Source organism: Salvelinus alpinus, chromosome 28 (genome assembly GCF_045679555.1).
Source record: "Salvelinus alpinus chromosome 28, SLU_Salpinus.1, whole genome shotgun sequence".
Classification (NCBI taxonomy): Eukaryota; Metazoa; Chordata; class Actinopteri; order Salmoniformes; family Salmonidae; genus Salvelinus; species Salvelinus alpinus.
This window is the reverse complement of record NC_092113.1, coordinates 30011642-30299999: the sequence shown is the minus strand read 5'-3', so window position 1 is coordinate 30299999 and position 288358 is coordinate 30011642. Positions and strand designations below refer to the sequence as shown.

Here is a 288358-nt window from a genome sequence, read left to right as displayed (position 1 = left end):
CAGAGTGGAGAGAATATGAGCCTAGGCAGAACACAACAGGTGTTTCTGGATGCTGAATTCTACAGAGGTTACAAGTGTCTATGTGAGTTTAAACTGGACAACAGAAAAATGACAGCAATCGGTAAGTCATTGAGAGAGGACATCAGTTCAGTATGTGAATCCATGATAACGGAGAAATCAGATTATCTCAAGGGACAATCAAGGCGGAACAACATCGTTGTTGACGGAATTGCAGAATCTCCACGAGATGACACCTAATTCAGAATAATTCTCTAATTGTACCGCTTTTATTTTTATGTGTTTGTTTCCCCAACTTCTTGTAGAGTCAGAAAATGTCAGAAGGGGAGTACAATGTGAACGGAATGATCACTGAGAAACTGAAGACGGACCACAGGAAGATTGAGGTGGAACGAGCCCACAGTACTGGAAAACTCACCACCGGCCCAGGTGACAGGCCCAGGCTGATAGTGGTCAAGTTCCTGAGGTTCAAGGATAAGGTAGCTGTTCTGGAAAGAGCCAAGAACTTGAGAGGAACGTACATCTTCCTCAACGAGGACTATCCTTAAGCTGTGCGCCAGAAGAGGAAAAGACTTATCCCAGCCATGAAAGCTGCCAGAGCACATGGGGACATTGCTTAGATCCGCTATGGCAGGCTCATTGTCTCCCTCCCAAAAGCTTGGACAGGATGAGAGAGCCAAGCCACTTACACATACCAACTGGTTGATGGACTTCTGAATTATGCTGTTGTTTTTTTCTCTTGTTTGTTCTTTTCCATATTTTGTCTATCTGATCAGCTACACAGGAAAGGGCTAAAATAGCCCATATTATTATATGTAGCCTTAAAAATTAGGTTAATGAAACCAATAACTTGCTAACATCCTCATCTGAGGGGGAGAAGTTTGAAGGATCGGAGGACCAATGCGCAGCGTGGTAAGTGTCCATGACGTTTATTTTAAAACATAAACTGAACACTATGAAATACAAAACAATAAATGTGAACATGAACGAAACCGAAACAGTACCGTGTGGCAACAAACACTCAGACGGAAACAAACACCCACAACCCCAACAGAAAACAGGCTACCTAAATATGGCTCCCGATCAGAGACAATGACAAACACCTGCCTCTGATTGAGAACCATATCAGGCCAAACGAAAACCCCACATAGAAACAGAAAACATAGAACCCACCCAACTCACACCCTGACCATACTCTGACCATACTAAAGACAAAATAACCTATAGGGGAGGGTCTGGGTGGGCATCTGTCCGCGGTGGCGGGACGTGGACCCCACTCCACCATAGTCATTACCCACTTCAGTAATGTCTTCAGAGCAGCGACCCTCGCCGCAGATCCCGGACTAGGAACCCCAATAAAGAGCCTCAATAGACTGAGGGGCGCCTCCGGACTGAGGGGCAGCTCCGGACTGAGGGGCAGCTCCGGACTGACGGGCGGCTCTGGCGGCTCCTGACTGGCGGGCGGCTCTGGCGGCTCCTGACTGGCGGGCGGCTCTGGCGGCTCCTGACTGGCGGGCGGCTCTGGCGGCTCCTGACTGGCGGGCGGCTCTGGCGGCTCCTGACTGGCGGGCGGCTCTGGCGGCTCCTGACTGGCGGGCGGCTCTGGCGGCTCCTGACTGGCGGGCGGCTCTGGCGGCTCCTGACTGGCGGGCGGCTCTGGCGGTTCCTGACTGGCGGGCGGCTCTGGCGGCTCCTGACTGGCGGGCGGCTCTGGCGGCTCCTGACTGGCGGGCGGCTCTGGCGGCTCCTGACTGGCGGGCGGCTCTGGCGGCTCCTGACTGGCGGGCGGCTCTGGCGGCTCCTGACTGGCGGGCGGCTCTGGCGGTTCCTGACTGGCGGGCGGCTCTGGCGGTTCCTGACTGGCGGGCGGCTCTGGCGGCTCCTGACTGGCGGGCGGTTCTGGCGGCTCCTGACTGGCGGGCGGCTCTGGCGGCGCTGGACAGACGGACGGCGCTGGAAAGACGGGCAGCTCAGGCGGCGCTGGACAGACGGGCAGCTCAGGCGGCGCTGGACAGACGGGCAGCTCAGGCGGCGCTGGACAGACGGGCAGCTCAGGCGGCGCTGGACAGATGGGCAGCTCAGGCGGCCATGGACAGACGGGCGACTCTGGCCTGCTGAGGCGCACAGTAGAAGATGTAGAAGTTTGAAGGATCGGAGGACCAATGCGCAGCGTGGTAAGTGTCCATAATGTTTATTTTAAAACATAAACTGAACACTATGAAATACAAAACAATAAATGTGAACATGAACGAAACCGAAACAGTACCGTGTGGCAACAAACACTCACACGGAAACAAACACCCACAACCTCAACAGAAAACAGGCTACCTAAATATGGCTCCCAGTCAGAGACAATGACAAACACCTGCCTCTGATATAGAACCATATCAGGCCAAACGAAAACCCCACATAGAAACAGAAAACATAGAACCCACCCAACTTACGCCCTGACCATACTAAATGAAGACAAAACAAAGGAAATAAAGTTCAGAACGTGACAATGTGTGTGAAGAACTTGATAGTGTTTGTGATGTTAACAGAGAGGTCTATTTTCTGGGTGACCTGAACTGGTTAGCAAATAGCTGTCCTCTTAAGAGGAAGCTTCTAGATGTCACTTATGCCTGTAATATGACTCAGGTCATACCAATAGTGTTGGATCTGTGACATTCACTTGTATTGATCATATCGTCACTAATGCTGCAGAGCTTTGCTACAAAGCAATATCAGTACCCATGTGGCAATAACAAGGAAAGCCAAAGTGCCAAAGGTTAGGCCTAAAGAAAGTTATAAGAGATCATACAAAATTATTTCTCATGACTCTTTTGTTGAAGATATAAAACATTTATGTTGCTCTGATGTGTATGAGTAAGTGAATCCAGATGCAGCACAGGAAGTATTTGTAAAAGGATTCATGTCAATTGTTGACAAGCATGCACCTGTTTAAGAAAGCAACTGTGAGAACTGTTAGAGCCCTCTGGATTGATGATGCATTGAAAAATGTTATGGTTCAAATAAATTATGCAAAAGAGGTGGCAAACAAGTCAGGCTGCTCAGTTGATTGGCTGACATACTGTAAATTGAGACATTTTGTGACTTAACTTTTTTTTTTAAATAAGAATTTACATTACCAAACCAAGATAAATTACACAAAACACAATTTTTAAATAATTTGGAGTACCTTAAATGATATCATGGGCAAAGCCCAGTTCAGCTCCATCGTTCATTGAAGTTGATGGGTCATTTATAACAAAACCATTTGATATTTTAATAACTATTTCACTGGTGAAGTGGGAAAACTCAGAAGTGAAATGACAACATTGAACAATGAACCATTGTTGTATGAAATATCTAATAATGAAAGAGAAGGATTGCTATTTGGAATTTGGTCAAATTCATGTGGGGGAGGTGGAAAAACGATTATTATCCATCAATAATGATAAGCCACCAGGTATAGACAATCTTGATGGAAAACAATTGAGAATGGTAGCAGACTGTATTGCCACCCCTATTTTCGATATCCTTAACCAAAGCCTAAAGAAGTGTGTGTGTACACAAGAGTGGAAGGAAGCTAAAGCAATTCCCCTTCCTAAAAATAGTAAAGCTCCCTTTGCTGGCTCTAACAACCACACAATCAGTTTGCAACCTGTTCTTAGTAAACTGATGGAGAGAATTGTTTGACCAAATATGATGCTATTTTTCAGAGAACAAGTTAACAACTGACTTTCAGCATGCATATAGAGAAGGGCACTCAACTTGCACTGCACTGACTCAGATGACAGATGATTGGTTAAACTAAATAGATAATAAGATGAGAGTTGTAGGTATATATTTCAAGACTAGTCATTCAACTGAGACTGCTCTTCTCTGTGTCACGGAGGCGCTCCGCACTGCTAAAGCTAACTCTCTCTCCTCTGCTCTCATCCTTCTAGACCTATCGGCTGCCTTTGATACTGTGAACCATCAGATCCTCCTCTCCACCCTCTCCGAGCTGGGCATCTCCGGCGCGGCCCACGCTTGGATTGCGTCCTACCTGACAGGTCGCTCCTACCAGGTGGCGTGGCGAGAATCTGTCTCCGCACCACGTGCTCTCACCACTGGTGTCCCCCAGGGCTCTGTTCTAGGCCCTCTCCTATTCTCGCTATACACCAAGTCACTTGGCTCTGTCATATCCTCACATGGTCTCTCCTATCATTGCTATGCAGACGACACACAATTAATCTTCTCCTTTCCCCCCTCTGATAACCAGGTGGTGAATCGCATCTCTGCATGTCTGACATATCAGTGTGGATGACGGATCACCACCTCAAGCTGAACCTCGGCAAGACGGAGCTGCTCTTCCTCCCGGGGAAGGACTGCCCGTTCCATGATCTCGCCATCACGGTTGACAACTCCATTGTGTCCTCCTCCCAGAGTGCTAAGAACCTTGGCGTGATCCTGGACAACACCCTGTCGTTCTCAACTAACATCAAGGCGGTGACCCGTTCCTGTAGGTTCATGCTCTACAACATTCGCAGAGTACGACCCTGCCTCACGCAGGAAGCGGCGCAGGTCCTAATCCAGGCACTTGTCATCTCCCGTCTGGATTACTGCAACTCGCTGTTGGCTGGGCTCCCTGCCTGTGCCATTAAACCCCTACAACTCATCCAGAACGCCGCAGCCCGTCTGGTGTTCAACTTTCCCAAGTTCTCTCACGTCACCCCGCTCCTCCGCTCTCTCCACTGGCTTCCAGTTGAAGCTCGCATCCGTTACAAGACCATGGTGCTTGCCTACGGAGCTGTGAGGGGAACGGCACCTCCGTACCTTCAGGCTCTGATCAGGCCCTACACCCAAACAAGGGCACTGCGTTCATCCACCTCTGGCCTGCTCGCCTCCCTACCTCTGAGGAAGTACAGTTCCCGCTCAGCCCAGTCAAAACTGTTCGCTGCTCTGGCACCCCAATGGTGGAACAAACTCCCTCACGACGCCAGGTCAGCGGAGTCAATCACCACCTTCCGGAGACACCTGAAACCCCACCTCTTTAAGGAATACCTAGGATAGGATAAAGTAATCCTTCTAACCCCCCTCCCCCCCCCTTAAAAGAGTTAGATGCACTATTGTAAAGTGGTTGTTCCACTGGATATCATAAGGTGAATGCACCAATTTGTAAGTCGCTCTGGATAAGAGCGTCTGCTAAATGACTTAAATGTAAATGTAAATGTATATGGTTACATTTCAGTGTAGCCTTTGATGTTATTGATCAGAAATTGTTATTGAAGAAACTAACTTGCTATGGCTTTACATCACCTGCCAACACATGGTTAGATAGTTATTTATCCAATAGAACCCAGAGTGTTCTTCAGTGGAAGCTTCTATAACACTAGATATTTACCGTGCGGTGTCCCTCAGGGCAGTTCCCTAGGGCCGTTACTCTTCTCAATTTTTACAAATGTTTTGCCACTGGACTTACACAAGACTTGAATGACTTTGACACAAACATCTACTGTACTAGTTGTTCAGGCTCTGTTCTTGTCCCATCTTGATTACTGTCCGGTAATATTGTCAAGTGCAGCAAAGACAGACTTAGCAAAGCTGCAGCTGGCTCAGAACAGAGCAGCACACCATGAAGCCCTTAACTGCAAAATAGAGAACTAACATCAACAACATGCCTGCCAGTCTTTCCTGGTTGAGGGTTGAGGAGAGATTAAGTACTTCTCTTCTAGTTTTTATGAGAAGTATTACTGTAATGAAAATTCCAGATAGTCTGCATAATCGCATAACATTCAGTTCAGACACCCATACATACCCCACAAGACATGCTACAAGGGGTCTCTTCAAAGTCTCCAAGTCCAAAATGAATTCACGGCAACGCACAGTATTATACAGAGCCATGATCACATGAAACTCCCAAGCAAACAGCAAAATTACCTTTAAAAAGGGGGACACAGACACATTCTAACACACATTTTCTTTGTATTGTTTGTATATTTTTTTGCATTGTTTGTTTATTGTTTTATTTTACATTTGTGTGACTGTCCTTGGCTATCAGTGTATCAGTGTTTTGTTACTTGTCATGTTTTGTATTTTTTGTGGACTCCAGGAAAAGTAGCTGCTGCTTCAGAAAAAGCTAATGAGGATCAGAATAAACCAATAAACATTCCATATGTCCTACCACTCAGAATGCATGTTTCAAAACATTGCTTCATACTAAGTTCAGACATGGGATCTTAATTTGATTACCCTGTTACAGGGGAACTTTCCTGCAATGCAGGACATTTTACATTTGTAGTGTATTTGAAGTTTTAAAAGGCTTCTGAAGTGTGTAATTTCCACTTCGAAATTTCAGACTTGATTTTGCTGCTGTAGAAAACTGGCTCAAATTAAGATCCTACAGCTGTAGTATGCTAGTGTTGATATTAAACTAATGTTCATATCAGGCCAAAGTGAACTCACCGGCTGCAGATCCTCCATGCTTATGGGCAGCTCTCTTAGAGTCAGCAGCAGGTCCAGTCTGGAGTTCAGGTAAGGAATGTTGCACATCTGTAATGGGGAGGCAGTTACATGAGTAATACACAGTCACAGAACCCACACACACATACTACATGCACACCAAACACAAACACGCACGCACACGAACACACACAATATCACACATTCTATTTATATGTAATTATTCAGATTGATTTAAAAAACACTCCGTCTACTGGGATCCGCGTAAGAGACACTATGGGGTGGCTACTAGTGGCTACTAATTACTTCTTCCTAAAGACTCTCCTCAACCCTTCTTCTCTAACAGGAGCAGCTACATCTAAGAGCTATGATTCCCTGGTGGGTATGTTGTGGGCTGTCTTGTCTTCAGTCTGATTTAGCAGAGAAGCTGAAGGCTTGACATCTTGAAACGATTGGCTGAGCTGCCTAGTCGCCCTTTGGGTTGGTTGCTAACCTCTAATAAATCACTCTGGGTTGTCACGCAACAGTGTGTCGTTCATGCACAGGTGCATCAGGCCCAGACACTGTGTCGTTCATGCACAGGTGCATTAGGCCCCAGAAGCCAAAGGGCCTTGGTCTGATCGGGATTAGTGAAAGATGTTAGGTTTGGGGTTATTTCTTGATCCTAGTAATTAATCAGCTACTACAGACAGCGTGTAGCTGAATCTTTTGTAATATACATTTTACAAGACCCGCTTATTAACATACTGATACATATGACCTACCTAAATAAAATGTTACTTTGAAAATTGTTACAAGGGACATCCCTTTTTAGTTTATCTCAAAGGTTGAATATGGGACTCACTAAAACCCCTCTTACCCAGAGAACCTTGGAAACACTACAGGATGCATGTGAACTGAGGACACAAAATGTGATGCTAAGCCCTTCCACCATGAGAGGTGTTACTGCCACAATGTCTCCCAACATATCCATATGCATGGTGTCAGATCATAGTGTGAAGAACATGGCCGGCTGATCTTGCTTCTTGGCGCATCTGCCATCCCTTCTACCCATCATCAACCACATGGGGTACTTTTACAGTGTATCTACAGGTGGGAAGCCTCATCATCCAGTATGTGTGAAGGAGGATAAAGGTGACTAAGGATACAGCAGGACTCCATAAGGAGAAGAGGAATCATAGAGGATGAAATGCATATTATTACCATGCAAATCATTGATGCAGAAATTACATAACATCAGCATCCTGGAAAAAACTTTAAAGATATAGCTCAACAAAATTACATATTGGTTTCCTTACTAACGTTTTAGCATTTGTGGCACAATTCCCATTCTAGTCATGGGACCGATATTAGCATTTTTCGCACATCATGTTCAAATAATCTCTAAGTGACTTAGTTTCACAATAAATGTAATATACTTTTGGATGATTTGAACGTGATGCATGAAAAATACTAATATCAGTCCCATGACATGAATGGGATTTGTGCAACAAATGCTAAAACGTTAGCATGTGGAAACAGTGCCAGGGTAAGTAGACCAAAGCATGGATTGCTGTCATACATTGTCCATAGACTGCTTACAGGGTAAGTAAATCAATGTGTCATTATGTAATTTGGGTGAACTAACCCTTTTCAGGAATTAAAAAATTTGGTTTATTTTGTAGATACATCACATCCCCTCATTACAATTCACAAGGTGTTTTCAATTACTTTAATTGGTCATCCATTCATGAAGCATGCACAGCACATGGACGGTAAGAGCTTCTTCTAATTTATGTAAACAAAATCAAAATTGGCAAACATTAAGGTTTATCTAGGACATCTGTGATAAGTAGGTATGGTAAGGCATTACCGTAGTCTTGGAAAGAGTGGCATGCTAAGATACTTACCTCCATCATGTACTGGTCCACAACATGCAGCTCTGACACAGACCCCTTGTAAGATTTATACATTTCCACATCGTCTGAGGTAGGTACATATCTATAAAGGAAACATATTTAACATATTTAAATGTATGTCTTCGTTATGTCTTTGTTATGTTATTTTTTATGTCTTTGTTAAACATAAATCACAACATAAATCCCAGTTTGTCATTTTTCCCTCTTGATTGTGTCATAAGAGTCAATAAGCAATGTTAGGGTTGATTGGATCTGCTCTGCTTTGCTGCAGATCCAAACAGTAGCTGACATCTTATCGATACGGTGTGACATTTCATTCCTCCTCAATGTCTAATAATAAGTCAGGCTAAATATAATGCCTCCCTCAGTCAGTCAGTATAGCACTGATCAGTTGTCTACATAGTCTGAATGGCACTGAGGCTTTGGTAATTGAATAAAAGGAGTCACCTTTTCAGTTACAATGCATAAATGAAGTGAAATACAACAAACACTTTTTCATAAGACACACAATCCGGGCTTCATCCAAAATGGCACCAAGTAGTGGTAGCCAGGTAATGCTCTATAAAGGTGTCATGTTTTGTCTTTGATCTTCATGTCTTGTCCCTGTGCTTCCCTCTGCTGGTCTTATTAGGTTCTTTCCCTCTTTCTCTCTCTCTCTCTCCTCCTCCCTCTCTCCCTCTCCCGCTCTCTCTCTCTATCGTTCCGTTCCTGCTCCCAGCTGTTTCTCATTCTCCTAACGACCTCATTTACTCTTTCACACCTGTCCCCTATTTTGCCCTCTGATTAGAGTCCCTATTTCTCCCTCTGTTTTCCGCTTCTGTCCTGGTCGGATTCTTGTTTGATGTTTGCTGTTCCTGTGTCCTTGTTCCGCCCTGTCGTGTTCTTTGCCTTCTTCAGATGCTGCGTGTGAGCAGGTGTCTATGTCAGCTACGGCCAGTGCCTTCCTGAAGCGACCTGCAGTCTGTGGTCGCGTCTCCAGTCGTTCCTCTCTATTGACGAGAGGATTTCAGTTCCTGTTTTGGATTGACCATTGATAATATCCAGGAGAATCATTATTTGTTTAATACTGGAATAAAGACTCTGTTACTATTACGTCGCTTTTGGGTCCTCATTCACCAGCATAACAGAAGAATCCGACCAAGATGGACCCAGCGACTATGGATTCTCTCAACACTGCCGTCGGGTTCCAGGGAGCAATGCTCGGCAGACACGAGCAGGAATTGTTTGCTGCTCGTCATGCCGTTGAGACCCTGGCCGCTCAGGTCTCCGATCTCTCTGGACAGTTTCAGAGTCTTCGTCTTGTGCCACCAGCTACATCCTGGTCTTCCGAGTCTCCGGAACCTAGGGTTAATAACCCACCATGTTACTCTGGGCAGCCCACTGAGTGTCGCTCTTTTCTCACCCAGTGTGATATTGTGTTCTCTCTCCAGCCCAACACGTACTCTAGTGAGAGAGCTCGGATCGCTTACGTCATATCACTCCTTACTGGTCGGGCTCGGGAGTGGGGCACAGCTATCTGGGAGGCAAGGGCTGAGTGTTCTAACGATTATCAGAACTTTAAAGAGGAGATGATACGGGTTTTTGATCGTTCAGTTTTTGGGAAGGAGGCTTCCAGGGCCCTGGCTTCCCTATGTCAAGGTGATCGATCCATAACGGATTACTCTATAGAGTTTCGCACTCTTGCTGCATCCAGTGACTGGAACGAGCCGGCGTTGCTCGCTCGTTTTCTGGAGGGACTCCACGCTGAGGTTAAGGATGAGATTCTCTCCCGGGAGGTTCCTTCCAGCGTGGACTCTTTGATTGCACTCGCCATCCGCATAGAACGACGGGTAGATCTTCGTCACCGAGCTCGTGGAAGAGAGCTCACGTTAACGGTGTTTCCCCTCTCCGCATCTCAACCATCTCCTCCCACCGGCTCAGAGACTGAGCCCATGCAGCTGGGAGGTATTCGCATCTCGACTAAGGAGAGGGAACGGAGAATCACCAACCACCTTTGCCTCTATTGCGGTTCTGCTGGACATTTTGTCATGTCATGTCCAGTAAAAGCCAGAGCTCATCAGTAAGCGGAGGGCTACTGGTGAGCGCTACTACTCAGGTCTCTCCATCAAGATCCTGTACTACCTTGTCGGTCCATCTACGCTGGACCGGTTCGGCTGCTTCCTGCAGTGCCTTGATAGACTCTGGGGCTGAGGGTTGTTTTATGGACGAAGCATGGGCTCGGAAACATGACATTCCTCTCAGACAGTTAGGGAAGCCCACGCCCATGTTCGCCTTAGATGGTAGTCTTCTCCCCAGTATCAGATGTGAGACACTACCTTTAACCCTCACAGTATCTGGTAACCACAGTGAGACCATTTCCTTTTTGATTTTTCGTTCACCTTTTACACCTGTTGTTTTGGGTCATCCCTGGCTAGTATGTCATAATCCTTCTATTAATTGGTCTAGTAATTCTATCCTATCCTGGAACGTTTCTTGTCATGTGAAGTGTTTAATGTCTGCTATCCCTCCTGTGTCTTCTGTCCCCTCTACTCAGGAGGAACCTGGTGATTTGACAGGAGTGCCGGAGGAATATCATGATCTGCGCACGGTCTTCAGTCGGTCCAGAGCCAGCTCCCTTCCTCCTCACCGGTCGTATGATTGTTGTATCGATCTCCTTCCGGGGACCACTCCCCCTCGGGGTAGACTATACTCTCTGTCGGCTCCCGAACGTAAGGCTCTCGAGGATTATCTGTCTGTTTCTCTCGACGCCGGTACCGTGGTGCCTTCTTCCTCTCCCGCCGGAGCGGGATTTTTCTTTGTTAAGAAGAAGGACGGTACTCTGCGCCCCTGCGTGGATTATCGAGGGCTGAATGACATAACGGTTAAGAATCGTTATCCGCTTCCCCTTATGTCGTCAGCCTTCGAGATTTTGCAGGGAGCCAGGTGCTTTACTAAGTTGGACCTTCGTAACGCTTACCATCTCGTACGCATCAGAGAGGGGGACGAGTGGAAGACGGCGTTTAACACTCCGTTAGGGCATTTTGAATACCGGGTTCTGCCGTTCGGTCTCGCTAATGCTCCAGCTGTCTTTCAGGCATTAGTTAATGATGTACTGAGAGACATGCTGAACATTTTTGTTTTCGTTTACCTTGACGATATCCTGATTTTTTTCACCGTCACTCGAGATTCATGTTCAGCACGTTCGACGTGTACTCCAGCGCCTTTTAGAGAATTGTCTCTACGTGAAGGCTGAGAAGTGCGCCTTTCATGTCTCCTCTGTCACATTTCTCGGTTCTGTTATTTCCGCTGAAGGCATTCAGATGGATCCCGCTAAGGTCCAGGCTGTCAGCGATTGGCCCGTCCCTAAGTCACGTGTCGAGTTGCAGCGCTTTCTCGGTTTCGCTAATTTCTATCGGCGTTTCATTCGTAATTTCGGTCAAGTGGCTGTCCCTCTCACAGCTCTGACTTCTGTCAAGACTTGCTTTAAGTGGTCCGGTTCCGCCCAGGGAGCTTTTGATCTCCTCAAGAAGCGTTTTACATCCGCCCCTATCCTTGTTACTCCTGACGTCACTAAACAATTCATTGTCGAGGTTGACGCTTCGGAGGTGGGCGTGGGAGCCATTCTGTCTCAGCGCTTCCACTCTGACGATAAGGTCCATCCTTGCGCTTACTTTTCTCATCGCCTGTCGCCATCGGAGCGCAACTATGATGTGGGTAACCGCGAACTGCTCGCCATCCGCTTAGCCATAGGCGAATGGCGACAGTGGTTGGAGGGGGCGACCGTCCCTTTTGTCGTTTGGACTGACAATAAGAACCTTGAGTACATCCGTTCGGCCAAACGACTTAATGCACGTCAAGCTCGTTGGGCGTTGTTTTTCGCTCGTTTCGAGTTCGTGATTTCCTATCGCCCGGGAAATAAGAACACCAAGCCTGATGCCTTATCCCGTCTCTTTAGTTCTTCTGTGGCTTCTACCGACCCCGAGGGGATTCTCCCTGAAGGGCGTGTTGTCGGGTTGACTGTCTGGGGAATTGAGAGACAGGTAAAGCAAGCACTCACTCACACTGCGTCGCCGCGCGCTTGTCCTAGTAACCTTCTGTTCGCTCCTGTCTCTACTCGTCTGGCTGTTCTTCAGTGGGCTCACTCTGCCAAGTTAGCTGGCCACCCCGGCGTTCGGGGTACGCTTGCTTCTATTCGCCAGCGGTTTTGGTGGCCTACTCAGGAGCGGGACACGCGTCGTTTCGTGGCTGCTTGTTCGGACTGCGCGCAGACTAAGTCAGGTAACTCTCCTCCTGCCGGTCGTCTCAGACCGCTTCCCATTCCTTCTCGACCATGGTCTCACATCGCCTTAGACTTTATTACCGGTCTGCCTTCGTCTGCGGGGAAGACTGTGATTCTTACGGTTATCGATAGGTTCTCTAAGGCGGCACATTTCATTCCCCTCGCTAAGCTTCCTTCCGCTAAGGAGACGGCACAAATCATCATTGAGAATGTGTTCAGAATTCATGGCCTCCCGTTAGACGCCGTTTCAGACAGAGGTCCGCAATTCACGTCACAGTTTTGGAGGGAGTTCTGTCGTTTGATTGGTGCTTCCGTCAGTCTCTCTTCCGGGTTTCATCCCCAGTCTAACGGTCAAGCAGAAAGGGCCAATCAGTCGATTGGTCGCATATTACGCAGCCTTTCGTTTCGAAACCCTGCGTCTTGGGCAGAACAGCTCCCCTGGGCTGAGTACGCTCACAACTCGCTTCCTTCGTCTGCTACCGGGCTATCTCCGTTTCAGAGTAGTCTTGGGTACCAGCCTCCTCTGTTCTCGTCCCAGCTCGCCGAGTCCAGCGTTCCCTCCGCTCAGGCTTTTGTCCAACGTTGTGAGCGCACCTGGAGGAGGGTCAGGTCTGCACTTTGCCGTTACAGGGCGCAGACTGTGAGAGCCGCCAATAAACGTAGGATTAGGAGTCCTAGGTATTGTCGCGGTCAGAAAGTGTGGCTTTCCACTCGTAACCTTCCCCTTACGACAGCTTCTCGCAAGTTGACTCCGCGGTTCATTGGTCCGTTCCGTGTCTCTCAGGTCGTCAATCCTGTCGCTGTGCGACTGTTTCTTCCGCGACATCTTCGTCGCGTCCACCCTGTCTTCCATGTCTCTTGTGTCAAGCCTTTTCTTCGCGCCCCCGTTCGTCTTCCCTCCCCCCCCCCCCGTCCTTGTCGAGGGCGCTCCTATTTACAAGGTACGGAAGATCATGGACATGCGTTCTCGGGGACGTGGTCACCAGTACTTAGTGGATTGGGAGGGTTACGGTCCTGAGGAGAGGAGTTGGGTTCCATCTCGGGACGTGCTGGACCGTTCGTTGATTGATGATTTCCTTCGTTGCCGCCAGGGTTCCTCCTCGAGTGCGCCAGGAGGCGCTCGGTGAGTGGGGGGGTACTGTCATGTTTTGTCTTTGATCTTCATGTCTTGTCCCTGTGCTTCCCTCTGCTGGTCTTATTAGGTTCTTTCCCTCTTTCTCTCTCTCTCTCTCCTCCTCCCTCTCTCCCTCTCCCGCTCTCTCTCTCTATCGTTCCGTTCCTGCTCCCAGCTGTTTCTCATTCTCCTAACGACCTCATTTACTCTTTCACACCTGTCCCCTATTTTGCCCTCTGATTAGAGTCCCTATTTCTCCCTCTGTTTTCCGCTTCTGTCCTGGTCGGATTCTTGTTTGATGTTTGCTGTTCCTGTGTCCTTGTTCCGCCCTGTCGTGTTCTTTGCCTTCTTCAGATGCTGCGTGTGAGCAGGTGTCTATGTCAGCTACGGCCAGTGCCTTCCTGAAGCGACCTGCAGTCTGTGGTCGCGTCTCCAGTCGTTCCTCTCTATTGACGAGAGGATTTCAGTTCCTGTTTTGGATTGACCATTGATAATATCCAGGAGAATCATTATTTGTTTAATACTGGAATAAAGACTCTGTTACTATTACGTCGCTTTTGGGTCCTCATTCACCAGCATAACAAAAGGAAATAGGTCAGGGTCCCATTTAGGATCATGCAATGCCATTCCCCCTTTCTCTAGCTTTCTCTGAGAAAGCCATAATGCTAGGCTGATTTCCAGTGACCCGGAGAAAGGGGAGTGATTAAAAGCCAAGTAGCTCTGATGGCCTCCGTCAGCTCCTATGAAGCAGCAGGACTGTTGATGCCAGCCACGGCTATCCATTCATTCACTTGCACTGAGTTTGAACCCAAATGGAATCTCTTTTTCTCCCGTCCTCTGTCATCTGAGTATATTTCAACTACAAACCAGACATTCACTTTTTCATGAGCCCTGGGATGTGGCGCTGGATTAGAGCTATAGAGCTATAGAGCTATAGCCGCATGGCATTAATATTGCAGGCCCTGTGGGGAGTGGTTTCTATCAGAGATTGTATTCCTGATGCCCATGCGATGCCACATTAAAATATATATTACGTTTTCATAGAATAAATATAATCCTCTATGAGGTACATTAGATCACCGTTCTTTGATCAGGTCAGCACCTCACCGAAAGAAAGCACTGAGTAAACTGTAGAGACGGAGGCAAGCATTTTACCCAGCTTTCAGTGTTATACCCCTGAGAGTAACTCAATAGTGTCTATCTCCTCAAATACCTCACCAATGAAAGTTTTATTAGTTGTCTGCTCTGGTAAAAGGTTCTGGCATCTGCTCTTTAGTATTAGAGCAAACTCTATAGAGACTACTACTTCTGTCTCTCTTACTCACATGAACTGGCAGTGACTTCACTTGCCATGTCTCATAGGCTTCATTGGGTTTATTCCTGTATGTATGATCCCTGTATGTACCCTGCACTCGTAACACTTGTTCTTACACAACCTAATGTTTTACCAACCTGTCCCCTTACTGGTCTTGTGTATGTACCATGTAAAATCTTACAAGTTATACTGCTGCCCTGCATCGGACTTGATAAAATCCTGCATCAAGTCTGAATCTGTTTTCTTCTCAATGCAGGCAACTGCAGTTGTATCCAAATTCGAGATTAATCTGCAACATGAATGTGTAATCCCTTCTTACCTCCTCAGGGAAGTGATCTGTTCATCAGAGAAGCCTCCCTCACCCTCATTAACCAAGAACAGTTTGTCCTTTAGTTCTCCTGGCTGCACATGGAAACTTTTGAGGAAAATATCTGGGGGAATAATCAGGAAAACAAAATCAACACGCTCACTCAAAAACGTCACATGAATGGTTTTACTCTTGACAGGGAGATACTCTTTTTCCTGTACCTGCAACTTGAAATGAAATAATTGAAGACAAAAGGTGCTTGGATTAATTATCTCTCTCAAGTGCCTTTGGGGTGCACTCATTTGTATTCTATCAAATCCAAACTGATGGGAGTTTGTTTTACCTAACAACCTCTGTGTATGCTGCAGGAGCTGGGAGAAAAACAATTCATTAGTACTACACTATCACGCTAAAACACTTTCAAATTAAATATTGTAAGGAATTATTGTGATATGCAGTCAGAGATGGATTCATCCACTGATTGAGTAACACCCAGTTCAAGGTTTTAGAAGTAATATGCAGCTAGATTCTATGCTATTCTCCTCGTATTAATTTAATAGGTCGACCGTCAGTTAATTAAAAAGCCCCAATCTGACAGGGGTGTGCGGGGTGCTCACTGCACTCTGCTTCTTTATGTATTGATCATTCTGCTCTGCTCTGGGCCAAAGCAAGAAGTCTCATCTAGAAGGAGAAATAATGTTTAAGTATTTCCTACATTACAAGGTCATTTTAAACACCACGCCACAAATATATTCTATTCTCTTCCGTCCTTTCTACTTTCCTTTCCTCCATGTTAATTATGTTCCCTTGGACCACCATTTTCTTATATTATGTTTAATAAGAAAATGGTGGTCCTCTGTTGCTCAGCTGGTAGAGCATGGTGCTTACAACAGCAGGATAGTGGGTTAAATTCCCAGGAACACCTATACGTTCAAAAATTATGCACGCATGACTGTAAGTCACTTTGAGTCTGCTAGATGGCATAAATGATATATTATAGAAAATTTGTGTTGAGTGAGTGTTGAGAAGTACAGGTACAGGTGAGAAGTACAGGTATAGTGGGTAGTCAGTCACGACCCTTGATGTTTTTATTTACCTTGGATGTAATGTGACAAGACTGATATTTCTAATCTTGCCACATCAAGACTACAGTTATTTTCTATTCAAATGTCAGTGTCTGTGTAACAATTAACATGACAAAATGTGTCAAAATCATCCTGATATACGACATCCAGTGATGACAGGGTAACAGGGTAAATGTCCCACGGGGGACCAGTACGAAAAAAAGTATGAAAATGTATGCATTTGGAAGACCCATTTGCGACAAAGCTTTAACTGCCTGACTTATGTCTTGAGATGTTGCTTCAATATATCCACATAATTTTCCTGACTCATGATGCCATCTATTTTGTGAAGTGCACCAGTCCCTCCTGCAGCAAAGCAACCCCACAACATGATGCTGCCACCCCCATGCTTCACGGTTGGGATGGTGTTCTTCGGCTTGCAAGCCTCCCCCTTTTTCCTCCAAACATTACGATGGTCATTATGGCCAAACTGTTCTATTTTATTTCATCAGACCAGAAGACATTTCTCCAAAAAGTACGATCTTTGTCCCCATGTGCAGTTACAAACCGTAGTCTGGCTTTTTTTATGGCAGTTTTGGAGCAGTGGCTTCTTCCTTGCTGAGCGGGGTATCAGGTTATATCGATATAGGACTCGTTTTACTGTGGAGATACTTTTGTGCCTGTTTCATCCAGCATCTTCACAAGGTCCTTTGCTGTTGTTCTGGGATTGATTTGCACTTTTCGCACCAAAGTACGTTAATCTCTAGGAGAGAGAACGCGTCTCCTTCCTGAGCGGTATGATGGCTGCATGGTCCCATGATGTTTATAAGTGCGTACTATTGTTTGTACAGATGAACGTGGTACCTTCAGGTGTTTGGAAATTGCTCCCAAGGATGAACCAGACTTGTGGAGGTCCACAATTTTTTTCTGAGGTCTGGGCTGATTTCTTTTGATTTTCCCATGATGCCAAGCAAAGAGGCACTGAGTTTGAAGGTAGGCCTAGAAATACATCCACAGGTACACCTCCAATTTACTCAAATTATGTCAATTAGCCTATCAGAAGCTTCTAAAGCCATGACATCATTTTCTGGAATTTTACAAGCTGTTTAAAGGCACAGTCAACTTAGTGTATTTAAACTTCTGAACCCCTGGAATTGTGATACAGTGAATTATAAGTGAAGTAATTTGTCTGTAAACAATTTTTGGATAAATTACTTGTGTCATGCACAAAGTAGATGTCCTAACCGACTTGCCAAAACTATAGTTTGTTAACAAGAAATTTGTGGAGTGGTTGAAAAACTAGTTTTAATGTCTCCAACCTAAGTGTATGTAAACTTCCAACGTCAACTGTATTTGGCTAACGTGTATGTAAACTCACAAAACTCCATATTCGAGTAATTTACATAACTCACATTACTATGAAGTGGCAGACACGGAGATAGACAGTGCATGGGTGCTGAAAGTAGGCTAATTAAAGTAAACAGTCTTCATTTTAATTTGACTTTAGGCTACTAACAACAAGAGGGCTTTGCGTTGGAGCCTATTTTTTCCTATTCAAAAAATAAGAGGTAAGCCTACCTGTTTGACAGATGAAATGATAGTTTACTATCCATATACTTTGTCAGTCAATTCCTTCAGTCACCATACACTACTTAAATATCTCTGTGTCAGTGAAGGGCTTTGTGTGTTAAAACCAGGGCTCGAATTGAGAGCGTATGTGAGGGAATTGTGGCTTTTGTTAAAGAAAATGGCTAAAAGCATAGGCCCACCTCTTGTTAGCATAAAAATTATGGACCTGATTATATAAAGTGATCTATATCGAAGCTTTAGTCCGCAATGATTTATACTAGAAACAAGCTGTTATATGCAGGGGAAAGACGTGACTCTGATGCATATGGGATATCTTTGGTTTCTCTACATGACATTCAGAGGCTGCGCTACAACCCTCTATAGCCAAGGAGACAAAAATGTACTTTGCTTGGGAAGTAATGTGTGATTCTGTCACTATCAATTGATGTTCATTTCAACAGGCTATTAAAAAACATACTAACACTAAATCAGTCAGGAGCAAGCTAGCTAAGGAACAAAAATGTATTATTTAGGCTATATTATTATTATTTCAAGGCTATAGCTTGCCATTTAAGAAATAAATTGTGAAGCATTTGTGACACATTACAGGCTGGCAGGATCGCTCAGGATTTCAACAACACATCAACAACATCACTTCAACAATATGCCTATAAATTTAGCATTTATGCTGTATATAATGACATTTTCAAAAATAAATCACTTAGAATTATATAATAATGAAATGAAAAATGGCATATTAGGCTATACAGTCATTCTACACTGCCTTTGAATTCACTTTTAGAAACCCGAGTTTGGCCAGTCTTTGGTTTGAGGATCATGCGGTGAGCTATGCATGCCTACATTTTTACATTTGACATTTGAGTCATTTAGCAGACGGTCTTATCCAGAGTGACTTACAGTTAGTACATTCAGTTAGTGCTTAGTTTGTTAATTTAGTCTAGCAGATGCTCTTGTACTCCCATGCCCTAATCCACGCTGTATCTCATCCGGCCGTGATTGGGATTCCCATAGGGCGGCGCACAATTTGGCCCGGGATAGGCCGTCATTGTATATAAGAATTTGTTCTTAACTGACTTGCCTAGTTAAATAAAGGTTAAATAAAAAATGAAATACATTAAAAAAATTACAGTCAACACAAATGTATTTTTTAACAACAATATCATGGAATCAAACAGTAGTGTTGCATGGGTAAAAAAAAGCCATATTACAACCTGTGCTGTGATAATTGCGTTGTTTGCTCTATAACCTGTTAGTCCATATGCCTTGCGACCATGATGTATAGGCCCAAAGGCCGAGACAATAAGAAGACACAGTAGCAGACTAAATTCAACCAGAGAGCAACCTCTGCTAGGTGATGTCCACAAAGTATATTGCATGTAACAAACAGTTAACCTACAGAACGGTCAAGTAAGTTAATGTTTCCGACATTTTCGGACCACTAAACAACTATTGATATAGAACCACGGAGAGTTCCCGCAAGTCACAAAGAAAACAAGAGCTGCCTCCACTATTCCAGCACCATTTAAACTTCAACATTTAAACATCATAAAATCACCGATGCTTAGTCTAATACAGTGACAACTAAAAGATGCCAAAAACGATTTAGTCCAATCAACATAAGCTAAATATGATGGTGTGTTTGCGTGCGTGTTTGTGCAAGTAGAAAAAACATGTTGACTCACCCTACTTGTAGAGAAACACCAATGCCATCCTCCTCTCTTTCATGTTGACGAAACGGTCTATGACTTTGTCTGACAGTACACACTTTTATTTTTTGTTGTCCTAGGCTACCTGGCTAAATAGTTGTTCGCTAGCCTAACTTCCTTTCATGGGCAACTTTAGCTAGTTAACGTTAGCCGTCTACATCTAGACACATATTGAACTTCCATCATCTCAGGCCAGGGGCACAATGTATGAATTAATGGTTGGATCAGTATCGCAGATACAATCATTGGCCAGTACGGAGAATTAAGTAAAACCACAAGACCAAATACCTATCTCCATCCATGACTAATTTAGGAAAAGGCCAATTTTAGCTAGCTAGCCACAGGAAGACAACAACACAATAAGATGCAACAATTCAAGTTGTTTCTGTCAATGACGTATGCTCTCAATACGATTTTCATAGAAGTGACGCCAAATCCAAACGGGCTTCCCTTGACACTTTTTTTTGGTGCCCCAGGATCATTCAGAGTTGAGCTCACTCAGTTTAGCTCAATGCTGATTGGCTATTATTTTGTACTTTTTTATCAAGAGAGGCCAAATGCCCACTGGCTTCCTTGCATTCAATACTATGGGCGGCAACAATGTCATACTCTTTTGGACCAGACAGCATCAGATAGATGGCCTACACATACAGACACAGAAGGGCGCTGTTTCACTCGCTCAGATGCTTTCTCCAGTGAGATACATTCAGCCTCTTGTGAATTGAAGGAAAATTATGAAACACAGAAGCTTAAACTTAGACTATCCTCTTTTTTACCCATACCCTGTATAGAAATCAAAACCACTCCGGTGCTGCAGCATGCGCTCATTTGTTGTCATGCCCTACTGTGGTATTACAAAAGATTCTAGTTGTCTCCAGTCAGGTAAAATTATGTAAAATTGCATGAAATGCGTTTATAAAAGGCCATTTTTTTCTTGAACCGCAAATAAGATTAATGCAGTGGTTTTATTAAAATAGAGATATTTTCACCCCTACCCTTGTCTGCAGTGTTCTGCGACTCTACAACCTTCTGGCTACTTTGCCATGTAATGCTTACAAAACCAAGAACAGTTTCTAAAACTGCATATCTAAGGCACTGGTCTGTTCTATGAGTGAGGGTAAACGGTAGGCATGTTCTCTGCTATGCACTTTATGTGTTCATTTTTATTTAGGGTTCAGGAGAGTGTCACTTGTTTTTGTTTTTTTCAAACGTTCAGGGAGGGTCAGGTAAAAAAATATATTTTACTGAAGGGAGGGCCATTTATTTTCATTTCAGAGAGGTCCGATGTTCTCCAGGTATCACTCATTATAAATAATATATAGTTCCTTAGAAAATAGCCATTTTTGATGTCACCAAGCAGGCCAAAACTCCATCCCACCAAAAAAAGGCGGTCTTTTCAAACGGTTCTTAAACTAAGGGCATTATCATCATTTTCACAATTCCACAGTATTATTGCAACTTCATAGCGTAGAAATATATATATTTCTTTTTAACAATAAAATCACATTTTTGACTGCACTAAGCCTTTAAGAGCGGTGATGTTCTATTAAAGATTAAGTGTTCAAGTAATTACCTGATGTTGCTATGCTGCTGCCTAGCCTTCGCTTTGGCAGAAAGTTATAGAAACAGACCATTTTGCTTGTTAATTTGCTCTTGGCCAAACTTTTTTTTTATCCTAACAAATTAGGATACAGAAATGTAGAGTGTATCACACAGGAGGCAGAGTGAACCACAGGTGTACTTTTAATTGCTAATCCAGTCATTTCTGACTGTGCATCCCAAATGGCACCCTATTCCCTACATAGTGCATTACTTTTGACCAGGGTTCATAGGGCTGTCGGGAATAAGGTGCCATTTGGGGAACACCCTCAGTCCTCAATGAGACACTGGATAGAGCTCTCAACACAACCTTGATTAGACATGCTAACATAAGAGCATACTAGGGAGCTCTCGTGTCGAATCAATCACCATATTAATTAAGCACATGTTTAAAAGTACAAGAAGGGCAAGCTCTGGGATGGCACTACACAGTGCACAATAAAATGTTTCCTCTTAAAACTGAGTGGGGTATTTGAATGTGAGACTTTGCAGATGTTTTCCTCTCTGTGTGAAACAAGTAATGTATTAATACTATGAGGTTAACTAGTCTTTTTTGCTCGTCTTAGAAAACTGATAATTGCAGTCTTCTAAGCTATCAAACAGATAAAAGGATGGAGCAAATCCAACTGGCGTAATCTTCTTCTGCTACAGATATAGGATCTTAATTTGAGCCAGTTTGCTACAGCAGGAAAATAATCCTGCAGCAACATGACATGTGATATATTATGTGTATTATAATAAATTGAACATTTTCATAAGGAAAAATCAAGTCTGAAATTTCAAAGTGGAAATTACAAACTCCAGAAGCCTTTTTAAAACTGAAATACACTACAAGTTTAAAATGTCCTGCATTGCAGGAAAGTTCTCCTGCAACAGGGTGATCAAATTAAGATCCTACATTTGTAACTAGCTATATAGAATGTGCTTCACTCTTTGATATTCAATATTATTCTAATCAATTTAGTCCAACACAGTGTGTTTCGTCGGTAATACCTGGAAAAAGAGTGAGTCATGACCTGAGCAGTGGTTGACTACATAGTATTAGACCCACAATAAGTAATTCTGTTCTGTTTATCTCCTCTCAGGGTTCAGATATTTTCTTCAAGGAATGAAGACGAACACAACACCATAAGCACCTGTCCATGACCATCCTGCATGCCTCCCCTGCTCCCCTGCACTTATCTACCATCCTGCATGCCTCCCCTGCACTTATCTACTATCCTGCATGCCTCCCCTGCACTTATCTACCATCCTGCATGCCTCCCCTGCTCCCCTGCACTTATCTACCATCCTGCATGCCTCCCCTGCACTCATCTACCATCCTGCATGCCTCCCCTGCTCCCCTGCACTCATCTACCATCCTGCATGCCTCCCCTGCACTTATCTACCATCCTGCATGCCTCCCCTGCTCCCCTGCACTCATCTACCATCCTGCATGCCTCCCCTGCTCCCCTGCACTTATCTACCATCCTGCATGCCTCCCCTGCTCCCCTGCACTTATCTACCATCCTGCATGCCTCCCCTGCTCCCCTGCACTTATCTACCATCCTGCATGCCTCCCCTGCTCCCCTGCACTTATCTACCATCCTGCATGCCTCCCCTGCTCCCCTGCACTTATCTACCATCCTGCATGCCTCCCCTGCTCCCTTGCACTTATCTACCATCCTGCATGCCTCCCCTGCTCCCCTGCACTTATCTACCATCCTGCATGCCTCCCCTGCTCCCTTGCACTTATCTACCATCCTGCATGCCTCCCCTGCTCCCCTGCACTTATCTACCATCCTGCATGCCTCCCCTGCTCCCCTGCACTCATCTACCATCCTGCATGCCTCCCCTGCTCCCCTGCACTTATCTACCATCCTGCATGCCTCCCCTGCTCCCCTGCACTTATCTACCATCCTGCATGCCTCCCCTGCTCCCCTGCACTTATCTACCATCCTGCATGCCTCCCCTGCACTTATCTACCATCCTGCATGCCTCCCCTGCTCCCCTGCACTTATCTACCATCCTGCATGCCTCCCCTGCACTCATCTACCATCCTGCATGCCTCCCCTGCACTCATCTACCATCCTGCATGCCTCCCCTGCACTCATCTACCATCCTGCATGCCTCCCCTGCACTCATCTACCATCCTGCATGCCTCCCCTGCTCCCCTGCACTCATCTACCATCCTGCATGCCTCCCCTGCACTCATCTACCATCCTGCATGCCTCCCCTGCTCCCCTGCACTTATCTACCATCCTGCATGCCTCCCCTGCACTTATCTACCATCCTGCATGCCTCCCCTGCACTTATCTACCATCCTGCATGCCTCCCCTGCACTTATCTACCATCCTGCATGCCTCCCCTGCTCCCCTGCACTTATCTACCATCCTGCATGCCTCCCCTGCTCCCTTGCACTTATCTACCATCCTGCATGCCTCCCCTGCTCCCCTGCACTTATCTACCATCCTGCATGCCTCCCCTGCTCCCCTGCACTTATCTACCATCCTGCATGCCTCCCCTGCACTTATCTACCATCCTGCATGCCTCCCCTGCTCCCCTGCACTTATCTACCATCCTGCATGCCTCCCCTGCACTTATCTACCATCCTGCATGCCTCCCCTGCACTTATCTACCATCCTGCATGCCTCCCCTGCACTTATCTACCATCCTGCAGGCCTCCCCTGCACTTATCTACCATCCTGCATGCCTCCCCTGCACTTATCTACCATCCTACATGCCTCCCCTGCACTTATCTACCATCCTGCATGCCTCCCCTGCTCCCCTGCACTCATCTACCATCCTGCATGCCTCCCCTGCTCCCCTGCACTTATCTACCATCCTGCATGCCTCCCCTGCTCCCCTGCACTTATCTACCATCCTGCATGCCTCCCCTGCTCCCCTGCACTCATCTACCATCCTGCATGCCTCCCCTGCTCCCCTGCACTTATCTACCATCCTGCATGCCTCCCCTGCACTCATCTACCATCCTGCATGCCTCCCCTGCTCCCCTGCACTCATCTACCATCCTGCATGCCTCCCCTGCACTTATCTACCATCCTGCATGCCTCCCCTGCTCCCCTGCACTTATCTACCATCCTGCATGCCTCCCCTGCACTTATCTACCATCCTGCATGCCTCCCTTGCACTTATCTACCATCCTGCATGCCTCCCCTGCTCCCCTGCACTTATCTACCATCCTGCATGCCTCCCCTGCACTTATCTACCATCCTGCATGCCTCCCTTGCACTTATCTACCATCCTGCATGCCTCCCCTGCTCCCCTGCACTTATCTACCATCCTGCATGCCTCCCCTGCTCCCCTGCACTCATCTACCATCCTGCATGCCTCCCCTGCTCCCCTGCACTTATCTACCATCCTGCATGCCTCCCTTGCACTTATCTACCATCCTGCATGCCTCCCCTGCACTTATCTACCATCCTGCATGCCTCCCCTACTCCCCTGCACTTATCTACGTGTTGTCATGCAGCCTGCCTGTGGCATAGAGACAGGCTATAGCCCACAGAGAACACATATAAGCTCACTGCTAGAAGGGAAAATGCTCTTAATCTCATCATAATACCGCCACCTGGATATAGATAGTTCATATCCATCTGTTTGAATGTAAAACTGTAAGCTATATGCATAAGCACTTTGTCATTAAGGATAAGAGTGTTATGATTGCAAACGCAGAACATAACCGTTATACTGTAATAACTAGGTATAATAATAACCATGAATTATTTATCTAAATGATTTATTGTAATTTACAATACACTAATAGAAGTCATACTGTATGTATCTAGCGACAATATTAGCTATAGCTCCTTGGATAAATAGAGAAAATACTGTCACTGTCCATGCGCAACAGGAAAATAATAGATAACAGATAGTTAGCAGAGATCCTGCTGATGAGCATGCAGAGCTCATCTAAAGCAAGCATAATCTTTGTGTGTGTGTGTGTGTGTGTGTGTGTGTGTGTGTGTGTGTGTGTGTGTGTGTGTGTGTGTGTGTGTGTGTGTGTGTGTGTGTGTGTGTGTGTGTGTGTGTGTGTGTGTGTGTGTGTGTGTGTGTGTGTGTGTGTGTAGCACCCTTTTCCCTCTCTCATGCTGGCGGCAGAGAGATGCATCACCTGGAGTTGCCCACAGGAGGTAGTCACCAATCACAGTGCCTTACATTTACACCATTTTAGCAGACACTCTTATCCAGAGCGACTTACAGTAGTTAATGCGTACATTCTCGCACTGCTCCCCAGTGAACATCAAACATACAGCCCTGGCATGGCACACACCATGCTCTACCAACTGAACCACATGGGGCTGCCTAGTCAGAGTACAACTTTCCAGGGCACAGAAAGGAGAGGAGCACACTTGGAGTGTATCCTATCCTGTTCTATCCTATGACAGACGCTCAGAGCAACTGTCGCACAGGACTCCATCCATAATTCATGGCCATGCATACTCTAATTGTGTTGCCAGCCTGCACACTTGTACTGATGCCATTTAACAACCCTCTCTGCTGCACCACACGTGTATCACTTCACTCTTTCTGTGCCACTTTGAAGACCTGCGAGAAGAGAACTCTAAAATATTTCTTCCTCATTCTCACACGCCACATGCACACACTTTATCCATTGGTCTTAGGTTGCCTTGAGCTACGCCAAGTCATAGAATTTGTCCCAAGTGGTGCAGCGAGACACTGCATCTCAGTGCTAGAGGCGTCATTACAGACCCTGGTTCGATTCCAGGCTGTATCACAACTGGCCGTGATTGGGAGTCCCATAGGGCGGCGTACAATTAGCCCAGAGTTTTCCAGGTTAGGGTTTGGCCGGGGTAGGCCGTCATTGTAAATGAGAATTTGTTCTTAACTGACTTGCCTAGTTAAATAAAGGTTAAATAAAATAAAAAAATAATAATTGATGCTCAACTGAACAGCAGTCAAAGCCATTAAGTGAAGAAGAAAAAAGATGGAAGTTTTACCCATAGAAATAGAATGTATAGAATGGGCGTCCCCCATTTAATTGCCAGGATTAGCGGGTCCAAGCTCGTTCTATTCATTCTATTTCTATGGCTTTACCAAGGTTCTGATAGACTCAGACTGCCCCCTGTAGACATGCAGTGCAGTTCACAGGGGAGGACAACCCATATCTGTATCTACACTGAAACTAGCAGCATTATTCTTCAAGGATGGTTATCCGAAAATGTATGCACTCACTACTGTAAATCGTTCTAGATAAGAGCTTCTGGTAAAATAATAAAATGCAAAAAAAAAAAAAAAAAAATTGTCTTAATGTCTCAAAGTATTAATTCTATTCCAATGCTTCAATGTTCAACCTAATCCTTCAATGTTGGTTATTTCTTGTGTCTCGTTATGTAGCTACTGTACAACATTTTTTGCATCTTTTCTCAAGCAAATACATGTGGTATTGAGATTAGATGGAGAATGAGTCAGTACACTGATGTAAAGCTCATAGAGTTTGCTATTAAGTACTACCATCTGGTGGTTGCAAAAAGGTGTTACTTATTTTTTACAACTCAACTGCAGTAATCAAGCACTGCGTGTATTTTCAAACAAATCTGTTATCAGCGAGAAAATAATGTTGATGGATCTGATAAGAATACCTATGTGAGAATGCTGTTCATAGACTACAGCTCAGCGTTCAAAACCGTAGTCCCCTCCAAGCTCAGCTTCAACCTTGGGACCCTGGGACTGAACACCTGCCTCTGCAAGTGGATTCTGGACTTCCTGACGGGCCGACCCCAGGTGGTGAGGATAGGTAACATCACCTCAACCATGCAGACACGCAACACGTGGGGCCTCACAGGGGTGTGTGCAGTCCTGTCCTGTACTCCCTATTCACCCACGGCTGCGTGACCACGCATGACTCCAACACCATCATCCAGTGTGCTGATGACACGACAGTGGTAGGCTTGATCACGGGCACGATGAGAGTTACTTGGTGTCCAAATCACAAAATAATTCAAATGTTCCACACACACACACACGCACACAGTTGTGAATAAGGCATGACAGCGCCTCTTCTGCCTCATGAGATTGAAAAGATTTGATATGGGCCCTCAAATCCTCTAAAAGTTCTACAGCTGCACCATTGAGAGCATCTTGACTGGCTGCATCACTGCTTGGTATGGCAACTGCACCGCCCTCGAACGCATAACCCTACAGAGGGTGGTGCGGACAGCCCAGTACATCGCTGGGGCTGAGCTCCCTGCCATCCAAGACCTCTATATCAGGCGGTGTGAAAAGACCCCGCCCAACCGAGCCACACTGTTCTCTCTGCTTCTGTTTGGCAAGCGGTACCGGAGCATCAAGTCTGACACCAACTGGCTCCTAAACAGCTTCAATCCCCAAGCCATAAGACTGCTAAATAGCTAACAAAATGTCTACATGGACTATCAGCATTGACCCTTATATTTTATTTGTATTTTTGCAGTCTCTATGCACACTCACAGGACTCTACACACTCATACACTCACACTCCAACACACACACACACACCCTTCATTTGCTCACACACACACATAACACACATTCATACTGACTCTACACACACACTCACAAAAAATCATCAGATACGCTGCAGCTACTCTGTTTATCATACAGTATATCCTAATGGCTAGTCACCTTACCCCTATACATATTTACCCCCGCCACCACTCCAATATCCCTGCACATTGTAAATATGGTATTGGAACTGACCCTGGAACTGATCCTGTATATAGCTTACTTACGTTCTCGTGTTTTTCTCATTTCCATTTCTCATGTGTTTTTGTTCTACTTTACTTTATTTTATAGTATTACTGATATTGATTGCTGCATTTTTGGGAAACAGCTCGCAAGAAAGGCATTTCACTGTACTTGTGCACATGACAATAAAACTTGAAAAATAAGTTGTGTACAACCAGGGGATAAAATGGCCAGAAAATAGAGCATATAGTTGTGAAAGCATATAGGCCTATCACCTCAAACTTCCATACAAGTCATTGTAAAGCTACTTACTAAAGTTGTGAGCAACCTTCGTGTTGAGCATGATGTGAAGGTTAATGCTGGGCTCGGTGATCCCACCAAATGTTCCCAAATCTTGAACTGCAAATTGCTCATACAAGCGTGAAGTGTCAATTTCAATGTTCCCAGCGTTTCCCCGTTTCCAGCATGATTTCTCTATCTGCCAAGAGACCAATCACAATCACCACAAAGACAAACTGGATTCTCTATGAAATGCAATGATCCAGGAAGCTACGGAGACACTGTAGAGAATAATTCCCTACAGTCCTCAAGGAAATGAAGAAGTGGAATTTAGGTAATTCCTTATTGCAAACTATCAGACTAAACCTTCTCACGGATTGGACTCAAGTGTAGCGTCATATAAGGCGATATACCATAATATAACATAATTGACAATGTGCACGACTATATTACATGGTTACAAATGTAATAAAGAGGGATAAATAAAACCATAGTAGTACCTTATCTGAACCAACCTCATCCCAGTGGAAGGCCCTGGTCCGCTCTGTTAGGGGTTTTCTACTGGGCTTAAAGGGCAATGGAGGAGGCATAGGAATGAAGGGGGGAGCTGGCACCATTGAGGGAATGGGTACAGGGACAGTGGCAGGGACATGGACAGGATCAAGGACTGGTGCCAGGACAGGGACAGGGACAAAACCAGGAACAAGTGCAAGACCAGGCACAGAATCAAGGGCAGGTGCAGGGGAAAGGACAGGACTAGGGAAGGGGACATTCATTAGTAACTTCACAGGGCTGCAGGGTATTGGGAGAGGCGAGGTTGGAGGTTTACTCTCAATCTTTTTTCCAGCCGATAGATTATCTGCACTGGAGACAAGATCTGTTCCTTGGAGGCCTTGTCCGTCAGTGGACTTGTTCTCCTCCAGAATGTCTTTGACATTGTCATAGATTCTTAAAGCCCTGTTTTCCTCATAGAAGTGCTCCGACTGAGACGTGCGTTTCCAGTTCAGGCATAGCTTATCTATGGCCTGGACCCAAGCATCCCTCTCCTTCTGGATGGCTTCTGTGCTTTTGGAAAGTTCTGTCACAGGTACCTGGAACCTGCAATACATCAACATCACTCATCTTAACTTCCTCTATTGGCAGTAAACAAACAATGGCAATCACTGAGCAAACAATTGAAATCTAAATGTATGGTATTAGATGTTGTCAAATAGAAGTGCTTATGGTGTGTTTATACAATGCATACAGTGATGAGAATGGTGTGTTGGTAGCAGCAATCCTCAACTGTTCAGATATGCTTCAGAATAATGTATGATTCTGTTAAAAAGTTACAACATTGTTGCTGTATTTAGATATGTAGATTAACTAACATTTGAAAATGTTTCATTGACAAAACAAATGACTACAAGAACACATAACCTAAATTCCTTATACTCGCTTCTCTCATCCTAAACATCTACCACCCTAGTCTCAGAATGGGTTTTACATGGTCACTCACTGATACTCATTCTTGTGAGTCAAAAGAGTGAAGGTGTCACAGCTGCGCGGTTTCTCTACACTCGCGTCCCCGTCTGAGAAATGAATGACAACTGGCAAGGATGACAAAATGACCATGTCCCCATCTGCACCTACCCCCCGGTGGCTGATGGGCAGCAGGGTCAGCTGGCCAGGATGAAGGTGAGCCTCGTACCTAACAACACAAGTGTAGATCACATCATGATGTAGATAGTAAACAACTTATAGTCAATGCAGGACTCTTCCAAACTTTGTAAAAACACTGTGCAGTAGTAGTAGTAGTAATTGTAATAGTAGTAGTAGTTGTAGTTGTAATAGTAGTAGTAGTAATAGTAGTAGTAGTAGTTGATGTTCTTGTTGTAGTAGTTGTTGTTGTTGTAATAGTAGTAGTAGTAGTAGTAGAAGTAGTCTAGTATAGAACACAAACATACTTCACCCATTTAAACGATGCCAATCCACCTCTCTGCAGGAACAGCAGGCCCTCCCTGAGGCTCTTTGGTGCTGGAAGCAGGGGATGCACACACATGTCTTCACTGCCCTCCACTGGATGGCTGTAGATGTTTCTGTAGATTATCTTGTTTACAAGCTGCATTATCTACACAACAAAACACAACATCAGTGTGAAGAAGTCTCAATCAAAAATCGTACGTGTCAATTGAAAATATAAAGTCCTCAAAATGTCTTCAAACTTTATTTAAAGAATGAATGGCCCGCTGTTAACCAATTAGGGGAATTGATTGAAATCTCTCACATCTCCTATGCCTATACACAAACCAGGCTGCTGTCCACCTCTATTACAGGTTAGGGATGACTCTTTTACCTTGTGTTTGTCCTCCAGTGAGGCTGCCTCCAGCTCATAGGGTTAGGGTTAGGGACGACTCTCTTACCTTGTTTTTGTCCTCCAGTGAGGTGGCCTCCAGCTCATAGGGTTAGGGACGACTCTCTTACCTTGTTTTTGTCCTCCAGTGAGGTGGCCTCCAGCTCATAGGGTTACGGACGACTCTCTTACCTTGCGTTTGTCCTCCAGTGAGGTGGCCTCCAGCTCATAGGGTTACGGACGACTCTCTTACCTTGCGTTTGTCCTCCAGTGAGGTGTCCTCCAGCTCATAGGGTTAGGGGCAGGGGCGACTCTCTTACCTTGCGTTTGTCCTCCAATGAGGTTTCCTCCAGCTCATAGGGTTAGGGGCAGGGACGACTCTCTTACCTTGTGTTTGTCCTCCAGTGAGGTGGCCTCCAGCTCATAGTCATGTCTTCCTCTGAAAGATATAGAGAACTTGGCCCCAACTCCGTCATCGCAGCTCTTAACACACAGGAACGGCAGCTGCCGCTTTACGATGCCTTTCTCTATGCTGCACACCATTTTAGTGTTGAAGTCAATCTAAACATACAGTATAGAGATACACATTATTCTGAGATTATCACTGCTTTTACTCAATGATGCATGACATGGACAGTATGTACCAGCACACTACAGGCTTGCATTGTACAGTATTGTTATCACAACTCAGGAGTTGCTGTTTACTTACTGTAATGGAAGTTGTAAGACCTATTTACAGTTTTTCCCAATTATTTACACACTAAAACTGGCCCATGAGGCACAATGACCCAAACCTGTAACTAATTTACCAGAAGCAACACCAAATCTGCAATACTACTTGCACATGTTTTGCTTTACACTGAGACTATAACAAACATTTGGCAATTCTCTACCTTTGGCACAACCTTCACAGCTAAAATCCCTTGTGTGCAAATGAAAAGCAACACTGTTCAACAAGCTAAACTCAAACTTAGCAGAGAGAGGTGGAGGGTGAAGACTGCGGGAAATATAACAGATTATTGAAAACCCTGCCATCTTCCACAACATCAGAGTGAGCTTATCAACCATAGCCCGCATCTTGCATTTGTGGTCCTTTCTTGTTTGAGTACACACAAACAATTTAACAAAATATTAGTCTTTAGACTGAAAAAGGTTCTGAAAGTAGTGTTTTGAATATGTCACAGTGTGATCTCGTTTGTCACTACATTAGATTCATTTGATGTGTGTTTGTCTCATTTGTATGCAGAGTTTCATTTTGAGCAGGAAGTACATGATTTTGATTTCTGTGTTTCATTTTGCAAGATGTCAGTGGGGTTAGGGGAAATTGGCTAACTGTTTTGTGTTTTGTATTTAGAGTACCTGAGATGTAGTTTCAGCAAACGTGTGTTAACAGTTGGTAAAAACTGTAAATACGAGTTGTGATAACAACTAACCCAATGTCAAAAGGGTACCCATATCTGACTCGCCTGAAGAATGCGCTTCTGCCACCTGTAGCGGTTGTACTTGTAAACACTGAAGTTGTACTGGGAGGCTTGCTGTTCCTGCAATGAAGATCAATACACCAATGACAATGATGCAGGACTAAATGTTATGAACACATCAAAGAGTGATCAGAAACATCCAGTTCTACGTTGGTGGACAGGACAGTGGAACCCCATAACTTAAAAATGTATAGTGAATGACAGAATAACATGCATGACAAGTACTGTGTCGTGCGTAGATAAAGTCCATTATGCGTGTGCACAGACCGTCCAAGGTAACAGTCAGGCCTTGTTGTTGCCATGGTTTCCTGTGCTGAATTCAAGACCCAGTAGTATAATATCTATAGCCTGGTCCCAGATCTCTTTATGCTGTCTTGCCAACTCTTGAGGCCAATGCGTGACAATGACCATAGGAGTTGGCAAGACGACACAAACACATTGTTGTGGAGGTATTGTAATACTGGGCCTTGGCAAAATAACACAAATAGATCTGGGGCCAGACTACATAACAATACCTCTGTGGCCAGGCTTTGCTTTAGCTGCTCCTGGTTGCTCCTCCTGGCCTGGTTCAGGGCGTCATCGATGGTCAGCTCCCCACTCTTCACCTTCATCATGATGCTCAGCTGCATCTCGTTGCTCAGCTGAACCAGGAGGACAATGATCACAGATGAGCAATGCATATAAATTGTAGCTAGTGTTCCGAATGCAACGAAATGATAGCTAGTGTTCTGAAGGCACACAAATGATAGCTAATGTTCCGAAGGCACACAAATGATAGCTAGTGTTCCGAAGGCACATAAATGATAGCTAGTGATCCGAAGGCACATAAATGATAGCTAGTGATCCGAAGGCACATAAATGATAGCTAGTGATCCGAATGCACATAAATGATAGCTAGTGTTCCGAAGGCACACAAATGATAGCTAGTGTTCCGAAGGCACATAAATTATAGCTAGTGTTCCGAATGCCCATAAATGATAGCTAGTGTTCCGAATGCCCATAAATGATAGCTAGTGTTCTGAAGGCACATAAATGATAGCTAGAGTTCCGAATGCCCATAAATGATAGCTAGTGTTCCGAATGCCCATAAATGATAGCTAGTGTTCCGAAGGCACATAAATGATAGCTAGTGTTCCGAATGCCCATAAATGATAGCTAGAGTTCCGAATGCCCATAAATGATAGCTAGTGTTCTGAATGCCCATAAATGATAGCTAGTTTTCCGAAGGCACATAAATGATAGCTAGTGTTCCGAATGCCCATAAATGATAGCTAGTGTTCTGAATGCCCATAAATGATAGCTAGTGTTCTGAATGCCCATAAATGATAGCTAGTGTTCTGAATGCCCATAAATGATAGCTAGTGTTCCGAATGCCCATAAATGATAGCTAGTGTTCCGAATGCCCATAAATAATAGCTAGTGTTCTGAATGCCCATAAATGATAGCTAGTGTTCTGAATGCCCATAAATGATAGCTAGTGTTCTGAATGCCCATAAATGATAGCTAGTGTTCCGAAGGCACATAAATGATAGCTAGTGTTCTGAATGCCCATAAATGATAGCTAGTGTTCCGAAGGCACATAAATGATAGCTAGTGTTCCGAAGGCACACAAATGATAGCTAGTGTTCCGAAGGCACATAAATGATAGCTAGTGTTCCGAATGCACCGAAATGATAGCTAGTGTTCTGAAGGCACACAAATGATAGCTAATGTTCCGAAGGCACACAAATGATAGCTAGTGTTCCGAAGGCACATAAATGATAGCTAGTGATCCGAAGGCACACAAATGATAGCTAGTGATCCGAAGGCACACAAATGATAGCTAGTGTTCCGAAGGCACAAAAATGATAGCTAGTGTTCCGAAGGCACATAAATTATAGCTAGTGTTGTCAGGTTTTGGCCAGGACTGTTCAGGTTTTGTTCACTAGATGTCCCCCTTGCACCTTTTTTGTACCTTTTGTTTTTTCTTGCCCTAATTATTGTTTGCACCTGTAAGTCAAATCAAATCAAATCAAATCAAATTTTATTAGTCACATACACATGGTTAGCAGATGTTAATGCGAGTGTAGCGAAATGCTTGTGCTTCTAGTTCCGACAATGCAGTAATAACCAACAAGTAATCTAACCTACAATTCCACAACTACTACCTTATACACACACAAGTGTAAAGGGATAAAGAATATGTACATAAAGATATATGAATGAGTGGTGGTACAGAACGGCATAGGCAAGATGCAGTAGATGGTATAGAGTACGGTATATACATATGAGATGAGTACTGTAGGGTATGTAAACATAAAGTGGCATAGTTTAAAGTGGCTAGTGGTACATGTATTACATAAAGATGGCAAGATGCAGTAGATGATATAGAGTACAGTATATACATATGAGATGGGTAATGTAGGGTATGTAAACATTATATTAAGTGGCATTGTTTAAAGTGGCTAGTGGTACATTTTTACATAATTTCCATCAATTCCCATTTTTAAAGTGGCTGGAGTTGAGTCAGTATGTTGGCAGCGGCCGCTAAATGTTAGTGGTGGCTGTTTAACAGTCTGATGGCCTTGAGATAGAAGCTGTTTTTCAGTCTCTCGGTCCCTGCTTTGATGCACCTGTACTGACCTCGCCTTCTGGATGATAGCGGGGTGAACAGGCAGTGGCTTGGGTGGTTGTTGTCCTTGATGATCTTTATGGCCTTCCTGTGACATCGGGTGGTGTAGGTGTCCTGGAGGGCAGGTAGTTTGCCCCCGGTGATGCGTTCTGCAGACCTCACTACCCTCTGGAGAGCCTTACGGTTGTGGGCGGAGCAGTTGCCGTACCAGGCGGTGATACAGCCCGACAGGATGCTCTCGATTGTGCATCTGTAGAAGTTTGTGAGTGCTTTTGGTGACAAGCCGAATTTCTTCAGCCTCCTGAGGTTGAAGAGGCGCTGCTGCGCCTTCTTCACGACGCTGTCTGTGTGGGTGGACCAATTCAGTTTGTCCGTGATGTGTACACCGAGGAACTTAAAACTTTCCACCTTCTCCACTACTGACCCGTCGATGTGGATAGGGGGGTGCTCCCTCTGCTGTTTCCTGAAGTCCACAATCATCTCCTTTGTTTTGTTGACGTTGAGTGTGAGGTTATTTTCCTGACACCACACTCCGAGGGCCCTCACCTCCTCCCTGTAGGCCGTCTCGTCGTTGTTGGTAATCAGGCCTACCACTGTAGTGTCATCCGCAAACTTGATGATTGAGTTGGAGGCGTGCATGGCCACGCAGTCGTGGGTGAACAGGGAGTACAGGAGAGGGCTCAGAACGCACCCTTGTGGGGCCCCAGTGTTGAGGATCAGCGGGGTGGAGATGTTGTTACCTACCCTCACCACCTGGGGGCGGCCCGTCAGGAAGTCCAGGACCCAGTTGCACAGGGCGGGGTCGAGACCCAGGGTCTCGAGCTTGATGACGAGTTTGGAGGGTACTATGGTGTTAAATGCTGAGCTGTAATCGATGAACAGCATTCTCACATGGGTATTCCTCTTGTCCAGATGGGTTAGGGCAGTGTGCAGTGTGGTTGCGATTGCGTCGTCTGTGGACCTATTGGGTCGGTAAGCAAATTGGAGTGGGTCTAGGGTGTCCGGTAGGGTGGAGGTGATATGGTCCTTGACTAGTCTCTCAAAGCACTTCATGATGACGGAAGTGAGTGCTACAGGGCGGTAGTCGTTTAGCTCAGTTACCTTAGCTTTCTTGGGAACAGGAACAATGGTGGCCCTCTTGAAGCATGTGGGAACAGCAGACTGGGATAAGGATTGATTGAATATGTCCGTAAACACACCAGCCAGCTGGTCTGCGCATGCTCTGAGGACGCGGCTGGGAATGCCGTCTGGGCCTGCAGCCTTGCGAGGGTTAACACGTTTAAATGTTTTACTCAACCTCGGCTGCAGTGAAGGAGAGCCCGCAGGTTTTGGTAGGGGGCCGTGTCAGTGGCACTGTATTGTCCTCAAAGCGGGCAAAAAAGTTGTTTAGCCTGTCTGGGAGCAAGACATCCTGGTCCGCGACGGGGCTGGTTTTCTTTTTGTAATCCGTGATTGACTGTAGACCCTGCCACATACCTCTTGTGTCTGAGCTGTTGAATTGCGACTCGATTTTGTCTCTGTACTGGGACTTAGCCTGTTTGATTGCCTTGCGGAGAGAATAGCTACACTGTTTGTATTCGGTGATGCTTCCGGTCACCTTGCCCTGGTTAAAAGCAGTGGTTCGCGCTTTCAGTTTCACGCAAATGCTGCCGTCAATCCACGGTTTCTGGTTTGGGAATGTTTTAATCGTTGCTGTGGGTACGACATCGTCAATGCACTTCCTAATGAACTCGCTCACCGAATCAGCATATTCGTCAATATTGTTGTTGGACGCAATGCGGAACATATTCCAATCCGCGTGATCGAAGCAGTCTTGAAGTGTGGAATCAGATTGGTCGGACCAGCGTTGAACAGACCTGAGCGCGGGAGCTTGTTGTTTTAGTTTCTGTTTGTAGGCCGGAATCAACAAAATGGAGTCGTGGTCAGCTTTTCCGAAAGGGGGGCGGGGGAGGGCCTTATATGCGTCGCGGAAATTAGTATAACAATGATCTAGGGTTTTTCCAGCCCTGGTAGCACAATCGATATGCTGATAGAATTTAGGGAGTTTTGTTTTTAGATTAGCCTTGTTAAAATCCCCAGCTACGATGAATGCAGCCTCAGGGTGTGTGGTTTCCAGTTTACAAAGAGTCAGATAAAGTTCGTTCAGGGCCATCGATGTGTCTGCTTGGGGGGGAATATATACGGCTGTGATTATGATTGAAGAGAATTCCCTTGGTAGATAATGCGGTCGACATTTTATTGTGAGGAGTTCTAGATCAGGTGAACAGAATGACTTGAGTTCCTGTGTGTTGTTATGATGATCACACCACGTCTCGTTAATCATAAGGCATACCCCCCCGCCCCTCTTCTTACCAGAAAGATGTTTGTTTCTGTCGGCGCGATGCATGAAGAAACCAGCTGGCTGCACCGACTCCGTTAGCGTCTCTTGAGTTAGCCATGTTTCCGTGAAGCAGAGCACGTTGCAATCCCTGATGTCTCTCTGGAATGCTACCCGTGCTCGGATTTCATCAACCTTATTGTCAAGAGACTGGACATTGGCGAGTAGTATGCTAGGGAGTGGAGCGATGTGCCCGTCTCCGAAGCCTGGCCAGGAGACCGCCTCGTTTGCCTCTTTTACGGCGTCGCACAGGGTCGCCGGCTGGGATCAGATCCATTGTATTGGGTGGAAGGCAAAACACTGGATCCGTTTCGGGAAAGTCATATTCCTGGTAGGAACGATGATGAGTTGACGTTAATCGTATATTCAGTAGTTCCTCCCGACTGTATGTAATGAAACCTAAGATTACCTGGGGTACCGATGTAAGAAATAACACATAAAAAAACAAAATACTGCATATTTTCCAAGGAACGCGAAGCGAGGCGGCCATCTCGTTTCGGCGCCGGATGTTGAAAATCATTGAAAGTCATGAAAGTCATTCCCTTGTTAGTATTTAACCCTGTGTGTTCCTCAGTTCCTTGCTCAGTGTTTGTATGTTAGCACCCAGCCCCAGCCTTTGTGAACATTTTTCTCTTGTTGAATTTTCCAGAGGTTCTCTGGTTTTGTTCTCGTGTATTTTTGGATTGATCTTTTGAGGTTTGTTTTTTCCCTTGCTGTTTTTACCACTTTGTGGATTTTCTTTTGTATTTTGGAAGATATCTATTTTTTATTAAACCACCATCTCTAGTACTGCTGTGTCTGCCTCATCTTCTGGGTTCTGCCAATTATTAGTGACTGTTTCTCGCACCGGGTCCTGACAAGTGTTCCGAATGCCCATAAATGATAGCTAGTGTTCCGAATGCCCATAAATGATAGCTAGTGTTCCGAAGGCACATAAATGATAGCTAGTGTTCCGAAGGCACATAAATGATAGCTAGTGTTCCGAATGCCCATAAATGATAGCTAGTGTTCCGAATGCCCATAAATGATAGCTAGTGTTCCGAATGCCCATAAATGATAGCTAGTGTTCCGAATGCCCATAAATGATAGCTAGTGTTCCGAATGCCCATAAATGATAGCTAGTGTTCTGAATGCCCATAAATAATAGCTAGTGTTCTGAATGCCCATAAATGATAGCTAGTGTTCTGAATGCCCATAAATGATAGCTAGTGTTCTGAATGCCCATAAATGATAGCTAGTGTTCTGAATGCACAGAAAGCTTCACTTTGCATAGAACAACCACTGGCGTAGAACACACGTCACAGCCCCCACAAGGCAGGAGGGCCCACAAGCTTTGGGGGCCCTCATTTCTTTCAATCGTGAATAATGATTAGTGAGAAAGTTACAGACGCACAAATATCATACCCCTAAGACATGTTAACCGCAAAACTGAGCTAAGCAACTGAGAACAACTAACAACTAACACAAGCACCTGTCAAACGAATGTGTCACAACAGGAAAAAAAACATCTTCATTTGTCTTTGTATCAAACATTTTATATTTAGATTTGTGAGAATCTTAGTTCCTCTTTAGTGACAGAATAGAAGATCTGCATGTCTGGAATGAAGGAAGTAGAATGCCCAGAGGAAAGTACCCACACAACTTCCTCACAGCTTGTTTCATTGTTAGTATAGAAGCTTACTGACTATGCTATTACAGTAATACTGAATAACTATTGAATAACAACTATTTCTACGGTCCATTTCTATGGTCCTCTGTAGCTCAGTTGTTAGAGCATGGCACTTGTAACACCAGGATAGTGGGTTTGATTGACCCAACCACCCCAACATATAAAATGTATGCACGTAAGACTAAGTCGCTTTGGATAAAAGGGTGTGCTAAATGGCATTAAACAGATATACAGTTATACAAATCATGACAGTCAACATGTCATCAACAGTTCAAGACAGAGAATGGAATACCAGAGAATGTGCCTTTTCATTGAAACGAACAGCGTTAATCATAATGTCATTGCTTGGAATGAGGATGTTGTTCAGTTACAGAGGCTGAAATGTCATAATCTTACCTGTGGCACAGCTACTGAACCTTTTCTGTCCATCAAAGAGGGGTTTTCGTTCCTGGGCCCTGCCCGTGGCAACATAATGTACGGGGTTTAAAAAGAAAATCTCAGCAAAACTTTCCTGTCTAGAATGCATGGAGTGTTTCACCTAATTTACAGTAACACTTCCTTTAAAAAGCCAACTAAGAGGAAAGGAGAAGAAAAGGGATTTACCGGGCTCTATACCCCACCCACCTATTAGATTTCGCATCTCTCTGGTCTCTATAGTTTCTACAACGCTCAACAAATGGTGTGTCAGTTCTTGAGTCAGTTCATGTTGTGACATGCTCATGCAATTCGTTTTTGCCCGGTAGTCTTTATTTCATAATGTTGTGGTTTTGTCTAAAAGACTAGGCCTATTAAGGAGATAAATATGTATAAATTGTTGCATATTGTGTTTATATTTTTGTTCAGTATATATACAGTATATACAGTATATATACACAGTATATATACTGAACAAAAATATAACGCAGCATGCAACAATTTATAACGATTTTACTGAAGCAATTTAAATAAATTCATTAGGCCCAAATCTATGGATTTTACATGACTGGGCAGGAGCGCAGCCAATCAGAATGAGTTTTTTTTCACAAAAGGAAATAATTACAGACAGAAATACTCCTCAGTTTCATCCGCTGTCCGGGTGGCTGGTCTCAGATGATCCTGTAGGTGAAGAAGCTGGATGTGGAGATCCTAGACTGGCGTGGTTACACGTGGTGTTACGACTTCCGCCGAAGTTGACTCCCCTACCTGTTCGGGCGGTGCTCGGCGGTCGTCGTCACCGTCCTACTAGCCGCCACCGATCCCTTTTTCATTTGTCTGTTTGTTTTGTCTTATTAGTTTCACCTGTGTTCTGTTTTTTAGGTTAATTAGCTTCCCTATATTTAGTAGGTAGACCCGCCCTTGTTTTGTGCGGGATTGTCTTTAGTTTGTTACGTGTGTGCATTGTAGGCTGAGGTGTAATTTTCTTTCTTACACTTGACACCTTGTGGTTTTTGGGTTGTCAAGTTGTATGTTCTGCGCCCTGTATTGTTGGGCTTCATTTTTGTGTGTGCCTTAGTAAAGAGCACTATACCCCAGTGGAACTCTCTGCGTCTGATTCCTGCACCCACCTAGTCCCGCGTGACACGTGGTCTGGGGTTGTGAGGCTGGTTGGATGTACTGCCAAGTTCTCCAAAATGACATTGGCGGTGGCTTACGGTAGAGAAATTAAGATAAAATTCTCTGGCAACAGCTCTGGTGGACATTCCTGCAGTCAGCATGCCAATTGCACACTCCCTCAAAACATGGTGTGGGGCATTGTGTTGTGGGACAAAACTGCACATTTTATTGTCCCCAGCACAAGGTGCACCTGTGTGATGATCATGCTATTGAATCATCTTCTTGATATGCCACACCTGTCAGGTGGATTGATTTTCTAGACAAAGGACAAATGCTCGCTAACAGGGATGTTGAACATTTGTGCACAAAATGAGAGAAATAAGCTTTGTGTGTATGGAACATTTCTGGGATCTTTAATTTCATGAAATATGGAACCAACACTTTACATGCTGCATTTATATTAGATAGCCCTATCTTCTGTATACCAGCCCTATGTCAGGTATCAAGGTAAGACCCAAGTGTAGACTGTGAAGTAACAATGTTTATTGTAACAGAGGCAGGCAAACAACAGGTCACGGCAAGCAGGGGTCGATAATCCAGAGTAGGAGCAAAAGTACAGGACGGCAGGCAGGCTCAGGGTCAGGGACAGGCAGAGTTCAATAATCCAGAGGTGGAGCAAAGGTACTGGATGGCAGGCAGGCTCAGGGACAGGCAGTGGTCAGGCGGTCAGATACAGGGTCAGGACAGGTAAGGGTCAAAAACAAGGAGGACGAGAAAGAGAGAGGCTGGGAAAAGACAGTAGCTGACAGGACAAACACTGGTAAGCCTGACAAACAAGACAAACTGGCAAAGAGACAGAAAACACAGGTATAAATACCCAGAGAATAAGTGGGGAGGATGGGCGACACCTGGAGGGGGTGGAGACAAGCACAGGTGAAACAGATCAGAGCATGACACCCTACCTTGTCACAACACAACTGATTGGCTCATACGCATTAAGGAAAGAAATTCCAAAAATGTACTTTTAACAAGGCACACCTGTTAATTGAAATGCATTCCAGAGGACTACTTCATGAAGCTGGTTGAGAGAATGCCAAGAGTGTGCAAAGCTGTCATCAAGGAAAAGGTTGGCTACTTTGAAGAATCTAAAATGTATTTTGATTTGTTTAACACTTTTTTGGTTACTACATGAATCCATATGTGTTATTTCACAGCTTTGTTGTTTTCACTATTATTCTACAATTTAGAAAATAGTACAACAAATTAAGAAAAATCCTTGAATGAGTAGGTGTGTCAACTTTTGACTGGTACTGAATATACACAACCACAACACTTTGTCATTTTCTGTAATACAAAACATCAATGACACTTAACTGATATTGAGTTGCACCCCCCACTAGCCCTCAAAACAGTGTAAATTAGTCAGGGCATAGACTCTACAAGGTGTCAAAAGTGTTCCACAAGGATGCTGGCCCATGTTGACTCCAATGCTTCCCATAGTGGTGTCAAGTTGGCTGGATGTCCTTTGGGTTGTGGACCATTCTTGATACACACGGGAAAGTGTGTGCCTTGCATCTATTTCCATACCCTGTTCAAGGGTACTTAAATATTTTGTCTTGCCTGTTCACGCTCTGTATGGCACACTTACACAACACCTTTCTAAATAGTCTCAAGGCTTAAAAATCTAATCAAATTGATTTATAAAGCCTTTTTTACATCAGCAGATGTCACAAAGTGCTTATACAGAAACCCAGCCTAAAACCCCAAACAATGCAGAAGCACAGAGGCTAGGAAAAACTCCCGAGAAAGGCTGGAAAACGAACGAACGAGAGAGAGAAAAACAGCAGGTCAGGGACAAGGTAGCACTTTTGGTGAACAGGTCAGGGTTCCATAGCAGCAAGCTAACAGAATTGCATTTTATCAATGGCAATTTGAATGCACAAAGATACCTTGACGAGATCCTGAGGCCCATTGTCGTGCAATTCATCCGCTGCCATCACTTCATGTTTCAGCATGATAATACACAGCCTCATGTCGCAAGGATCTGTACACAATTCCTGGAAGCTGAACATTTCCCAGTTCTTCTATGGCCTGCATACTCACCATATGTCACCCATTGAGCATGTTTGGGATGCTCTGGGTCGATGTGTACAACACTGTGTTCCAGTTCCCGCCAATATCCAGTAACTTCGCACAGCCTTTGAAAAGGAGTGGGATAACACTCCACAATCAACAGCCTGATCAATTCTATGCGAAGGAGATGTCACACTGCATGAGGCAAATGGTGGTCACACCACATACTGACTGGTTTTCCGATACACACCCCCACCTTTTTTGTATGTATCAGTGACCAACAGATGCATATCTGTATTCCCAGTCGTGAAATTCATAGATTAGAGCTCAAAAAATTTCTTTCTATAACGACACAGGGCGAGACTCAAATGCAGACACGAGGCAGATAGTTTGAGTCTCTGATATGTATTAATAGGGCAAGAGGCAGGTTGAGGACAGGCAGAAGTTCGCAAACCAGGTCAGAGTCAGATGGGTACAGGACGGCAGGCAGGCTCGAGGTCAGGGCAGGAAGAAGGGTGTGGCAGGCGGGCTCAGGGCAGGCAGAAAAGGTCAGAACCGGGAGGACTAGAAAACAGGGACTAGAAAAACACGCTGGTAGACTTGACGAGACAAGACGAACTGGCAACAGACAAATAGAAACCACTGGTATAAATACACAGGGGATAATGGAACAAATGGGAGACACCTGGTGAGGGGTGGAGACAAAAACAAGACAGGTGAAACAGATCAGGGTGTGACAATTTCAATTGACTGATTTCCTTATATGAACTGTAACTGTATGTAAACTGTAAGTAAAATCTTTGAAGTTGTTGTATGTTGCGTTTATATTTTTGAACAAAAGACTCGGGAAGGAAGTACATTTTCTTAGAATTATAACATTGCTCTGTGCTTCTCCGAGCATGCACTTTGTATAGCCTATATATAGCCTATAGGCTATTGATTTGATTGAGACAACACTAAATAGCCTACAGGTGCAGTTGATATTGCACACCCAGCGGAGAATCAGAGATGAGTGGCGGCATCGGGCACACATCAATATATAGCCTAATAAGCAACTTTTTGGGGGGAGAGTGAACAGTTGTTTTTATTGGGTTACAATAGCAATACAATCATCAAAAAACATTATACTTTCCCCCGTTTTTTTAACAAACACACCCTCCCCACCTACCCATCCCAAACATACCCTTGGCGGCCCCACCCTATCCCCAAACTAATATTGAAATGTCAGAAACTACAAATTACATAGCATTCCCCTGGCCTATTTAAAAAAAAAAATACTAAACCCTCCCCCTGACTGAAATTTAAAAAGCATGACCCTCCCCCATTTTCCTCCAGATCCCCATTCTGTAAATTTTGAACCATCCCTTATCAAAAACTACAGATTTAAAACTTCTTCAGGTTTGGTGGGTCCCCTGTGGGACGGTTGAGCTAAAGTAGGCTAATGCGATTAACATGAGGTTGTAAGTAACAAGAACACTTCCCAGGACGTAGACATATCTGATATTGGCAGAAAGCTTAAATTCTTGTTAATCTAACTGCACTGTCCAATTTACAGTAGCTATTACAGTGAAAAAATACCATGCTTGAGGAGAGTGCACAGTTTGAACATGAAAAGTTATTAATGAACAAATTTGGCACATTTGGGCAGTCTTGATACAACATTTTGAACAGAAATACAATGGTTCATTGGATCAGACTAAAACATTGCACATACACTGCTGTCATCTAGTGGCCAATCTCTAAATTGCACCTGGGCTGGAATAATACATTATGGCCTTTCTCTTGCGTTTCTAAGATGGTACAAAAAAATACAAAATAAATTTGTATTATCCTTTACCAGATCTAATGTGATATATTCTCCTACATTCCTTTCACATTTCCACAAACTTCAAAGTGTTTCCTTTCAAATGGTACCAAGAAAATGCATATCCTTGTTTCAGGGCCTGAGCTACAGGCAGTTAGATTTGGGTATGTCATTTTTGGCGAAAATTGGAGAAAAAAAGCGGCCAATCCTTAAGTGATCCCTTCGTGCGCCAATCCCGTTAACGGGATTGATTTGACAACACCCAGTGAAATAGCAGCGCCAAATTCAAAAACAGAAATACTCATAATAATAATTAATAAATCATACAAGTGTTATACACCGGTTTAAAGACGAACTTCTTGTTAATCCAGCCACAGTGTCAGATTTCAAAAAGGCTTTACGGCGAAAGCAAACCATGCTATTCTCTGAGGACAGCACCCCATCAAACATACACATGAAAATCATAATTCAACCCGCCAGGCACAACACAAAAGTCAGAAATAACATAAAATTCATAAAATTCATGACTTACCTTTGAAGATCTCCTTCTGTTGGCACTCCAATATGTCCATTAAACATCACAAATGGTCCTTTTGTTCGATTAATTCTGTAGTTATATTCCCAAAATGTCAATTTATTTGGCGAGTTTGATTTTGAAAATACACCGGTTCCAACTCGCGCAACATGACTACAAAGTATTGAATGAGTTACCTGTAAACTTGATCCAGACATTTCAAACACATGTCAAAAAATACAACTTTAGGTATTTTTTAACGTAAATAATCAATAAAATTTAAGACGGGATAAACTGCGTTCAATAGCGGATAAAAACAAAGTGGAGCGAGCTTTCAGATCACGCGCCTCTAACAAACAGTACACTTCACTCGACCCTCATTCTGAACTGCCATACTTCTTCATTTCTCAAAGGAAAAACATCAACCAATTTCTAAAGACTGTTGACATCCAGTGGAAGCGATAGGAACTGCAAGCAAGTGCCTTAGAAATCTAGATTCCCATTGAAAACCATTGAAAAGAGAGTGACCTCAACAACAACAAAAAATCTGGATGGTTTGTCCTTGGGGGTTTCGCCTGCCAAATAAGTTCTGTTATACTCACAGACATCATTCAAACAGTTTTTTGTTGTTCCTAGCTTCTGGGCCTGAGTAGCAAGCTGTTTACTTTGGGCACACTTTTCATCCAGACGTGAAAAAAGGTCCCCCTTAGCCTTAAGAAGTTTTAAGAGGTTTTAAGCAAACAAATAAAGGCAAGCAATTACATAGGACAAACATAGGTACAAGTGAAGAGTTTAAGAATTGAAATGTTCACAACTATTGACTGATAGGGAGGCGCAGTACATCCACACTCATCACAACTCTCATCACCATTGAGATGGAGTTAAGTTTAACTCAACTTGATTGAGGCCTGGTTATTTTGAGAGCTGTGTTTCCGTTCTTAGTTATCATCCTGTTTGTTGTTTTGCTTTACAGTTTGTCAACTACTCTCAAGTAAACGCCTCATCCTGATTCCTGGGGATTGTACCGCTACAATATTGTCTGCTACTTACTGAAACCTCCATGGAAAGCGGCTCCCTCACTCTGACTCACTGGCGGGGGAATTCCTGCACAAGGGGGGGAACTTCCCCATCTAGTGGAGTGGACACAACTCAGAGCGCACTAACACGCACGATCTCGCACCTCTGGCAGTCAGCAATGGTAGGCCTACCTCCTGTCCATTATAGAAGAGTTCAATGTTGGAAATCACCAATAATCCAGATTCCACGAAATGTTAAATCAACTCAACTGGGCGGTGGTGTCCTAACTGCACCTACGATGGCCTGGCCTCACGGTCACCTGCATCCCACTGCTGACACCAGTGTAGCAAATGTGGGGAGCGAATGACACTTCCAAATGTGTGTTCTAAATGCAAGCACAAACGACACTCAAATAAAGAAGCTGCTGCTTACTAAACCTACATATAAATTGTCTGTAGACCGGTATGATAAGTAATCCAAGATAACGATGGCATTGTTCACAAAAATCTTCGTAGGTCTACTTGATGGTTTGGGAATAATCGTGCATTCCACATAATCTTGAGTTCCAACATTTTTGTCATTTTTAGGAAACGGTCACACGTGTTTTGGGAATTTCCCTCTCTCAGTTATTTATGCTCAGAGCCCAGCCCACCGCTCAGCTGTTATCGACTGACTTGCTTGTACAGTAGCTGAGGAGTGAATACCTAGAATCTGAGAAGTTGCAAATATGTTGGGTTGTTTCAAGACGAAAAGGATCGAAATGGTTACGCTTTTATTTATGCTGGCGGTAAGTAGGTTTTAGTCTATTATTATGTGTAAATAAAGACATGCCTTCTGCATTCCCGGGAGCAATAGCGCCCAACCGTTTTATGTACGCATACAATAGGCTACACTTTAAATGTATTTATGTAACCTTATATTGAGTATGAGTGTTAGGCTTCTTTTGTAACACAAAGTGATTGACTAAATGTGTACATTTTTATGCGTTTCTAACCAAGATTGCTAAATGCACAGAAAGCTCATTCAACACACTTTTACTTTCGATTAAGAACACCATTGTCATAGTTAAAGCTGTAATACCTACATTTCATGTTATTTTACTAGCTCGCATCTCATTTGAAACGTTCATGCTGCTATGCTCAGTACTAGAAAAGTAAAGTGAATGGTGGTCTAGTCTAGTCCAGACTCTAGAGCGTGAATCTAGGTACTTTCCACCGCTCCTGTGGTTGAGACAGTTGAGCGTTTGTGACTTTCGACAGTTGACCTGAGGTTTCTAAGACATCATAATAGGGATTTTTTAATATAGATTTTGTTTACAGGTTTTCCCCGCAGTTTACTCCTGTGATCCAGCAACACAGTATGATAATAATGGGAAGTGTTGTAATAAGTGTGGGCCAGGTAAGGAAGAGAACGTTCATTATAGCCTATATATACTCCCACTACCTCTTACATTTTTTTTTTGAGTCAAACAGAGTCTGGAGTGAACCGTTGTAGAATGTACACTTAATTAGGCTATAAGAGGTATGTACAGTATTTATTATGATAAAAATACATTATTTTAATAGGCACAAGGATGTCATCCGACCATAGTGATTGTTTTGATCCACACTGCATGCCCTGCCAAGAGGATGAATACCAGGAAGCATTCACAGAGAAGATCATCTGCGAAGTGCAACCATACTGTGACCAAAGTGAGACTTGTTATAACGTTTACATATTCAAGGACATTACTGTTGATCTGCCTCATCTGCTTGTAATAACACTACACTTGTATCTCCTTCCTGCCACAGATACAAACTTTGAGGGCAGTACCAATAGGAGCAAAACAAGCCTCAGCCAATGCATATGTAAGGCAGGACACCACTGTTCGAGTAAAGAGTGCCTGACATGTGTACCACACACTAAATGTGGACCAGGACAAGAGATACTTTCCACCGGTAGAAAACACGTCTTTATCACACTATCAGCAACGATTGAATTCTAGACTAGTGAGCCTGCTATATATTCAAACATGGACTTTATTTTTCTGTTTCTATTTTATTTTATTACATGGTTTGAGCTGCTAGAGTTAGGCTACCTGAATTGTGTCATTTGTGAGCGTGTGGTCACTATAGCCGTATGCTGTATATTTTCTCAGGTGACCACATCCGGGACACGGTGTGTCAGGCCTGTCCTGCAAACACCTTCTCCAGTGACAGCTCAGCAGAGAGCAAGTGCAAGCAATGGACAGTGTAAGTACTGAGTTCAATCCTTTTATTAACAACTGTGATGTGTTAAATAATAACAATAGATCTGTTAGTAATACAGTACCAGTCAAAAGTTTGGACACACCTACTCATTCAAGGGTTTTTCTTTATTTTTACTATTTTCTACATTGTAGAATAATAGTGAAGACATCAAAACTATGGAATAACACATATGGAATCATGTAATAACCAAAAAAGTGTTAAACAAATCAAAATATTTTATTATGGAGATTCTTCAAAGTAGCCACCCTTTGCCTTGATGACAGCTTTGCACACTCTTTGCATTCTTCATGAGGTAGTCACCTGGAATCCATTTCAATTAACAGGTGTGCCTTGTTAAAAGTTCATTTGTGGAATTTCTTTCCTTCTTAATGCATTTGAGCCAATCAGTTGTGTTGTGACAAGGTAGGGTTGGTATACCAAAGATAGCCCTATTTGGTAAAATACCAAGTCCAAATTATGGCAAAAACAGATCAAATAAGCAAAGAGAAACAACAGTCCATTATTACTTTAAGACATGAAAGTCAGTCAATCCGGAACATTTCAAGAACTTTGAAAGTGTCTTCAAGTGCAGTCACAAAAACCATCAAGCGCTATGATGAAACTGGCTCTCATGAGGACCGCCACAAGAAAGGAAGACCCAGAGTTACCTCTGCTGCAGAGGATTAGTTCATTAGAGTTAACTGCACCTCAGATTGCAGCCCAAATAACTGCTTTACAGAGTTCAAGTAACAGACATATCAACATCAACTGTTCAGAGGAGACTGCGTGAATCAGGGCTTCATGGTCGAATTGCTGCAAAGAAACCACTACTAAAGGACACCAATAAGAAGAAGAGACTTGCTTGGGCCAAGAAACACGAGCAATGGACATTATGGACATTATGGACAATGGACATCCAAATTTGAGATTTTTGGTTCCAACCACCGTGTCTTTGTGAGACACAGAGTAGGTGAACGGATGATCTCCGCATGTGTGGTTCCCACCATGAAGCATGGAGGAGGAGGTGTGATGCTGTGGAGGTGCTTTTCTGGTGTGATTTATTTAGAATTCAAGGCACACTTAACCAGCATGGCTACCACAGTTCTGCAGCGATACGCCATCCCATCTGGTTTGCGCTTAGTGGGACTATCATTTGTTTTTCAACAGGACAATGACCCAAAACACACCTCCAGGCTGTGTACGGGTTATTTGACCAAGAAGGAGAGTGATGGAGTGCTCCATCAGATGACCTGGCCTCCACAATCACCCGACTTCAACCCAAATGAGATGGTTGGATCGTAGAGTGAAGGAAAAGCAGCCAATAGGTGCTCAGAATATGTGAGAACTCCTTTAAGACTGTTGGAAAAGCATTCTTCATGAAACTGGTTGAGAGAATGCCTAGTGTGCAAAGCTGTCATCAAGGCAAAGGGTGGCTACTTTGAAGAATCACCAATATAAAAAATATTTTGATTTGTTTAACACATTTTTTGGTTACTACGTGATTCCATATGTGTTCTTTCAAAGTTTTCATGTCTTCACTATTATTCTACAATGTAGAAAATAGTAAAAATAAAGAAAAGCCCTTGAATGAGTAGGTATGTCCAAACTTTTGACTGGTACTGTATATAACATGTAAACTCAGCAAAAAAAAGAAACATCCCTTTTTCAGGACCCTGTCTTTCAAAGATAATTCATAAAAATCAAAATAACTTCACAGATCTTCATTGTAAAAGGGTTTAAACACTGTTTCCCATGCTTGTTCAATGAATCATAAACAATTAATGAACATGCACATGTGGAACGGTCGTTAAGACACTAACAGTTTACAGGTAATTAAGGTCACAGTTATGAAAATTTAGGACATTAAATAGGCTTTCCTAGTGACTCTGAGAAACAACAAAAGAAAGATGCCCAGGGTTCCTGCTCATCTGCATGAACGTGCCTTAGGCATGCTGCAAGGAGTCATGAGGACTGCAGATGTGGCCAGGGCAATAAATTGCCATGTCCGTACTGTGAGACACCTAAGACAGCGCTACAGGGAGACAGGACGGACAGCTGTTTGTCCCCGTAGTGGCAGACCACATGTAACAACACCTGCACAGGATCGGTACATCTGAACATCACACCTGCGGGACAGGTACAGAATGGTAACAACAACTGCTTGAGTTACACCAGGAATGCACAATCCCGCCATCAGTAATCAGGCTGTCCGCAATAGGCTGAGAGAGGATGGACTGAGGGCTTGTAGGCCTGTTGTAAGGCAGGTCCTCACCGGCAAGATCACCGGCAAGATCGTCGCCTATGGGCACAAACTCACCGTCGCTGGTCCAGACAGAACTGGCAAAAAGTGCTCTTCACTGAAGAGTCGAGGTTTTGTCTCACCAGGGGTGATGGTCGGATTTGCGTTTATCGTCGAAGGAATGAGCGCTACACTGAGGCCTGTAATGAGCGGGATCGATTTGGAGGTGGAGGGTCTGTCATGGTCTGGGGCGGTGTGTCACAGCATCATCGGACTGAGCTTGTTGTCATTTCAGGCAATCTCAACGCTGTGTGTTACAGGGAAGACATCCTCCTCCCTCATGTGGTATCCTTTCTGCAGGCTCATCCTGACATGACCCTCCAGCATAACAATGCCACCAGCCATACTGCTCATTCTGTGCGTGATTTCCTGCAAGACAGGAATGTCAGTGTTCTGCCATGGCCAGTGAAGAGCCCGGATCTCAATCCCATTGAGCACGTCTGGGACCTGTTGGATCGGAGGGTGAGGGCTAGGGCCATTCCCCCCAAAAATGTCCGGGAACTTGCAGGTGCCTTGGTGGAAGAGTGGGGTAACATCTCACAATAAGAACTGGCAAATCTGGTGCAATCCATGAGGAGGAGATGCACTGCAGTACTTAATGCAGCTGGTGGCCACACCAGATACTGACTGTTACTTTTGATTTTGACCCCCCTTTGTTCAGGGACACATTATTACATTTCTGTTAGTCACATGTCTGTGAAACTTGTTCAGTTTATGTCTCAGTTGTTGAGTCTTGTTATGTTCATACAAATATTTACACATGTTAATTTTGCTGAAAATAAACGCAGTTGACAGTGAGAGGACGTTTCTTTCTTTGCTGAGTTTATGTAGCATGTATTTTATCATACTGCAGTTGTAACTGTTAGTCACAATCAATGTAATTATATTTGATTAGTTGGTTGAACAACTTAACAATTGCTTGATTTATTGCTTGATTATTTTTCCACATATTTGACCAATGTTGTTCATAAACTGCACTGTATACTCAAAAACATTCCCCATAAAAAAATTCAGTTGTGACAAAGGATCCAGAGCTGAAGCCAATGGGACATCCACCTCTGACATTGTCTGTGGTAAGTACAGGGTCCACACGATGAAAGCAACACAATTTACACAAACATTACAACATTTTCCTTCAACCATAATAAATTGGTGAACAATAGAATGTATTCCGTTATCGTCAGTTGACCATCACTTTTTCACAGTAACTCATTCTCCTGAACTGTGCAACATGGTTGTAGGGGACTTTTTTTTATCTGGGTGTTAAAATCACATCACTGAAACCAAAACTTGTGGAGGGGCTATGTGGAGGAATTTTCTCAGTATTACAGTATTCTATAGTAGGGCAGCTTACTGTAGTAGCCTGTCCTATATACGTCTGTCAAAACTAGTGTAAGTAACACATAAGCCGCAGGCATATTGTTGATTGACAATAGTTGGTTGTATTGTTTGTGATGTTCTTTTGATTTATTTTACAGTGTCAGTACCCACATTCTCTGGAAGAATAGCAGGATATTCCCTTGTGGGTGTTGCATTGGTCACGAGTGTTGTGGGCATTATCCTGTGGAAATATAAAGGTATATAACACTCCTTTTAGGATGTTATTTGAGTGAAAACTTTACGTAGGATTTTTTTAAATAATCATATTTTATTGTGTACTAGGTAAACATGGAGAGGCCTACAAGAAAGGAAAGGTATGTTATTTTTCTGACATTTCAATCAGCCATGACAGTAATACTGTTATACTTTAGTATTTAGACAAACTAATGCACATATGGCAGACATTGTGTCTTTCGCCATAGGAACCCTGTGTGGAGTGTCTAGCGTGTGAGAGGAGACCTACAGAAGACAGAAACAATGAAGGGAGAAATTCAGAAGGACCTGAAGAGGAAAGGGAACAACTCAAACCTATGATCCAAAATGGAAAGCCACTATCACCACCATCACCAATATCACAACCATCACCAGGTACTCAAACACCAGTGGAGAATGATGTTAACGACTCTCAAGCCGAGTCTTCTGCCAAAGCTGAAGAGATGACAGAAAATGGACATGTGGTGGCGCAGGAGCAGGGTAAACAACACGATACTTATTTGTCTGATTCACAAATGGTATCACATAACCACTCGGCTTCACCCAGTGCCGAACACAATATACTACGGTCAGGTTGTGCATTACCATGAAATATTCATGAAATATTGCTGAATATTCTGTACATTGTAAACTGTTGTAAAAAGTATTGGTTGTTACTGTATTATGTTATAGAACGTTTTCATAAGCATACTAGAATATGCCTTTATTATGTTTTTATGTTGTAATTTCTCTCCTTTGCACTAAACTATCGAAAATGAATGCCACTGCCCACTGGGCGCACACTGGTTAAATAAACGTTGTTTCCACATCATTTCAATGAAATTACATTGAACCAACATGGAATAGACGTGGAATTGATATCTGTGCCCAGTGGGTGTGTTGGTGAAATGACCAAATCACCCTCTAGTGGCCTCATGGGTGGAATGTTATTAATATTTTTCATAATTAATCAACATAAAAAATAAAAAATTGCTGACGAAAATCCAGTGTTTCTATGTTAAATGGTTTTGTTATATTTCAGTCTTCTGTGATATATATAAAGTGTAATATTGGGATGCAACTCAAAACGGAATACATTTCAACTCTATATCCAACCTGATCTCATAGTTTCAAGTCGGGATTTGACGTAATGTGGATGAACGTCTAATTTTGACCCATTAATTCCACATGGTTACAGAGTTCAATCCACGTGGTTACAGGGTTTAAACAGAAACAACTCAAATGGTTAAGCTTAGGTATTAATTACGAGTGGTTAAGGATAGGGCTATGGTTTGGGGAAATGCGCTGTTTACATTTGGTATGTACAGTGGCTTGCGAAAGTATTTACCCCCCTTGGCATTTTTCCTATTTTGTTGCCTTACAACCTGGAATTAAAATAGAATTTTGGGGGGTTTGTATAATTTGATTTACACAACATGCCTACAACTTTGAAGATGCAAAATATCTTTTATTGTGAAACAAACAAGAAATAAGACAAAAAAAATTATTGAGCGTGCATAACTATCCACCCCCCCCCCCCCCCAAAAAAGACAATACCTTGTAGAGCCACCTTTTGCAGCAATGACAGCTGCTAGTATCTTGGGGTATGTCTCTATAAGCTTGGCACATCTAGCCACTGGAATTTTTGCCCATTCTTCAAGGCAAAACTGCTCCAGCTCCTTCAAGTTGGATGGGTTCTGCTGGTGTACAGCAATCTTTAATACAGCAATCTTTCTTCTACCACAGATTCTCAATTGGATTGAGGTCTGGGCATTGACTATGCCAAGACATTTAAATGTTTCCCCTTAAACCACTCAAGTGTTGCTTTAGCAGTATGCTTAGGGTCACCGTCCTGCTGGAAGGTGAACCTCTGTCCCAGTCTCAAATCTCTGGAAGACTGAAACAAGTTTCCCTCAATAATTTCCCTGTATTTTGCACCATCCATCATTCCTTCAATTCTGACCAGTTTCCCAGTCCCTGCCAATGAAAAACATCCCCATAGCATGATGCTGCGACCACCATGCTTCACTGTGGGGATGGTGTTCTCAGGGTGATGAGAGGTGTTGGGTTTGTGCCAGACATAGCGTTTTTCTTGATGGCCAAAAAGCTCAATTTTAGTCTCATCTGACCAGAGTACCTTCTTCCATATGTTTGGGGAGTCTCCAGCATGCCTTTTGGCGAACACCAAATGTGTTTGCTTATTTTTTTCTTTAAGCAATGGCTTTTTTCTGGACACTCTTCCATAAAGCCCAGCTCTGTGGAGTGTACGGCTTAAACCTCACTAGGGTAGGGGGCACTATTTTCACCTCCGGATGAAAAGCGTGCCCAAAGTAAACTGCCTGCTACTCAGGCCCAGAAGCTAGGATATGCATATAATTAGTGGATTTGGATAGAAAACACTCCAAAGTTTCTAAAACTGTTAAAATAATGTCTGTGAGTATAACAGAACTGAAATGGCAGGCGAAAACCTGAGAAAAATCCATCCAGATAGTGTTTTTTTAATGTTTGTAGTTTTCCATTGACTGCCTATACAGAGTCCATTGACTTAAGACTCAAATTGCACTTCCTATGGCTTACACTAGATGTCAACAGTCTTTAGAAATTGTTTCAGGCTTGTATTCTGAAAAGTGAGGGAGTAAGACCACTCTGAATGAGTGGACACTGCAGTGTCCCAGAGGTTTTTCATGCGTGTGACCGAGAGTGCGCCTTTCATGTTTTCCTATTATATTGACAAATCTTTTGTCCGGTTGAAATATTATTGATTATTATGACAAAAACAACCCGAGGATTGATTATAAACATCGTTTGACAGGTTTCTACGAACTTTACTGATACTTTTCGGATTTTTCGTCTGCCTGTTGTGACTGCCTTTGAGCCTGTGGATTACTGAACAAAACGTGCGAACAAAACTGAGTTTTTCGGATATAAAGATGGACTTTATCGAACAAAAATTATATTTATTGAGTAAATGGGAGTCTTGTGAGTGCAACCATACGAAGATCATCAAAGGTAAGTGATTAATTCTATCGCTATTTCTGACTTGTGTAACTCCTCTCCTTGGCTGGTAACTGTTTGTAATGATTTGTCTGCTGGGCGCTGTTCTCAGATAATCGCATGGTATTCTTTCGCCGTAAAGCCTTTTTGAAATCTGACACCGTGGTTGGATTAACAAGAAATTCATCTTTAAACCGATGTATAACACTTGTATGTTTTATGAATTTTTATAATGAGTATTTCTGTTTTTGAATTTGGCGCTATGCAATTCCACTGGATGTTGGCCAGGTGGGACGCTACTGTTCCACACCCCCTAGAGAGGTTTTAAAGTGGTCCTATGGACAGATACTCCAATCTCAACTGTGGAGCTTTGCAACTCCTTCAGGGTTATCTTTGGTCTCTTTGTTGCCTCTCTGTTGAATATCCCCCTTGCCTGGACCATGAGTTTTGGTGGGCAGCCCTGTCTTGGCAGGTCTCCTATGGCTCCCATATTCTTTGCATTTTTTAATAATGGGTTTAATGGTGCTCTGTGGGATGTTCAACGTTTCTGATATTTTTGTATAACCCAACCCTGATCTGTACTTCTCCAAAACTTTGTCCCTGACCTGTTTGGAGAGCTCCTTTGTCTTCATGGTGCCGCTTGCTTGGTGGTGCCCCTTGCTTAGTGGTGTTGCAGACTCTGGGGCCTTTCAGAACAGGTGTATATATACTGAGATCATGTGACAGATCATGTGACACTTAGATTGCACACAGGTGGACTTTATTTAACTAATTGTGACGTATGAAGGTAATTGGTTGCACCAGATCTTATTTAGGGACTTCATAGCAAATGGGGTGAATACATATGCATGCACAATTTTTCCGTTTTTTATTTTGAATAATTTTTTTAAGCAAGTTATTTTTTTAATTTCACTTCACCAATTTAGAATATTTTGTGTATGTCCATTACATGAAATCCAAATAAAAATCTATTTAAATTGCAGGTTGTAAGGCAACAAAATAGGAAAAACGCCAAGGGGGTGAATACTTTTGCAAGGCACTGTACATGGGACAATATGTACAAATTCTAATAGCTCCAAATTTCAATGAATTAAAAACCTCAATCCAACTTTACATTTTGAAGTTCATATACAAATATTGAAAGCATTTATTGAGATCTAAAAAGTGTGCAACATGAAAATATTGTCTCATTTCCATTGTGTAATTTATTGACAGTCCCTCACTTGCCCCAGAGATAGGCTATCCAAAGTCAAACCAATTTTGTCAAGGTGGCACACCAGTCAGCTGAAGGTAATTGGCGAAATAATTTGGCTAACTCTTCCCATCTGCAAACACAAGAGACACTCACATCAAACCACACCACAAAACCAACTCAGGTTTGAATTCAGTCATGGCCGCTAGCATTTCTTAATGAACCAAATCTAAAGTGAGGCCAAATCAGAAAGTGTAGTCACCCTTTAAAGACGATGCAAATTGACATTTATTTTATTTATTTAGCTAGGCAAGTTAGTTAAGAACAAACTCTTATTTACAATGACGGCCTTCCCCAGCCAAAACCTCCGCTAACCCGGACGATGCTGGGCCAATTGTGCGCCGCCCTATGGGACTCCAGATCACAGCCGGTTGTGATACTGCACGCGATTGAACCAGGGTCTGTAGGTATGCCTCTTGCACTGAAATGCAGTGCCTTAGACCGCTTGCGCCACTCAGGAGCCAAATGCAAACTGCCTGTTTTGTTTTTGCATTAAACATTTTATCATTCAAAATCAATAAACATTTTTTGGGGGTCAATTTTCAAGTTAAATTTATAAAGTACAGATCTAATATTGTAGGAGCATACAGTACCCAACCTTTTATCTTACAGTTTTATATTTTGGTGTCAGAGGCATATACTCAGATTTTCCACAAGGAGGAGGTAGTACTTCACTAGAACAGAGCCCTATAGATGGCTCTCTTGAGGTTTCAGCATCAGTCAGGGGGTGGACTTCAGCCTCTGTCATACTTTTGTGAGAATGTCATGATCTTGGGAGGTCATAATGGGAGGCTACTCATAGACATTGGCTTGACCTTTTAGATGCTGTAAAAAGTATATTCATGTCACAATTAAAACTAGAAATTAAAATGTCCCATGATTTTAAAGAGTGTGCTTGGATTAATGTAATGAGATCAAATTAAATATATCCACTAGTTTGTGGCAGATTGGGTCCTGTTCTGTCTGGGATTACACCTCATTTGGGTCACCTGTGAAAAGGGCACTACTCAACCCTCTGTGTGTGTCTGGATGTGTGTGTCTCGGGGTGGTGTGAAGGGGCTTCTTTCCTCTTAGGGGTTTTCTCATTATCCCTGGATTAGTGGAGATACAGCCCTTTGAATTGACATGGAAAACTGGGTGATTCTATGTGATTAGCAAGGGACAGGATCTCCAGTCTTTCACCTCCAACTCATCTGAATCTCCTTTACCCATCAGACACTGTAGATACTGTATGCTCTCCTGTTGTTTGTGTATGTTACTTCCTCTCCTACACATAACCACGCCACACACACAATCTCTCTCTACCTGTGGAGGTTTGGAGATGCAGAACATTTAACCGGTTTCCATTTATACTCCCCATAAAGATAATATAGATTTGTATTACATTATGCATATTTTATACTCATTTAAAGTTCTGCTGTATTATATTGAACAGGCATGCCGTTTCTTTTTTTGGCCAATGTGGTCAGTTGCCTAAGGTAGGCCATTGGTGTAGGCCATTATCATCCTGCATGGACCAACAATGAGTTAACCTAATACATGAATTTTAACAGATCTAGGTTTGATATGAAAATTCTATAATGTTTTATCAATTAAATTATAACCCATTTTTTGTAGATGGTTATTATTCAACAAGAGTCAGCTTGCTTAAACTTCCTAACATTAGATATATTGGCAATATGCATGGATACATGCGTCTGAAACTATAATAAACTACACGAGAATGTAAAATAATGTAACATTTCATAAGTCGAAATCAGACTGTGACTTTACCAGACCTTTCCCAACCCAAATAGCCTGCTGTAAGAACTGATCCTTGAAAATAGTGGAACACACACGAAAATTGTATTTCATATTTTGAGGGATTTTATTTTACCAAAATATTTTTTTGTGATAAGACAAATGAAATAAGAATTTACAGATTGTTAATCAAAAATATATATACACATATGTACACAAAACATAACATGTTCTGTAAGAGTAGTTGGTCTTACAAGTAGCCTAACAAACATATACCTAGCATTTTCCTAGCAAATTAGTCCACGTTTAAACGTCAAAAAGTAGACCCACGCCATGGAATTTGGTATTTTAAAGTGCATAAAATGTAAAAATGTGTCCTTCACTGTTTTAAATAGTAAATGCTCTGTTATAGAATATCGTGAGCAGGGTATACGGGAATGTACAGTCCGTTCCTTGATGCCCATTCTGCCCAGAATTTGCCAACTTGTGTTCCAGGATGACAAGCAGTGTACTGCGGCTTTTTCCCCGTTTCCGATGTCGCCGTTTCTGCCAAAGACCATATTTTGGGTTTTTGACACTCAACGTCATCTTTACTTTCCAGATTAGCTGGAAATGATTTGCGTTCTGTGTCATTCTTTACCACATTTTCCGCGTGCGCTGCGAGCCTACCAGCTCTATTGTCGTCGTTTGACTGTTTCACAAGGCGCTCATCCACCGGCTCTGTCGTTGAGTTGGATACTCTATGTCCAATATCCTCATTGTCATCTACGGTTGGAGGATCTATCTCATCTTCGTCGTCCAAACGGATTTTCTGCAGAGAGCCCTCGCCCTCCTCCTCGTCGCTCTCGCCCTCCTCGTCAGATTTCCCCTTGGACGCCCAGTTTACCCTATTATCCTTCTTCAGTCGTCGCCTGGCGTTGGCAAACCAAGTGGAAACCTGCGTGAGGCTCATCTTGGTTACAATAGCAAGCATGATCTTCTCACCCTTCGTGGGATACGGGTTCTTAAGATGCTCGTTCAACCAGGCCTTGAGCGCGCTGGTGCTTTCCCGGGTAGCCACCTTGGCGACTCTGATCAGGTCATCGGTTGCTCCTGGTCGGTATTGCGGGTAGAATGGACCTCCTCGGCCGAGGAGCGCTTGATGATATGGAGAGACAGCTTTCAGGTCGAAAGAGTTGTTCTGAAAACACAAGAGAACGTGATTAGTTTATGTTTAAATTCGTGCGTAACTGACCACATTGATTTGTTAAAGTGTGTAATTACGCATTACATTTAATTGGTATTAAAAAGGTCTGTAGAATGCTTTCTTTTTCCGATATTGATAAATGATGAATACATTTAGATTATTAGCTGGAAATGTTATTGATTAGGTATACAATAGAGAAAACATATTGTCAAATAATTTACCATGTTCGCAATGTATCTGTGGTGTGGATAAGGGATTAATTTGTATCCTTGTAGTCCGGAATATGCCAAAGGTACCCCAGCCATCGCAGCAAGATAAGGGGCTTGTTGCTGTTGTACCCCAGCTGGACCTCCCAACAACGGTATCTGATATCCAGGGGGCATGTTGATATTTCTCTCAAAGAAGTTGCCTGTTTGTGACGCAGGCATCCTTACGTCCTGACTATCAGAGCTTGAATGATAGTAATGTGCACCCTCACCAGCTCTAAATATACCCCTATCCAGTCATGGGCGGTTCTTAACCGCGGTGATTGACAGTTACGTTCAAAATTCCTCGCTTTCACTCGCACCAAATCCCATCAAAGGAGAACAACGGTGTTCCTTTTAACGGTTTCTTAAAGGCGCTAAATAGCCTGTCTATAACGTATCTCAAACCAATAATTTCTATGGTGAGAGACGAATAATGAAATATCATTTGAATTTCACAGTTTTGTTCTGATGCGGAGGATACTAGAAACTAGAATCTCTCATAATTCACTTTGCCTACTATTTGTTGTCACAATACGATCTATAATGTTAGGTTCTTTATAGATCCTTAACTATTAATTTATTGTAGGCCACCAGTTTTATCAATGCCATCAGCCGTCCTCATACATATTTTTTCAGTTACAAATATGCCAAAAAGTAAATTAATTTATTTTAAAAATCTAACTGAATTAAGTGCATTTCAGGCCCAAAATAAAGTGCATTTCCAAAATAAAAAATGATATAGGAAAAAGAAACTGTTGTAAACGTACCATTCATTGTAAATATAGCATATTACATGTTAATATCGATAGTTTCCCATCGAATTTGACATTATGTTTGTGCAACACTCACTGTAGGATAATAAAATGACTTGAATAGGATTAACACCAGGCAGACCCTATGTCTCTTGTCTGACGATCAGACTTCTGTTTGAAATTGAAGTCTGAACATGTAGCTGTGAATTGAATTAGCCAATTGAATTAGCCTAATGACGTTAACACATTCCCAGGCTTCTTTCCATGACCATTGACTGAAACTGTGATGTCTTCAATATAGTTTTATTTAGATTTGTCCGAGGTTTCATCTAATATTTTCCGACTGAATTAGGCTATTGGTTTCTGTATCCTACATTTCCCTCAACGGAAACAAAAACATGTAGGCGTTATGCTGATATTTATTATTAATTTAACATCGAAAAAAATCTAACATATTTTGTAAGATACCAATTTACTATTCCTATTTAATTAACAACTGTGGGGTGGTTATGTTTGGTGTGTCATTGGGGCAATGGGTTACCTTACTTAGGCTGGCGATACCCCAGAACTATTTTGTTAATTTATTGTGATTGAACAATAACACTTCCCTTTACATGTCGGATGGTTTTGTTGTGGCTTCAGCATATCAATCAATCAATTTTATTTTATATAGCCCTTCGTACATCAGCTAATATCTCGAAGTGCTGTACAGACACCCAGCCTAAAACCCCAAACAGCTAGTAATGCAGGTGTAGAAGCATATCGTTTCAATGGGGCTAATTAAAAGCTGTTAAGTAAAACAGGTGTTACTAATGTATATGATAAATATGAGATAACAAATGGTAATGTAGGGAGCTTGAAGGATTGTTAAAGATACGAGAAAAATATTACAATTCTTATTCCACTGCCCTTTCATCTTCTCCAAAGGGACATTGGTTGAAGAAGAAGTTTTTACTTTACGATGCTCGTATTATGTGGTGGTTTGGTTGCAACCTTTTGAGCGAAGCTACTGCTAAGCAGGTCTCTCCACCTAATTTCTAAAAGGGTGAATTGTTAAAGTATAAAAAAAATAGGAGGAAAAGTGTAGCCATGCATAAAAGTCTCAAATAAATTAACAATCCATAGACTAACTACATATCCTATGATTTCTTTATTTATCGAAATAATTTAATTAACGTAAGATCAATTTGAAACAGAAGACTGTTGACCGGCATCTGCTATTAGCAGAATGCACTTCACTCATCATCTTGATTTACATTTTCACATTATGCTGAACGTTGTGGATATCCAATATTTCACAGATTTTGTTATAAAAATGTTTTTTATTTGTGTGTGTGGTGGGGGTGGTGAGAAAATATGTATAACTGGTACAATGGGTTGACTGGAGAGCAAAGAGTCAGAGGCTTAGCTAATGTCATCTGTACATCTCAGGAGACAAACAGCTCAGGGCAGTGGCTTTTGTCTGACTTGTAGACTCTCCTTTCAAATATTTTCCTCTTTTGCAGCTACAATGCAGGTTTTGGTCTCCTTCTGACAGGTTGGATAGGTATTGTTTGCTCTCAGGATGTCCCTCGATTGCGCAGAAAAGTGTCCAAATGGAGGAGGATTGTCCTCAGTTCCCTGTGAGATACAGTATACAAGATAAGATTAATGATAGTCTACTGTGAGTGTTAAATGGCCAGCACATGCAACTTTTGGCTGGTTACAAGATCAGGTGAATGGAAATGTTTCAACCTCTGTCCTCTGTTTCAACCCCCTTTAAGACAAGACAAGTACCTTAGTCCATCAGAGATGGATTGAGGGTTCCCCTCTAGTCGACTGGAAGCCTCAATGATGCCTTTAATTTCCTATTCTCATACATATATATATAACTATGTCACTACAGTTAACAGTGGGTCTAAACCGTGGGCCTGATTGAAACCAGTAGAAGAGCCATGCAGGACAACAGTACGAGCCCCCTTTCTCTATTGGAACTCTCAATGATGCCTTTAATATCCCATTCTCATACATAAAGTATCCTATATCTGTGTTCAGGGTGGCAGGTATCCTAGCTGTTAAGAGCATTGGGCCAGTAACTGAAAGGTCGCTGGTTCGAATCCCCGAGCCGACAATGTGAAAAATTGGTCGATGTGCCCGTGAGCAAGGCACTTAACCCTAATTGCACCTGACAGTTGCTCTGGATAAGAGCATCTGCTAAATAACTGAAATGTAAATGTCCTCCTCTAGGGCGGGCCTCTGATTGAGGAGAAGATCCAGGACCATGACAACAGTGCGAGTCCTGATCAGCTGGGAACAACAATGGTCTTAGGTGTGAGTTCAATTTCTTTGCTATCACCTCCTGCTGAGTTGACCCAACAAAAGGCCTACAGATATAGGATCTTAATTTGACCAGTTACTCGCAACTGGAAATGTGGATTATAATTAATGGACATTTTTGTAAGGGAAATTTCCTGCAACAACAGGGTGATCAAATTAAGATCCTATATCTCTGTAAGTTTGTCAACACAACAAAAGCTTGAAGGGAATCCACAGAGTATTCAACAACTAGTCCTTGTTACTCTAAAAAAATAAAAAATCCAGATACCTGTACTTCTTATAATGGAGAGGGAAAGTGGTAAGTAGAAGGTAAATCTGGATATTTGTCATTAAGAGGGAATGGAATACAAAATTATAAAATGCTTGCTATTTGAATATAATTCACCCAAATGGAGAATTAATCACTACTGATATAATCTAATCATAGGAGGCAAGAGACACTTCCACTTCAAATCTGACTCAATGAAGTCAATGTATGAACATGCCCATTCCAGGTCCATTCCATTTCCAGGAAATTAAGTGAATGTCAACCCATGACATGAAAAAAAACTAATATAACAATACATTCTCTTCTAGTTGATAAAGAATCACAACAATTGTTACCAGAAATCTTAAATCAAAATGTTGAAACTAATTGTTATTTTGGTGTGAAAAATCAAAAAGCACCAGTACAAATTGACCACAAACACATAACAACCCCCCCCAATGACATTCTATTCTAAGCCAAGCGTGAAAGTTATCAAGCTCTCCCACCCACTCCCAGCTATCAACCCCCCCTGACCCTCATCCCTCCTAACTCTTTGTCCTTACTCTTATCAGCTCTACTCCATCATTATTTTAATAGAGAAGTGGCGCTGAAACCGCTTGCAACTCTAAGTATGTCTTTGTTAGTATCTTGGTGGTGGACCGGTGTCCCGCCCCTCTGTTCCCTCCTGGGTGTGCACTGATTGACGGCCTTCTGCTGGGTGAGTGACAGGCCACATTTGTTAGGCTGTGACGGACAGGCCGAAGGCTGGGGGACTGAATGACTGCTGGTGGTGCTGGTTGGGCCCTCTGCTGCATTGGACGTTGGGGCCCTCTGGCCTGCTCCACCACCACCACCCCTTGGGGGCCTTAGTTGGCCCCCAGGACCCCCAGCTTGCCCAGCCTGTCTGTCCAGCAAGGGTAGTTCTCCGGCGGGCTTGCTGTACCCGAGCAGCTCGTTAGCTGTAAGCCTCTCCTCCTCAGTGACAGAATCTTGACTAGAACCAAAACATTTGATCATATTACTCCAGTGCTAGAGACTGCTGCCCTACGTACATAGAGTCATTGAACACTGGTCATTTTAATAACGTTTACAGACTGTTTTACCCACTTTCCAGGTGTATATATATACTGTTTTCTAATCATGGCTCACCCTATATCACTACTGCTGTACACACCTTTTCTATTCATATACTGTCCATACTGAATGATGGCACTGCATTGGATAGCAGCCATTTTACAGGCTGCTGAACAATTTCCAGTGACAGAAAACGTTTCCATACATTGTCAAGACCGGTCGGCAGCCTCGTGTAACATTGGGGCGGGGGGGTTCTCTTTGTTATCAACAGATGGTTTGTGATCTCTAATATTAAGGAAGTCTGGAGTTCTCGCCTGAGCTAGAAAACCTCATTATAAACTGCAGACCATACTATTTACCAAGAGAGTTTTCATCTATATTTTTCATAGAATTCTATTTACCACCCCAAACTAATGCTGGCACTAAGACCGCACTTAATGAGCTGTATAGGGCCATAAGCAAACAAGAAAATGACCAGCCAGAGGCGGCGCTTCCGTGGACGGTGATTTTAATGCAAGGAAACTGAAATCCGTTTTACCACATTTTTACCAGAATGTCACCTGAGCAACTAAAGGCGACAAAATTATAGATCACCTTCACTCCATACACAGAAATGCATACAAGGCTCTCCCTCACCCCCCCTTTGGCAAATCTTACCATAACTCTATCCTCCTGATTCCTGCTGACAAGCAAAAACTAAAACAGGAAGTACTCAATACAGAAGTGAAGTGGATGTTAAGCTACAGGACTATTTTGCTAGCACAGACTGAAATATGTTCCGAGATTCATCCGATAACATTGAGGCGTTTACCACATCAGTCACCAGCTTCATTAATAAGTGCATCAACGACGTCGTCCCCACAGTGACCATACGTACATATTGTAACGGCTTTCGTTGGTGGAAGGAGAGGAGGACCAAGGTGCAGCGTGGTACGTTTTCATTTTAATAAACAAAATAAACTGAACACTGAATTTACAAAAAATAATAAAGAGCGAGAACGAAAACGAAACAGTTCTGCAAGCAATACGCACAAACAGAAAACAATCACCCACAACACACAATGGAAAACAGGCTACCTAAGTATAGCTCCCAATCAGAGGCAGCTGTCTTTCGTTGTCTCTGACAACCACACCAGGCCAAACAAAGAAATAGACAACCTAGACATACAACATAGAATGCCCACCCACATCACACCCTGACCAAACAAAACATAGAAGCATACAAAGCAATCTATGGTCAGGGCGTGACACATATCCCAGCCAGAAGCCATGGATTACAGGCAACAGCCACACTGAGCTAAAGGCTAGAGCTTCCACTTCCAAGGAGTGGGTTTCTAATCCGGACGCTTATACGACTTCCAACGAGCCATCAAACAGCCAAAGCTTCAATACAGGACTAAGATTGAATCCTGCTACTCCGGCTCTTTCGCTCGTCAGATGTGGCAGGGCTTGCAAACTATCACGGATTACAAAGGGAAACCCTGCCACGAACTGCCCAGTGACGCAAGCCTATCAGACAAGCTAAAATTCTTCTATGCTCGCTCGAGGCAAGCAACACTGAACCATGCATTAGAGCACCAGCTATTCTGGATGACTGTGTGATCTCGCTCTCCATAGCCGATGTGAGTAAGACCATTAAACAGGTTCACAAGGCCACAGCGCCAGATGGATTACCAGGACGCGTACACAGAGCATGCGCTGACCAGCTGGCAAGTGTCTTCACTGACATTTTCAACCACTCCCTGACCCAGTCTGTAATACCTACATGTTTCAAGCAAACCACCATAGTCCCTTTACCTAGGTAACCTGTCTAAATAACTATCGCCCTGTAGCACTCACATCTGTAGCCATGAAATGCTTTGAAAGGCTGGTCATTGCTCATATCAACTACATCAGTCCAGACACCCTGGACCCACTCCAATTTGCATACCGCCCCAACGCATCAAAAGATGATACAATCTCTATTGCACTCCAAACTGCCCTGTCCCACCTGGACAAGAGGAACACCTATGTGAGAATGCTGTTCATCGACTACAGCTCAGTGTTCACACAGCTAACCAAGTCTGGAACCAACAGGACCCTAAGGACCCTGAATAGGACCCTGAATAGCTTCTACCCCCAAGCCATAAGACTGCTAAATAGTTCCACATTTTGTTGTGTTACAGCCTGAATTCAAAACTGATTATTTTATTTGACCCATCTACACACAATACCCCATAATGACAAAGTGAAAACATGTTTTTAGAAATTTTAGCAAATTGAATGAAAATGAAATACAGAAATATCTCATTTACATAGGTATTCACACCCCTTTGCTATGGCACTCCAAATTGAGCTCAGGTTCATCCAATTTCCTTTGATAATCCTTGAGACGTCACTACAACTTGGAGTCATTCTGTGGCCAATTCAATTGTTTGGACATGACTCAGAAAGAAACACACCTGTCTAAATAAGGTCCCATAGTTGTCAGTGCATGTCAGAGCAGAAACTATACCATGAAGTCCAATAAACTTTTTCCAAGAGCAAAGTGGTCTCCATCGTTGGGAAATTGAAAAAATATGGAACTACCCAGACACTGTCCAACCAAACTGAGCCACCGGGCAAGAAGGACCTTGGATGGGAAGGTGACCAAGAACCTAGTGACCACTCTGACAGAACTACAGAGTTCCTTGGCTGAGTTGGGAGAACATGCCAGAAGGACAAGTCTCTACAGCACTTCACCAATCTGGGCTTTATGGGAGAGTGGTCAAATGGAAGCCACTCTTGAGAAAAAATCTCATGACAGCACGCCTGGAGTTTGCAAAAAGGCACGTGAAAGACTATGAGATTCTGTGGTCTGATGAGACAAAAATGTTACTCTTTGGCCTGAATGCAAAGCGCTATGTCTGGAGAAAACACCATCCCTACGGTGAAGCATGGAGGTGGTAGCATCATGCTATGGGGATGCTTTTCAGCGGCACGGACTAGGAGACTGGTAAGGATAGAGGGTACAATGAATGGGGCAGCAGGGTAGCCTAGTGGTTAGAGCGTTGGGCTAGTAACCGAAAGGTTGCAAGTTCAAATCTCCGAGCTGACAAGGTACAAATCTGTCGTTCTGCCCCTGAACAAGGCAGGGGTTCCTAGGCCGTCATTGAAAGAATTTGTTCTTAACTGACTTGCCTAGTTAAATAAAGGTCAAATAAAATGGAGTCAAATACAGGCAAATTCTTGATGAGAACCTCCTTTAGAGTGCAAACAACCTTAGACTGGGGGCATAGATTTACATTCCAACAGGACAATGACCCCAAGCATACATCCAAAGCAATGCTGGAATGGCTTCAGAACAATAATGTGAAAGTCCTTGAGTGACCCAGTCAAAGCCCAGACTTGTATCCCATTGACAATCTGTGTAAAGACTTGAAGATTGCTGTTCACAGCTTCCCCATCTAACTTAACAGAACTTGAGAAAATCCCCAAATCCAGATGAGCAAAGCTGATACAGCTGATACAGATTATTATCAAAGATGACTCAAAGCTGTAACACAAAGTGTTGACTACTTATGTAAATTAGATATTTCTGGATTTCATTTTCCTTTTTTCTCCCCAATTTCGTGGTATTATTATCATTAGCAAATAACCATCCACAATATGAGAAAGAATTAATTGCTAACATACACTAATATTTGTAGCAAATCATTTCACTGCTACTCAATGTGGATGGGCATGAAACGCTACATTTAAACCATAGTGGAATATGTTTAATTCATTGTAATATTTATATTGTTGCTCAAAACAATGTAAGATTGTTTTGTTAAAGCGTTAGGAAATGGAGGAAGCGGAAGAAAAAACTCTTCAAAATGTAACAAACGGAAGTTCATGCAGCTACAGATTTTTTTTACTATACCCTCACAGCCAGCATAATGAGCTTGTAAAGCATTTGTGACGTGACATCTACATTTCGGCCGATTTGTTAAACAAAGGCTACAAGGAAGCCGGGGGCACTGGTTCTGTGTTTCAACCCCTTGATAACAATAGCAAGCAGGCGCTGGTGGGAGGCAGTGCTCTCATGGAAATGAGCAACCAAACCAACAATGTAGCTCCTAATCTCTTCAGAGAGGGGAATCGGTTACACAGCAGTATGCACCCCTGAAAGCTTTTCATTAGAAACAGTGTGCTATTGAAACACTAACCCTAAGCCCCTCCCCACGCTTACGAGCACACGCACACGCACACACACACACATACCCCTAGTGTGTAGCCACAGGGTCTCCTCATACATGGGCCAGATACAAGGTATCCCCGACAACAGAAGGGTAGATGTAAGTGGGGTAAGGGGTAGTTATAGCCGGGCTAGGTGGTGGTATGGGGGGCTAGGCAGTGGGGCAGGGGGTGGTATCGGGGGGGTGGGGTATGTGGGCAGGGGGTTGGTATGGGGTGCCTAGGCCTCAATGCATGGGATTAGAGTTAATGTGCCCTCCCTGGGTTATAATCTCTTCAGAGGGGGACTTTGTTTGAGGGCTTGAGGGCAGTAAGATAAGTATCTATTACCGAAACTCCCCTCTTATCCCACCCCTCAACAACCTCCCCCTCTTCAGAATTGAAGCACAAAACACTTGCCTCTGTGCCTCCATGTCTTCTGATACCCCAAACCCCAAAAGCAAGTGATGCTGCCCTTTTCGACTAACCTGGAATTAAGGGCTAAAGCCTTATGGAGAGTAACCAGGACCGATATTTACTCCATCTGTAGGCTGCAAAGTGAGGAGGTTGATGTAGATCAAAGGAGGCTTAGAAAACAAGTGAGGATATTACCATTAAAAAAAAAGTGTTCTCACAAGTTTAATTTCTTGTGTTTGGGGAGGAGGAGTCATAATGTGAGAGAGGAACTATGGGGTCCAAAGCTGAGGATTTAATTAAGTGTAATCTTGTTATATTACCCCCATGTATAAGGAAAATATTTTATTATGCATTGAGTAATCTTAAGACCATCCCAACAGCTGATATAAGTACCCATTTAAGAACCAAGTTAACTTGGTAAAACTCACCCTACTGTTGCTGTCAAAAAGATAAAAAAAGTGAAGATACAACATTTGTAGCACAAAATGGCAGTTTAATATCAAAATATTTACTAAAATATAAATAATGTGCAAAACAAAACAAGCTTGATCAGAGGCATGTTCAGACTGAGAGAATACTGACAACTTGAGAAAAAACACACGATGCAAAGTCATGGCACATCAATTAACTCTTGTTTCAACATCTTATAAAACAGCCACTTCATTGTGAACTGACTATTCTATGCCAATAATCTGTTATTGTTTTGTCCTTCAATAGAAATACAATGTAAATACTGAGGGTAAAGTTATACAAAACAACATCCCTTATTAACCAACTGACAACAACGGAATGCAATTAACATATAAACATGGCACTTCAAATCTGGAATGTCAAATCAGCCCTCGCAACGAGAAATAATGTTTGCATCCCACCTGCTTGTTAAATTTGTTCGCTTTCATAATTAAACATGGTGTGAGAAAAAGGCAAGCAAAATTCAAATACAGACTAAATTGAAAGAACAAGACAAAAATCAATGCAGCATGCAAAATAGCTCCATATGTAAAGTTTTTGTAACATTTTGTCTCTCAAGAATAAAATGAGACTTTTTAAATTGAATAAAATGACAATCAAATAATGTTTGGAGATTGATTGTATTGTAGCAAAGTGATAAAAAAAAAAAACAGGTCAATAGTTAGAGCTCTCTACGCCATAAAAGCATACATACAGTGCAGAAAGTATTCAGACCACTTGACTTTTTCACATTTTGTTACATTACAGCCTTATTCTAAAATTGATTAAATAAATAAAAATCCTCAGCAATCTACACATAATATCCCATAATGACAAAGTGAAAACAGGTTTTTAGAATGTTTGACAAAAAAAAGAAAAAAGAAAAGGTATTTACAGTTGAAGTCGGAAGTTTACATACTCTTAGGTTGGAGTCAATAAAACTCGTTTTTTAACCACTCCACAAATTTCTTGTTAACAAACTATAGTTTTGGCAAGTCGGTTAGGACATCTACTTTGTGCATGACAAGTAATTTTTCCAACAATTGTTTACAGACAGATTATTTCACTTATAATTCACTGTATCACAATTCCAGTGGGTCAGAAGTTTACATATACTAAGTTGACTGTGCCATCAAACAGCTTGGAAAATTCCAGAAAATTATGTCATAGCCTATCAGAAGCTTCTAAAGCTAACTGACATAATTTGAGTTAATTGGAGGTGTACCTGTAGATGTATTTTAAGGCCTACCTTCAAATTCAGTGCCTCTTTGCTTAACATCATGGGAAAATCAAAAGAAATCAGCCAAGACCTCAGAAGAAAATTGTAGACCCACACAGGTTTGGTTCATCCTTGGGAGAAATTTCCAAACGCTTGAAGGTACCATGTTCATCTGTACAAACAATAGTACGCAAGTATAAACACCATGGGACCACACAGCAGTCATACCGCTCAGGAAGGAGATGTGTTCTGTCTCCTAGAGATGAACGTACTTTGGTGCGAAAAGTGCAAATCAATCCCAGAAAAACAGCAAAGGACCATGTGAAGATGCTGGAGGAAACAGGTACAAAAGTATATTTATCCACATTAAAACGAGTCCTACATCTACATAATCTGAGAGGCCGCTCAGTAAGGAAGAAAGCACTGCTCCAAAACAGTTTGCAACTGCACATGGAGACAAAGATCTTACTTTTTGAAGTAATTTTCTCTGGTCTGATGATACAAAAATAGAACTGTTTGACCATAATGACCATTGTTATGTTTGGTGGAAAAAGGGGGACGCTTGCAAGCCGAAGAACACCATCCCAACCATGAAACACGAGGGTGGCAGCACCATGTTGTGGGGGTGCTTTGCTGCAGGAGGGACTGGTGCACTTCACAAAATAGATCGCATCATGAGGCAGGAAAATTATGTGGATATATTGAAGCAAAATCTCAAGACATCAGTCAGGAAGTTAAAGCTTGATCGCAAATGGGTCTTCCAATGGACAATGACCCCAAGCATACTTCCAAAGTTGTGGCAAAATGGCTTAAGGACCTCAAAGTCAAGGTATTGGAGTGGCCATCACAAAGCCCTGACCTCAATACTAAAGAAAATTTGTGGGCAGAACTGAAAAAGCGTGTGTGAGCAAGGAGGCCTACAAACCTGACTCCGTTACACCAGCTCTGTCAGGAGGAATGGGCCAAAATTCACCCAACTTATTATGGGAAGCTTGTGGAAGGCTACCCGAAAGGTTTGACCCAAGTTAAACAATTTAAAGGCAATGCTACCAAATACTAATTGAGTGTATGTAAACTTCTGACCCACTGGGAATTCGATGAAATAAATAAATGCTGAAATATTCTATCACTATTATTCTGACATTTCACATTCTTAAAATAAAGTGGTGATCCTAACTGACCTAAGACAAGGAATTTTTACTCGGATTAAATGTCAGGAAATGTGAAAAACTGAGATTAAATGTATTTGGCTAAGGTGTATGTAAACTTCCGACTTCAACTGTACATAAGTATTCAGCCCCTTTGCTATGAGACTCGAAATTTAGTTCAGGTGCATCCTGTTTCCATTGATCATCCTTGAGATGTTTCTACAACTTGATTGTAGTCCACCTTTGGTAAATTCAATTGATTGGACATGATTTGGAAAGGCACACACTTGGTCCCACAGTTGACAGTGCCTGTCAGAGCAAGAACCAAGCCATGAGGTCGAAGGAATTGTCCGTAGAGCTCAGAGACAGGATTGTGTCGAGGCACAGATTTGGGGAAGTGTACCAACAAAAGTCTGCAGCATTGAAGGTCCCCAAGAACACAGTGGCTTCCATCATTCTTAAATGGAAGATGTTTGGAACCACCAAGACTCTTCCTAGAGCTGGTCAGGGAGGTGACCAAGAACCTGATGGTCAATCTGACAGAGCTTCAGAGTTCCTCTGTGAAGAATCTTCCAGAAGGATAACCATCTCTGCAGCACTCCACCAATCAGGCCTTCATGGTAGAGTTGCCGGATGGAAGCCACTCCTCAGTAAAAGGCACATGACAGCCCACTATGAGTTTGCCAAAAGGCACCTAAATACTCTCAGACCATGAGAAACAAGATTCTCTGGTCTGATGAAACCAAGATTGAACCCTTTAGCCTGAATGCCAAGCGTCACATCTGGAGGAAACCTGGCAACATCCCTACGGTGAAGCATGGTGGTGGCAGCATCCTGCTGTGGGGATGTTTTTCAGCGGTAGGGACTAGGAGACTAGTCAGGATTAAGGCAAAGATGAACGGAGCAAAGTACAGAGAGATCCTTGATGAAAACCTGTTCCAAAGCGCTCAGTACCTCAGACTGGGGCGAAGGTTCACCTTCCAACAGGACAATGACCCCAAGCACACAGCCAAGTCAACACAGGAGTGGCTTCAAGTCTCTGAATGTCCTTGAGTGGCCCAGCCAGAGCTCAGACTTGAACCCGATCAAACATCTCTGGAGAGACCTGAAAATTGCTGTGCAGCAACGCTCCCAGTCCAACCTGACAGAGCTTGAGAGAATCTGCAGAGAAGAATGGGAGAAACACCCCAAATACAGGTGTGCGGTCATCCCCAAGAATAATCAATGCTAGAGGTGCTTCAACAAAGTACTGAGGAAAGGGTCTCAATACTTATGTAAATGTGATATTTCCATTTAAAAATAATAATAAATTAGCAACATTTCTAAAAACCTGTTTTTGCTTTGTCATTATGGTGTATTGTGTGTAGATGATTAGGGGGAAAATCTATTTAATAATTTTTAGAATAAGGCTGTAATGTAACAAAATGTGGAAAAAGTCAAGGGGTCTGAATACTTTCCGAAGGCACGAGACATACAAGCATACATACCATAAAAGCATACATTCAAATTCAAATAAACATACACTGACTGAACATGTACTTATGTCATCATTGCATGTTGGGGCATTTGGTTACCTACTTTCTCAGCGTGAGAATTTCCTGGGTCTGAATGCGGGGACGATGAGTTGATGGGGTGCTAGTGCCACCTTTTCCTCCTCTACAGGGGCTAGCTCCTCCGCTGAGCCCCACTTCTTCTTGGACTGGAACAACGAGGTCAACTTCCTGTTCCTGCTGCGGTCTCTGGCCTGGGCCACATGGAACTCAGGGAATTCTGATGTAACAAAATACGGACCACCATAGCTGTATAATACAAAAAGTGCTATCTATAACCTAAATGGGGTTTTCAGCTGTCCCCATAGGAGAACCCTTTGGAGAATCATTTTTGCTTCCAGGTAGAACTTTTTTCAGTTCCATGTAGAACCCTCAGTGAAAAGGGTTTTACATGGAACCCAAAAGGGTTCTCCTATGGGGACAGCCGAATAACCCTTTTAGGTTATAGACAGCAACTTATTTTCTAAGAGTGAATGTAAGGCTGAAACCTAACTGTAAGAGTGACCTTTTCGTGCTCTGTTCAGATCTTAAGAAAGCCACACACACTGTTCATTTCTGCATTTAGACAACATTTCAGAGACATTGGAGTCAAAAAGAAGAGAGTAAGAGACACTCACGTATCTCCTCTGGAGCTGCTCTGTCATCCTCTGTAGGCTCCCTGGTGTTCAGGTACTGGCATGCAAGATGGCCACTGTAGTCCCGGAGGTTCTCCTTCGCATCTGAGAGAAGAGGAAAGACATGTCAAACATTGACTCAGAAATTTCTTTGGGGGGGAAAAAAGGCAATCGATGGCAGATCGATAATAGCTGACCTGTTGCATTGATACCCCATTGTTTCACGTCAGATGGCGTCACTCCTATACAACACTCGTCCCTCAACCAATCTATATTGTAGGACGTGGAACTCATCTCTAAAAATCACGATTATGCTCATCCGCCTAACACTAGTTACTAATTCTGAAAATCACTCCGCTCTCAGTAGCTATGACGCACTGGCTACTATGACAAACCATGCTCGATCAGCTGAGCAAACTTGCTCCAGCTAGCAGTCTAGTGCAAGCTTGTTTGAATGGCCATATGGTAGCTAGTTTGTCAGCTTGTTGATGAAGTTGTATTGCACCAAAGTTATGTAACTGTTCTCAGAAATCACCATGTATCTCACTCTGACAGCTGGCACTATGTCTCGCAACTTTATAACATTTGTCCAACGCGATAAATCGCAGAGAGCAGTCAGCTGTCCTGTAGAACTCGGCGCACTAATCACGGGAAAACAGGGTTATCATGAAAACAAATGTATCCATTAGCTAGTACTTCACTAAACTAGCTAGCTAGCGGAAGTACTCCACGTTTAGTGTGTTAACGGGCGTTGTTAGCATCCCTGCCATCCATTTTATACGGATTGATTGGTATCATGGCGCAGGAGAAGATGGCTGATGTTTAACGTGCTCCTAACCAACTGTGTTTTTTTGTTCGTTTTTTTGCGTTGTTTGTAACTTTTTTTTTTTTTTTTTTACTTATTCTGTACATAATGTTGCTGCTACCATCTCTTATGACCGAAAATAACTTCTGATCATCAGAACAGCAATTACTCACTACTAACTGGCAGAAGCTTTTTCTTCCTTTAAAACTTCTTATGGCTGAGATCCCGTTAACGGGATCGACTTGACAACAGCCAGTGAAAGTGCAGGGCGCCAAATTCAAACAACAGAAATCTCATAATTAAAATTCCTCAAACATACAAGTATTTTACACCATTTTAAAGATAAACTTGTTGTAAATCCAGCCAGTGTCCGATTTCAGAAAGCACACCAAACGATTATGTTAGGTCAGTACCTAGTCACAGAAAAACACAGCCATTTTTCCAGCCAAAGAGAGGAGTCACAAAAAGCAGAAATAGAGATAAAATTAATCACTAACCTTTGATGATATTCATCAGATGACACTCATAGGACTTCATGTGACACAATACATGTATGTTTTGTTCGATAAAGTTCATATTTATATCCAAAAATCTTAGTTTACATTGGCGCGTTATGTTCAGTAATGTTTTGCATCCAAAACATCCGGTGATTTTGCAAAGAGCCACATCAATTGACAGAAATACTCATAATAAACATTGATAAAAGATACAAGTATTATACATGGAACTTTAGATAAACCTCTCCTTAATGCAACCGCTGTGTCAGATTTCAAAAGAAATTTACGGAAAAAGCACACCATGCTATAATCTGAGTACAGCGCTCAGAGCCCAAACAAGCCATGCAGATATCCGCCATGTTGTGGAGTCAACAGAAGCCAGGAATAGTATTATAAATATTCACTTACCTTTGATGATCTTCATCAGAATGCACTCCCAGGAATCCCAGTTCCACAATAAATGTTTGTTTTGTTCGATAACGTCCATAATTTACGTCCAAATACCTCCTTTTTGTTCGCACGTTTAGTACAGTAATCCAAATGCGCAGGCACTAGGTCCAGACAAAGTCAAAAAATTCCATTACAGTTCGTAGAAACATGTCAAACGATGTATAGAATCAATCTTTAGGATGCTTTTAACATAAATCTTCAATAATGTTTCAACCTGAGAATTCCTTTGTCTTCAGAAATGCGATGGAACGCAGGCCGCTCTCACGGGAGAGCGCATGGTCAGCTCATGCCAGGCACCTGACTCAAAGAGCTCTCATTCCCTCACTATTCACAGTAGAAGCCTCAAACAAGGTTCTAAAGACTGTTGACATCTAGTGGAAGCGTTAGGAAGTGCAATATGACCCCAAAGACACTGTATATTCGATAGGCAAACCTACAAACCTCAGATTTCCTGGTTGGATTTTTTCTCAGGTTTTTGCCTGCCATATGAGTTCTATTATACTCACAGACATCATTCAAACAGTTTAAGAAACTTCAGAGTGTGTTCTATCCAAATTGACTAATAATATGCATATCTTATTTACTCTGGACACCTTATTCATCCAAGCTACTCAATACTGCCCCCAGCCATAAGAAGTTAACGAGTCCGATGAGCCCGACATGAAGGACATATTGCTTTCCCAGGAACAGGCCCAAATACCCGTCATTTTCGTGAAGAGAAGACGAAAAAAAAGAGGACGGAGGTCGGGCTGCCTTCTGAGAATTTGTAGGCGATCGCATAAACCCTCACTGCCTTCCGTTCTACTAGCTAACATGCAATCATTGGAAAATAAATCGATGACCTACGAGGAATATTAAACTTTCCACGGGACATTAAAAACTGTAATATCTTATGGTTCACAGAGTCGTGGCTGAACGACGACATTATCAACATACAGCTGGCTAGTTATACGCTGTATCGGCAGGATAGAACAGCGGCGTCTGGTAAGACAAGGTGGGACAGACTATGTACAGTTGAAGTTGGAAGTTTACATACACCTTAGCCAAATACATTTAAACTCAGTTTTTCCACAATTCCTGACATTTAATCTTAGTAAAAATTCCCTGTCTCTGGTCAGTTAGGATCACCACTTTATTTTAAGAATGTGAAATGTCAGAATAATAGTAGAGAGAATGATTTATTTCAGCTTTTATTTCTTTCATCACATTCCCAGTGGGTCAGAAGATTACATACACTCAATTAGTATTTGGTAGCATTGCCTTTAAATTGTTTAACTTGGGTCAAACCTTTCGGGTAGCCTTCCACAAGCTTCCCACAATAAGTTGGGTGAATTTTGGCCCATTCCTCCTGACAGAGCTGGTGTAACTGAGTCAGGTTTGTAGGCCTCCTTGCTCGCACACTCTTTTCAGTTCTGCCCACAAATTTTCTATAGTATTGAGGTCAGGGCTATGTGATGGCCACTCCAATACCTTGACTTTGTTGTCCTTAAGCCATTTTGCCACAACTTTGGAAGTATGCTTGGGGTCATTGTCCATTTGGAAGACCCATTGGTGACCAAGCTTTAACTTCCTGACTGATGTCTTGAGATGTTGCTTCAATATATCCACATAATTTTCCTGCCTCATGATGCGATCTATTTTGTGAAGTGCACCAGTCCCTCCTGCAGCAAAGCACCCCCACAACATGATGTTGCCACTCCTGTGCTTCACGGTTGGGATGGTGTTCTTCGGCTTGCAAGCCTCCCTCTTTTTCCTCCAAACATAACGATGGTCATTATGGCCAAACAGTTCTATTTTTATTTCATCAGACCAGAGGACAATTCTACAAAAAGTATGATCTTTGTCCCCATGTGCAGTTGCAAACCGTAGTCTGGCTTTTTTATGGCGGTTTTGGAGCAGTGGCTTCTTCCTTACTGAGCGGCCTTGCTGAGCGGACATAACATAAGGTTATGTCGATATAGGACTCGTTTTACTGTGGATATAGATACTTTTGTACCTGTTTCCTCCAGCATCTGAACAAGGTCATTTGTTGTTGTTCTGGGATTGATTTGCACTTTTCGCATCTTCCTGGACTACAGGAAAAGTAGGACCGAGCATGCCCCATTCTCATTGACGGGGCTGTAGTGGGGCAGGTTGAGAGCTTCAAGTTCCTTGGTGTCCACATCAACAACAAACTAACATGGTCCAAGCACAACCTATTCCCCCTCAGGAGACTAAAAAGACTTGGCATGGGTCGTCAGATCCTCAAAAGGTTCTACAGCTGCACCATCGAGAGCATCTTGACTGGTTGCATCACTGCCTTCTATGGGAACTGCTCGGCCTCTTACCGCAGGGCACTACAGAGGGTAGTGCGTACGGCACAATACATCAGTGGGGCAAAGCTTCCTGCCATCCAGGACCTCTATACCAGGCGGTGTCAGGGTAAGGCCCTAAATATTGTCAAAGACTCCAGCCACCCTAGTCATAGACTGTTCTCTCCGCTACTGCACAGCAAACGGTACCGAAGCGCCAAGTCTAGATCCAAGAGGCTTCTAAACAGTTTCTACCCCCAAGCCATAAGACTCCTGAACATCTAATCAAATGGCTACCCAGACAATTTGCATTGCCCCCCCACCCCACCCACCCCCCCTCTTATGCCGCTGCTACTCTCTGTTATTATCTATGCATAGTCACTTTAATAACTCTACGTACATGTATATATCACCTCAATTACCTTGACTAACTGGTACCCCCGCACATTGACTCTGTACTGGTACCCCCTGTATATAGTCTCGCTATTGTTATTTTACTGCTGCTCCTTAATTACGTGTTCCTTTTATTTCTTATTCTTATTCATATTTTTTTAACTACATTGTTGTTTAGGGGCTTGTAAGTAAGCATTTCACTGTAAGGTCTACAGCTGTTGTATTTGGTGCATGTGCCTAATACAATTTGATTTGATTTGAGACTTGCGAGCTAACTATTACAATTTTCGTGCACATTTCAAATTTAATAAAAACTGACTCTACAACCACAAAACATCTTAACTAGATGTAGAATTAGGTAGTGAAGACTTGCTCATGAAAAAAACCATCAATATTAGCTACAGGTTTATAATTTTGGGTCAGATTAACTGACTCTTTTGAGGATGAAAGGGGGCTCAGTGGATGAAGTCACCTTGGTAAATGTTTTTGAATGTGAGGACAGCATATTGTAACCAAATTTCTTTTTAGCTATTCCATGAGTGTTTGCGAGTTATCAGACAGATCAGTGCAGACAGCCGTCGCGGTATCTGACGTGAGACAATGATTGATACCCTTCATTCCACACCCCAAAGACAAAAAGCAAGTGAGTTAACTTTCCCTGTCATTTACCATATTTTCCAATGAGCAGCTCCAAAATGTTTCGATGGCCATGCAATGCTGCAATATGCAGGGGTGTATAGCCCTGCAAAACAAAATGGGCAAAATCATGCAAATGTGTCTATACTGTATGTTCCCCACCAAAAACATTGGGGGGAAATGCAAATGGGATAACACAGCTATTTGAACATAACCTCTGATGTCTCTCTGTGTTCAGGGTTCAACCATGGAAAAATGTACAAGGCGTTTTAATACCTACCCCCTAGTGTTTCCCATGGCCCCAACACAGCCAATGAAAACATGAAAGGAGAGAATATACAAATTACCAGAGGTTATGGCAACAAAACCTAATGACCAAATACATAATCGGCTAGTAATTCTCTGAAAATTGCCATAGTTGTGAGTTTGGCACGGTAATACATTCAGACAGTGTTTTGGGGAAAGAACAGTATGTGGCTTGATATATTAGTAGAGACTGTGTGTGTGTGTGTGTGTGTGTGTGTGTGTGTGTGTGTGTGTGTGTGTGTGTGTGTGTGTGTGTGTGTGTGTGTGTGTGTGTGTGTGTGTGTGTGTGTGTGTGTGTGTGTGTGTGTGTGTGTGTGACTACTGTAATGCATTCGCAAAGCGGTATCTTCACAGGAACCATTATGATGCAGCATAACATCTAACCCGGCTGCAACCCAGAGGCTGCCTGGCCAGCCTCCAAATAGTGTATACAGACAACAACATACAGTACCTATTTAACCAGATCACTTCCTGTGTATGATACACTTAGATGAAAGAGTTACTCACATGCTGAAAGAAAATAAAAGCAGGAGTAATGTTATTACCTGTACAGTAAGACAATATTTTGTAACAGACCATTCCAATTTCTGATACAGAAGAATGGGAGAAACTCCCCAAATACAGGTGTGCCAAACAGGAGTCAATCCACAAAACAATAACCTGTCCCGGGGCTGCAGTTGAAAATGAGCCGGCTTGCTATTTTACTGAAATTTTGATTAATGTGCACTGTTGTAAAAATACAAATTAACTCAAACTCAAGTCCCTTTTGAGTAGTGCAACAACTTTTTATTTAACGTAGTTTTAAGATTTTGTCATGAAGAGCACATGTTCAACTTAATAAAAAAACATATTTTCCCATGCCTATTAACTACCTAATAAAATAACAGGGATGACAAGTTCATCTTAAATCAGCCATGTCTTGTGACAGGGGGAATGGAAGCTTGTTGTGTGTAACACAACAGGAATTAAATGCATTCTTCACAAAAAATATTGAAATTGTTGATTTCTAGCCTGTCTATATATGGGTAACATGGTTGACATGTTATGCTCGACCCACTCAGTTTTCCACCACAAAACACCAGCAAATTGCCAAAAATAATAGAATCAGCTCACCTGATTTTACACTATTATTTGACTATTAGATGTTCAATGTTTCTTTTGAAAATAAAATCTCTCTTAAAACGAGAGTTCAGTTCACATAACAGGGTTGACCTTAAAATGAGGGCCATCATTATTATTTATTTATTTTTGATTAATATTAACATGAAATAAATAACAATCTTCAGAAATTACTTTGTCACAGCAACAAAATAACTAGGGCTTTAAAATTATATTGAAAACTTGCAGAAATGTTGGGATTAAGTGGGTTAAAATCTTCCTATAAGTCACAGAGGGTGCACAGAAGAACATTTCAAAATGCAAATTTTGGCACTTTAGCAAGCCTTTATTCATATAGAAAATCTGATTTATTGAATTCTCCATGTGGTCTGTATTTATGGGCACTTCATTTAATATAACAGGCTTTTAAAATTAAATATTGGTGCACAATGTCTACTTAAAATATCAAAGGGACGCAAAAGGAACTCACTTCGTGGAACGACCCATGGTGTACCTCCTATATATACAGTGGGGCAAAAAAGTATTTAGTCAGCCACCAATTGTGCAAGTTCTCCCACTTAAAAAGATGACAGAGGCCTGTAATTTTCATCATAGGTACACTTCAACTATGACAGACGAAATGAGAAAAAAAAATCCAGAAAATCACATTGTAGGATTTTTAATGAATTTATTTGCAAATTATGGTGGAAAATAAGTATTTGGTCACCTACAAACAAGCAAGATTTCTGGCTCTCACAGACCTGTAACTTCTTCTTTAAGAGGCTCCTCTGTCCTCCACTCGTTACCTGTATTAATGGCACCTGTTTGAACTTGTTATCAGTATAAAAGACACCTGTCCACAACCTCAAACAGTCACACTCCAAACTCCACTATGGCCAAGACCAAAGAGCTGTCAAAGGACACCAGAAACTAAATTGTAGACCTGCACCAGGCTGGGAAGACTGAATCTGCAATAGGTAAGCAGCTTGGTTTGAAGAAATCAACTGTGGGAGCAATTATTAGGAAATGAAAGACATACAAGACCACTGATAATCTCCCTCGATCTGGGGCTCCACGCAAGATCTCACCCCGTGGGGTCAAAATGATCACAAGAACGGTGAGCAAAAATCCCAGAACCACACGGGGGGACCTAGTGAATGACCTGCAGAGAGCTGGGACCAAAGTAACAAAGCCTACCATCAGTAACACACTACGCCGCCAGGGACTCAAATCCTGCAGTGCCAGACGTGTCCCCCTGCTTAAGCCAGTACATGTCCAGGCCCGTCTGAAGTTTGCTAGAGAGCATTTGGATGATCCAGAAGAAGATTGGGAGAATGTCATATGGTCAGATGAAACCAAAATATAACTTTTTGGTAAAAACTCAACTCGTCGTGTTTGGAGGACAAAGAATGCTGAGTTGCATCCAAAGAACACCATACCTACTGTGAAGCATGGGGGTGGAAACGTCATGCTTTGGGGCTGTTTTTCTGCAAAGGGACCAGGACGACTGATCCGTGTAAAGGAAAGAATGAATGGGGCCATGTATCGTGAGATTTTGAGTGAAAACCTCCTTCCATCAGCAAGGGCATTGAAGATGAAACGTGGCTGGGTCTTTCAGCATGACAATGATCCCAAACACACCGCCCGGGCAACGAAGGAGTGGCTTCGTATGAAGCATTTCAAGGTCCTGGAGTGGCCTAGCCAGTCTCCAAATCTCAACCCCATAGAAAATCTTTGGAGGGAGTTGAAAGTCCGTGTTGCCCAGCAACAGCCCCAAAACATCACTGCTCTAGAGGAGATCTGCATGGAGGAATGGGCCAAAATACCAGCAACAGTGTGTCAAAACCTTGTGAAGACTTACAGAAAACGTTTGACCTCTGTCATTGCCAACAAAGGGTATATAACAAAGTATTGAGATAAACTTTTGTTATTGACCAAATACTTATTTTCCACCATAATTTGCAAATAAATTCATTAAAAATCCTACAATGTGATTGTCTGGATTTTTTTTTCTCATTTTGTCTGTCATAGTTGAAGTGTACCTATGATGAAAATTACAGGCCTCTGTCATCTTTTTAAGTGGGAGAACTTGCACAATTGGTGGCTGACTAAATACTTTTTTGCCCCACTGTATATATATTTTTTTAAACCTTTATTTAACTAGGCAAGTCAGTTAAGAACAAATTCTTATTTTCAATGATGGCCTAGTGTTCCGGGTTCACTGCCTTGTTCAGGGGCAGAACGACAGACTTTTACCTTGTCGGCTCGGGATTCGATCCTGTAACCTTTCGGTTACTAGTCCAACGCTCTAACTACAAGCATACTCACAGATTTAGTGTTGATGTCAGCCCCTGCATTGGCCATCATGGTAGCCATGTCCTCTTTGCCATGTTTGGCTGCCCAGTGTAGAGCTGTCTGTGGCCAAAACAAGGAGGGAGATGTAAGCCATTTACAAAATACAGACAAATTCCCTATACTGTACATAACAAAAGCACTTTACTACAAAACTGACACAGGAGTTGCCATTTTATTTTTAAGTATACACAGATACTTGTATTATATTGGCATATACACAAATACTTGTAGATACATGTACATTCCCAGTGGTGGTTATTTAGTAGATAGTAATTAGCATAGTGTCATTACTCCTCTAACAAGGAGTTTAAACAGAGTGAATCAGATCAGGCTGAGAGCTCTGATAGGCTGGCTGAGGCAGTGGCCCAGCTGTGCACAGGAGGAGTAGAGAGATGGAGGGAGAGGTGGTGGGATGGTTTCCTGCCATCTGACTGAGCCTAATTACAAAACAACACTGCACTGTGCGCACAACAGGGGTGCCCAGCCACCTGTCATGGGGGGAAGATTGATGATGTTGGTGTGACCCGCAGAGGGGAGAGAGGGAGAGAGGGGAGACCCACCCAAGCATCACCCCACTGTCAGCACGCAGCCGTCAGAAGAACAGCACTGGGGCCCCTCCGTGCTGTGGGCATACCACACACGCTCAGAGACAACACGCACACACATACATACTCAAAGACCCACACACAACTCTCACATACAACATGCACACACAGACATGCACACACACAAAAAACAACACACGCACACACATGAAAACTCCCATGCACACCACATCCACCTGTCTGACAGTGTTGCTGTTGTGATCAACTGTGTTACTCTTGTCAATGGGTCTGAGCACTGAGCACTTCAGGCTGTGTAATAACAGGCTATTCAGCAGGTGAAAACATGGGCTGCTACAGATGTCAGTCTGTTAACGACAACCTGTGTGTCTGAGTCTGACTCCAGACATGGAACAGGGAAAACAAAAGTAGGTTTCCTATGTCAATCAAAATATGTCAATCAATCATCTCCTTTAGTTTGTTAGAAAGTATGAGCTTACAATCTGTGATTATTATTCATGCTTGTTTATAGCCATAATGGTTATTCTTTGTCTCCTGCATTGTGCACTATATACCACAACCTCAGTGAACTATACCAAAACCTCAATATCAGTTCTCATAGAAGCATGGGGGAAGATATACCTCTAGATGTCAAAAACAGGTCTGGGAGACAGATTGTGATAGATGAAGTCTGGCTCTGAGTATCTCTATCTCTGTTGTCTGCCCTGTCACACGCTGAAGACGGATTGGTCGGATGGGTCGTTTGAGTGGCTGCTCGGCGGGTCCCCTAGTGGGCAGGAGTGACGGACGAGGTCGGACAGGATGTGGCCTCAACCCCTCCACGTGCCTCTCGTTCCTGTCCTAGCCCGGTGGGGCCACCCCCCGCATGCCTGCCTGCTTGACTGATGACCAACTTTTTTTGTGTGTGAGTGTGTGAGTGTGAGTGTGAGTGTGAGTGTGTGTGTGTGTGTGTGTGTGTGTGTGTGTGTGTGTGTGTGTGTGTGTGTGTGTGTGTGTGTGTGTGTGTCATATACCCATTGTGGAGGTAAGTAAGTAGTGGCCAAAGGGCCGAGGGTTGGTCAACTGGAGACACATCTGACAAAATGACATGTGTGACGCCTTGCTGTTCATAGTAAGACCACTGAGGAGTGATTGGAGAATGATATACTTACAAACTACAGGACAGGGTAAAAGGAAGTACATCCCAGTCCAACATGGCAGGAGGGGGGAGACCATGTCACATGTCGATGAAGTAAAAGAGAGAGATGGAGATCATGAAGGAATATGATACAGGTGTAGGATCCTAATTTGACATACAGTGAGCCGCAAAATAATTGGGACAGTGACAATTTTTGTTTTGGCTCTACTCCAGCACATTGGTTTGAAATGATACAATGATTATTAGGTTAAAGTGCAGACTGTCAGATTTAATTTGATGGTATTTTCATGATTTGTGGGTTAACCGTTTGTACTTTTTGTACATAGTCCCCCCATTTTAGGGTACCAAAAGTATTGGACAAAATGCACTTAAAAAGTTAAATATTTGGTCCTATTTTCAATGATTACATCAAGTTGAATGTTGGATGCATTTGCTGTTTGTCTTGGTTGTGTTTCAGATTATTTTGTGCCCAATAGAAATTAATGGTAAATAATGTATTTTGTCATTGTCACTGTCCCAATACTTCGGAGGCTATTAGTTAGCTAAAAGTAGGTAACATGAAAAGTGCAATACTGTCAAATCAAAATCAAATTTTATTGGTCTATATTTGTACACATATTTTTCAGATGTTATCGCAGCTGCAGCAAAACGCTTATGTTTCTGTTAATATTACCATGTGTTAGTGTGGGTTTTCAGTGAATTTATATAACTCACAAATCTCATCTGCACTTCCTGCGGTGCTAGAAAATTCTTACCAACAAAAGAGTGATCAAATGAAGATCCTACATCTATATGTTAGATGTGGTTAACATATGTTGGTCTTTGAATAAGCAAGTCTTAGTTAATGAAAGTTGAGGGGGAGAGTAAGGCTACACAATGCATCTGCTATTGTGAAAGTCAAAGTTTATGAATGGTCTAATCTTTGTAGGTTACAGAGTCAGTTACAACCTCAGACCAAGGAACAAATGAAACCCAGACCTCCTCAAACTCAGGCCCTAGTTAAGGGTGACTTCATCGCCGAAGGGTGGTGGTTCGGTGGGCATCAAAGCCGTCCGAGGGAGATTTAGCATCTTCCCGAGGACACAACCAAAATTGTTCTTCAATTAATCTCAGCCTGCTCTATAACTTTTAGATTATCTTTAAGTGGTTGAAGTCTTTGTGGCGCATTAAGAGTCTCTCTCTAATCCCCCCCCCCCCATCTCCCTGCACTTCAATGGCGACCCTTGTATATTTTCCGGGTGGGTATGGTGATGGCAGGGGCTTAGGGTTAGGTCTTAGAAGGTGGTCTGAAACAGGACAGTGTGAGAACCCCAACAGAGGGGAGGGACAACAAACATAAACCCAAATCTCTTGAGCGCACAGGGAGACCAATAAAGGGATTTGGGTTGTCGGGCGGGGCGGGGCGGGGGGTTCAGGAGTTAAAAAGCTATCTTTCATAATCCTTTTGATAGTGGCACCGCAGGAAATGCATGATCTGATGTTTTTACATCACAGGGTTTTTAAAATACAATTAAGTAAAACAAAAACTATGGAATGTTGACTATTTGCAATTAGTACATATGGAATTGGGAGTTAGGAGCAGGTTTTACACTGCTTTTTACCTGTTGATAATGATGAGCAACGAAAATATGAGCAATCATGACCAAATGTTAATACACGTAATATAGGCTATTGTTGTTAGGCACTTTTAAGTGGTCAAGAATTCAGAGACAGAACATATAAAGACTGCCCATTCAGTGGGATATCAATAGTCAGTCTACTTACCCCCTGAGAGAGACAGTCATGGTCACAGGCAGGAACAACATAGCAGATTCCAACCAGAAAAGAAACAATATTAGTCAAACTAACTACAAAGTTCATGCAGGTCATAACATACACTCTTCTATGTAGACCGCTCATGCACATGAAGTATACATATTTATTATATTCAAAAGCTTGGAGAAAGTATACTCACCGAGGTGAAGTCCTTTTAAAGCCAAATGAAGGAAAGAAGGAAAAAACTCAATATCAGTGTGGTGCTCTGACAGAGTTAAACATCTTAGAATACTTTTACCTGCATCCCATTAAAACATGGCTACTTTTTAATCCACAACATTTATATTGCAATGGCATACAGAATGATGAGGGTGACTTATAACACATTTTTAAGGGCAACGTTGGGTTGGGGCATGTGGGGGAGTTACCTTCTTGTTGGCCAGGGAGGGCTCCTGTTGTAGCAGCTGGGCGAGGTCAGAGAGACGGCCACACGCAGCAGAGTAGATCCATTCCTTCTCCACAGGGTCCAGCTGTAGGACAGGGAGTGGATGAGCTAAGTAAATGGCCAGCACAGACATCACAGTACTGTATACATTAACGTGTAGTATGAATATATGATTGTATACATTTACATTTTAGTAATTTAGCAGACGCGCATATTCAAAGCGATTTAAAGGAGCAACTAGGGTTAAATGCCTTGCTTAAGGACACATCGGCAGATTTGTCAACTAGTCGGCTTGGGAATTCGAAGCGGTGATGCTCTTAACCGCTAGGCTACCTGCCGCCTCTGTATATTAATGCTACCTGTATATTAATGAGGAAACTCACAGCCACTGGGGTGGAGCCCATACTGCCCGTACACTCCTCTTCCTGCTCTTCGGACTCTGACTGAGAGACATACACAAATCAGAGAATGGTTTATTTCAATTTAATAAAGAAAGTATCAATGGCAGCTAATGCTGACTTTTTTTTGACACAATTCACAATAGTCATAAATACACAATAAAACAATCAATACAATAAAATCCACGACTTTAAAATACATATTTTCTGAAAAAACATCAGTGCTGGGTTAAGGTACATACATATAGGTCACATTTAGACAAAAGTGGCAGTCCATAGATCAATGGTTGAGCAGATTTATTATGAAGGGTACTGCACTATTTTGGTAGCGCTTACTTCAAGTAAATTATCATGGAATATGATGAGTATGTGCTAAGAGCCTAATTCACACTCGTGCGCACACACACACACACACACATCATTATTACAATCACACTGTTTGTATTTATCACCTTAAACTTCAGAGATCAAAAGGGATGAAGTGATGCAAAAAGAGACAGACATACAAACAGACAGGATGGCAAATTGAGCCACAGCGCAAACACAGTTTTTCACACCAAGGGTACAATGTAATAATAACTGTGAACACACACCGTTTTACAGAGGGTCAAAAATGCTCAGAAAATAAAGCACAGAATTCTCGGAATGCACAAAAGTGTCATTCTGGCTGATTAATGTGGGGAGAAAATTGCCGTTTTCTTTATGTTTTGTTTTGTCAAGCTCTTGATTGCTAATTGTTCTCAGATCATACAGAGAGATGGTGTAAAACACACAACTCTTTCATGTCGCTGTCATACATGCCTTGTGTAACAAGAAAAGTGGAGGCCTATTTATTCAACCAATTCCACACTGGCACATGTCCACTTTTTTCTCTGCTGGAAAGAAAAATTACGGGGGAAGAAAAATACACTATATATACAAAAGTATGTGGACACCTCTTCAAATTAGTGGATTCGGCTATTTCAGCCACACCCGTTGGTGGCAGGTGTATAAAATCGAGCACACAGCCATGCAATCTCCATAGACATACATTGGCAGTAGAATGGCCTTACTGAAGAGCTCAGTGACTTTCAATGTGGCAGAGTCATAGGATGCCACCATTCCAACTTGCAACTGAAAGGTTGCAAGATCAAATCCCCGAGCTGACAAGGTAAAAATCGGTCGTTCCACCCCTGAACAAGGCAGTTAAGCCACTGTTCCTAGGCCGTCATTGAAAATAAGAATTTGTTCTTAACTCACATGCCTAGTTAAATAAAGGTCAAATAAAAATGTAAAATAAAAAGCTCGCCGCCATTGGACTCATTGGAAACGCGTTTTCTGGAGTGAAGAATCACGCCTTACCATCTGTCAGTCCGACGGACTAATGGTTTGGCGGATGCCAGGAGAACGCTACCTGCCCCGATGCATAGTGCCAACTGTAAAGTTTGGTGGAGGAGAAATAATGGTCTGGGGCTGTTTTTCATGGTTCGGATAGGCCCATTAGTTCCACTAAAGGGAAATCTTAACGCTACAGCATACAATGACATTCTAGACGATTCTGTGCTTCCAACTTTGTGGCAACAGTTTGGGGAAGGCCCTTTCCTGTTTCAGCATGACAATACCCCCGTGTACAAAGCGAGGTGCATACAGAAATTGTTAGACGAGATCGGTGTGGAAGAACTTGTAGTCTATTTGTTGGACAGAATTTTTTTATCGTTGAGTTCTGAATTATTACAATAATAAGAGCTCTGAGCACTTTTCTTCTCCCTGTCATGTAATTCCATTCCCTTTGTTTAGGTTCAGAACGAGGGATTAGAACACTGTTCAGAACCAGGGATTAGAATAAAGTTAAGAACAAGGGATTAGAACACAGTTTAGAACCAGGGATTGGAACACCGTTTAGAACCAGGGATTAGAACAACGTTCAGAGCCCGAGATTAGAACACCAAGCTCTTCAAGAGCAAATGAGAGTAGTATAAACAGAGTGCAAAGAGGAAGTTCAACCTGCCACAGTTTAACAGTATTTTTACACAGGGGAATATTTGCTGACAACTGGTTCTTTCCACAGACCTGTTAAAATCCAACACAGTGAAATATGATGAAGTAACATCAGGGGAAAATTCAATCTCAAAAGTATTTTCCTGATTCCTGGAGCTGCTCTCCTCACCTCCCACTGACATTTTGAGAGGGATGTGAGGAGAGCATTGGAAGACATCTTCTCCTCAGAACTTCTCTAACACTCTCTCCGCTTCTCTCCAATTTTATGAGGAGGCGAGGAGAGGGGATGCAAGGAATTGAGGAAAGACCTTTTGAGATTTAATCCTGCTGTCACTAGCCTCTCACCTTTGACCCTGAGTCTCTGTCTAGCTCATTCTCCCCGTTGCTGTGCACAAGGGGTTCCTCCGAAACAGACGGTGAGGGTTTTCTCTCAGTGTGCTGATCCTGGAGGCACAGCGACATAACATACAGAATGACGCCATTTCTCCATTCTCCATTTAATACGAACATTCTCAATTTACCCCTGGTTACTGTAGCTCTGCCAAAGTTCTAGCCACATTATACTGCATGTGCAGTGCACAGGGTATAAAATGTGCTCTGTTAACGGCTTGTTGAGGTGATCAGCTACAATTCACACTTTATGCAGAAACTACTTGTGTTGTGCTGTTGACCTTTTCCTGCCTTCAACAACAGTGTGAGTAGATACAGTTTGAGCTTGAACGCTTCATACATACTTCTGTGGACAATGACACTATCGGCTTAACATACAGTACCAGCCAAGTTGGGACACACACACTCATTCAAGGGTTTTTCTTTATTTTTTACTATTTGCTATATTGTAGAATAATAGTGAAGACATCAAAACTATGAAATAACACATATGGAATCATGTAGTAACCAAAAAAGTGTTAACTTCTTATGGCTGCAGAGGCAGTATTGAGTAGCTTGGATGAAAGGTGCACAGAGGTGCCCATAGTAAACTGCCTGCTCCTCAGTCCCAGTTGCTAATATATGCATATTATTATTCGTATTGGATAGAAAACACTCTGAAGTTTCTAAAACTGTTTGAATGATGTCTGTGAGTATAACAGAACTCATATGGCAGGCAAAAACCTGAGAAAAAATCCAAACAGGAAGTGGGAATTCTGAGGTTGGTAGATTTTCAACACAGCCCCTATTGAACAAACAGTGGGATATGGATGAGTTTGCACTTCCTACGGCTTCCACTAGATGTCAACAGTCTGTAGAACCTTTTCTGATGCCTCTACTGTGAAGTGGGGCCCGAAGGAGACAGGAAATAGTCAGGTCTACCATGACCTGACCATGCTCTGACCATGCGCGTTCACATGAGAGGGAGCTCTGTTCCATCGCATATCTGAAGTCAATGTAATTCTCCGGTTGGAACGTTACTGAAGAATTATGTTAAAAACATTCTAAAGATTGATTCAATACATCGTTTGACATGTTTCTACTGACTGTTACGGAACTTTTTGACATTTCGTCAGCTTTTAGTGAACGCGCTTTCTGACTTTGGATTTGTTTACCAAACACGCTAACAAAAATAGCTATTTGGACATAAATGATGGACATTACCGAACAAAACGAACATTTCTTGTGGAAGTGGGAGTCCTGGGAGTGCATTCCGACAAGATCAGCAAAGGTAAGTGAAGATTTATAATGCTTTTTATGAGTTTTGTTGACTGCACAATTTGGCGGGTAACTGTATGGCTTCCTTTTGTGGCTGAACGCTGTTCTCAGATTATTGAATATTGTGCTTTTGCCGTAAAGATTTTTGAAATCTGACACAGCGGTTGCATTAAGAACAAGTGTATCTTTAATTCTATGTAAAACATGTATCTTTCATCAAAGTTTATGATGAGTATTTATGTTATTTGACGTGGCTCTCTGCAATTTCTCCGGATATTTTGGAGGCATTTCTGAACATGGCGCCAATGTAAACTGAGGTTTTTGGATATAAATATGAGCTTTATCTAACAAAACATATATGTATTGTGTAACATGAAGTCCTATGATTGTCATCTGATGAAGATCATCAAAGGTTAGTGATTCATTTTATCTCTATTTTTGCTTTTTGTGACTCCTGTCTTTAGCTGGAAAATGACTGTGTTTTTCTGTGATTTTGCAGTGACCTAACATAATCGTTTGTGGTGCTTTCGCTGTAAAGCCTATTTGAAATCGGACACTTTGGTGGGATTAACAACAAGATTACCTTAAAAATTGTATAAAATACATGTATGTTTGAGGAATTTTAATTATGAGATTTCTGTTGTTTAAATTTGGTGCCCAGCACTTTCACTGGCTGTCGTCATATCATCCCGTTAACTGGATTGCAGCCATAAGAAGTTTTAAACAAATGAAAATATATTTTACATTTGAAATTCTTCAAAGTAGCCACCCTTTGCCTTGATGACAAATTTGCACACGCTTGGCATTCTCTCATCCAGCTTCACCTGGAATGCTTTTCCAACAGTCTTAAAGGAGTTCCCACATATGCTGAGCACTTGTTGGCCGCTTTTCCTTCTCTACGGTTCAACTCATCCCAAACCATCTCAATTGGGTTGAGGTCAGCTGATTGTAGCCTAAATAGCCCTTACACAGCCTGGAGGTGTGTTGGGTCATTGTCCTGTTGAAAAACAAATGATAGTCCCACTAAGCGCAAACCAGATGGGATGGCGTATCGCTGCAGAATACTGTGGTAGCCATGCTGGTTAAGTGTGCCTTGAATTCTAAATAAATCACAAACAGTGTCACCAGCAAAGCACCCTCACACCTCCTCCTCCATGCTTCATGATGGGAAACACACATGTGGAGATCATCCATTCATCTACTCTGTCTCACAGAGACATGGTGGTTGTAATCAAAAATCTACAATTTCGGACTCATCAGGACAGATTTCCACTGGTCTAATGTCCATTGCTCGTGTTTCTTGGCCCAAGCAAGTCTCTTCTTATAATTGGTGTCCTTTAGTAGTGGTTTCTTTTCAGCAATTCCACCATGAAGGCCTGATTCACGTAGTCTCCTCTGAACAGGGAAAGGGAAAGGGGATACCTAATCAGTAGTACAACTGAATGCATTCAACTGAAATGTGTCTTCCGCATTTAACCCTTCTGAATCAGAGAGGTGCGGAGGGATGCCTTAATCGACATCCACGTCTTATGTGCCCGGGGAACAGTGGGTTAACTGTGTTTTTCCTATGTTGTTGCCTTACAACCTGAAATTTAAATGGATTTCTATTTGGATTTCATGTAATAGACATACAAAAAGAGTCCAAATTGGTGAAGTGAAATTATTTTTATTTTTTTATTCTGAAAAATTAAAAACAGAAAAGAGGTGCGTGCATATGCATTCTCCCCCTTTGCTATGAAGCCCCTAAATAAGACCTGGAGCAACCAATTACCTTCAGAAGTCACATAATTAGTTAAATGGTCAGGGACAAAGTTGTGGAGAAGTACAGAGAACTTGGAACATCCCACAGAGCACCATTAAATCAATTTTTTTTAAATAGAAAGAATATGGCACCATAACAAACCTGCCCACCAAAACTCACGGACCAGGCAAGGGGGGCATTAATCAGAGAGGCAACAAAGATAACCCTGAAGGAGTTGCAAAGCTCCACAACGGAGATTGGAGTATCTGTCCATAGGAACACTTTAAGCCATACACTCCACAGAGCTGGGCTTCAGGGAAGAGTGGACAGAAAAAAGCCATTGCTTAAAAAAAAAAGCAAACATGTTTGGTGTTCGCCAAAAGGCATGTGGGAGACTCCCCAAACATATGGAAGAAGGTACTCTGGTCAGATGAGACTAAAATTGAGCTTTTTGGCCATCAAGGAAAACGCAATGTCTGGCGCAAACCCAACACCTCTCATCACCCTGAGAACATCATCCCCACAGTGAAGCATGGTGGTGGCAGCATCATGCTGTGAGGATGTTTTTCATCGGCAGGGACTGGGAAACTGGTCAGAATTGAAGGATGGCGCAAAATACAGGGAAATTCTTGAGGGAAACCTGTTTCAGTCTTCCATAGATTTGAGACTGGGACGGAGGTTCACCTTCCAGCAGGACAATGACCCTAAGCATACTACTAAAGCAACACTCAAGTGGTTTAAGGGGAAACATTTAAATGTCTTGGAATGGCCTAGTCAAAGCCCAGACCTCAATCCAATTGAGAATATGTGGTATGACTTAAAGATTGCTGTACACCAGCGGAACCCATCCTACTTGAAGGAGCTGGAGCAGTTTTGCCTTGAAGAATGGGCAAATCCCAGGGGCTAGATGTGCCAAGCTTACAGAGACATACCCCAAGAGACTTGCAGCTGTAATTGCTGCAAAAGGTGGCTCTACAAAGTGTTGACTTTGGGGGGTGAATAGTTATGCACGCTCAAGTTTTCTGTTTTTTTGTGTTATTTCTTGTCTGTTTCACTTTTTATTTTATTTTGCATCTTCATAGTGCTAGGCATGTTGTGTAAATCAAATGATACAAATCCCCCCAAAATATATTTTAATTCCAGGTTGTAAGGCAACAAAATAGGAAAAATGCCAAGAGGGGTGAATACTTTCGCAAGCCACTGTAACTCTACTGAACTTATCCTCTGCAGCAGAGGTAACTCTGGGTCTTCCTTTCCTGTGGCGGTCCTCATGAGAGCCAATTTCATCATAGCGATTGATGGTTTTTGCGACTGCACTCTCATGTCTTAAAGTAATGATGGACTGTCGTTTCTCTTTGCTTATTTGAGCTGTTCTTGCCAAAATATGGACTTGGTCTTTTACCAAATAGGGCTATCTTCTGTATACCAACCCTACCTTGTCACAACACAACTGATTGGCTCAAACGCAGGAAAGAGGAAAGAAATTCCACAAATGAACTTTTAACAAGGCACACCTGTTAATTGAAATGCATTCCAGGTGACTATATCATGAAGCTGGATGAGAGAATGCTATGAGTGTGCAAAGCTGTCATTAAGGCAAATGGTGGCTATTTTGAAGAATTTAAAATATGAAATATATTTTGATATGTTTAACACTTTTTTGGTTACTACATGATTCCATATGTGTTATTTCATAGTTTTGATGACTTCACTATTATTATACAACGTAGAAAATAGTCAAAATAAAGAAAAACCCTGGAATGAGTATGTGTGTCCAAACCTTTTTACTGGTACTGAATAATCTCTTTGAATGCTAGGATTGTAGACACACTACACACTACTACTAAGATTGTTTTCCATGAACAATATGTAAAATCACTTCAGCCAGATTATCGTGTAAATTGAAGAGCAGAATAATGGGTTTTATTGAGGTCAAATATCATTGTGCAAATTACCCTTACATTTATCGCAGGGGCGGTCACTGGGCTGGTCCATTTTTAGCCCAGTGGGCCTGTCTAACTTGGGTTTTTAGCATTAAATTATAATTATCTGACAAATAAGAGGGGCCTCAACGGGGGGGGGGCATGAGGGGAAAAATGTGTGGGGGCCTCAAGGGAAAGAATGGGCTGGTGTGTTAGAAATGCCAGTTCAGTTGCCATTTCTGGTTCCAGTCCACCCCAGATTTATCAGGAAATACAATTACAATTTTGCAGCTCAAACATAATGGGAATGACAAGCTAAATTTGGTTCTGAACAGCTACACCCTTTGAGTAAAAGATACAGCCACTGGAACAAGTTGTTTGACTTTCTCATCATTAAACCCGTCTGTGCTTCAACTCTTATGCCCAGAATGAGGTCTGATGCCAGAATGAGAGAGCAGTCATACTTAACTCAATTCCATAGGAAATGGATGAGACTGATAGTAGTGGCAAGTCTTGTTTTCATACAGACTTATTCCTCTCTAATGCTGTCATGGCATTTATATTTTATCAAATGTGCAGATGTAACAGATGTGAAATGGCTAGCTAGTTAGCGGTGGTGCGCGCTAATAGCCTTTCAATCGGTGACGTCACTTGCTCTGAGACCTTGAAGTAGTGGTTCCCCTTGCTCTGCAAGGGCCGCGGCTTTTGTGGAGCGATGGGTAACGATGCTTCGTGGGTGACTGTTGTTGATGTGTGCAGAGGGTCCCTGGTTCGCGCCCGGGTCGGGGCGAGGGGACGGACTAAAGTTACACTGTTACACAGACTTGAGCAGACTAAAGGGCACACACAAGTATCAAGGACATAGTCTAGTGAGCCAACATAGAGACTGACCTCTTGCATGTGCTCCTGCTCGGGTGCCTCTGTGACAGTAATGCTGGGGCCTCTTCCACACCACGTCACCTGGGAAGGCTTCCTCTCCTCTGCCCTGGCCGGTTCAGGCTGGAGGTCTGGTTCCATCTGGGCACTGGAGAGAGACGAGACCCCTGACCCATCCCACTGGGCTGAGGCCGATGGCCTGGCAGGGCTGGCCTGTCTGTCTGTCCCAGGCTCTGTCTCACTGTCCTGCTTCTGCTGCCGGTATCTCTTCTTCAGAACTAGGTACTTCTCACCCTGATGGGGACAGACAGCAGACCGGCAGGAGATGAGGAGGGTAAAGGCCTACTGTATGTGAGAGGTCAACTTTGACCTAAAAGTAAAGTAATTATTGTAAGTTGCCCTTTCTAATTACTATGTAACTGAATGGTAATAACAACACTGTATATAACCAATAACACAACAAACTACATAGTAAACAGACCCAACAAAGAAATGCCATATCCTTTTTTAGTTTCATACAATTTAACTACCATGGCTGACTCAATATTGTGGAAAGGGAACTTGATTTGAGTGTGGAGCATTAAAGAAATATGCACACTGATTTTATCACAGCTTTTCACGGCACACAATCCACAAATGGTCAAAAGCTCTACTTCACTTACATTCTCTGATTTCACAACAGCAATCCTGTCGATGGTCTGTTTGAACTCCTCTCTGTATTTGGCTGGGGAAAAGAAACAATGTTGGCATATCCACTTTCAAAAACATGATATCACTTTTTGTTCTCTCCCAAAACCTCAGACTTTCATTCTCTGAGGGATTTAGAGAAAACATGTCAAAGGATGACGAGGAAAACAAATATAATTTGGTCTAACAATACTTTATAACAAGTGTAGTAATAGATTTCTTATGGAATAATAACCACTAATAGGATCAAGTGTTATCTTATGATTGATTAGATTTATCTGAAACGGAATGTTCTATTTACTCTAAATAAGGCTGTTGCATCACTCTGGCATTCCAAGATGTAGACCTTTTGAACCAGAAGAATGCGTGATGGCTATTTGAGATTATTGTGTGGCCTGTGAAGGCTGGTGGTTGATCTCCCCTCCCTGTTATTTCACCATATTCCTCCTGCCTGCAGAGACCAGGCCTCTGTCCCAAATGACACCCTATTGCCAATTTAGTGCACTACTTATGACCAGGGCCCATAGAGCTCTGGGCAAAAGTAGTGCCCTATATAAGGAATAGGGTGCAATTTGGGGTGAACTCCAGGGGCTGCAGGAGTGAGGGGCTGTCATTCTTCATTCCTCTGCAGGCCAAGCACTGCTCCAGTTGCAAAACAATCATCTCAGAACAAAGTCACTGACTGGGAAAAGGGACAGAGGGGACAGAGGGGAAACCAGACCTCTCGCTGCCAACATGAGAGCAGGCAAAAAAAATAAAAAACTCTACTCACGCATCATCTCCAAAAATCCCAACCCCAACCTATCTGTCTATTTCTGCAGTATTAAAGCTTTCCTATGGGAACCCAAACCAACTGCAGATGGATGGCTATTACAATAGTTAACTATTTAACTCCTTCTCTCACAGATACAACTGAGTTTGTGAAATTATATTCAGACTTGATGCTGACAGACGTTGGTTTATATAGGGTACTGTTTCTGAGAATTGATCCATTACTCCAGCGGCCAGACCACTTAATTAACATAGACCATCCTAGTTCAACATACAAAATACTAATGGCAGAAGCCCTGTGTTTGAAAGAATGCTTAGGTATGAAAGAATATATACAGCTGGACAATTGACCTCTTTCCTTTTTCCTGACAGCAGGGTAAGGAAATAACATTTCAGAATGAGACAGTAGTTCACAACTTCACATCCACAAAAACAGGAAATCCAGAGGAAGTGGCCACTTACATCACATCAACAAAATAATTCCTGACTTAGTAATATAGGGGTGACACAGTTTACATGTGCAGTTATTCATTAGCATGAAGTAGACAGATAACCATAGCAACTGGACAGACACAGCAATGTTAGATATCACGTTCCCACAATGTCCCCATTTTGTTCCATCGTAATAAAAGAGCACTCCATTAGAGATCTAGCTGTGCTGTTATGTGGCATAATTTATTGCATTACGATTAAAACACTATTATGGTGCAATAGTGCCCATTAAAGAAGGGAACACATGTTGTTATAACAGACTTTAAGTACTGTATGTACTGAAAATCATTTCCATAATTGGACACTCCAGCCATGTCAGATGGCACAGTAAAGCAGCTTTCGTTGGAAACCTCTGTCAACCACTGTACCACTGAGATAGCATCTGGACAGTACAAGCCGTACAACTGTAATACAAGGTCACATTAGATAATCATTTATCTAGAGCCGGTCAAACATGTTAAGGCCTAGTTATTTTATCCAGTACCAAGCTGGAAAAATGCTGTGGTGTAGTGCATGGGAAATGATTGGTAAAGCATAACAACATATTTTTATATCACAGTCTCGGGTTTAAGGATAATGCTGTCTTGGGTTCATGATTCAGGGGCTGGTATCAATTACAGAAAGGCAGCATCATAATCACACTGTTTATCAGGGTGAAGCATTGTTGTAAGGTCACAACAACAGAATACCACAGTCCAATGGTGAAAATTATTCGTTGGAGTGGTCTGGATCTGAGGCTTGGGTAGCGGGCACTGGAGAATTCATGCAGCTATAACTGGTCTCAAAGGAAATGACAGAATTCCTGGTGTAATTGTATCTGTTTAAAGGACCTTTAATGTAAAGCAGATGTTACGTTTAAGCTAACCGACTGGGGATTGGAAACAATGAGAAACAAATGGGTTTACGGGAAAACTATATATGAAATTGGAAACCGTTGAATATGATCATATCATGAAAGCTACATGACAGATGTCGCACGAGGCGAGACATGGTACGGTCAGTGACATCGCTAAAAGCCATCCATCACTGAACACATGAAACTGTTGCTGTTGAGGTTAAATCCTTTCTCAATTCTACATTTTAGACACAATGTACAGCTACTTACCACGCAGCTCCATGTCCTTGTGACCAATAAAAGGCTTGTATGTTTTCATTAAATCTGAATTTTTTACTTTCCCTCCGGCTGAGTAGAAATAATCCAACAACGATTCTTCACTTACATCACCCATTATCGATATATCTATGCTCGTGTTCTATGATAAAATCAGGTTTCTTTCCGAATTCCTATGGTCTTGCTGCTATGACATTGTAACGTATCCTGGCTAATTTGAGAGAAAAAAATGTGTATACTACATCCAACTTTACTCCACCGAACTCCACCCAAACCCAACCACTCAATGCGCCTCCTCCGGTTAACTCTTTCAGGACTGAAACAAAGCTGAGAGGGAGACAGCAAGGGTTTTTGACAGCATGTTACAACTTTAGTACAGTGGCATAGATATTTGTTCAAACAACTCCTAGGCTTCTCTTACAATGTCAAAGTCTTTGGCATAGCACTGAGCAACCCATCCTTTTTCAATGCATTATTAGCCTAGTCTATAGTATCGTTATTTTATAACCTTTGAGTCAGCATCTTCCACAAAGTCTAGGACCTAGGGGCCTATGTTTGCCTTCAATGCTTGTAATTCTACTGCCTTTTAGGGAGACACTTCATCTATGATATGACTTTAAGGTTTAGAATAAAACATTTTCCTTTGAATTTTTAGATTTTTAAAACTTTTTTTATTAGGTTTAGATTAAAACATTTTCCTTTGAATTTCGTGACAAAAGTCACCATTAGAATAATACAACTCATGCAGTAGGACTAGTTGGGTTCACATAGGTGAAAGCATCTCTCCGGTGTGGAACCATATGCCACAGCAAGATGGACCATGGTGCTCAGACAGAGGCCCATTATAGTTGATGTCTAGTGTCAGTTAAGGTATTATCCTACACCACAATGTCAGATTAATTGTGTCAATGCGTTCTGAATATTAAATGTGTTCGATTTACCTCGGTAATCTCACTTGCTCTCTCTCGTTTTCCACTTGTAGCTAGATACTCTTTAAATGAGTTTCCATTTAATTAAGAAATATGCTTGTGATTTCAATTTCATATGTTTTATCATCCTAAAAATTACAATGTTGAGATGACAATAAGCTTCTTATGAGCTGATACAATTACAGTGTGGAGTAGGCCCTAGTAATCTTGCAGTTCATACAAAAAAATGAGACCTTATGCGTTGCCATTTTTGAAAACATCCTAACTTTTACTATGAGGATAAAGAATGATGATCCGCTGACATATGCCATGTCTGTGTGTTGTAAAAGGCCAGACAGAAGCTGAGAATTTGAAAGTAGATCTATCACAGTAATGAAGACACAAATCCTAATATATAAAGCAGGTAGGATTTGCCGGTAGAGGTGTGAAGTTGACATATGTCCATGGGGAAACAATTTGAATACAACTACTTTATAGAAATCACGGTAAATAATAACATTTCCAAAATGTTACTTTTGAAAAGAACTGCTCTTCGTCTAACTTCCTTGGTCTAACCTCCTGGATGTGATTGAGATGTGTAACAACAACGATTCCACCACGAACACACAGGGTGACCCATGACCTGATTATTGGGCACCTGTCTGCTTAAACCCTCAGGGGCCCAGAGTCTGCCTTGGGGCCTTGAGGGGCCAGATGTTCTGAGAGCTGTGGCCCTCTCAGTCTCCAACAATATGAAGGTCAATTAGTCTTTAACTAATGGCATCGCGTGACATGGACTGGTGGTGTCCTGGCTCTGATATAGGGCAGATGTTCACTATGACTAGCATGGTGATCCACTCTATATGGTTGCCACTTGTCCGTGGGCCTCTTCACAGCACAGACCTTGTGAACATGCTTTAGTTATCTGTTCTTTTTTACCCCTCTGTAAAAACACATCCTAAATCCAATCACCTAGCTCTTCTAAAGGGGATGATGTTGATTAATGGGAATCTGTGGTGGCAGTAGCAAGCGGACGACCCATAACATAAGCCCCTGCTGTCAGTACATCCAGCCAGCCAGCCGGCCGGCCAGCCATGGTCCCATTTATGCTCCAAGCTACAGAGGAAACAAGTTGAGGAGAGCGGGAAGGAGGGAGAGCTTAGATTAGAGAGGGAATTGTTTAGACAAACAATGGTGTCTACCTGATTTTAATCCCAGCTCCAAAAGAGCACAGGGATTGGCAGACTTTAATAAACGAAAGTGCTCTCCATAATCGGGATTTGCACAAAGTGCCCCTTTGTGTTAATCTGACATTTTTTACAGCATGCTTTTTGACATCTGTCACAGGGAGGAGTGTTAACCCTCACATTCCCCAGCTGCTTGGAACAAAACAGAACAACCAGGATGATAATACTATATATTTAAAATGGATCTCATCATAGACAATACATCCACAATCCCATATACAGCACGTAATTACTGCCACCATAAGAGTTCGAGGGAGTACCCCAATGTTGAAAAAACAAAGCAAAAGTGGGAGAGCATAACAATGCCTCATGTCATACTTCTTTTACATACACTAATTTCTGGACAAACCAATTTTTCTGCAACAGTAACATCACATAATCTGACCTGATAACCTGGTTAAAAAACTGTTTCTTTAAACACTTTCTAAGCAATGTCTTTCACCTTTCCGACTATAATTGTGAGGACGTGCACACCGCACTGCAGTGTCCAGTGAGAGTACATTCTGTGTACCACACACGTTCCATATTAGGAAAGGCTAATATAGCGGAGGTTGTGTAATTACTTTGTGGTTCAAAACGAAAGCTGCATTTCAATAATTAAAGTCCAGGGTATCAGCGCTAAAGCACAATAAAATTGTTTTAAAATCAAGGATTACAACATTAAATCCCACAGGGCCAGATGTGAGCAAGGGAGGAGACACCGCCCACCGAACGACCGGATTCTGGATCAGATTAAGACTAGAGACTATCCCAGAGGGGCCATGCTGCCTTTTCCATGTGGATTAGGGGCTTGTGTGGAATAAACATGCTGTAATGCACCGATTAGCTGATATAATCAACTGTAAATACACCTTGTCCAGCGCACACTACAGCCAGGGCAAGGTAGGACAGCACAGGACCAGCAATCCCTGTAAGTGAATATGTATGTGTGTGTGTGTGTGCTTGAGTGTGTGCGCGCTTACGTGCATGCATGTTCCTGCCATGCCTCTGGAAGATCTGCCACACACTTGTGGACCGTGAACATCCCACTATTCAAAGATTCCGCATGAAAACAACGTGTCTTGTTATGGGAATATGTGGATGCAGCAGTGAAAGGAAATGTTTAATTTGCTGAGGAGTAGTACTGAGGAAAAGGAAGGATAGGTTAGTCAGCCAGAAATATATGGTATGATCCCATCATGCATCATGAGTTCATACAGATGTAGGATCTTAATTTGATCATCCTGTTGCAGGAGAACTTTCCTGCAATGTATTAGATGTTTGTAATTTCCATTTTGAAATTTCTGACTTGATTTTCCCTTATGAAAAATCCACATAATAATTCACATTGACTGTTGCTGCAGGTTAATTTTCCTGCTGTAGCAAACTGGCTCAAATTAAAACCCTACATCTGTACTGATTCAGCAGGAACTGTCTCTGTAAAGGAATATAAAATATGATCTTGATTAATAAATAACCCAACACTAGCTTTGTCCCCGATCTGTTTGTACTTTTCCCTGCACCATTGTCATTGTCAAGCATGACAATTCCACATACAGTAAGTTGTTGGCAAGACAGCAGAAACAGACAGGCACCCAGGCTAAAACCACAAATCCCAAACTTTCTTCAACCCGTCACACTGTCCACTTGTAAAAAAAAAACAGCAACATCAGCCAAACTCTGAAAATACATTAGGAAGCTTTCTGATTGTCATATTGCACATAATAATACTTATTTTTTTATTTAACTAGGCAAATCAGTTAAGAACATATTATAATTTACAATGACGGCCTACCCCGGCCAAACCCCCGACGACGCTGGGCCAATTGTGCGCCGCTTAATAAGAGGATCCAGAGTTTGTAGTAAATGGTACACCTACCTCAACAGAAGAGGTATTGTGCTATACACAATCAACTCAATTGAAACAAGTATGTAGAGATGTAAACATAAGGATCCATCAATTTTAGTCGTTGCTAAAGAGTATAAATATCTTGCTTCTCCCTGGAACTGATATTGGTGAAATACAATGATGAAACACCAAAGATTTGTAACGCCATCTGCTGGCAGTTTATAAGAACACTAATGTGATGTTAATCGCTAGTCCAGTAACGTTACTAGGCTGACTGGACTCCATTTCAGACATTTAAGACACAGACCACTCAGTACTGTTAAATAAGAACATAAAAAATCCCTTCTCAAAGCCAGTCAGTGAATCCTCAAACCATGCAACTTTGCTATTAAAGAGATTCATCCAAATTACCAAATTACATTGGTTTCCTTACAAATTCAATTCATGGGACCGATATTAGCATTTTAGCCCATTATGTTGAAAACATCTGTGACTTTGTTGAGCTTCACAATAATTTTTAGATACTTTCAGATGAATTGGACATGCACGAAAAATTCTAATATCGGTCCCATGCTAAAACGTTAGCATTTGGAAACTGTGCCAGGGAAACTAAACCAAACCATGGATTGCTGTCATACCTTGTCCATAGACTGCTTACAGTGTGAGGAAATCAATGTAATTTTGTAAATTGGGTACCCAACAGTCAGGTCACTACTCTTTAAAAATGTAAATGTAGAATGTGATATCCATTGTGTACTCCACTACACACGCCACGCACACACTATTTAGTCCAATACAAAATGTTTGATGGCCTGTTCAACCAGCTACCATCTATATTGAACAAAAATATAAATGCAAAATATAAAGTGTTGGTCTCATGTTTCATGAGCTGAAATAAAAGATCACAGATTTTTGTTCCATAAGAACAAAAAGCTTATTTCTCTCAAAATGTGTGCACAAATGTGTTTACATCACTGTTAGTATGCATTTCTCCTTTGCAAAAATAAGTTGCCTCCAACGTTAGTTTAGAGAATTTAGCAGTACGTCCAACCGACCTCACATCCGCAGACCATGTGTAACCACGCCAGCCCAGGACCCCCACATCCGGCTTCTTCACCTGTGGAACTGTGGCTTTGCACAACCGAAGAATTTCTGCACAACTGTCAGAAACCATCTCAAGGAAGCTCATCTGCGTCCTCGTTGCCCTCACCAGGGTCTTGACCGGACTGTATTTCAGCATCGTAACCAACTTCAGTGGGCAAATGCTCACCTTCGATGGCCACTAGCACGCTGGAGAAGTGTGCTCTTCACGGATTAATCCAGGTTTCAACTGTGCCGGGCTGATGGCAGACAGCGTGTAGGACATCATGTGGGCGAGCGGTTTGCTGATGTCAACGTGTGAACAGAGTGCCCTATAGTGGTGGTGTGGTTTATGCTATGGGCAGGCATGAGCCACGGACAACCAACACAATCGCATTTTATCAATGGCAATTTGAATGCAGAGAGATACCGTGACGAGATCCTGAGGCCCAATGTTGTGCCATTAATCCACTGCCACCCCCTCATGTTTCAGCATGATAATTTAATTAAAATGTTTTAATTTTACCTTTATTTAACTAGGAAAGTCAGTTAAGAACAAGTTCTTATTTTCAATGAATGCCTAGGAACAGTGGGTTAACTGCCTTGTTCAGGGGCAGAACGACAGATTTTTACCTTGTCAGCTCGGGGATTCGATCTTGCAACGGTTACTAGTCCAACGCTCTAACCACTAGGCTATCTGCTGCCCCTAATAATGCACTGCCCCATGTCACAGGGATCTGTACACAATTCCTGGAAGCTGAAAATGTCCCAGTTCTTCAATGGCCTGCATAGTCACCAGACATGTCACCCATTGAGCATGTATGGGATGCTCTGGATTGACGTGTAAGACAGCGTGTTCCAGTTCTTCCCAACATCCAGCAACTTTGCACAGCCATTGAAGGGGAGTGGGACAACATTCCACAGGCCACAATCAACAGTCTGATCAACTCTATGCGAATGAGAGGAGTCGCGCTGCATGAGGCAAATACCAGATAATGACTGGTTTTCTGATCAACGCCCCTACCTTTTTTTTAAGGTACAATATCTGTGACCAACAGATGCATATCTGTATTCACAGCCATGTGAAATCCATAGATTAGGGCCTAATGAATGTATTTCAATTGACTGATTTCCTTATATGAACTGTAACTATGTATATGAACTGTAACTATGTATATGAACTATGTATATGAACTGTAACTATGTAAAATCTTTAAAATTGTTGCATGTTGCGTTTGTATTTTTGTTCACGGTAGAAGGCGGAGACAGTACAAGTGCATCAAAGCTGGGACCGTGAGACAGCTTCTATCTCCAGGTCATCAGACTGATAAATAGTAACCACAAGCAAGCCTGCACCAGGATCCTGCCCTGAACAGTGAAGGTTACTAGCCGGCTACCACCCGGTACTTTACCCTGCACCTTAGAGACTGCTGCTCTATTGTACCTTCAGAAAGTATTCATACGCTTTACTTTTTGTGTTTCAGTCTGGATTCAAAATGGATGTTCTCCCACCCATCTTCACACAATACCCCATAATGTCAACGTGAAAACATGGTTTTTGAAATCTTTGGAAAATGAAATAAAGAAATATCTAATATACATGTATTCACACCCGAGTCAATACTTTGTAGAAGAAACCGCCCCACAGCATGATGCTGCCACCACCATGCTTCACTGTATGGATGGCACCAGGTTTCCTCCAGATGTGATGCTTGGCATTCAGGCCAATGAGTTCAATCTTGTTTTAATCAAACCAGAGAATCTTGTTTCTGATGGTCTGAGAGTCTTTAGGTCCCTTTTGGCAAACTCCAAGCAGGCTGTCATGTGCTTTTTACTGAGGAGTGGCTTCCATCTGGCCACTATCATAAAGGCCTGATTGGTGGAGTGCTGCAGAGATGGTTGTCCTTCTGGAAGTTTCTCCCATCTCCACAGAGGAATTATGGAGCTCTGTCAGAGTGACTATCGGGTTATGGTAGAGTGGCCAGACAGAAGCCACTACTCAGTAAGTCACGACAACCCGCTTGGAGTTCGCCAAAAGGCACCTAAAGCACTCTCCGACCATAAGAAACAAGATTCTATGGTCTGATAAAACCAAGTCCAACTCTGACCTGAATGCCAAGCGTCACGTCTGGAGGAAACCTGGGCGCATCCCTACGGTGAAGCAGGGTGGTGGAAGCATCATGCTGTGGGGATGTTTTTCAGCAGCAGGGACATGGGAGACTAGTCAGGATCAAGGGAAAGATGAATGCAGCAAAGTACAGAGAGATCCTTGATGAAAACCTGCTCCAGAGAGCTCGGGACCTTAGACTAGGTGAAGGTTCACCTTTCAACAGGACACCGACCCTAAGCACACAGCCAAGACATCGCAGGAGTGGCTTCGGGACAAGTCACAATGTCCTTGAGTTGCCCAGCCAGAGCCCGGACTTTCTGGAGAGACCTGGAAATAGCTGTGCAGCAACACTTCCCATCCAACCTGACAGAGCTTGAGAGGTTCTGCAGAGAAGAACTCGAGAAACTCCCCAAATACAGCTGTGCCAAGCTTGTAGCGTAATACCCAAGAAGACTTGTGGCTGTAATCGCTGTCAAAGGTGCTTCAACAAAGTACTGAGTAAAGGTTCTGAACACTTTTTTATTTTTAATAAATTAGCAATAATTTCTATAAACCTGTTTTTGCTTGTATTCATGGGGTGCTGTGTGTAGATTGATGAGGGAATTTAAAAAAAATTTTTTTTAGAATAATGCTGTAACCTAACAAAATGTGGATAAAGTCAAGGGGTCTGAATACTTTCAGAATGCACAATGTATATATTTATTCTGGACTCTGACATTGCTCGTTCTGATATTTCTTAATTCCTGTATTTTTGGGATGTGTGTGTATTGTTTTGTATTACTGCACTGTTGGAGCCAGAAAGATAAGCATTTGCCTGCACCTGCAAAAACATCTGCAAAACATGTGTACTTGACCAATAAAATTTGAAAATAATTTTTTATTTGGTAAGACACTTTAGAGACATTCCTGAAAGGGAAAACAAATGGTTTTGGTTCATAGCAGATTCATCATTCCTGATATGAAAAACAAGAAACGAAATATTAAGACGACAGACAAAATGTACAAGTCATAAAATATATATTTTTATATATATATATATATATATATATATATATATATATATATATATATAAACATAGCAAGCTTAATAAATAATTACAAATAAACAAAAACTAGAAGTAAACAAATGTTAAACTATTTAGTTTGGGAAACATTTGACAAGGAGGGTTTTTCGACAACTCATTAAATCCTCAATAAGAACAAGCTGAATGTCAGTTAGACTATGTTAGTCTACTATGGTGGTCAACGCTCCTGTCAAATCACTTCTCCTATTAGTGTGGACAGAAAACCATTCAAAGAAAACAACTCATTCACAAATAATATGCAACCCCAAACCATTGTTTTCAGTTTCTAAGTTACTGTACATTAAATAAACACAAAATATACAATGTCTCAAAAAGTGCTCCAAGCTCATCATGACATGGAATACTTTAGTGTAGACTGCTCTTTACAATCCCCACATTCTACCTGCTGCATGTGTGTGTGTTCTAATGTAGGCTGCAGGTTGTGAGTGCATGCTCACATCCTTCTACATTGGTGCAGTAATGTTTCCTCAAAACAACTCCATTCCACCCAATCACCAAGGGTTCATCTGAGAATGGAAAACCAGATCATCATCATCATCTCATAGTTAAATCATACAACAACTAATCATTGAAAAAATGGCTGCAGCAGCCCAGTAGAAAATACAAAGCCCAGAGAATACTCCATGTCTTAAACGCAGCCACTTTGAAAATGTAATAGTTGTCTGTGTACATTTGAAAACACACAGCAGTTGATAACATACAGTAATACATGATGTTCTGTTTGTTATGGTTGTTTGAACACTTGTAAGTTAACCTTTACTTTGAAATCTACTGGCTAGTCAGGTCTTTACATCTTTGGGTATGTTGGCATTACTCAGAGGATGGAAATCATGAAGGAAATATTTTTGGTTCAGTCAGGAGTTTAGGACAATATATCATTCAGACACACCCATCAAACACACACACACCCATCAAACACACACACACACCCCCACACACACACACACACACACACACAGCAAATTCAAAGTGTGCACTGTGAATGTAAAGTAATTCCCTTTGTGATTCTTCTATTTAACACAAAGATACCATTGTGCAACATGTATTGTTTAGTCAAAGCGAACCAGGAGTAGTACAAATACCATGACATCCTAAATGCTGCAATTCATCAAACACATTCTAGAGAGCCGGTATTTTCAACCACATTCTCGAGAGCCGGTATTTTCAACCACATTCTCGAGAGCCGGTATTTTCAACCACATTCTCGAGAGCCGGTATTTTCAACCACATTCTCGAGAGCCGGTATTTTCAACCACATTCTAGAGAGCCGGTATTTTCAACCACATTCTAGAGAGCCGGTATTTTCAACCACATTCTAGAGAGCCGGTATTTTCAACCACATTCTAGAGAGCCGGTATTTTCAACCACATTCTAGAGAGCCGGTATTTTCAACCACATTCTAGAGAGCCGGTATTTTCAACCACATTCTAGAGAGCCGGTATTTTCAACCACATTCTAGAGAGCCGGTATTTTCAACCACATTCTAGAGAGCCGGTATTTTCAACCACATTCTAGAGAGCCGGTATTTTCAACCACATTCTAGAGAGCCGGTATTTTCAACCACATTCTAGAGAGCAGGTATTTTCAACCACATTCTAGAGAGCAGGTATATTTCGGGAACTGTGCACTTTTCTTTCATAACTTAAGAGTTAAGCGTTTTTGGGCCACCCAAGCCTTTCCTACATCTTCTCTGATCCAGTCCGGTCCATAGCAGAGAGAAGCAGGTAGATCTATGCCTGGACGACCCCTCTTACAGTCTCCTTCTTTTGGGTAGGTCGGTAGAATGTTACCCCACACCAGTAACTGTCCAGTCCACCCAAAGGTCCCAGCCTCAGCCCTCAATGCTATGTCCGTTCGTTTCAAAGTGCAAGCATTTAAATGTCTCTCTGCCTTTCCCCTCGCAATAAACTGAAACCAAATGCAACAGCGAATAATATTCTTATTGTCAGATAGCAAAACCTTGCAGCAGACACTGTCCAACAGGCAATGTAAAGGGAAAAGGCATCAGAGAGTGCATTTGTGTCAAGGAATTCAGTCCCCTCCATGCAGACACCACCAAGTGTGGTTCCTCTTCATGCTCAGGTGTCACTAGTTGGTTGGTTGTCTGCCAGTGGTTACACCTCCCTAGAAACACAAAAACACACGACAGAGGTTGATTACCACAAGGCCTTCGATATTAAACACAGTAAAACAGATCAAAATAAAGTTTATTAGTTGCGTAAATAGTTCAGCAAGTGTTATAGCGGGTGCAGCAAAATGCTTATGTTACTAGCTCCTTGCAATACAGATAGTATCCTAAAACACAACTTTTTATTTTAACTTTGGCTCAAAGAGTTCCTCTGGTGCTTGTAATTTGGTAGTGATTTTAGCGCAAATAATCATAGCTTGAATTGTGTTAACTTGGCAGAGACTTCATATAATCAAATACACTGCTCAAAAAAATAAAGGGAACACTAAAATAACACATCCTAGATCTGAATGAATGAAATATTCTTATTAAATACTTTTTTCTTTACATAGTTGAATGTGCTGACAACAAAATCACACAAAAATGATCAATGGAAATCAAATTTATCAACCCATGGAGGTCTGGATTTGGAGTCACACTAAAAATTAAAGTGGAAAACCACACTACAGACTGATCCAACTTTGATGTAATGTCCTTAAAACAAGTCAAAATGAGGCTCAGTAGTGTGTGTGGCCTCCACGTGCCTGTATGACCTCCCTACAACGCCTGGGCATGCTCCTGATGAGGTGGCGGATGGTCTCCTGAGGGATCTCCTCCCAGACCTGGACTAAAGCATCCGCCAACTCCTGGACAGTCTGTGGTGCAACGTGGCGTTGGTGGATGGAGCGAGACATGATGTCCCAGATGTGCTCAATTGGATTCAGGTCTGGGGAACGGGCATCAATGCCTTCCTCTTGCAGGACCTGCTGACACACTCCAGCCACATGAGGTCTAGCATTGTCTTGCATTAGGAGGAACCCAGGGCCAACCGCACCAGCATATGGTCTCACAAGGGGTCTGAGGATCTCATCTCGGTACCTAATGGCAGTCAGGCTACCTCTGGCGAGCACATGGAGGGCTGTGCGGCCCCCCAAAGAAATGCCACCCCACACCATGACTGACCCACCGCCAAACCGGTCATGCTGGAGGATGTTGCAGGCAGCAGAACGTTCTCCACGGCGTCTCCAGACTCTGTCACATGTGCTCAGTGTGAACCTGCTTTCATCTGTGAAGAGCACAGGGCGCCAGTGGCGAATTTGCCAATCTTGGTGTTCTCTGGCAAATGCCAAACGTCCTGCACGGTGTTGGGCTGTAAGCACAACCCCCACCTGTGGACGTCGGGCCCTCATACCACCCTCATGGAGTCTGTTTCTGACCGTTTGAGCAGACACATGCACATTTGTGGCCTGCTGGAGGTCATTTTGCAGGGCTCTGGCAGTGCTCCTCCTTGCACAAAGGCGGAGGTAGCGATCCTGCTGCTGGGTTGTTGCCCTCCTACGGCCTCCTCCACGTCTCCTGATGTACTGGCCTGTCTCCTGGTAGCGCCTCCATGCTCTGGACACTACGCTGACAGACACAGCAAACCTTCTTGCCACAGCTCGCATTGATCTGCCATCCTGGATGAGCTGCACTACCTGAGCCACTTGTGTGGGTTGTAGACTCCGTCTCATGCTACCACTAGAGTGAAAGCACCGCCAGCATTCAAAAGTGACCAAAACATCAGCCAGGAAGCATAGGAACTGAGAAGTGGTCTGTGGTCACCACCTGCAGAACCACTCCTTTATTGGGGGTGTCTTGCTAATTGCCTATAATTTCCACCTGTTGTTTACAACAGCATGTGAAATTTATTGTCAATCAGTGTTGCTTCCTAAGTTGACAGTTTGATTTCACAGAAGTGTGATTGACTTGGAGTTACATTGTGTTGTTTAAGTGTTCCCTTTATTTTTTTGAGCAGTGTACTATAGGCCTACATTTAGAATGACACATGGAAGCCCAAAGACTGGAGTTTATCACAGAGCACTACACTTTACAACGGGCGGGTTCAGTACACATCACTGCATTCTGTATCAGAAAGTAGGATGGCCCTCTTTGAAGTCTTGTAGATTGATGCGTTGCTCTCATTGTTTATAAAGCTATTTTACAAAAACTCCCTCTCTACCTAACATAACTAACCTTTAGACGTACAAGCTACTAACTCTGAAAATTCCTTTGGTTTCTATAGAGTCAGGTAAATCAGCTTTAAAATGTGATGATTTGGTGCCACTAAGTCATTTCAGATGACTGATTGAGGACCTTTTTAATGACGAATGTGTTTGTTGTCTATCGTTGTGTTTTGGATCTCTTGAGTTTCATATTGTATTGATCTGTATATTATTTTGCATTACAGGGCTCATCTGTGAAAGAGACTTTGGTCTCAGCATGACTCCCTGTTAATAAAAAGGTTAAATAGAAAAGAGCACATCCAGGTATATAGAGATGATACCCAGTATAAAGTGAGCTGTGACTTACGATGCGGTGAGCGTAGAGTTGAGCACTAAGGTGGTGCGTATCCTATAGAGCTGGGCTAGGGTCAGCTTCTTGTGCTGCTGGGCCGGGGACTTTCTGCTTTTGGCCAATGACTGCTCCTCTGGGCCACCGGTTGTCAACGACTTACTGCACTTCCCTTCCTGTCCTCCAGATGGCGCCACCGCCGAGCCACTACTGTTGGCCAGGCTCCTGCTGCCTTCGCAGGCCTCAGCTGCACCCAGAGCCCTCTTGCGGGCCTCTGCCCTCCTCAGGGTGTCACATAGCTTACTAGAGGGCATGCTCAGGGTGAGGAAGTCATCTTCAGTCTGTTCTGAGTCTAGGTCAATCTGAAACAGCCCTGTGAGGTCACGGGCTCGGCCAAGTTCTGATAGGCTCTTACTATGGGCCAGGCATTCCGCCTGTTCTCTCCTGCGTTCTGATTGGTCCTGGGCTGTAGGGCTGCGGGTGTGTATCCGGGAGACAGAGACATTGTCGTGGAAAAGCTGTAGGAGGTTGTCCTCTGAGCGGGACTTGATGTTTAGGCTCTGGAAGCAGTGGAGGCGTGCCGTCACCGGGGGGCGTCGCCGAGGCTTCAGAGACTGAACCACTGACAGCTGAGAACAAACAGAGGTTGAATCGTCCTCCTCTCCTACTTCCTCTACCAGTTCCATTTCCACCTTCTTGTCCAACTTCACACCCACCTCGTGGCTCTCCACCTCTCCCTCCTCTTCGGTCTCCTCTCCATCGCTCTGGCCTGGCCGTGTCTGCAGGTCCAGCTCTCTCAGGAGGGACTCTGGGGAGAGGGTACCGTAGGCACTGTCCATGGACAGAGAGCGACACTGAGGTTCCAGCTGACCCTCCCCTCCCTCCAGACCCCCCTCCTGCTCAAGGTTCCGGTCTGGGTCCAGGGGGCTAGCAGGGTGGCAGTGCAGGGGCTCAGGCCCAGTAGGTGGGGTAACTATGCATGAGTCTGGGCTTTTCTCTAAAGGTCCGCCTGTGTCTGTGTGTGGGGCGGAGGGGTCTGGGAGCCCTCCTAAGTCTTCTCCTATGTCCATGACTGACAGGGTCTCTGTGGAGCCGTCCGAATGACTGGAAGAGAAAGAGAACTAAAAGGTTAGAATGATGAGAATAATTATAACATTAACAATAATGTATAACGTTGACAGTAAATAATCTCTGCACAGAACTGATGACCATCTACACAGTGTCCTTCTAGTAGTGCTTCACTCTTCTGTAGCTAAGTAGTGGTTTGGGTTTGTACCTTGGTCCCTGCTCGTCTTTGTGCCTTGTGCCGGGAGAGCTGGCGGTGGAGTTGCTACTCTCGTCTACCTCCTCTCCATGTAGCCGGTGCTGTAAGGTGGTCTGCTGCCTGAGAACCTCCTCAGTCCGCAGTCTCTCGAGCTGGTTCTGGACGTTGCAGATGGCATCTACCCAGCTTCGCCCCTGGGTGGCGCTGTTAGCCTGGAATGTGTAGGCTGCCACGGCACTCTTGAACTCATTGAGGTAGATGATAATTAAGGACCCTACAGGAAGAGAGAACAGAGAATCCACATTATATTTATTGAGTAAATAGAGCTAGTTTGGGTTGAATTGCAGGTGTTCAAATCAGAAGGTAGGGATGGACATGAGTGATCCAGTACTTGAACGGACGTCAAAGCAAAATTTTTAACAAGAGAAAACTACTTGGACAGTGATGTGGCTGCCCGAACAGGCAAATTAAATGCTGTCTTGAAGACAACGTTAATTTGCTTTGACTGTAGTGTTCCATTTGTACATGGGTTTATAGTTTTTTTTTTTGTGTCCCGCAAATGTACAAGCATCACACAGTCCTTCCCACAAATACCCTTTTCCCTCCTTGTCTCATTCACTCAATTGCCTTTCGACCACTCCCTTCACACACACGTGCTGAGTGCTTCCGTTAGGCATACAGAAATAAATGCCTATAAAAACATATCTAACTAATGGGATACACAAGCTACAATTTGTGGCCTGTTTTGCATGTTAGTTTGGCATTAATACGTGTCACATAACCGTTTTCAAACAATGTAATCAAAAACAAATCTAGTTAATAAAGCTGCATACAAGCATGGTTTCTTTTTTGCTTTCTTGAGTAAGGCAGCTCCAAAATGCAGGTGTTCAGCCTAGCTCAGTGCTTTCTGTGGTGGTGGGGCAGCCAGGGGAAAATACAGAGAGTAGGGGTTAGTAATGTTCTCTAGTTGTGCCGTGATTGGCTCAGTGTTCTGTCACTCATGGGGCCACTACGTCACTGCAAAATCTAAAGTGAGAGGCACCGTTTGTCACGGTTATAGTGCAAAACACGTCTTGTTGTGGCTTTGCTGGCATGCCTAATGGAGTTTTCCCCACCTAGATTTACATGCTAAAATTGGCACTGTACATTCCTTGCCAAATGACGACAGTTTTATCACAAATTCTAAATGGACTGGTTGATTTAAGTAGGAAAATATGTGTCCAACAACGAGCTGCCGTTCTGGAATAATTGCGTCCAGTCTGTTTTCCGCTTAGGCTAATTTGCAAATTGCTAGAGCAATTTAGATTTGGTTAGCCTAGGCTATAACCACCCCAAAACATAGACGGGTTCCACACTGAAAATATGTAAAAACATTTGTTTGATAATGACAAAGAACATATTTTCAGCAGAATCATTAAGCATATGCCTACTCACCAACAGATGTCATGGCTGTAATTCATCACTATGTTCAATGTGGAATTGTTAATACATTTGAAAATTCCAAATTCCAACTAAATCGAACGTCTTTATATCTAAAAGACAACAGGTTTTGGTTTGTAACCCTGAAATGTTTTCCTTTCAACTCGCCAATTAGAGCCCGTTTCAAATGATCACTCTGAGAAGAACTGTTCCAGACTCGAGATGATCATCACTTCAGACTGGAAACGTTATTCATTTAATTCTGTTATATCACATCCTCTTTTTTTTACTATAAAATAGGCTGGGGAAATAAGAGTGTCTTATCTGCTAAATTAACATAACAAGGCTATGCCATTGCAGTCATAGGCTTCTACAAGCACCACTGCTGAGGTTACTGGCTTTTTGAAGATTGTGTTCCATAATATAACCAGTTGATATTATGCTTTCAATACATTTATCTTAAATGGCACTTGCTTATTTTTATTGAATGAATATACAGTATATGGGGAAACTTAGCAATTAGGATTTGTTATCTGTAACGGTTATGATAAATTAGGCATTGTTGCACACTAATGGCATAGGCCTATAGATAAATGCGCACATATGTTTTTCCAGTGCAGGCATTGTGGAGTTCTCTAAAAACAATCATGAGCATACTTGAACGGCCCAAAAATGGTAAATTGGTAGGGATCTGTGCTTGAACTTTCATGACTTTTCCATTGGTTCCATTGCCCCAGACATCAAGCACAGCTAAAGAATTTGAAAGAAAGCAAATACTTTGAATACAGGTCTGGTTCAAATGTAGTTGATTGCCGGCACTCACCAGGGTCCTTGAGTTCCTTGCAGACAACATTGTGGATGAGGAGTGGCTGTCTGATCACCTTGACCTTCTCAACCCTCTTCACTGGCTTGGTGATGAGCAGCAGGTCCGTGAAGAGGAAGCAGTAGACGTCCATCTGAGGAGGGACGGATGGGGAAATACTTCCAGCTCAATTTCAGGTCAATCATCCTCATTCATTCACCAACCATACAATAACTAGGCTAAATCAAATAATTTGCTCCCCAATCACCCTGGTCATTGAAATATTCTACCACAACTTAAAACACAGTGTTGGGTAGTTCTCAGCCTGCAACAGTTATGAGTTAAAAGCAGTTAAGCAGTTATAACCAGTTAGGATGAGTTAAAAGCAGTTCTAATGTGTTAAAAGCAATTATAAGCAGCCCAGCCAGTCTCTTACCCTGCTATCTTTGCCCTCCTTCATGCGCAGTGCCCCCTCTAGATGAAGCTGTCTGGTCTCCTCTGGTGATGTGCCTCTCATAGGAGCCATCAGGTCAAAGCAGTTAAACTCACGCAGGATCTGAGGAGAGAGAGAAGGGTTATACACCAAGCAGAAATACAAGCCTCTTGTAGCAAAATGCAGCACAACTTCAACCTGGACTAAAATTCACATTCAATAGAGATTCTCAATTGAACGTGCTTTTAGTCTAGCAGTAGACTTGCAGCATTATACTCAGGAAACCAGCCCTGAGTACGGTGTGTGCTCACCTTCTCCACCTCCTCGCTGCTCCCCTCCACTGCTTCGTAGGAGTCAATGCGTCCAGAGATGGTGGCTAGCTTTTGCCGCTCCTCCCGCTGACGCATCTGAGAGTCCACACTGTTGATGAAGCCCTCCACACACGCCACCATGCTGCTGACGGCATCGCGGGATGATGAGTCGTCAGTCTTCTTGAGGACAGCCTTCAGCAGTAGGGGGTACTTGGTGAGTCTCTGGTGGGGCTTGGCCAGCATGTCAGCCAGCTTCAGCCGGTTACACTGCTTATGAGTCTCAGCCCACTGTGTGTGTGTGTGTGTGTGTGTGTGTGTGTGTGTGTGTGTGTGTGTGTGTGTGTGTGTGTGTGTGTGTGTGTGTGTGTGTGTGTGTGAAATAGAAAGAGAGCGAGAGACACACCAGGCGTTAGATCAAGAGTTGAAGCTTAAAGAAATTGTGGCTAGGAACTTACTGAACAGTACTGAAAAGTGGCAGGTAGAATGTACTACTGGTGTTTGAAATTGGTTGACTGTGCTGTGTTAGTGAGATACATGTTGAGAGGAGCAAATAGTCTTTGGTAGGCAGTTGTTTAACTTTACACTGTCACTATAAACAGAGAGATAGGGAAGACCGACAGACTCACCGTGACGTAGATCCTGAAAAGCTCGTTGTCCCTGTGTAGTGATCTCATGTACTCCAGGCTGGCCTCTTCCTCCATGCAGTAACGGATATAGGGCTTGAAACGGGAGCCAAAGGTCCTGAAGCCATGGTGGAGGTCAACAGGGTTGAGAAGGGTCCTGGCCTGCCGAGCAATCTCCAGGGCGGGCAGCATCACCTGGCTCCAAAGGGCAGTGTGTAGACGCACGATGTCCTGGATGTTACTGAAGAGACGCATTGGCTCCACCTCTGTCAGCAGACCACTCTCCTGCAGGTTCAACAGCCCACACAGGAACAACTACAGGAAGAGAGGAGGAAAGTTGTCAGTATGGGACATCTAGATAAAGCACTCATATGCCTAACAAATAGGACATCTAATTGAGATGAACTCAAGTGATTACTTAGGACCTGATATAGAGTGTGGGAATATAGACAATCTTGTCTAAAGTGTACTTACATCAGTGATGACTCGTAGTTTCTTGATGTAGGTGGCCTCAGTGTGCAGAAGCTCCCAGATGGCCTCTTGCTGATGGAACTGGCGTCTGGTCAAAGTCTAGAAACACACACACATTAGATAATGGCCTCATATGTTTGTGAACCAGGTCAATTCAATTTAAATTCCATTTAATTCAGAAAATAAACCCAATTCCACATTTTCCTAATTGAAAAGCATTGGAATTTGTGTACTTCACAAATTGACTGGCATTGAAATGGAAGTGACCCCAACTCTGATGTGAACACAACACATTCACTTTGCTTAATGAAAACTACAACTCCCTTCAGCCCAGTTTCACACAAAGTTCTTGACTTGATTTCTCTCGTGAATTATTTGATTTCTCTGAAGAAACGGTGCGTTGGGCTCACAAAAAAAACGAATTAAATGGAATTCAAGTAATTGAAACGACATCCGTCAATTAGTTGTTTAACAACCAGGAAAAAAGCTCCATTCTGATGAATCGCTCAGCACTGTTGTCCTGTGTTGTGGCTGTCTATTGATATGTCTGTATGTATACGGTCACAGTTCATTATTATTGACAAACAATAAAAAGTGTGACATTTGAAATGAAATAGGTTTGTTAATATGGGTTATTGTTAATGGGACAATTGATGGCTACACCAATCAAAGCAGTAGTAATTTAAAAGATAGGTAAAAAAAAAAAAGAACTGTAGTGCACATCAATGTTATAAACTTATCATTCAATTAATCGTGAGGGAAATAATTCAGTTAATTTAGCACGATATGTATTTTTTTCTATATCATCCAGCTCATGACATAACAGCTTTACTGTTACAAGTTTGCCCACAAACAAGAGTATGTAAAAATTATACCATTCTAGAAAGCGCTAAAACACTGATTAAATTGGTGTGACTGACTAATAATCCATACGTTTTATTTTTGATGTCTTCACTCTTATTCTACAAAGTAGAAAATATTTTACTATTTTCTACATTGTATAATAAGAGTGAAGACATCAAAAATAAAATAAAGAAAACCCCTTGAATGAGTAGGTGTCTCCAAACTTTTGACTGGTACAAGCATGTGTGGTTGTGTCAGTGGAGTGTGTTTTGGTCAGTGCCTGTATTCATGTGTGTGCGTGTTCTTGTTACCATACCTCAGGGTTGTCCAGTAGCTGCGTCCAGCTGTCCTCCAGGGCAAAGCTTGTCTCCTCTTCTTCCTCTTCCCAGGAGTCCTGGTGGAAGGACAGCTGAGGAGGAACCTTGGGAAGGCCAAAAAGAGTGTACGACTGCAGCTTATTCTGGAGCTGCTCCATGCGGTCCACCTCCTGATAGAATGGACGCAAACAGATGTAAACAAACAGAGCCTGGACAATATTATTCTTCCTGCTTCACTAGAAAGTCCTTCACATGTAGAGCACATTTAGATTAAATCAGTATTACTATAGGAAGGGGAGAGGCAGGAACAGTGCATTTTCCTGTCCTTTACAATATTAAAATAGAGCTTATTACACTCCTAAAGCAAAATGTAAACAGGCTTGAAATCCTGCATTAGCATAAACCTCCCGAGTCCACTGAATTCTTAAATCTGTTAACAGCTATTCAGCCGATTGTTCTGCCAGGACACAGACCAGCCTCATGTACTTATGAAAATGAGCTCTGTGCATTGAGATCAGTTGGACAATAGAGGAGGTGGGTGGAGGGGGAAGGAGGCTAGTGGAGTGGGAAGGAGGGGGTGTGCCAACTGTGCTTAAGGGACCTGTCCCCTGAAGGGGGTACAGGATGCCCTGATTCACCCCTGCTTTGTGGAGGAGAGGGGCCAGGTCTCTGATCCGCCCCTACCCTACACTGCCCTGACAAGATGAATAGAGATGATCTGGTAGCTGACAGGTGAGTGACAGACACCGTCTCCCTCTGACATCTGCTACAGTGCAGGATATGACCTCAGGGGAGTGGAGACAATGTACGTGTGTGTGGGGGGGGAGAGGGGGGTGTCTGTGTGCGTTAGCGTGTGTGTGACTGTGTGCTTTGTTAGGCAATAAAGGCTAATGATTATTGCCATTTCAGATCCTTGTGTCTTATTGTATTATTATCATCATCATCATCATGGTAGGGACCTGAATAGAATTTTGTCTAACATGGAACACCTTTGTTAAACCTTCGTTCTTCCAGGCCACTTCCACCACAGCTACTAAGCATATTTGTTTAGTGGAAAGTTGCTGTGCGAGCCAACTCGGAGGCTTTGGAGAGAAGGGAAGTGATCTCACTGGGAGCTGAGTGGAAATGGCCTTCGACCCCTGCACCACACACACACACGATTGCGCACACACTAACCCCCCCACCACCAAGCCCCTCCCTCTACTAGTGGCTGGGTTTCCCCCCTGATGGCCCAGACCAGGCCTTTCCCATCACCTTTCCAAAAGCTCCTGCTACAGCGTTGGAGCTGAAGAAGCCAGAGAAGCGGCTGGCTGCACGGTTCTTCCAGCTGTCTGGTCCAGGTCCTACGCCTGGCAGAGAGCCGCTCAGCCCGGCCAAGGAGTCCGGAGACGGGATGCTGGCGTCCCCAAGGAACTCTGTCATGTTTTTCCTGCGACGCGCCTGACCCTGCAAGAACCAGGAGAGAGAGGAGAGACCAGTGTTCATATGGAGTCACCACCAAAGGGAGAGAGAAACAGACAGAGGTAATAAAAGGTAAATAAGATTGAAAGCGTTTAGGTGAGGACATCACTTGGAGATAATAGTGAGTCGTCAGGCAGATATGGAAAGAGACACGACAGAAGTTGAAAAAGATCAGAAATACACAGAGGAGAATAAACAGGCAATCAAAGGGGATTTTTGAAGTGAGGGATGACATCGTCATCAGGAGAGCTGTTAAAGCCATCCTAACTGCCGTTCAGACAACATACAGGATGAGAGGAAAGGAATGCCACTTCCTGAGACGGAACACTCCTTAAATCACAGAGGGAACATGGCAGGACGGACAGACAGACAGGTCGGCTAGAGTCACTCCACTCCATCGTTTCATTACTATCGTTACCCTGTCATCAAGCAAGCCCTGCTGCCGCCCTGTGAGTCTTAAAGACAAGCAATCTCAATCCACTCTACGAGCACCAGCCGCCGTGCAAACCAAACAAACATGGGCCTTCTCAGGCCTCAGTATCTGAGGAAGCAGTTGTTTTTGCCATCAGAGAGAGACAGTGTGACAGTGCAGAGTAATGTGCTAGTGGGGACTAGGGAGTCGCTGGGCCATTGACCCCTGTTTAGGTCATTACACAGAAGAGCAGCGTTTCCCAAACTCTGTCCTCGGGACCCCAAGGGGGTGCAATTTTGTTTTTTCCCCCTAGCACTATAGTAGTGCTATGGCAAAACCCAAAATGTGCAGCCTTTGGGCCTCCCCACCCTTGACCTTGCGTGCAAACCATTTTAGTAGCCACCCTTGTGACAGCAAAGAGAAAAAAAATGTTTTAGAGTTCATTTCCTGCAATTCTACACATTTTGCCATGGGGGCGGTGAGAAACATGATCAGTTTTACAACTGATGGGCCCCACCCCATTGATCATCAGTAAGCATGGTCGGTAATTCGACCATGCTTACTACAAGTTTAAATAGCCGGCTGCTAGACTAACTTACCAATCTAAAATAATTTAGCTGACATGGGCTAATTAAGTGACTGCTGATGCACAACCCAACTACTATTCTAACTCTCATTAGTAAGTTGAGACCCCGGCTGAGTTCCCTCACGGGCCTACAGGATAAGACCCACAGTGAGAATGTACACACAAGAGGTCGGTAAGCATTGAGCAATGGTCTCTAAACAAACTGTCAGACAGAGAGAAGCAATAGTAAACCACTCCCTCTCTCTCTCCGCAGACACAAACATGCCCATCTATAAACAATACTGTTCCAAATGTATTACCTTTCGGGATTCTTTAAAAGCTTTCATGCAGAAGCAAACATTTAGACCAATCGTTGTACTACGACGCGCCTACAATCTTTTCCTTCTGTCCAAAGAAATATTACTTCACTCCATATGGTGGATAGTTTTCCTCCTCTGTTTTAGTATTCAAGTGGGATGAAAATCGAAGGGGAAAGGACCAAATATCCCAAGCTAAATTTCCCATCCATTATATTTAGATATAATCGCTTCAGTGGGGCAAACAGCGAGGCCCCTCATCCAGCTCTGACCAGGGGGATCTCGGGCCAAGAGGACAAGGACACAGGTGCAGGAAGTGGAGAGAGAGAGACAGAGAGAGAGACAGAGAGAGAGAGACAGAGACAGAGAGAGAGAGAGAGAGAGAGAGAAGACACACACGACTCTCTGCCATTGACAGCAACTCATTGGGCTGGACTAGAGGGGCTGAATTCCGATTACCTTGGCTCAGGAATGCTCTGGCAACAGATACACAGAGCATGGTAGGGGCGAAAAATGTGACTCTGATTTAGTGACATGGGTTTTAGAGTAGTATGACAACGAACATTTAACCAAAACTAAAACCTAACATAGTATCAGTCATTTGCAGAACATTACAAAACAAATCAAAGTCCTGGCACTATCCCAACCAACCCAAATACAAGTAGCCTAATGCCTCTACTGCCTTCAAGACTTACTGTCTAAACTGGGATGTAAAACTCTCTCTTACACTGCAGATTGATCACCCAGATATAGTAGGGGAAAGGCTCCCCAAAGCTTCACACACAATGGAAGCAGTAGAGTACTCACCATTAAAGCCAGCGGCATGTCAAAGATCTGAAAAACCATCCTAATCCTTCTGTTAGTTAGATTTTGCAGTCCATACTGGACCCAGCTGCTGTGTTCTCTCAAGTTCAACCTCTCCTTCTCTTACGCATACATTCACGATACACTCGTGCCAGAGCCCTCAGACTAAGAGAGGAAAGCCCCGAAGAGCGACAGCTGGAACAATGAAAGGTTGTTCCTCAAAAAAAGTGCTTCTGAAGTCCAGTTATGACCTGAGATAAGAGGTCTTGCTCAAGTTGAAAGAGTCCAGCTTTGTATGTCTGATAGAGAAGTTATTGTATCCTTCTTATCTCCATGAATACACCATGAGCACCACCCCAGGTCTCGTCTTTGAACTCTGTCTCTGTGTACTCCGTGGTAGTCCTGCCTGTCCCGCTGTCCTAACTCAGAGGTGAAGCCTGCTGTGCTGATTGAGTCTGCTGCCTGCCTAGAATTTCACACAGCCACTGTCCTGGAGTCATAGCAACCTGGAGGATCCTGTCTGCCCCATTGTGTTGAGGAGGAAAGGAAGACGAGGCGGGGCTACAGGAAAAGTGAGTGAGTGTCTGTGTGTGATCTGCATAGAAAGGGGTGTGGCCAGAGCAACAGCTTGCAGGGCTCCAACAGAAAAGAGCAGGCATCCTGGTGCTGCAGAGGACATGCCAACTGTTCATAGTAACTCACCCTTTGTTTAGTCGCTGCCTCTGACGTCCACTTTCCTTGTTCTGACTGTTCTGAATCCCCCACAGACACACACCCCCTCTCCCTTCACTGCTTTTCCCTTTTCTTTTAAACCACTGAATCTCTTTCCAAACTGACTGACAGCTTTATGTCATTTAAAATCTGGCATGCCTCCAATTCCACTCCCTGATTGTAAATGAAACTGATACTCTAACACAGAACATACATGTATTCAGGCTGTCACTAATGTGACGCCTATACCAGGCATATACAAACATACTTACAAGGACAGTTGTGCCTCTTGGGAGCAAAGCTAATTGTCACGTATAGACAAATTGATTTTGTAATGTCTCCAGGAGGAGAAAAATAGGCAATGAGTGAGCTAACAAAAGCAAATATTACTGGTGAGAACGTCAGTTAGGCCTTTACCGCAGTGACACAACCACAAAGTGTTGCTCTATTGTGGTTTGAACCCAAGTTGCCCAACCCATTAGGCCTATGTTTTCTCAATCAATTCTGTTTTTGTTTGCTTGTGGACACAAAACTTTCCACAAAGCTTTCCTGGTTGACTGTAACAAGGTAAGAAATGACCAGTACTGACCTGTTTTAACACATTTCTTTAGTATGCTTAGATATTCCTCACAGATATGACTACGCAAACACCCCTTTCCACAAGACGTGGCAGCACAACTACACACCATCAAATTCAGGTCATATCTAATCAACTGGGGTTAATGTACTTATTTTAGCATTGATCTCATATATTTGTCAATGGGCTATTTTAATGACATATTTGTAATGATACTCTACTTATAAAAACAGCAGATATTACAGAAGTCTGTTCAAAAGAGCAGCATTCAACACCTAACTAACCAGCCCACTCTAACCTATGATGTTTAGTTAAAACCATTTGACCTACTTTTCTGTGCAGCCCTGTATATCTGACCAGCCCTCTCTAAACTTTATTGAGTTTCACCTGGCCTCTGTGCAGACCTATCTGTCACCCTCCATTAATAACAGAGAGGACCCTGACCTACAACACCATTGACAGGTCTGGGAACTAGGGAAATTGGTGGCCCTGAGTAGTTGTCAGCTCCAAGCAGGTTAATGACATAAAGTCTCGTGTCCAGTTGGCTCCTTCCTCATCTTATCACAGCCCTTTGTGGTTTTAACCTTGGTTTGAAAAAAACCCCAGAGAGGCCTGAATGGAGGAAAGTATTGAAAGTAGCTAAGCGGTAATGCCGTAGCAGCAACCCCCCCCCCCCCCCCCCGCACCCCCCCGCACCACACTACTGGCCTATCAGTTCTGTTGTTATTCACCGATAAGAGGACCCTTGATCGGGCTGTCTGATCAACGATGCAAAAAGTGTGACGTTAACCTTCCTGGCCACCCACTGTGACACACGCACTCAAAGACAGGAAAAAAGGCAATCACACACACGCAAACACACGTATGTGCACCGACACACAAGACCATGTCACGTTCCATTGGCTGGGAATGCAGTGCAAACCCCCATCATGGTCAACATATCACAGGGCCAGTGGCCTTGCTCCAAAAACCTGCTCCTAATTCTACAGCCAGTTAGCGCCATGGTGAAACAAAGAACTACTGAGATAGAGGGAAGAAGATGAATCGTCCATTAACACAATAGGATAGTCCTTATCCCCTGCTAACCCAGATATCACTGGTTAATGGTCAGCGTGGGATTCATTTACATTTTAGTAATTTAGCAGACGCTCTTATCCAGAGCAACTTACAGGTGCAATTAGGGTTAAGTGCCTTGTTCAAGGGCACAGAGAGAGTTTTCACCTAGTCGGCTCAGGGATTCGAGCCAGAGACCTTTCGGTTACTGGCCCAACGCTCTTAACTGCTAGGCTACCTGGCACTGGATCCCAAATGTGCCATCACAAGAGGCCCACCAGCATGACTGGCGTCTCCACTGTTTCCACTACACACACACTACCTGGCTGGGGTTTTCCACCATGCACAGGACCAAGAGATAAATAAATCAGATAATCTCCACCATGGCTAAGGTTACAGATTGAGAATCCTGCAATCATTGCCTAGGCATTACATTCAAGATGGCATACATTACAATGGCATTTCCTTATCTAATATCAACTTAAATACTGCAGCCACAGAGGAACAGAGACCCAGTGGTTCTGTCTGTTTCACCTGACATTGTGTTGTTGTTGGGCTCTGGAGGGGGGCTGATTCAGGAATACACTCCACATGCAGTAGGTCCCAGCTACGCCAGGACGAGAGGCGATTAAACCGCACCATTCTCAATCCTCACTTAAGAATAGATGCAAAACCAGTCATACAAAAGTAAAAATGACGAACTTAAATTAGGAAGATCCTAAATCCAAAAGTCTATGAGATCCGAAAAACATAACAGCTAGAAAAAAGAGGAAGAACCCAACCAAAGTCCACAGAGACAGGGAGTGCAAAGCACAGTGAAGTACTGAGGTGGAGGAGAGTTGTAGCTGCTTCTTCTGTCTGTCACCAGAGCAGTAATGCCTGACAATCACACTGGGATCATAAAAAAGCTGTGTGTCCTCCCTTCTCTCCTCAAGCCTCCACACCTAAACACACTTTACTGTCTCAGTCTAACACATTGAAACACACAACTACCTCTCCTGCAGCAGTTCAACTGGCTCCCAGCCACGCCTAGTCACACCTGAGCTCCGAACCCTGATAGGCCGTAAACAGCAGACATTTGTGCCCACCTGGGCCTGCATACTCAACCACACAACGGTAGGCCTATTTTAAACATAAACACCACCAAGTACACACAAAAATCCCCTTTCATGCTGGATAAACAAACCGTTTTCGAGAAACACACTTGATTAAAATAAAGGTTAAATAATAAATAAATATGTCAGGTAGGGATAGATGGATAAACAGCATGCGGTTCAACAGAATATGGTTCAGCATTGCAATATTTAAATGACACTGCTGTATAGTAATTGGTTGAATCACCAATGTACACCAAATCTACACTACAGCCTGTATATTTCAGCATCTCATATTTATTTATTTAATTATTTAACTAGGCAAGTCAGTTAAGAACAAATTCTTATTTACAAATGACGGCCTACACCGGCCAAACTCGAACGACGCTGGGCCAATTGTGCGCCGTCCTATGGGACTCCCAATCACGGCCGGTTGTGATACAGTCTGAATTCTAACCAGGTTGTCTGTAGTGACGCCTCTAGCACTGAGATGCAGTGTCTTAGACCACTGCGCCACTTGGGATCCAAGACCAATGAAATATAAATCTAACAAAATGTAGCATTTTCATAGTGGAGTTGTCTATCAAAGTATTACAATTTCAATTTGTACTTCTATTGTTGCGAGGCGGTCTGTATTTCATCTTAACTAACCTGAGATGTGTGAATGGCTAGTCGTTTCAATAAATAGGCACGTGAGTGCAGGTCAAACGTAATCAAGCAAGTAAAATGCATGTGACTACTCCCCATTCTCCATTGTCATTCAAATGACTATTGCGCAAATTGCTGATTGTCCTCATTGTGTATTTCACTCAGAGATTTGATGGCCTTAAATTAATGATCTGTTAGTTTTGTTAACCCCGGCTAAGCAGAACAATTACAACTGTAGTCTAGGGGAAAGACATGCATGTGAACACTGTGCTTAGCGGGGGGAAAGACAGCATTTAAACAAGGAAAAATAAATGACGAAAAACTGTTTTTCACAAAACTACTTCCTGCTACCATTACCAAAGAATTAATAAACAGGACACTAACGTAAGCTACCAGTTTATATAACCAAACGCACATTATAACTACATAGGCTTAATGCATGTATAACTATATTTTAGTCATTTAGCAGACGCTCTTATCCAGAGCGACTTGGAAGCAATTAGGAATAAGTGCCTTGCTCTTGGGCACATCAACAGATATTTCACCTAGTCGGCTTGGGGAGCGTCTGCTAAACGAGCATCTGCTAAACAACTCAAATGTAAAATGAGAGTCTGCTAAATGACTCAAATGTAAAATGTAAATGGAGTGCTCATGTGTCACATCTATGTCACATCCTCTAAAAGAAGAGGGTATAGTTCCTTGAACCATCCAGGCTATTCAATAGCTCCAATAATCTCGCCATCAGTCTTCCTGTTTACCTACCTGTCCTTACACAACGGTCTTCCCCCTCCCTCCCAACACTCAAGTTCCACAGATGCCAGCAGATAACTCTAGGCTAGACCATCATAAGACCATCTACTATAAACCTGGGTGAAACACAAGCCCTGGTTGACTTGGTGCGTGTATAGAGTTTCTACTGGTTATATCATGGTGAGCCCATGTTAGCACGTTGTCTACAGAGTGACCGACTGACGGGAATGGGGGTAATCTGAGACTGTTAGATAAGTGAGTCCTCTCACGGAATAAGACAGACAAGAACGGACATGTGGGAGGATGTGGAGGATTTCCTTGAGTCTTCTTCTTAAGTCTTCTTCTTCCCTAAATTACATTTCCATCTGTGCTCTACTGTACTGCTCTTCTCTTTTAAAAAATGTGTGCACCATTGCATTTCACAACAGTCATTGGTAGAGGGGTTTGTTATATCACATTTTTATTCACCTAATAAAATACTTATGGGATACAGATATTATTTTGGGGAGAATTTTTGAATAATAATCTTTCTAACCCGAGGTCCGATCAGTTCACAGGGACAAGGCGTTGAAATGATTCTGTCTAGCTGTCAAATGCTGTTTCATTCTGACCAGGTGAATCTTTGGCTATCCTGGTAATGTGCTTGGACAATGTTGTGTTGTTTTCCATGGCAACCAAATGGTGCATATTACACAAAGGCCTTCTAAAAGGTTCAAAGATCACTTTTATAGATGTGATCTAGCTATTGTAAATCACATGATCCCCATCTGTCTACAGCATTCTGTTTGAAGTACTCATTGTAAACCATGTGACTCGAGGCCAACTGTTTCGATTCTCGACAAATGGGATTATTCAAAAGTTACACACTGTAGGCCTACACAGTGACTAGCCAATCCCAAAGCCAGTACATGAAAGCCCAACTATTGGACACGCTTAATTACGCATGTAGTAATTTAGCCTTTGGTCAAACTCTTACCAGCATTTTTATCTGAGCGTAACCCCTTAAATTTGACCTGTTGGAATGTAGCAGAAACATCCCTGAAGTTATTAATTACACTTTGGATAGTGTATCAATACACCTAGTCACTACAAAGATACAGGTGTCCTTCCAAACTCAGTTGCCGAAGAGGAAGGAAACCGCTCAGGGATTTCACCATGAGGCCAATGATGACTTTAAAACAGTTACAGAGTTTAATGGCTGTGATAGGATAAATAACATTGAAGCTACTCCACAATACTATATTTCAAAGTCCTACTCTTGAAGACCAAGGGGTATTAAATTAATTGGAATGACTAGACATCTGACAGACTCCGTTTTGGTTTTATGTCAAGATAGCCTAATTATATTATATGAAGTATACGCTTCCATAACCAACCCATGAAGTAAAATGCAACATTCATGGCCAGCTATGTAAACTAACATTGATTTATCCTGCTATAGATGTCTTCAATTGGTAATATTCATTTTTGTCTTCTAATGCCTCTTGAGAAGGTTGCGTTTATTTGGATGAGTCTTGTCCTTGAGGCAGAACTGAGAAATGTCTGCTAGATGGGCCAGCTGCAAAGTCAAAATTGGCAACATTGTAAAAATTTATATTTGCATTAATTCAAGGTTAGGTTTAGGCATTAAGGTTGACTGTGGCTGTGCCAGCTAGTGACCACTCAGCAGAGCTGCCTCCAGAACAAGTAATCAGACTACATTACTAAGTGTGTGTGTTTGCAGGTGTGAAGAGTTAGCCAAATTACTTAGCCACTTAGCTTCAGCTGTCTGGTGTGCAACTGTGGGAAAGTTGGTTTGACTTTGGATAACCTAGGGACCGTCAATAAATTACATAATGTAAATGAGACAATATTTTCATGTTGCACACCTTTTAGTTCTCATTAAACGCTTTCAATATTTTTTAAAGGAATTTCTAAAATGTATAGTTGGTTTGAGGTTAAGTCCTTGGAATTTAGAGCTATTGGAATTTTAACATTGTCCCATGTACATTGTGTAATTTATTGGGGCAGTTCTTTAAAGTGTGTACCTTTACTTTGCTCTTTATCGCCTCCTTGAGGGCATAATGAGAATGGCTGCTCTCTGTGTATGAATATAAACAGTGTCCAAGTTTGAGTGAGCTGATACAGGCTTTTTTTTCTTTCTTTTTTCTGAAGGGGTTTTGTATATCATGCATTTACTGCATTTACTGCTTGTCTTTGACTGAATGAGACTCCTCAAACTAAACAAAGACAGGATTGGAGAGGAACAGTACGACCAAACTCCTGACTAAATCAGACAGACATGTTTAATGTCGAAAGCTGATGACTTACCGACCCGCAGACAGACAGACACTGAAATCCCTAAATTACAGCAACCTCAGGTATCCTCCCAGGCTCTACCCCGTTGCCTAGCACAGCAGCACGGCCGCAATGACGTCACACGTTTTCAGTGCATGCAATGCTACCCTGTCTCACCTGAGTGTGTGAGTACTGAGTGGGTCTAGACTTGCCTGCAGGGATCTCCACAGTTCACACCCATTGACTTGTTTTTCAATCTGTAAGCGGAGAGGGCTAGTCCACACAAGACAGTTACCAATCTTTCAAAGCAATGTGCACAGGCAGCGAAAGAGTATGGCACAAAAAAAGCATGCTGTTTTCATACTGAAACTAGTCGCTCATGACAGACTTAACACAAATTGACTTGCTGGCACGCCAAACTTTTTTCTGGGTTCCGAGATTATACTGAGAAGGCAATGGACAATCTCACAATCTTTTTTTCTTCCAGCAAAGTTGACTAAATTACATCTCAGAATGTAGGTTTTAGTCAGTCGGAGAATAACTGCAGTCCAGAATGAGACAGACACTAAACCTTATGATTCTAGCCTCTCTCACGGTCTATTAACACAGGGTGAAGCAGGGTGCCAGTTCCCCCTGGTCCAGCAGACTCCTTCTCTCAGCACCTCTCCTCCAGGCCAAAGTGAACCCTACCTGGTTCTTCCTGTCAGCCAGAATAAGCAGCTAATGGCAGTGCCTCTTCTTGTAGGCCACCAGCCTACCCAGCAGGGCTTGAAGGCCATAGAGGTGGCTGGCACAGCACAAGGGATATGAGGAAAGCAGAGTTTAAGTGTTCCAATGGGATGAAAGATAGCAAGGTAATGAAAAATGAGGTTATGATAATGACTGGATTATCATCCACTTCATAAAATGATCCACTTCATAAAGGCATCATGTGATAAAGGGTTAGATTATGGAAAGAGGTAGAAAATGGCATCTAAAGTTTCAAGATATTTAAGAGATGAGGGGGTAGTTAGGAGAATTAATGTAACAGGTTAGGATAATTAGGTTAAGGCTCTGAAAAGGGTTAGCAAAAATGCACTCCTAACCTGCTACAAAAAGACACAACCGGTAGTAGCTGTACTCCATCTAGTCACAACCAGTAGTAGGTGTGTATAAGTCAGATAGGATGTAAAGTTTAAGTGTGCTTATACTGAGCTCCTGTAGTGGTAACATCTGTCACCTGTTCAGATCCTGGACAACGAACTAAAGTGACCTAAAATAAATCACTCTGCTTTTTTTTTTTTGAGTGCTCCAACTCCTTGAATTAGTCATTTTGGAAGTTTTTCTTGGTAAGCCCTTCTCATGATTTTTGTCATTGTTGTTGAACACCCCTCCTTTCCTTCATTTGTTCAAGGCCCACCTGAACTCTGTGTGTATACTGTATGTGTGATACTGTATATGGACCCATGTTGTGTGTGAGAGAGAGATTTGATGTACATCGGTTGCAGTGTGTGAGTGAATACATACTTTAGTAGAGGCTGCACTGACCAGTAGGTCAACGTTGCTCTCCTTGCGTCCCAGAGAGCCGTGCTCCACCCTCTCGCTGCCCACAGTGAGGATGTAGGGGCTCTGACCCCCAGAGGAGGGTTTCATATTGGGCAGACTGAGCGAGCGCAGGTCCTTCACTCCCTGCTCCACCTTCAGCTCATCACCTGGCCGCGCTGAGGTGGAACCAACATGGAGGGTTAGCTTAGTGTGTTATAATTCTCTTATTGAAGATAGGTAGGTGTAATAGAGAAGTGCATCAACATTTATTTATTTCAGGACTAGCTTCCTGTTTAAGTTCTCTCTCCTCAGGCACCAAAACAGGATCTCTAGTGGACAGTCTTAAATCCCTTTTAAACATTAGATTGTGAAAATATTATACTACAAGGCTAGCTTTTAAGATTGGCTTAATAGCTGCAGATTGCATTGGATACGTTGCTAACCTGGAGGGAAGGAACATTGGGCCAGTAACCGAAAGGTTGCTGGATAGAATCCCCGAGCTGACAACGTAAAAATCTGTTGGTTTGCCCGAGCAAGGCACTGTTCCCCAGGTGCCAATGACGCGGATGTCGATTAAGACAGCCCCCCGCACCTCTCTGATTCAGAAGGGTTGGGTTAAATGTGGAATTACACAATTCAGTTGAATACATTCGGTTGTACAACTGACTAGACCTTCCAGTCTAGACTATTAGGGAGACCGGTGAGGTGACGAGGGTGGAGATTTGAAAGAATAGCAGAACACCTAACGTTATGATGCAAACCTTATTTATCCTAGCACAGGACATCTAAATGAATGGGCTGCCATCTATAGAGAGGGGTTGGTTGTTTAGCAACAAAACCGATGCGTGCGCAACAATGGGGCGAACAGACTCGGTGGCTTAGATTGTTAACATGTAAAATATATTTTATCTCCAAAGTTTATTGAAAACATAAATAAAGTTGCACAATGAGCACTTGTTGTCTTTCAAATACATTGTAACAGCTGGTTAGCTAGCTAGTGAATTTAGCCATATTAGCATAGATGTGACATCAGTTAAAACACACCGAAACAAGACATTAAGAACAAGATAGAACTAACTGAAACAAGCCACTTACGATTCTCCACATAGCAGCTTCATGTCATTGTTGCTAGCTATCTGGCCATCCAGAATCACAACACACGGCCATCTGGCCCATTGAAGCGTGCGTGTTGTTTTTCTCAGCGAACCCGTGTATGGGTCTTTGATCCAAAGGCTGCTGCTACAGATATAGGCCTTTTCTCAATTGGATTTGCTCAACTCCTGTGTCCTCTCTCACCTCCTTTTGAAAAAGGGCAAAGGTAAATCAAGGAGAGGCGTCGTGGAGAGGGAAAGTGAACGAAAAGGTGATTGTATGAAATCAGACTCCTTTTCTACTCGTGCCTTACCAGGCAAATAACGTTTACAGGGGTTGATCCCAAAACAAATGTGTAAAGTGATGAAAACAAATGAAGTTAGTTGTGCAAGACATTTTATATATGAAACGATAAGTAGTATATTGTTTTTAAATGTGTGCATGCTTTTCTCCTCTGACAAAGCAAAAGCTGATTCAAAGGGGGGCAGATTTCAATACTCTTCCGCGAGGGACTCAGATAAGACACACATGACTATCCTCAATGAAAGTAGGCTGTCGAGAAGGGGAGAACACTCTTCCATTCGCCTGTTAACGAATTGACTTCTCCTCGACCACTAAACCCCTTATGGGTTTGAGGGTCAGGGAGGAGAGAGGACAGAGGAGAGAGGCTGGAGGTCAGACTTTTTCCTAAATGAGAAAAGGCCATAGTCTCCTGCAGGGATCCAAGATGGAGGACTCTGTCCAGTTTCCTCTGAATCAAGGGAGAGACAGGAAACTGAGGCTCTGCCATCTGTCTCACCCAGGCATTGTTTATGCTAGGGGGTACAAAGAGAAGCCAAATACTCTCTAATAAAGGCAAATTCATTAGATTGGTTTTTGTTTCATATTTTGTCAACCCTTAAAATGTAGTTTTCAGTGCAGGGTAGTAATCAAAAGTTGAAACACATTGTACGCCTTGGTTGGCTTAGAATCAAACACCCATACTTCCACAGAGTTATTTTATTCTATTAATTGTGAAGCTTAAGGAAAACAAAATAAGATGTGATGTTCTGGTGGATGCTGACTGGTCCTCTGATGCAGTTGACTCTTACCTTTGACCTTGAGATAGTGGCCCCCGAAGCGGTAGGCCTCAAAGTTGAGGGACAGTGGAGTGTTGGACTGGTCTAGGAACAGATCTACCCGGGATAACTCAATACCTTTACGCTCAAACACTGGGCCCACCACCTCCCTGGTATAGAGGAACACACAGGACAGAGAACAGAATTAACACAGACCATTCACGCAATACAGTTATGTAAGCACAGGACTGCGAGTCAACAGAGACCATTCACACCATATGTTTATGCAACGCTAATGCAGTGGGTCCTATCCAAATAATCAAATGGAACATTATTATATACTATGACTTTGTCCCATGCCTCGGACAAAATCAGACCAGACCTTAAATAGAAAAGACACAAATCGGTCACAATCATCCCTATTTATTCAGCCCACTACCAATTCTCCTAACTCACCTCAGGGTCTTCTTTTTCACAGCGGGGACGATCTCTGTGTCAATGTCCAGGTTCAGATCAAACTTGAGGCTGAAGCACTCCTTGCTGGGGTCCTGCAGGGGGCGACAGACAATAGAAGATAATGGCAGTAAAAATGAGAAGGCCAGAGCTCCTGTAGTGATTTCTCTCTCATTAGATCCACAGGGAGGCCCTTTACCAGGCAGGCTGACTGGCCAGGAACACTCAGGGACGGACCATTGGAGACCATTATATATCACTCCCTACCTGGGTCCCTGCTGATAATGGCTGCCATTTTCAGTGGTATAACTTAACAGCTTGAAGACTGTAGTCATGTTGGCACTGTGATCATCATACAATCTAATTTTCCACCACATACAATAAGACAGGTATGTTCTAACCAACATAGTTCCTAATAGTATTGGGTCAAGTCTAAGGTGGAAAGATGTGGTTTCTTAAGGGGCGTGTGTCACACCCCTACCTGGCTGTATCAATACTCACATCTGTGTGCCGTCGCCGTGGTTTCTTCTTCACCAACTTCAGACCCCCAGTTTTACGCTCCCTGAAAGAAAAATAATATCATATGCACATAGTGTAATCGAACATCTATGGCAGGGTTCACCAACTGGTGGCCCGTGGGCCAAATATGTCCCACTAGTTCTCTCAGCAAATCAGCTCCAAGGGATTTTAATTTTGGAAATCAAGTTCTAAAGTATTCCCAGGTATAAAATATAGATATATGTGAACGTATACAAATGTAAGCAAGGTTTGAAATGACTATGCTTTAGTCAAACAGTATATCTGTTTGGGCTTCATGAAGTAAATTCTAGTCTACAATTTTTTTGTAAATATGTTCCGGCCCCCTGACCATCCGCTCAAGACAATATAATCCCGTGGCTGAATATAGTTGATGATCCCTGATCTATGGAACAACAGGTCAACACTAACTGAAGAATAACTACAACTATTGTATATAAATAGAGCAGTGCAGTCAAAGAGGACACTCCTCGCTGATCTAGTTTACATTTTGTATTTTAAACCGAAGTGACAAGCGCCATGCAGACAGACAGATGTAATACATTTTCGCATAACGAGGATTGACATACCCTTGGTTGTTGGCCCCTTCGTCCTCCTCCTCCAGGTCAGAGGGGGGGCTGGTGGGGGGGGGACATGAGCGCGTCGACACGTTCCGGGCCAGGATGGAACCTTACACGGGGGTTACACAGAATATTAGATAATTAATAATATTCTTTAATAAAACTTTCCTTAATAACACAGGTACTTCCAGATTAATCTAGCATGACAAAATGTTAACAGGAAATTCAAAAAGTTTATCAACTCTTCTAAATGTGGAAGACAGTCACGATGGATGACGCAGAAAGTATGAGTCAGTCTAGCTGTCACGACTAACAACAGTTCAATGAGCCTAGAAGGCGTAATTGCATGACAGACAGTCTCATATCTTAAGGTTATGAACCCCAGTTTAAGATAAAAATCATGGCTGGAGGGAAGTCAGTGGTGGAACAGGAAGATGTGCTAGTGTTAATTTTCATGCATATAATAATAATAATTTGGTGGGTGCTTATACATTATTTGTTCCATTTCACACATGTACAAGTGTGTATTAATACACGTGTGAATTGGAAATGTGTTTTTTGCATATCTCAACTCACTGAGACACCCTGCTATTATCACCAGCAACAATGGAGCAATTAGGGTGAGGTGGCTTGCTCAAGGGGATAGAGAGATTTTTCACCTTGTCAGCATGGAGATTCAAACAAGAAACCTTTCTGTTACTGACCCAAAGCTCGATAGGCTACCTGCCGCCCGTATGGTCGAAGGGAATCCATTTCTTTGACTAAAAAGTTGACGCAAGCGTTGCTCTGGGAGTTAAAACCTGACCTGTCATATGACCTGACCTGAGTGTAGGATTGGGCACTAAATGTATACAAACTAGTGGGGAGGAAGTCTGGGTGTGAAGCTGTTGTTGTGGTTGGTACTGGGTAGTGTTGTGTACCTTGGGGTTGCAGGTCAAAGCGGGGGTGTCGGTCAAAGTGCATGTTGTCTGTGTCTTCCAGGTGGCAGCGGGAGTCACATGACTCACACAGATGAAGTGGGCTCTTGTTGTTCAGGTCCTGGCAGTCCGAGTGGTGGCACACCTGGGGAGAGATGGGTGTGAGGGTCAGTACAGCGGATGTACCAATCTACCTGGTCAGTAGTCGGGCTCAGGTATAGAGTAGTCCCGCGAACCAGACACAACCCACTGCAACTTGCAATCCACCCCAACAGATCCACAGATGACGCAATCGCCATCACACTGCCCTGTCCCATCTGGACAAGAGGAATCCCTATGTAGGAATGCTGTTCATTGACTACAGCTCAGCCTTCAACACCCTAGTTCCCTCCAAACTCATCATTAAGCTCGGCCCTGGGTCTGAACACTGCCCTGTACAATTGGGTCCTACACTTCCTGACATGTCGCCCCCAGGTGGTGAAGGTAGGCAACACCTCGCTGATCCTCAACACAGGGGCCCCACAAGGGTATGTGCGCAGCCCTCTCCTGTGCTCCCTGTTCACCCATGACTGCATTGCCACACACGCCTCCAACTCAATAATCAAGTTTGCAGACAACAACAGTGGTAAGCCTGATTACCAAAAATGACGAGACTACAGGTTACAGATAAGGGCCCTGGCGGAGTTGTGCCAGGAAAACAACCTCTCCCGTGTCAACAAAACAAAGGAGCTAATTGTGAACATTAGGAGACAGCAGAGGGAGCACGCCCCCATCCACAGGGACGCAGTGGAGAAGGTGAAAAGCTTCAAGTTCCTCTGCGTACACATCATTGACAATCTGAAATGGGGAAGAGGTTAGGTAGGGCTTACGCAGGTTAGCCTGGAGCCCTGGGGAGGTTAGGTAGGCCTACAGAAAGACAGGTCATAGTATAAAGCTCCACACATCCATTAACACACAGCCAGGGCAGTGGTCTGGCTGAGATAAGAGACAGGTCACAGTATAACGCAACACACATCTACCTGATGGCAGGACAGACAGCCACGTAGTACCCAAGCCATTGTTTACACCATTACAGGGGATAGAAGCAGCAGACAATGTTCAATGTCAAAGTACACAGAGGTCTTGTGACTAGAGCTTGAGAGACAGCCAGTCAGTAAGCCAGTCAGCCAGTCAGTAAACCAGCCAGCCAGTCAACCAGGCAGCCAACCATACAAGCAGCCAGACATGCACCAGAAATTAGCTGGATTAGGCCCCCTCTGCCTGGGGCCAGACATAGACAGATCTCCCCCTCCTATAGCACCTACAAGGGGTGGCCTCCCTGGCCCAGGGAGAAGAGGAGAGCCGCAGGAGTTTCCCCTCTCCAGCACCACCACTACCCTCTATGACTCCTATACAGGAAATGAGGACGTATGGGGAGATACAATGGAAGTCCTGCTAATGTATTTCCTGTCATTGTCTCCGTGTGCTCTGCTTGGGACTGGAGGTGTGCGCACGCGCGTGTAAGAAGGGGGGGGGGGGGGGGGGGGGGGGGGGGGGGGGGGGGCTGCAAATAAGCAGGCACAAATACAGTACACACAAGAACAACAGCACAAGTGTTTTCCCACAAGTTCCCAGTCACTCAGGTTGAACCATGTTCTTACTATGTTGACAAGCCAATAAATACACCTGTAGGCTGTGTTCCATACACAGATATCAAATACATAACACAAACATGCAGGATGTCTACTCAAGCTATCCACAAAACGTAGATGTACTGTATGTTCTGCCAGTGGCATTAAGCTGGGGGGAGGAAGGAATCCCAGTATAGAGATGACCCATAAGAAGAAGGAAGAGAAAAATGAACAGCTTTCAGTAGTCCAAAGCCCCCTTAATCTGGAGCTCTAATTGTTGCCTGGGCTCAGTGAGCTGGGCTGGACTCTCTCTGTCAGAGCCATCTGACGCTCCCTCGGCAGGCAGACAGACAGGGTGGAGATTAAACCAGGGGCCTCTTTCAGCTCTCAGTCTGCCAGTCAGACAGGGTCCTCGCCTCTCCGATGCTCCTCCCTTCCCTTCCTTTCCTTGGGGACCTCTAGTCTACACCCAGAGAATGGCCCTTGTTAACTATAATAGGCACAATTAAGTTAAGTGTGCTTTCATATTTTTAGACGGAGCATGTCTCTGGCTGTTGGATGGGAGTTTCAAATGCAACTTAAAAAGCCTTGTTCCATTCATCATAAACATTGTTATGATGGTATATTGATAATTATATTAATCAAGTTGTCTGAATATTTATTCTCTCTGTAAATAAAACATACTGAACAAAAATATAAACGCAACATGCAACAATTGAGTTACAGTTCATAGAAATTCATATAAGGAAATCAGTCAATTGAAATAAATTCATTAGGCCCTAATCTATGGCCCCCACTCCCCAGATGGTTCACCCCCTTCCCAGATGATCCCACATGTGAAGAAGCCGGATGTGGAGGTCCTGGGCTGGCTGAGTACACGTGGGCTGCGGTTTTGAGGCCAGTTGGACGTACTGCCAAATTCTCTAAAACGACGTTGGATGCAGCTTATGGTAGAGAATTGAACATTCCATTCTCTGGCAACAACTCTGGTAGACATTCCGGCAGTCAGCATGACAATTGAATGCTCCCTCAAAACTTGAGACATCTGTGGCATTGTGTTGTGGGACAAATCTACACATTTTAAAGTGGTCTTTTATTGTCCCCAGCACAAGGTGCAGCTGTGTAATGGCCATACTGTTTAATCAGCTATGCCACACCTGTCAGGTGGGTGGATTATCTTGGCAAAGGAGAAATGCTCACTAGCAGGGATGTAAATAGATTATTGCACATCAGAGAGAAATAAGCTTTTTGTGCATATGGAACATTTCAGGGATTTTTTATTTCAGCTCATGAAACATGGGACCAACACTTTACATGATGGGTTTATATTTTTGTTCAGTGTACATAGATAGCATTGTGCTAAGTAACAACACGAGCATGTCAGAAATCAAGAGTACTGCTTTCAATTTGTCTCCTCGAAATAACAATGAACCTCCCCTCAGAAGATACTGTATGTCTGTGTTTAGAAAGGTAAAATAAGATGCCATATTTAGACAACTACAGGCTCAGCAAGGTAGCCAGAAAGACAACCACGGGCTGGGTGTCCAGGCAGCTGGCTGCATTCCTTTCAGCACTAAAGCTGCTCAAAATATCTGTTGCTTGGCCGAGCCAACAAAAATGAGCCTGTTGGATCTGAGATGAGGAGAACTGTGATACTATCCCCAAAACCTGTCTGAGAGTTTCCTTTTAAAGACAAAACTGACTAAATATGAACATACGCAGAGGCTTTGTCAAAGAAATCATGAATGTTCTATTACCATTTTATTTACTACACTACAGCCATCCGGCATTGACATCAGCCATTGATGGGATGCTCTCTTTGAAAAAAATGAAAGCTGCAATACTGCTCGCGTTGCGTTGTGTCCCATGGCAGTGTACAAACTCAATCGCCAACGCTCAATTATCGATGACTGATGTGCACGGTGGTGTAGAGGGTGGAATATACCGTATACCCACGTATTTTTCCATGGGCATTGCGTATACTCAATTCTTAATAGCTACTGTACGATGCACACTAAAGTAGCATAGTGGAGGTATATGGCGTTTCAATTAATACGGCTGATGGAACAGATCAGAATGTTTAACCTATCATTTTTATCAACTATTATTCTTCACAGGCGCAGCAATGTACCGACGGTGGTCGGCCTTCGCGTGAATGTTCCAAAATGAAACTTGCAGGAAAACGCCATTCGAAAATGTGCACCTCACATGTGAGCGGTTTGCAAATGGACAGAGATGGAAACAGTGATTGCCAATTTATCAATTTTGTTGCTAGTTTTTTTCAACTTTGTTTTTTCAACAGCACCTAGCAACAAATTTAACGAATTTGCGTTCAACGAGACAAACCCAATGAATATAGTTGGTCACGACTGTTTGATTTTGAACAGAACTTACATCAATCAACATGTCTCAATCAAAATTGTACAGCCAGAAGTACAGAAAAGAGTGGGAGTCTGTACCTGAATTTAAAAGGTGGCTGAAGCCAGTAATAGGGGATGATTGTTGGGCATACTGTGCGTACTGCAAATGAGATACGCTTGCAAAAATGTATGACATCAAAAAACATTGTGCTACAGCAAAGCATATAAATAAATAAAAACCGTACAACCCCACAACGCAGTCTACATTACCACAGTTGGTTAAGAAAGTGGATAACTGCAAAAGCTACTATGGCAATGGCCATTGTGGAGCATTGCTCGCTGCTAGCATGCGACCATTTAGGTATGGCTTGCAAAGCTGCCTTTTCAGATTCTGTGGCAGCAACAAACTTCCAAATGCACCGCACCAAGTGCACAGAACTGATTAGGGGAGTACTGGCTCCTTATTTTCTCAAAAAGGTAACATCAGATGTGGGGGATGTGAAGTTCAGTCTCCTTTTGGATGAGTTCACTGATGTCAGTGTCTCGAAATACCTGGGTGTGGTGATTCGGTATTTCAGTGCAAAAAAAAAAAAGAAGCGGTGTCCACATTTCTCAGGCTGGTTGAATTGGAGGGGGGTGATGCCAGATCAATTGCAAAGGCGGTAGTTGAGTTTCTTGAGAAGTGTAACCTTTAAAAAAGATAATCTTCAGGGTATTGGCACTGATAATGCATCCGTGATGGCTGGGTTGATTTTAAAGGAAGATTTTAAAGGAAGAATGTGCATTGCCCAATTTGGTACTCATCCGCTGTGTGTGCCAGTCTTTACAATTGGCTGTCAGTGCAGCATCCAAAGAAACCATCCCTAGGAGTGTTGAGTACTTAATCAGAGAAACCTGCAACTGGTTTTCAATTTCCCCAAAACGGCACAAGGCATACAAAGCAGTTTATGCCATAATTAATTGTGGCCAGAAACCCCTGCAGATCACCACAGTGTGTGCCACACGTTGACTATCGATGAGCCCGCGGTAACTCGTATATTGAGCCAGTGGGAAGAACTGAAACTCCACTTTGAGGTGACCAAGGCCAGTGAGTGTTGCTACATGGCGGATGTGCTCCACGTCATGTACATGGACAAGACCAACTATGTCTACCTGACATTCTGGAAATCAATCCTGTCCGGCATACAAGTTGCAGTGAAGTCATTTGAAGTTTTACATTATTACGTAATGACGTCATCACGCAATGACATCACGTCATTTATCAACAAATTGACCTGCCTTTAGCAACTTCCCCTGAAAATTAGTTGGCAACACTGGACGGAAATATCCGTTAGAAATAGGGGAGGATTTAAATATGCGACAACTATCATGGGTTGCTATTACGCCTACGATAATGGCTTTGACTGCTACACCTGCATTGCTTGCTGTTTGGGGTTTTAGGCTGGGTTTCTGTACAGCACTTTGATATATCAGCGGATGTTATAAGGGCTATATAAATAAATTTGATTTGATAGGAAATCAATAGAACAGGAGAAAGCATATGAGTAAGTCTTTATACAAATAATTGCCTCCACGTTTCTATGGTGGGATTTTGGCTTTATGCTACTTTCAAGTAAGGCCTAAGACATGTCTCACAATATGAAGTCCAGGTTTCAAACAATTAAGGAATAGGGAAAAAAAATATTGATGCTAATGATAGGCCTAACCATCTTCTGGTAGATTACTTTGACTTGGAAGAGTTCCAGTGTTGTGTTGGATAGTCATAGCATCCCTCTGAGTAGGCTAAACTAGCTAGCTGCATCTGCTAACTAAGTATGTGTAACTTTTTTTGTTGAGAAATCTTTTGCTTCTCCTTAACTTTTGAAGAAATTAATTTGTTCAAAACTGTTCAACTATTGCCTTTCTCTCTCTTTGAGACAACTACTCACCACATGTTATGTACTGTAGTGCTAGCTAGCTGTAGCTTATGTTTTCAGTACTAGATTCATTATCTGATCCTTTGACTGGGTGGAAAAAATGTCAGTACATGATGCAAGAGCTCTGATAGGTTGTAGGATGTCTTCCAAAAGTTGTCATAATTACTGAGTAAGTCTATGGAAAGGGGTGAGAACCATGTGTCTCCTAGGTTTTGTATTGAAATCAAATGTACCCAGAGGACAGAAGCTAGCTGTCCTCGGCTACACCATGGTGCTACCCTACTGAGTGCTGTTGAGGCTACTGTAGACCTTCATTGCAAAACAGTGTGTTTTAATAAATTATTTGGTGACGTGAGTATATTTAGTACAGTTTTATGTAAAAGGATAATGTTTGAAATGTTTTTCTAATTTACATTTTTCTGAAATTCACTGAGGGGTGTCTTCCCCTTCCTCCTCTGAGAAGCCTCCACTGGTTTGTGTATGTCGTGTTTGAGTATGTGTGTTGTGTGCGTGTGTCCAGACGTGCGCTCTCAAGTCAAGAGAATTAGTGGTGGGTTTAGAGAAAGAACAGCTACCGTGGCCGGAGCGACACAAACACACCACTCACATCCGGAGCCCCCCGGGCAGCTGTGAACACACACGGCCCCTCTGTGCCCCTCACTCAAGCTTAGTACATTCACTACCACGTGGCACCCGCTTACACACACTTGTTTCAACGCATACCACACACACACACACGACCAAGGCGCCATCACACACACGACCAAGGCGCAATCACACACTACCACACCCGCAGTAGCCTAGACACTCAATCACGTGAACACAAACGTGCCACGTTCCAACTTGTGACCCTTCAGCGGGAGAGCTAGACCTATATTGAATGAAAGGGGTTAGATTTCCTCTCACTGACTACAGCTGTCTCACTTCGAGATGACTGGAGCCTCTTGAGGTGATTCAGCCCTGTTACCTCAGTCAGGGTTAACCCTACACAAACACACTCCCTACATGATGACACGCAACGGTTTATTAGGCAGTATGATCAGCATAATAAGGTTTGATGCTCCATCCCCCCTCCCCATTAAGAAAATACTGATAAAAATGCAAGACCAAGCTGCCAACAGCACTGGATCAGACACAAACTCCCTCCCCCGACTGACTGGCTTTAATCTGAACAGCCTGTCCTGCTAGAGCACACCTAACTTTTATATAACCCCCATCTCAACCTCTGTGTGTGTGTGTGTGTGTGTGTGTGTGTGTGTGTGTGTGTGTGTGTGTGTGTGTGTGTGTGTGTGTGTGTGTGTGAAGATTACTGTATGGTTCCCAGTATTCAGTCCCCTCGACTTTCTCCACATTTTGTTACGTTACAGCCTTACTCTAAAATGGATTAAATTGTTGTTTTTCCTCAGTCAACACACAATACCCCATAATGGGAAAGCAAAAAAAGGTTAGACATTTCAGCAAATTTACATAAGTATTCAGACCCTTTACTCATTACTTTGTTGAAGCACCTATGACACTACAAGCTTGGAACACCTGTATTTGGGGAGTTTCTCCCATTCTTCTCTGCAGAGCCTCAAGATCTGTCAGGTTGGATGGGGAGCGTCACTGCACTATTTTCAGGTCTCTCCAAAGATGCTCGATCAGGTTCAAGTCCAAGCTCTGGCTGGGCCACTCAAGGACATTCAGAGACTTGTCCCAAAGCCACTCTTCAGTGGTGGAAAAAGTACCCAATTGTCATAGAGTAACAGTAAAGGACTAAAGTGAAAATCTAAAAGTCTAAAAGTATTTGGTTTTAAATATACTTCTGTATCAAAATTACACGTAATTGCTAAAATATACTTAAGCATCAACAGTAAAAAAAATGTTTTTACAGAGAGACATGGGCACACTCCAACACTCAGACGTCATTTACAAACTAAACGTGTATTTAGTGAGTCCGCCAGATCAGAGGCAGTAGGGATGTTCACTTGATAAGTGCGTGAATTGAACCATTTTCCTGTCAAATTAACAAGTATTATTGGGTGTCAGGGAAAATGTATAGAGTAAAAATTACATTATTATTTTCTTTAGGAATGAAGTGAAGCTTGACATTCAGGCCAAAGAGTTCAATCTTTGTTTCATTAGACTAGAGAATCTTAGACTAAAGGGTCTTTTAGGTGCCTTTTGGCAAACTTCAAGGAGGCTGTCATGTGCTTTTTGCTAAGGAGTGGCTTCCGTCTGGCCACTCTACCAGAAAGGCATGATTGGTAGAATGCAGCAGAGATTGTTGTCCTTCTGGAAAGTTTACCCATCTCCACAGAGGAACTCGGGAGCCCTGTCAGAGTGACCATCGGGTTCTTGGTCACCGATTGCTCAGTTTGGCCAGGTAGCCAGCTCTCGGAAGAGTCTTGGTGGTTCCAAACATCTTCCATTTAAGAACGATGGAGGCCACTGTGTTCTTGAGGCCCTTCAATGCTGCATACATTTTTGGTACTCTTCCCCAGATCTGTGTACCGACACAATCCTGTCGTCTCGGAGCTCTATGGACAATTCCATCGACCTCATGGCTTGGTTTTTGCTCTGACATGCACTGTCAACTGTGGGACCGTATAGATTGACAGGTGTGTGCCTTTCCAAATCCTGTCCAATCAATTGAATTTACCACAGGTGGACTCCAATCAAGTTGTAGAAACAACTCATGGATGATCAATGGAAACATGATGCACCCGAGATCAATATTTCGAGTCTCATAGAAAATAAAAGGTATGTTTTTTTATTTGTATTACATTTGCAAAAATGTCTAAAAACCTGTTTTCGCTTTGTCATTATGGGGTATTGTGTGTAGATTGAAGATTTAACACATTTTAGAATAAGGCTGTACCGTAACAAAATGTGGAAAAAGTCAAGGAGTCTGAATACTTTCCGAATGCATTGTATAGTATAACCAAATGTCTACGTTTTTGTTCATTTTGGTGTTTGGCCATTGTTTTCCCCAGCAGTTCGAGCACACAACATTTTCTCTTGAGGCAAGCCGAAGTCTACGCCCCCTTCGTCAGTGGTTGGTCAACAGTAGGGATCCTTCAATTAAGTGTTTGTATGACAACGACAGACAACTGGTTGTTTTCATGCACATTGTGAGAAATACTGTACCAAACATCTTTATTAGATGTACAATTAGGTGACTAGGACCTCTGCAAAAACGTCAACATTTATAACAGATGTGTGTACATCTGTCTCAAGAGGGACAAAACCTAATATTGCAGATATTTTCTAATTTTGCAAGCAAATGTATTTTAAGGGAGTATGCGAGCACAGATGTTCACGTCGCCTAGCCGAGTTCTGCTAGGAGCAAACCAAATCTATGTATGCGGAAGCCTTTAGTGTGTGTATATATATATATATATATATATATATACAGTGGGGAGAACAAGTATTTGATACACTGCCGATTTTGCAGGTTTTCCTACTTACAAAGCATGTAGAAGTCTGTAATTTTTTATCATAGGTACACTTCAACTGTGAGAGACGGAATCTAAAACAAAAATCCATAAAATCACAAATATTAAGTTCCACAAAGTTAGCTGCTTCAGTGTCTTTAGATATTTTTGTCAGATGTTACTATGGAATACTGAAGTATAATTGCAAGCATTTCATAAGTGTCAAAAGCTTTTATTGACAATTACATGAAGTTGATATTTGCAGTGTTGACCCTTCTTTTTCAAGACCTCTGCAATCTGCCCTGGTATGCTGTCAATTAACTTCTGGGCCACATCCTGACTGATGGCAGCCCATTCTTGCATAATTAATACTTGGAGTTCGTCAGAATGTGGGTTGTTGTTTGTCCAACCGCCTCTTGAGGATTGACCACAAGTTCTCAATGGGATTAAGGTCTGGGGAGTTTCCTGGCCATGGACCCAAAATATCAATGTTTTGTTCCCCGAGCCACTTAGTGATCACTTTTGCCTAATCGCAAGATGCTCCATCATGCTGGAAAGGGCATTGTTCGTCACCAAACTGTTCCTGGATGGTTGGGAGAAGTTGCTCTCGGAGGATGTATTGGTACCATTCTTTATTCAAAGAAGTGGCTTCTTTGCTGCCCTTCTTGACACCAGGCCATACTCCAAAAGTCTTCGCCTCACTGTGCGTGCAGATGCACTCACACCTGCCTGCTGCCATTCCCGAGCAAGCTCTGTACTGGTGGTGCCCCGATCCCCGCAGCTGAATCAACTTTAGGAGACGGTCCTGGCGCTTGCTAGACGTTCTTGGGCGCCCTGAAGCCTTCTTCACAACAATTGAACCGCTCTCCTTGAAGTTCTTGATGATCCGATAAATGGAAGATTTAGGTGCAATCTTACTGGCAGCAATTGCCTGTGAAGCCCTTTTTGTGTAAAGCAATGATGACGGCACGTGTTTCCTTGCAGGTAACCATGATTGACAGAGGAAGAACAATGATTCCAAGCACCACCCTCCTTTTGAAGCTCCCAGTCTGTTATCCGAAGTCAATCAGCATGACAGAGTGACTTCCAGCCTTGTCCTCGTCAACACTCAGACCTGTGTTAACGAGAGAATCACTGACATGATGTCAGCTGGTCCTTTTGTGGCAAGGCTGAAAAGCAGTGGAAATGTTTTTGGGGGATTCCGTTCATTTGCATGGCGAAGAGGGACTTTGCGATGAATTGCAATTCATCTGATCACTCTTCATAACATTCTGGAGTATATGCAAATTACCATCATACAAACTGAGGCAGCAGACTTGTGAAAATTAATATTTGTGTCATTCTCAACTTTTGGCAACAACTGTACACACATATATATGTGTATACACACACACACATATATATATATATACACACACTGCTCAAAAAAATTAAGGGAACACTAAAATAACACATCCTAGATCTGAATGAATGAAATATTTTTATTAAATACTTTTTTCTTTACATAGTTGAATGTGCTGACAACAAAATCACACAAAAATTATCAATGGAAATCAAATTTATCAACCCATGGAGGTCTGGATTTGGAGTCACACTCAAAATTAAAAGTGGAAAATCACACTACAGGCTGATCCAACTTTGATGTAATGTCCTTAAAACAAGTCAAAATGAGGCTCAGTAGTGTGTGTGGCCTCCACGTGCCTGTATGACCTCCCTACAACGCCTGGGCATGCTCCTGATGAGGTGGCGGATGGTCTCCTGAGGGATCTCCTCCCAGACCTGGACTAAAGCATCCGCCAACTCCTGGACAGTCTGTGGTGCAATGTGGCGTTGGTGGATGGAGCGAGACATGATGTCCCAGATGTGCTCAATTGGATTCAGGTCTGGGGAACGGGCGGGCCAGTCCATAGTATCAATGCCTTCCTCTTGCAGGAACTGCTGACACACTCCAGCCACATCAGGTCTAGTATTGTCTTGCATTAGGAGGAACCGAGGGCCAACCGCACCAGCATATGGTCTCACAAGGGGTCTGAGGATCTCATCTCGGTACCTAATGGCAGTCAGGCTACCTCTGGCGAGCACATGGAGGGCTGTGCGGCCCCCCAAAGAAATGCCACCCCACACCATGACTGACACACCGCCAAACCGGTCATGCTGGAGGATGTTGCAGGCAGCAGAACGTTCTCCACGGCGTCTCCAGACTGTCACGTCTGTCACATGTGCTCAGTGTGAACCTGCTTTTATCTGTGAAGAGCACAGGGCGCCAGTGGCGAATTTGCCAATCTTGGTGTTCTCTGGCAAATGCCAAACGTCCTGCACGGTGTTGGGCTGTAAGCACAACCCCCACCTGTGGACGTCGGGCCCTCATACCACCCTCATGGAGTCTGTTTCTGACCGTTTGAGCAGACACATGCACATTTGTGGCCTGCTGGAGGTCATTTTGCAGGGCTCTGGCAGTGCTCCTCCTGCTCCTCCTTGCACAAAGGCGGAGGTAGCGATCCTGCTGCTGGGTTGTTGCCCTCCTACGGCCTCCTCCACGTCTCCTGATGTACTGGCCTGTCTCCTGGTAGCGCCTCCATGCTCTGGACACTACGCTGACAGACACAGCAAACCTTCTTGCCACAGCTCGCATTGATGTGCCATCCTGAATGAGCTGCACTACCTGAGCCACTTGTGTGGGTTGTAGACTCCGTCTCATGCTACCACTAGAGTGAAAGCACCGCCAGCATTCAAAAGTGACCAAAACATCAGCCAGGAAGCATAGGAACTGAGAAGTGGTCTGTGGTCACCACCTGCAGAACCACTCCTTTATTGGGGGTGTCTTGCTAATTGCCTATAATTTCCACCTGTTGTCTATTCCATTTGCACAACAGCATGTGAAATTTATTGTCAATCAGCGTTGCTTCCTAAGTGGACAGTTTGATTTCACAGAAGTGTGATTGACTTGGAGTTACATTGTGTTGTTTAAGTGTTCCCTTTATTTTTTTGAGCAGTATATATACATATATACACACATATACACATATATATATACAGTGGGGAGAACAAGTATTTGATACACTGCCGATTTTGCAGGTTTTCCAACTTACAAAGCATGTAGAGGTCTGTAATTTTTATCATAGGTACACTTCAACTGTGAGAGACGGAATCTAAAACAAAAATCCAGAAAATCACATTGTATGATTTTTAAGTAATTAATTTGCATTTTATTGCATGACATAAGTATTTGATACATCAGAAAAGCAGAACTTAATATTTGGTACAGAAACCTTTGTTTGCAATTACAAAGATCATACGTTTCCTGTAGTTATTAACCAGGTTTGCACACACTGCAGCAGGGATTTTGGCCCACTCCTCCATACAGACCTTCTCCAGATCCTTCAGGTTTCGGGGCTGTCGCTGGGCAATACGGACTTTCAGCTCCCTCCAAAGATTTTCTATTGGGTTCAGGTCTGGAGACTGGCTAGGCCACTCCAGGACCTTGAGATGCTTCTTACGGAGCCACTCCTTAGTTGCCCTGGCTGTGTGTTTCGGGTCGTTGTCATGCTGGAAGACCCAGCCACGACCTATCTTCAATGCTCTTACTGAGGGAAGGAGGTTGTTGGCCAAGATCTCGCGATGCATGGCCCCATCCATCCTCCCCTCAATACGGTGCAGTCATCCTGTCCCCTTTGCAGAAAAGCATCCCCAAAGAATGATGTTTCCACCTCCAAGCTTCACGGTTAGGATGGTGTTCTTGGGGTTGTACTAATCCTTCTTCTTCCTCCAAACACGGCGAGTGGAGTTTAGACCAAAAAGCTCTATTTTTGTCTCATCAGACCACATGACCTTCTCCAATTCCTCCTCTGGATCATCCAGATGGTCATTGGCAAACTTCAGACGGGCCTGGACATGCGCTGGCTTGAGCAGGGGGACCTTGCGTGCGCTGCAGGATTTTAATCCATGACGGCGTAGTGTGTTACTAATGGTTTTCTTTGAGACTGTGGTCCCAGCTCTCTTCAGGTCATTAACCAGGTCCTGCCGTGTAGTTCTGGGCTGATCCCTCACCTTCCTCATGATCATTGATGCCCCACGAGGTGAGATCTTGCATGGAGCCCCAGACCGAGGGTGATTGACCGTCATCTTGAACTTCTTCCATTTTCTAATACTTGCGCCAACAGTTGTTGCCTTCTCACCAAGCTGCTTACCTATTGTCCTGTAGCCCATCCCAGCCTTGTGCAGGTCTACAATTTTATCCCTGATGTCCTTACACAGCTCTCTGGTCTTGGCCATTGTGGAGAGGTTGGAGTCTGTTTGATTGAGTGGGTGGACAGGTGTATTTTATACAGGTAACGAGTTCAAACAGGTGCAGTTAATACAGGTAATGAGTGGAGAACAGGAGGGCTTCTTAAAGAAAAACTAACAGGTCTGTGAGAGCCGGAATTCTTACTGGTTGGTAGGTGATCAAATACTTATGTCATGCAATAAAATGCGAATTAATTACTTAAAAATCATACAATGTGATTTTCTGGATTTTTGTTTTAAATTCCGTCTCTCACAGTTAAAGTGTACCTATGATAAAAATTACAGACCTCTACATGCTTTGTAAGTAGGAAAACCTTCAAAATCGGCAGTGTATCAAATACTTGTTCTCCCCACTGTATATGTATATATATATATATATATATATATGTGTATATATATATGTATATATGTATATATATATATATATACACATATATATATACACATACATACATATATAAATACACATATACATACATATATATGTACGTATATATGTATGTATATGTATGTATATATGTATATATATATACATGTATATGTATGTGTATTAATGTGTATGAATGTATATATGTGTATTTATATATGTATGTACGTATATGTATATGTGTATATATGTATATATATGTGTATATGTGTATATATACATACATATATATAAATACACATATACAGTGGGGAGAACAAGTATTTGATACACTGACAATTTTGCAGGTTTTCCTACTTACAAAGCATGTAGAGGTCTGTAATTTTTATCATAGGTACACTTCAACTGTGAGAGAAGGAATCTAAAACAAAAATCCAGAAAATCACATTGTATGATTTTTAATTAATTAATTTGCATTTTATTGCATGACATAAGTATTTGATACATCAGAAAAGCAGAACTGAATATTTGGTACAGAAACCTTAGTTTGCAATTACAGAGATCATACGTTTCCTGTAGTTCTTGACCAGGTTTGCACACACTGCAGCAGGGATTTTGGCCCACTCCTCCATACAGACCTTCTCCAGATCCTTCAGGTTTCGGGGCTGTCGCTGGGCAATACGGACTTTCGGCTCCCTCCAAAGATTTTCTATTGGGTTCAGGTCTGGAGACTGGCTAGGCCACTCCAGGACCTTGAGATGCTTCTTACGGAGCCACTCCTTAGTTGCCCTGGCTGTGTGTTTCGGGTCGTTGTCATGCTGGAAGACCCAGCCACGACCCATCTTCAATGCTCTTACTGAGGGAAGGAGGTTGTTGGTCAAGATCTCGCGATACATGGCCCCATCCATCCTCCCTTCAATACGGTGCAGTCGTCCTGTCCCCTTTGCAGAAAAGCATCCCCAAAGAATGATGTTTCCACCTCCATGCTTCACGGTTGGGATGGTGTTCTTGGGGTTGTACTCATCCTTCTATTCCTCCAAACACGGCGAGTGGAGTTTAGAGCAAAAAGCTCTATTTTTGTCTCATCAGACCACATGACCTTCTCCCATTCCTCCTCTGGATCATCCAGATGGTCATTGGCAAACTTCAGACGGGCCTGGACATGCGCTGGCTTGAGCAGGGGGACCTTGCGTGCGCTGCAGGATTTTAATCCATGACGGCGTAGTGTGTTACTAATGGTTTTCTTTGAGACTGTGGTCCCAGCTCTCTTCAGGTCATTGACCAGGTCCTGCCGTGCAGTTCTGGGCTGATCCCTCACATTCCTCATGATCATTGATGCCCCACGAGGTGAGATCTTGCATGGAGCCCCAGACCGAGGGTGATTGACCGTCATCTTGAACTTCTTCCATTTTCTAATAATTGTGCCAACAGTTGTTGCCTTCTCACCAAGCTGCTTGGCTATTGTCCTGTAGCCCATCCCAGCCTTGTACAGGTCTACAATTTATCCCTGATGTCCTTACACAGCTCTCTGGTCTTGGCCATTGTGGAGAGGTTGGAGTCTGTTTGATTGAGTGTGTGGACAGGTGTCTTTTATACAGGTAACGAGTTCAAACAGGTGCAGTTAATACAGGTAATGAGTGGAGAACAGGAGGGCTTCTTAAAGAAAAACTAACAGGTCTGTGAGAGCCGGAATTCTTACTGGTTGGTAGGTGATCAAATACTTATGTCATGCAATAAAATGCAAATGAATTACTTAAAAATCATACAATGTGATTTTCTGGATTTTTGTTTTAGATTCCGTCTCTCACAGTTGAAGTGTACCTATGATAAAAATGACAGACCTCTACATGCTTTGTAAGTAGGAAAACCTGCAAAATCGGCAGTGTATCAAATACTTGTTCTCCCCACTGTATATATACACACACCCACATACATATACGTACATACATATATAAATATACATATATATATACATTCATACACGTCAATACACGTCATTAATACACGAGCAACGTCAACTCACCATCGTTTCAACCAGGAATATGACTTTCCCGAAGCGGATCCAGTGTTTTGCCTTCCACCCAATACAATGGATCTGACCCTAAGCGACGCCGTAAAAGGGGCAAACGAAGCGGTCTCCTGGTCAGGCTTCGGAGACGGGCACATCGCGCTCCACTCCCTAGCATACTACTCGCCAATGTCCAGTCTCTTGACAATAAGGTTGATGAAATCCGAGCAAGGGTAACATTCCAGAGAGACATCAGAGATTGTAACGTTCTTTGCTTCACGGAAACATGGCTCACTCGAGAGACGCTAAATTCTATCAGCATATCGATTGTGCTACCAGGGCTGGTAAAACCTTGGATCATTGTTATACTAACTTCCGCAATGCATATAAGGCCCTCCCCCGCCCTCCTTTCGGAAAAGCTGACCACGACTCCATTTTGTTGCTTCCAGCCTACAAACAGAAACTAAAACAGCAAGCTCCCGCGCTCAGGTCTGTTCAACGCTGGTCTGACCAATCTGATTCCACGCTTCAAGACTGCTTCGATCACGTGGATTGGGATATGTTCCGCATTGCGTCCAACAACAACATTGACGAATACGCTGATTCGGTGAGCGAGTTCATTAGAATTGTGCATTGACGATGTCGTACCCACAGCAACGATTTAAAATTCCCAAACCAGAAACCGTGGATTGATGGCAGTATTCTCGTGAAACTGAAAGCGCGAACCACTGCTTTTAACCAGGGCAAGGTGACCGGAAACATGACCGAATACAAACAGTGTAGCTATTCTCTCCGCAAGGCAATCAAACAAGCTAAGTCCCAGTATAGAGACAAAGTAGAGTCGCAATTCAACAGCTCAGACACAAGAGGTATGTGGCAGGGTCTACAGTCAATCACGGATTACAAAAAGAAAACCAGCCCCGTCGTGGACCAGGATGTCTTGCTCCCAGACAGGCTAAATAACTTTTTTGCTCGCTTTGAGGACAATACAGTGCCACTGACACGGCCCGCTACCAAAACCTGCGGGCTCTCCTTCACTGCAGCCGAGGTGAGTAAAACATTTAAACGTGTTAACCCTCGCAAGGCTGCAGGCCCAGACGGCATTCCCAGCCGCGTCCTCAGAGCATGCGCAGACCAGCTGGCTGGTGTGTTTAAGGACATATTCAATCAATCCTTATCCCAGTCTGCTGTTCCCACATGCTTCAAGAGGGCCACCATTGTTCCTGTTCCCAAGAAAGCTAAGGTAACTGAGCTAAACGACTACCGCCCCGTAGCACTCACTTCCGTCATCATGAAGTGCTTTGAGAGACTAGTCAAGGACCATATCACCGCCACCCTACCCGACACCCTAGACCCACTCCAATTTGCTTACCGACCCAATAGGTCCACAGACGACGCAATCGCAACCACACTGCACACTGCCCTAACCCATCTGGACAAGAGGAATACCTATGTGAGAATGCTGTTCTTCGACTACAGCTCAGCATTTAACACCATAGTACCCTCCAAACTCGTCATCAAGCTCGAGACCCTGGGTCTTGACCCCGCCTTGTGCAACTGGGTCCTGGACTTCCTGACGGGCCGCCCCCAGGTGGTGAGGGTAGGTAACAACATCTCCACCCCGCTGATCCTCAACACCGGGGCCCCACAAGGGTGCGTTCTGAGCCCTCTCCTGTACTCCCTGTTCACCCACAACTGCGTGGCCATGCACGCCTCCAACTCAATAATCAAGTTTGCGGACGACACTACAGTGGTAGGCTTGATTACCAACAACGACGAGACGGCCTACAGGGAGGAGGTGAGGGCCCTCGGAGTGTGGTGTCAGGAAAATAACCTCACACTCAACGTCAACAAAACAAAGGAGATGATTGTGGACTTCAGGAAACAGCAAAGGGAGCACCCCCCTATCCACATCGACGGGACAGTAGTGGAGAAGGTGGAAAGTTTTAAGTTCCTCGGTGTACACATCACGGACAAACTGAATTGGTCCACCCACACAGACAGAGTTGTGAAGAAGGCGCAGCAGCGCCTCTTCAATCTCAGGAGGCTGAAGAAATTCGGCTTGTCACCAAAAGCACTCACAAACTTCTACAGATGCACAATCGAGAGCATCCTGTCGGGCTGTATCACCGCCTGGTACGGCAACTGCTCCGCCCACAATCGTAAGGCTCTCCAGAGGGTAGTGAGGTCTGCACAACGCATCACCGGGGGCAAACTACCTGCCCTCCAGGACACCTACAACACCCGATGTCACAGGAAGGCCATAAAGATCATCAAGGACAACAACCACCCAAGCCACTGCCTGTTCACCCCGCTATCATCCAGAAGGCGAGGTCAGTACAGGTGCATCAAAGCAGGGACCGAGAGACTGAAAAACAGCTTCTATCTCAAGGCCATCAGACTGTTAAACAGCCACCACTAACATTTAGTGGCCGCTGCCAACATACTGACTCAACTCCAGCCACTTTAATAATGGGAATTGATGGAAATTATGTAAAAATGTACCACTAGCCACTTTAAACAATGCCACTTAATATAATGTTTATATACCCTACATTACTCATCTCATATGTATATGTATATACTGTACTCTATATCATCTACTGCATCTTGCCATCTTTATGTAATACATGTATCACTAGCCACTTTAAACTATGCCACTTTATGTTTACATACCCTACATTACTCATCTCATATGTATATACTGTACTCTATACCATCTACTGCATCTTGCCTATGCCGTTCTGTACCATCACTCATTCATATATCTTTATGTACATATTCTTTATTCCTTTACACTTGTGTGTATAAGGTAGTAGTTGTGGAATTGTTAGGTTAGATTACTTGTTGGTTATTACTGCATTGTCGGAACTAGAAGCACAAGCATTTCGCTACACTCGCATTAACATCTGCTAACCATGTGTATGTGACCAATAACATTTGATTTGATTTGATTCACATACATATACATGTATATATATACATGTAAATATGTATGTATATATGTATGTATATATATATATACATACATACATACATATATATGTATGTATATATATGTATATATATGTATATGTATATATATTGATTACAAATTAATAAAAAATTACCAAGTAGATGTCCTAAAGAAAATTGTGGAGTGGTTTAAAAACGAGTTTTAATGACTCCAACCTAAGTGTATGTAAACCTCCGACTTCAACTGTATGTCCTCACACACACACACACACACGTTCAAAAGTTGTTGCAAAAAAAAGCCATATCTCAGACTGGCCAACAAAAAGAAAAGATTAAGGTGAGCAAAACAACAGACACTGGACAGAGAAACTCTGCCGAGAAGGCCAGCATCCCGGAGTCACCTCGTCACTGTTGACGTTGAGACTGGTGTTTTGCAGGTACTATATAATGAAGCTGCCAGTTGAGAACTTGAGGCGTCTGTTTCTCAAACTAGACACTAATGTACTTGTCCTCTTGCTCAGTTGTGCACCGGGGCCTCCCACTCCTCTTTCTATTCTGGTTAGAGCCCGTTTGCGCTGTTCTATGAAGGGAGTAGTACACAGCGTTGTACAAGATCTTTAGTTCCTTGGCAATTTCTCACATGGAATAGCCTTCAATTCTCAGAAAAAGAATAGACCGACGAGTTTCAAAAGAAAGGTCTTTGTTTCTGGCCATTTTGAGCCTGTAAATCAAACCCACAAATGCTGATGCTCCAGATACTCAACTAGTCTAAAAGTGGCCCGTTTTATTGCTTCTTTAAGCAGTACAACAGTTTTCAGCTGTGCTAACAATTTCAAAAGGGTCTTCTAATGATCAATTAGCCTTTTAAAATGATAAACTTGGATTAGCTAACACAACGTGCCATTGGAAGACAGGATTGATGGTTGCTGATAATGGGAACTCTGGACGCCTATGTAGATAGTCCATGAAAAATAAAAATAATCTGCCGTTTCCAGCTACAATAGTTATTTACAACATTAACAATGTCTACACTGTATTTCTGATCAATTTGATGTTATTTAAGTGGGCAAAAAAAATATGTTTCTTTCAAAAACAAGGACATTTCTAAGTGACTCCAAACTTTTGAACGGTAGTGCATGTCTGAGCAAAGTCACATGTGTGTGTGTGTGCGCACAACAATGTTGTTAATCGTTTCAGTGAATGGACATGTTTGCAGCACACATGTTGCAATGAGCCCCTGTGCAATGCCATAGTGTGTGAGTGAAATATGGAGTGGTGCTCATTGGAAAAGAGTTGGCAGACAGTGATATTAGTAGGAGACTTGTTATTGGGAGAGACATTGTGAAAGAGAAAAGGCACCGCCCCAGGTTTTTAATAGGACCCGTTGTGTTTGGTCTACTGCTCTACACACACACACACACACCACAACACAACACACACACACGTTGTTGGTGCCCACACCCAGAGCTAATTCAATTCCTTGCTTCCCATTGTCATCCACATACTGTCTGTCCCCAGCAGCCAGCTCCCACGCTCTCACAACACACACGATCACAGGCAGCATGAATCAACACATCAGTGAACAGCTATGACATTCAGAGTCAAGACAATAGACGATTATGTTTAGCTACATCGAGCACAGACCAAACAGTCATGATGACATTTGGATATGGCTACTTATGCTCTAATAAAGCCTTCATTTCAGTTATTTACTGTGTGCTTTGTTAACGCTGCAGTCAGATGATAGTGTGGTTGGTGCACAGTGTTTCAGTGAAAGATTCCAAACCCTAACATCACTGTAACATCACCCCACATACGGGTTCCTTCAGGACCAGGCCCTAACATGTTAGTCATCTTTGATTTGGCAACTTTAAGCAGAGATTCCCGAGCCTGGTTGACACGATTAACGTGGTACACAGTGAGGGAGAGCTGTGACACACTGGTCTGGACAGGAGTCGGTTTGTTGGTGCAATGTTCACACAAAAATTGTCTTGAGCTTTGATTATTTCTCTAACTGTTTATTTATTTCTCTCTCTTGGGGGGTTGAGATCTCTCATTGTTTGGATTTGAAAATCCAACAGCTGTATTGGAGGGGGGCGGCTCTCAGGGGCTGTGTGTTGTCCATGTGGGTGTTTGAGTGAGAAAGACAAAAGGAGAACCAAAATCAGTTTTTTTTAAAGTACAGCCCCCTTTATTATTGAAGCATCGTGCCTACACCATCAAGGAGCCTATCCAGACTCTAAAGTCAGGAAGACTGAGTTGTGTGAGCCAGACTAAAGACCATCTTAGCAGCTAGTCCTTCTTATCATCAGTCATTTGAACATGTAATGTGTGGCTAAAAGTAGACGTACTGAATTACACCCCTGGCTTGGACCATATATGATGTTTGTCTGGTGTCTACCAACTGTGGCCGACACAATCACAAACACGATTGGTTTGACTCAATTGTGTAGTCTTGTACAAATAATAAGACAATTGTGCACTCACACACCCTCAACTGACAGACAGTCATTGGTCCAGACTCCAGACAGACACACACAAGTTCAGACTCACTCCCATCTAACTAATCAAACAGATCCCAAACACAGACAAAAGTACACAACATTAATGGCTCATACTCCTTCACTGAAAAGCACCAATTTCAACTCATTCATGAGCTACTCTCTTTCTCTCAAACACACAAAGCGGGCCTCTTTGGGGCAACTCCTCTCTCCGCCTCGCTTTTTCTCTCTTCCTTTGGAGCAAGTATACACAGACCGATACAAATATACACAAACTGAGATATCCAGACAGACAGTCAAATAAGTGACAAACACACACATTACTAGGCCCAGCACTCATAACAATGTATTCATTATGATCTAAGAAATGTATTGTTTCCACAGCTGATGTTCTAGACATGGAAGTCTTCTCTGCTCTCTAATCCTTCCCAGCCCCTCATATCCTGGTCTGTTATGGTCTGGTGTTCAGACTTCACTCAAACAGCCTTTGCCTCCGTCGGCATGCCTTCCACTCAATAAGCTGCCTGGGTGACTTCTCTCCACACAACTAAACAAATAATATAGCTACAGCCTGGGAGACCAGCACTTACCGTACTGCTACGGCTAACTACTACTGAGACGTAGTGGAATAATGAAGTAGAGCTAAAAAAATACTTTATCGTATCAATCATGATTTCTCTGAATTAAGAATGAAGGATTGGCACGCAAATACTAAGCAATAAATACCCAGGGAGTATGCTTTACATCAAAAAGACATGACTTCAAGTACTACTTATTGGGTCTGCCATCTTTAAATCGGAATGGCCGATTAATTAGGGCCGATTTCAGGTTTTCGTAACAATCGGAAAACGGTATTTTTGGACACCGTTTTTTTTTTTTTACACCTTTATTTAACTAGGCAAGTCAGTTAAGAACACATTCTAATTTTCAATGAAGGCCTAGGAACGGTGGGTTAACTGCCTTGTTCAGGGGCAGAATGACAGATGTTTTACCTTGTCAGCTTGGGGATTCGTTTTTGCAACCTTCTGGTTACTAGTCCAACGCTCTAACCACCTGCCTTTCATTGCACTCCACGAGGAGCCTGCATGGCAGGCTGACTACCTGTTACGCGAGGGCAGCAAGAAGCCAAGGTAAGTTGCTAGCTAGCATTAAACTTATCTTATAAAAAACTCTTAACATAATCACTAGTTAACTACACACGGTTGATATTACTAGTTTATCTAGTGTGTCCTGCATTGCATATAATCGATACGGTGCCTGTTAATTTCTCATTGAATCACAGCCTACTTCGCCAAACGGGTGATGATTTAGCACTGTCGTTGCACCAAACCTAACCATAAACATCAATGCCTTTCTTTAAAATCAATACACAAGTATATATTTTTTAACCTGCATATTTAGTTAATATTGCCTGCTAACATGAATTTCTTATAATTAGGGAAATTGTGTCACTTCTGAAGCAGTTTGGGCCGCCTGGCTCGTTGCGAACTGTGTGAAGTCCATTTATTCCTAACAAAGACCGTAATTAATTTGCCAGAATTGTACATAATTATTACATAACATTGAAGGTTGTACAATGTAACAGCAATATTTAGACTTAGGGATGCCACCCGTTAGATAAAATACGGAACGGTTCCGTATTTCACTGAAAGAATAAACGTTTTGTTTTCGAAATGATAGTTTCCGGATTCGACCATATCAATGACCAAAGGATCGTATTTCTGTGTGTTATGTTATAATTAAGTCTATGATTTGATATTTGATAGAGCAGTCTGACTGAGCGATGGTAGGCAGCAGCAGGCTCGTAAGCATTCATTCAAACAAACAGCACTTTCGTGCGTTTGCCAGCAGCTCTTCGCAATGCTTCAAGCATTGAGCTGTTTATGACTTCAAGCCTATCAACTCCTGAGATTAGGCTGGTATAACCGATGTGAAATGGCTAGCTAGTTAGCGGGGTGCGCGCTAATAGCGTTTCAAATGGTGACGTCACTCGCTCTGAGACTTGGAGTAGTTGTTCCCCTTGCTCTGCAAGGGTCGCGGCTTTTGTGGAGCGATGGGTAACGATGCTTCGAGGGTGGCTGTTGTCGATGTGTTCCTGGTTCGAGCCCAGGTAGAGGCGAGGAGAGGGACGGAAGCTATACTGTTACACTGGCAATACTCAAGTGCCTATAAGAACATCCAATAGTCAAAGGTATATCAAATACAAATGGTATAGAGAGAAATAGTCCAATAATAACTACAACCTAAAACTTCTTACCTGGGAATATTGAAGACTCATGTTAAAAGGAACCACCAGCTTTCATATGTTCTCATGTTCTGAGCAAGGAACTTAAACGTTAGCGTTTTTTCATGGCACATATTGCACTTTTACTTTCTTCTCCAACACTTTGTTTTAGCATTTTTTAAACCAAATTGAACATGTTTCATTATTTATTTGAGGCTAAATTGATTTTATTGATGTATTATATTAAGGTACAAGAAAAGTGTTCATTCAGTATTGTTGTAATTGTCATTATTACAAATTTTAAATAAAAAAATATATATAAATAAAATCGGCCGATTAATCGGTATCGGCTTTTTTTTGGTCCTCCAATAATCGGTATCGGCATTGAAAAATCAATCGTCCGACCTCTAATAAATATATATATCTATCAATATTATTTTTTTTACAGTTTTCTGGTAACTCATTTTGATGTCCCTCTTGGGAGTCGAGCACACGACTGGGGGATAGCCTAGGTTTCCTGAAGATTACATAGTGTAGGTCTCACCATTTGGTTGTGGTTGGTAGATACTGTAGGTGGAAACATGGGTGGGGGGGACAGATGAGATCAAAGGGATAAATCAGATCCCCAGATCATGACTGGACCTGGTCGAATCATGTATTATTCTATGTATAAACTTTGACGCGTCTGTGAGAAGAGGCAGGATAAAACCGTACCGCCGCTCTCTTTCTTCTCCCACCATCCGACGATTCCTTTAGCTGGGCTCAGAGTGCCAGAAGCCGGCCAGAGCTTTTCTAATGCAGGAGGCCAACGCCACCCTATCATGTCTGTCTCCTATTAACCGCCCTCCCTTTACTTGGGATTGGTTTGGTCCTCTTCAAACAAATATGGATGTCTACAGAAAAACATGCACTCACTCTGCCTTAGCCTTGTAACCTCTGACACAACACATGTCCCTCTGACACAACACGTGTCAGAGATTAAGGCTAAGGCAGAGAATGCATGTTTTTCTGTGACACATGGGATGATACATCCATAAAACTTGAACAGGCTTATTTTCTAATTTGGAATGAGGCGATTGACCGTCCAAGCCCACACCTGAGGCTGAGCGACTGCTCAGTGTCTGGTTTATGTTAATAAGACCTATGCCACAGGTATTAGAATGTGTCCAGTGTTGTACTGAGATGCCTGCTGCGTTATGCTTTTAGTTCCAATCCAGTCAAATAATGTTGACGTACAACCGGACGCATTTCGCCCAGGCTGGGTTGAACACTCCTAACCAAAACGGCCACAGCCACAGGCCTAAAAGCTCAGTACATCTCGTACCAAACCAGTGGGAAAGTCCTTGGTCAAACTAAACTCTGACTTGTCATCTGTGTATATGTATATTTGAGGAGTTGTGAGGCAGATTGGGGGAAAACCACATGGAGTTTCATAATGATGTCAAACCTCCAAGGATCTGTGACAAGCCTGCTAATATAAGTCTTCGGAGAGTACACTAGAGAATCAGGTCAAGACCCTAAAGGGAGTGGGGACTTGACCACTGGCATACTACCACCCCCCAGATAAAATATGAACATGTTATAAGCAATGGCACATTTTTTTTACAAGAAATTAGCTGTAAACATTTTCTCTCAGCCTCAAATATATATAGAAAAAAAAACTAAACAAATATGCGGGGAGGGCTTGCACAGACCTTGTTGGGGGGGGGCACGCTAAACTGTTGCCCACCACTGGACCTGACCAAATTGTAAATTATAGCGTTGCTAGAAAGCCCAGAAAATGATTTTGAAAAATAGATAAAAATGATAGAACATTTGAAATGTACTGTATATAAACTAAGAACATCCAAGACAGTTTCTTCACTCTGTCATTGCCTGATTGCCTCTAGAAAGATTCAACCTTCTATATTTAAAGCAAAATGGTAGAAGGAATTGAAGACTGATATATCAACAGTTATATACAGAGCCACCACATAAAAGAACTCCTCACCAACCCAAGCGAAAAGAAAATTCACATTCAAGAAAGCATTATAAGTACATCTAATGAGATTGACTATGAGTGCACAGATCCTGTCTACTTGTTAATGCTTTTTAAATGTATGTCAATTGTAAAAGTATTTTATTTGTCGGACCCCAGGAAGACTAGCTGTCTTCATTGCGTCAGCTAATGGGGATCCTAATCAAATCTAAAATCAGAGGAAGTTTGTAGAAGTATTTTGAATATATTGTTCCAAACTGAAAAACATGGTGGGAATTTTGTTGGAAAAATATGACTCTGTTTTGAATCACACCTAGAATCAAAAGCCAATAGCTAGGTACACAAGCATGGGGGCAGCTGTGTGGCCATGTAGGCTAGATCCCAACCACACTCATGTTTTCGTGGAATGTCTGAAGATAACACTGTTCTGTGACAATACTGTATGTTCTGTAATAAAATATGTTCTGGGATAGGAAGTCCCTAGAACCTGCCCTGTTATGTACCTTGGTAATGTTCTGGAGGTTGTAATTGACAGTGACATATCGTTGATTAAAGTTTGATTTTCTGCTTGTAAAAAAAGTTATTAACAGGAATTGGTATAAAGTGTAAGCTCCAAAGTCTGAAGAATTGTAAAGTATAATTGAAGAAATAATTGTTATGGAAAGATTGACTTATGCCTTAAAAAGGTCCAATGCAGCCTTTTTGATCTCAATATCAAATCATTTCTGGGTAACAATGAAGTACCTTGCTGTGACTGTTTACAATTAAAATGGTCAAAAAGAAACAAAAATAGATTCTTAGCAAAGAGCAATTTCTCAAGCAAGAATTTTTCTAGGACTGTCTGGGAGTGGTCTAATTTGGAAGGGGAAACTGAAAATGTGCTTTTATTGGCAGAGGGGTTTAGAACTCTTTCTTATTGATCTATTTACCAATTTACCGCATGGTGATGTCACCATGGAAGGCCAAAACTCCATCCCACCAAAACAGGCTGACATTTCTGGTGGTCTTTTCAAACAGTTCTTACACGAAAAGGGCATTATCATCATGTTCACAATTCACAGTATTATTTCAACCACAGTGTGGAAATATAAATAAAACAAAGGAAAAAAACTAATTTTTGACTGCAAAAAGAAGTTTACTTTGGTAAAAATAAATATAAATAAATATAATTGCTTTAATATATTGTACTGTACCTACCTTATGGCAACAGTTTTTTCCCCTGCTTTTCAGTTTTGATGCTGTGTAATTTGGAAAAAGTTTTTAAAAAATCTGTTTAATAAAAAGAGGTCCAGAAACTGCTTTTCCAACCTATATCCCAAATCACACAAGTAAGCAGTGTCAAAAACTCTGAACTGACCATCTCCCAAAAAAACATGTTATTTTTCCAATGGGCAACGGTCCATTTGATTAGTTGTGTTTGGTCCGTTATTGTACAGTAGAGTTTGTGAGTTGTCTGTTCTATGACAGAGATAACCTCAAGGCCATCCACCTAAAAGAACCTCAGAGGAAATAGCTATTTTTACAAAGTAAACATTCCACCAAAAGTGTTTCAACATGCAACATGAAGAGCCTTGCCTGTACACTGCACATGCATGCACAGATTGCACACCCACACCTTGAGAAATAGGCTAGTACTTAATATCAAAAGACGCAGATCACCCTGAAGTCAAGTCTTTTATCCCTAAAAGGTATAGTCAAGCCTTTTGCCCTATAACCATGATGTACTGTATCTACTCAGAGGCATTTTTAAATACACAATCCTAAAACTGCAGATTTTCTGTTGGCTTCACCTCAGACTGAACTATCAAAAAATGAGGTGTTTATTTTACATTTTACACACAAACAAAGTGTTATCGAAGTGACCACATGAGAAAACAAAATAACCACTCACCAGCAGCTGATCTGTCTCCACTCTAATGCAGTCAAGGGCACTGAGACGGGAGTTAGTGTTGTCTCAGGCTACACCGCTGGACTATGATGCAACCAGGCTTCCTATCCATAGTTTTAGGGAAGGAAAGGAGACAGATAGGCAGGAAGGCGGTGTGCATGACCAAAAAAGGAGGAAGTGAGAAAGAAAAAAACAAAACGATTTTGGGAGCTGCTGGAAACTCCTAGAGACAAATTAGGTCTTTCTCTAGGATAACTGATGATTTGGAGACAGGCTGTTCCACTTTCAACTTGGAAATTGATCGTTTGGAAGCCACTTTGGATTTGATATAATGAAAACGGAGAGGGGAGACACTGGCTGGTGCTGCTGAAGATCTTGGCTTGTTGATATAAGAACCAGATGTGGAATATGCCGACGTCTAAGGAAAACCAGACTTAAAGGCCACTAAACTTTGGATTTGGATTTGTGTGCGTGCACGCGCGTGCGTGCGTGCCATCATCCCTAGCAGGCAGCTAACATTGTCAGAGGCACACAACACGTAAACAAACCGGCAAAACACTGACAAAAACTATAGAACAGCTGGAGGAAGTTTGTCAACCTATGCTACATGAGGAGCAAGAGTTTACAAGTCAAGACAGAACTAGCGGGTGCATTGCACTAGCACTCTCATTGAAGAACAAAATACCCCTCTCACCTTCACTCTGACTATACTCAGCCAGGTATGATATCCCATCTGTCCCTATACATTACACCTAGATGTGAACCAAATGTAAGATCAACCCTAAACTACACAATCCTAGATGATAACGACACATGCTGGGATCCTTGCACTCAGGACTGTTCAATGTCGGTCCTGGAGAGGCATAATAATTCTGGTTTTCATCCTCTCCGTCTAATAAGGGACTAATTCAGATCTGGGACACCAGGTGAATGCAATTTACCAGGTAGAAACAAAAAAAAACAGAAGCTTATCAGCCCTCCAGGACCAGAATTGAACAGCCCTGCTTTCACTGAACCTCAGTACTAATGCAGGCAGTGGGAGAAGTTGTGAGAGAGGGAGGATGTTTTCTCAATCACACACCCCCAGTATGAAAAAAAAAAATTTGATGAGAAAAAGTGTGATGGGAAATGTTTATTCAAGTTTCAATGGGAAAGTGGCAAATAGTTCCAGCTGTTTAAAGGTTGGTGGCAGGCAGACCAGAATTAAAAGTCCCACCCTGGATAGATGCTCCTCTAATCTATACTGAACAAAAATATAAACACAACATGTGTTGGTCCCACATTTCATGAACTGAAATAAATGTTAGCGAAATTTCTCCTTTGCCAAGATAACCCATCCACCTTACAGGTGTGGCATATCAAGAAGCTGAAAATCTTAATCCTTTGAAGAATTTTTTCCCTTTTTTTAAATTTTCACCAAAAATGACATACCCAAATCTAACTGCCTGTAGCTCAGGTCCTGAAGCAAGGATATGCATATTCTTAGTACCATTTGAAAGGAAACACTTAAGTTTGTGGAAATGTGAATGGAATGTAGTAGAATAACACACAATACATCTGGTAAAAGTTACAAAGAAAAAAAAAAAACGTTCTTTTGTATTTGTTTTGTACCATCATCTTTGAAATGCAAAGATTATGCACTCTCCTCAAACAATACCATGGTATTATTTCACTGTAATAGCTACAGTAAATTGGACAGTGCAGTTAACTTAAAATCTTGTTAATCTTTCTGCCAATATCAGATATGTCTATGTCCTGGGAAATGTTCTTGTTCCTTACAACCTCATGCTAATCGCATTAGTCTATCATTACACAGCTGCACCTTGTGCTGGGGACAACAAAAGGCCACTCTAAAATGTGCAGTTTTTTTCACAACACAATGCCAGAGTTGTCTCAAGTTGAGGGAGCATGCAATTGGTATGCTGACTGCAGGAATGTCCACCAGAGCTGTTGCCAGAAAATGTAACGTTCATTTCTCTACCATAAACCGCCTCCAACGTCATTTTAGAGAATTTGGCAGTACATCCAACCGGCCTCATAACCGCAGTCCACGTGTAACCATGCCAGCCCAGGACCTCCACATCCGGCATCTTCTGAAACCAGCCACCCAGACAGCTGATGAAATTTATGAGTTTTTCTGTCTGTAATAACGCCCTTTTGTGAGAAAAAACTCATTCTGATTGGCTGGGCTTCCCTGTGGGTGGGCCTGGGGAGCCAGGCCCACCCATGCCCTGTGCCCCTGCCCATAGATTAGGGTCTAATGAATTAATTTCAATTGACTGATTTCCTTATATGAACTGTAACTCAGTAAAATCACTGAAATTTAAGCATGTTGCATTTATATTTTTGTTCAGTAAAGTTTGTCCATCAGTGAGTGAGTGTGAGAGAAAGTATTTGATAATCTGGATAATCTGACAGACAAGAGAGTAGGAGGGGAATTCCTCATAAAAGTAGAACAAAAACAGGACCATCGTTTTTGGGAATTTCACGAAATGTAATCCATAGGAGGGTGCTTTGGAGGAAGGATTGTTAAAATACAGTTGCGGCCAAATATATGGGCACCCTTTAACTTTTCTTAAATAATTCCCTATTTATTCTAAATTAAGTTGTCTCCACACCTTATTGGATTTCAACATTGCAGAACCTGTTTCATTTTTGTAAACCTAAGGTTACAATTTTAGTAGAAAATAAATAAAGAAAATAAAGACAAAAGGGCCTGGACAAAATGATTGGCACCCAAGCGCTAGTACTTTGTTGTATAACCCAACTGCAGACAAATGCTTATTGTAGCCATCAATGAGCTTGCTGCACCTATTTAGTGGCCCACTTTCCTGGAGCAAACTTCTCTAATTCTTCCAAGTTTGAGGGTGCTCTCCAGCAGCTGCTGTTTTCAGATCTCGCCATGTGATTCAGATCTGGACTGTTCGCTGGCCACTCCAGAATAGGCCAACGTTTCCTCTTGAACCACTCCTTTTTTTATGTGTGTTTGGGGTTGTTGTCCTGCTGGAAGACCCACAACCTTCAATTGAGACCCAGTTTTTGGATGCTGGGTTGAACATTGGACTCCAGAAGAGCTGAAAATCTGCTGATGTCATGATACCTTGAGCATGTTCAAGGCCCTTAGCACTAGAGGCAGAAAAGCAACCCCACAGAATTATCAAACCTCCCCCATGTTTGATTGTAGGGAGGGTGTTCTTTTCTTTGAAAGCTTCATTTGGTTGTCCCTACGATGCAGTGGTGTAATGTACTTCAGTAAAAATACTTGAAAGTACTACTTCAGTAGGTTTTTTGGTTATTTGACAAGTTTTACACATGCCTAAAGAAAATAAATGTACTTTTTACACCATACATCTTCCCTGACACCCAAAAGTACTCGTTACATTTTGAATGCTTAGCAGAACAGGAAAATGGTCCAATTCACTGACTTATCAAGAGAACATACCTGGTCATCCGTACTGCCTCTTATCTGACTAAACTCACTAAACACACGCATTTGTAAATTAGGTCTGGTGTTGCAGTGTGCCTCTGGCTATCCGTAAATAAAATGGTGCTATCTGGTTTGTTTAATACAAGGAATTTTAAATGATTTATACTTTTACTTTTGATACTTAAGTATATTTAAATCAAATATTTTTAGACTTTTACTCAAGTAGTATTTTACTGGGTGACTCACTTTTTATTAAGATATCATTTTCTATTAAGATACCTTTACTTCTACTCAAGTACGGCAATTGGTTACTTTTTCCACTACTGTTACTATGCCAAAATTGTATATTTTCAGTATTCATATGCAGTATTAATGTCAGAACATTGTTATTGAAATCAAAATACTACTCGTATTACAAAGCAAGCAGTAAAGCTACTATACATACAGCATGACACCAATTTTTCCTTTGTTGCACATACAGATGAAACATTATGGAGTCTTGAAAGGAGGACTGGGTAAGGCCAAAATGTAACAAATGTTCAAACTTCAATTATTTTTCAAAAGGGGCACAACTTTCACCGGGGCTGTTTTACATTGTGATAGAAGCAGCAGCGGTCTGCTACAGAACCATGTGGATGCCTCTGAGCGGTCGGTAGGCTGTTGGAGAGGCTTGTACTTTCTATTGAGCTTTTTTTATACACTAGCTTTTAGGAGTGGGATGTTTTTCAGATGAAGAAATATGGGTGATCAATATTTAGCCCTATTTCTAGGCAATGTAGTAAACTATAGTGTAATCATAGGCCTATTTAGGAAGTACATTTCCTTGGAAAGATAACTGCCCCATGCTTCATCGCCCATGCTTAGGCTATAGGTTACTCTATTTAATTGAGACCAAACGCGCACCTGATCTCACAGGTATAGCTACTGAACTTTAAGGAACAAGAATGATGACAGCAACACTTGCAACGTTTTGCATAGGCCTATTGGATATAGCCTACCTTTTAGCAGGACGATTTGCAGGCAGAGACAAATAAATGGGTAATCAATACCTATTGAAAATGAAAAGGGTGCAGCGCTCGCTCACTTTAGCAGCCTAACCTATGCGCGCTTTTCCTTTTCAATGATGATTGCATTTTTTGATTGGAGAGGTAGGCTACTGAAGTTGAAGTACCGAATTCTGACTGTGTGAATGTGAAAAAGATGTGCTTTTAATACAATAGGTAGGCTAACGCACACAGAGCAGAAAAGAGGACTATTTACAAATAATCTGTGCTCTTGCTGGCAGCCTGAGAAATGCAGACCACGCCACAATGATCTCTGTCTGGACCTGCATGTCCCGGAGGCATCCCCCGGGAATGCAACCCTCTAGCGCAGTCAGTACACAACCATATGCTCATCATGTCTTAGCAGCATCAGTTGGTGACAGGGGTACCAGCAGGGTCAGACAGCCAGGGAAGACCAGTCTACGGAGCTCAGGTGAATTTTGCTGTATATTAACAATATCAGTGAATGATACTAAGTTCCATCTTGAATTGTTGGGTATACCTACAGTAGCTTCAGGACAGCAGCTTAAGCAAAGCTACAGTCTGGGATCTGGGAATAATGGGAATTTCAATTATTGAACCATTGATTCTATTCTTGAATAATATAATGTATAAATATACACCCAGGTAATTATTTGTCATGCCTTATTTTAGGAGGATCAGATGGTGACATGTCTCAGCAGGGTCAGGCAGCCAGGGAAGACCAGTCTGTTACGGAGGTGAGGTGAATTTTTGCAGATACAACACTACGCTCTCTGTGCGGCAAACACTGGACAAGCCAGGTGCTATTTAAGGCAGTCTGACAAACCTCCAAAGTTCATTTCCAAACTGTATCAAGGGCTGATAGAGGCTTTTCCCAATGATACAAAACAAGTAAAACAAAAATGTTAAGGATCACATCATCTCCACCTTACCTGTCACCCTAGACCCATGCAATTTGCATACCGCCCCAATAGGTTCACAGACGATGCAAATCACCATCACACTGCCCTATCCCATCTGGACAAGAGAAATACTTATGTAAGAATGCTGTTCATTGACTACAGCTCAGCATTCAACACCATAGTACCCTCCAAACACATCATTAAACTTGAGGCCCTGGGTCTCAACCCCGCCTTGTGCAATTGGGTCCTGGACTTTGACGGGCCGCCCCCAGGTGGTGAAGGTAGGAACCAACATCTCCACTTCACTGATCCTCAACACTGGGGCCCCACAAGGGTGCGCGCTCAGCCCCCTCCTGTACTCCCTGTTCACCCATGACTGCCTGGCCATGCACGCCTCTAACTCAATCAAGTTTGCAGACGACAACAGTAGTAGGCCAACGACGAGAGCCTACAGGGAGGTGGTGAGGGCTCTCGGAATGTGGTGTCAGGAAAACAACCTCTCACTCGTCAACAAAACAAAGGAGATGATCGTGGACTTCAGGAAACAGCAGAGCACCCCCTTATCCACATATACGGGACAACAGTGGAGAAGGTGGAAAGTTTCAAGTTCCTCGGCGAACGCATCACGGACAAACTTAAATGGTCCACTCACACAGACTGTGTGGTGAAGGCGCAATAGCACCTCTTCAACCTCAGGAGGCTGAAGAAATTTGGCTTGTCACCTAAAACCCCTCACAAACTTTTAGATGCACAATTGAGAGCATCCTGTCGGGCTGTATCACCGCCTGGTACGTCAACTTCACCGGCCACAACTGCAAGGCTCTCCAGAGGGTGGTGCGGTCTGCACAACGCATCACCAAGGGCAAACTACTTGCCCTCCAGAACACCTATAGCACCTGATGTCACAGGAAGGCCAAAAAGATCATCAAGGACAACAACCACCCAAGCCACTGCCTGTTCAACCCGCTACCATCCAGAAGGCGAGGTCAGTACAGGTGCATCAACCTGGGACTGGGAGACCGAAGCGTTTTTTCAATCTCAAGGCTATCAGACTGTTAAATAGCCATCACTAGCACAGAGGCTGCTGCCCTATATACATAGACTTTAAATCCCTGGACACTTAAATAAACGGATCACTAGTCACTTTAAACAATGCCACTTTACTAATGTTTACATATCTTGCATTACTCATATCTATAAACATTATTCCATCTACTGCATCTTGCCTATGCCGCTCTGTCATTGCTCATCCATAGATTGATACATTCTTATTGCATCACTTTACTTAGATTTGTGTGTATTACGTAGTTGTGGAATTGTTAGATTACTTGTTAGATATTGTTGCACTGTCGGAACCAGAAGCACAAGCATTTCGCTACACTCGCAATAACATCTGCTAACCATGTGTATGTGACCAATAACATTTGATTTTAATTTGGAGGTGTAAAATACAAAAGGGGTCATATTTGCATATGTTTTGGTTCTTGTGAAGGCTGGCTGAATTCTGGCAAAGAGTTGTTCTTTTATCTCAGCATGTCTACAGATTCTCCCTTCTCCGTTTTTGTTTGCTTGGAAATGTTGATACTGGAGACTTATCTGAAGAAACTGTGTAACCAAGCATTTATAGAAGTGCATTGTCATTAATTGGAAGGTTGGTTATCCTCCCACAATGTCAAGTTATGTATCACTAGATTTGATTTACTACAAGACTAAGGGTATACTGGGCAACTTTCATTAGGTCTGGATGACTTGTATGGAATACAGTACGACGACAGTCTATTGAAAACATGCCCACGTCAGGGGAGATACCTATTTAGGTCTGCCGTCCTGTAGGTCACTCTGGCCTTGGCCTAACACACCCGAAACCAATAAGAAATGTTTCACTAAGATCCTAAAGCTGAGTGGGGTGTGTTGGGTTGGGGCGGTGCAGGGTGGTGGACCGCTAAGGACAGTACGGGGGGATCCAGCTACTGTATATCGTCTGCAAGTAAAAATAGCTCTACAATTAGTCCTATGAGATTAATTTATATGGAGGATTTGCTGTTTCTGTGTCAACGTACAGTACCAGTCAAAGGTTTGGACACCTACTCATTCAAGGGTTTTTCTTTAATTTTACTATTTTCTACATTGTCGAATAAGAGAGTGTGCAAAGCTGTCATCAAGGCAAAGAGTGGCTACTTTGAAGAATCTCAAATATAAGACATACACTTTTTTGGTTACTACATGATTCCATACGTGTTATTTCATAGTTTTGATAGAAAAATAAATGAGTAGGTGTGTCCAAACCTTTGACTGGTACTGTACGTATTCAGACCATTTACTCAGTACTTGGTTAAAGCACATTTGGCAGCGATTACAGCCACAAGTCTTCTTGGGTATGATGCTACAAGCTTGGCACATCTGTATTTGGGGAGTTTCTCCCATTCTTCTCTGCATATCCTCTCAAGCTCTGTCAGGTTGGCTGGGGAGCGTTGCTGCACAGCTATTTTCAGGTGTCTCCAGAGATATTCGATCGGGTTCAAGTCCGGGCCCCTCAAGGACATTCAGAGACTTGTCCCGAAGCCACTGCTGCGTTGTTTTGGGTGTGTGCTTAGGGTTGTTGGAAGATGACCCTTCACTCCAGTCTGAGGTCCTGAGTGCTCTAGAGCAGGTTTTCATCAAGGTCCTCTCTGTACTTTGCTTCGTTCATATTTGCCTCGATCCTAACTAGTCTCACAGTCCCCACAGCATGCTGCTGCAACCACCATGCTTCACCGTAGGGATGATGCCAGGTTTACTCCAGACATGACACTTGGCATTCAGGCCAAAGAGTTCAATCTTGGTTTCATCAGATCAGAGAACCTTGTTTGTCATGGTCTGAGAGTCTTCATTCTTAAATGAGGCCACTGTGTTCTTGGGGAGCTTCAATGCTGCAGAAACGTTTTGGTACCCTTCCCCAGATCTGTGCCTCGAGACAATCCTGTCTCAGAGTTCTACTGACAATTCCTTCGACCTCATGGCTTGGTTTTTGCTCTGACATACACTGTCAACTGTGGGGCCTTATATAGGCAGGTGTGTGCCTTTCCAAATAATGTCTAATCAATTGAATTGACCACAGGTGGACTCCAATCGAGTTGTATAAACATCATGCATGATCAATGTAAACAGGATGCACCGGAGTTCAATTTCTAGTTTCATAGCAAAGGGTCTGAAAACGTATGTAAATAAGGTGTTTGTTGTTTAATTTTGATACATTTTAAACAATTTCTAAAAACCTGTTTTCGCTTTGTCATTATGGGGTATTGTGTGTATATTGCTGAGGATTTCTTTGTATTTAGTCCATTTTAGAATAAGGCTGTTACGTAACAAAATCTGGAAAAAGTCAAGGGGTCTGAATACATTCCGAAGGCACCATATGTGCTTTTGATTTTTACCTTTCCCTTAGGGAATGAAAAAAATAAGGTGTGAACTGTTAAGGAAAATGTGTTGGGAGAGAGTTGAGTTATTGACTAGACTGGGATCCGGCGGGTAGGCGGCTCGGGCTGTCAAATTTGAGAGGATTCCTTAATAAAATCAATGAAAAGTCTGTATTTTCTCAAGAGTTGTTCATTTGTTAGGCTATTGGTTAAAGGTGCAACACAATATGTATTATTTAATTACTTTTGATCTAGTTCAGTCTTGTTAATCACTTAAACATATTTAATAATGATCTCTTACCTAGCTTGATGACTGTGGGAATTTTTGCTTACTTTTCTTCTAAATAGAGACGACATATTGGATTGTGTAAAAAGGCATTACATGCCCCAAAAAATTCTGGGGGAGGACCACCAGACCTCTCGCCAAGTGTTTCTCAATGATGCTTTAAGATACAACATGTCAACATGTCAAATATATGTCAACAATCCTTCTTCCAAAGGTCCCTTCTATGGATTAAATTTCATGAAAATACCCAAAAGGGTCCTGTTTTGTTCTAGTTTCGTGAAGAATCACCTAGAATGAGCATGTGAGCTGCTGCTGCCTCTGCTGTGTTTACGATACACGCCCCCGACGCACATTACACCACCGTCAGCCTCTGAGCCTCAGCCTAGCCAGTCACAGACCTACAAGCACACACACACACACTGGGCTGACCCACCAACTGACTTGTATAGAAACCAGTCCTTATTCTAAACACCTAATGTTTCCTCTTCCCCCTCCTCCCCAGGAGCCTGTAATATAAGTTAGTCAGCTTTGTCACCGCTTCTCGTCAAAGAAAAGGAATTACTAGAACGGCATTCCCACTATTTATATGGTTCTCTCTACCCTTGTCTATCTTGCTCCGTATTCAGCTCCAATTTGTCCCTGTGTTTGACTCCTGACCTCTGTGTCACAAGGTCAGAGGACGGATTAGATGTGCTTTAAAAAGCACTGACAGGAAAATAAGTGGGGGAGGTGTTTTTAGTGGTTTGCGCCTATGTAGTAAAATTAGTTCTTATCAATCGGAGGAAATGTGAGAAGTGTTGGAGAACTGCACTTGTTTACTTTTCAGATAAAAAAATAAAATAAACAGTTGCTTATATGATTTCAATCTTGAAGACATGATTTTGGAATATTCTTAACCTAGGAGCCTCCCATACATGGACGTTAACCGCAATACTGTTAAAACTGCTGGTGGCTGTAATATCAGACACTACTGCCTCCTTCATCCCCATGTCTTCGCTGGGTCTACAGTGCTGTCCTGTCCACAAACATGGGCCAGTACACTGCTCTCTGTTTTGTCATTCAACCTAAGCCTACTATATGAGCCTCATTTAAGTCCTCTACAATTAACCAGCTCAGAAAATCTATTCAGGACTCCATGGCTGGAGGCACAGTTTGGGGAGGGGTCTGTTCTGTTCGGTTGGAAAGCCAAACTCATCTCTCCTCTGTCCCCTCTAATCTCTCCTGTTCAAAACAAGTCGAAGTACTGGTGCCCCGCCCACCCCACCACCCCCTGTTGCCAACCTCAATTACAGCAGTCTATATTTAAAAAGAGGGAGTGGCAGTCAAGCAATTACCCTGAAGGATTAGTCTCTAGCGGCAATGCCATTGTTGGGGAGGAGAGGGGGAGTGTGTACTGTGTATAGAGGAGACCTTTCCTTGATGCCTGACCTTGGCCTAGAAGCCCAGAAATTCTCATAAGGTGAGTTCAAGAGACAGACAAATGTCAAAACAAAAAGAGATCAAACGGAGTAAAAAAGGTATGTAGAAAGTACAGAGCGAGAAGGGTGACAAAAGGAGAAATATTGTCTAATTAATTCATCATGAATTATGTTGGAAGTTCCAGGGGTTGTTTGTTTCGTTCATGAGTAAATTCAACTTATTTAAAGATTTGCCTACTATTACTCATCTTATCCGCAATAATAACATGTTTTGGATTTGGGAGACAATCTAGCGAACTGTTCCTCCTAATTGAAAGCAGACAGGAGTCATTCTTAAAAAGAGTTCATTAGCTTCAGCCGCCCTGTAGACTCCCTCCCTCAGAAATCAGTGCAAAAAAACAATTATACAGGCTTTGGTTTGGTTTGCCATGAAGAGGAGCAGAGCCTTGCATGCGAGGAGGGATTTGGATTTATGTTGTTTCAACCCATCATCTCACCACTAGGGGCTTTGTTTAAAAAGTCTTTGAAGTAGGCAGTTATATTGGTTGTCCCGGACTCCCTTTCAGCCCAAGGCCATTTCCATTGGAGTGTCGGTCGGTCAGGTGCCCTCTTCCTGTTATTGTGCTGTCTGCTTCCTGTCAAAGAGACCCATGGGGCTTAGGGTTGGCGTCACCATCGTCATGGGGACCTCCTTCTGGCTCTGAATACCTTCCTGACAAGACATTTACCGATCGGCACGCATCACACTACATGTTTGTTATTGTTGGATGCAAAACAAATGCCTTAGGCCTAGTTTCTATATACCGACATACAGGGCCATCCCCTTTCTTTTCTGCGTTGCAATGAAATTGTATGTGACGTTGGTACACAAGTCTACTACTAAACGTAAATATCTCCAGGAAGAGCAGCAGATGAATTTCAATCTGATAACTGTCTTCATAGCTTGATTAGCTGTTATTTTAATTCTTAAGGGGTTAGAATAGTAGAATTCACAAGGTGCATTTTCAAAATTTGGTTGTGCATCAGCAGTTTTTCCTCGTTATGTCAGTCACTGATAGTCACTCAATTATCCATGTCAGCTAACATTTAGATTACTAAATGAGTTTAGCGGACAGCTATATAAACTTGTTATCATGGTCAAATTACCGGCCATGGAGCCCCAATTGATTTTGTTAGTCAGTCTCACTCATATCACATTAAAATAACAGCTAATTTACCTCTCTGCCCCAAGGCGACCTGAGTAGAATTGCATGAAATTAGTTCTAAAATGGCAAAATCTTTTTCGCCCCATGGCAAAATGTGTAGAATTGCCAGCAAACTTGCTTTAAAACTGCAAAATTTTCTCGACATTTCATAGGATGGATGTGGGTTCAGATTTTTTGTGGCCCCCACCCCCGTCAAAGGGGCGACAGGTAGCCTAGTGGTTAGCGCATTGGGAATAGCGAATCCCCGAGCTGACAAGGTAAAAATCTGTCATTCTGCCCCTGAACAAGCGAGTTAACCCACTGTTCCCGGGTAGGCCGTCATTGTAAATAAGAATTTGTTCTTAACTCACTTGCATAGTTAAATAAAAGGTTAAATAATATATATATTTTTTAATTTAAAATCAAAGTTGCCCATCCCTGACTTCTGATGCCAGAGTTCTAGTCACTTTCTAAAGAATTCCAAGAAAAACCCACTTCAACAGAAACCTGACACTGTCACTGACAACGAGATACAACTATTTTCAGCAGGATTCTGATGGTATCTGGGACTACTTTGAAAACACCTTCATTCACTATGACCACTTCAAAAGAGTCATGGAAAAGTACAGTATAACAAGCTCTGTGATTGGCTCATAGGTGATGATGACTGTGCAATGGAGTTCTGTGGAGTAAAAAGCTTGTTGTAGCTTGTTTCTGAGGCTGACTGTGATTCTAGGTCTGCTGTGGACTAACACTGGGACTCTCCCTCAAGCAGGGGAACCCACCATTTATCCCATTAGGGCTTCTCTATAGGGCTCAACTTTATCACACACACCTATACAATTACTAAGTCTTCAATGAATACTTTATTAGTTGAATCAGCTGTGTAACTGCTTTGCCTTGCAGGGTAAAATGAGATTGCCCAACCCTTCTCTACACTGTCCTTTACCAAAACAGACCGCAAAGGCCTCTCCTCCTTACAACCTCAGTCTACACAGATATGCCTATAAATTATTATACTCATCCTGGATGATCCTGTACGGATGTACAAGGTCGCACTTCACCCACTGCTTCATGATTGGCTATAGCCTCCACCAGTCTTTACCCAAATCGCCCTATGTGTACGTGCCTGTGTTCATAATGTACACAGCAATGATTAAGATAAGTGGATTATCATACAATAATGCTACCTGAAGTAGTATATCCACTGGCGTGCAAAATACAATACAGCACATTTTAAATGCATTAACTATTAGTTTTGTCATTGAGGAGCTTATAGCCTGCACTTTATGGGATGAAATCACTTCATAGATAGCAAATGCTTTCATGTCCTCAGCCAATCCAACCATACTACAGTGTCAAATAAGTGAGATGTAGCCTATGACGTGGAAATACTTCAATTCTGTTGCCCCATACGTTTCCATAAATCACATCCGGTAAAAAAAGAAAATGGGATGAAATGAATGTAAAAGCTATCATTAGCATTATTGGTTTCCCTGTAAAGATGATTGAAGTGCCAGTCTAACAGGCATATCAAAGACCCGGCACTTAACTTTCTCTATGTACTTCACATTGAAAAACCATTAGCCTAGCAATCCCAATGGCCAAATCTTGCTTGGGAGTCTAACATCACAGTCCCACCACAGCAGAGCCCACCCATGCCAGCAGCAGTTACTCTGTCTGAGTCCCAATTGGCACCCTATTCCCTATGTAGTGCACTACTTTTGAACAGACCCATATGGGTCGTAGTCAAAAGTAGGGCACTAAATAGGGAATAGGGTGCCATAAGGGACAAAACATCTGCCTTCTCATACAGGGAAAACTTTCCTCTAGGCTCTTACACAGAAAGTGAGGTCATCCTTCCTTCTCAGGAACCCCTCGGAGACTCTGTGCTCTCTCATTTCGACTCATTAACTTGTCTACTTAAGCTATATCGATTTTGGTGCTCGTTATATAACGGCAATACAAGCTGTGAGGAATATACGCATGACAATCAAGAGTGAGTTATTCAGATATTTTAATGCTCCAAGTGATATGAATCACCATAGCGAAGTGACCAACGGGATGGTAGAAGTATGTGTGTATTCACAAATCAACAGCCCAAGGCAGCCAGGACACAGTACTCTAAGCATGTAGAATTTTGGGCTACTTTTAAATGGATATGAAAGGGTTTGCACATGGGTATGCCTATACACACACACACACGTGCCAACATGCATACAAATGCACATACACACACGTGCAAATGCGCTCACACACAGCGCGAGATAACTCCACTTCCCATTATTCAGAGTACTCCACTTCCCATTATTCAGAGTACTCCACTTCCCATTATTCAGAGTACATCTATAAATCATGCTCCAGTGTTGGCTGCTCCCCTCAGGTCCAAGACCTTTTCAAACAGACGGTGTTCCTCATTATCCCAGAACAAAAAAATACAAAGAAAGAAGGAGAAAGGGCAGGATGAACATTAAAGGGATGAGCACAGCTGCTTTAAATAGTCCTCTAATCCGTCCATGAGACTACAGCCAGACTCTTGCCTGAAGAGAGCCAAGCAGGCAATGGAAGCATCATTATGTACCCCAGTACAGACAGCTTTAACACCTCTGTACGTGACTAACTTACCAAACCTAGAGAACTACACCAAACTTAGAGTGAATGCTGTACCTGGAAATAGAGCTTCAATTCCTGGGTTTCAGTCTCGCTATATACACTGAGTGTACAAAACATTAAGAGCACCTGTCAACACCTGTCATGGACAGAACACCTGCCCTTTCCATGACATCCATAAATCCATTTCAATCAGTGTAGATGAAGGGGAGGAGACCTTTTAAGCCTCGAGACATGTATTGTGTACAGTATATGTGCCATTCAGAGTGTGAATGGGCAAGACAAAATATATAAGTGCCTTTGAACAGGATATGATAGTAGGTGCCAGTTTGGTATACTCAGTGTAGATCGAAGTGTTGAATTGCTGACAGTGGCTTTTGACAATTTTACAACAATTATTTATATCATGAATTCTGCTGGAAGCTGCAGGGGTTGTTTCATTAGTAAGTAGCTTTAACGCGTGGAAAATATTACATCCATAGAAAACAACCTCAGAGAGGTAGTCTTAAAATAGATACACGAGGGACAGGAAGAAATATGGAAACCCACCAAGTGAAACCAATGAAACGAAACCAAAGAAGAAATAATGAAGAGTGAAAAAAATAAGAGCAAGAAAATAAGTCAGTCAGCTGATTGAAACTTCTCTCCTCCTCTTCCTGTCTGCCCCACCTCTTCCCCTTCCATCCATCCATTCTCCCTCCCTCCCTACAGCTGTTTGTCCTAGGTAGGGCACGTTGCCATGGGAACCCACACCTTTAGGGGCCCTGTCTGGTCCTGTCCCGTAGTGACTGAGAGGGGGAGGGGTGTATATGTGAGAGACCTGTGTCCCAGAGCGAGCTCAGACTGGTCTCCTCATCTACTTACTGTATGTAACAAGACGTCTACTGGGGCTGCTTAACCCCCACAGCAAAATCAGTCGGTTCAATATTAATTTAGGGCTAAGGCGTAGCTATCGGCCGGAAAAACATTCACACAAAAAAAAAATGCTGTTAAGAAAATAAGAGTTAAAAAAATATTTACTAAATAAACTAAAGTAAAAGAAGTAACAATAAATAACAACGAGGGGGCTGTCACAGACTACAACAAGGTTCAAATTATGTTCAAACCCTATGGAAACGCATTAAAGCGTTATCTAAGGCTCACCTCAGTACAGGTAGTGTTGAATAATGTGATGATGACCCGACTCGTAGACAGCTATAGTAGGCACTGCCAATACCACAGAACAGCCTGGATTGATTCAGTGAACAGGACAGGTGAACTCAACTCCCGCCACACCAGCCAGGGCTCATGCTACAACTGGAACAGACACACTGCCTTTGAGGATCGGAGTTACTGCAGAAGGAAACTAATCAAATACTCCAGTATGCAGTCAGACCAAAAGCCAGAGCTATAAAGACCAAGAATACTCAAAACGGAATGGAGACATAACGTGAGGAAAGAGACTTCAGTGTATAGAACTGTTGCTAGAAGCAGCTCAGTTCAAACTCCTTAAAATACTCTTAAAACTAAATATAAAAAGTTGAATGTTTCTGTTGCAAGTCAAATGGCTTCTTTGACGAGTTTATTTAAAACTACATTGGATATAATACAAAGTGTATATTTAAAATGCTCTAATCATGTCTCAAATGCTTGTGCAATACAGGCCATTAGAGTTTAAAGAGGAAACAAGAGGGAATAGCAAGCGATGAGGCTGCTTCACTAGTGACCCCTGGTGACTAAGACCAGACCTGTCACAGCCTGGGGACATACTGGATTCATGGCCCTTTCTCTGCTGCTCTGTCTGCCAACTGAAGACAACATAAGCACAATCAAATCAAATTGTATTTGTCACATGCTTGGTAAACAACAGGTGTAGACTAACAGTCAAATGCTTACAAGTGAGGGAACAAGGCTTTGCGGTGCCATCCTCTGACAGGTACAGTTTTGTCAGCTGACTGGACAAATTAAGGGTTTATTCAATGGAAATCTGCCAGAAAAAGTCAGAGAAAAAGAAGAGTGGGGAAGAGATAGAGGCTGAGCTGTTGCTTGCAGTTGGTAACAATCCCCCCCCCAGTCCCCAGCCATCTTCTCAATCCTCCCCCTCCTCCTATTCCAGTCCAATCCCCTGTCCATAACTAACAGGCCTCATCCTAATCTCTTTACATAACGTCAGCCCGTGACCTCAGCCAAGGAGACCGGTACTAAATACTGAAGGAAAAATACAGCTAATACAGACAGAAAGGGCTCCAGTGACGTGGACTGTCGGGGGGAAGGGGGCGAGCAACCAGACTTAGAGACAGACACTGCTTTGGTTCATCTGGCCTCCTGGCTATGGTCCCATTTTCAGAAAGGCTTCAAAGGAATAATTCATTTCACAGTCTAGTGTCCAGACACACAGCATCACGTCTCGCACCCTTTCAACACCTAACAGAAGAAAAGGGGTCTCCCTGCTCCTCTCTGATCATGTTGTATGGAACAGGGGCCCACCATAGAGCTTCAATAGTGTCTGGTTATGTCGAGGGGGGGGGGGGGGTAAAGGACTTGGGGGGTCTTATGGACTCAAGCTGCACCTCATGTAGCCTTAAGAGTTCTGTCCAAAGGGACAAGCCAAATTAAGTAAAGTTACACACCGAGCTCTCCTTGCCATGGATTTATTTGACCATGGTTTGGGCTATAGAGCCTTCAAACAGACCAGCCCATCCCAGGATGTGTCCTACCTTCGAGGCTCGTCGACGGTCGGGGCATTCAGCGTGCTGGCACACCACCCAGTCCTCCTCCTGAACGGGCTTCTCATCTGGAACACAGCAGAAGAAAGACCATAACAACCACACGTATGGTCTAACAACCACACCACATCTCCACATACAGTTGAAGTCGGGAGTTTACATACACTTAGGTTGGTTTACATACACTTAGTCATTAAAACTCGTTTTTCAACCACTCCACAAGTTTCTTGTTAACAAACTATAGGTTTGGCAAGTCGGTTAGGACATCAACACTATGCATGACAAAAGTCATTTTTCCAACAATTGTTTACAGACAGATTATTTAACTTATAATTCACTGTATCACAATTCTAGTGGGTCAGAAGTTAACATACACTAAGTTGACTGTGCCTTTAAACAGCTTGGAAAATTTCAGAAAATGATGTCATGGCTTTAGAAGCTTCTGATAGGCTAATTGACATCATTTGAGTCAATTGGAGGTGTACCTGTGGATGTATTTCAAGGCCTACCTTCAAACTCAGTGCCTCTTTGCTTGATATCATAGGAAAATCAAAAGAAATCAGCCAAGACCTCAGAATATTTTTTTGTGGATCTCCACAAGTCTGGTTCATCCTTGGGAGCAATTTCCAAACACCTGAAGGTACCATGTTCATCTGTACAAACAATATTACGCAGGTATATACACCATGGGACCACGCAGCCGTCATACCGCTCAGGAAGAAGACGCGTTCCGCTCCTAGAGATGAACGCACTTTGGTGCGAAAAGTGCAAATCAATCCCAGAACAACAGCAAAAGGACCCTGTGAAGATGCTGGAGGAAACAGGTTCAAAATTATCTATATCCATAGTAAAACAAGTCCTATATTGACATAACCTGAAAGGCCGCTGAGCAAGGAAGAAGTCACTGCTCCAAAACCGCCATAAAAAAGCCAGACAATGTTTGCAACTGCACATGGGAACAAAGATTGTAGTTTTTGGACAAATGACCTCTGGTCTGATGAAACAAAAATAGAACTGTTTGGCCATAATGACCATTGTTATGTTTGGAGGAAAAAGGGGGAGGCTTGCAAGCTGAAGAACAACATCCCAAACGTGAAGCATGGGGGTGGCAGCATCATGTTGCCGGGGTGATTTGCTGCAGGAGGGACTGGTGCACTTCACAAAATAGATGGCATCATGAGGGAGGGAAAATTATGTGGATATATTGAAGCAACATCTCAAGACATCAGTCAGGAAGTTAAAGCTTGGTCGCAAATGGGTCTTCCAAATGGACAATGACTCCAAGCATACTTCCAAAGTTGTGGGAAAATGGCTTAAGAACAACAAAGTCAAGGTATTGGAATGGCCATCACAAAGCCCTGACCTCAATCCCATAGAAAATGGTTAGAACTGAAAAAGCGTGTGCGAGCAAGGAGGCCTACAAACCTGACTCAGTTACACCAGCTCTGTCAGGAGGAATGGGCCAAAATTCACCCAACTTATTGTGGGAAGCTTGTGGAAGGCTACCCAAAACATTTGACCCAAGTTAAACAATTTAAAGGCAATTCTACCAAATACTAATTGAGTGCATGTAAACTTCTGACCCACTGGGAATGTGATGAAAGAAATAAAAGATGAAATAAATCAGCCTACTATTATTCTGACATTTTACATAAAATAAAGTGGTGATCCTAACGGACCTAAGACAGGAAATTTTTACTAGGATTAAATGTCAGGAATTGTGAAAAACTGAGTTAAAATGTATTTGGCTATCGTGTATGTAAACTTCCAACTACAACTGTAGGTCAAACACAAAGACATGCAAACTAAGGAAATGTGTCAAAACATATCGTAATCCCATCAGACATTAGAGGGAGACGGATTGACAAGAGTGTAAGAGTTTAAATGAGAATGTACTGTAATAATCAAATCAAGTTTATTTTATATAGCCCTTCGTACATCAGCTAATATCTCGAAGTGCTGTACAGAAACCCAGCCTAAAACCCCAAACAGCAAGCAATGCAGGTGTAGAAGCACTTTCCAGGAACCATAGATTAGCAGACCTGTCCACAATGATGACCGTTTCTCCGGCTCTCTTATACTCTCCATCTTATGGATACAATCAGGATCAATTACACATAGCCTATCTAGCATACGGGTCGTTCCAGCATACATTATATGTTCAGCCTCAAAAAGCAAAAGAAAGGATTTCGGCACCAACCATCTCAGATTTTTCTGAAATCGTTTCTGTAGTTAGAAACATAAGATAAGCATTCCTGCAATATTATTTTGTTCAATTTCATTTGATCTCTGAGAAATTAAGCTAATTGATTGCACCCAAACTGGCCATTTTAATTTGATTAATATAATAATACCCAACATCCGATTTGGACAAAACTTCTTCCCAACAATGAGTAAGACATGAGGAATTCCAAAAAGTTGTCAATAGCCACCCACGGACCCCCTACACCAAGCCCACCCAAACAGCCAGTATACAGCATCAGTTTCCTATGTTTGACAAGTAATATGAAGCTGCGGCTTGGTGTATCAAATCAAATTTCATTGGTCACATACGTGTTAAGCGGGTGTAGCGAAATGCTCGTTTCATACTATGTAATGTATTCACTGTGAATATGGGGAAAGTTTTTTTTTTTGCTATTGAAGTTGCCCACAACACCCTTTTATCCATTTTGCTGGTCTCAAAGTGTTTGTTAAATGGATCACAACATTTTCTTTGCAACTTTGGGTAGAACACCAATAGCTTTTGCTAATGATTAAAATAAATTGGTTGGTCATCCTCACATGTCAAGCCAGTCCTCCATGGAAGCAATTCACTTTGTCCTTCTCATAAACTTCATCTGTGTCCAGGAAACGGCCTGTGTGTGTGGTTTATTCCCTTCAATAAAATGTTTGGATTAGTTAGACCATTCCTGGTGAACAAGCAAACCATTAGGCTACAGAAGTTCTAATCGTTTCAATGTTATGGTCTAATGGTCTTCAATGGTACAAGTCCCAAACACACACTGTATAGTTTTTTGCAAAGGTATTGGGTTGCGTTGATGGAAAATGTCACCAATCACACAGAGATATATTTGAATACTTTTACTGAAAAACATACCTACCATACAATGGTTTATAATTGTAATATTATATTAGGGTTGTCACATATGATAAATGATAATTGCACCATAAGGATAGCCATCTCAGAGCGCTGCCATTTGTTCAAGGAGAATTGGGTTGAAGCATTAGGTTGCTAAGAGAAAGACAAACTGAATTGTTTTCATAGAGGACTGGTTTGACTTGAGGATTAACACAATTTATTTTTCATCATGAGCAAAAGCTACTGGTTTTCTACCCAAAACATGTTGGAATCAATTTGATAAACAAAATAGATAAAATGGTGTGGCAGTAACAGGAACAGCTGCATTTAGTTGGCAAAACCTGGTGCTTTTTACATTAAATTGTGGGGGATAATGCAAGCGACGACAAGTGGCTAATTTCTAAAAACGTCACCAAATTCACTGAGAATCCATTACATGATATGAATGAACAAAACTCCAAGCAGCAGCTTCATACTACTTGTCAACCATAGAGAACTGATACTGTATACTGACCATTGGGGTGGGCTTGGTGTGGGGGGTCCGTGGGTGGCTTTGACAATTTATTTGGATTCCTTAAATCATTGTTAAGAGATTAACTGAATTGCTGTAGTTCAATGCTTCCCTTGTATCCACCCTTCTGGCTATTGTGATAAAATCCATAGTGCGGTCTCAAAATGTATATGGCAAGGTAAATGAGCCCAGATAAAATTAAACTTGCAAAGCGGGAAAGACGTAGGAGGACTTTAAATTATATTTCCAGGCACTAGCATTTCGCCCCATCCTAAATTGGTTTAGACATGATTCTTCTGACCTCTGGCTGAGTATAGAGAGAAATATGGTGTCTCCTATTGCCCTGGAAGAGGTGGTCTTCACTGATATCACTTAAACAACGTAAACTACGCGTCGGTCCTATTATTTCTCACAATTTCAAATTTGGCGCAACATTTCACAATTCCTTGCAATCTGGAGGGCATCCTTTTGCATCAGCATTTGTGGGTTCGATTTCAGGCTCAAAATGGCCAGAAACAAAGACCTTTCTTTTCAAACTCATCAGTCTATTCTTGTTCTGAGAAATGAAGCATATTCCATGCGAGAAATTGCTAAGAAACTGAAGATCTTGTACAACGCTGTGTACTACTCCGTTCACAGAACAGTGCAAACTGCTTCTAACCAGAATAGAAAGAGCAGAGGGAGGCCCCGGTGCACAACTGAGCAAGAGGACAAGTACATTAGAGTGTCTAGTTTGAAAAACAGACGCCTCACAAGTCCTCAACTGGCAGCTTCATTAAATAGTACCCGCAAAACAGCAGCCTCAACGTCAACAGTGACGAGGCAACTCTTGGATGCTGGCCTTCTTGCTTTTCTTTCAAAAACAAGGAAATGTCTAAGTGACCCCAAACTTTTGAACGGTAGTGTATGTCATTTTGATTATTATTGCCGGTCTGATTTGAACACCCCAAAAAATGTATTGTCCAAATTGGATGTTGGGTACTATATTTATTAGATATTATACAAATCCTATGAATTGAAATGGTCAATTTGGGTGCAATCAATTAGCTACATTTCTAAGAGTTCAAATTGTCTTTGAATAAAATACTGTTGCTGGAATGCTTTTCTTATCCGTTTCTAACTACAGAAAAGATTTCAGAACTATGGCGCTCTTCAGGGGCACTTTGCTTAAAACTACACCTGTCTAGTCCTAGAGCAACAATGCTTAGGACATTTCAGAGTGCACTGCAGAACCGTCAGCTTCTGGATCTCTGACTCAGCACCCTCGCTCACCTATGATGTTCATGTCTGTCCTTCATATAGCTAGACACCTATCCATCTGTATAACATACCCTTTCTATGGAACCCTCTTATATCCTCTGTCTTCCCCTGAATCTCTCAAGCTCACACAGTCTGCTCTGACCCCCTCACTACATTTCTCCTTTTCCCTTTCTCTCTCTGCGATGAACAGGAATTCCAGAACTCAGCACTGCTGATTAAGCCAAAAAATGTACAAACATGCACACACACAACACAAGCATACTCACGTGATAGCAGACAATGAGTTGATGCACACTAAGAGAAAAAACACGTTCAGTTTGCACAGCCCTCTCTACAGGGAGGTGCAGCCAGGGCCTACAGTCTCATTAGACATTTAAGTGATAATGCCAGAGATGCCGGTGTTTGGAGGATATATTGGCATGGGTGTTAGGCACAAAACGAAGTGCAGTTAGTTTGCAGGCTTTCCAGCTTCAGTTTGAAGTGATTGTGTTAGCACCTCTGAATAACAGTGTCCTGACGAGTGGGCAAATGTTCTATCGCGCCACATTAGCTCATTGTTATGGATGTATCCAAATAGTCACTAGAAAAAAGCTTAAATAGATGCAAATATGGGTACTTTGATGTTATTCTGGCTTTTTGACGTGACTGTAAATTAGCCGTAGTTGGCTAGCTAGCAAGTAAGGGATAAGAACGTTGCCAGCCAGTATGGCAATGCAAATTTAGAACAAACAACTGAGTCGCGTCCACAGATACAGAACAAAAAGACTGAACGACTGGGTCAAATCTCTAGCAACTGTCACGAACCGGCTCAAAGCCCATAACAAAAAGAGAGACAACGTGGAGGTAAAGAAAAACAAAATAGATTTATTAACTGAAGTGAAGTAAATACAATTAACAATGGTGTGTGTGTAGTCAGTAATGTAAGTGAGTGGTTGCGTGTATACATGTGATAATGAGGTGTGTTGAAAGGTGCCAAAGCAAACTAACAAAACAGCCACAAAAATGCCACAACCAAAATCTGTCTGTGTCTGCATGGAGAGAGTCTCCCCAATGAATGGGGAAGAGGTGCATTTATCCTGGGACACACCTGAGTCCAAGTGTGTCCCATTTCGCTGACGACCCTCCCAGCCCACCGACATCCTATTAAGGAAAACAAGAGGAAAGAGAAATAATTCGGCAGACAGAGTGGGAGGGTCGTCACACAACCGAACCGATAGAACGAACGGGCCTCAGGATCTCGTCAAGGTATTGTTGTGCATTCAAATTGACATCGATAAAATGCAATTGTGTTCGTTGTCCGTAGCTTATGCCTGCCAATATCATGACCCCTGCAGTCAGCATGCCAATTGCACACTCCCTCAAAACTTGGTTTTTACTTTTGAATTTCCGTTTTATATATTTTTTCCATTGCTCTACTATTCTTTCATTTAACTTTTTCACCCCCGATGCTTTATCTGGACATGGTTCATCAGGACCTCCACCAGTCGAAGCTAAGTAGTAACATTATGCCTTCTAATTGCAGTCGATGTACTCATAATATACAGGAGAACGATCGCCTTATAGCGAGGATAGCCGTGCTGCAAGCCCAGCTTCAGATGCAATCGCTAGGCAAGGGTCATTTAAGTGTAGGGAAAGGATGAAACAGTGTCTGTGCTAGAGGTTGACCGATTATGATTTTTCAACGCCGATACCGATTATTGGAGGACCAAAAAAAGCCGATATAAAAAAATATATATTTGTAATAATGACAATTACAACAATACTGAATGAACACTTATTTTAACTTAATATAATACATCAATAAAATCAATTTAGCCTCAAATAAATAATGAAACATGTTCAATTTGGTTTAAAAAATGCTAAAACAAAGTGTTGGAGAAGAAAGTAAAAGTGCAATATGTGCCATGTAAAAATGCTAACGTTTAAGTTCCTTGCTCAGAACATGAGAACATATGAAAGCTGGTGGTTCCTTTTAACATGAGTCTTCAATATTCCCAGGTAAGAAGTTTTAGGTTGTAGTTATTATAGGACTATTTCTCTCTATACCATTTGTATTTCATATACCTTTGACTATTGGATGTTCTTATTAGGCACTTTAGTATTGCCAGTGTAACAGTATAGCTTCCGTCCCTCTCCTCGCCCCTACCTGGGCTCGAACCAGGAACACATCGACAACAGCCACCCTCGAAGCAGCGTTACCCATCGCTCCACAAAAGCCGCGGCCCTTGCAGAGCAAGGGGAACAACTACTCCAAGTCTCAGAGCGATGGACGTTTGAAACCCTATTAGCGCGCACCCCGCTAACTAGCTAGCCATTTCACATCGGTTACACCAGCCTAATCTCGGGAGTTGATAGGCTTGAAGTCATAAACAGCGCAATGCTTGAAGCATTGCGAAGAGCTGCTGGCAAAATGCAGGAAAGTGCTGTTTGAATGAATGCTTACAAGCCTGCTGCTGCCTACCACCGCTCAGTCAGACTGCTCTATCAAATCATAGACTTAATTATAACATAACACATAGAAATACGAGCCTTTGGTCATTGATATGGTCGAATCCGGAAACTATCATTTCGAAAACAAAACGTTTATTCTTTCAGTAAAATACAGAACCGTTGTGTATTTTATCTAACGGGTGGCAACCCTAAGTCTAGATATTGCTGTTACATTGCACAACCTTCAATGTTATGTCATAATTACGTAAACTTCTGGCAAATTAGGCGGCCCAAACTGTTGCATATACACTGACTCTGCGTGCAATGAACACAAGAGAAGTGACACAATTTCACCTGGTTAATATTGCCTGCTAACCTGGATTTCTTTTAGCTAAATATGCAGGTTTAAAAATATATACTTCTGTGTATTGATTTTAAGAAAGGCCTTGATGTTTATGGTTAGGTACAAGCGTGCAACGATTGTGCTTTTTTCGCAAATGCGCTTTTGTTAAATCATCCCCCGTTTGGCGAAGTTGGCTGTCTTTGTTAGGAAGAAATAGTCTGCAGTTAGCAACGAGCCAAGTCACACAGTTCACAACGAGTCATGTTAGCATGCAATATTAACTAAATACGCAGGTTTAAAAATATATACTTGTGTATTGATTTTAAGAAAGGCATTGATGTTTATGGTTAGGTACACATTGGAGCAACGACAGTCCTTTTTCGCGAATACGCACCGCATCGATTATATGCAACGCAGGACACGCTAGATAAACTAGTAATATCATCAACCATCGGCCATTCCGATTAATCGGTCGACCTCTAGTCTGTGCCACCAATAAGTACAGATAGTAATATAAATCCCCTCACAGTCCCCGCAGCAGGACAATTTTCTTATGGCTCCTGGAAGGAAATGCTGTAGGAATGCTCAACCGGTGTCGCTCATTCAGCCGACAAACTTTCAACCGGTTCTCCCCATTAAGCAGCGAGTCGGAGTCAGAGGCCGAGCCTTCGCTGATCTCTCCTCCTCCCGTTAAGGGGTCTGAGACGCCGAAGCCTCCCACCATTAGCTCTGACAAATTGAAAACCCTAGTCATTGGCGACTCCATTACCCATAGTATTAGACTTAAAACTAAATCAGTCAGAGGTCACCAAGCGCAACATAGCTTCAGCGTATAAATCAGATAGAAAGATGTCTCGGCATCAAGTAATTGTCTCTGGCCCCCTCCCAGTAAGGGGGAGTGATGAGTTCTACAGCAGTCTCTCACAACTCAATCGCTGGTTGAAAACTGTTTTCTGCCCCTCCCAAAATATATAATTTGTAGATAATTGGCGCTCTTTCTGGGACTCACCCACAAACAGGACCAAGACTGGTCTGCTGAGGAGTGACGGACTCCATCCTAGCTGGAGGGTTGCTCTCATCTTATCTACGAACATAGACAGGGCTCTAACTCCACAATGACTTAGCCTGCAGCCTGGCCTGCACCCAGTTAGCCAGCCTGCCAGCTTAGTGGAGTCTGCCACTAGCACAGTCAGTGTAGTCAGCTCAGCTATCCTCATTGAGACTGTCTGTGCCTCGATCTAGGTTGGGCAAAACTAAACATGGCGGTGTTCACCTTAGCAATCTCACTAGAATAAAGACCTCCATTCCTGTCATTATTGAAAGAGATTGTGATATCTCCTCAAAATAGGGCTACTTAATGTTAGATCGCTCACTTCCAAGGCAGTTATAGTCAATGAACTAATCACTGATCATAATCTTGATGTGATTGGCCTGACTGAAACATGGCTTAAGCCTGATGAATTTACTGTGTTAAATGAGGCCTCTCCTCCTGGTTACACAAGTGACCATATCCCCCGTGCATCCCGCAAAGGCGGAGGTGTTGCTAACATTTCCAATAGCAAATTTTAATTTACAAAAAGACTGCTTTTTCATCTTTTGAGCTTCTAGTTATGTAATCTATGCAGCCTACTCAATTTTTATAGCTACTGTTTACAGGACTCCTGGGCCGTATACAGCGTTCCTCACTGAGTTCCTCGAATTCCTATCGGATCTTGTAGTCATGGCAGATAATATTTCACATTTTTGGTGACTTTAATATTCACTTGGAAAAGTCCACATACCCACTCCAAAAGGCTTGCGGAGCCATTGTCAGTCGACTCAGTGGTTTTTGTCCAACATGTCTCCGGACCTACTCACTGCCACAGTCATACTCTGGACCTAGTTTTCTTCCATGGAATAAATGTTGTGGATCTTAATGTTTTTCCTCATAATCCTGGACTATCGGACCACCATTTTATTACGTTTGCAATTGCAAGAAATAATCTGCTCAGACCCCAACCAAGTATCATCAAAAGCCATGCTATAAATTCTCGGACAACCCAAAGATTCCTAGATCCCCTTTCAGACTCCCTCCACCTACCCAAGGATGTCAGAGTACAAAAATCAGTTAAACACCTAACTGAGGAACTCAATTTAACCTTGCATAATACCCTAGATGCAGTCGCACACCTAAAAACATTTGTCATAAGAAACTAGCTCCCTGGTATACAGAAAATACCAAAGCCCTGAAGCAAGCTTCCAGAAAATTGGAACGGAAATGGCGCTAAACCAAACTGGAACTCTTCCAACTAGCTTGGAAAGACAGTACCGTGCAGTATCGAAGAACCCTCACTGCTGCCCAATCATCCTATTTTTCCAACTTAACTAAGGAAAATAAGATCAACAAAAAAGAAAATGTATACCATCGCAAAGCTAACTAAAAAGCAGCATTCCCGGAGAGGATGGCTTTCACTTCAGCAGTGATAAATTCATGAACTTCTTCGGACGAAAAGATCATGATCGTTAGAAAGCAAATTACGGACTCCTCTTTAAATCTGCGTATTTCTCCAAAGCTCAGTTGTCCTGAGTCTGCACAACACTGCCAGGACCTAGGATCAAGGGAGACACTCGAGTGTTTTAATACTATATCTTGACACATTCATGAAAATAGTAATGGCCTCTAAACCTTCAAGCTGCATACTGGACCCTATTCCAACTAAACTACTGAAAGAGCTGCTTCCTGTGCTTGGCCCTCCTATGTTGAACATAATAAACGGCTCTATCCACAGGATGTGTACCAAACTCACTAAAAGTGGCAGTAATAAAGCCTCTCTTGAAAAAGCCAAACCTTGACCCAGAAACTATTAAAAAAAAAACTATTGGCCTATATCGAATCTCCCTTTCCTATCAAAACAGCTTTTTCTAAAGTTTGAGCAGCAACTCACTGCCTTCCTGAAGACAATGTATACGAAACGCTTCAGTCTGGATTTAGATCCCATCATAGCACTGAGACTGCACTTGTGAAGGTGGTAAATTACCTTTTAATGGCGTCAGACCGAGGCTCTGCATCTATCCTCGTGCTCCTAGACCTTAGTGCTGCTTTTGATACCATCGATCACCACATTCTTTTGGAGATTGGAAACCCAAATTGGTCTGCACAGACAAGTTCTGGCCTGGTTTAGATCTTATCTGTCGGAGTTCCTCAAGGCTCCGTTTTAGAACCTTGTTTTAGAACCGTGTTTTCACTATATATTTTACCTCTTGGTGAGGTCATGGTGAAGCCCCAAAATTGCCCTCCCTGGAAGACTGTTCCTCAGACATAAGTGGATGGCGGCAACTTTTAAACTTTAAAAAAGTTTCTACTTTTAAAACGCAGACAAAACTGAGACGCTAGTTCTAGGTCCCAAGAAAGAGAGATATTCTGTTGTATCTGACAATTAATCTTGATGGTTGTACAGTCGTCTCAAAATAAAACTGAAGCACCTCGGCGTTACTCTGGACCCCGATCTCACTTTTGACGAACATATCAAGACTGTTTCAAGGACAGCTTTTTTCCATCTACGTAACATTTAAAAAATCTGAAACTTTGTCTAAAAATGAATCCATGCTTGTGTCACTACTACAATGCTCTACTTTCCGGCTACCTGGATAAAGCACAAAATAAACTTCAGTTAGTGCTAAACACGGCTGCCAGACTCCTGACTAGAACCAAAAAATGTGATCATATTACTCCAGTGCTAGCCTCTACACTGGCTTCCTGTTAAGGCTAGGACTGATTTCAAGGTTTTACTGCTAACCTACAAAGCATTACATGGGCTTGCTCCTACCTACTCTCCAATTTGGTCCTGCCGTACATACCTACACGTACGCTATGGTCACAAGACGCAGACCTCCTTATTGTCCCTAGAATTTCTAAGCAAACAGCTGGAGGCAGGGCTTTCTCCTATAGAGCTCTATTTTTATGGAATGTCTGCCTATCCATGTGAGAGACGCAGACTGTCTCGACCTTTAAGTCTTTATCGAAGACTCATCTCTTGAGTAGGTCCTATGATTGAGTGTAGTCTGGTCCAGGAGTGTGAAGGTGAACGGAAAGGCACTGGAGCAACGAACCGCCCTTGCAGTCTCTGCCTGTCCGGTTCCCCTCTCTCCACTGGGATTCTCTGCCTCAAACCCTATTACAGGGGCTGAGTCACTGGCTTGCTGGTACTCTTCCATGCCGTCCCTAGGAGGGGTGCTTCACTTGAGTCACTGACGTGATTATCCTGTCCGGGTTGGCGCCCCCCCTCGGGTTCGTGCCGTGGGGGAGATCTTCGTGGGCTATACTCGGCCTTGTCTCAGGATAGTAAGTTGGTGGTTGAAGATATCCCTCTAGTGGTGCGGGGGTTGTGCTTTGGCAAAGTGGGTGGGGTTATATCCTGCCTGGTTGGCGGGTGGTATCGTCGGATGGGTCCACAGTGTCTCCGAACCCCTCATGTCTCAGCCTCCAGTATTTATGCTGCAATAGTTTGTGCGTCGGGGTGCTAGGGTCAGTCTGTTAAATCTGGAGTATTTCTCCTGTCTTGTCCAGTGTAAATTTAATATCTTTGAGGACCTGAGCCCTAGGACCATCTGGCCTGATGACTCCTTGCTGTCCCCAGTCCACCTGGTCATGCTGCTGCTCCAGTTGCAACTGTTCTGCCCATAGGTGACATTGTTACCGGTGATGTCTGGTGAGGACCTGCCTTACAAACAGGCCTACAAGCTCAGAGTCCAGCCACTCTCAGCCTATTGCGGACAGTCTGAGCACTGATGGAGGGATTGCTGTCCCCAGTCCACCTGGTCGTGCTGCTGCTCCAGTTTCAACTATTCTGCCTGCGGCTATGGAACCATTTCCTGTTCACTGGACGTGCTACCTTGTCCCAGACCTGCTGTTTTCAACTCTCTAGATATAGCAGGTGCGGTAGAGATTGTCTGAATGATCGGCTATGAAAAGCCAACTGACATTTACTCCTGAGGTGCTGACCTGTTGCACCCTCTACAACCACCGTGATTAATATTATCTGACCCTGCTGGTCATCTATGATCATTTTAAAATCTTGGCCATGTTCTGTTATAATCTCCACCCGGCACAGCCAGAAGAGGACTGGCCACCCCTCATTGCCTGGTTCCTCTCTAGGTTTCTTCCTAGGTTCCAGCCTTTCTAGGGAGTTTTTCCTAGCCACCATGCTTCTACACCTGCATTGCTTGCTGTTTGTGGTTTTAGGTTGGGTTTCTGTAGAGCACTTTGTGAAATCAGCTGATGTAAGAAGGGCTTTATGAATACATTTGATTGATTGATACCTGTGGCATTGTGTTGTGTGACAAAACTGCACATTTTAGAGTGGCCTTTTATTGTTTGGCACAAGGTGCAACAGTGTTATGATCATGCTGTTTAATCAGATTCTGGATATGCCACATCTGTCAGGTGGATGGATTAACTTGGCAAAGGAGAAATTCTCACTAACAGGGATGTAAACAATTTTGTGCACAAAATTTGAGAGAAACAAGCTTTTTGTGCATATGGATAATATCTGGTATCTTTTATTTCAGCTCATGAAACATGGGACCAACACTTTACATGTTGCATTTATATATTACCTAACATTCAATTTGGACCATGAGTTTGACATGAGGAATCCCAACAACGACTGTCTAAAGCCACCCACGGCCTCCCTTGTTCAGAGAAATTTGTCATTGAAGTTGTTAGGTTCATGTCCCATCTTACACCCTGATATTACCAGGTTCTGACAACTAGATGGTGGTGTTCCTGCTTTGAGTTTTTATCCCCCTCCCCCTGTTAAAGGGCTAGTTAACCCAAATTAGAAAATGACATAGGTTTCCTTACCCTGTAAGCGATCATGTCCAAATCCTCCTTAAGTACCTAAAATTTGATTAAGTACCATACATTGATTTACACATAGATTATTTGGATATGAAGCGTAAAAATGCTAATATAGGTACTTGCATTAGATTTGTGCCATAAATGCTAAAAAGCTAGCACATGAATCAGTGGCCAGGAAAACAAAACCAAATACATGGGTTGCCATTATACCTTTTCCATATGTAAACCAATATGTCATTTGGGTGAACTTTCCCTTTAATATTGAGAGGGTGGGGGGAGCACCATCTAGTGGTCGGAACATGGTAATATCAAAATGGGATATAAACCTAACAAACTTCAATGACAAATGTTTCTGAACAGAGGAAAAACATCACCACATTCACTGAGAATACATGATATAGCATGAAGAAACAATACTCCGAGCCACAGCTCCATAATACTTGCCAGATAGAGAACTGATACTGTATACTCGTTGTTGGGGTGTCCGTGGGTTGCTTTTGACCATTATGTTGGATGCCTCAAGTCTTACTCACTGTTAGAGAAAAAAAGTTTGGTACAAATCCGATGTTAGGTACTATATTTATTTTTGTCTCCTGGAAGACAAAAGATGGATGGCAGATGGAGGAGTAGGCCAGCGAACAAGGTGTTTCCAAGGCCTGGGGTTGGTGGAGTTGTGCTGCATGTTTCAGAAGCTGACCTCATTCAGCGCTGGCAGTGTGGCTGGAAAGTCCTGCAGCACTGCCGCCCTAGCCGGGTTCCAGATCTGTTTGTGCAGTCTAGCCACCTCCATTGTTACAGATAGTCTTGTTAAGACACAAGGCTTCTAAGATGAGGGAAATGTGACTATAGTGACTGAGTAAATTAGACCACCACTGTAAATGAAACCCTGGTACTCTCATAACCTGGTCCCAGATCAGTTTGTGCTTTCCAATTCCTGGGGCCTGTTGCACAAAAGTAGAATTAAGACATCCGGGATAAATGACTCAGCTGAGCTCAATGAAGCCAAAACATGTGCGTCCAGGCTTAATTGGTTGCACAAAGACCAAGCCAGGATGAGCAGACACGGATTCATTAAGCCAGGTGAAACCAATCCTGGATAGGTGCGCGCTCACGGCTCACTCAAATAGACCCCGCCACAGATCACAGATTAACTGATTTACCATGGCAACTAGAGCCGCGTACTTTTCCCCGTCGGAAGCACAAATCCTCATGGAGGCATACGAGGAGGTAAAAGATATAATTAAGAAGAAAGGCAACACCGCCACAGTGATAAAGCAAAGAGAAAAAGCGTGGCAAAGTATTGCAGACCGCCTGAATGCGTAAGTAGTGCACAATTACACACTCACCGCTCCGCTGAAACATCACAATTACAATTCAAATATTTAATTCACATCTCCAAAAATGCAGTTGTACTGTAATTATGAAACGGTTAAATTTTTAATTGAAATGCACTGCAGATATGAGTGAAATTGTGTAAAGTAACTCCATCACACTGTATAAAGCTATGATACATTTTTTGATATTTTTACTGAAAACAAGACAAAAATACCAAGTAATTTTTTGCAGTGTGACTCCATTAAATGTGTGTGTGTGTGTGTGTGTGTGTGTGTGTGTGTAGATTAAACATGAACGGGCCAAAACGGACATGGCAGCAGGTCAAAATCAAATACAAGAACATTCTGCAGAATGGTATGGTCCCTGACTAATATTTAACAAAGCACAAGCATATATTGTACCCAGAAGGTGCCTGCTCACACATTGTCTGTACTGTTTTAGCAGTGAAAAAGAATACCCACAGACAAGGCACGGGTGGTGGGTCACCAAAGGCTGACCTTACCCCAGCAGAGGACATGGCCTTGGAGCTAAATAAAGGCAGGCCCATCTTAGAGGGGATCCCTGGGGGGAAAGAGACGAGCATAGGTTCCTCCCAAGATGCCACCCGCTTCATTCAAGGTATGTCCTTCCATCTCTACATGGGATACAACCACATTCATATTGAATCAATTTGGACTGTCTGACTTTGGTTTACCTATTGCCTTGCAGTGTCTGGCAGCACTGTGTTCCTGTTAGAGCCACCAGCACAAGCACCAGACGATGCTGATCCGGTGAGTACTCCATCAAAGGCATACTGTAGGCCTGGCATGTCTTGTCTACTAGCTTCAATATGAATCCGATTAAATGTGATAGGGTGAAGGCCCCAGTGCAGCAGCAACAGCACATGATGGAGACGATGATGAGGAGGAGACCATCTCTCTGGATTCCAGAAGGCATGAGGTATCATGTTAAGACTGTGAAAGTACTATTTACTCTACAATGGTGAGGAGTCCTCATCAAAATCAAAAAATCTAATTTCTTTTACAGGACCCAGATGCTATACAGTGGGAAAACCAGCCTGGCAACATAGTGCGTATTAATAAAAGGACACCACATCCTGCCAAATTCCAGCTGCGCTAATTGTATTGTGTTCACAGAGCTCACAAGCTATCAGAAAGTTGTATGGCAACCACCTCCGGCGCCAAATAGAACTGGCAGACATAGACATTCAGTACAAGAAGAAAAAGATGGAAAATCTTGCACTGGAGTCCGAAATAAAAAAGAGGACAATTAGGAAACTGGACCTTGAAATAAAAAAACTTGAGAGGGAGGTGAGATATGCCTTCAATGTACACTGTATGCTAACTGTAACACAAATGTATTATTCATTATTTTTCTTTCCTCCCCCAGCTCCAAGAAGATGACACAGCTCAAAATAAAAATTAGGTATATTCTCGTAAAGTCAAGTGAGCCATGACATATGAGCTCTTATTGTGAGCACACAGGACGGTGGCATCTTTCTAAGGTTTTTTTTATTTTCCCAGCAATCAGTACAACCAAGTCATCGTTATAAGGCATCGCCCTCTTTTGCCCACCCCCCCAGCACCAGGTGTGGCCACTAGCCTATATGAAGGCCCAAAATTGTGTGTTCCTTTCTGCTCTGACAATGGCATGCCCATTCGTGCGAGATGTGGTGGATGAAGAAGCACTTGTGCTGAGGAGAGCCTTCAGGCGAGAAAGGGTCTTCAGGGACCGGTTGGACCCACTGGCCTTCCCTGATGACCATCTATATGAAAGATACAGGTTTTCTGCAGATGGCATCAGGTATCTATGCAGACTACTGGGTCCCAGGATTAAGCACCGCACTGCACGGAGCCATGCACTGAGTGTGGAGCAAATGGTTTGTGTGGCCTTGCGCTTTTTTGCTAGTGGAGCCTTCCTGTACTCAGTGGGGGATGCAGAACAGCTGAACAAGGCCACAATTTGCCGCACAATAAGGAGTGTGTGTCTGGCTATCAAAGCATTAGCAGATGTCTTCATCTCCTTCCCTGGCCACAGAAGACTCTGTGACATCAAAGAGGAGTTCTATAGGATTGCAGGTAAGAGGATCTACAAATTACAGGACAACTGTTAACACATAGTAGGATACTCATTACTTTGTGTGACAGGTTTCCCCAATGTCATTGGTGCAGTGGACTGCACACACATAAGGATAAAAGCCCCCTCAGGTGCCCATGAGGCCGATTTTGTGAATAGGAAATCCTTTCACAGCATTAATGTTCAGGTGAACATAACTTTTTGATATTGTCCATTGACGAACACTCTGCATTGCCAGTGATGTGCATTGATTGGTGTAATATTCCTCATCTTATGATTTCAGATGGTCTGCAATGCTGACTGTGTGATCAGCAATGTTGTGGCAAAATGGCCTGGCTCAGTCCATGACTCCAGAATCTTTCGGGCCTCTGAAATCTATCAGTGCCTATCACAAGGTAAGCCACACAACCCCTATTTATAACCATCATGGCTGTGTCAAGAATATCACTGTGTTTATGAGGTAGTAATGATGAGATTTTGTGTTGACAGGTGAATTCTCTGGTGTGTTGCTGGGAGACAGGGGGTATGGCTGCCAGCCTTTTCTCCTGACACCTTTCACAGACCCCCAGGAAGCACAGCAGGCCTACAACCATGCCCATGCCAGGACCAGGGCCAGAGTTGAAATGACCTTTGGCCTCCTGAAGGCACGCTTTCACTGCCTTCACAAATTAAGGGTCAGCCCTGTTAGGGCATGTGATATTACTGTGGCTTGTGCTGTCCTCCACAATGTGGCCTGCCTGAGGAAGGAGAGGGCCCCCAGAGTGCCACCAGCCATGGACTGGGACAATCCGGCAATCTTCCCTGATGACGACAGTGGTCGGCTGCTGAGGGACCAATATGTGTTGAATTATTTTAGTTAGTATGTGTGCTTTCAATTTTGGTTAAATATGTCCTGCGGTGGCAGAGGAATTTGGGTTTTTTTGGGTTCGTTTTTTGACGAATTTGGCCTCTTATGATGTTTGTGCGGTATACTGTGTGTAATACAAGGCTGCAGGGAGGCTACTGCATCCATTCATTTGTCTGTTCAGTTGATGTGTATGGATTTGTCCTGCATTTATTTTAGTGTGCAGACATGCAGGGTGTGTTATATACAGACCTTTGAATGTGTATGTATCATTTTGTATAATATGCTTGGATTCTGTGCTTTCCATCTTGTAGAGTCACTGTGACTTCAGTTTCGAAAGGAGCTGATGGTTTACCTGCTTTGTTTTGTCCTTATTCAATAAAGGAACATAATGTTACACATTGTGTTTTTATATTCATATGGAATGTGTATTTGTTTATATGACAGAGTACTAGGGCCACACTGAAGAAAAAGGATAAAGTCATAAAATTATGAGGCTGGTTCTTTCTGCAGAAAAGCTACATATTGTTTTTACAGTTTTGATACTTATGACAATGTGATACTTAATATTCTGGCACATCAGCATGTCTTTGTTTATGAAACCATACTGAAGTACAATTTCACGAAATGCCCCACATCTGTCATTTTAACAACTGTCCTCCTTTAAAACAACTGGTTACAATATTATGACTTGTGTTTTTTTCCCCTCTGTGGCCCTAATATTCTATCATTTTATATATAGCCTTATAGTCTATGGGAAACTATAAATTATCTAATGATAGCAACATCATCTAAAAATCATTTTTTATCCAAAATCATTGAAATTAATGATCACAAACGTTTAAATAATAACAGTGGGTCTAGTTATATGTGATAACAATGTATAGTGAGCAGTGAAATAACTATTGGTTTCCATTTGTGGTGACTGCTGACTGACATTAGGGATGAGATTAAATAGATCCTGGAATTTAGCCTGGTCTGGAGCAGGCTAGCTCCACAGAATAAATCTCCATGGTAATTTATACCATAACATATCCTCCTGCCCCCTATCCATCTTTAGTGCAACCGGATTACGGATCAATTGAGCCAGGATCACCAAGATATCCTGGCTTAATCCCTTATCCTAGTTTTGTGCAACAGGCCCCTGAGCTCATTGTTATGCCAAACAATAGGAGTTGGCAAGACAGCACAAACAGATCTGGGACCAGGCTAGTACACTTCAGCACACAGCTGAAATGGTGGCATGAACCGAGTGGGCTGGGCTGCCTGGCTGGGCCTTGTTGTTCCAGTACAAAACATGACAGACCAGCGGTTATTAACATAACAGCATATAAAGTGGCAGTCAGTGGGTATTGAACAAAGCAATCCTGTTGATGTTGTTTGGCGCACGCACACACACGCCATTACACCAATCTAAACATGGCCAGCAGCGCACAACAAGTGGAATGTATTCAGAACAGAAGAGGGCTGGATGGGGGATCACTCCATTCGGATGGAGAAATACAATAAAGCTGATTTTATTTCAATGATTCATTTTATGTGAGTTTCAGGCTGTGCCTGGACAACAGTGTACAACAGTTACATAGCTGAAAAGGACAATTGTTTCACAGTTCAATCGAATGTTGCAAAATCCATAGTCAAGAAGTCGAAAACATGTCATCAAAGTGGCAAACGTAACAAAACTGAAAGCATAATTCTGTCCACGGTGGAAGTATGATCCCCACTTACAACCATATTGAAGAGGATTCATTACATAGTAGGAGTATTAGTGCACCCACGTATTACACTTATAACCATATTGAAGATGATATGTGGGGATCATTCATTACGTAAGCAGAATGTTTGAGGGCCTTAATGTCTGACTGAGCAACACCATATAGCAATAGGTAATTTCAGTTGATTATATAATGTGATCTAATCACGTGTCAGGGCATTTTCTTTAGGAGCTATGGGATGAAATGGCACAGAGAGAGAGGGTGGAAAGGTATGTTCCCCAAGTCCCCCAGCCCTATACCTCCTTCCCCACTCTCTTAGAAAAAAAAGAGCTACCGAAACCATAAAGAGTCTGTAGTAGAACTATTTTTGGATCCAGGTAGAACAGTCCACTAGCCCCAAGCAACCCTATCCCCCAGCAGAGTTGAGAATTTTTTTCAGAAGCAGTTCAGTTGACTCACCGTTCTGTTCCCTCTGTGGCAGTCAGACATTCCAATTCTCATTCTAGAACACGGAGGTCTACTCTGACCTGCAGACACCTGAAGCTGCCCAGCGACTCAGGCAGACCTCCAAGACACTGCTGGCCTGGCAGGATTGTATAAGTGCATTCCAGCCCAATGTTATTACTTCCCGTTCACTAATGGCATAGAGGGGACCGGATGGTGGAAAGCAGAAAGCCTGTGCTGCTTCAAGCTTCAAAAAGCAGAAGCACTACTAGGCCTATATTATGCACTGCCTCCTTCAGTGGTAAATATTTTCTCTTCACGGCAGCAGCTGTTCCCATCCCTGTCTCCTCTCATTTGAGGTGCTCTCTATGTCAGGTCACTCAGTGTCGAGTGCTTTCCACAGACTGAACAGAAGAAGAGTGTGAATGGGAAAAAAAGATTTCCATGATGGTGCTGAAATGCTGAGACCAAGATCACAGATGTATGTGAACCATGCGGCAGCGCATCGCCATCTGCTCGCAGAGAAACTGGCTACATTTCATTCTTCAAGTCTATCTGTAACCAGGTTTCCATCCAACCATTTCATGCAGATGAATTAGTCCACATGGGAAAAAGTCGAAACAGGAAATGTCAGTACAATTTCTTAATTGGCAATAGACAATTTGTACGTTCAACGTGGTGGGATCTTTGTGTCTAAAATTCATTATGCTGTAAACGTCTTCATGCCCAACAATTGATATAACCACCATCATACTGTATCTTAGTAAACTTGGAGTCACGCGATATGTTGTGTGGTCCTCCCACTACGACTCAGGAAAGAATTCAGTTCATTAGGCTACAGATTAAATAATTTATGATGAACTTCACAGGGTGGTGAAAATGCACAGTGATGAGCTTGATGCTTTCCAATAAATATCTAGGATCTTATTCTGGTGACATGAGCGACCCTGAGCTGCCGTTGGACAAGTGACAATAATCTTGCTTTATCCATAATAATCTCATCATGTAGGCTTCTTCTCACACTGTCTCTGCGCGATGTTTGCTAGAGTGTGCGTGCCAAGAACACGCACACTCGGGTACCGTTGCTACAGTTGAAGTCGGAAGTTTACATACACTTTGGTTGGAGCCATTAAAACTCGTTTTTCAACCACTCCACAAATTTTTTGTTAACAAACTATAGTTTTGGTAAGTCACTTAGGAATCTACTTTGTGCATGACAAGTCATTTTTCATGGTTTTAGAAGCTTCTGATAGGCTAATTGACATCATTTGAGTCAATAGGAGATGTACCTGTGGTTGTATTCAAGGCCTACCTTCAAACTCATTGCCTCTATGCTTGACATCATGGGAAAATCAAAAGAAATCAGCCAAGACCTCAGAAAAAAAATTGTAGAACTCCACAAGTCTGGTTCATCCTTGAGAGCAATTTCCAAACGCCTGAAGGTACCACGTTCATCTGTACAAACAATAGTACACAAGTATGAACACCATGGGACCACGCAGCAGTCATACCGCTCAGGAAGGAGACCCGTTCTGTCTCCTAGAGATGAACATATTTTGGTGCAAAAAGTGCAAATCAATCCCAAACAACAGCAATGGACCTTGTGAAGATGCTGGAGGAAACAGGTACAGAAGTATCTATATCCACAGTAAAATGAGTCCTATATCGAAATAACCTGAAAGGCCACTCAGCAAGGAAGAAGCCACTGCCTCAAAACCTCCATAAAAAAAGCCAGACTACGGTTTGCAACTGCACATGGGGACAAAGATCGTACCTTTTGGAGAAATGTCCTCTGGTCTGATGAAACAAAAATAGAACTGTTTGGCCATAATGACCATCGCTTGGAGGAAAAAGGGGGCGGCATACAAGCCGAAGAACACCATCCCAACCGTGAAGCACCGGGTTGGCAGCATCATGTTGTGGGGGTGCTTTGCTGCAGGAGGGACTGGAGCACTTCACAAAATAGATGGCATCATGAGGTAGGAAAGTTGTGTGGATATACTTTAGCAACATCTCAAGACATCAGTCATGAAGTTAAAGCTTGGTCACAAATGGGTCTTCCAAATGGACAATTACCCCAAGCATAAATCCTAAGTTGTGGCAAAATGGCTTAAGGACAAAGTCAAGGTATTGGAGTGGCCATCACAAAGGCCTGACCTCAATCCTATTGAAAATGTATGGGCAGAACTGAAAAAGCGTGTGCGAGCAAGGAGGCCTACAAACCTGACTCAGTTACACCAGCTCTGTCAGGAGGAATGGGCCAAAATTCACCCAACTTATTGTGGGAAGCTTGTGGAAGGCTACCTGAAACATTGGACCCAAGTTAAACAATTTAAAGGCAATGCTACCAAATACTAATTGAGAATATGTAAACTTCTGACCCACTGGGAATGTGATTAAATAAATAAAAGCTGAAATCAATCATTCTCTCTACTATTATTCTGACATTTCACATTATTAAAATAAAGTGGTGATCCTAACTGACCTAAGACCAGGAATTTTTACTAGGATTAAATGTCAGGAATTGTGAAAAACTGAGTTTAAATGTATTTGGCTAAGGTGTATGTAAACTTCCGACTTCAACTGTATATAACAGCAACAGTTTTTGTAACAAAACGAAATGTAGAGTTAAATGCGATTGAAATCCATTTAATTGAACTGCAAAAGTTATTTTTATGTGCATTACATCATCACACACAGCCTTTTATCTGCAACAATTACGTTGGATTTCTCTGGTGGGAAAATGTGCATATTGTTTTATGCATTTTTTTTTTTTTTAAATGCATGAAAATCTGTCACAATTGGATGGAAACCTAGCTAGTGTCATATGACATTGTGGCTGATTCAGATAAATTATACAACATCGTAGGCCTAATTGTAAATGTCAAATGCTAGGCGTCGTCGAGTCAGTTACCATGATCATCTTCCAATGGAATCAAATTCCCTCTGCCAGTGCCATATTAGGATATCAGTCTGAATGGAATTAAGCATGCCACTTGAATAGATCAGGTGTACTTCTTAACCTGTTTCATAGACCCTAAAAGCTTACCGCACAGATCATGGATGACTTCAAATGAGGAGGACCAGGAGTAGCGTTCTGCCCCCTGCTCAATGATGTAGGATGGGAGGGTCTCCAGCTCATATGCCCCCCTCTTCTTCCAATACAGGAACATGGTGACCAACCCGTGTCTCCCTCACTCTCAACCCTAACCATGGATCTTAACAACCTCAACCTTATGTAAATAACCTTCAAATTCTGTCCCCGATCACTGCAGTAGACTGACCCTCATGCCACACACACCAACATTAAGCAGTCTACCAACAACGACCTATATCTTCCCTTCTTACCTACATCAAACCCATCTTAACAGAGTCCATCTCAACGCAGTCCAACCCTTGAACTCTGCCAATAGATTATTCAACTTCATTCAAAAACTGCATCTGCAAAACTAGGCAATATTACCTCATCCAGCTCAACCACTAAACACTTGCTTTGAACCTTCTCTCCAAGCCATGTGCCAGAGCTACTCACTTCAGGTCCAACTGGGCATAAATTAGTCAAGATGTCCTTCTAACTGGGTTTCAATTAGCTCTGAGGAAACCAAACCACCGTCTTGGTTTGGAACAGTCTGTTACTCATATCACTAATAATAAACAGACGGCTGACACCTGCTTTATCAATGCCCTCCAGGATCTGTACTGAAGATCCAACCCAGCAGGAGAAGACTGGTCTAAACTCTCAATGCAAACTGTGCTCCAGTTCCAACTCCTTGAAGAATCTGACATCAGATCCTCATAATCCACAACCATCAACGAAAGACAATTTCCATGGTCTTGATAACTTCTCTTCCTGTTGCTCCTTCTGTCATCCTGGGGTTAAAGTGTTATAAGCATCCAAACAAAGTTAAGTCCCCTTCCATCGTCCTCTTCCAAGCCATTCATTTGAGTTACTCCTGAGGAGTTCAAACCACACCCTGATTACCGCTCACACAGTTCCGTCTTCCCAAGGTACTTTGTTACTGCTACCTAGTAATAACTATGTTGTCAGCATCCTCTCATAAAATGTGTCAATGATAAAGTTCTCAACTTTCTAACATCTTCTGTGCGACAAGCTGTTGAGTGTCATAGCCCGTGTAGGATGTGTGGACGATAGAGGGGCATTCGACCCACTCCATCAAACAAGTGATGTATTCATACAGAGGTGAGTTGCAATGCATGCTGGGACTGGCAGTCTGGGCCAATGGCTTTCTAATTGACACAAAGATCTCTTTTAAACTCACTCCTACACGGAGAGTAGAACTTTGTTTTGCGCAAACTGTAAAAGCCTGACATTTTTCTGCATTAATTGGGCTTGCTAGAGCCTTGCTCTGTCTCCAGAAAGATTAATTGTTTTTATGAATGCAACATGTCTAATGTCTGGGTTAATCTATTTCTGCAGAGGTACAGTATTACAATACAAACAGTTTCCCAGAGAGAGAAGACGGATGTAGCAGAACCAAGCACTTTTGTAAAGAGGTCACAGACACAGAATAGAACATTTCCGCTCTGCAAACGGAGGATGGGTTAAAACCACACCAGTAAGTTATCAGTCTATTGGCATACCATTGCTGAACAGTTGATTCACTGTTATTATACATCTATAATAGAAAGAAATACTGCGAGAACACGCTGTGCTAGCCATGGAAGGGAGGGACAATGTCACACAAAGACCAAAATGTCCAATTCTGGGATGAGAAATTAGAGGGTAGGATGGGAGCCCGTCTGCTCTGTCGCTCCGCTTTGGGCTTTGCAGACATATGGTAATAATCTAGAAAAGTTTTGAGCGCACTGCTGCTTGATTTTTAATGAAGAGACCAGTCATTGGCTACAGCATGAGGACTAGGGACTGCTGCAGCACAAAGGTCTAATTCCATCCACTTCATGCTGACAAAGGTAACAAAACTCAATAGGCATTAGTCTCCCATCCCTATCATCATGTCCCAAATCAAGTCAGTAACCTCTTAAAATACATTATATATACACAAAGGTATGTGGACAACCCTTCAATATAGTTGATTTGGCTATTTCAGCCACACCCGTTGCTGACAGGTGTATACAAATCGAGCAGTCATGCAATCTCCATAGACAAACATTGGCAGTAGAATGGCGTTAAATCACGGAGCTCTTCGTTTCAATGTGGAATCGTCATGGGATGCCACCTTTCCAAAAAGTCAGTTCGTAAAATTTCAGCCCTGCTAGAGCTGCCCCGGTCAACTGTAAGTGTTATTGTGAAGTGGAAAATTCTGGGAGAAACAAAAGGCTCAGCCGCGAAGTGGTAGACCACACAAGCTCACAGAACAGGAATGGCCAGTGCTGAAGTGTGCAGCGCGTAAAAATAGTCTGTCCTTGGTTGCAACACTCACTACCGAGTCCAAACTGCCTCTAGAAGCAATGTCGGCACAAGAACTGTTCGCTGGGTGCCGCACATAAGCCTAAAATCACCATGCGCAACGCCAAGCGTCAGCTGCAGTGGTGTAATGTTGGCCGCCATTGGACTCTGGAGCAGTGGAAGCGCATTTTATGGAGTGCTGAATCACACTTCACCATCTCGCAGTCCGATAGACGAATCTGGGTTTGGCGGATGCCAGGAGAACTCTACCTGCCCCAATGCATAGTGCCAACTGTAAAGTTTGGTGGAGGAGGAATAATCGGGTGGGGCTGCCCCCTAGTTCCAGTGAAAGGAAATCTTAATGCTACAGCATACAATGACATTCTAGACGATTCTGTGCTTCCAACTTTGTGGCAACAGTTTAGGGAAGGCCCTTCCCTGTTTCAGCATGACAATACCCCCGTGCACAAATCGAGGTCTATACAGAAGTGGTTTGTCGAGATCGGTGTGGAAGAAATTGACTGGCCTGCACAGAGCCCTGACCTCAACCCCATCGAAAATGAATGAATTGGAATGAATTGGAACTGCGAGCCAGGCCGACTGCGAGCCAGACCTAATCTCCCGACATCTGTGCCCGTCCTCACTAATGCTCGTGGCTGAATGGAAGCAAGTTCTCTCAGCAATGTTCCAACACCTAGTGGAAAGCCTTCCCAGAAGAGTGGAGGCTGTTATAGCAGCAAAGGGGGGAACAACTCCATATTCATGCCCATGATTTTGGAATGAGACATTCGACAAGTGTCCACATACTTTTGGTCAGGTAGTGTATGTTTCAGTCTTTTAAAGAGGACATGTCATCATGCTGCCCGTCCAGTTGTCTTGTAGCTGACAAACATACAATATTGAATGACCTAAGATTGTCTGCCAACTGCGCCCGATGTCATTCATTACAGTAAAGTAGCTCGTCCAGGGGAATCACTTATGCCAACTACCAGAAGGCTATATAGTCTATATGAATTATCTCCTCAATAAACTTTGAAGTATTAAATGGGGCGTTTGAGGAGGATTGAGTGTTTGATTGAGTGAGGGTACAAAACAGTAAATGGGGGAGTGTGTGTGTGTACCGGAGAAGAAGTGTGTGAGTAAGAGTGTTGACAGAGGGAGTGCAGTCGAGCCGAAGGGCTTATGCGTGCCCATGTGGAGGTGGTTTGGGGTTATATTTAGAAAGGTGGCCCATCGTACAGGGATTAACCCTACACTACCCAGCTGCAAAGAGCAGTGCCAGGATAGCCTCCGGACAATTCCAAGGTAACAGAATGAAGCTGAGACGCCCATTTGTTTTACTTTGGAAGTATGCCAAACAAAAATCATTGATTCCAAACTTAAACCATAGAAATCTAAGCACAAGTACTACTTAATTTCCTTTTTTTTTTTAAACAAACATTGCAGATTTAAAGTTTGTTAACAGAATGACAGTAAAATCTGTTTGTGACCACATTTTCCAAAAACGTTTAAATATACAGTTGAAGTCAGAAGTTTACATACATCTTAGCCAAATAGATTTAAACTCAGTTTTTCACAATTCAGGACATTTAATCCTAGTAAAAATTCCCTGTCTTTGGTCAGTTAGGAGCACCACTTTAAGAATGTGAAATGTCAGAATAATAGTAGTCAGAATAATAGAGAGAATGATTTATTTCAGCTTTTATTTCTTTCATCACATTCCCAGTGGGTCACAAGTTTACATATTCTCAATTAGTATTTGGTAGCATTGTCTTTAAATTGTTTAACTTGGGTCAAACGTTTTGGGTAGCCTTCCACAGCTTCCCACAATAAGTTGGGTGAATTTTGGCCCATTCCTCCTGACAGAGCTGGTGTAACTGAGTCAGGTTTTTATGCCGCCTTGCTCGCACACGCTTTTTCAGTTCTGCCCACAAACTTTCTATAGGATTGATGGCCACTCAAATACCTTGACTTTGTTGTCCTTAAGCCTTTCCTTGGGAGCAATTTCCAAACGCCTGAAGGTAACACGTTCATCTGTACAAACAATAGTATGCAAGTATAAACACCATGGGACCACACAGCCGTCATACCACTCAGGAAGGAGATGCGTTCTGTCTCCTAGAGATTTAACGTACTTTGGTGCGAAAAGTGCAAATCAATCCCAGAACAAGAGCAATGGACCTTGTGAAGATGCTGGAGGAAACAGGTACAAAAGTATCTATATCCACAGTAAAACGAGTTCTATATTGACATAACCTGAAAGGCCGCTCAGCAAGGAAGAAGTTACTGCTCCAAAGCCACCATAAAAAAAGCCAGACTACGGTCTGCAACTGCACATGGGAACAAAGATTGTACCTTTTGGAGAAATGTCTTCTGGTCTGATGAAACAAAAATAGAACTGTTTGGCAATAATAACCATTGTGATGTTTGGAGGAAAAAGGGGGAGGCTTGCAAGCCAAAGAACACCATCCCAACCGTGAAGAACGGGGGTGACAGCATCATGTTGTGGGGGTGCTTTGCTGTAGGAGGGACTGGTGCACTTCACAAAATAGATGGCATCATGAAGTAGAAAAATTATGTGGATATATTGAAGCAACATCTCAAGACATCAGTCAGGAAGTTAAAGCTTGGTCGCAAATGGACAATGACCCCAAGCATACTTCCAAAGTTGTGGCAAAATGGCTTAAGGACAGCAAAGTCAAGGTATTGGAGTGGCCATCACAAAGGCCTGACCTCAATCCTATAGAAAGTTTGTGGGCAGAACTGAAAAAGCGTGTGCGAGCAAGGAGGCCTACAAACCTGACTCAGTTACACCAGCTCTGTCAGGAGGAATGGGCCAAAATTCACCCAACTTATTGTGGGAAGCTTGTGGAAGGCTACCCGAAATGTTTGACCCAAGTTAAACAATTTAAAGGCAATGCTACCAAATACTAATTGAGTGTATGTAAACTTCTGACCCACTGAGAATGTGATTAAATAAATAAAAGCTGAAATCAATCATTCTCTCTACTATTATTCTGACATTACACATTCTTAAAATAAAGTGGTGATCCTAACTGACCTAGGACAGGTAATTTTTAAGATTAAATGTCAGGAATTGTGAAAAACTGAGTTTATATTCAACTGTATGTATATATATATATACACATATATATAAAATATGCTGTAAAAAAAGATATTCATTTGTATGCAGATCATAATGTTTCGATCCATTGCTCAGCCAAGCCTTTTCACATTTGAAGTCTGGTTTTCAAGCACTTTAGAGATCACTATTGGGTCTAAAGTTAGTGTTAAATCCAAACAAAACACATGCATTTTTCCTAGGCCCCATAAACCAGATTTCAATTAATTGTAATGACTAGTTTGAATGGTACACAAATTGAGCGAGTTCCTACAAATATCTTGTTATCTGGCCTGAAGATAAACTTTCATTTAAAAAATGTCACAGCTGGTGAAGTCGAAGTTCAAGGTTGGTTTATTTTAAAGAAACAAAGTTCTGACTTTTGTTAATAGGAAGGAAATTGTCCAGGCCATTTTAGATTATGAGGATATTATCTACCTAAACCACTAGATGCAGTTTTCCATTGTGCCCTTAGGTTTGCTAACTGGGGATTATTATAAAACTCACCACTGTGTTTTGTAACAAAAAGTGGGTTGGGCCTCTTATGTAAGAGAGCAGCTTTTCTTGTGTTTATCTACAAAACACTCGTGCAGAAATGTCCTATGTATCTATCTAATTCAATTTAGACTTACAAATGACCAAACCCAGTCTCAGGCTTGGATAACACTGGAGACCCCTTCGGTCTCCACCGAGTTACGTAAAGCTGCTTTAAGTTGTTTTGCGCCATTTATGTGGAACAACTTAGAGCCCTCTGAAATGAGATGTACTGGTCCCCCTTGGTCAGTTCAGAGTACTGATCGGAAACCTCTTTTGATAAATGGGTCCGTTTTTTCTTAATGTTTTGTCATTTTGTTTATTGTATGTATTTAAATGTATTCCTGCAGGGCTCATCTGTAAAAATGACCCTGGTCTCAGAATGACTTCCCAGTCATAAAAAAAAATATCCTTCCACAACCATAAGACCCACCAATAATTTAATTATTTTATCAAAATAGTTTAACATGCTTTTTTACAATAATCACTGAGTCTAAGAAAAAGCATTTTTATTTTTGTATTTAACCTGAACCACACATAATACACATTCACTAATAATAACTAACTTCTTGTAGCAGGCATTATAAGAGAATGTACACAAATTAACTCAAATCTCTCAAGCACAAGCCCACATTCTAGTGAGGAGCCAGCTAATCTTTATATTCCAAGTTCAGCCAACTTGGATCTATTTGCTAGATAACAAGGTAGAACAGATGAATTGCTATGAACACAACCTTGTCTGTCTCCAACTGTTTGAACAGTGTGCTAGCCCGTCCACTTTGCTCACATGTTGAAATCATGAGGACTACCTTATTTCTCAGAAATAGAACCATTTGACAATTCCTTATTTATTTATTTATTTCACCTTTATTTAACCAGGTAGGCAAATTGAGAACACGTTCTCATTTACAATTGCGACCTGGCCAAGATAAAGCAAAGCAGTTCGACACATACAACAACACATAGTTACACATGGAGTAAAACAAACATACAGTCAATAATACAGTGAAAAATAAGTCTATATACAATGTGAGCAAGTGAGGTGAGATAAGGGAGGTGAAGGCAAACAAAATATATATATAAATAAATAAAAATATAAAAAGGCCATGGTGGCGAAGTAAATACAATATAGCAAGTTAAAAATAAAAATAAAACACTGGAATGGTTGGTTTGCAGTGGAAGAAAGTGTAAAGTAGAGATAGAAATAATGGGGTGGAAAGGAGCAAAATAAATAAATAAATACAGTAGGTAAAGAGGTAGTTGTTTGGGATAAATTATAGATGGGCTATGTACAGGTGCAGTAATCTATGAGCTGCTCTGACAGCTGGTGCTTAAAGCTAGTGAGGGAGATAAGTGTTTCCAGTTTCAGAGATTTTTGTAGTTCGTTCCAGTCATTGGCAGCAGAGAACTGGAAGGAGAGGCGGCCAAAGGAAGAATTGGTTTTGGGGGTGACCAGAGAGATATACCTGCTGGAGCGCGTGCTACAGGTAGGTGCTGCTATGGTGACCAGCGAGCTGAGATAAGGGGGGACTTTACCTAGCAGGGTCTTGTAGATGACCTGGAGCCAGTGGGTTTGGCGACGAGTATGAAGCGAGGGCCAGCCAACGAGAGTGTACAGGTCGCAGTGGTAGGTAGTATATGGGGCTTTGGTGACAAAACGGATGGCACTGTGATAGACTGCATCCAATTTATTGAGTAGGGTTTTGGAGGCTATTTTGTAAATGACATCACCGAAGTCGAGGATTGGTAGGATGGTCAGTTTTACAAGGGTATGTTTGGCAGCATGAGTGAAGGATGCTTTGTTGCGGAATAGGAAGCCAATTCTAGATTTAACTTTGGATTGGAGATGTTTGATGTGAGTCTGGAAGGAGAGTTTACAGTCTAACCAGACACCTAGGTATTTGTAGTTGTCCACATATTCTAAGTCAGAGCCGTCCAGAGTAGTGATGTTGGACAGGCGGGCAGGTGCAAGCAGCGATCGGTTGAAGAGCATGCATTTAGTTTTACTTGTATTTAAGAGCAATTGGAGGCCACGGAAGGAGAGTTGTATGGCATTGAAGCTCGCCTGGAGGGTTGTTAACACAGTGTCAAAAGAAGGGCCAGAAGTATACAGAATAGTGTCGTCTGCGTAGAGGTGGATCAGAGAATCACCAGCAGCAAGAGCGACATCATTGATGTATACAGAGAAGAGACGGTCCAAGAATTGAACCCTGTGGCACCCCCATAGAGACTGCCAGAGGCCCGGACAACAGACCCTCCGATTTGACACACTGAACTCGATCAGAGAAGTAGTTGGTGAATTATACAGTAGCGTCAGAAAGTATTTCAGAGCCCTTGACTATTTCCACATTTTGTTACATTACAGCCTTATTCTGAAATGTATTATATTGTGTGTAGATCGATGAGGGGGGAAAAAACAACAATAACAAAGCAAAAACAAGTTGACATTTCTGCTAATTTATAAACATGAAAACTGAAATATCACATTTAAATAAGTATTCAGACCCTTTACTCAGTACTTTGTTGAAGCACCATTGGCAGCGATTACAGCATCGAGTCATCTTGGGTGTGACTCTACAATCTTGACAACTGTATTTGGGGAGTTTCTCCCATTCTTCTCAAGCTCTGTCAGGTTGGATGGGTAGCGTTGCTGCACAGATATTTTCAGAGCTCTTCCAGAGTGGAAGTTCGACTGGGCTCTGGCTGGCCTACTCAAGGACATTCAGAGACTTGTCTCGAAGCCAGTCCTGCGTTGTCTTGGCTGTGTGCTTAGGGTCGTTGACCTGTTGGAAGATGAACCTTCGTCCCAGTCTGAAGTCCTGAGTGCTCTGGAGCAGGTTTTCATCAAGGATCTCTGTACATTGCTCCGTTCATCATTCCCTTGATCCTGACTAGTCTCACAATACCTGCTGCTGAAAAACATCCCCACAGCATGATGCTGCCACCACCATGCTTCACCGTAGGGATGGTGCCAGGTTTCCTCCAGATGTGACCCTGGCATTCAGGGCAAAGAGTTGAATATTGGTTTCATCAGACCAGAGAATCTTGTTTCTCATGGTCTGAGAGTCTTTAAGTGCCTTTTAGCAAACTCCAAGCGGGCTGTCATGTGCCTTTTACTGAGGAGTGGCTTCCGTCTGGCCACTCTACCAGAAAGGCCTGATTGGTGGAGTGCTGCAGAGATGGTTGTCCTTCTGGAAGGTTCTCCCATCTCCACAGAGGAACTCTGGAGCTCTGTCAGAGTGACCATTGGGTTCTTGGTCACCTCCCTGACCAAGGCCTTTCTCCCCCAATTGTTCAGTTTGGCCAGGTGGCCAGCTTTAGGAAGAGTCCTGGTGGTTCCAAACTTCTTCCATTTAAGAATGATCGAGGCCACTGTGTTGTTGGGGACATTAAATGCTGCAGATTTAGTTTTGGTACCCTTCCCCAGATCTAGGCCTCGACACAATTCTGTTTCGGAGCTCTACGGACCACTTCTCTATTAAAGTAAAATAATGCCTCAATGTGTTTCGGTGTCCATATGACCGATTCTGTTGGACCAAACCGCAAATGCATAAGCGAGTTGAAACTGCTTGTCAAAGAGGAAGAAGTGATCTCTTCGTTGTTGTGAGTGGCAGGGTGAGGGGCTTTGTGTGTGTATGTGTGTAAAATGGGAAGGTGCACACAGCCTACAGTCATTGAACAAAGCACAGAAGCGGCCAAGGAGACAAGACCAAAGACAAAATTTGAAAAAGCAGCCAAATGCAGATTTTTTTTTTTATATATATTTTTTTAAACTTGATTCTTACGATACAGGCATTTGGAATATAGCACAAAAACACATTTGAATTCATCTAATTAATTTGACGTATCACCGATCCCTAATTTTGATGTATTTCTAATTAACTCCATGTTTAATATGTTATCTCATGGTCCTCTACCACTCCATGTTCTGCTAGATGTTTTCTTAGACCCCCTTTCCATCTGGTCAGAAATCAAAGCCTTAGCTTATTCCTACCTTTTAAGATGAAATTGTTGAAAAATGTATATCCCCGAATAAAAAATATATAAGACAGCTTTCATTTGACAAAATTGTATGCGCTCCTAAATTAACAACGTTCTGACAAAAAAATATGTGCCGAACTCAAACAGATTGAGAGAAAAAAGGGTGCTGAACCACCACACAGTAAGAAACGGGAATCTTGTCCGTCCAGGAGGAAGTATTCAGACTGCTACTTGCAGAGACAGGCCTGTGTTGCCTTCTATAGGACGGGTTGATTGTTTAGCAACAAAACAAAAACTTTTGCAACTACTTAATATGGCAAAATAGACAGGGTTGGCTTAGATTGTTGACAACATGTAGTAAACTAGATTTGTTGACAACATGTCGTAAACTATATTTCATGCAACATTTTCACAATGAGCACTAGTTCTCAGTTAGTGAATTTTAGCATAGCCGTGACTTCAGTCAAAACAAGACATGGTATCAAGAACAAGATAAAACGAGCTGAAACGAGCCACCTACAACTCCCCACATGGCAGCTTCTTGTCATTGTTGCTAGCTATCTGACCTGTCAGAATCACAACACACAGACTTCTGCCCCATTGAAGCGTGTGCATCGTTTTTGTGACGCTGTCAGGTGGTATTATACATTTTGTATTATAGATATGTAGTGGTGTAATAATGTTATATGATGTACTGTTTTATATGTAATGTAAGTGCCTTAATGTGTTTGGACCCCAGGAAGAGTAGCTACTACCTTGGCAGCAGCTAACCGGGATCCCTAATAAATACAAACCTGTCTCGTGACTCTGCTTAGAGCGCAGCAGCCCATCCACTGACTTCAAACACAGATATAGTGATGCAGATGAAAACTTTGCACCCTGGTCTTTGTGGTGCTTTAACATCAAATGAGCATGTGCTGTTCAGAAACAATGCAACAGGCCTTGGCACAGGCTGGCAAGGAAGCCCTTTCCACAAGAGACACTATATAGAGAGCAACCCTCCCTTACACAAACAAAATCCGCAAAAATTATTACATCTTCTCAAACATTTATAGAACAAGCCATTTGTAAACAGATCTATTGAAGACACATTCATCCTAATCCAACACAACAGTACATCAGCTACCCATGTGGTGCAAAAAAAAGGGTTGACTGTGTGTGTTCTTTCCCGCAGAGGAGAAAATTGCTATCAGACATGCAATTTAAAAGTCCATACTTAAACCACCAGTTAAGAGGGACAAACAACTGGTATTGCCTTCTTCAGCTTGTTGATATAAAGAATTGTTTAATTTAAATGGCATAGCTGAAAGTGCAGTGGGTCTACTCTCTGAAATCAAAACACTTATTCGCTGACTCAATATGGTTACTGTCAGCCTTAGGGCTCCAATGTTCATAAACAGCCATTGAATGGGGTGGTATGTGTGTTTTTATTTATATAGGGACACTGAGGTAAACATTACATCCAATGTCTACTAACCTAAAGATGCACCATGTGTATGAGCTCAGGTTATCCCCTTGTAATTATCCACTATGTTCTGAAGAGCAGGGAAGCCACAAGGCCAATTTAACAGGGTGTGGTTCTCTCCAAGAGCATGGAGAATAGTGGTTTACAATTAATAGTCACCACGATGACCTTGGACGAGTTTGAAATCCATTACCCACTTTGCATAATTAAACCAACTTCAATCCAAATCAGACCATCTAATCTATACACTATTAATCCAAGATGGCGTAGCAGTCAGACGTCTTTTGTCCTCGTCTTGTCGTGTCCAGGTATATATATATATATATATTTATTTATTTTTTAGTATATTTTCTTCGCATATCTTTATATTTTTTCTAAAACTCAACTTCAAAACACTCTCCTGCAACCCGCCTCATCCAATGTGGTGCGGATCTGTTTTTTTCTAAAGTATTATTCACCTCGAATTCAGAATCCCCCAACAGAAGCTAGCCAGCTTACTAACTACTAGCTAATAGTCAGCTAACCACTGCTAGCGGTCATCAGCTAACCTTTAGCTCGGAAAGCTCTTGCCAGTTTGTACAACGTGACTCAAAAGAGAGCATACCGGACCTATTTTCTCTCCATATCCCTTGATTCCTACTGCAAGCTCTGGACAATTTCACCTGGATCTTCTTAGCTAAATAGCTGCTATCCGAGTACTGGCTAACGTCGGTCCCGGAGCAAGCAACAATTAGCCTGGAGCTAGCCCATGCTAGGCCTTTTCTCCCAGCTAGCTAAAAGAGGCCCATCAGCCACTCCTGGGCTACAATACCCGGACCCCTTCTACTGCCGGTACGGGACACGGAACCCCACCGATCCTTCACGACTGGACTAAACTGCTCGAGGGGGTACTCAACTGGCCTCTACATCGCGACCACCCCTGAATGCCCATCCGATAGCCGCGGCTCGCTAGCTGTCTAGAGCATAATGGACTGTTAGCTGTAGAGATCCATCTGCCAATTTCTTGGGCCACTATACCTATTTTGCCAATTGGACTTGGACCCCTCTGCTACTCGGAACCTTACCAATCCATCACGACGTCACTGCACGCGGAGGCCAAAACAGACTTTCCTCCGTCGAGACGTCCCTCTAAGGCCCTTCTGCTAGCTTGCTATCCCCGGCCTTCTAGCTGTCTGAATCGCCGTGTCTCCAGCCAGCCCAACCACTCACTGGACCCCTATTGATCACCCGGCTATGCATGCCTCTCCCTAATATCAATATGCCTTGTCCATTACTGTCCTGGTTAGTGATTATTGTCTTATTTCACTGTAGAGCCTCTAGCCCTGCTCAACATGCCTTAACCTACCATTTAGTTCCACCTCCCACATATGCGGTGACATCACCTGGTTTAAACGTCTCTAGAGACAATATCTCATCATTACTCAATGCCTAGGTTTACCTCAAATGCACTCACATCCTACAACACCTCTGTCCGTACATTATGCCTTGAATCTATTCTCTCACGCCCAGAAACCTGCTCCTTTTACTCTCTGCTCTGAACGCACTAAACGACCAGTCCTGATAGCCTTTAGCCGTACCCTCATCCTACTCTGGTGATGTAGAGGTTAATCCAGGCCCTGCAGTGCCTAGCTCCACTCCTACTCCCCAGGTGCTCTCATTTGTTGACTTCTGTAACTGTAAAAGCCTTGGTTTCATGCATGTTAACATTAGAAGCCTCCTCCCTAAGTATGTTTTATTCACTGCTTTAGCACACTCTGCCAACCCGGATGTCCTAGCCGTGTCTGAATCCTGGCTTAGGAAGTCCACCAAAAACCCTGAAATGTCCATCCCTAACTATAACATTCTCCAACAAGATAGAACTGCCAAAGGGGGCGGTGTTGCAATCTACTGCAGAGATAGCCTGCAGAGTTCTGTCTTACTATCCAGGTCGGTACCCAAACAATTCGAACTTCTACTTTTAAAAATCCATCTTTCCAGAAACAAGTCTCTCACTGTTGCCGCATGCTATAGACCACCCTCTGCCCCCAGCTGTGCCCTGGACACCATATGTGAATTGATTGCCCCCCATCTATCATCAAAGCTTGTGCTGCTAGGTGACCTAAACTGTGACATAATTAACACCCCGGCCATCCTACAATCTAAGCTTGATGCCCTCAATCTCACACAAATTATCAATGAACCCACCACGTACAACCCCAAATCCGTAAACAGGGGCACCCTCATAGATATCATCCTAACTAACTTGGCCTCCAAATACACCTCTGCTGTTTTCAACCAAGATCTCAGCGATCACTGCCTCATTGCCTGCATCCGTAAATGGGTCTGCGGTCAAACGACCACCCCTCATCACTGTCAAACGCTCCCTAAAACACTTCAGTGAGCAGGCCTTTCTAATCGACCTGGCCCGGGTATCCTGGAAGGATATTGACCTCATCCCGTCAGTAGAGGATGCCTGGTTATTCTTTAAAAGTGCCTTCCTCATCATCTTAAAAAAGCATGCCCCATTCAAAGAAATGTAGAACTAGGAACAGATATAGCCCTTGGTTCTTGACCATCACAAAAACATCCTGTGGCGTTCTGCATTAGCATCGAACAGCCCCTGTGATATGCAACTTTTCAGGGAAGTTAGGAACAAATACACACAGGCAGTTAGGAAAGCTAAGCCTAGCTTTTTCAAGCAGAAATTTGCATCCTGTAGCAAAAACTCAAAAAAGTTCTGGGACACTGTAAAGTCCAAGGAGAACAAGAGCACCTCCTACCAGCTTCCCACTGCACTGAGGCTAGGAAACACTGATCACTGATAAATCCACTATAACTGAGAATTTCAATAAGCATTTTTCTACGGCTGGCCATGCTTTCCACCTGGCTATCCCTACCCCGGTCAATAGCCCTGCGCTCCCCACAGCAACTTGCCCAAACCTCCCCCACTTCTCCTTCACCCAAATCCAGATAGCTGATGTGCTGAAAGAGCTGCAAAATCTGGAGCCCTACAAATCAGCCGGGCCAGACAATCTGGACCCCCTCTTTCAAACATTATCTGCCGAAATTGTTGCAACCCTTATTACTAGCCTGTTCAACCTCTCGTATCGTCTAAGAATCCCATAGATTGGAAAGCTGCCGCGGTCATACCCCTCTTCAAAGGGGGATACACTCTGGACCCAAACTGCTACAGACCTATATCTATACTACCCTGCCTTTCTAAGGCTTTCGACTCAGTTAATCACAACATTCTTATTGGCAGACTCAACTGCCTTGGTTTCTCAAATGACTGCCTCGCCTGGTTCACCAACTACATCTTCGATAGAGTTCAGTATGTCAAATCTGAGTGCCTGTTGTCCGGACCTCTGGCAATCTCTATGGGGGTGCCACAGGGTTCAATTCTCGGGCCGACTCTCTTCTCTGTATACATCAATGATGTCGCTCTTGCTGCTGGTGATTCTCTGATCCACCTCTACGCAGACGACGCCCTTCTGTATACCTCTGGCCCTTCTTTGGGCACTGTGTTAACAACCCTCCAGGCGAGCTTCAATGCCATACAACTCTCCTTCCGTGGCCTCCAACTGCTCTTAAATGCAAGTAAAACTAAATGCATGCCCTTCAACCGATCGCTGCCTGCACCTGCCCGCCCGTCCAGCATCACTACTCTGGACGGTTCTGACTTAGAATATGTGGACAACTACAAATACCTAGGTGTCTGGTTAGACTGTAAACTCTCCTTCCAGACTCACATTAAATATCTCCAATCCAAAATTAAATCTAGAATCGGCTTCCTATTTCGCAACAAAGCATCCTTCACTCATGCTGCCAAACATACCCTGGTAAAACTGACCATCCTACCGATCCTCGACTTCGGCTATGTCATTTACAAAATAGCCTCCAACACTCTACTCAACAAATTGGATGCAGTCTATCACAGTGCCATCCATTGCTATGCCAAAGCCCCATATACTACCCACCACTGCGACCTGTACGCTCTCATTGGCTGGCCCTCGCTTCATACTCGTCGCCAAACCCACTGGCTCCAGGTCATCTACAAGTCTCTGCTAGGTAAAGCCCCGCCTTATCTCAGCTCACTGGTCACCATAGCAGCACCCACCCGTAGTACGCGCTCCAGCAGGTATATCTCACTGGTCACCCCCAAAGCTAATTCTTCCTTTGGCCGCATTGCCTTCCTGTTCTCTGCTGCCAATGACTGGAACGAACTGCAAAAACTGGTGGTTTTTAATCACCAAAGCTGGAGACTCTTACCTCCCTCACTAGCTTTAAGCACCAGCTGTCAGAGCAGCTCAAAGATCACTGCACCTGTAAATATCTCATCTGTAAAGAGCCCATCCAATCTACCTCATCCCCATACTCTATTTATTTATCTTGCTCCTTTGCACCCCAGTATCTCTACTTGCACATTCATCTTCTGCACATTCTACCATTCCAGTGTTTAATTGCCATATTGTAATTACTTCGCCACCATGGCCTATTTATTGCCTTACCCCTCTTATCCTACCTCATTTGCAAACGTTGTATATAGATTTTTCTACTGTATTATTGACTGTATGTTTGTTTATTCCATGTGTAACTCTGTGTTGTTGTATGTGTCGAACTGCTTTGCTTTATCTTGACCAGGTCGCAGTTGCAAATGAGAACTTGTTCTCAACTAGCCTACCTGGTTAAATAAAGGTGAGAAAAAAAAAGAAAAACAACAAACAAAGACAGAATGTTCAGCTGGAACGACAGCACAAGCCCTACATGAATCCAATCCACACATTCAGTTGAATCGTTCCAATATTGTTCTATATTTAGATGGATCATTCCCATTACTGAATTCATAGACCTCAAATGTGCCTATACCGTCCACTCTGATGAGAGCAATGTCTGATAACTGCATCGTAAAATCCAATAGTCTTGTTGATGCTACCAAATGACGCATGTCCCAGCTGCCTGAAAGAGGTTGAGTGTCTCCAGCTCCCTGAGGGTAAAACGCAGCATCTCTGTGCCACCTGTAACTCAAACTCGAGAACCCCCAGCAACAGGTATGGGTCTCTGAAGAACAGCCCAGCTAAAATGAGGATAATAAGACCTGCAAGATGGGGTGAGACCTGACGACAGAACAACACCGACAGAACAACAGGACAACAGCTTTGATTGCCATTCCCTCCCATGTGTTTTAAAGAGCACTTTGTAAAAGAATGAGGGATGATAGGAAAATATATGCAACGATCGAGGGGGGGGGGGGGGGGGGCGTCCAGCTGTGAGAGCAGGTTTATGGCCATGGCTTCCTCTGTCGATTCAGCTGTGAATGTGAACACGTTCACATGACTCAAGGTAAGGGGCTGGTTGGTCCCTAGTGTAAAACCATGCCACATTTGCCACATTAGTAGGTAAGCTACATCAGTCGTATCAATCTTATCTGTGTTCTGAAATAGTCATCAATGAATTGTAAATTGTTTTTCCCACAGTGGGCAACTGTCCATCTACTTTGATGGCAAACTAACACATTTTTGAAACTGTCAAAACATTCTCCATGCAGTTTCCCAGACCGATCTTGAGTAGTAAAAATGGACACACTGGTAGTCACAGACTTTGGACGGTCTGGAACAGATGGGTATCATGCAAAGATAAAGCAATGAGTTCAAACAGTCACACTCACCTACCCATGGGGCAATCCTTTCCTGCTATGGAAGAGGAGATAAAGAAAACACTGAACAAACACCACAAGACGATGCAGACCACAGCAGCAGGAAGTGTCAGGGAAGTAAAAGGAGGAAAAGTAAAAGGAAATCACAGAAGAAAAAGTAGAATGTGTCCAAAGGAGGATATTGAAACCAGAACAAGCCAGGAGCCAGGGACCCCTAAACACACCAGACAGAAATCTGCACCCAGATAAACCAGGCTAAAGAAGATTAAACCAGGCAGTGTGTTTAAAGCAGCCTTTCCCAAACAGGTGCATGTTTAGGTTTTTGCACTAGCACTTAACAGCTGATTCAAATAATCAACTCATCCTCAAATTTTGATGAATTGAATCAGCTGTGTAGTGTTAGGTAAAAAACCAATATGTGCACCCCTTGGGGTTAGCAGGACTGAGTTTGGGACACGCTGGTTTAAAGAACTTAAGAAAAGACCCATGGCATGGAACTCTGACAACCTCCCAACATACCTTCCAGGCTCTACATCATACACTAAAACCACACACCCAGCTACTGGTGGTGACTTCACTTGTCAAACAAACTACAGTAAATTACACATAGGTATCATGAATTATGATGGCTGTAATTTTGTCCATAATATCCTGTAGCCTATGTGTACATAATTCTATCCATAAGGCTGTTTCTTGTTGTGCTTGTGCACAGAGAGCCCAGACAAGACATCTGTTCCCAGATTAGACCAGTGTGTTTAAGAGCAGAGGCTTAAGACCTGGTGGCGTGGAACATTGAAGGTTACCAGACTCAACCAATTAGGCTTCAAAACTTCAAACCCAGTCACTTACTGAGACTATAATATACTGGCTGTACATCCTATAAGATGAAGGGTAAAATAGGGCATTGTAGCAGAATAACTAGCGGGCTGCTCGTTGCAGTATTGTGTGAAAATGCTTGTTGCAGAATTGTAATTAATGAAAGAATATCTAGTAGACAAGACTGTCTGTTCCTAGGCCGTCATTGAAAATAAGAATTTGTTCTTAACTGACTTGCCTAGTTAAGTAAAGCTAAAAAAAACTGCATTCTCTGTAAGCACTACACACAGTCAGACATTATGGGCCAGTTTTCAGGACAAAGGTAAGGCCTAGTCCTGGACTAAAATAATCTTCATGTGCAAGTCTCTTAAATACATCATCCTTTATATGAAATTTGCTAATGGAAGACTCCAGATCAGTCCACGGAAATTATTCCACAAGGGAATAGATGCCAAGATTGTCATAAATACCATATGAGTTCAAGGACACTGTGTGAAACCAAAGGATGGATAATACACTATATAAATACACAAAAGGTATGTTGACACCCCTTCAAATTCGTGGATTCTGCTATTTCAGCCACACAAGTTGCTGACAGGTGTAATAAATCGAGCATACAGCCATGTAATCTCCAGAGACAAACATTGGCAGCTGAATGGCTCGTACTGAAGACCTCAGTGACTTTCAATGTGGCACCAGGACCGCCAAGTGTTGAAGCGCATAATGCGTAAAATTCCTCTGTTCTCAGTTGCAATACTCACTACCGAGTTCCAAACGGCCGCTGGGAGCAACTGTTCGTCGGAAGCTTCATGAAATGGGTTTCCATGTCCGAGCAGCCGCACACACAAGCCTAAGATCACCATGCGCAATGCCAAGCGCCGGCTGGAGTGATGAAAGGTCGTTGCCATTGGACTCTGGAGCAGTGGAAACGCCTCGTCTTTAGTGATGAATCACGCTTCACCATCTGGAAGTCCGACGGATGAGTCTGGGTTTAGCGGATGCCAGGAGAACGCTACCTGCCCCAATGCATAGTGCCAAATGTAAAGTTTGGTGGAGGAGGAATAATGGTCTCTGGCTGTTTCATGGTTAGGGCTAGGCCCCTTAGTTCCAGTGAAGGGAAATCTAAACGCTACAGCATACAATGACATTCTAGACGATTCTATGTTTCTAACTTTGTGGCAACAGGTTGGGGAAGGCCCTTCCCTGTTTCAGCATGACAATGCCCCCCGTGCTCGAAGCGAGGGCCATACAGAAATGGTTTGTCGAGATCGGCGTGAAAGAACTGACCTGCACAGAGCCCTGACCTCAACCCCATCGAACACCTTTGGGATTGGAACGCCAACTACGGGCCTAATACCCTGACCTCACTAATGCTCTTGTGGCTGAATGGAAGAAAGTCCCAGCAGCAATGTTCCAACATCTAGTGGAAAGCCTTCCCAGAACAGTGGAGGCTGTTATAGCAGCAAAAGGGGAGGACCAACTCCCTATTCATGTGCATGATTTTGGAATGAATTGTTCGACAAGCATGTGTCCACATACTTTTGGTCATGTTGTGTATATGATAATGAATGATGAAGAGATGAGAGAAAATATAACAGTGGCTGGTGTAGGATACTTACTGAGTCGTAATCGGAGACCAAGCCAACTCCTTGGCGGTGACTTGTGCTGTAGAACTGAATTCATGGTCCACTTGTTTGGAACCATTTAAGTCCTGTTTTTGGTTCTTCTCCTGAAAACTCACCAACAACACACCCCGGAAAAGATCACCTATGGTTGGTCGTCTTCATGTCTGTTCTCAATGAATGGTAGATTCCGATGGTCTGGTCTTGAAGTTTGCATTTAACTGTAATGTGTCATTTTATCACTCTCCATTTCGCCTAAAACCACTGTCGTTCTTTTTTGGAACGCCGTGCGTGCTCGTGTATTCGTTCTCTGTGGATAGATTAGCTTGAGAGCACTGCAGTCAACCTGCTAAAAAACAATGCATTGAAATAATAATAAACTAACCTGTCAGACGGCTGACTCAGTCTTCCCCCAAAATGGAATAGGCTAATGGCTGACTGGTGCAGAATAGGTCTCACGCAAGTAATAAACACCGCCTAAAGGTAAATTCTGCAATATGACAAAAGGACACGCTGTAATGGTTTACTCCACTATGCAGCAGTAACCCGTTGCTGCACGAAAATCATTATTTTCGACGTCGTAAATAGGCTTGAATTGTCCAACCACCGTAGCATTCATCCCTCCCTCTCACCAGCTCACGATAATAAGACTATTTATTTTAATCGTCCATTATACCATAGGTGAAAGAAGCACCGACTACTCTGTTGCAACTTTCGTCCACAGACTTCTTCTATATTGCATTCGCAGCAGGGGAAGCAACTTGAAGTCGGCAACGTAATTCCCCGCCTAGTCTCACAGTCTGTCCCTCCGATTTTCAACCATAAAAAAAAACTCTTCCATTCATTCAGGCCACATTCTAGTCTTTCCCTTTAAAAGTTGGTAGAATGTTGCAGCTAGGGGCGCCAAAGAGAGCATACGTCATTTGATTGTAGCATTGTTAACAAAGACAGTGTAGAAAAACATACAATGTTTCCCTTTAAACAATAAATAATGTTTCAATAATCAGATATTGTTAAATTGAATCAAACATTCCTTTAGCTTTAATGGTCTCTATAGCAAGGGATACATTTTGATATATGCAATTGTGCCTTGATTGATTGGCCCTTACTTGATTAGTCTAGTCACAGGGTTCCCCAAACTCGGTCCTGGGGCCACCCATGGGTGCACATTTTGGTTTTTGCCCTATAGCTCATCAAGCTTTGATTATTTGAATCAGCTGTGTAGTGCTAGGGCAAAATCCAAAATATGCACCAATAAAATGGCGCCGAAAGAAATGACAGCAGTTTTACGGACGTCGAACCAATTGTGCTATTATATGTTTTTTTTCGTGTTATTTATAACTTATTTTGTACATAATGTTTCTGCCACCATATCTTACAGCAAAAGAGAACTTCTGGATATCAGGACAGCGATCACTCACCTCGGATTAGACAATGATTTTTTCTTCAACAAGCAGGAAGCACAGGATATACTGCGAACACCCGACAAGGCTGACATTCCCATTAATGGCAAGAGAAAGAGACACAGGCACAGAGGACACAGAGCAGGGTGCCTCTTATTAAATCCTCTCTGGGATAGGGGGCAGTATTTTCACGTCCAGATGAAAAGCGTTCCCAAAGTCAACTGCCTGCTACTCAGGCCCAGAAGCTAGGATATACATATAATTAGTAGATTTGGATAGAAAATACTCTGAAGTTTTTAAAACTGTTAGAATAATGTCTGTGAGTATAACAGAACTGATTTGGCAGGCGAAACCCCGAGCACAATCCATCCAGGGGGGGAAAAATTGATGGCCCAGATTGCAGGATCCGGAGAAGGGGAGTGGGAAAGGTGCCTTTACCGTCAATATTACTCGCTAAAGTTTAATAATTGGACAATAAATTAGACAAGGTACGATCACGAATATCCTACCAACGGGACATCAAAAACTGTAACATCTTATGTTTCACGGAATCGTGGCTGAATGATGACATGGATATTCAGCTGGCAGGATATATGCTGCACTGGCTAGATAGAACAGCACACTCTATTAAGACGAGGGGGGGTGGGGCCGTCTGTGCATATTTGTAAACAACAGCTGGTGCACGAAATCTAAGGAAGTCTCTAGATTTTGCTCACCTGAAGTAGAGTATCTTATGATAAACTGTAGACCACACTATTTGCCAAGAGAGTTTTCATCTATACTTTTCGTGGCTGTTTATTTACCACCACAGATGGACGCTGGCACTAAGACCTCACTCAGTCAGCTGTATAAGGAAATAAGCAAACAGGAAACCGCTCACCCAGAGGCGGTGCTCCTAACTTTAATGCAGGTAAACTTAAATCTGTTTTACCTAACGCAACCAGAGGGCAAACATTATAGATCATCTGTACTCCACACACAGACACACGTACAAAGCTCTCCCTCGCCCTCCATTTGGTAAATCTGACCACAATTCTATCCTCCTGCTTACAAGCAAAAATTAAAGCAGGAAGCACCAGTGACTCGGTCAATACAAAGGTGGTCAGATGAAGCAGATGCTAAACTACAGGACTGTTTTGCTATCACAGACTGGAATATGTTCCGGTATTCTTCCGATTGCATTGAGGAGTACACCACATCAGTCACTGGCTTTATCAATAAGTGCATCGAGGACGTAGTCCCCACAGTGACTGTACGTACATACTCCAACCAGAAGCCATGGATTACAGGCAACATTCGCACTGAGCTAAAGAGTAGAGCTGCCGCTTTCAAGGTGCAGGACCCTAACCCGGAAGCTTATAAGAAATCCTGCAATGCCCTCCGACGAACCATCAAACAGGCAAAGCGTCAATACAGGGCTAAGATTGAATCGTACTACACTGGCTCCGACGCTCGTCTTATGTGGCAGGGCTTGTAAACTATTACAGACTACAAAGGGAAGCACAGCCGCGAGCTGCCCAGTGACATGAGCCAATCAGACAAGCTAAATCACTTCTATGCTCGCTTCGAGTTAAGCAACACTGAGGCATGCATTAAGGAGCGACTGTGTGATCACGCTCTCTGTAGACGACGTGAGTAAGACCTTTAAACAGGTCAACATTCACAAGGCCACGGGGCCAGACGGATTAGCATGACGTGTGCGCCGGGCATGTGCTGACCAACTGGCAGGTGTCTTCACTGACATTTTCAACATGTCCCTGATGGAGTCTGTAATACCAACATGTTTCAAGCAGACCACCATAGTCCCTGTACCCAAGAACACTAAGGTAACCTGCTTAAATGACTACAGACCCGTAGCACTCACGTCCGTAGCCATGAAGTGCTTTGAAAGGCTGGTAATGGCTCACATCAACACCATTATTCCAGAAACCCTTGATCCACTCCAATTTGCATACCGTCCAAACAGATCCACAGATGATGCAATCTCTATTGCACTCCACACTGCCCTTTCCCACCTGGACAAAAGGAACACCTACGTTAGAATGCTATTCATTGACTACAGCTCAGCGTTTAACACCATAGTACCCTCAAAGCTCATCACTAAGCTAAGGATCCTGGGACTAAACTCCTCCCTCTGCAACTGGATCCTGGACTTCCTGACGGGCCGCCCCCAGGTGGTGAGTGTAGGTAGCAACACATCTGCCATGCTGATCCCTAACACTGGAGGCCCTCAGGGGTGCGTTCACCCACGACTGTGTGGCCAGGTATGAATCCAACACCATCATTAAGTTTTCAGACGACACAACAGTGGTAGGCCTGATCACCGACAACGACGAGACAGCCTATAGGGGAGGAGGTCAGAAACCTGGCCGGGTGGTGCCAGAACATCAACCTCTCCCTCAACGTAACCAAGACTAAGGAGATGATTGTGGATTACAGGAAAAGGAGTACCGAGCACACCCCCATTCTCATCAACGGGGCTGTAGTGGAGCAGGTTGAGAGCTTCAAGATCCTTGGTGTCCACATCACCAACAAACTAGAATGGTCCAAACACATCAAGACAGTCATAAAGAGGGCACGACAAAGCCTATTCCCCCTCAGGAAACTAAAAAGATTTGGCATGGGTCCTCAGATCCTCAAAAGGTTCTACAGCTACAACATCGAGAGCTTCCTGACTGGTTGCATCACTGCCTGGTACGGCAACTGCTCAGCTTCCGACCACAAGGCACTACAGAGGGTAGTGCGTACGGCCCAGTACATCATTGGGGCTAAGCTGCCTGCCATCCATCCAGGACCTCTACACCAGGTGGTGTCAGAGGAAGGCCCTAAAAATTGTCAAAGACCCCACCCACCCCAGTCATAGACTGTTCTCTCTACTACCACATGGCAAGCGGTACCGGAGCGACAAGTCTAGGACCAAAAGGCATCTCAACAGCTTTTACCCCCAAGCCATAAGACTCCTGAACAGGTAATCAAATGGCTACCCGGAGTATTTGCATTGTGTGCCACCCCCCTAACGCCTCTTTACAGTGCTACTACTCTCTGTTTACCATATATGCATAGTCACTTTAACTATACATTCATGTACATACTTCCTCAATTAGCCCGACTAACCGGTGCCCCCACACATTGGCTACCTGGACTATCTGCATTGTGTCCCGCCACCCGCCACCCACCACCCGCCAACCCCTCTAATACGCTACTGCTGCTCTCTGTTTATCATATATACATAGTCACTTTAACTATACATTCATGTACATACTACCTCAATTAGCCCGATTAACCGGTGCCTGTATGTAGCCTCGCTACTGTATATAGCCTTGCTACTGTTATTATTCACTGTCTTTTTACTGTTGTTTCTTATTTCCTTATCTATTGTTCACCTAATTTAAAACTGCACTGTTGGTTAGGGCCTGTAATTCAGCATTTCACTGTAAGGTATACAGTGGGGCAAAAAAGTATTTAGTCAGCCACCAATTGTGCAAGTTCTCCCACTTAAAAAGATGAGAGAGGCCTGTAATTTTCATCATAGGTACACTTCAACTATGACAGACAAAATGAGAAAAAAAAATCCAGAAAATCACATTGTAGGATTTTTAATGAATTTATTTGCAAATTATGGTGGAAAATAAGTATTTGGTCACCTACAAACAAGCAAGATTTCTGGCTCTCACAGACCTGTAACTTCTTCTTTAAGAGGCTCCTCTGTCCTCCACTCGTTACCTGTATTAATGGCACCTGTTTGAACTTGTTATCCGTATAAAAGACACCTGTCCACAACCTCAAACAGTCACACTCCAAACTCCACTATGGCCAAGACCAAAGAGCTGTCAAAGGACACCAGAAACAAAATTGTAGACCTGCACCAGGCTGGGAAGACTGAATCTGCAATAGGTAAGCAGCTTGGTTTGAAGAAATCAACTGTGGGAGCAATTATTAGGAAATGGAAGACATACAAGACCACTGATAATCTCCCTCGATCTGGGGCTCCACGCAAGATCTCACCCCGTGGGGTCAAAATGATCACAAGAACGGTGAGCAAAAATCCCAGAACCACACCCAGTGAATGACCTGCAGAGAGCTGGGACCAAAGTAACAAAGCCTACCATCAGCAAGGGCATTGAAGATGAAACGTGGCTGGGTCTTTCAGCATGACAATGATCCCAAACACACCGCCCGGGCAACGAAGGAGTGGCTTCGTAAGAAGCATTTCAAGGTCCTGGAGTGGCCTAGCCAGTCTCCAGATCTCAACCCCATAGAAAATCTTTGGAGGGAGTTGAAAGTCCGTGTTGACCAGCAACAGCCCCAAAACATCACTGCTCTAGAGGATATCTGCATGGAGGAATGGGCCAAAATACCAGCAACAGTGTGTCAAAACCTTGTGAAGACTTACAGAAAACGTTTGACCACTGTCATTGCCAACAAAGGGTATATAACAAAGTATTGAGATAAACTTTTGTTATTGACCAAATACTTATTTTCCACCAAAATTTGCAAATAAATTCATAAAAAATCCTACAATGTGATTTTCTAGATTTTTTTTTCTCATTTTGTCTGTCATAGTTGAAGTGTACATATGATGAAAATTACAGGCCTTTCTCATCTTTTTAAGTGGGAGAACTTGCACAATTGGTGGCTGACTAAATACTTTTTTGCCCCACTGTACATACACCTGTTGTATTCGGCGCACGTGACAAATAAACTTTGATTTGAGGACTGAGTTTGGGAAACCCTGGCCTAGGAAATTACAGTGAAAAAATTAATTATAAATTTAGTTTTCGAAAATATGATATTTGATTCCCATGATTAGTCCATGAATCCCATGGACATTGCTACTTTTGGGGAAAGAGTTGCCATTGTGGGCTATGCCATACCCCCATACCATTATCTCTATGTTTATTATGCGCACTTTGAAACTAACAACAATTTCTAGTTGAAAGCTATTCAGATTTAGGCAGATTGGTTTGGGGAAAAGTTAGTCCCAAGATTAACCAGTAAACAAGCAAAATTCACAAGCAAAAAACTCCTAGAATCTGCATGATATTGTCTCATGTCTTCACACTTCATGGATGCCAAGGGAAGCCAGGCTTCCCCGTAAAATGTGCCAAAAACAAGTATAAAATGTGTCTTTCATCTCTGTGTTTCATCATTTTCCTGCAATTCGCAAGAGGCTGAATATACGTCATTGTAGAAAGCAGCCGAGCGAGTGAAACAGCACCCTTCTGTCTCTGTATGTGTAGCCTATCTGATGCTGTCTGGTCAAAGAGAGTATGATATTGTTGCTGCCCGTAGCATTGAATGCAAGGGAAGCTAGCAAGAATTTGGCCTCCCTTGATTAAAAAAAATAGCAAATAATAGCAAATCAGTGTTGAGCTAAACTGAGCGAGCTCAACTGTGAATGGACCTGGCGCACCAAAAAATGGTGTAAATTGAAGCCAGTTTGGATTTGGCTTCACACCAATCACATATCAAAAACCAAACCTAATTGACAGAAAAAAATGTAATTGTTGCAGCTCGTTAGGTTGTTCCTCAGGTAGCTAGCTAGCTAACTGAAATTAGCTAGCTAGCTAACTGAAATTGTCCCTTTCCTAAATTAGTCATGGATAGGGATTTGGTTTTACTTAATTCTCCGTACTGGCCAATGATTATAACAGCGATTCTGATCCAACCATAAATTCATACATTGTGCCTGAGATAATGGAAGTTCAATATGTAGCTAGTAGGCTAATGTTAACTTGCTGGCTCATTGTTGCCCATGAAAGGAAGTTAGGCTAGCGAGCAAGCATTTTAGCCAGGTAGCCTAGGACAAAAAAAACTTGGAGGCAGCTCCTGTTTTCTTTGTGACTTGCCGTAGCCTAACTCTCCATGGTTCTAAATCAATAGTTGTTTACTTGTCTGAAAATGGTGGAAACATTAACTTGCTTGAGCATGCTATAGGTCATGTAACTGTTTGTTACATGCAATATGATTTGTGGACTTCACCAGACAGATTTTACTCTCCGGTTTTGTGATGAAACACAGGTGTGTTTGAATTTATTCTGCCACTGTCTTCTTTGTCTTGGCCTTAAGCTACCCAGGAAAGGGTATAGGCCTATCAGAGATAGACATACAGTGCATTCGGAAAGTATTCAGACCTTATATTAGGGGTTGGCAACTCCAGTCCTCGAGGGCCTGATTGGTGTCACACTTTTTCTCCATCCCTAGCAAACACATCTGATTAATCAAATTGCATTCTGAAGATCATGATTGAAGATCATGATGTGATTATTGGAGTCAGGTGTGTTAGCTGGAGCTAGGACCAAACTGTGACACCAATCAGGCCCTCGAGGTCTGTAATTGCCCACCCCTGCCTTATATAGACGGGTTATATATCCCTCCCTACCTTGTAGGCATATCCAATATTGAAGGCTTGACTTGACAATCTCTGAATTTCATTAAACTTTTTGGTGTTTTGTAACAGATGTCTATTTCCATTCATCAAATGGCCGCTGCACAGTTTGGATTGATTGAATGATTTTATTTGTCAGAAAATACCTATATAGACACACAATACAAATATTTTTCTAAGTGAACAGGATTGCACATTAAAGTTGGGGACTTATTTCCATTGTGGTCCCTATTTTTACATGTGCAGGCATAATCAAAGTGACACTGGACTAGTGCACTTGCCAGAGTCTTTAGGGTGTAAATGTCAAACCATTTTGAGGATGCTGGAATTATATTTTGGATGAACATGCGCATGCCTTAAGGAGACATTTGAAGTAGCCTAATCAGATTAAAACATTGTGACTGCTTGTGTTTATTCCACATATAAGAGGTAATACATTTAAAAAGTTAAATTACTCATATTTAGCCTATACTGAAGCATTCGGTTCTTGGTGCGCGAGAAATACCCGCATGGATTGGAGAGGCAGGGCGGGTGATAAGCTTTCCTGAACAACTGGGTCTGCCAGCAGCATATGTGGCCACATTATTATAGGAAGACTTGGTATGATGATGATCCACAACAGACAAAATACAGCCAGACTGGCCTGCTACTATGCCTTTCTATCACAGGAGGTTGGTGGCACCTTAATTGTGGAGAACGGGCTTGTGGTAATGACTGGAGCGGAATTGGTGGAATGGTCTCAAATACATATAACACATGGTTTCTAGGTGTTTGATGCCATTCCATTTGCGCCTTTCCGGCCATTATTATGAGCCGTTCTCCCCTCCACTTCCTCCCGTGCTTTCTATACCTTATAAATTGTTGAATAGACCAACAATTGATCCAAATGGAATGAAACATTCAAATCACAGGGCTTTTTCACCATTATTCAAATGACATTTTCACTGTAGCCTGGAGTACAATTTTTTACTCACTTTAAAACAATGATGCAATTATTCATTGCATTGTGGTGTTGTAGACTAATCTAGGTAGGATCATTGTATTGTCCCTAAACAAGATCAATAGGGGAGCTTTTTGAGCTCTGTGAGTCTCATGTTTTCACTGTTCTTTCATGCGCAATGATGCACCTGGCCTCTCCGCTGCCTATCAGCTATTCCTATTTGTTCTTGTGGATTCATAATGAAAATTGATGCAGCTTTGAATGCTTTTATGTGTGGTATGATTGATAGCAAGCCTATTGCAGATCTAGACAAACGATCCACCTACAGTACCACTATTGTCAACATGAATGGTGGATAGAGGACAGGATACTGTTAGACGGTAGACAATATTAATATCCTCTTAAATGTAATGGCAAAATGTAGATTTCCGCCTAAATAGACATACCCAAAAGTAACTGCTATTCATGTGTAATTACATGATTCTGACATGCAAAAACTTGGTATATTTGGAAAGAAGACATCTGGGAGATTATGAGGAAATTATCAGAAGATAGGAGTTACATCGTTAAGAATACACAAGATCAAGCACACACAAAATAACCGTTGTTTTTTTATTTTGAAAGTCATCTTTCCTTGACAAGCTATAAGTGAATTATTGATGACTAGAGCTGGAAACAGATGGCTTCCACAACAGTTGAACAATATCAGAAAGAAAATGGAATTCATAGACCTAACAACTAGAAATGGGCAGATGTTTAAGTAAGTGGTGTCAGGTGTGGTCATGGGACATTTACAAGTGTCCCTAACCCTCTCCAAATGCTATTTGTTCAGTATGAAGACACAATTTCTACCACGTGTCCTTTTAATCTCTCCAAAGTGTCTGCATGAAATAATTGCACTGTTTTTGCACACTGGATGTGCCTCTTGCTTTGTCCAGCCCAGGTCAACTGCATATCCCTGGAAACTTATCTCATTGGCTACAAGACTGTCAACGTGCCATAGTAGCCAATCCCCTGTGTAATGGATGCCTACAATACAGGCGTAAGCAGGCAACATATTTTTGATATGCAAAGATATAGTCACTTGGTGAACATTTGATGTTGCCATTAAGTGGCAATAGGCTAGATCTGTTCCTACCAACCTAAGGATTAATTTGATACCCCCCATGTATCTATAGCTCAAACACAGACCAGACCAATGTGAAGCTTACCTTGTAATATGATTGGTGAAAACATTGTGTAAAATGAACATTTTGACTCTCGGGGTTGGTGATAAATAACGGTAGTTCACAGGAAGACAAATAAGACATCCTCATGATCTGTGGAGTCCCGGCTTTCGGTGTGTATCAACGTAATCCATATTTATTTTGTTTATGCTTCACAACGCTAACCGGAATGTAGGTAGCAGTCATCTCGAAATGAGGTCATCGGTTTGGCCTGCCCTTATAAATGATATGCCCACACATGGTAGTAAATCACACTAAAGATTTGAAGGCACCGATCAATAGCCAAGATACTCAGCGTTCCGCAGACACCCTGCTTTTGCAGATAGGGGCAACCGTTCTCATACCAGACTGAAATGAAAAAGAAAAATAGAATCCCCAAATAGTTTGTTGTATAGTAAAAGTTAGCGTGTGGAAAAGCGAAGTGCAGGGGTTGGGTCAAATGCGAAAGACACATTTCAGTTGAATGCATTCAGTTGTAGAACTGACTAGGTATCCCCCTTTCCCTTTTCTTTCCATAAGGGAAGTAAGTACAAAAACATGATATGATATAGGGGAGGCGCATGCAAGCAGATGAGTTAATTTTGCTAGGATGGAAGAAAGTATATAGTAAAACCTGCAAAAGAGCGAATGTAAACCATATTTAAAATATCCAAATGATGGACTAGGATGATTTTGCGGGGGCATTCGCGGGACAGTGTAGCATACATGACTAAAAACATTTCGTAACTAATATATCTCAGTTTATTGCATAAATCGTGCATGCCTTTGGTTGCAATACTAGTGCGGTAAAATAATCCTGTCCAGTTTAATGAATTGCACTGTAGGCTAATCATATGCATAGGAATAGCCTATGCATTTCGATCTTCTTGAATTACTGTTTCGTGATCAAATTAGAGCAGATGTTAACAAACTATTAGCCTTTCTTGTATTATGTTTTTCAATCAAAGCATATATAGTGGCTCTGAGTTTTGTCCATGATAATTTTTTTGATGACTATTCAGCTTCAGCGAACCATCCTAAAATCTCTTTAGAAATGAGGTGTTTTTGGTGTAACAGTAATGTTATAGGCCTGCTATGCTATTCGGTTCTGTTATATAAAATACTAATGAATCGTTATGTGATCTTGCAAGACCTTGATTCAGTTTTGATCTAACATTACTAAACAAGCAGCATTGTGAGAAGTGATAATATTCTATTTGTAATAATAATAATAATAATACGTGATGAGTAGGACTATTAGGCAACAGATGTTAATGAGTGTTATTTTAAACGAGTGCTTCTAAAAGGACGGCGCTAAAGAAACTTTGATTTGATTAGCTTGAACACATGGTTACAATATACCTAATACAGAATAAAAGGAAACAGAGGGATGAACTATCAATTCATATTATTTATTTGCATAGATTTCATCATCAAATCAATTGACAAAGTAGTGAACATAAATCATTACTATTTAGAATTGAAGTAATACGTTTTAAAACAGCTGTAAAATCAATATTTTGGTGTTGTGTATTCATGCATCTCAATAAACTATAACCTAAATGCATTATTACCACCAGCTTTGCCCAATTTACTTTTCCAATTTCCCAACTAGACATAGCCTACTCTAACAGGCTCTTGGGCTTTATGGTGGCCCCTCTGGTTTGGGTGTCTTCAGCAGAAGGGTGTCGCTGTAACCAAGTGGTCACATATTGTTCTGGGTTCCATTGCGCAAGAGCAGGTTGGTGGAGTTTTATGAACATCAAGGCAGACAGGTATAAAATGTTTTTAACATTCTGAAGTTATCAAGCCTCCAATGGGCCTACAGTTCATCATTCCCCAGGAAGAATCACCATTTACCTACCTCTAGAATGCTGTAGCCTACATATTTATTTGGTTTGTCATTCTATCGTTTTTCATGGAATTTTTGTGGTAATTAAATATAATTTATTTAGAAATTATCAGAATGAATTTTCGCTGTATAATCAAATTGAAAAAAGTGATGGAGCACTCCCTCACTCTCCCCCAGCACTACACACATGATTACTTGTAAAGCTAAGGCAAGCTGCACTGCACTATTTAATCAATTAAAACAAATATTTGGGGGGTGGGGGGGATTATATGTCGGCCCATGCGAAAAAATGTGCAGCACCCTCACCAAACTACTTCTTGCGGCTTTTCGCTTTGATCTAAATTTATTAAACAAACACCATTGTGAGAAGTGGCTTTTGCTCCATGCCCTCCGGACCACTGCTGCCTGCAGTACCGAAGAGCACCTACCCAACTCTTTTTGCCAGGGGTGCAACTTTCACTGGGGACGGGTGGACATGACCCCCCCAATTAACAAGTCTCCACAGTTGTACGTGAATGCATGTTTTTGTTGAGTCCTTGTTCTCTCATCCAAGTCAAAATAATCAATGACCACAAAACCATACAAGATAGGAGCCTTTCCTGTAAAGACACATGCATGCAGAAGTATAGGGCATTGGAGACTAACTTAGGGTCGTTATTGATTGAGTCCAACCTGTGTCATCACTTGAAATGATTGAGTTTAATCAATTAATTCATTAATCATAGTGCATTTGGAAAGTATTCAGACCCCTTCCCTTTTTCCACATGTTATGTTACAGCCTTATTCTAAAATTGATTAAATGATTAAATGACATGCACAGTTGACACTGCATGTCAGAGCAAAAACCAAGCCATGAGGTTGAAGAAATGATCCTTAGAGCTCCGAGACAGGATTGTGTCATGGCACAGCTCTGGGGAAGGGTACCAAAACATTTATGCAGTATTGAAGGTCCCCAAGAACACAGTGGCCTCCATCATTCTTAAATGGAAGAAGTTTGGAACCACCAAAACTCTTCCTAGAGCTGGCTTCCCGGCCAAACTGAGCAATCGGGGGAGAAGGGCCTTGGTCAGAGAGGTGACCAAGAACCCAATGGTCACTCTGACAGAGCTCCAGAGTTCCTCTGTGATGGGAGAACCTTCCAGAAGGACAACCATCTCTGCAGCACTCTACCAATCAGGCCTTTATGGTAGAGTGGCCAGACGGAAGCAACTCCTCAATAAAAGGCACATGACGGCCTGTTTGGAGCTGGCCAAAAGGACTCGATGAGAAGCAAGATTCTCTGGTCTGATGAAACCAAGATTGAACTCTTTGGCCTGAATGCCAAGGGTCACGTCTGGAGGAAACCTGGCACCATCCCTACAGTGAAGCATGTTGGCAGCATCATACTGTGGGGATGTTTTTCCGCGGCAGGGCCTGGGAGACTAGTCAGGATCGAGGGAAAGATGAACGGAGCAAAGTACAGCGAGATCCTTGATGAAAACCTGCTCCAGAGCACTCAGGACTTCAGACTGGTCGTGGACTTCAGGAAACAGCAGAGGGAGCACCCCCGATCCACATCGATGGGACAGCAGTGTACAAGGTGGAAAGTTTTAAGTTCCTCGGTGTACACATTAATGGACAAACTGAAATGGTCCACCCACACAGACAGTGTGGTGAAGAAAGGGCAACAGCGCTGAAGAAATTTGGCTTGTCACCTAAAACCCTCACAAACGTTTAAAGATGCACAATTGAGAGCATCTTTTCGGGCTGCATCACCACCTGGTCTGGTAACTGCACCGCCCACAACCGCAAGGCTCTCCAGAGGGTGGTGCGCAGGGGCGGAGCCAGAAGGGTGTCCGAGGACCCCTGACATCTGATTGGCCACTCCGGGAGATTGACATCTCATTGTTGAATGACGCATTTATTTTGACGTTCGGTGGTGCATTTTTTTAATCGAGGACAAGGAAGAGAGAATATTAACGTTGGTTGCGAGATACAGCAGAACATACAGAAGAAGAGAGAATATTTCCACAACTCCACAAGTTCTTTTCGCGATTGGCGAATGCTTCAGCTTGTAATAGATGATTTTGTCAGATTAAGCCTCACTTTAAAATGTTGGTTGTTGATTCACATGTGTTCTTATTTTGATGGCTGTGGCATTTTTATTGTGATTATACACTAATGGTTCTTGTGTTATTTTAATGTAATAGATGTATCAAGGGATGACACAGAGACCTCTGGCTCTGAGCAAGACAGTGAGCCAGAGCTGCCAGGAGATGTCATTGAGCGCCTCCCAACTGCATCAAGCACCAGATATGCTGTTCCAAAAGGACCCAATGGTAGGCCAGGCCTATACTTTAAACTACACATTTTAGTTAGCAGCTGTTAGTATTTAATCTTGTGGATCCCTTAATTATACATTTCCATAGAGATATGACACATTATTTAACGTGTGTTTCAGAAGTTTCAAGATCCAGAGAAGAGGGTCCTGTACAGCCATGTTTGAAAACATTTCCCAGAACTCAGCATGGTACTAGGAAAAGGGCTTTCAACAGCTTCGGGTATAAGGACAATTCATTGCTCGAATATTCTGTAAGTGAAGATTCAACTTATTGTTTTGCCTATAAGCATTTTTCTCTGCCCAATACACCTGAATCTGCCTTCACATCACAGTCAGGTTTTTGTAACTGGAAAAATGTGCTGTTTACAGATTCTGGGTTTAAGCTCCATTCGAAGGCAGAGCATCATATCAATGCTATGTATGCTCGGAGTCAGCATAAAACGGCTATTGACAGCATCTCATCAATGTTAGATGTCATAAATGAGGACTGGAAAAAGAAAGTGGAGGAAAACTCTACTTACATTAAAACAATTGTAGATGTGCTCCTATTAACTGCCACTCAAAATATAGCGCAGAGGTCATCGATGACTCTCACAACAAGGGTAATATTTTGACAATCTTAGAAGAAATAGCAAAGCATGACCCTCTCATAGAGAAAAGGATGAATGCATGTGGCAATGCTAATTACACAAGCCACCAAATCCAGAACGAGGTTCTTGAGGGCTTAGCTGAGATGATCCAAAGTGAAGTAATAAGAGAAGTAAAAGAAAGTGAAGTGTTTAGTGTAATTGCAGATGAAACCAAAGAGTTAAAGAAAAAATAACAAATGTCTTTAGTTGTGGGGTACTATTACAACGGGACCATCTACGAAAACTTTTTACACTTTGTCAGCTGAAAGCTTAGATGCAGCAGGTCTCACAAAAATGATAATTGATTGCCTTGAAAAACATGGTCTGGACTACAGAAATAATCTTGTGGGGCAAGGCTATGACGGTGCATTCGTCATGAGCGGAAAGCATTCTGGTGTGTCTGCACGGATTAAAAACAGTGCAAGATTTGCATTTTATGTGCACTGTAATGCACATTGTTTGAAATTGGTTCTTGTCGATGCTGTAAAATCAGTGCCTGAGGCGGTTAACTTTTTTGCTCTCCTACAGAAGCTTTATAACTTTGTATCTGGCTCATACGTTCATCTCAAGTGGCTTGCAGTTCAGAAAGAGCTGTATCCACAGCAGCAGCCCAGGGAACTACAGAGACCTACGGATGTAAGGTGGGCATGCAGATACATGGCATGCCGTAATCTGAGGGACAGGCTTCCAGCAGTTCTGAGAGTGCCACAGGATATCACACTTGAAAATAGTGGTGATAGATCAGTGGAGGCAAGGGGCCTTCTTTCTCAGATAGATTTACATTTCATAGGGATTTTGGTTACCTTTTGTAAAGTGCTTGGTGATACCAAATGTCCTTCTGACATACTCCAATCAAGCTCTCTTGACCTAGCAAGGGCTGTGGCTCTAGTAGGTGCCCTTAGACACATTACAGGACTACAGAAGTGAGGGATACTTTGGAGAACTATGGAAAGAGGTTGAAGAGATTGCAGAGCACTGCAAAATAAGTGTACAAACAGTGTGTAAAAGACAGCCTAAAACAAGCTTAAGATTTCACGACTCATTGATTATGAACACTGTAGGACAGAAAAATAGTGACCAAAGTGATGGTGAGAGCTTCCAAAGAGCTGTCTTTTATCAGGTGCTTGACAGTCTCACAGCTGAGCTGCAGAGGCATTTTTCAAAGAATTGCGAGATAATGCAATGGGTCCAGAGTACAAAGAGTACAACATTCTTGAATGAGGAGCCTCTGTTTGCCTTTGCTTAGACCTTTGACTCAGATTGAGAGAACCTCAAACATGAGGTTTATCAAACCAAGCGATAGGAGAGAGAAAAGTGGAAGGGACAGACCGTCTACTCTCCTTGACTTTGTTGTGTTTCTAGAACCTTATAAAGAGGTCTTCCATGAGCTATTTCGACTTTGTAAGATTACTGTTGTTACACCAGTCAGCAGTGCGTCTTACGAGAGAAGCTTCTCAGCTTTAAAACTCACTTTAGGACAACAATGGTTGATGACAGGTTAAGTCAACTCTGAGTTCTCAGTGTTGAGTCAAGAAGGGCACGCTCCCTCAACATGGATGAGTTTGTGAAACATTTAGCCAGTTCTCACCAGATCCGCAGAATTATGCTGTTTTAAATCTACCTAGGATAATTTGGCACTTAGGCGGTCCCTCTGGTCATGATTAAAATCTGCACTGTGTACTAGCTAGTACACTGACATTCTGAAATGATAAATCCAAAGGGTATCATGTCACACAGATTTAATTTGGTCCTGATTAGGCCAATTCCCCAACTTTTCTTTGCTATTAGTTAACATAATATATGAGCATAAATATGATACTGTAAGTTTGTAATATTGATGGGCACTAAATGTATTTGTATTTTTCAAGTCCATTTCTGCTTGATACCTGGTATGTCAAATTGCAGTGTGTTTTTTTGTAAATGTACTTTTTTGTAAAAAAAGTATGCAATTTACACTACCGTTCAAAAGTTTGGGGTCAGTTAGAAATATCCTTGTTTTTGAAAGAAAAGCAAATATTTTGTCCATTAAAATAACATCAAATTGATCAGAAATACAGTGTAGACATTATTAATGTTGTAAATGACTATTGTAGCTCGAAATGGCAGATTTTTTATGGAATATCTACATAGGCGTACAGAGGCCCATTATCAGCAACCATCACTCCTGTGTTCCAATGGCACGTTGTGTTAGCTAATCCAAGCTTATCATTTTAAAAGACTAATTGATCATTAGAAAACCCTTTTGCAACTATGTTAGCACAGCTGAAAACTGCTGTTCTGATTAATGAAGCAATAAAACTGTCCCTCTTTAGACTAGTTGAGTATCTGGAGCATCAGCATTTGTGGGTTCGATTACAGGCTCAAAATAGCCAGAAACAAAGACGTTTCTTTTGAAACTCGTCAGTCTATTCTTGTTCTGAGAAATGAAGTCTATTCCATGCGAAAAACTGCCAAGTAACTGAAGATGTCGTACAACGCTGTGTCTACTCCCTTCACAGAAAAGAGCAAACTGGCACTAACCAGAATAGAAAGAGGAGCGGGAGGCCCCGGTGCACAACTGAGCAAGAGAACAAGTACATTAGAGTGTTTAGTTTGAGAAACAGACACCTTGCAAGTCCTCAACAGGCAGCTTAATTAAATAGTACCCGCAAAATACCAGTCTCAACGTCAACAGTGAAGAGGCGACTCTGGGATGCTGGCCTTCTAGGCAGAGATGCAAAGAAAAATACATATCTCAAACTGGCCAATAAAAAGAAAAGACAATGGACAGCGGAACTCTGCCTAGAAGACACACACATTTTCTGTCATGGTCTATGGACCCCCTGAAGTAGCCTTGGCCACCCCATGTATAAAACTCGAATTCCCCCACTGGTGTTGTGGTTTGCACAACGCATCACCAGGGGCAAACTAGCTGCCCTCCAGGACACCTACAGCACCCGATGTCACAGGAAGGGCAAAAAGATAATCAAGGACAACAACCACCCGAGCCACTGCCTGTTCACCCCGCTACCATCCAGAAGGTGGGGTAAGTACAGGTACACCAAGCTGGGACCGAGAGACTGAAAAACACTGGCCACTTTAATAAATGGATCACTAGTAACTTAAATAATGTTTACATATGTTGCATTACTCATCTCCCATGTATATACTATATTTTATACCATCTATTGCATTTTGCCTATGCCGCTCTGTCATTGCTCATCCATATACTTATATGTATATATTCTTATTCCATTCCTTTACTTAGATTTGTGTGTATTAGGTAGTTATTGTGGAATTGTTAGATGACATGTTAGATATTGCTGCACTGTCGGAAACTAGAAGCACAAGCATTTCGCTACACTCACAATAACATCGGCTAACCATGTGTATGTGACCAATAAAATTTGATTTGAGGCGAAGATTCACAGGACAACGATCATAAGCACACAACCAAGACAACACAGGACTGGCTTCGAGACAAGTCTCTGAATGTCCTTGAGTAGGCCAGCCAGAGCCCGGTCGAACATCTATAGAGAGACCTGAAAATAGCTGTGCAGCAACACTCCCCATCCAACCTGACAGAGCTTGAGAGGATCTGCAGAGAAGAATGGGAGAAACTCCCCAAACACAGGTGTGCCAAGCTTGTAGCGTCATACCCAAGAAGACTCAAGGCTGTAATCGCTGCCAAGGTGCTTCAACACAGTATTGAGTAAAGGGTCTGAATACTTATGTAAATGTGATATCAGCTTTCTAGTTTTTATAAATTTGCAAACATTTCTAAAAACCTGTGGGGGGTATTGTGTGTAGATTGAAGAGGGGAAAAATGATGTATTCCATTTTAGAATAAGGCTGTAATGTAACAAAATATGGAAAAAGTCAAGGGGTCTGAATACTTTCTGAATGCAGTGCATGCAGTCACGCAAACAAACATACATACATATATACATACACACACACACACACACACACACACACACACACACACACACACACACACACACACACACACACACACACACACACACACACACACACACACACACACACACACACACACACACACACACACACACTGCGTTTACACAGGCAGACCAATTTTGATTTTCTTTTTACTAATTGGTCTTTCGACCAATCAGATCAGCTCTGAAAAAAATCTGATGTGAAAAGATCATGTGATTGGTCAAAAGACCAATTAGTGGAGAGAAAAAAAATCAACATTTGGCTGCCTGTGTAAACGCAGACATTCATGCTACACACACATCACAACTGTTGCTAACAGACTCTTATGATTGCTAAATACTGCACAATTTAAAACACTTGCCCCCAATCCCCCCTTCCCAAAACACATGTAAATATTGGACTATAAGTTGTGCCTTAATGTATTATACTTATGTTAAGATGTTTATTCTATTCTACTGAGCCATTTACTTTATGTTCGTATTCTTAGTTTGTATTATTTCTTATTGTTGTATTGTCAAGAAGGAACCTGCAAGTATGCATTTCGTTTGGACGGGGCATACCATGTGTCCTGTACATACGACTAATAAAACTTGAAACATGTCCGCGCAGACTACAAAATGTGTGCGTTTGTCATGATGCTCCTAAACTGTGTCCATCCATACACACATAATAGTCTTGTGTAGCTTCCTATAAAATCTCCTTTACTATACAACTAACTGTATGAGCTAGGCTTGATAAATTTGAAATATAAACCTGAACAACACTGCCCTCCTTAGGGCACCAAAAGGCAACAAACCTCAAATACTCCTTTACGTATGATACACTCTGGTATGAATTTATGAGGTTACTTAAAATGCCCTCTTCAGGACAATAAAATATCTTACACCTAGGAAACAAAGACCTGAAATGGTTTTATTTAGGCCTATTTCCAACTTCTGCCAAACAACTCCTGATGAAACAGGAGCGATAAGAGAAAGCAAGGGAAAGAGAGAAAAACAGATTGAAAAAGAGAGAATAGAGTATTGGTAACAATCCTTGCCTGGAGTTCTAAATGTGGTTGTAAGTCTCATTTCAATTCTGGAAAATGTACTGATCTCCTTAATCGCACCATTCATAAATCAATGACATATTTCACATTTTGTCACAAGGTCAGATTACTAAATAGGTAAATCAATGTGCAGTAATCCAGTACTCTCAGAAATAAATGCAACAGAGATGTTTATTGAAACATCAACAGCCATTACTTGCTTTAAAAAAAGAAACGTGGATGGAATACTGTGTAACAATCCATAGTGCACTACTACATTTAACATTTACATTTACAGTGGGGAGAACAAGTATTTGATACACTGACAATTTTGCAGGTTTTCCTACTTACAAAGCATGTAGAGGTCTGTAATTTTTATCATAGGTACACTTCAACTGTGAGAGAAGGAATCTAAAACAAAAATCCAGAAAATCACATTGTATGATTTTTAAGTAATTAATTTGCATTTTATTGCATGACATAAGTATTTGATACATCAGAAAAGCAGAACTGAATATTTGGTACAGAAACCTTAGTTTGCAATTACAGAGATCATACGTTTCCTGTAGTTCTTGACCAGGTTTGCACACACTGCAGCAGGGATTTTGGCCCACTCCTCCATACAGACCTTCTCCAGATCCTTCAGGTTTCGGGGCTGTCGCTGGGCAATACGGACTTTCGGCTCCCTCCAAAGATTTTCTATTGGGTTCAGGTCTGGAGACTGGCTAGGCCACTCCAGGACCTTGAGATGCTTCTTACGGAGCCACTCCTTAGTTGCCCTGGCTGTGTGTTTCGGGTCGTTGTCATGCTGGAAGACCCAGCCACGACCCATCTTCAATGCTCTTACTGAGGGAAGGAGGTTGTTGGTCAAGATCTCGCGATACATGGCCCCATCCATCCTCCCCTCAATACGGTGCAGTCGTCCTGTCCCCTTTGCAGAAAAGCATCCCCAAAGAATGATGTTTCCACCTCCATGCTTCACGGTTGGGATGGTGTTCTTGGGGTTGTACTCATCCTTCTATTCCTCCAAACACGGCGAGTGGAGTTTAGAGCAAAAAGCTCTATTTTTGTCTCATCAGACCACATGACCTTCTCCCATTCCTCCTCTGGATCATCCAGATGGTCATTGGCAAACTTCAGACGGGCCTGGACATGCGCTGGCTTGAGCAGGGGGACCTTGCGTGCGCTGCAGGATTTTAATCCATGACGGCGTAGTGTGTTACTAATGGTTTTCTTTGAGACTGTGGTCCCAGCTCTCTTCAGGTCATTGACCAGGTCCTGCCGTGTAGTTCTGGGCTGATCCCTCACATTCCTCATGATCATTGATGCCCCACGAGGTGAGATCTTGCATGGAGCCCCAGACCGAGGGTGATTGACCGTCATCTTGAACTTCTTCCATTTTCTAATAATTGTGCGAACAGTTGTTGCCTTCTCACCAAGCTGCTTGGCTATTGTCCTGTAGCCCATCCCAGCCTTGTACAGGTCTACAATTTATCCCTGATGTCCTTACACAGCTCTCTGGTCTTGGCCATTGTGGAGATGTTGGAGTCTGTTTGATTGAGTGTGTGGACAGGTGTCTTTTATACAGGTAACGAGTTCAAACAGGTGCAGTTAATACAGGTAATGAGTGGAGAACAGGAGGGCTTCTTAAAGAAAAACTAACAGCCGGAATTCTTACTGGTTGGTAGGTGATCAAATACTTATGTCATGCAATAAAATGCAAATTAATTACTTAAAAATCATACAATGTGATTTTCTGGATTTTTGTTTTAGATTCCGTCTCTCACAGTTGAAGTGTATCTATGATAAAAATGACAGACCTCTACATGCTTTGTAAGTAGGAAAACCTGCAAAATCGGCAGTGTATCAAATACTTGTTCTCCCCACTGTAAGTCATTTAGCAGACGCTCTTATCCAGAGCGACTTACAAATTGGTGCATTCACCTTATGATATCCAGTGGAACAACCACTTTACAATAGTGCATCTAACTCTTTTAAGGGGGGGGGGGGTTAGAAGGATTACTTTATCCTATCCTAGGTATTCCTTAAAGAGGTGGGGTTTCAGGTGTCTCCGGAAGGTGGTGATTGACTCCGCTGACCTGGCGTCGTGAGGGAGTTTGTTCCACCATTGGGGTGCCAGAGCAGCGAACAGTTTTGACTGGGCTGAGCGGGAACTGTACTTCCTCAGAGGTAGGGAGGCGAGCAGGCCAGAGGTGGATGAACGCAGTGCCCTTGTTTGGGTGTAGGGCCTGATCAGAGCCTGAAGGTACGGAGGTGCCGTTCCCCTCACAGCTCCGTAGGCAAGCACCATGGTCTTGTAGCGGATGCGAGCTTCAACTGGAAGCCAGTGGAGAGAGCGGATACAGGTATACAGTATACAGGTAACGAGTTCAAACAGGTGCAGTTAATACAGGTAATGAGTGGAGAACAGGAGGGCTTCTTAAAGAAAAACTAACAGGTCTGTGAGAGCCGGAATTCTTACTGGTTGGTAGGTGATCAAATACTTATGTCATGCAATAAAATGCAAAGGAATTACTTAAAAATCATACAATGTGATTTTCTGGATTTTTGTTTTAGATTCCGTCTCTCACAGTTGAAGTGTACCTATGATAAAAATTACAGACCTCTACATGCTTTGTAAGTAGGAAAACCTGCAAAATCGGCAGTGTATCAAATACTTGTTCTCCCCACTGTATATATACTTACCAAATCCCACGCAGGGACAGACAGGGGTTTGAGAGAGAGCAGAACTGCCTGATACCTTCTCATTCAGACAGCACAGCCTCACCAGACTGGCATTGGCAGCGTAGAGCACATGAGCTGTTGCCACCTCACAGTGCGTCACCCCCACCGCCACTGCTGAATGGCGAACCTGTACGGAGAGGACAAGGGAGGGACGTAGTGGAATTAGTATATTCTAAAAGGTAAAAATATTACAGACTTGAATCCTATGCTTATCATACACAGACATTAATAAAAACTGATTTGACACGAGCAGGCCGGCAGAACACGGCACTTATCAATGACATCAGCGCTAGAGTGAGGCTACATTCTTCTCTAAAAGTTTGTATTATTTCTTACCTGGTAGGGGGTGAAGCCGTGCAGGGGTCTGACGGAGCCTGGTTCAGGGGACTGCAGCTGGCTGAAGTAGCCCAGCAGAGCCAGGTCACGCTGCTCATTGCTACGCTGGTGTCTCCTGTGGAAGAAAAACACCCACCAGAGGGGGGAGGAGACAGAGGGGTGAACTCAGAGAAGTAGGGCAAGAAAATCTCTGACAAAGGCTTATACATCAGCTTAATGAACATGTGATACTGGCAAGTGCAGAGTGGGTTTGTCTTTTCTCCAAATAAGATGGCAAGTATCTTCCTTCAGCAGAAAAATGTATATCCATAGCCATGGCAACCAAGAAAGCTATTGTCTTGTTGGGACTCTTACATTTCGCCCGGGCGCCCCACTCCTTCAAACTCTGAGTGAATACTGAATAGAGTGTAACTCCACTGGAGAGGATGGGATCCAGAGTTGTCCTCCCCCAGGGCTGACTGGGCAAGAGGGTGTGTCTGCCAGCCATGTGATGACCTCAGGAACTCAGGGGTGAGTTGGGGGCACATGACTTTATCCCCACTACTGAGCTGCACCTCGTGAGAGACGGGGCAGAGGCGAATGATGTCCACCAGCAACTGAAAGCCAAAACCTGAAGAGGCAGACACATGTCAACAGGTCAGTATGAAGAATTCAACAACAAAAAAGTATTAATTACTACACATTATTACTATGCATTATTTATTTGTTGGCATGTGTGCTTGCTTTCCCCCCTTTTTGAGGATTGGGTGAAACATGAACATCATTTACATTTACATTTAAGTCATTTAGCAGACGCTCTTATCCAGAGCGACTTACAAATTGGTGCATTCACCTTATGACATCCAGTGGAACAGCCACTTTACAATAGTGCATCTAAATCTTTTAAGGGGGGGGGGGGGTCAGAAGGATTACTTTATCCTATCCTAGGTATTCCTTGAAGAGGTGGGGTTTCAGGTGTCTCCGGAAGGTGGTGATTGACTCCGCTGTCCTGGCGTCGTGAGGGAGTTTGTTCCACCATTGGGGTGCCAGAGCAGCGAACAGTTTTGACTGGGCTGAGCGGGAACTGTACTTCCTCAGTGGTAGGGAGGCGAGCAGGCCAGAGGTGGATGAACGCAGTGCCCTTGTTTGGGTGTAGGGCCTGATCAGAGCCTGAAGGTACTGAGGTGCCGTTCCCCTCACAGCTCCGTAGGCAAGCACCATGGTCTTGTAGCGGATGCGAGCTTCAACTGGAAGCCAGTGGAGAGAGCGGAGGAGCGGGGTGACGTGAGAGAACTTGGGAAGGTTGAACACCAGACGGGCTGCGGCGTTCTGGATGAGTTGTAGGGGTTTAATGGCACAGGCAGGGAGCCCAGCCAACAGCGAGTTGCAGTAATCCAGACGGGAGATGACAAGTGCCTGGATTAGGACCTGCGCCGCTTCCTGTGTGAGGCAGGGTCGTACTCTGCGGATGTTGTAGAGCATGAACCTACAGGAACGGGCCACCGCCTTGATGTTAGTTGAGAACGACAGGGTGTTGTCCAGGATCACGCCAAGGTTCTTAGCGCTCTGGGAGGAGGACACAATGGAGTTGTCAACCGTGATGGCGAGATCATGGAACGGGCAGTCCTTCCCCGGGAGGAAGAGCAGCTCCGTCTTGCCGAGGTTCAGCTTGAGGTGGTGGTCCGTCATCCACACTGATATGTCTGCCAGACATGCAGAGATGCGATTCGCCACCTGGTCATCAGAAGGGGGAAAGGAGAAGATTAATTGTGTGTCGTCTGCATAGCAATGATAGGAGAGACCATGTGAGGTTATGACAGAGCCAAGTGACTTGGTGTATAGCGAGAATAGGAGAGGGCCTAGAACAGAGCCCTGGGGGACACCAGTGGTGAGAGCACGTGGTGAGGAGACAGATTCTCGCCACGCCACCTGGTAGGAGCGACCTGTCAGGTAGGACGCAATCCAAGCGTGGGCCGCGCCGGAGATGCCCAACTCGGAGAGGGTGGAGAGGAGGATCTGATGGTTCACAGTATCGAAGGCAGCCGATAGGTCTAGGAGGATGAGAGCAGAGGAGAGAGAGTTAGCTTTAGCAGTGCGGAGCGCCTCCGTGATACAGAGAAGAGCAGTCTCAGTTGAATGACTAGTCTTGAAACCTGACTGATTTGGATCAAGAAGGTCATTCTGAGAGAGATAGCGGGAGAGCTGGCCAAGGACGGCACGTTCGAGAGTTTTGGAGAGAAAAGAAAGAAGGGATACTGGTCTGTAGTTGTTGACATCGGAGGGATCGAGTGTAGGTTTTTTCAGCAGGGGTGCAACTCTCGCTCTCTTGAAGACGGAAGGGACGTAGCCAGCGGTCAAGGATGAGTTGATGAGCGAGGTGAGGTAAGGGAGAAGGTCTCCGGAAATGGTCTGGAGAAGAGAGGAGGGGATAGGGTCAAGCGGGCAGGTTGTTGGGCGGCCGGCCGTCACAAGACGCGAGATTTCATCTGGAGAGAGAGGGGAGAAAGAGGTCAGAGCACAGGGTAGGGCAGTGTGAGCAGAACCAGCGGTGTCGTTTGACTTAGCAAACGAGGATCGGATGTCGTCGACCTTCTTTTCAAAATGGTTGACGAAGTCATCTGCAGAGAGGGAGGAGGGGGGAGGAGGGGGAGGAGGATTCAGGAGGGAGGAGAAGGTGGCAAAGAGCTTCCTAGGGTTAGAGGCAGATGCTTGGAATTTAGAGTGGTAGAAAGTGGCTTTAGCAGCAGAGACAGAAGAGGAAAATGTAGAGAGGAGGGAGTGAAAGGATGCCAGGTCCGCAGGGAGGCGAGTTTTCCTCCATTTCCGCTCGGCTGCCCGGAGCCCTGTTCTGTGAGCTCGCAATGAGTCGTCGAGCCACGGAGCAGGAGGGGAGGACCGAGCCGGCCTGGAGGATAGGGGACATAGAGAGTCAAAGGATGCAGAAAGGGAGGAGAGGAGGGTTGAGGAGGCAGAATCAGGAGATAGGTTGGAGAAGGTTTGAGCAGAGGGAAGAGATGATAGGATGGAAGAGGAGAGAGTAGCGGGGGAGAGAGAGCGAAGGTTGGGACGGCGCGATACCATCCGAGTAGGGGCAGTGTGGGAAGTGATGGATGAGAGCGAGAGGGAAAAGGATACAAGGTAGTGGTCGGAGACTTGGAGGGGAGTTGCAATGAGGTTAGTGGAAGAACAGCATCTAGTAAAGATGAGGTCAAGCGTATTGCCTGCCTTGTGAGTAGGGGGGGAAGGTGAGAGGGTGAGGTCAAAAGAGGAGAGGAGTGGAAAGAAGGAGGCAGAGAGGAATGAGTCAAAGGTAGACGTGGGGAGGTTAAAGTCACCCAGAACTGTGAGAGGTGAGCCGTCCTCAGGAAAGGAGCTTATCAGGGCATCAAGCTCATTGATGAACTCTCCAAGGGAACCTGGAGGGCGATAAATGATAAGGATGTTAAGCTTGAAAGGGCTGGTAACTGTGACAGCATGGAATTCAAAGGAGGCGATAGACAGATGGGTAAGGGGAGAAAGGGAGAAAGACCACTTGGGAGAGATGAGGATCCCGGTGCCGCCACCCCGCTGACCAGAAGCTCTCGGGGTGTGCGAGAACACGTGGGCAGACGAGGAGAGAGCAGTAGGAGTAGCAGTGTTATCTGTGGTGATCCATGTTTCCGTCAGTGCCAAGAAGTCGAGGGACTGGAGGGAAGCATAGGCTGAGATGAACTCTGCCTTGTTGGCCGCAGATCGGCAGTTCCAGAGGCTGCCGGAGACCTGGGACTCCACGTGGGTGGTGCGCGCTGGGACCACCAGGTTAGGGTGGCCGCGGCCACGCGGTGTGAAGCGTTTGTATGGTCTGTGCAGAGAGGAGAGAACAGGGATAGACAGACACATAGTTGACAGGCTACAGAAGAGGCTACGCTAATGCAAAGGAGATTGGAATGACAATTGAACTACATGTCTCGAATGTTCAGAAAGTTAAGCTTGCGTTGCAGAAATCTTCTTGACCAAAATTATTAAAATGATACAGTACTGCGGAAGTGGGCTAGCTAGCAGTGGCTGCGTTGTTGACTTTGTTTGAGAGTGTCGCTGGCTAGGCAGCTTGGGACAAATGTAGCTGTTTTTTCCCCAGGTTGCCAAGAATACTGCGTTACTGACCTTTGACCCAGCCCATTGTGTTGATGACTATGGGCATGTCTCTGTTATACAAGCGCCACAGGGACTTGAGACTCCAGATAGCGGTCCAGGTCCGTTTCACAGGACAACTGGCCATAGAATCAAATCAAACTTTATTTGTCACATGCGCCGAATACAACAAGTGTAGACCTTACTGTGAAATGCTTACTTACAAGCCCTTAACCAACAGTGCAGTTCAAGAGTTAAGAAAATATTTACCAAATAGACTAAAGTACAAAAAATAACAAAATAACAAAAAGTAACACAAGATTAACAAAGCTATATATAGGGGGTTTATTAATTGTTTAGCAGTCTTATGGCATGGGGGTAGAAGCTGTTGAGGAACCTTTTGGTCCAAGACTTGGCGCTCCGGTACCGTTTGCCGTGCGGTAGCAGAGGAGAAAACAGTCTAACCTGGGTGACTGGAGTCTCTGACAATTTTATGGACTTTCCTCTGACACCGCCTATTATATAGGTCCTGGTTGGCAGGAAGTTTGGCTCCAGTGATGTACTGGGCCGTACGCACTACCCTCTGTAGCGCCTTACGGTCAGATGCCGAGCAGATTCCATACCAGGTGGTGATGCAACCGGTCAGGATGCTCTCGATGGTGCAGCTGTAGAACCTTTTGAGGATCTGGGGACCCATGCCAAATCTTTTCAGTCTCTTGAGGGGGAAAAGGTTTTGTCGTGCCTTCTACACGACTGTCTTGGTATGTTTGGACCATAATAGTTCGTTGGTGATGTGGATACGAAGGAACTTGAAACTCTCGACCTGCTCCACTACAGCCCATGTTAATGGGGGCCTATTCGGCCTGCCTTTTCCTGTAGTCCACGATCAGCTCCTTTGTCTTGCTCACATTGAGGGAGAGGTTGTTGTCCTGGCACCACACTGACAGTTCTCTGACCTCCTCCCTATTGGCTGGCTCATCGTTGTCGGTGATCAGGCCTACCACTGTTGTGTCGTCTGAAAACTTAATGATGATGTTGGAATCGTGTTTGGCCACGCAGTCGTGGGTGAACAGGGAGTACAGGAGGGGACTAAGTACACACCCCTGAAGGGCCCCAGTGTTAAGGATCACCGTTGCAGACGTGTTGTTGCCTACCCTTACCACCTGGGGGCGGCCCGTCAGGAAGTCCAGGATCCAGTTGCAGAGGGAGGTGTTTAGTCACAGAGTCCTTAGCTTAGTGATGAGCTTTGAGGGCACTATGGTGTTGAACGCTGAGCTGTAGTCAATGAACAGCAATCTCACATCGGTGTTCCTTTTGTCCAGGTGGGAAAGGGCAGTGTGGAGTGCGATTGAGATTGCATCATCTGTGGATCTGTTGGGGCGGTATGCAAATTGGATTGGGTTTAGGGTGTCCGGGATGATGCTGTTGATGTGAGCCATGACCAGCCTTTCAAAGCACGTCATGGCTACCGACCTGAGTGCTACGGGGCGGTAATCATTTAGGCAGGTTACCTTCGCTTCCTTGGGCACAGGAACTATGGTGGTCTGCTTGAAACATGTAGGTATTACAGACTTGGTCAGGAAGAGGTTGAAAATGTCAGTGAAGACACTTGACAGTTGGTCCGCGCATGCTTTGAGTACACGTCCTGGTAATCCATCTGGCCCAGCGGCTTTGTGAATCTTGACCTGTTTAAAGGTTTTGTTCACATCGGCTACCGAGAGCGTTATCACACAGTCATCCAGTACAGCTGGTGCTCTCGTGCATGCTTCAGTGTTGTTTGCCTTCGAAGCAAGCATAAAAAGGCATTTAGCTCGTCTGGTAGGCTCGCTTCACTGGGAAGCTCGTGTCTGGGTTTCTCTTTGTAGTCCGTAATAGTTTTCAAGCCCTGCAACATCCGACGTACGTCAGAGCCAGTGTAATACGATTCAATCTTAAACTTGTATTGACGCTTTGCTTGTTTGATGGTTCGTCGGAGGGCATAGCGGGATTTCTTATAAGCGTCTGGATTAGTCTCCCGCTGGTTGAAAGCGGCAACTCTAGCCTTTAACTCGATGCGGACGTTGCCTGTAATCCATGGCTTCTGGTTGGGATATGTACGTACGGTCACTGTGGGGACAATGTCGTCGATGCACTTATTGATGAAGCCAATGACTGAGGTGGTGTACTCTTCAATGCCATTGGATGAATACCGGAACATATTCCAGTCTGTGCTAGCAAACAGTCCTGTAATGTACCATCCATGTCATCTGACCACTTCCATATTGAGCGAGTCACTGGTACTTCCTGCTTTAGTTTTTGCTTCTAAGCAGGAATCAGGAGGATAGAATTATGGTCAGATTTGCCAAATAGAGGGGCGGGGGAGAGCTTTGTATGCATCTCTGTGTGTGGAGTAAAGGTGGTCTAGGATTTCTTTCCCTCTGGTTGCACTGGTAAAATGTGGTAAAACTGATTTAAGTTTGCCTGCATTAAAGTTCCCAGCCACTAGGAGCGCCACTTCTGGGTGAGCATTTTCTTCTTTGCTTATGGCCTTATAGAGTTGTTTGAGAGCGGTCTTAGTACCAGCTTCGTTCTGTGGTGGTAAATAGACGGCTACAAATAATATAGAGAACTCTCTTGGTAGATAGTGTGGTCTACAGCTTATCATAAGGTACTCTACCTCCGGCGAGCAAGACTTCTTTAATATTAGACATCGCGCACCAGCTGTTATTGCCAAATAGACACACATCCCCACCCCTCGTCTTACCAGACGTAGCTTCTCTGTTCTGCCAGGGCATGGAAAATACCGCCAAGTCTATATTATCATCGTTCAGCCACGTCTAGGTAAAACATAAGATATTAGTTTTTAATGTCTTGTTGGACTCGAGGTAAACTTTGAACATTTTTATACACATAATATATAAAGAGACTAGTTTTTATGTCAGAAGTTAATGGTTCTCTGTAGAAAGACAGAGTGGCTGTGGAATGTGCTGGGTGGACGGGAGGGAGTCACAGGAATGCGATAGGTGATACTGGTGGAGAGCTTTGGATTAGACTTTCAAGGGGGTTTTAGGTCAGGTCAGCTTAAGGGAGACAGAACGGTTTATTACTTTATCACTTCGTCTTCCTGTCGTACCATAAGATGTAAGGATCGGAGAGAAGGAGGAGTGCCTAAAGTGGAGTATATATACTTGTGATGGTGGAAACATGTCTTTGTCTGAATACAGCTGTGTCGACCCTTTGGGAAGAATGAAACTTGGTTTAGCTTCTCTAGTGTCTGAGTTATTTACTCAGAAAAATTAGAACAGCAGGATAATCTTAATCGTAGGTCATCAATTTTATTTTCCAATGATTGCATGTTAGCAAGAAGAATGGATGGCAGTGGGAGTTTACTCGCTCGCCTACGGATTCTCAGAAGGCACCCCGATCCGCGGCCCCTTTTCCTGTGTCTTTACTTCAAGCAAATTACGGGGATCTGGGCCTGTTCCAGTGAAAGCAGTATATCTTTCTTGTTGGACTTGATAAAGGAAAAAGTTTCTTCCAGTCCACCATGAGTAATCGTGGTTCTGATGTCCAGAAGTTATTTTCGGTTATAAGAGACAGTAGCAGCAACATTATGTACAAAATACGTTTTAAAAGTATTTACACAAAACATCAAAAAAACAAAATAGCACAATTGGTTGGGAGAATGTAAAACATCAGCCATGTTCTTCGGTGCCATCTTCTTAGAAGATTATGTGCTCTGGGGCCCACTGGTGTGTGAAGGGGGGGACCTAGAAACCACAAGACAGACAGACAAGGGTTCATTAGTGTTAGTTAAGACCCCTAACATTTATAGGACTGATGAAAATATTGCCGAAATGCAGGTAGTTCAAGTGTACTTGCCATTTGAGTAATGAATGCATTGGAAATTGTATTTACTGCACTAAAATGTATTGCACATGTGATTGTGATAGAAGGCAGTACAGTACATACCCAGCAGTGGCTCTCTGACAGTAGACAGGGAGAAACAACCTGAGGGAGTGAACTCTGTCTGGCCCAGGTCACACTCCAGGTATTCTACACTTGCAGTGCTGCGCACGTACACACACACACACACACACACACACGGTTATTGCTATGGGCATTGTATCACTGCAGAACCTTTCAACCAAACAAACAAAGTAACAAACACTACTCACTGGTTTAGTAAGGTACTGATGAGGTGACGGTTGAAGGTGGACTTCCCAACATTCTTAGCACCACATACTAGAATAATCAAATCAAATTTTATTTGTCACATACACATGGTTAGCAGATGTTAATGCGAGTGTAGCGAAATGCTTGTGCTTCTAGTTCCGACAATGCAGTAATAACCAACAAGTAATCTAACCTAACAATTCCACAACTACTATCTTATACACACAAGTGTAAAGGTATAAAGAATATGTACATAAAGATATACGAATGAGTGATGGTACAGAACGGCATAGGCAAGATGCAGTAGATGGTATAGAGTACAGTATATACATATGAGATGAGTAATGTAGGGAATATAAACATAAAGTGGCATAGTTTAAAGTGGCTAGTGATACATTTTTACATAATTTCCATCAATTCCCATTATTAAAGTGGCTGGAGTTGAGTCAGTATGTTGGCAGCGGCCACTAAATGTTAGTGGTGGCTTTTTAACAGTCTGATGGCCTTGAGATAGAAGCTGTTTTTCAGTCTCTCGGTCCCTGCTTTGATGCACCTGTACTGACCTCGCCTTCTGGATGATAGCGGGGTGAACAGGCAGTGGCTCGGGTGGTTGTTGTCCTTGATGATCTTTATGGCCTTCCTGTGACATCGGGTGGTGTAGGTGTCCTGGAGGGCAGGTAGTTTGCCCCCGCTGATGCGTTGTGCAGACCTCACTACCCTCTGGAGAGCCTTACGGTTGTGGGCGGAGCAGTTGCCGTACCAGGCGGTGATACAGCCCGACAGGATGCTCTCGATTGTGCATCTGTAGAAGTTTGTGAGTGCTTTTGGTGACAAGCCGAATTTCTTCTGCCTCCTGAGGTTGAAGAGGCGCTGCTGCGCCTTCTTCAAAACGCTGTCTGTATTACTCTCTTCTCTGTATACATCAGTGATGTCGCTCTTGCTGCTGGTGAGTCTCTGATCCACCTCTACGCAGACGACACTATTCTGTATACTTCTGGCCATTCTTTTGACACTGTGTTAACAACCCTCCAGGCGAGCTTCAATGCCATACAACTCTCCTTCCGTGGCCTCCAATTGCGCTTAAATACAAGTAAAACTAAATGCATGCTCTTCAACCGATCGCTGCCTGCACCTGCCCGCCTGTCCAACATCACTACTCTGGACGGCTCTGACTTAGAATATGTGGACAACTACAAATACCTAAGTGTCTGGTTAGACTGTAAACTCTCCTTCCAGACTCACATCAAACATCTCCAATCCAAAGTTAAATCTAGAATTGGCTTCCTATTCCGCAACAAAGCATCCTTCACTCATGCTGCCAAACATACCCTTGTAAAACTGACCATCCTACCAATCCTCGACTTCGGTGATGTCATTTACAAAATAGCCTCCAAAACCCTACTCAATAAATTGGATGCAGTCTATCACAGTGCCATCCGTTTTGTCACCAAAGCCCCATATACTACCTACCACTGCGACCTGTACACTCTCGTTGGCTGGCCCTCGCTTCATACTCGTCGCCAAACCCACTGGCTCCAGGTCATCTACAAGACCCTGCTAGGTAAAGTCCCCCCTTATCTCAGCTCGCTGGTCACCATAGCAGCACCTACCTGTAGCACACGCTCCAGCAGGTATATCTCTCTGGTCACCCCCAAAACCAATTCTTCCTTTGGCCGCCTCTCCTTCCAGTTCTCTGCTGCCAATGACTGGAACGAACTACAAAAATCTCTGAAACTGGAAACACTTATCTCCCTCACTAGCTTTAAGCACCAGCTGTCAGAGCAGCTCATAGATTACTGCACCTGTACATAGCCCATCTATAATTTAGCCCAAACAACTACCTCTTTACCTACTGTATTTATTTATTTTGCTCCTTTGCACCCCATTATTTATATCTCTACTTTGCACATTCTTCCACTGCAAACCAACCATTCCAGTGTTTTTACTTGCTATATTGTATTTACTTCGCCACCATGGCCTTTTTTATATTTTCATTTATTTATATATATTTTTTGTTTGCCTTCACCTCCCTTATCTCACCTCACTTGCTCACATTGTATATAGACTTATTTTTCACTGTATTATTGACTGTATGTTTGTTTTACTCCATGTGTAACTATGTGTTGTTGTATGTGTCGAACTGCTTTGCTTTATCTTGGCCAGGTCGCAATTGTAAATGAGAACGTGTTCTCAACTTGCCTACCTGGTAAATAAAGGTGAAATAAAAATAAAATAAATTTGGCTAACCGGCATCCCACCATAAACACCGGCGCTTTAACTGCAAAACGAGCTTGCTATCTACCTCATATTAGTTAAAATACTTAAAATAGGGATAATTTGTGACAATAACCAGCAACGCAATCTGGACAAAAGATTTACTATAGCTCAGACTACTACACGGTCAAAACAAAAATGTCGAGTCTTCGCTCGTTACCACAGCCACAAAGTCATGATCATGGCTAAACCTCGCCTATTTCTCTCATTGAAATATAACCATAACCTTAACCACACTGCTAACAGTATGCCTAACCGTACCCGTACGAAGACCAAAAAGCTATTTTCTGTTTTCATAACTTTTTACGGCCATTTTGACTTTGTTCCTGTGGTAACTAGGAATATTGCTCAAATATAATGAACCTTCAAGGAGTTCACGCATGCTCAGCTGTTCACGTAGGGTGCGTTCGTATATTCGGTCTGGCTATTTATTCCAATTTCAGAGTAACTGATGACTTTACGAACGCTCAACACCCGTAGAATATGGCCGGTGTCAGTAAACGTCAGCAAAAAAACGTAATTAAATGGTTGCCAGCAGCACAGTTACAGACACCAACGCTCTGGATAACATGGAAACAGCCTAACCAGCTCTGCTAGGGCGAGTAAAGTAAAATGGTCAGAGTGAAGTGTTCTCTAATTTGTGTCTGGAAGTGGCTAGTTTGGGTGCTTGACTGCTGTTGTGTGGTCAGAACGCTCGAATCAAGTCTACTCCTCAGCCAGAGTACGAAACGCTCTGAATTTACGAAAGGACAATCTGACAACGCTCTGAATTTACGAATGCCCAGAACGTACTCTGAGTGCACTCCAGATTGAATTTACGAACACACCCGTAGCTAGCTACTAGTGGAGTAGACAGACAGCTGACCATGCATCCACAAAACTGAACATAAACTCGAGAGAGAATTATCCAGTCAAACCCAAACGAATGCAATTCTATAGCTATACGATCGTATAATTTAAACGTGATGTTTACATGCTAAATTACACACGATTTCATTTCAATTTCACAGCACGACGCTAGCCTAAACGTCACATCCGGTCCCAACCGCCTGGCCTGGACTAAAAAGAACGCAATTCTTGTTCCTGAGACGTTAGTCAAAATAACTTTTTATACATTATATTATATTCACTGCACCATTCCGACAACTGATAGCAGTGATACGAATGTCAGCATCCTGCAAAGGTGAGGGTGACTCGCATCTCTGTTTCTGTTGGACAGATGAGTTTAGGGAGCGTCTGTATAATGTCTGAAACGTCGAGGTGCGTAGCTAGCTAGGGGTATAGGCCTAACGTTAGCTAATAATGTATAAGTATTGCATTTGTCTGTGTCTAATCTTCAACTAATTCTATTTATTTTACTATTAAATTATTATCTCATATAGCCACATGTTGGTATATTTGAAACTGCTCAACACCCTTGTGCAAATGTCCCATAAAGTGAATATCTAGCTAATAATGCACTTCATCTGAAGTCTGGACTAATTTTTACATTATGAATTGCTGATGATGCTATTGCATTTTCAAGAATGCTAATAGCCTAATGATATTAATATAAGTTACAGAAAATAACCTATTTTCTATCAGTTTTTCTGAATTTTCATCTGTTTTATGACCCTTTCAGCTGCATTACACTGAATCCAGTGTCCCTTGCAAGCAGCAATCTATTGTCAAGGGTGAGAAATGCATACGAAGGTGAGTAGCAACCATGCCCAACGGGTTTTGTCCTTTCTGAATGAGCAGAGGAGTCTCAGCTCGTTCTGTGATGCCAAGCTGACTGTAGGAGGAGGTGGGAGGGTGTACAATGCCCATCGCAATATCCTGGCCTGTTTCAGTGGGCGGTTCCAGGAGTCCGAGCCAACCACCACCATGGTTAAGGAGGTCTCCCTCCCAGAGGAGTTCCCCACTGATGGCCTGGAACTGCTTCTAGACTTTTTCTATACAGGGGAGTTAAACCTTGACTCTCTGAATCTGGAGAATGTGCGACAGGCTGCAGACAGCTTATGTGTACCAGATGCGCTCGCACTTTGTCAGCAGTTTGCCACAGAAGGGACAGTTTCTCCAGAAGGACTGCAGTCTGCATGTCTTCTGAGACATCATTTTAAGCCAATCTCAGCTGTGGAAACCAAGGTCACCCTAAAAAGAGGGAGGCCCCCTAAAAAAAGAGGGAGGCCCAAAAAATCCCAAACCCCTAGTAGCGGCTCAAGTAAGAAGGATCGTCTGGAAGCTACCGCCACCACAACTGCCATCACAACTCGCTCTGGGAGTAGGGTGAAGGCCTCCAGATGCCCGCTTGGAGAGGGCCCCGGTGTGCGTCTCCTGCTCCATGGGGAGACCACTAGCAGGGGGACTCCACCACTAGTTATTAGCCTAAAGGATAGGAGTGATGGGGCTGAGGAGGGACAAAGCCTCCCTCAGCCTTCAGATACAACAGAGGTAGGCTACAATATGTTACCTTATCCTAAAGTGTTAATGTAAGATTGAGTGTGGAGGGAATGTGCCTACAGATTTGTAGGTTTTATACTAGAACTATACAGTTGGCCTATACCTTACTACAAGCACTTAGGCTATAGCTACTATATGATGCATCAAATATTGTCTCCCAGTTGCAGGTGGATGGGCCAGAAGATGTGATGAATGACCGTAGAGATGATGATGATGATTCATTGTATTTGACAGGTAACAGATGTGTTCGGCAGCCTTGTACCAGATTTGAGCTACAAAGCTAATTCTCATCTGCAGCCTCTTGATGAAGAAGACGATGATGATGATGATGATGATGGCGGTGGTGGTGGTGATTTGGTGGAGGGGGTAGCTGAGGACACTGATGAAGAGTATGTGCCCCATGCCCTGCCGTCTACCTCCTCCAGCCCCAAAGGCAGACGTAAAGGACCAACCAAAGCTGTCAATAAAGAGAACGGTGAACGGGCAGCCAAGGGGTCTACAAAGGGCTCTGTTCAGTGCCCCACCTGCAATAAGACCTTCCTCAGCAAGTATTACCTCAAAGTACACAACAGGTATATACATAACTGCTATCATATTGTATTGACTTTGCCAATCACCATGTCTATATTAAACCACCTTTGTCTTTACATGTTTGTTCTATTTAGATAACTTATATTTTGCAAGAGAGACCTGAATAATGAAAAATACCGGTATTATTGAATGACTAGTGTGAATCGTGTGTGTTTTCTGTTCTTCCTGTGTTCCTCAGGTGTCATACAGGTGAGAAGCCCTTTCCATGCTCTAAGTGTGGGAGGAGGTACTACAGGAAGGAGAATCTGATGGACCACCAGGCCAGAAACTGCAACTGTGGTGAAAAAATAAAAGCGGTGAGTGACCAGCAGGACCAAGGACCTTGTGGTCCCGTGTGGCTCATTTGGTAGAGCATGGCGCTTGCAACGCCAGGGTTGTGGGTTCATTCCCCACGGGGGGACCAGGATGAATATGTATGAACTTTCCAATTTGTAAGTCGCTCTGGATAAGAGCGTCTGCTAAATGACTTAAATGTAAATGTAAATGTTTACTAGGCATCAATAGGAAGGAAACTGAGCATAAAGGGGAGGGACTACCTTGACATGTCCAATAAGTAAGTAGCCTTGCACAAGCCTTGGCTAATGCAAGCTGGAAAAGCTTATATGGCAGGAGCTGATCTCCTGTTTGTGTAGCGTGAGGCAGCTTGATGTACAAGTACACCTCCTGGACCGGACGCTAATCTATCGCAGCGGAGACTCATCAGGTCCCATTTTTACTCTTTGGTATGACTCGGCCAGGGATTGAACTCCCAATCTCAGGATGGACATTCTAACCCCAAGGCCACTGACTTGTCCAATAGGAAATACCATAAATGATACAATGCTTTAGGTTTTCCCTCATGTACTGTATGTGTGTATTCTTGTTTTTACTACAGGTACACAACTGCCTTCAATGCCACATGTCATTTGACAGATTGGGGGATCTACGTCTGCACACGGTCTCCCATACAGGGGAAATGCCCAATAAGGTCCAGTACCTACCACAAATTATTATTATTATTTTTTAAATTTAACCTTTTATTTAACTAGACAAGTCAGTTAAGAACAAATTCTTATTTACAATGACGGCCTACCAGGGAACAGTGGGTTAACTGCCTTGTTTAGGGGCATAATGACAGATTTTTACCTTGTCAGCTCGGGGATTCGATCCAGCAACCTTTCAGTTACTAGCCCAACGTTCTAACCACTAGGCTACCTGCCTCCCCGATACACAGTACTGTGAACATGTCATTAATTGACATTGTAAGACTTATCTCTGGTGTGTTTTGTATCAAACTCATATTGACTCATCGCTTGATGTTGTATCTATTTCAGTGTACGTCATGCTCAGAACAGTTCATGCATAAAAAAGATTTAAGAAGTCATGAAATCAAAATCCACGGTGCACCCAAACCACATGCAGTAAGTCTTTCTCTCCTTTGTGTTAATTGGTCTGCTTTTTCATGTATTCAATCCTTTATTCCTTCTGCATTATTGTCAAGATTTATGACTGCTTGCTTGCTGATCACCTTCTAACCTGTGATAATACTTTTTCCCATAGTGCTCTCTGTGCAGCAAAGCATACCTGTCTAAAACAGAGCTGCGTCTGCATGAGGCGTCCAAGCATCGCGGCGAGAAGCTCTTTGTGTGTGAGGAGTGTGACCATCGAGCCTCCAGCCGACACGGCCTGCAGATGCATATCAAAGCAATTCACAGGTGGGGCTGAGACTGGCCATGGTAGTGGAAGAGGGGTTTGTTACCTTGGGGGAGCTAGAATGTTTGACTCAGCCTTACTGTCGTGTGACGTGTTAAATAATGTGACGTCCCTGTTTTTCTTAATTTCTCAGAAACGAGCGTCCATTTGTGTGTGAGTACTGCAACCGTGCGTTCACCCAGAAGGCTAACCTTAACATGCACTTGCGGGTTCACACTGGAGAGAAGCCCCATCAGTGCCACCTCTGTGGGAAGACCTTCCGGACACAAGGTAACAACTTCCTCCTGCCCGCCATCCTCTCACTAGGCCCTGTAGATGGCAGAGCAGGACAAACCCATTTCTAACAACAAACGTAGCTGCTCAGATCATATGTTATGATTTAGTCTCATAGTAATCGTTTAGATACACACCGGTTCTGTCTCACAGACTAACACAAACTCTCACATTAACATCCAGTGTGCTTTCACACTGTCTATTCCAATGCTCAACATTGTGCTTGTGCCAATGCTTATGTCTGTTCATTCTGTTCATGTCTGTGTGATTTCAGCCAGTCTTGACAAGCACCACCGCACCCACACGGGAGAGCGTCCTTACAGCTGTGAGTTCTGTAACCAGCGCTTCACAGAGAAAGGACCAATGCTCCGCCATGTTGCCAGCAAGCACCAGGAGGACCGCCCTCACTGTTGCAAGATATGTGGCAAGACCTTCAAGGGTGAGAATGGCCACATGAGATCGTGGCACCACAGTTAAAATATATTTATTTCCTGTCATGTTGAGTTTACGAAAAGCTTTGTAGTACTAAGATCTTTGCCTAAAACAGGCTTAAGATTATTTATTTTATATTTTATTTAGCCTTTATTTAACTAGGCAAGTCAGTTAAGAACAAATTCTTATTTACAATGGCGGCCTAACCCGGACGACGCTGGGCCAATTGTGCGCCGCCTATGGGACTCCCAATCACGGCCGGTTGTGATACAGCCTGGAATCCAACCAGGGTCTGTAGTGACGCCTCTAGCACTGAGATGCAGTGCCTTAGACCGCTGCCCCACTCGGGAGCCATTATCATAGCGCTACAAAATGTTTGGGAATCTCACACCTAATCAGTAGATTGCTTCCAGAAGTGATTCCATCCCGACTTCAGTTGAACAAGACAAGTTTGCCATATGTTTTCTTATTGTCTATCCGCCAGCCATCGAGCAGCTCCACGTACATGTGCGTCGCCATCAGGGCATGAGGAAGTTTGAGTGCGAAAAGTGTGGCTACAAGTTTACCAGACAGGTAGGCCATGCATTTCCAGTGTGCTAGCTTGGTTCTTCAAATTTCATGCACGCCTACTGCTCACCCAGCCACTGAGGGGATCATTAAATTTGTATTCAATTTATATGAACGCTGAAGTCTCCTCTTTTTTTCCAGGCTCACTTACGGCGTCATGTTCAGGTCCACATCCGTACAGAGAACTACAATCCACGGGAGAGAAAGCTACGGAACCTGATAGTGAAGGATGTGGGGTTGCCGGATGAGACTAGCCCCTCACAGATACCACCCACTGAGAAGGAGACACCCGAGGGGCCAGCGCCTGTCTCTGGACCCAGTGTCCCAGTCTCTGTTCCTGTCTCTGGACCTATACCTGGACCTGGAACTGTACTAGGAGCCAGTGACATCCTCAGGGTGGTGATCCAGCCCCTTACAGAGGAGGTGGTGTCCAGCCAAGGGCAGATGGAGGTGGGCTTTACCCAGGTTGGGGTGGCACAGGGACATGGCCAGGTGGATGTGATGTCCATCAGCCAGGGTTTGACTTTGGCGGGGCATAGCTTCAATGTGACAGATGTGATGGAGCAGACTCTCCTGGTCGCAGATTACCCCATCCCTGAGACCACGGTGGAGCTGGAGGACATACAGGAGGATCCTCCTGCTAAGAGCAAGGCCTGAGGACTAAGAGCAAGGCCTGAGGACTAAGAGCAAGGCCTGAGGACTAAGAGCAAGGCCTGAGGACTAAGAGCAAGGCCTGAGGACTAAGAGCAAGGCCTGAGGACAGGACAGACTGGTTAGTATCTCAGACCACTAGACATTCTCATTGGAGAACACTAGAGCAGCTTGAGTACTGCAAGACTTCAAGAACTCCCAGTGTGGCTACTCGCTCTGCTCTGCAGTCGAAGCATTCATTTAATTTCAGTCATTATTGTAACCATGTTTTCTGTCTAAATTACTGTACAGAAGAACTGGTTCCCACTCAGCCCAGTAGATGATGAACCCCTCAAGACATTCCCCTACTCTGTGGACATCATATTCATTTTGCCTGTGCATTGGGTCTGACAATGTAATATAAGTTGGCTTAGGTTTTATGAAGTTTGTTGTGTTTTTACACAATAGGTCAGGTTGTGAGAAGTGAATGTAAATCAATGGGATTGTCTTGCATCAAGTCAAACGGTAAACAGAATAAAGTGGCAGTCCTGCCTGCAGTTTTATTGTAATCACACTGTAAGGATGACCTCACTACAGTATACAAACAATGCAAATATGAAAAACTGTTTGGACAACACAAACAACTTGTATGAAAACTAAGAAAACACACAACCGAATGGAATTACAGTAAGTAAACAATACTAAAATTAACTTTAGTCAAAGACATGTTGCATGAATAAATTGAGAATGTGTTACCACCTCCAGTTATCATAACAGCGGTTGTCACCGGTATCTATCTTCATATGTACCTCTGCCTCCTGTTGCACTAGGAAAACACACTAACATTTATATGAACTAACACTACAAATACATTTTCATAAATAAAACTAAACCATTCTAATAAAATATTAAAGCAACTATAATAAAATAAATGTACTTTGAAAGAAAATATGACCAATACTTCATGCAGGCTAGATTGGTAGTCGTGCCAATTAGGTGTAAACAGTCAGTCTGGTTGAGGGAGAGCAAAACGGTGATCAGCATCTGATAATCTATCATATCAATAGAACAGGGACACACCTATTTAATCTATCACTTTGATGTGGTTTTAGCAACCCAGTTCCAGTTGCATCACATGCTCTGATTCCATCCTACGGTTCCATAGTTGTACAGCACTTGACAAGTCTCCAGATTAATTTCTCAACCGTTATCAAAGCTGGTTAGTGCTGGAAAACATTGTGGTGGTTGTATTAGCTTTTGGAATGTATGGGATCATGCCACTGATTATGAGCAATAATGTTGGCTCTCACGCTAAACAACCGGAAAGTGGAAAACAACTCTGTAGTTAGTTGATTAAGTAAGATAAAAAATGTAAATAAAAGATATACAGTTGAAGTCGGAAGTTTACATACACTTAGGTTGGAGTCATAAAAACTTGTTTTTCAACCACTCCACACATTTCTTGTTAACAAACTATAGTTTTGGCAAGTCGGTTAGGACATCTACTTGTGCATGACACAAGTAATTTTTCCAACAATTGTTTACAGACAGATTATTTCACTTATAATTCACTGTATCACAATTCCAGTGGGTCAGAAGTTTACATGCACTAAGTTGACTGTGCCTTTAAACAGCTTGGAAAATTCCAGAAAATTATGTCATGGCTTTAGAAGCTTCTGATAGGCTAATTGACATAATTTGAGTCAATCGGAGGTGTACCTGTGGATGTATTTCAAGGCCTATCTTCAAACTCAGTGGCTCTTTGCTTGATATCATGGGAAAATCAAAAGAAATCAGCCAAGACCTCAGATTTTTTTTTTTATAGACCTCCACAAGTCTGGTTCATCCTTGGGAGAAATTTCCAAATGCCTGAAGGTACCACGTTCATCTGTACAAACAATAGTACGCAAGTATAAACACCATGGGACCGTGCAGCCGTCATACCGCTCAGGAAGGAGACTCGTTCTGTCTCCTAGAGATGAACATACTTTGGTGCAAAAAGTGCAAATCAATCCCAGAACAACAGCAAAGGACCTTGTGAAGATGCTGGAGAAAACGGGTACAAAAGTATCTATATCCACAGTAAAACGAGTCCTATATCGACATAACCTGAAAGGTCGCTCAGCAAGGAAGAAGCCACTGCTCAAAACCCACCATAAAAAAGACAGACTACTGTTTTCAACTGCACATCGGGACAAATATCGTACTTTTGGAGAAATGTCCTCTGGTCTGATGAAACAAAAATGGAACTGTTCGGCCATAATGACCATCGTTATGTTTGGAGGAAAAAGGGGGATGCTTGCAAGCCGAAGAACACCCTCCCAAACGTGAAACAGGAGGGTGGCAGCATCATGTTGTGGGGGTGCTTTGATGCAGGAGGGACTGGTGCACTTCACAAAATCGATGGCATCATGAGGCAGGAAAATTATGTCATGGCTTTAGAAGCTTCTGATAGGCTAATTGACATAATTTGAGTCAATCGGAGGTGTACCTGTGGATGTATTTCAAGGCCTATCTTCAAACTCAGTGGCTCTTTGCTTGACATCATGGGAAAATCAAAAGAAATCAGCCAAGACCTCAGATTTTTTTTTTGTAGACCTCCACAAGTCTGGTTCATCCTTGGGAGAAATTTCCAAATGCCTGAAGGTACCACGTTCATCTGTACAAACAATAGTACGCAAGTATAAACACCATGGGACCGTGCAGCCGTCATACCGCTCAGGAAGGAGACTCGTTCTGTCTCCTAGAGATGAACATACTTTGGTGCAAAAAGTGCAAATCAATCCCAGAACAACAGCAAAGGACCTTGTGAAGATGCTGGAGAAAACGGGTACAAAAGTATCTATATCCACAGTAAAACGAGTCCTATATCGACATAACCTGAAAGGTCGCTCAGCAAGGAAGAAGCCACTGCTCAAAACCCACCATAAAAAAGACAGACTACTGTTTTCAACTGCACATCGGGACAAATATCGTACTTTTGGAGAAATGTCCTCTGGTCTGATGAAACAAAAATGGAACTGTTCGGCCATAATGACCATCGTTATGTTTGGAGGAAAAAGGGGGATGCTTGCAAGCCGAAGAACACCCTCCCAAACGTGAAACAGGAGGGTGGCAGCATCATGTTGTGGGGGTGCTTTGATGCAGGAGGGACTGGTGCACTTCACAAAATCGATGGCATCATGAGGCAGGAAAATTATGTGGATATATTGAAGCAACATCTCAAGACATCAGTCAGGAAGTTAAAGCTTGGTCGCAAATGGGTCTTCCAAATGGACAATGACCCCAAGCATACTTCCAAAGTTGTGGCAAAATGGCTTAAAGACAACAAAGTCAAGGTATTGGAGTGGCCATCACAAAGCCCTGACCTCAATCCCATAGAAAATGTTTGGGCAGAACTGAAAAAGCGTGTGCGAGCAAGAAGGCCTACAAACCTGACTCATTTACACCAGCTCTGTCAGACAAAATGGGCCAAAATTCACCCAACGTATAGGAAGCTTATAGAAGGCTACCCGAAACGTTTGACCCAAGTTAAACAATTTAAAGGCAGTGCTACTAAATACTAATTGAGTGTATGTAAACTTCTGACCCACTGGGAATGTGATGAAAGAAATAAAAGCTGAAATAAATCATTCTCCCTACTATTATTCTGACATTTCACATTCTTAAAATAAAGTGGTGATCCTAACTGACCTAAGACAGGGAATTGTTATGTTTTTATGAATTTTTAGGATTAAATGTCAGGAATTGTGAAAAACTGAGTTTAAATGTATTTGGCTAAGGTGTATGTAAACTTCCGACTTCAACTGTATAACCATAATCTAGATAATACACTACTGCCTGCCGTAGATGTCCATGTATGTGTAGATTGTGCTTTCCCCAACATGAGACCTTCATACCCAGACAGTCTATTAGTCCAGTCAATAATATGCCCATTGATCATGATCAATGACAGTGTGGTAGGCAAGTGAATTACATGGGGATCACAAAATTGCACACATGTTCAGTCACATAAGCACAATGTAATGTAATTACAGTCCTATAGTGATCACATCCATGCAGGATCATTTGATCACTCTGTCTTTCCACCTTTTGTTCTTTAGCATCATAATGAGGTGTATGTTTTCACAGTAAACCTAAAATGGCTGAAACAGTGGTCAGTATGATATTCCCTGACTCATTTGTCCATGGAGTGTGTTACACTGGGTTGACGTCGTGGTTCTGGTTGAGGTTGTGGTTGTGCATGGCCTGGTTGCGGTGGTGTCGGTGCAGGTGGATGGAGTTAGCCTCGGGCAGGTCGATGGGTTCGAAAGCGTTGGATACGGCGGGCATGAGCTGGCGGAAGATGCTGACACTACCATGCCAGAAGGTGGGCTGGGGAAGGCGGCCTGCGGGTGTCCAGGTATGGGTGGAGGGGTCGTAGGCCTCCACCATGTCAGACAGCTCAAATGTGTTGTCATAGCCACCAGACACAAAGAGACGACCACCCAGGACTGCCACACTGCCTCCTACATGGACCTGAAGAAGGAAACAGTACATATTTTGATATAAATACTATAAAGGCAGAGGGAAAAATCTGGCAGGCCATAACATTAGCACCGCCTGTGTGTTACATACCTGTGTCATGGGGCTGATCTTGTCCCATTCATTCTTCTGAGGGTTATAGATGTCGACCTCTGCCGAGTCATCCCTAGAAAGCAAGAATCCAGAGTGAGAAATGTCACGCCTAGCCTGTGGCTGTTTGTAGAGCATGGCGCTTGCAATGCCAGGGTCGTGGAATCGATTCACACGGGACAATTATGAAACAAACTGAGACAGCCTATATGGAGGAGGTCAGAGACCTGGCAGTGTGACAAAGGAGCTGATCGTGGACTATAGGAAAAGGAGGGCCGAACAGGCCCCCATTATCATCGACGGGGCTGTAGTAGAGTGTGTCGAGGGTTTCAAGTTCTTCGTGTCTACATCACCAACAAACTATCATGGTTCAAACACACCAAGACAGTTGTGAAGAAAGCACAACAAAACCTTTTCCCACTCAGACTGAAAAGATTTGGCATGGGTCCCCAGATCCGCAAAGTTATACTGCTGCACCATCGAGAGCATCCTGACTGGTTGCATCACTGCCTGGTATGGCAACTGCTCTGCATCCGACCATAAGGCGCTACAGAGGGTAGTGCATACGGCCCAATACATCACTGGGCTCAAGCTTCCTGCCATCCAGGACCTATATACTAGATGGTGTCAGAGGAAGGCCCAAAAAATTGTCAGACTCCAGTCACCCAAGTCAGACTATTCTCTCTCCTACTGCACGGCAAGTGGTACTGGAGCGCCAAGTCCAGGTCCAAAAGGCTCCTTAACAGCTTCTACCCCCAAGCTATAAGACTGCTTAACAAGTATTCAAATGACCACCCGGACTAATTACATTGACACCCCCACCCTCCCTTGTTTTTACACTGCTGCTACTCGCTGTTTATTATCTATGCATAGTTACTTTACCCCAACTTACATGTACAAACTACCTCGACTAACCTGTATCCCCGCACATTCTCGGTAACCCCTCTATATAGCCCCGTTATTGTTATGTCATTTTATTGTTACTTTTTTACTTTATTGAGTAAATATTTTCTTAACTCTTTCTTGAACTGGACTGTTGGTTATGGGCTTGTAAGTAAGCATTTCACGGTAAGGTTGTATTCGGCACATGTGACAAATAAAATTTGATTTGATGCATTCAATCAGTGTTGTAGTACTCGAGACCAGTCTCGAGATCACATATTAATTGTCTTGGTCTTGATACATTTGTACTCGGTCTCGGACAATGAGGACTCGTCATTTCTTCCTGAGACCAGCCAAGACCAGTGGAGGAAAAAACGAATTATCAGCCCCTGTTCAGTCAGCACATGAGTCTCCTTTGCCAGGCCAGATATCCACACTCCTTTCATGACACATTTTTATATCTTATAGACTATTAAAACCTGGGCTTTCTACTTTACTCATAACATTACTGTCCTTTACTTTTGTTGAAACATATCCTAAAACCTTGTCACGCTCTTTGGAATTTCTTTGCTCCCCTAGAAGAGGAGATGGGGAAATTATTTGAGAGTTGTGCACTCGCCTAGGGTAGGCCGGGGGAAATTGTAACATTTAGAATTTGTATCTGTTATTTAGAGACCATGGTTAGTGATGATTTGTCGTGGCTCTCTATTTGCCCTTATAATCACATTTTTTCCATTCTGAATGGCTAAAGAATCCATATGTTCTTCTGAAATATTGACACAGAAATACTGTACATTTTGAGCTCTTATTACTGTGGTCTTAAATTGGAATCGCATTGTTCTGGTCCCGGTCTTGACTGTGTTTCGCCCCCGTCCCGGTCCTGACTGTGTCTCGCCCCCGTCCCGGTCTTGACTGTGTCTCGCCCCCGTCCCGGTCTTGACTGTGTCTCGCCCCCGTCCCGGTCTTGACTGTGTCTCGCCCCCGTCCCGGTCCTGACTGTGTCTCGCCCCCGTCCCGGTCTTGACTGTGTCTCGCCCCCGTCCCGGTCTTGACTGTGTCTCGCCCCCGTCCCGGTCTTGACTGTGTCTCGCCCCCGTCCCGGTCTTGACTCTGTCTCGCCCCCGTCCCGGTCTAGACTGTGTCTCGCCCCCGTCCCGGTCTTGACTGTGTCTCGCCCCCGTCCCGGTCTTGACTGTGTCTCGCCCCCGTCCCGGTCTTGACTGTGTCTCGCCCCCGTCCCGGTCTTGACTGTGTCTCGCCCCCGTCCCGGTCTTGACTGTGTCTCGCCCCCGTCCCGGTCTTGACCCTGTCTTGTTTTGGTCTTGACTAGGACTCTATTTGCCCCGGTCTTGGTCTTGATTCGGTCTCGCTATGTGGTCTCGAACACAACATTGCACTCAATACTGTAAGTCGCTCTGGATAAGAGTGTATGCTAAATGACTAAATGTAAAACCATATACCATTCATCCTCGCTTTCTGTTTAACAGCTACAGCTGTCCTTAACATTAGGACAGAAATATTGACCTCTATGTACTTCCACATTATTTAGCAAGTTTCTATCTCATCCAACCTTTTATAAAGTTGATCCCATTTAGATTTAAAATAATTTTCAAATACTTTTTCACTGTCCCACATTCCTGTCCATATTCTCCTCACCTGACAAAGTAGATGAGCCCATTGAGAGTGACCGTCTTGGGAGCGAAAGACCACGGTGGCAGCTCGCCACAGTTGACCAGGGTCCAGCGGTTGGTGTCCACATCGTAACACTGTATGGCCATGTTGTCCTCCCCTGTTGTGGTCATGGAGCCGATGGCGTAGAGACGCCCCTTACAGGTGGTGGTGGAGCAGTTGTCCATGGAGTGCAGCATGGGGGGCAGGGCCTCCCAGCAGTCCAGCGCGTGGTCGTAGCGCTCCGTGCTGTCTGGCGCCACCACATACAGCTGACCTCTGAGGACACAGGAACTGTGGTACTCCCGGGCTTTGAGCATTGGCGACACCTCGGTCCACTCGTTAACGCTGGAGTTGTAGCGCCACACGCCGTCATAGAGACGCGAACCGTCAGATCCTCCTAGGGTGCAAAGGACAGGAGAGAGGTGTGTTTGAGATGGAAGAGATCCACAAAAGACATGCTGTTCTTCACATGTGGTCAGGTTACAGCTAAGTGGTGCTAATTGAAAAACCATGCATCACCCTTGGGTGTTCTAGCACAGAGGAAATCACCAATAGGTCAGACATGAGATCTGGGTATAAGCTTTATTTGGAAGAATACACATTTTATATGCTGAATAACTTGGCAACTGAATAATATATCTTCATTTCAATACTTCTTTCAGTTTCCTCAACATGTGTTGTACTCATTCTATGTCTGTTTAGCAACTGTAGCTTCACCTTGTAGGTTTAATGACAGTAAGGACATTGAATCAACCTGTCACCTTTCATAACACTAGCCCATCTCCCAACCATGTGCTCTGTGATGCAGCCACCTGCTGTAAGGTATGAGAGCACTGCTAATGATTTATGACCCCCATCACTGTCCTGACAGAATTACAGGCAGAGTGTGAGGGCCTGAGATGTTTTCTCAATGGAAACACTCTTCCTGATCCTGAAAGGCATTCGCTGATGATGATGGCCTCTTTGAGAGACCTAGTTTCAAGTACTATTTAAAAGAGGTGATTGATTGAGCTAGCCTGGCTTAATTAATGAACCAATAGGATCGCCCTAAAACGGTCAAAACTGACCATCTCCAGGCGGGTTCAAATACACACTCAAAGTATATAAAATATTTCAAATAGTATTTGAACCCAGGTCTGTGTCTCAGTGAGCCCACCAACCACTGCTGCAGTCTTGGCAGGACAGCATGATCCTCCCACCTAGTTAGCTCACCTCAACGCTCCTCCCTCTCATATAGCCAGAGTGGCTGGCTGTGGTTTATTTAAACTCTTACTGCCTGCCTGCTATTTCATAAGATTCACTGACTGGAAGGCTGCAGAGCATTCTGCTAACAGTGACTAAGACATCACACAGCAACTGTAACCATTTATGTAAACTGCTGTCCGTTGTATATAAACACATCACACTGATGTAGATTGTGTTTTAAACATATAGACTAACCTACAGTATAAAGAAAGATTATATGCTGATGGAGCCAGTGAAATTCAATACATTTTATACCTTTTCACATTTATAAACTACCAATTACCCTTCATTAATCCAATATAAAATATACCTTGATAGTTATGTGTTACCAAACAACATAAATAGTGTGTTCAAGAGTGTATAACGAGCATTGTCAACCTACCTGTGACATACATATCATTGCCCAGGGCGGCCATACTGTAGCCCCCTCCCAGGTGATCGGGGAACTCGGCCAGGTAGCGCCACTGTCCAGTCTGAGGGTTATAACAGTCCACAGTGACCAGCTCGTCACAGTCCTGGTCACAGCCTCCCACCACTACCAGGATCTCAGCCAGTCCGGTTGAGGGCCGTGGCCGCATGCGTTGGCAGGGTCTGTCGTGGCGGTCGTACTCACACGACTGGAAGCTCCGGGCCTCGCTCACCATCCTCAGGCAGGAGGGGGAGAGGTAAACCAGGGGGTCGCTTTCCACGTGGGCGAGTAGATAGAACCGACGTACAAAGGGTAGTCTGACCTGCTCCAGCAGCGTGGGCCAGTAGTGGAGCCGCCTCTGTAAGTCTGCTTTGACCCAGCGCACCGCGATCTGATACACCGTTTCCTCCTTGTCCACACACAGCGCATCGTCCGACACGAATTCCAGCAGCCGTTTCCAGGGCAACCGCTCAAAGTCCTTGCCTTTGGCTAGGTCCACAATGTTCTTGAGGACGAAGCGGCGGGCGCTGACGGCCAAGTCACGGCAGGCGTAGGCCTCTGCAAAGTCCTGGATCTCCAGGCAGTTGGAGACGTCTAATCTCTGCTCCAAGAAGGCACAGCAGGCCTCTTTAACGGAGGGGAACTGGAACAGGTCGGCCGTCTTCAGCAGGAGGTCTACATTATCCTGGGTGACTGTGACTCGGCCTGTATAACAGAAGTCCACCAGCAGGCCCAGTAGTTCAGCAGACACCTCGTGAAGGACCACACGGTCCATGGCGCTCTCTCTCAGTGTCCCGGCGAACATGGCCCTGAAGTAGGTGCTGGCTGCGGCCAACACAGTCCGGTGGCAGTGGAACTCGCGGCCCTCGGCGCAGAGCGTGACGTCAAAGAACTTGCGCTCTGCGCGGAGTTCGTGAATCCCCCGGAGCAGGTTAAAGGCGTGGGCCGTGTCGAAGAAGGGCAATGTGGATGGCTGTGTCTGCATGACTGGCTTCTCAGACATCACTTCTCTCTCCATCACTCCTCCCTCCATCTCTTTTGTCTGGATCTCTCGAAGAGGTTGTACTTAGAAGACAGGGTTAATCTGAAAACAGAAACACCATTATAATTTCTGTTACAATCACGTCTAAATGGGTTCAGGTTCACAGATTCACAAACACTGTACCACACAATCTAAATATGAAGCCTACAAACCAAAATAACAACAACTAAATGAGCAACACTGTGTAGGTATTCAACAGAGTTAGCATAAGAATTAGCAAGTTCAGCTACTTACAGAAACCTCTGGTATTTTCAATACAAATAACAACCAGCTGAATTACAGTAAAGCCAATGGTGAGGATCCCCTAACTGAAGAGCCCTACTGGGCGTAATAGGCGGTAAAACAACACAATAAACAAACAGTAGCCTGCCTTCTAGAAAGTAAGACTGTACATTGCACAGCTCCAGTGACTATGAGCAGCTCCCTGTCCGTGTTAAAGAAAGAGAGCTTTCCTGTGCTGTGGGTCTAAATATACTTTGACAGGCAGTGTCCATTTCCATTGGATGGAGGGGGGTGGTACACCCCACATCAAATCCCCCCTCTTCTCATATACCTGTCTGCCTACCGTACGTCCTCCTATCCGCCCCCATGAGGTAGTCGTCAAACTAGAGCCTGCCAGCCTGCCTCTGGCCTGCTCACAGTCACCCTCAGACTCAAACACTGCACTCATAATACCCACAAATCAGCTTCCTAAAAACAACTGACAAACTAAATCAACCATCTGTTTTAATCAGGCCACACACAGGAAATACCTCTACTTGACGAAGAGAAAGTCTTAGTTATTTGACAACTGGTTTAACACTATAAATCACTGCGTCATGTCACAATATAATGAGAGCTCCCTGGTTTCTCACTGAAAAGTTATTACCAGCTGCTGTAATAAGGCCATACACAGAGAATTACCCCATCTTGACGAGCAGAGAGTCTCACAGTTTCTCAATGTTACAATGTGTTAGGATTTAAAAACTGTCAGCGTGTGTCATGACTCTTGCAAGGCTAATTTAAACTCCTGGGTTTCTCACTAAAAGCCAATTATTTTCAAAGGCTGCCATAGACTTGAATTAGCTGATTTTGATCAGTGTTATTCTACAGGTTATGACATTGGGGCGCTTCAACAACAACCAGTCATCTGAAGGGCAAGTAAAAACTTTGGGATTGCTACATGCAGGGCTTGACTTTGACTGAAATAGGTGCTGGTACTCGTGTTGGGTGCCGGTACTGTTTATATTTAGGTGAAGGAGTTCCACAATATGTTTGAGCTAATATTCTATAAGAGGAACAGGAGCTTAAGCAGTAGAACATATGTGTGCTCCGGTGAGCTCCTGCCCAACAAGATTTCAGGTGGAATTACGGGATACTCATGTCTTCTTAAAATACACAGGTATGTCTTTACAGAGATACGCTTCATGAAAGGCAAGGCAGCTATCTATCTCCTGGCCTTCTACGGCAGAAAAAACAACAAGCTGACGAGCATTGAGTCTCAGCCTAGTAGACAGCTCACATTCCACACCAGGATTAAACAATGGAGTCAGCCGTTGGTCGGTCAACAGAGCCCTGTGAGCGATGAGCCAACTCCCACCAAGGACAGCGCAGGGATCGGGATCGGCTAGATTCAGCCGCGGGACGTTTTTTACATTTATTTTTTGCTTTTGAGCGGATGGTCAGGGCTCCAGAACATACACTGACCAAAAATATAAACGCAACATGCAACAATTTCAAAGATTTTACCTAGTTACAGTTCATATAAGGAAATCAGTCAATTGAAATAAATTGATTAGGCCCAAATCTATGTATTTCACATCAGCGGGAGTGCAGATATGCTTCTGTTTGTCACAGATACCTTTAAAAAAAAAGAGGGTAGGGGCGTGAATCAGAAAACCGGTCAGTATTTACTGTGACCACCATTTGCCTCATGCAGAATGGCACATCTCCTTTCCATAGAGTTGATCAAGCTATTGATTGTGGCCTGTGGAACGATGTCCCACTCCTCTTCAATGGCTGTGTGAAGTTGCTGGATATTGGCGGGAACTGGAACACGCCATCGTACACGTTGATCCAGACAGAGCATCCCAAACAGAGGCTAAGCTACAGGACTGTTTTGCTAGCACAGACTGGAATATGTTCCGGGATTCCTCCGATGGCATTGAGGAGTACACCACATCAGTCATTGGCTTCATCAATAAGTGCATTGATGACGTTGTCCCCACAGTGACCGTACGTACATACCCATTCCAGAAGCCATGGATTACAGTCAACATCCGCACTGAGCTAAAGGCTAGAGCTGCCGCTTTCAAGGAGCAGGACTCTAACCCGGAAGCTTATAAGAAATCCCGCTATGCCCTCCGACGAACCATCAAACAGGCAAAGTGTCAATACAGGACTAAGATTGAATCGTACTACACCGGCTATGACGCTCGTCGGATGTGGCAGGGATTGCAAACCATAACAGACTACAAAGGGAAGCACAGCCGAGAGCTGCCCAGTGACACGAGCCTACCAAACGAGCTAAACTACTTCTATGCTCGCGCATCAGCTGTTCCGGAAGACTGTGTGATCACGCTCTCCGCAGCCAATGTGAGTAAGACCTTTAAACAGGTCAACATTCACAAGGCCACAGGGCCAGACAGATTACCAGGACGTGTACTGCGAGCATGCGCTGACGAACTGGCAAGTTTCTTCACTGACATTTTCAACCTCTCCCTGTCCGAGTCTGTAATAGTCCCTGTGCCCAAGAACACTAAGGTAACATGCCTAAATGACTACCGACTTGTAGAACTCACGTCTGTAGCCATGACGTGCTTTGAAAGGCTGGTCATGGCTCACATCAACGCCATTATCCCAGAAACCCTAGACCCACTCCAATTTGCATACCACCCTAACAGATCCACAGATGATGCAATCTCTATTGCACTCCACACTGCCCTTTCCCACCTGGACAAAAGGAACACCTATGTGAGAATGCTATTCATTGACTACAGCTCAGCGTTCAACACCATAGCTCATCAATAAGCTAAGGACCCTGGGACTAAACACCTCCCTCTGCAACTGGATCCTGGACTTCCTAACGGGCCACCCCTAGGTGGTAAGGGTAGGTAAAAACACATCCGCCACGCTGATCCTCAACACAGGGGCCCCTCAGGGGTGCGTGCTCAGTCCCCTCCTGTACTCCCTGTTCACTCATGATTGCACGGCCAGGCTCGACTCCAACACCATCATTAAGTTTGCCGATGACACAACAGTGGTAGGCCTGATCAACGACGAGACAGCCTATAGGGAGGAGATCAGAGACCGACGGCGGATGAATGAGATGGGCCTCAGGATCTCATCACAGTATTTCTGTGCATTCAAATTTCCATCAATAAAATGCAATTGTGTTCGTTGTCCGTATCTTATGCCTGCCCTACCATGGGGCACTTTGTTCAAAACATTGACATCACAACGTTAAAACTGAGATTCATCCGTGAAGAGCACACTTCTCCAGTGTGCAGTGGCAATCAAAGGTGAGCATTTGCCCACTGAAGTTGGTTACAACACCAGCCAAACTGAGCAATTGGAAGAGAAGGGTCTTGGTCAGGGAGGTGACCAAGAACCCGATGGTCACTCTGACCCGAGCTCCAGTTCCTCTGTGGCGATGCAAACAGTCAGGATGCTCTCAATGGTGCAGCTGTAGAACCTTCCAGAAGGACAACCATCTCTGCAGCACTCCACCAATCAGGCCTTTATGGTAGAGTGGCCAGACGGAAGCTACTCTTCGATAAAAGGCACATGTCAGCCCACTTGGAGTTTGCCAAAAGGCACCTAAAGGACTCTCAGACCATGAGAAACAACATTCTCTGGTCTGATGAAACCAAGATTGAACTCTTTGGCCTGAATGCCAAGTGTCACGTCTGGAGCAAACCTGGCACCATCCCTACGATAAAGCATGGTGGTGGCGGCATCATACTGTGGGGATGTTTTTCAGCAGCAGAACCTGGGAGACTAGGCGGGGTCAAGGAAAAGATGAACGGAGCAAAGTACAGAGAGATCTATGATGAAAACCTCCAGAGCGCTCAGGACCTCAAACTAGGGTGAAGGTTCACCTTCTAACAGGACAACGACCCTAAGCACACAGCCAAGACAACACAGCAGTGGCTTCGGAACAAGTCTCTGAATGTCCTTGAGTGGCCCAGCCAGAGCCCGGACTTGAGCCCGATCGAACATCTCTGGAGAGACCAGAAAATAGCTGTGCAGCAACGCTCCCCATCCAACCTGACAGAGCATGTGAAGATCTGCAGAGAAAAATGTGAGAAACTCCCCAAATACAGGTGGGCCAAGCTTTTATTTAAATGTTTTATTTATTTAACCTTTACCTAGGCAAGTCAGTTAAGATCAAATTCTTATTTGCAATGACGGCCTACCAAAAGGCAAAAGGTCTCCTGCGGGGACAGGGGGTTAAAAATACTAAATGTATAAAATATAAATATAGCACAAACACATCACGCAACAGAGACAACACAACACTACATAAAGAGAGAACTTGTAACAATCTGGGTGTAGTGGGTGTGAAGTCAGGCGCAGGAAGCAGAGAGTTCAGTGGTAGTGCAAATTTAATGCACAAAACGGTGAACAAAAGCCACCCCACAAAACACAGGGCGCACACAAAACAAAATGCCCCAAAACCGGGGACTGCAACAGTCCAGCAAAACCCACAAAACACGTATACCTCAAACGTGCACCCTAATTACACAAACAATCCCGCACAAATAGCAGGCGGGCCTGCTGGGTAATATAGCCCGACTAATCAACCAAACACAAAACAGGTGAAACCAATAAACAGAAAAGGGGAAAAAAGGATCAGTGGCAGCTAGTAGGCCGGTGACGACGACCGCCGAGCGCCACCCGAACAGGAAGGGGAGCCACCTTCATTAGGAATCGTGACAGACCTAAGACAACAACATAGCAAGGCAGCAACACATGACAACACAGCATGGTAGCAACACAACATTACAACTGAATAGCTCCCGCGATATGCAACTTTTCAGGGAAGTCAGGAACTAATACACTCAGTCAGTTAGGAAAGCTAAGGCTAGCTTTTTCAAACAGAAATTTGCTTCCTGTAGCACTAATTCCCAAAAACTTAGGGACACTGTAAAGTCCATGGAGAATAAGAGCACCTCATCCCAGCTGCCCACTGCACTGAGGATAGGAAACACTGTCACCACTGATAAATCTACAATAATCGATCATTTCAAAAATAATTTTTCCACGGCTGGCCATGCTTTCCACCTGGCTACCCCTACCCTGGCCAACATCTCAGCACCCCCTGCAGCAACTTGCCCCCCCGCGCTTCTCCTTCACCCAAATCCAGACAGCTGATGTTCTGAAAGAACTGCAAAATCTGGATCGCTACAAATCAGCTGGGCTAGACAATCTGGACCCTCTCTTTCTAAAATGATCCGCCAAAATTGTTACAACCCCTATTACTAGCCTATTCAACCTCTCTTTCGTATCGTCTGAGATCCCCAAAGATTGGAACGCTGCCGCGGTCATCCCCCTCTTCAAAGGGGGAGACACTCTAGACCCAAACTATTATAGACCTATATTCATCCTGACCTGCCTTTCTAAAATCTTTGAAAGCCAAGTTAATAAACAGATCACTGACCATTTCGAATCCCACCTTACCTTCTCCACTATGCAATCTTTTTTCCGAGCTGGTCATGGGTGCACCTCAGCCACGCTCAAGGTCCTAAACGATATCATAACAGCCATCGATAAAATACTTTCTTTCGACTCTGTCAATCATCGCATTCTTATCGGCAGACTCAATAGCCTTGGCTTCTCTAATGACTGCCTCGCCTGGTTCACCAACTACTTCTCAGATAGAGTTCAGTGTGTCAAATCGGAGGGCCTGTTGTCCGGATCTCTGGCAGTCTCTATGGGGGTGCCACAGGGTGCAATTCTCAGGCCGACTCTTTTCTCTGTATATATCAATAATGTCGCTCTTGCTGCTGGTGATTCTCTGATCCACCTCTACGCAGATGACATCATTCTGTATACTTCTGGCCCTTCTTTGGACACTGTGCTAACAAACCTCCAAACAAGCCTCAACGCCATACAACACTCCTTCCGTGGCCTCCAACTGCTTTTAAATGCTAGTAAAACTAAGTGCATGCTCTTCAACCAATTGCTGCCCGCACCCTCCCGCCCGACAAGCATCACTACTCTGGACGGTTCTGGACAACTACAAATACTTAGGTGTCTGGTTAGACTGTAAACTCTCCTTCCAGACTCACACTAAGCATCTCCAATCCAAAATTAAATCTAGAATCGGCTTCCTATTTCGCAACAAAGCCTCCTTCACTCATGCCGCCAAACATACCCTCGTAAAACTGACTATCCTACCGATCCTTGACTTCGGCGATGTCATTTACAAAATAGCCTCCAACACTCTACTCAGCAAACTGGTTGTAGTCTATCACAGTGCCATCCGTTTTATCACCAAAGCCCCATATACTACCCACCACTGCGACCTGTATGCTCTCGTTGGCTATATATCCGTCACCAAACCCACTGGCTCCAGGTCAACTATAAGTCTTTGCTTGGTAAAGACCCGCCTTAACTCAGCTCACTGGTCACCATAGCAACACCCACCCGTAGTACGCACTCCAGCAGGTATATTGCACTGGTCATCCCCAAAGCCAACACTTCCTTTAGCCGCCTTTTCTTCCAGTTCTCTGCTGCCAATGACTGGAACGAAATGCAAAAATCACTGAAGCTGGAGTCTTATATCTCCCTCCCTAACTTTAAGCATCAGCTGTCAGAGCAGCTTACCGATCATTGTACCTATACACAGCCAATCTGTAAATAGCACACCCAACTACCTCATCCCGATATTATTACTTACCCTCTTGCTCTTTTGCAACCCAGTATCTCTACTTCCACATTCATCATCTGCACATCTATCACTCCAGTATTAATGCTAAATTGTCATTATTTTCGCTTCTAGGGCCTATTTATTACCTACCTCCCTACTCTTCTACATTTGCACACACTGTACATAGATTTTTCTATTTTTCTTTTGTGTTATTGACTGTACATTTGTTTATGTGTAACTCTGTTGTTGTTTTTGTCGCACTGCTTTGCTTTATCTTGGCCAGGTCGCAATTGTAAATGAGAACCTGTTCTCAACTGGCCTACCTGGTTAAATAAAGGTGAAATAAAAATTAAAACAACAACATGGTAGCAACACAACAAGGTAGCAACACAAAACATGGTACAAACATTATTGTGCACAGACAACAGCACAAAAAGCACAAAAGACAACATCACACAAAGCAACCACAACAGTCAGTAAGAGTGTCCATGATTGAGTCTTTGAATGAAGAGATTGAAGAGAAAAAAAATCCAGTTTGAGTGTGTGTTGCAGCTCGTTCCAGTCGCTAGCTGCAGCGAACTGAAAAGAGGAGCGACCCAGGGATGTATGTGCTTTGGGGACTTTTAACAGAATGTGACTGGCAGAACGGGTGTTGTATGTGGAGGATGAGGGCTGCAGTAGATATCTCAGATAGGGGGGAGTGAAGCCTAAGAGGGTTTTATAAATAAGCATCAACCAGTGGGTCTTGCGACGGGTATACAGAGATGACCAGTTTACAGAGGAGTATAGAGTGCAGTGATGTGACCTATAAGGAGCATTGGTGGAAGATCTGATAGCCGCTCGAGAGTACCCTTACCTGCCAATCTATAAATTACGTCTCCGTAATCTAGCATGGGTAGGATGGTCATCTGAATCAGGGTTAGTTTGGCAGCTGGGGTAAAAGAGGAGTGATTACGATAGAGGAAACCAAGTCTAGATTTAAATTTAGCCTGCAGCTTTGATATGTGTTGAGAGAAGAACAGTGTACCGTCTAGCCATACTCCCAAGTACTTGTATAAGGTGACTACCTCAAGCTCTAAACCCTCAGAGGTAGTAATCACACCTGTGGGGAGATGGGCATTCTTCTTACCAAACCCCATGACCTTTGTTTTGGAGATGTTCAGAACAAGGTTAAGGGTAGAGAAAGCTTGTTGGACACTAAGAAAGCTTTGTTGAAGAGCATTTAACACCAAATCCGGGGAGGGGCCAGCTGAGTATAAGACTATCATCTGCATATAAATGGATGAGAGAGCTTCCTACTGCCTGAGCTATGTTGTTGATGTAAATTGAGAAGAGCTTGGGGCCTAGGATCGAGCCTTGGGGTACTCCTTTGGTGGCAATTCTTGAGCTGGAGTAACTCTGCAAGATCATGGTCGAACCAGGGGCTGAACCTGTTTTTTATTTCTCATTTCTTTATGGGGGCGTGTTTGTTAACAATACCACTGAAGATATAAAAAAAGAAGGTCCAAGCGTCTTCGACAGAGGGGATCAAGCTGATTCTATTCCATTTTACAGAGACCAGTTCATGAAGGAAGGCTTGCTCAAAGTTTTTTTTAGCAAGCGTTAATGACAGATCAGGACAGGTTGTTTCACTGAGCAGCCATTACGAACACAGGCTGTAAAACAATGATCACTAAGGTCATTACAGAAAACACCAGACTGATACCTATCAGGATTATTTGTGAGGATAACATTGAGGAGAGTAGCCTTTTCTGGGTGTTTGGAGTCATACCTTGTGGGATTGGTAATAATCTGAGAAACATTTAGGGAGTCCCATTGCTTTAGGACTTGTCAGGTGGTTTAAGCATGTCCCAGTTTAGGTCACCTAGCAGGACAAATTCAGACTTAGTGTAAGGGGCCAGGAGAGAGCGTAGGGCAGGTAGGGGTCATACCCAAGAAGATTAGAGGCTGTAATCGCTTCCTAAGGTGCTTCAACAAAGTACTGAGTAAAAGGTCTGAATACTTATGTAAATGTGATATTTGCAGTTCTTTTTTAATTATACATTTCCAAACATTTCTAAAAAACGTTTTTTTGCTTTGTCATTATGGGGTATTGTGTGTAGATTGATGAAACAATTTAATCAATTTTAGAATAAGGCAGAATGTGGAAATAGTCAAGGGGTCTGAATACTTTCCAAATGCACTGTAACTTGGGGGGCCAAATAAACCACCTGCGGGGCAAATTTGGCCGCAGGCCGCCAGTTGGGAAACCCTGCCCTAAAGGTTACTCTACAGAAGCAGGCCTGAAACCTGCTCTGGAGTTTAACTTCAGCTGTTCTATACTCCTGGGTAAGTGATTGTCAGGTTAAAAGGGATTATTGCATTTCCTTGCAGAAAGTTCTGGTTGATCAATTGTACATACGTTTATGAGGTCAATGTGTTAATTCATATGGTACAGTATTATTATACAAACTAACTACTGTAGTGCCTTTCTGGTTGTAAATTAAATAGGATAATATCAATCCACACTACTAGTCCTTCTTGCCCACGTCTTGTGTGCAAGTCAGTATGATACCCTACTCTGTAACTGTAGATGAACAACAACTGTCCAAAAACGAACATATCTGTTAGAACTAGATCAGTGGGTCACAACATAAAGAGTAGGTAAGTTATTCCCAAAGACCCGAGAGGGGTATTGAGCAACTTGTAGCGGTATTAATTAGAGAAGGGTAAAGAAGATTTTGTTTGGCATGGTTAATACCTGCCTGCTCATGCCCTCTTAAAGTGGCAGCGCACGGTGAAGGCTCCGTGCAGGATTTCGCCACAAACTTATGGGTAGTGTGTTTACCATCCTAAAATAGCAGAGAGAAAGCGATTGCCTCACTCAGAGGGAGAAAGAGAGCAGAGGTGGGTGGACAAACTGGACGGTATGTCAGGACCGTGAGAGGAATACAGAGAGTAGTGTGAGCATCAGGCACCATGTGACTAGAACTTACCCACCAACAGAAAGCATATAATGTATATTAGAATGCAGACTGATGCATGCCACTACCCTCACCACATTTCATTACAGTAGTTGCCTGTGTGACTGGCCCAGGAACTAGGAACTTGACTCATGCTCTATAGTTAGGGAGTATGGCCTCCTTGGCAAAACCCCTTAAGATAGGGCTAACATGGTCAGTCATAGATCTAGATAAACAGCCAGTCATCATCTAAAAAGTTTCTGGACTATTTACAGCAGTCTTGGGTGGAAATGAGGAATGGCTGATGATGAGCTAAGCTTGGTAATAATGGTAATATATGAGTTGCTAGGTATAATTTCCTTCTAAATACACTATTTGACATAAATTAATGTAGGGTTGACAGTAGAGGAAAATGTCACCACGTGGTTTCTCAAGAAGATAAAAGAACAAGGCCTCACTTTCAGCCTGAAAGTCTTCTTTAGGTTCTTTTTATAATATGGCTGAAGCTACAGGGTGTAAATGTAAACAAAACAATGTTTAAGTCCTCAAATGATATGAAAAGCTCCCAGAGAAGAAGGCTGGATTGTTCTTCATGAACGTGTAGCCTACAGCCAAAATATTAATTATGTTATTAAGTGTGGTTTCAGAAAGTTCTCAAATCCAGCTATGGAATGTTTATTTGGAAGCTAAGCCTATTCTGTGTACATGGATGGAGAAAATCAAAACCAGACTGAACCGTTTTGCTTAGAGCAGGTCCTTCTACTAGACTATTCAGCCAAAACAACATCTGTTGACCCCTGCTGATAGGACATGGTAAACACCAACTTAGCAACACCATTTATCTAATTACGCTCGGTTCAAAACCAAAACCATGGCTCCATAAAGTGCCTAGTCACCACTCAAAATGAGCTTCCACAGACACAAAGACCCATTAAAAAGAAAGAACAGTGATTAAAAACCCAGGATGCATTCTAAAAAGCCTGATGTCTAGTTTAACGGCGATGTGCAAAACCGATGTCAAAGCTGACGTGCATACCTATATAACGTAGGTACATGACGTAATGACGCCATGTAAAATGTTGCGCTACACGTGCAACACAGCATTCCTAACCTAGCCCACAATGTCTGCTGTGTGGATCGAGCAGTCAACAAGTCGAGCAGTCATTTGAAAGAGTAAGAACATTTTTGTGAGACAATTCAAAGGTGAAATACATTAACGGCAAGATAATGGAATTCATTGCCCTTGACAATCAACCGTTCTCTGTCGTGGGTGATGTTGGCTTTCACCGACTGGTCGAGCACGGTACACATTACCAAGTGTACTATTTTTCAGATGTTGCCCTACTGGAGTTACAGAGTAACACAGTAATAGCGTCACTGCTATTAGCTTCACGACATACATACTATGGAACGCCCTTCGGGTCTTTGCATGTCAAAAAAGATACACGTCAAATAACACTATTTGATGCATCAAATAACACTATTTAACCCGTTAAATACGTTTTTAATTTCACACGTCAATTACACAGTTCTATTATAGAATGTTGTATGTTCTGAATTTGCACATGCAAGCCAAGCGCCACCACTACTATCAGTAGCACTGTCAAAGCTGTACAAAAAAGTCTGCACACAAGCAAACACCGGCCAGGAAAGATGTGTTTACAATACCGCGTTGGTAATAGAACATTATTTGTTAATCCACAATTCTGAACACAATGACCAGCATAAACTGCAGTTATTTTCATTATTCTTAGCAATGATTTAGGAATCCTTGTGAGTAGGTATTAGCTCGGTAGCCACTTGTTGTTCGCCTATTGAAATTGAACTTCAGTTCATGAAAATAAATAGCTAGCCAGCTACTTAACCCTGTTGCCCAAAGCTAACGTTATAAGCAGCCAGCTACCTTCATCAAATGAGAACTGTCTTATAATTAAGGGTTATTTTAGATAATGACACCTAGCTATATAGTTGGCTCGCTAACTATAGCTACTGAAACAGATTATGTTGTTTTGCTATGTTTTTGGGGAAGAACATTGTTTGCATCCATGAGTTAACTATAGCTTTTTTTATGACCAGCACTGTAGGTGCGCTAGACAACTTTACCAGCATCATAGCATACGCATCGATGAATCGTTGTGACATATGAAATACGAGTGATTGTGTAATCAATGTGTAATAACTACATTAAAAATGTATGAAGGCATTAAATTATTATGTGACGTGCAGTCATATTCGGGTCCTGATTGGTCAACAAGCTTATTTGACTCGTCAAATAGGGTTATTTGACACTGTATCTTTTTTGACACGCAAAGACCCAAACAGCGTTCCATAGAAATCCTGGTTGAGAATGAAACGACTGAACAAATGAACAACGAAACAGCACAGCACAGCAAGTAAGTGAAAGAAATAGGTTTTGATTATGTTTTACTGGTAATGGGGACATACGTAAATGCCAGAGGTGTGGACTCAAGTCACATGACTTGGACTCGAGTCAGACCTAAGTCACAAATATGATGACTTTCAACTCGACTTTGACTTTAACACCAATGACTCGTGACTTGACTTGGACTTGAGCCTTATGACTCGACCTGACTTGATACCCTCCCCAAGTCCAAATATTAAAAATGATACTATTAAAAAAAGTGTGCAGCACATCAACTCTTCATTTAACGGATTACAGTTTGAATCAGACAGCAGCCAATCAAATTGTGCCAGCTGAGAAAAAGTTGTGCGTGGCAGTGCAGAGGAACGTCGGCGGGTGAATTCAGATGGAGCCCTTGGAAAGATGATACCCAAAATTATTATTTTCGGATATATACGCTGTATCAACACAAAATGAATTGCAACTTGCAAAACATGCGGGAAGAAAATTATAGACGGAAGCGCAAAATTTCTAACTTTGTTCGACATTTGAAGCTGCACAAAGAACGGTATTTGAACTTGCAACCTTTCGATTGCTAGTCCAACGCTCTAACCGCTAGGCTACCCTGCGGTTAGAGCGTTGGACTAGCAATCGAAAGGTTGCAAGTTTAAATCCCCGAGCTGACAAGGTACAAATCTGTCGTTCTGCCCCTGAACAAGGCAGTTAACCCACTGTTCCTAGGCCATCATTGAAAATAAGAATTTGTTCTTAACTGACCTGCGTAGTTAAATAAAGGTCAAATAAAAAAATAAAAAAAAATAAAATGATCAAGTTCCCGCAATGAAGAGTTGATGTGCTGCACACTTTTTTAAATAGCATCATTTTTAATATTTGGACTTGGGGAGGGTATTAAGTCAAGTCACCCAAGATTGAGCTACAATTGGCTAGGCAGTTGGTACCCTAAATCCTGCCTGATGTTACTACTGTTCCTAAAACCATTGATACACGTTAGCCTACTGTAACCACACAGAGAGAAAGAGTGTGTGTGTGTTAAGGTTGGGCGATTGTGTACAAGCCTACATCGCCTGATTGCGCCCCATAGCGATCGTCGATCACTATTGGGGGGATCTTTCTCATGGCTACCCATGTATTTCCATGGAAATATAATGTTTATTTGGAAAGTAGTAAATATCTAGATATTTTTAAAAGCATTCGTGATTTGCGTAAATGTAATATACTAACTATTACTCTTGTTAAAAATATGAAATGGTATTACATTTGGCGAAGAGCACATTATGACTTGTTTAGGACTCGAAACTCAAAGTTTAGGACTTGAGACTTGACGGTCTTGACTTGAGATTTCACTCAGACTTGCCTGTCTTGACTTGGGACTTGACTTGGAACTTGAGTGCCAAGACTTGTGACTTGTAAAACAATGACTTGGTCCCACCTCTGGTAAATGCCAACAAAATAACTTTCTGGTCAGTGTGGTGTGTGTGTGTAACCTTTATTTAACTAGGCAAGTCAGTTAAGAACAAATTCCTATTTACAATGACGGTCTACCCTGGCCAAACCCGGACGACGCTGGGCCAACTGTGTGCCGCCCTATGGGACTCCCAATCACGGCCTGGTGTGATACAGCCTGGATTCAAACCAGGGACTAGTGACACCTCTTGCACTGAGATGCAGTGCCTTAGACCGCTGCATCCATGTGTGTGTGTTAACTATTTAACTGTACTATAATGCTTAAAAGGCCACTAAAATGTTAAATATTGGTTATCGGTATCGGGTTTTTTTGCAAGGAAAATATTGGATATCGGTATCGGCCAAAAATGGCATATTGGTGCATCACTATCTCTTTTGCCAACTCTTATGGTCGGCAGGTAGCCTGGTGGTTAGAGCGTTGGACTTGTAACTGAAAGATTGCAAGATTGAATCCCTGAGCTGACAAGAATCCCTTGCCCCTGAACAAGGCAGTTATCCCACTGTTCCTAGGCCGTTATTGAAAATAAGACTTTGTTCTTAACTGACTTGCCTAGTTAAATAAGGGAAGAAAAAAATATATATATATATGATTAGGCAAGACATCACAAATCTGGGACCAGGCTAATATTGCACCTGGTAGGCAAATGTCCATGACAACACAGCTGCTACAGGGCCTGCATACCAGGGGCCATGAGAACCAACTGAGTGGAGTGAGCTAAAGCTCCGGGTTCTCCATAGCTGATCCCCATGCAGGCTCGTTTAGCCATAAAAAGGCAGGCTAGTCAACCACTGGTCACATTCCATCTGGAGAGAAGAGGGACAGTTTGATCCCTGCATGTGGGGCTACTTAGATAAGAGTAACACCGTTGGAGGTGGAGGACAAAGTCTGGTATGCTGACAGATGGGCACATTGTCTTTGCTCACACCAACGTATAACTTGAATGTACTTTTCCATAACGCCGATGGATAAGAATAATGTCCATAGTTAGGGACATATATTTACAACTAACTGTATGTACCTGCAACAAACATACTGCTTTCATTTCATTGTTTACGTTCTAGTCCACCAACCCAAATCTACAGTAAAATATAGTTGTGCCCATGAGCACTGTAATTGTTTGAATTTATGATAATGATAAAAAGTCCACATAGCTAAATTATCGTAAATACCATTAATCTTTTTTTGGTCTGTCAGTACAGTAGGTCTATTCTTATTTAGATTCTGTTAATCATCAACAAGGAAAACTATTATGTATTGACGGGTGTGTCTAAGTAGAAACACGAGCAACAATATCTGGTAGAAACAAAGAGACTAACATGCAGAACTCAGTTATTATTTTATATCAGACATGCCTACTGTCCAATCACAACTGTATATATCCTTTCCACCGAAGAAAAATCTTTGCAGACATAAAACAGATCAATCATTAAGTAAATATACTTACCAAATGTAACGTATTCTAGTCAACGAACGGGTTATAGTTTTAAACGCTTAAAAGTTGTTCACATTTCGTATCTGAAAATAAACGTTGATGTTGCTTCTCTTCTCCAGTCATCTGCGTCATGATTCCGCGTCGTGTGAAGAATTGGTATAGCCTCTAAATGCTTCTCATTGGATACAGTAGTTGACACAGTGTGACGTCACAACTTTCAACGTGGTCTCAGATAATTTCGTATTATTCTGTAAGTAAATCGTTTTTATATTTTTAATCGGTATATATTTTTAAACTAGACAAGTCGGCTAAGAACAATTCTTATTTACAATGACGGCCTACCCGACCAAACCCGACGACCTGGGCCAATTGTGCACTGCCCTATGGGACTCCCAATCACGGCCAGATGTGTTACAGCCTGGATTCGAACCAGGTTCCATAGTGAAGCCTCTTGTACTGAGATGCAGTACCTTAGACCACTGTGGTACTCCGATATACTCCAATTAAAACGATATGTTACATTTCATATGGTATGTGTTAATTTGTGGATGTCCATCGTCCATTTCGTATGGTATTGTAATGAAACAGCAGGGAGCAGGTCTCGAACCCTCGACCTTCTAGCCCGAAGTCCAGCGCGCTATCGACTGTGCAGCAAAAGCATGCTCAAGCAGCAGAGTCAATATCCGCGCTTATAAACCCAGGGTCATTACACTATGTTATGATTTGGATTACAATTTGTGTGATGTGTTCCGAATTTGCTAAATGTACAATATGTTAAAAATTCGCAAAACGTATGATAAGTTACAAAATCCAATTTGTTGTGGCTAACGTTAGCTAGGTGGTTAGGTGTCTAATGCTAACGCTAGCTAGCTGGCTAATGTTAGCTTTGTTAAGGAAAGGGTTAGCTAAAATGGTTAGGACTGGGGTTAGGGGAAGGGTTAGCTAACATGCTAAATAGTTGCAAAACCGTTAAAAAGTAAATTGCAAATTAGCTAAAATGCTAAAGTTATCCGTGATGAGATTTGAACACGCAACCTTTTGGTTGCTAGACCATTATGCACCCACTCACCCCAACCAACCCCCTTCTTTCATTTTTGCCGTAATTAACCTTCTATATAATGAAACCATACCAATTTGAGTGTCCCAGATTTACGTTTAATTTGTTATGTGTAGTCTATGAGACCAGTCTGCAATTCGTTACAATGTAGTTACAATGTAGAAAGAACTGAAACCACTGGGATTTTTTATTTTTTTTGTCTAAATAGTAGGTCCTTGAACATTTTACCGTATGTTTCCTTGACAATTATGTTTTATGTTTGACCCTGGTTCGTTCCCAGGCTGTGTCCCATAGGGCGGCGCAGCGTTGTCCAGGTTAGGGGAGGGTTTGGCCGGGGGTGATAGGTCATCATTGTAAATAAGAATTTGTTTCCAAGTTAGATAAAAGTTAAATATTTTTTTTAAGTATACACAGTAGCAATTTTTGTTTTTCATCAGTTGCTTTATGATTCTAAAACCTAATAAAATGCAACATATTTGAACCAAAGTTCATATTCTATCAGGCAGATGGAGCTGACAGTGTATGGTTGTGACCATGGTGATTTCAATAGTTTGTTTAAATCTGTCAAAAGTAGAGAACTTTACAGACCACGAGTGGTCTTGTTACACTACATGTAGTGAGGACATGAATAAGGGGTCCTGATGGAAAAGCTGACCCTGCTCATTCCTGATTATAATATAGGATTTTAGACAAATCTGAGAGAGTTGGCCAAATCTCTGGCCAAATCTTTTAGGAATCACAGTTTTGAGAGAAATATTCTTTAAAGTCACAGAGGGCTGTTACAAGAAACTATATAAGCTATTTTTTTCAGTTAATATTTGTTATCTATTATTATTATTATTATATGTTAGAATGTTAAATACTTTTTTCGAAAGTTTGAAATTGGGATCATTTCCTCCAGACAAGGGCATTTCCAGGCATAGAGCCGACATGGAAATTAATAATATTGAAAGTACAGTATTTTGACAAATGTTTCCTTATAAAATCCCCCCGCACACATTGTGTAATGAATGTCTGGACTGCAACTAAACCAGGCCTCATTATCATGGCTTTCTCCCAGCCAGGGCCCAGCTTGGAAAAAAAGATTTACTCAGATAAAAGCTCTGCTTGAAGGCATATCCAACCCTATCTTGATTTTGGTTGAATTTTTTTAACGATATCAATACAGAAATTTGTATTACCATATCTTCAATTAGGATCACATCACAATTTAATGAATGGTTTAATGTTTTGACACTGATAGACACCGTTGATGGTCAATCAAAAGCTAATCCTCTTTGTAAACATCTCAGGAATCAGGAAATATAGCGTGTATAGGCCTCACTAGTCACTCAATTAGATTTTTTTATCAACAATATGATAATCATGACCTCTATGCTTAATTTACAGAACTGCTTAAAATTCAGAGCATTCTTTGTACCACTACCACTCAATCATAAGTGAGCAAAAATAGTATAATGAGCGAAGAAAATGCATTCTTTAATCTAGAAAAAGGCTTCATGCGGGAAACCTTAGTTGCTACATCCATTTTTGGACTTATAAATTAATGATATATACCCATTGATTCTTAAAGAATATAACTTATAAATGCCTCTTGAGCTTAGTTCAACTGTCGTACCCCATCAGAACCTAAAATATAACCTTGTTTTACTCCAATGTTTGTAAATAACACTGTATAGCCTCAAAACATGATTAAAACTATACCTTTTGGTGTTATGGATGGTCAGTCCTTGCATCCATATCTCTGTCTATGAATTTGAGAGTGGTTACAATTCTCCAGGCCCATCCTTTCGCTTTAAAAAAAAAAACAGAGCCGGGGAGGACCTTTTGTTATTGTTTAAATGAAGGATTCTAGCTTTAAATCACCCCTTGCAGTGCAATTATAACTAGCCTCTCCATGAACTTCCTCTGGCCTCACTTGAGGGTTCCTCAGGTCGTGTAGGCCAGGGAAATGCTGACCACAATACAGGCTCTACTTATAGAAGAAACATTGATTGCAC

The 288358-nt window shown here is 43.1% G+C and overlaps 10 protein-coding genes across 21 annotated transcripts in view; 3 read left to right on the top strand and 7 right to left on the bottom strand.

The window, feature by feature from the left end:
• LOC139557660 (protein diaphanous homolog 1-like) overlaps window positions 1-39368 on the bottom strand; it is a 59360-nt gene extending 19992 nt beyond the window's left edge. The window contains exons 1-11 of one of the 4 annotated variants that reach the window (XM_071372744.1): window positions 39128-39368; window positions 32590-32715; window positions 32060-32134; window positions 30981-31154; window positions 30208-30371; window positions 29760-29951; window positions 28762-29359; window positions 28295-28460; window positions 15349-15460; window positions 8334-8424; window positions 6448-6534 (exon numbers count right to left, since the gene is read on the bottom strand). In XM_071372744.1, coding sequence (XP_071228845.1) covers window positions 6448-6534; window positions 8334-8424; window positions 15349-15460; window positions 28295-28460; window positions 28762-29359; window positions 29760-29951; window positions 30208-30371; window positions 30981-31154; window positions 32060-32134; window positions 32590-32715; window positions 39128-39202 — 1860 coding nt within the window. In that variant the 5' untranslated portion in view covers window positions 39203-39368. Of the gene's footprint in view, window positions 1-6447; window positions 6535-8333; window positions 8425-15348; window positions 15461-28294; window positions 28461-28761; window positions 29360-29759; window positions 29952-30207; window positions 30372-30596; window positions 30910-30980; window positions 31155-32059; window positions 32135-32589; window positions 32716-39127 lie in introns of those variants that run through there. The other 3 variants (XM_071372743.1, XM_071372742.1, XM_071372745.1) reach the window with 3 other exon arrangements.
• Window positions 39369-46307: 6939 nt separating this feature from the next.
• On the top strand, window positions 46308-52774 carry LOC139557625 (tumor necrosis factor receptor superfamily member 5-like). Its single transcript, XM_071372674.1, has 9 exons — window positions 46308-46459; window positions 46992-47070; window positions 47238-47363; window positions 47463-47609; window positions 47810-47903; window positions 51214-51272; window positions 51678-51776; window positions 51862-51893; window positions 52002-52774. The coding sequence occupies exons 1-9, from the start codon at window positions 46400-46402 to the stop codon at window positions 52380-52382; spliced, it is 1077 nt and encodes a 358-aa protein (XP_071228775.1). The 5' UTR covers window positions 46308-46399; the 3' UTR covers window positions 52383-52774.
• A 5103-nt stretch (window positions 52775-57877) lies between these two features.
• On the bottom strand, window positions 57878-60878 carry LOC139557659 (iroquois-class homeodomain protein IRX-1-like). The gene is made up of 2 exons (XM_071372741.1): window positions 59165-60878; window positions 57878-58937 (listed from the first exon to the last, which is right to left on the bottom strand). The coding sequence occupies exons 1-2, from the start codon at window positions 59369-59371 to the stop codon at window positions 58164-58166; spliced, it is 981 nt and encodes a 326-aa protein (XP_071228842.1). The 5' UTR covers window positions 59372-60878; the 3' UTR covers window positions 57878-58163.
• Window positions 60879-68645: 7767 nt separating this feature from the next.
• LOC139556872 (ankyrin repeat domain-containing protein SOWAHC-like) lies at window positions 68646-97795 on the bottom strand. Its single transcript, XM_071370970.1, has 11 exons — window positions 97503-97795; window positions 95110-95171; window positions 94463-94741; window positions 88607-88705; window positions 86270-86329; window positions 85870-85971; window positions 84650-84664; window positions 81944-82045; window positions 78260-78332; window positions 73158-73259; window positions 68646-72760 (listed from the first exon to the last, which is right to left on the bottom strand). Exons 1-11 carry the CDS (start codon window positions 97624-97626, stop codon window positions 72573-72575), a joined length of 1206 nt encoding a protein of 401 aa, XP_071227071.1. The 5' UTR covers window positions 97627-97795; the 3' UTR covers window positions 68646-72572.
• A 7748-nt stretch (window positions 97796-105543) lies between these two features.
• Window positions 105544-221260, bottom strand: LOC139557658 (pleckstrin homology domain-containing family G member 5-like). Of its 3 annotated transcripts, XM_071372737.1 has the most exons (18): window positions 220429-221260; window positions 178008-178084; window positions 133561-133702; window positions 132650-132749; window positions 132045-132105; window positions 131547-131638; window positions 131124-131260; window positions 128923-129116; window positions 118002-118193; window positions 116747-116917; window positions 115591-115686; window positions 115120-115431; window positions 114494-114781; window positions 114186-114305; window positions 113771-113903; window positions 111541-111802; window positions 110283-111368; window positions 105544-107890 (listed from the first exon to the last, which is right to left on the bottom strand). In XM_071372737.1, exons 1-18 carry the CDS (start codon window positions 220511-220513, stop codon window positions 107881-107883), a joined length of 3558 nt encoding a protein of 1185 aa, XP_071228838.1. In that variant the 5' UTR covers window positions 220514-221260; the 3' UTR covers window positions 105544-107880. The 3 variants fall into 3 exon arrangements, with proteins under 3 accessions (XP_071228838.1, XP_071228841.1, XP_071228839.1); XM_071372740.1 differs by lacking the exon at window positions 178008-178084 and having other exon boundaries at window positions 220429-221259; XM_071372738.1 differs by lacking the exons at window positions 178008-178084; window positions 220429-221260 and adding an exon at window positions 161068-161146.
• Window positions 192430-196151, top strand: LOC139557624 (putative nuclease HARBI1). Of its 2 annotated transcripts, XM_071372672.1 has the most exons (12): window positions 192430-192797; window positions 193097-193167; window positions 193255-193431; window positions 193522-193583; window positions 193666-193752; window positions 193840-193881; window positions 193950-194123; window positions 194203-194238; window positions 194337-194891; window positions 194961-195076; window positions 195173-195284; window positions 195379-196151. In XM_071372672.1, the coding sequence occupies exons 9-12, from the start codon at window positions 194420-194422 to the stop codon at window positions 195747-195749; spliced, it is 1071 nt and encodes a 356-aa protein (XP_071228773.1). In that variant the 5' UTR covers window positions 192430-192797; window positions 193097-193167; window positions 193255-193431; window positions 193522-193583; window positions 193666-193752; window positions 193840-193881; window positions 193950-194123; window positions 194203-194238; window positions 194337-194419; the 3' UTR covers window positions 195750-196151. The 2 variants fall into 2 exon arrangements, with proteins under 2 accessions (XP_071228773.1, XP_071228774.1); XM_071372673.1 differs by lacking the exon at window positions 194961-195076 and having other exon boundaries at window positions 192437-192797.
• Window positions 221261-242118: 20858 nt separating the features above from the next.
• LOC139557657 (polynucleotide 5'-hydroxyl-kinase NOL9-like) lies at window positions 242119-243973 on the bottom strand. Its single transcript, XM_071372736.1, has 3 exons — window positions 243573-243973; window positions 243219-243333; window positions 242119-243009 (listed from the first exon to the last, which is right to left on the bottom strand). Exons 1-3 carry the CDS (start codon window positions 243743-243745, stop codon window positions 242764-242766), a joined length of 534 nt encoding a protein of 177 aa, XP_071228837.1. The 5' UTR covers window positions 243746-243973; the 3' UTR covers window positions 242119-242763.
• LOC139557654 (telomere zinc finger-associated protein-like) lies at window positions 243835-260932 on the top strand. 6 transcript variants are annotated; one of them, XM_071372729.1, is made up of 11 exons: window positions 243835-243854; window positions 255358-256169; window positions 256413-256750; window positions 256948-257065; window positions 257644-257736; window positions 258083-258169; window positions 258309-258463; window positions 258595-258731; window positions 259009-259173; window positions 259651-259739; window positions 259875-260932. In XM_071372729.1, the coding sequence occupies exons 2-11, from the start codon at window positions 255417-255419 to the stop codon at window positions 260388-260390; spliced, it is 2451 nt and encodes an 816-aa protein (XP_071228830.1). In that variant the 5' UTR covers window positions 243835-243854; window positions 255358-255416; the 3' UTR covers window positions 260391-260932. The 6 variants fall into 6 exon arrangements, with proteins under 6 accessions (XP_071228830.1, XP_071228831.1, XP_071228828.1 ...); XM_071372730.1 differs by lacking the exon at window positions 243835-243854 and adding an exon at window positions 254179-254919 and having other exon boundaries at window positions 256476-256750; XM_071372727.1 differs by lacking the exon at window positions 243835-243854 and adding an exon at window positions 254179-254919.
• LOC139557656 (uncharacterized) lies at window positions 250602-254067 on the bottom strand. The gene is made up of 4 exons (XM_071372735.1): window positions 252026-254067; window positions 251465-251531; window positions 251259-251356; window positions 250602-251056 (listed from the first exon to the last, which is right to left on the bottom strand). Exons 1-4 carry the CDS (start codon window positions 252462-252464, stop codon window positions 250938-250940), a joined length of 723 nt encoding a protein of 240 aa, XP_071228836.1. The 5' UTR covers window positions 252465-254067; the 3' UTR covers window positions 250602-250937.
• LOC139557655 (kelch-like protein 21) lies at window positions 260899-285452 on the bottom strand. The gene is made up of 5 exons (XM_071372733.1): window positions 285314-285452; window positions 269158-270268; window positions 267516-267927; window positions 264981-265053; window positions 260899-264881 (listed from the first exon to the last, which is right to left on the bottom strand). The coding sequence occupies exons 2-5, from the start codon at window positions 270215-270217 to the stop codon at window positions 264561-264563; spliced, it is 1866 nt and encodes a 621-aa protein (XP_071228834.1). The 5' UTR covers window positions 270218-270268; window positions 285314-285452; the 3' UTR covers window positions 260899-264560.
• Between the last annotated feature and the right edge of the window lie 2906 nt (window positions 285453-288358).

Coding starts and splice junctions, on each gene's coding strand:
- LOC139557624 (XM_071372672.1), top strand. CDS start 194,420: ATGAAGGCCCAAAATTGTGTGTTCCTTTCTGCTCTGACAATGGCATGC. Junction 195,077..195,172: donor TTCACAGCATTAATGTTCAG/GTGAACATAACT, acceptor TTATGATTTCAG/ATGGTCTGCAATGCTGACTG. Junction 195,285..195,378: donor CTATCAGTGCCTATCACAAG/GTAAGCCACACA, acceptor TTGTGTTGACAG/GTGAATTCTCTGGTGTGTTG.
- LOC139557654 (XM_071372729.1), top strand. CDS start 255,417: ATGCATACGAAGGTGAGTAGCAACCATGCCCAACGGGTTTTGTCCTTT. Junction 258,732..259,008: donor GAAGACCTTCCGGACACAAG/GTAACAACTTCC, acceptor GTGTGATTTCAG/CCAGTCTTGACAAGCACCAC. Junction 259,740..259,874: donor GCTACAAGTTTACCAGACAG/GTAGGCCATGCA, acceptor CTTTTTTTCCAG/GCTCACTTACGGCGTCATGT.
- LOC139556872 (XM_071370970.1), bottom strand. CDS start 97,626: ATGGGTGATGTAAGTGAAGAATCGTTGTTGGATTATTTCTACTCAGCC. Junction 95,172..97,502: donor CAAGGACATGGAGCTGCGTG/GTAAGTAGCTGT, acceptor TCTTTTCCCCAG/CCAAATACAGAGAGGAGTTC. Junction 72,761..73,157: donor AGCAGCTCCAGAGGAGATAC/GTGAGTGTCTCT, acceptor TTGTTACATCAG/AATTCCCTGAGTTCCATGTG.
- LOC139557656 (XM_071372735.1), bottom strand. CDS start 252,464: ATGGCCAGAAGTATACAGAATAGTGTCGTCTGCGTAGAGGTGGATCAG. Junction 251,532..252,025: donor GCTATCATCCAGAAGGCGAG/GTCAGTACAGGT, acceptor TGATTATTCTAG/TATGTGGTGCTAAGAATGTT. Junction 251,057..251,258: donor TGTCAGAGAGCCACTGCTGG/GTATGTACTGTA, acceptor TGTGGTTTCTAG/GTCCCCCCCTTCACACACCA.
- LOC139557625 (XM_071372674.1), top strand. CDS start 46,400: ATGTTGGGTTGTTTCAAGACGAAAAGGATCGAAATGGTTACGCTTTTA. Junction 47,364..47,462: donor GCAACCATACTGTGACCAAA/GTGAGACTTGTT, acceptor TTCCTGCCACAG/ATACAAACTTTGAGGGCAGT. Junction 51,894..52,001: donor AGGCCTACAAGAAAGGAAAG/GTATGTTATTTT, acceptor CTTTCGCCATAG/GAACCCTGTGTGGAGTGTCT.
- LOC139557659 (XM_071372741.1), bottom strand. CDS start 59,371: ATGCCTGCGTCACAAACAGGCAACTTCTTTGAGAGAAATATCAACATG. Junction 58,938..59,164: donor ACAGATACATTGCGAACATG/GTAAATTATTTG, acceptor TTGTGTTTTCAG/AACAACTCTTTCGACCTGAA.
- LOC139557658 (XM_071372737.1), bottom strand. CDS start 220,513: ATGGTTCCAAACAAGTGGACCATGAATTCAGTTCTACAGCACAAGTCA. Junction 178,085..220,428: donor TGGTCTCCGATTACGACTCA/GTAAGTATCCTA, acceptor GCTGTGTTCCAG/ATGAGAAGCCCGTTCAGGAG. Junction 133,703..178,007: donor ACCGTCGACGAGCCTCGAAG/GTAGGACACATC, acceptor ATCTCTCCCCAG/GTGTGCCACCACTCGGACTG.
- LOC139557655 (XM_071372733.1), bottom strand. CDS start 270,217: ATGGAGGGAGGAGTGATGGAGAGAGAAGTGATGTCTGAGAAGCCAGTC. Junction 267,928..269,157: donor CAATGATATGTATGTCACAG/GTAGGTTGACAA, acceptor TTTGCACCCTAG/GAGGATCTGACGGTTCGCGT. Junction 264,882..264,980: donor AGATCAGCCCCATGACACAG/GTATGTAACACA, acceptor TTCCTTCTTCAG/GTCCATGTAGGAGGCAGTGT.
- LOC139557657 (XM_071372736.1), bottom strand. CDS start 243,745: ATGTGCCCCCAACTCACCCCTGAGTTCCTGAGGTCATCACATGGCTGG. Junction 243,334..243,572: donor GTGGGGCGCCCGGGCGAAAT/GTAAGAGTCCCA, acceptor TTTCTTCCACAG/GAGACACCAGCGTAGCAATG. Junction 243,010..243,218: donor ACGGCTTCACCCCCTACCAG/GTAAGAAATAAT, acceptor CTCTCCGTACAG/GTTCGCCATTCAGCAGTGGC.